The 288,358-nt window shown below is 39.6% G+C and overlaps 2 protein-coding genes and 1 long non-coding RNA gene across 4 annotated transcripts; all 3 read right to left on the reverse strand.

Moving 5' to 3' along the window:
• Window positions 1-27,689: 27,689 nt before the first annotated feature.
• LOC141369428 (uncharacterized) lies at window positions 27,690-34,617 on the reverse strand. Its single transcript, XR_012373093.1, has 4 exons — window positions 29,348-34,617; window positions 29,012-29,232; window positions 28,511-28,655; window positions 27,690-28,343 (listed from the first exon to the last, which is right to left on the reverse strand). It is a non-coding gene; the product is annotated as an uncharacterized lncRNA (long non-coding RNA).
• A 12,949-nt stretch (window positions 34,618-47,566) lies between these two features.
• On the reverse strand, window positions 47,567-182,445 carry LOC129427878 (haloacid dehalogenase-like hydrolase domain-containing 5). Its single transcript, XM_055184649.2, has 8 exons — window positions 181,986-182,445; window positions 146,973-147,176; window positions 146,676-146,788; window positions 85,497-85,590; window positions 80,238-80,271; window positions 78,553-78,727; window positions 77,526-77,714; window positions 47,567-49,301 (listed from the first exon to the last, which is right to left on the reverse strand). The coding sequence occupies exons 1-8, from the start codon at window positions 182,052-182,054 to the stop codon at window positions 48,905-48,907; spliced, it is 1,275 nt and encodes a 424-aa protein (XP_055040624.2). The 5' UTR covers window positions 182,055-182,445; the 3' UTR covers window positions 47,567-48,904.
• A 1,930-nt stretch (window positions 182,446-184,375) lies between these two features.
• Window positions 184,376-231,293, reverse strand: isy1 (ISY1 splicing factor homolog). Of its 2 annotated transcripts, none has more exons than XM_073875730.1 (11): window positions 231,169-231,293; window positions 230,756-230,778; window positions 230,626-230,677; window positions 229,444-229,513; window positions 229,230-229,268; window positions 228,026-228,138; window positions 226,551-226,668; window positions 224,081-224,203; window positions 185,948-186,063; window positions 185,770-185,856; window positions 184,376-185,115 (listed from the first exon to the last, which is right to left on the reverse strand). In XM_073875730.1, exons 1-11 carry the CDS (start codon window positions 231,169-231,171, stop codon window positions 185,008-185,010), a joined length of 852 nt encoding a protein of 283 aa, XP_073731831.1. In that variant the 5' UTR covers window positions 231,172-231,293; the 3' UTR covers window positions 184,376-185,007. The 2 variants fall into 2 exon arrangements, with proteins under 2 accessions (XP_073731831.1, XP_073731830.1); XM_073875729.1 differs by having other exon boundaries at window positions 185,770-185,859; window positions 231,169-231,285.
• Window positions 231,294-288,358: the final 57,065 nt, after the last annotated feature.

Consider the following 288,358-nt stretch of genomic DNA (forward strand, 5'->3'; position numbering starts at 1 on the left):
ACACCTTTATCGAAACATCTGAGCCTTTCTGCATTAAGTATGCCCATGCTAGCTGAAAAAAAGTTTCACCTCAGCTTAACTCTTTCACCGCCATTGACCAGATATCTCGTCAATTAAGAGAAAACGCTTATCCGCCAATGACGAGATTTTCCTTCTTTCCGCAATACCGCTATTATCCACCTTTTTAAACCCTGAAGTCAGTGGCGGAGCGGGGGGGGGGTGGCTTTTGGGGCTCGAGCCCCGAATGTTTTGTCAAAAGCCCCGAATCTTTTCAGATCTGTAAAATGAATTCATCCAGGACGCTAGGTGGCGGCACTCAGCTTTAACTCTCCGGTCCCCTACTTAACTGAAAATGAATAAGAGATGCGTGTAGAAGGCAAAATAACATTCTGAATCTCCCCACAGTAAACGCAGTTTCAAAGTGTCTTTATTATAACAGTGCCTTCGTTATTACTGTAAGTGTATATTTATAGTTATGTGATGTAAATACTGTTAAATAGCGTCAACTGATATATTATCTGCATGGCTAACGTCTAACTTACTGTGGTGCTCTGGTCTAGTCTGCCTCATTGGTCATTGGTAACGTTGTATTTAAAGTACATTTAATTACAGTGAATTAAAACTTTGAAAAAACTTGCTCATTGTTGCATATATACTTTTTTATAGATGGATATACGATTTATATTTTTAAAGACCTCAGAAGTAAGAAGGTGAGAAAGTATATAGTTAGTTAGGTATGTTTTGTCCATATGCATTTGAAATTCGCAATGATTTTACCTCAGAAATACATTGATAGACAGTTATAACATGTGAATCCCCAATCTCTTACATTAAAATATCCTTATGTGTGAACTGTCAGTGCAAATAGGAAGAGAAGAGGATGAGAGAGATCACAGACAGACAGATAGACAGAAAGAGAGAGAAACACTTCCATAAGCAGGTGAGAAATTGTTCTGTCAATGAAATCAAAAATTGTTATTCTTATGTAGCTTTATAGTTACTGGATTAGCCTTCAGCAAACATGTTTGCCTATTTTTGGATAAGAGAAGTTAAAGTATCATTGTCAAAATTTGTTATGTTGCAGTTTCAAAATGACAATACCAGTGTTGGGTAAGTTACTCAAAAAAGTAATTAATTACTAGTTACTAATTACATCTTCAATCATGTAATTAAATTACTTTACAAATTACTCCAAAAAGTATTTAATTATTACTAATTACTTTCTAAATCCTATTTAGTACATGATACAAGGATAGGCTTGAAATGGCTCGAAGAAACAATATATAAAAGTACATTAATTATTCTGGTCCCACTTTAGGGTTCATTTTTCTCTATTAATAAACTATTAACTACTTTTGCCTCAATATACTCCAACTACTGCTTATTAATACTAAAGTAGTTGTTTATTTTAAGTATTTGTAGAAATGGGGAGGGTTAAGGGTGTAGAATAAGGTTTTGCAGAATCAGGCATTAATATGTGCTATTTAAGTAGGCCTACTAAAAAACAGTCAACATCTCAGTAATATTAATGCTAAAAATCAACCAGTTAATAGTGAGAATTGTAAACTAAAACCATGTTAAATCCACTATTTATTATAGTATACACAATTGTTCTACAGTCCATAGACAGTATTTAGTTACATCAGAAGTAACTGTAATTCGATTACAAGAAAAATAAGAGTAGCTAATCCCGTACATTACTTTTTCAAGTAATTAAATTACAGTAACAAATTACTTAGTAACTAGTTACACCCAACACTGGACAATACAGAGAACACTTAGATTAAAAAATAGTTTATAAAGCTGCCGTAAATGGAGAAAAAATGTCAACAGGGGACCAAGCTTTGAAACCCCTAGATTTGGGCTAAGCCCCCAATGTCTACAATGTCTGGCTCCGCCCCTGCCTGAAGTTTTGCCCTATGGCAAGCGCCTGCATGTCCATGTCTGTTTTAAAGATCGCTCTGAATGGGATCTCTATGAAAAGTCCATCACAAAAATTGAATTATCTCTGCTTTTTGCTCAAAATGTGGTGTTTTTGCCGAAACCTACCCATATTCAAAAGCTGATTACAAAAGAAGGTAGGATGAAACTTTTTTTTTTTTTTGAAAGCAGAGGGTCTGTTCTTTCATTTGGTATATTGTATGTTTATATATTTAAAGAAGAACATTTTCTGGAAGGCATTAAACTTTGGTGAAAATCATGAAAAACGCTGGCGCTGGCTGGCAACTTTTTTTAAAAACGCTGGCGGTGAAAGAGTTAACGTGTTACAGCCAGAAAACCCGGAGTGTATCCGGTGCGTAGTGATTACAGAACACTTATAGTGGAGAGAGGAACGTGATTTCGCTCCACTCCAGGCTTTGATCACATCCCACTTAACAAGGCGAATACACGTCGTCTTTATGAAAAGTGAATTTAATAATTTTGCAATTGATGGAAATCCGTCATAGACTCGCTGCAATTGACGGAAATCCGTCGTAGCGACAGAGAACTTTAATCTATGGAATCTCCTGCTTTGTTGTGGCTGACTATCTGCAGCGCAAGCTCTTGAGACTCCACTCAAGAGCTGCAGGCACTAGCTCATTTGGATTTAAAGGGATACCAGGGCTCTACACTAACTTTTTGCACTGGTGAGCCTAACTTTTTACAAAAGTTAGGTGCATCCAAATTTTTGACTGCATCGCATTTATAGTTCACCCAAAAATGAAAATTCTGTAAAAATTTACTCACTCTCATGTTGTTACAAACCTGTATAAATGTCTTTGTTCTGGTGAACATGACCAGAGCCGGATTAAATAAATGTACTACACTAGGCAGGCTGCATATTTTGGGCCCCCCCCCCATCGAGGTTATTATGAATTGAAATCTGAAACTTACCAAAGTTACTAATAAAAGTTAATTCACATTTTACATAGCCTAGTCTTTGGTTACAAATTGGTTGTTTGTATACCAAATTAAGTCATGTGTTGTCTATTAACCAGTCTATCAGACAATTTTTTTGCTAAATTTATTATTTATACGTCATTACACCGCTCTATTAAATGCTATTAAATTATCCTCACCTTATCTATTGGGAGTGTCATTGTTAAGGCAGTAGTACCAGTAAATAACCAATAAGTGTCAGTAATCCGCGGGAGAGCTTCGCTGCATATTTCTCTTCAAGATTGAGAATCGCAACGAAATCCTCGTCGAGCAACACGTCCACTGAGGTAAATGTCCTCAAAACACTGGTTATTTATGTTTCAGTTATATGAATTATATAATAACAGTTTTTATATTATGTATAACAGTTTTATCTCAAAGTAATGGTAGTGCTAAAGTCTAATGTATCGTTTCTGAGGCTGCTAGATTTTTCTTTACGCTATTCACGTTTGTGAAGTGAATTTAAAACACAGATTGCTTGCAGTTGACTTAGTTAGCCACTATCCATTGGTTTTGTTATCATGTTTGGTATCTAACATGATTTTTGTGGGGCTTAAAGAAAAAAAATCTTGACCCCGCTAGTTCTGCCATTACAGTCATGAATTATTATGCAAGGAACTGTTTTTTTTTTTTTGCCTGTTTATTATACGCAAACATGCCTTATATAACGTAGGGAAATGATCGTTTGTCCTTTATTTATTTATTTTTTGCAGCAACAATGTCTGTGTCCTTAAAGGAACTCTGTCAGGTACAGAGTGGAACGATGAACTTGAAAATCAACCATTCTGATGACTGGCATCCCCATCCGAGTCACCACCTCAGACAACAACAGTCATAAACTCACAAACACAAATACACTCAGTAATGCGCTTACTAAAGAAATACTTAACTATGATTTTATCTGTGTTATGATATCAGTTATTGATGCATTTTACATACTTACGTATTACTAGGCTTATCATACATGCATTGAAGTTTTAAAATGTATCTAATATAATACTTTAATTAAATTGAATGTTTTGGATACCACCATTAAATTATTTTGTGCATGTAAAACACAAGCAGCAATGTTTTTATTGAATTCAATTTTGAATTAAATTGAATGTTTTGCATACCACCATTAAATTATTTTGTGAATGTTATACACAAGTAAATGTTTTATTTATTGGAGATAAAATGGCTGTTTAATTAATATAATACTTCTGTTTGTTAGGCACTAACAAGTGAAAATAGTTAGGTTTGAGTACATTTATTAAAACTCGATAGCTGTAATGCTTCTGTGCAGAAGGAAGCCCGTGAGCCACGAAGGTAAGTTTGCGAGCAGATTCATTTCCACTTATTAGACAGCAGTCCGCTCATCGTGTTTTGTATTGCATCACTTATATCGTAAACCTTTAAAATCGAGTTTAGTAAGATGTATACTACAGTCAGCTTTGGTTAACTATTGAAGCATCGTCTTTAAGGCTCAATGTGACCGCAGTATTTGTTGAACACTGCTGGCAGCGGCGACGTCTGTGTCCGTACCATTTTTATCAATGACAGCTTAAGTTCGTATCTCTCTGCTCCCAAAGCTCGTCTTTAATGAAATAATGTTTAATAACTTAAAAAATACGGCGTTTTTTAATTTCCTGAAAAATAATGGTTTTGGAGATACGGGGATCCTGCCCGACAGCGGCGAAATTGTAGATGGGACATTTGTAAAAAAAAAAAAAAATCCCCCTCTGTCTGGGCCCCATCCCGCCAATCGGGCCCTAGGCACGTGCCTAGTTTGCCTTTGGGTTAATCCGGCTCTGAATTCATTCATGATCCCCATTCACTTCCAAAGTATTCTTTTTTCTACTATGGAAGTGAATGGGGCTCATGCTCGGTTTGGTTACAAACATTCATCAAAATATCCGGCTTCGTGTTCATCAGAACAAAGAAATGTATACAGGTTTGTAATAAAATTAGGGAGAGTTAATGATGACAGAATTTAAATTTTTGGGTAAACTATCCCTTGAACAACGCAGTTTAGGAACCATGGTGGTTTAATGTACCGAATGTACATGTGGTCTATTTTATAATTTTCATGCTGTCATTCCATTTTCCTTATGAGTTATGCACAGTCCTGTTTGATAACCCGCATCTGTGCGATTAAAATAACACTTGAGCCGTTATCCGACATCAGCATCAATTTATTTCATACCCGTTTGTTTGACAAAGACTGTGATCGGCTGCACCGCAAAGTAGAAACTTTTAAAGATCATCATGCAGACCATGGACAGAAATAAGCGCTGCACTTATATTTATAATTACTTTATAAATTGATGATATGAATCATATGATTGCAGTGATTCCAAAGGGATGTCCAAAAATTTTTTGGCTACAAATACTCATAGTAATCATGGTAACTAGTTAGATATGTAACTTAGTGTAGTGTTATTGAACTGTTTGGCCATCATAAAAATGAACACAGGGTTAGTGTTTGGTTGGCCAGCGAGAACGAAGAACTGCCTATCGTTGTCTGGACTTCTTATTTGTGGTTTTGTAATCATTGTAGTAGAAACACAACAAGTGACGAGCGGTTAACTTATCAATGTTTGTTATAAGCCGCCATTACTCCGTCATGTGTTGATTGTGAAAGCAGCACAAATGAATGTGTGCATATGTGTGATCCTACCGTTTAATAAACTTGCTGTGCAGAGATATATGCATAGACGCAAGTAAATAAGGATTTAGATGTGCTGTTTGCAATTGCGTCTTTTATAATAATGCCAAAAAGTGCGTCAAATTTCCTGACTCGTGGGTTTGTGTATGTGCTGTTCGGAAGCACAAAGAAAACACTCGCGTATGGAAATAACTTTAAGTGACAAACATACGCAAGTAAATATGGATTTAGATGTCATGTTTGGTGCATTTGGATGAAACAACTCAGCATATCAAGGAATGGAGAGACTGGATTGGGGATTGACTGCAGGCAGGATGACAAGTATTTGTTAAGTTACAATTAATTCTCATTAATCATGTTTATTTTTTTAATTTTGCAAAAAGCACAACATTCTGTTTTTATTGGGAGTGGATAGAGAAAAACTAGACACTTTAACTGTTATCCCCAAAACAGTGGGATTTTAAATAAATTACTGCATCCACAACAACCATTTTTACCTGCCTTAAAGAGCCACACAGATCCAAAATCGAAACTGACCTGTATTGCAGTGTGTCATGTAGCTGTCTATCAATGTAAACAACGTGTAAAGTAGTTGAACCAAAAAGTGCACGATTAATAAAATTATTGGCTTCTAAAGCAGGGAGTCGACTCTAAATCGCTGAATTGAGTCGTTATATGGATTGAATCTCCTGCCTGTCTTTATCCACGTCACACAAACACTTCCACGTCACACGAGATACTAATCTCCAAGGCAGCGGAGGAAGGCAAACAAATTATTACGCGTTTTTGCCTCAATGGCCTTCCATACTGAGCTCAGTTTGGAGCAGCAGTCGGAGGCTGCAAGCCGACCTGCGAGCCTGTTCTCTGTGCTTCCCCTAACGAGGAAAGAACACGAGAGGAGACAGGCTCGACACGAACACTGTAAAATCTAATGAACGTATTAGGTGTTGCCCAACCAGCAGCTCTGCAGATGTCTGTTAGCGAGGAACCACGAGCGAGTGCCCAAGATGAGGCAACACTCCGTGTGGAGTGCGCTCTCAAATTAAATGGACAAGGAATGCCCTGCAGATTATAAGCAAGGGCGATAGTATCAACTATCCAATGAGACATCCTCTGCTTAGTGACAGCTTTCCCTCTCTGCTGACCACCATTACAAACAAAGAGCTGATCTGAAGTCCTGAGGCTTTGTGTGCGAACCACGTAGATGCGTAACCACGTAGGGCATAATAAAGCCATGGTTGGGTCTGCCTCCTCCGGGGCAGCACTTGCAAGCTCACCACCTTATCTCTGAAGGGAGTGGTGGGAACTTTGGGCACGTAGCCTGGTCTGGGTCTCAGTGAGACAGCAGGACCAAACTGAAGGCACGAATCGTCAAAAGAGAATGCATATAAATCCCTTACTCGCCTCACGGAGACCAATGCTAGTAGGGTCAGAGTTTTCATTGACAAAAACTTCAGACTCGCAGACTGCAAAGGCTCGAATGCGGAACCTGTAGTAGGGCTTCAGCGCCATGGACAGGTCTCGGAGGAATAGAGGGAGGGCGCGAGGGGTTTAGCCTGCGAGCGCCTCTTAAAATCTAATAACCAAATCATGCTGGCCAACTGATCTGCCGTTAATAAGTGAGTGATGAGCAGAAATAGCGGCGATATCAACTTTAATGGTGGAGGGTGACAGCCTACCATCTAACCTATGTTGAAGATATATAAAAGCACAATGTTAAGCATTCTCTGGGGTCCTCGCGTTGCGAAGAGCACCAGGTAACGAAAGGGGTTTCATTTAAACGCGTAAGCCCGTCTTGTGGACGGTGCTCGTACTGCGTCGATGGTGTTAGATACCGCTTGCGATAAATCACCTAAACCTTGCGCGCACTCAATGACCATACATGGAAATCCCACAGGTCGGGGCGCGGGTGCCATAATGTGCCCCTTCCTTGAGAAAGAAAGTCCTTCCTCAGGGGAATTCGCCAGGGAGGGGCTGTCGCGAGGAGCATTAACTCTGAAAACCAATTCCTGGTCGTCCAGTACGGGGCGACTAATAAAAGGCTCTCCTCGTCCTGCCTGACTTTGCACAGTGTCTGTGCGATTAAGCTCACTGGAGTGAATGCGTATTTGCGCGTCCCCCGCGGCCAGCTGTGTGCCAACGCATCCACGCCAAGGCTGCCCTCGGTTAGTGAATAAAACAGGCGACAGTGGGTATCGTCCGGTGACGCAAATAGATCTATCTGCGCACGACCGAACTTCTTCCAAATTTGCTGAACCGTCTGGGGGTGGAGTCGCCATTCGCCGGTAATGGCACGAAGGGACCTCAGATGCTTCTGACTCCAAAGGAGGAGATGACGAGCGAGATGCGACAGGTGACGAGAGCGCAAAAACCGCCTTAACGGTAAATAACGCAACAGTCGCAATGTTGTCGGTGTCGGCTAATACATCCTTCCCTCGCATCTCCGTAGCGGAGCGTACAAGTCCCAGATATACAGCGCACCACTCGCGGCAGTTGGGGTGCTATGCACACCCCTGAGTCTGCAAGCCCGTCATACGTGGCTGCTCATCCCGTGCTGGGGGCATCGTATGTGCTACAGAATGCCAGGAGACCCGACTCAGGGGCACATCTTGCTATCAGAAATGCTGGGTCTGCCACGGGGTAAAATTGAAATGACACGCAGGTGTAATGGTTACACAGTGTATGCCGTTGCGCCACGCTCTCCTCGAGACTCGATCGTAAAACCAATGCTGAAGCGGTCTCATATTAAGCAGCTCAAGCAGTGTCACAGCCGCAGCATGCTGTCATATGTCCAGGAGCTTCTGAAATTGTTTCAGAGGAACCGCGTACTTCCCTCGAATTAAACCGAGGCAAGTCAGAACTGATTGGTTGCGCGCTCTTGTAAAACACGCCAATAAATCGATCGAGTCTATTTCCATACTGAGAAAAGGATCCTCTGCACGGGGCAAAGTTGCTCTTTTCCCAGCTGACCTGATGACTTAAACGAGCGAGATGCTGAAGCATTAAATCTCTGTGTTCGCGCACGTCTGCCAAGAACGAGCCATTATAGTTGACGTAAATATAAGCAGAATGCGAACAATGCTCTCTCTCTCTGAGATTTTAATGCCGTGACTAGCACTTTCATGGAGACACGGGGAGAGAGAGACAGCTCGAATGGTGTACTTGGTATTAATATGCCCACCCCACGAACGCAGAGCGAAAAATGGTCTAAGGCGAGGGGAGATGGACACATAAAGTACACGTCTACAGGTCTAAGGCTGCAAACCGATCTGAATATTGAAATACGAGCCTCGGCGTATCATCCTAAAGGATCACATTTGTAGAGCCGGTGCGTAAATAAATCGGTCGTAACCCACCGGGTATTTTGGATAATATGAGATAAAGGCTGGAAAAACCTTATCATCATTCTCGGTAAGAGGGACTGGCTCGAAATGTCCTTCGCCAGCAGGACATCGACTTTTGCACGCAGTACATGTGCATCGGACGCTTTCACTATAGTGAAACGAATGCCCGAGAATTTGGGGGAGTGCCGGTAATTGTATTTCGTAACCGAGGCGGATAGTGCGTAAAACCCAACGAGACGGGCTGGGAACTGAAGCGAAGCATCCAGGGACCGTACGAGGAGAATTAATGACACTACCGAAGTACCCGCGGTGGGTCAGCGAAGCGAGACAGGTAGGACTGCCGGTGCGTCTGCTGTGACAGCATAAACATCTACAGTATGTGTGTGTGTGACACTGACCTGAGCCCGCTGAGGGTGACGGTCGTCTGGTCTCCTGCGCGGAGAGCGCAGACTCCGGAAAAACACCCGCTGGCGATAGAGGAAAGGTAGGGTGAGCTGGTGTGCCCGCTCACGGCTCTCTCGATCCTCTGGAGACCTGGAGAGGGAAGAGGAATGCACTCTTATGTGTGTTTAAGTGGGTACCGGCTGGACAGCCGGTGGAACAGATGCAAACCAAGGATTTTCCACCCGACCCTCTACCGGGGGAAGGAGCGAATCACCGTCTCCTGAAGAGTGATCCTCTGCCACTCCGGGTCGCCCGTCTCTGGCCACAAACTCCTGATTTTCACGGGAAGCGGCTAAGCGAGCGGGGCGAGCTGCTGACGACCGGTTCCCAAGCGCTGCCGAGATGGGGTCCGAGGAGGGGAACAGAGGTGGCCGCCGCAGGACGCCGACGGCGAGAGGCAGACTGAGGAGCCGGCGTGGTGGACCAAGGGCAGCTTTCTTTCGCCGGGGCATGACCTAGGAGATCGCCTCAGTCTGCGCAGCGGAGTTGTACGACTCCACGGGCTCGCCGAGGAGGCCGGTCTGTGAGACAGGAGCATTCAAGAAGTTGTTCTCGTCTGCGTCCGTCATGTAAGCCAGACATAGCCAAAGGTGGCGATCTTGAACACTGTGGTGGACATCGCACGACTGAAGGTCGCGGCTTCCCTCGTAAACCTCTAAAGCCTTCGCTTGGTGAACCTGCAGTAACGTTATTGCGTGCAGGGCTGAAGCCGCGTCTCCGCATGACTGATGGGCAGCGCCCGTAACCGGACGACTGTCTATACAAACACGGGAGGGAAGGGTTGGGTGGTCCCTCCAGGAACGCAGCTGCATCGCAACCCTCCGCTCCACTGAAGGGATCCCCCCTTAGTGGCTCCGTTGGTGAGGGAGGTGAGGGGTGAAAGCTGAACGGCCGAGACGGCCTCAAATCACGTCAGCTCTTCGTGCCGTCGGGAAAGGCAGGCACAGAAGGTGAGGACCGTAGAGGCCCGGGCAGCTCCGAAATACCAATCATATGGGCGGGACACTTCGGGCGGAGAGGGATTAACCCCTCCAACTCAACCGTTTCCGCCGCTCGAGCGGTCACGGCCGCCATCTCCGGGACGACTCCGCCTCGGAGGGAAAAGATGGGCACCCCTCTGATGCTGCAGAAGTGACGGGACCAGAAGATGTCCAATGGATTCGGCAGAAATCGCAGAACACGACTCTGCAGTCTCCACCGGAGCCTCAACCGGCTGAGGATGAGAAGGCCGGTAGGTGAAGGACGCATCCTCCGTCCTACTCAGCGTAGTGATGCGAAGAGCGTCCTGCGAGCGCTTGACAGCCGCACCATGGCGGCGTTCAGCACTGCAAAGGCGCGGACGTCGTTCCCATAGAAACGACAGTCGTCTCCGCAATCCAAGAGAGTTATGCTCTCACAGAGAGAACAAAAGCTCTCCACGAACGCAGCCTCAGAGTGCTCGATGCGCAAGCACGAAGACAGCGCTCGTGACCGTCACTGGAATCCCTGTACTTCTCGCACCCAAGATCGCACGGAGGAAAAGCTATCCTGAAAAGGACGCTGATCTCCGAATATACGAGAGAGTTGCTGTCTTTAAAAAGACACAGAGCTCTCACGTATCACTCTTTAGGGAAATCACTCTTTTGGTGCTCAGCTGATGATACGCACAGGGAGAGGCAACGCACACACTAAACTCAAAACAAAAAATATGCAGAGCAGTGGAATACTGCGAGCGTCCGCTGTGTCAGTACTGCTTGTCAATCAACTTCAGCAACCGTTCCCAGAAGAGCAGAGAGTAGCTTCTCAGCAGATAATCCGGCTTTCGAAGCGAAAAAGCTAATTTCCTCATTTGCACCTGCGGCTTATATGCGCACCTGGCAGGGCAGCGCCATCATTATGCAAATATCTCAATGCCAAGTTTATTGGCGTTTTAGTAGAGTACGAAGCAGATTGGTCTCTCTAAGCGAGTTCCCAATTCGTCAGTCACGACGTGACGTCGTAGTGACCGACTGAAAGGGAACCCCCTAAAGTGTTACATTGACAAAGTTAAATTACCATATACAACTTTGAAAAGACGCAAGTCTTTAAACTTTTTTTTCCCATGACGACCAAACAGATTGTACTCCAGTGCCAGTTCATTTGATAAGATGTACTTCATCATTCTTCTTGTTGCATCATCTACACTTGTGCCGCCTACATCTGCTACCATGGCAACCTAAGGATGAGAGACAAAATGAGAAGAAAAGGATAAAAACAACTGTAAAAACTATACGCTTTTAAGATTAAACAAATCAATTTCTTAAATCCAAAGGAAATTTTGTGCAAGGCGGTATGACCAAAAATCCATTTTACGAATAAGTAATTATACAGTGGGATTTTTTTACGCATTAGCATTTTTATCAGTAAGGGGGGGTTCTAAGTGGGCCTTTGACATAAAATTTCCCCCAGATATAGCCATCAAGCCATATATTGAATTCATACAAAGAAATCAGAACATTTAAGTATACAAGTTGAGTCATCATAAATAAAATGAAATTACACAGCAAATTAGTATTAAACACATGAAGAGAACAAGGTGCAAAATGGCATAGAAAGCCAGGAGATCACCTGAAATCTGTCAGTATTGAGAGAGAAACCCTGCCCCCTATCAGTACTAATTGATATCAGCTGCTAATTGATGGCCTATAAAGGCTTCTCATTACCCAGGAGGCACACAGGAAAGACTTCATGATGGATTAAAGCAAAGAACTCTCTCAAGATTTTTGTAATCTTATCGTTGAAAAGCATTTTGATGGGCGCAATTCCAGAATGCTGAATGTTCCTGTTAGCACTGTGGGAGCCATTATCCGGAAATGGAAAGGGCATCACTTCAACATAAACCGGCCAGAATCAGGTGTTTCACGTAAAATCCCTGTCTGAAGGAGTCCAAAGAATAATCAGGAGAGTTCTCCAAGAGCCAAGAACCACTCAGCAGAACTTCAGGAAGACCTTGCATCAGCGGGTACTGTTGTTTCAAAGAAAGCATCATGATTTGGGGCTGCTTTTCAGCAAGGGGTACTGGCAGACTTCATATTATTGAAGGCAGGATGAATGGAGAAATGTACAAGGACATTTTGGATTTGCTGCCATATACCAGAAAGCTGAAAATGAAAAGAGGGTGGACATTTCAGCAAGACAATGATCTCAAACACAAGGCTAAGGAAACAATGAAGTGGTTTCAAAGAAAGAAAACCAAGTTGCTTGAATGACCCAGTCAATCACCTGACCTAAATCCCATAGAAAATCTATAGAGAGAACTGAAGATCAAAGTTCATAATTTTAAATTCAAAAAGACCATTTGTGTGGAAGAATGGGCCAGAATCACTTCTAAGCAATGCAGACTGGTCTCTCTATACAAGAGGTGTTGAGAAGCTGTAATCACCTACAAGATATTAAATAAAGTGTGTTCAATACTTATTCCTTGTGCATTTCACTTTACTTATTATGGCTATAACTTTTATACTTAAATGTTCTGATTTCTTTGTATGAAATCAATATTTGGCTTGATGGCTACATCTAGTGAAATTTCTGTGTCAATCCCTTACTGCTAAAAATGCTGATGTGTCAAATATTTATTTTCCCCGCTGTATTAAACAGTAATTGTATATTTCACTGTATGTGTGTACACACACACACACACACACACACATATATATATATATATATATACATGTACAGTCTTGTTCAAAACAATAGCAGCACAATGTGAACAACCAGAACAATCAAGGTTCCCAGTATACTCCCCATTGCTACGTGGCAAACAAGTCACCAGCAGGCTCAGCAGACTCCCAGAAAACAAACAAGACCCAGCATTCATGATATGCACGCTCTTAAGGCTGTGCAATTGGGCAATTAGTTGAAAGGGGTGTGTTCAAAAAAATACAGTGTCTACCTTTGACTGTACAAACTCAAAACTATTTTGTACAAACATTTTTTTTTCTGGGATTTAGCAATCCTGTGAATCACTAAACTAATATTTAGTTGTATGACCACAGTTTTTTTAAACTGCTTGACATCTGTGTGGCATGGAGTCAACCAACTTGTGGCACCTCTCAGCTGTTATTCCACTCCATGATTCTTTAACAACATTCCACAATTCATTCACATTTCTTGGTTTTGCTTCAGAAACAGCATTTTTGATATCACCCCACAAGTCCCCAATTGGATTAAGGTCTGGAGATTGGGCTGGCCACTCCATAACATTAATTTTGTTGGTTTGGAACCAAGACTTTGCCCGTTTACTAGTGTGTTTTGGGTCATTGTCTTGTTAAAACAACCATTTCAAGGGCATGTCCTCTTCAGCATAGGGCAACATGACCTCTTCAAGTATTTTAACATATGCAAACTGATCCATGATCCCTGGTATGCGATAAATAGGCCCAACACCATAGTAGGAGAAACATGCCCATATCATGATGCTTGCACCTCCATGCTTCACTGTCTTCACTGTGTACTGTGGCTTGAATTCAGAGTTTGGGGGTCGTCTCACAAACTGCCTGTGGCCCTTGGACCCAAAAAGAACAATTTTACTCTCATCAGTCCACAAAATGTTCCTCCATTTCTCTTTAGGCCAGTTGATGTGTTCTTTGTCAAATTGTAACCTTTTCTGCACATGCCTTTTTTTAACAGAGGGACTTTGCGGGGGATTCTTGAAAATAGATTAGCTTCACACAGACGTCTTCTAACTGTCACAGTACTTACAGGTAACTCCAGACTGTCTTTGATCATCCTGGAGGTGATCATTGGCTGAGCCTTTGCCATTCTGGTTATTCTTCTATCCATTTTGATGGTTGTCTTCCGTTTTCTTCCACGTCTCTCTGGTTTTGCTCTCCATTTTAAGGCATTGGAGATCATTTTAGCTGAACAGCCTATCATTTTTTGCACCTCTTTATAGGTTTTCCCCTCTCCAATCAACTTTTTAATCAAAGTACGCTGTTCTTCTGAACAATGTCTTGAACGACCCATTTTCTCAGCTTTCAAATGCATGTTCAACAAGTGTTGGCTTCATCCTTAAATAGGGGCCACCTGATTCACACCTGTTTCTTCACAAAATTGATGACCTCAGTGATTGAATGCCACACTGCTATTTTTTTGAACACACCCCTTTCAACTAATTCAACTAATTGCCCAATTGCACAGCCCCAAGAGCGTGCACACCACGAATGCTGGGTCTTGTTTGTTTTCTGAGAATCTACTGAACCTACTGGTAATTTGTTTGCCACGTAGCAATAAAAAATATACTAAAAACCTTGATTGTTCTGGTTGGTCACATTGTACTGCTGTTATTTTGAACAAGACTGTATATACACACACATACATAGGGTGAAGTCACAGAAAGGGAACATGTGAACTTACAACAGCGGACATGACACTATGATCCTCTAGCTTCTCATCAAGAGCCTCAAGGTCAGTCTGGGTTTTTAGCGGTAAGACTACACCTTCAGGAACTTCTATCACAGATCCATCTTGCTTTTTCAGCAGGGCATTCAACATCTTACCATGAACACGTTGTGTCTCCTTCACTTCTTCTAAAATTGTTAGAAGTTTAGTAAACATGGCTTCACAAGGGGAGCTAGCAGCACGTTTGGCTGAAGGGCTGGTGCTTTGTTGGGAAGCATGACTGGCAACACGTTGGGGAGTGTGAATATGTTGGGCACTGGGGCTGGCAACAGGTTGGGCACTAGGGCTGGCAACACGTTGGGCTAAGGGGCTGGTAACACTTTGGGAAGCATGACTGGCTACATCTTGGGCAGTGGGGTCTTGAATGTAGTTGTTCACTTTCTTCACTGTTGGTCGAAGAAGTTGGTTTGGTGGAGTGGGTGGAAGTTCCTCTGAAGAATCAGAATTTTTACTTGATTCTAGTTGACTCTGAAGACGTTTTGCACTTGGCCTAGAAAAGTTCATAAACATTAAAGGTGCTTATTGCTTTCATATTTTTCCTGAAGGGCATTGAAGTTGATCATCATTGGAAACACCTACCTTCTTTTTCTTGAACCATTTCCACCGTCAGTCAAATCTGATGAATACTCTGCTTGGTGTAGTTTTACCCTGGCTTCTGCATAAGTGGCTATAAATCACAAGGATACACATTAAGAGAAATTGTTCACATTTAGAATTTTGCAAAGGTGTTTAACCACAAAAACACTTTATTTGTTTCAAGTGTCCCAAATAATTTTCAAATGGAAAACATGAAACCGAATCCAGAGGGCCGTACTTTATAGCATCATCTGCTAAATGTAAAAGATTGTGTGTATTGTTAACCAGAAATTGTGTCCCAAATATCTTTTCAAAGTTGATAACAAAACATCTTAATAATTTCTGGGCATACTGATAGTATTCTCTATACATAGGAGACAAAAGTATTCTCATAGCACATGACAAAACAAGAAAGTTTTTGTATTGGTGACGAGGCAATCTTAGAAAAAGCACAACAGGCCATGTATATAATAAAAATGAGAAAAGCCTGCTGGCTCTCTCAGCGTCTGACAGTTCAAATGTTTTCAACAGGTGGGTTTTAAGTGCTGTATACTTCTCATTTTCGGGAGGATTTGTTGGAAGGCTCACCACCCTGGATGCTGTTGAATTTCCCTGAACAGTTATACAGAACTACTGTTAATAACAAAGGTGAATTATGTCTTTCACATTCACTACAGTGTCATACATTATAGTTGTTTAAGTCAACTCGGTTCCAGACAGGCTAACTATTGCGGCAATAGTGTATTACCCATATGAGGTGTGTGAGTGCTTTGTTCTAGACAAAATAACTACTGCCGGAAATGTACATTTACTGGACACATTTTATGTGAATGCTTTGTTAAAGAAGAATGTCTTAAGTTTAGATTTAAATTGATCGACTGTGTCTGATACTCGAACATTATTTGGTAAATCATTCCAGAGCTTAGGGGCCAAGTAGGAAAAGGATCTACCACCTTTAGACACTTTTGATATTCTAGGGATAATTAAGAGACCCGAATTTTGTGAGCGCAGTTTACGTGGTGGATTGTATTCTGATAGTAGTTCTTTAATATACGAGGGCGCTAGGCTATTTAAGGCTTTGTAGGTGGTTAGTAATATTTTAAATTGTATGCGATATTTAACTGGTAGCCAATGTAAAGATGCCAGAATTGGACTAATGTGGTCATACTTTTTAGATCGAGTAAGCACTCTTGCGGTGGCGTTTTGAACCAGCTGTAGCTTGTTTACCTGATTTGCATGACATCCCCCGAGTAACGAGTTACAATAGTCTATTCTAGAGGTCATAAAAGCATGGATAAGCTTTTCTGCATCTGATTCAGACAGCATATGGCGTATTTTTGAGATATTTCTAAGATGGAAGAATGCTGTGCGGCAGACGTTGGAGATATGACTATCGAAAGATAGATTGCTGTCGAACATTACGCCTAAATTCTTAACCGTGGAAGATGGCACCACCGTGCAGCCATCTATGTGCAACTTGTAATCTGACATACTATGTTTGTAGCGATTTGGTTCAATAATAAGTATCTCAGTCTTATTGGAGTTTAGCATAAGAAAGTTATGTGCCATCCAGTCCCTAATATCATTAATGCAGTCTGTTAGCTTAGCAAGCTGGTGGGTTTCGCTAGGATGTGACGAGATGTAAAGCTGGGTATCATCCGCATAGCAGTGAAAACTTATGTTATGTTTCCTGATAATGTCTCGTAGAGGTAACATATATAACGAGAATAGGATAGGGCCTAAAACTGATCCCTGTGGTACGCCGAATTTAACCGGGGAGTGATATGACTCTTCCTCATTTACATAAACAAAGTCATAGCGATTGGTTAGATACGATCTAAACCAGCCTGACCACTGATGCCAACATAGTTTTCTAGTCTACTGAGTAAGATTCTGTGATCTATTGTGTCAAAGGCTGCACTAAGGTCTAGTAATATAAGGATTGAGATTTCACCACAATCGGATGTTAATAGGAGGTCATTTGTAACTCTAAGCAGCGCTGTCTCTGTGCTATGGTGGGGCCTGAATCCTGATTGGAACTTTTCATATGCATTATTATTCGCTATGAATGTGCGTAGCTGGCTTGCCACTACTTTTTCTAATATTTTAGAAAGAAAAGGTAGGTTTGAGATAGGTCTAAAATTATTAAGATCTCCCTGGTCAAGGTGTGTTTTTTTAATGAGCGGTCTAATAACTGCTAGTTTGAAAGCTGTTGGAACGTATCCTAATTCTAGAGATGAGTTAAAGATATTTAGTACCGTGTCTGACACTCCATGAAATACCTCTTTTAGTAATTTTGTGGGAATGGGGTCTAGTATACAGGACGATGATTTGGATGACATTACTAATTTAGAGAGCTCTTCTATTGTACAGGGGTGCAAACTCCTCAGGGGTGAAAAAGGTGACAAAGATACAATTGCTAATTTTATATGTATATATATATATATATATATATATATATATATATATATATATATATATATATATATATATATATAATTTGTATTTTAATTTTAATAGTTTTATTAATTATTTATTCATTGTAAATCTTATTAATTTAAGCATTTACTAATACATTTTTTTAAATCAAATTTGAAACTGTTAACCACAAACTAACATCAATTACTGTAATGACATAAACAAGAATTAATAAATGCTTACAATATATTGTTCATCGTTTGATCATAATGCATTTACTTATGTGAACAAATACAAAGCGTTTAGTGTTACAGAAACTTATTTAAAAAAGAAACTTAGTATTTCCTATTATTCAGTAGGCCTATACATAAAAAAAACAATTCAGGGTTTGTTCTGTTCACAGTAGGGCTGTCGCGGTAACCGAATGACCGCGCTACTGAAAAGCCCAACCGCATGGAAAAAAGCAACCGCAACAACCGCGCCTTTCACGTTAAATTCATGAAACTATATGCAGCCTTGTTTTTCACGACATACAGTACATGTATAAAAAAGGCCAAATAGATTGTCAAGAGTTAAGAGAGTAGGCCAATTTGTTTATCGTAAATTTCAATTAAAAATGTAATACTTCATATTTCGTTAAATCATACAGTGAATGTGTGAAAAAGTAAAACTGAGATGACAGAATATCTGTGGTGTCGTCTGCCTCTAGATGCAGTTTTAAAGATTAAAATTACTGATAAATATAACTGATAAACACAAATGACGCCAAAATATAACTGGTTGCTTACCAGCATTAAAACCTCATAAGCGTCCGCTCCGTGGATGCAGCCAATATAACGCTGCGGTTGCTTTTGTGAACTGAATGCACACTTGACTTTCACCTAGACATTTAGATATGCAAGTTTTTCATCAACAGTATCTGCGTGAAAGATTTTAAACATTGATGATTATCTGCCGACTCGACTGTTTCATCCCAGCATCCTCTATACACGGAGAGTCTGCTTTATTAACGGCTTTTCCTTCGGTCCGCGTGAGCTAAACGTTTCCGCTTTTTACTTTTTTACTCGCATATATTTCTACATATTTTCGACAAAGGAAGACACAAGATATAATGTAAGTTATTATAGATAGCATTTAAGCTTTTTCTGAAATGATGACAAATCTGTGTGACTAAAAATGACCTCTCCAGCTTAATTTAGCCAAAATAATGATACATTACATTCGTTTTCATACTTTATATATACACGTTAATTTATCTACTAATGTATTATTAAAAATACCCTAAATTATTATGCACTGCCTTCTGTATTGCATTCGTTTTGTACATTTACAGGTGCACAAATACTGGCTAATTTTAACTTCTTTAAGACACTGCTGTTCTGTATTGACCGATGCTCTGTTAATTTGCGCTTAACAAACCTAAATGATGTTCTTTAATTTACTTTTGTTTTCTCAAAAATATATTTAGCTGTAGTATAGCTTGTGTTAATCTTTTTTCATAAGGGGAAATACATGTAGCCTACCCTTCTACATTAGTTGACCTCATTGTTCTGGATTTTAAAAAATAATTTTCTTTTAGTAAATGAAGGTGGTAACCGCGACAGTTCACAGTCATAGCTATATTATGAATATGAACCCTGAACGAGCAACTCGAATTCAATTCCTATACAATTCGATATACAAATATTACAGGTATTAAAGGTAGAAAAGGGATTTAGTTAAGAGCAGTGATAGATTTCTTTCAATGCCGTTTTATTAATACAAGTGACAGGAGCAAAATTAGGTAACTTCCCCTTTAAGACCAAAGTCCGGATCTAATACTCTTACACATGCGTTTTCTCTTTCAGCTGTTTACTTTCTTTTACCTAAATAGTCGTGTTTATAAGGACACTTGCAAAGACGGGAATTTTGACGCATGTGTGTAACTTATTTGAGGCTAATACAGCGGCAAAATACTCACAAGCTCAATGAGAGGCGGATGCGCGACTTGCACGCTCCTTTCAAACTGAAACAGCTAACGCGCGCATATAGCGCTGTTGTTTTTGTTTCAACGGCTTAAAATCACTTGTTTTAAAACTGCGGTGCTTAAATACCTGTACAAATGTTAAGTTTTGGTGACCACGCGAACAGCAATGTGATGTGGGCGCGTAACCTTGATTAGAAAATACTACGAGTTAAGTGTGTGCGCTCATTCTGCACAGACTGTTTAAACTTCGGGAGCAAATAAGGTGACTATAAATTGTAAAACATAACCCGCCAAACTGGCTAGTGATTTGACATCATTACCACAATATCTGGAAATTATTTTCATATTTTCATTCATTGCGACCCTGTCGTAGACCCCCCTCACCCCTCATTTTCAAAAACTCATCGGATCTAGACGAATCACAAGGATGACCTATTTTGGATTAAAAACGGCGAATTTCGCCGAAAGGTGACAAGTTTGCACCCCTGATTGTAGTAGGTTTAAATGACTCAAGATGTTCGTATGGTAATCTAGTGGTAAATGTACTATTGGGTATAGTGGTGGCCGCTTGCGTAGTTACAATGTTTTCCCTAATAAACATAATTTTGTTAGTAAAGAAGTTCATGAAGTCATTACTATTGTGTTGGAGTTTACTATTTGTTTCTGTTTGTTCTTTGTTTCTAGTCAGTTTCGCAACTGTGCTGAATAGGAAAGGAGGGTTGTTATGATTTTCTTTAATAAGCGTACTTGAATGAGATAGGTAGATCTGGCGGTTTTTATAGCCTGTCTGTAGTGTTGAACACTCTCTTTCCATGCTGAACGCCATACCTCTAACTTTGTGCTTCGGTAGTTTCTTTCCATTTTTCTGGCTACTTTTTTAAGGGCTGCAGTATGATGATCATACCATGGAGCTGGCGTTTTTTCTTTGATTCTCTTTTTTCGAATGGGAGCAACGGCATCCAATGTGCTAGGGCAAACGTTGTTCAGGTTTTCTATTATAATATCCAGATCTTCACCATTATCTGCTACATGTTTCATTTGAGACAGGTCTGGAAGAGTGCTAATAAAGCTATCTTTAGTGGTGGAAATAATTGTTCTGGCTAATCTGTAGCATGTTGTAGACAGAGCGGTCCTATCTAGAAGTATCGTGTAAGACACAAGGCAATGGTCTGAAATGGCATCGCTCTGGGGTGATATTTTGATGTCATTATTATTGAGTCCGAGAGACAGAATTAAGTCTAATGTGTGCTTACGAGTATGCGTTGGCCCTGACACGTTTTGTTTAATACCGAGAGAATTAAGAACATCCATAAACGCACGTCCTAATGCATCTTTTGGGTTATCCACATGAATATTAAAATCACCAACGATAAGTGCTTTATCTACAGTGACTGTGAGCTCAGATAGGAAGTCTGCTATTTCTTTAAGAAAATCTGTGTGGTGGCCCGGAGGCCTATATACGGTAGCTAAGATGAACGAAAGCTGTTTGTTGTTACGATCAGTTATTTCCATATTTAACAGTATTATTTCGAACAAATTAAATTTTAATTCAGATTTATGGTTTACTTTGAATATTTTGTTGTATATTGTAGCTACACCACCCCCTCTCCCTTTTAGGCGAGGATAGTAATAGTCTTGTGGGGTGGATTCGTTTAAACGGATGTAATCGTCTGCTTTAAGCCAGGTCTCTGTTAGACAGAGTGCATCTAAGTTTTGGTCAGTAATTATTTCATTGATAATTGGTTCTTTATTGGTAAGCGATCTAATGTTAAGAAGGCCGAATTTTAACATTTGAGTTTCATCTGTTAATGTATTGTGTTTTAATTTTATGTTAATAAGATTTGTGCGAGACGAGGTAAATGGTGCTCTGTATTTATTTGTTCGAGGAACAGACACAGTAGAGATGTGTTGGTACTCTTGTAAAAAAGGCTCTATGTGCTGGGATATATGTGATCTTGACATGTCAAGGCAGCTAACAGACTGATGGGTAAGCCGATCTGTCTGTTTCCTGACCTGGGCCCTGGATAGTCAGACAATATCAAAAGTAAGACTATTGGTCAGATTTCTAGAAAGTATAGCACTTCCTTCCGGAGACGGATGGAGGCCATCTCTCTTTAGCAGGTCAAATCTTCCCCAGAAATGCTTCCAATTGTCTATAAACCCTACGTTACGCTGAGGGCACCACTTTGACATCCAGCCATGAAGAGACACTAATCTACTGTAAGTTTCATCCCCCCGGTAGGCGGAGAGGGGACCAGAGCAAATTACATTGTCTGACATTGTTTTTGCAATTTCACACACCTCTTTAATAGTATCTTTGGTGATCTCCGACTGGCGGAGTCTGGTGTCATTCGTGCCGGCGTGAATAACAATCTTAGAAAACTTACGTTTAGCATTAGCCAGCACTTTAAGTTTGGATCTAATGTCAGACTCTCTGGCTCCCGGTATACAATCGACTATGGTGGCTGGTGCCTCAATGCCAACGTTCCTGAGTATAGAATCTCCAATAACCAGGGCACCTTTAATAGATGTCTCAGCCGGTGTATTGCTGAGTGGAGAAAATCTGTTTGATATTAAAACAGGATGCCGAATGTGACTAGGCCGCCTGACAGTCACCCAGTTAGTCAGCCGCCTTGACTCTGAGGTTGGAACCGAGCCATGTGTATTACGCTTAACACTAGGCGCACCCGAAACAGTGTTTGTAACATTTACATTAGCGGTCTTACTGTCCTCAACTAGCGTTCGGATGTGCACTTCTAGTTCTGCAACCTTCTCCATCAGCCTTACTACTTCAATACACTTAGCACACGGAAGAAGCTAAACTGTACATGTGGCAAGTAGTGCAGGTTACAATGATGAGCGGAGTCTTACCGTTTTCATGCTGGGTGATGGCGTCTCCGTTCGCCCAAACGCTGTCCCTGAAGCTGCATCGAGACGGGTGTTCCCTCGCAACACGCCTCGGCCGCCTACGAGGGTCTGTGGTCAGGGTGATGTTAGGCAGTTATACGAGCAAGTTTGGTGGTACAAAATAATACGTAGCGCTTTTCTAAGCGGATTTAAAAGAGGAACTATATTTATGGCGTAATAGCACTTTTGGGAGTACTTCGACTCGCCTGAAAAGTCCGCTCCCCTTCTCCCTTTCATAATGGGAGAGGGAGGGTGTTACTGCGCCGAGTCGAAGTACTCCCATAAGTGCTATTCAATACACTTAGCACACGGAAGACATATAAGGTAATAACATATTTTAATATTGAAAATGAGTAGACTATTCCTTTAAGGTTGGTAAATTACTCTTAAAGATTGTTTTTTTTCTTTCTTTGGAAATAATTTCGATGTAGTTATATGTCTTTGGGTTACATTTGTGTATGAAATGTGCTAAACTTCCCTTGTTTTGCCTACCTGTGTACCATAAGTCTTGAAGAACAAGGTCTTTTAAATTTAGTCAAAGTAAAAGAGAATTTAGACTTTTTACGAAAGAGCACTATGCACATACTGTACTGTGTGTGTGTGTGTGTGTGTGTGTGTGTGTGTGTGTGTGTGTGTGTGTGTGTGTGTGTGTGTGTGTGTGTGCGTGCGTGCGTGCGTGCGTGCGTGCGTGCGTGCGTGTGTGTGTGTAAGCTGTTCCTGCATGGTTCTGATTAAAACTTAAAGCTACTGAACTTTAAATGAAAATGTCTGTTTTCTTTCTAATTAACAGACATTATTTTCTTCCTCTTAATGATCGATGTACAGTCAGCACTTGGAATTTTTGAAGGAAAACAAGGCCAGGTTTTTTTCGCCTACAATCAGACAGCTTTAGAACAGAACCGATTTTACACTGGTGGGAAACTCATTGCATGGTCAATAATTCATGGAGGTCCAGGGATTAAGGTCCTTCATTCTGCTTTATATATGCTGATGTGTGGACAGGAAGGGCAATTGGACAAGTTTGATTTTCAAGACTTGTCAGATAATGAAGTGCACTTTAAGATGCAACAGGTATATAATGCACAAATATTTAGCCTGATTAATAACAATTAAATTTTAATCTGAAACAATGTTTTCCTAACCTGCCATGCTTAGATCCTTCAGTGCACAAGTGTGAGTGACCTCATTTCACTGAAGGCCAATCTTGGTGACTGGATTGCAGATTGTGGGGTACCCTGGATCTACAATGCTGGCCTTTCTGACATGCTTAGAGTTTACAGCCTTGTCATTAAACACTTCATTTATCTAAGGTAATCTTGTATAAACTTCTTATGAAGACACTGTTAATTTTATAGTGTTGGGAGTAGGTCAGCAATCACTGATAGAACACGGAATAGTGAAATATAATTTAGTTTTGTTGACAAGATGTTACCTTTTTTAATTTAAAGAGTAACTAAACCCCTTGTCAAAGCCTGACTCCACCCACTGGCAATATTTGAAAAATGCTAGAAAAGTGGGCAGATCCCAATGGAGATAGTGGGGACAAACTGAGCTTGTACCAATGGTGTGGTGAGATCGTAACAAGGGCGTGGTGAGCTTGAACCTGCTTATGTAGGATCAAACTGCTTACATCACACCGTACCGCAACATCCAACAGGAAAATTCAACTGCAGTAGCCACCGTTCAACCTGAAGAGGGCAGCACTCAGACGTTTTTACACCATACATTGTAGCATTGAAACCCTTTATACCCATATGTCAAAAAAGTTACTCAAATCAATGAGCAGCACTAATAAAGCCCCATTCTTACAGATCATTAACTATAAAAAGTTGGTTTAGGGTTAATGTCGGGGTTTTGTGTTGCATTTAGTTTTGTTCATTGTTAATCATCTTGTTTAGTTCATTTGTTATCTCATTTCATCATTATTAGTCTCACCTGTTTGATTATTAGTTAAGTTCTTACACCTGTGTTTAAATAGTTTGCTCACCCTTTATATTCTGCCCTCATGTGTCTTTCCCTGGTCGGTCGTTGAATGTATGTTGCATGTGAATCTGTTCTTCGTCATCATTGTATGTTTGAATAAAGCTCCTGAGTGTAAATATAAAGATTCTAATTTCCTTGTCGTCATTATCATTGTAGTTAGTAATAGTAGTAGTAGAGAATGTGACAGAACGACCAACCTTAAAGTTTAACGTTGCGTTTAGTGTTTCCCCTCCTGTTTCCAGAGTTTTTTATTATCCGTATTAACAGTTTCGTTTTTAGTTTATTCTCGTTATGGATCTCCCCCCTTCAGTTAAAATCCAAATTCTGGACCAGGAAGATCGCTTTCTAGACCTGGCGTGCCTTACCAACTTCACTGATCACGCGCTCTGTGTTTTCCTGAAAACCAGCCTGAACGAGCGATCATGGGCACGTCTTCCAACGGGCGGTCCAGAGAACAACTTCGCCACTTATGTGGAGTGGGTGCTGTTCCACAACAACTCCCCATTCACCGTCGGCCCCGCCGATGGGGAGTTTGCAGCCAGCCCCACTTCACCCCCAGAGATCGACACGCCAACACCCTCCACGGACCTCGAGCCCACCCCGGGCGGAGAACCCGACAACGCGACCAGTGAACCAAAGCGAACCCCTGAGCCCAGCGTCGTTGAGATCCCGGATCCCGCTCCCGACCAGGTGCGAGAGCCGAGTTGTCTGGGATTCGCCGCGGGAGCTGCTGAGGATGTCGAGGAAGCCATCCACCTCCACGCTACTGAGGGTGAGCATATTACGTCTCTTGGGGAAATTTTTTCGGACTGTGCTGTGGACATTTCCCTTTCTTCGTCAGCTCCACTGGTTCCGTCAAGCTCCTCCTCGCCACAGTTGGACCCGCCCAACCTCCTACTCCCGCCTCCTCTGCCTACCTCAGCCAGTCTGAAGCATCTGCAGCCATCACAGCGACACGCCCCTGTTCATCCTCAGCGCGTCTACGCCGCTGGTTCAACTGATCGGTGGCGTGCCTCTCTGCCAGCTGCTTTCAGGGAGCTCTCCAGTTCTCCGCCTCCGCTCCCTGAGACCAAGAGGTCGCCTCGTCCCGTCGGACCAGTGGTATCGCTTCAGGTCTCTTCTCCCTCCCCTTCGTCGGCCCCCATCTCCACAGCAACATCACCAGGCATCGTCACCACTCCGGCTCCGCCCTGGTCGGTCGTCGTCCCGTCCTCGCCTCCGGGTTTTCCTCCTCCCCAAGTGTCCCTCACTCCACCCTTCCAGCTCGTTGGGCTCCTCCCTCCTACGGGCGTTCACCTTGGGACTCCTCTGCTCTGGCTCCGCCTCGTAGCTCCGGTCCACCTCCTACATCTCGGTCGGGAGACCCACCAGCTCTGCCCCGCCCCTCCGGTTCCTTGGCTCCCCCCGGGTTCTCTGCTCGCACGGCTCCACCCTGGATCCTCCAAGTGCTGTCATCGCCGTTGTCCGTCCCCAGGGTGGGTAGCAAGAACAATACTCCACCCTGGCGCTTCATCCCGTTCGGTCTCTGGGGCCTGGTCCAGACCCCTCCCTCATTTTGGACATTTCTGTTGTTTTGGACTCCCTCCCTCCCTCCACTTCGGTGTTGTTTTAGTTACAGCGCGGGGCGCGTCTTGGGAGGGGGGCGTACTGTCAGGGTTTTGTGTTGCATTTAGTTCTGTTCATTGTTAATCATCTTGTTTAGTTCATTTGTTATCTCATTTCATCATTATTAGTCTCACCTGTTTGAATATTAGTTAAGTTCTTACACCTGTGTTTAATTAGTTTGCTCACCCTTTATATTCTGCCCTCATGTGTCTTTCCCTGGTTGGTCGTTGAATGTATGTTGCCTGTGAATCTGTTCCTCGTCATCATTGTATGTTTGAATAAAGCTCCTGAGTGTAAATATGAAGAATCTAATCTCCTTGTCATCATCATTGTAGTTAGTAATAGTAGTAAAAGAGAACGTGACAGTTTAGTTACTCTTTAATAATACTTAAAGTATTTGTTTTCTTTTATTGCCAATGGTTTTTATCATCTTAGGCCTGCCAGCATGATTTCACAGTTCAAAGCAGGGGTCAATTCGTGTGGGTTACTTTGGCAGATAGTGGAAAACAACTGGAAGGTCTGCAAGCCTCTTTTTACAAATGCACAGAAGCCATTGTCAAGAAGTGAGTTTAGAGACCTTTTTGTTGTGAACTGGAGTCAGGAAGGTAGTAACAGAAGAGAGGCTGAAGAAGAGACCATCTTTTCCTGGGAATGTTTACTCAACAGCATCCAAGGAAGTGCTGACATTTTCTTTAAGCATTATTTTAATATGTATTATAATTGTAAGCATTTTCTCTTGTTTCATGTGCTTAACAACAGAAAAAGCATCTCCTTTGACTTTTGAGGATCTTTTGACATTCCTGTCTGGTGCTGATTGTCTGCCTCCCCTGGGTTTCCACAAGAAAGCCAAGGTCGACTTTTATACACAAGACAATGGAAGTCGAAGAATTGTTCAATGGTTCTTTTCTTACCAAGAGGTGTACAAGATGAAACTGAATTAGAAAAACTTTAAATGAAGCAGTAAAAGGCTCGGTGGGGGTTGGAAAATTTTAAAATTAGTACAATCAGTGTTGTTATAAAGTGTTATCCTTGTTTATAAAATTTTGGTAACAAGATGATGTGCAAGTTTAACATCTAATTGAAATGTTTAATGATGTGCGAGTTGTTGTTGTTAGTAGTTGTTTTATTCTAATTTTAAATGTTTAAAGGACAGTTGTTGTTAAGGAAAGCAAAAATGCATGTTTTAAAAGCTCCTTTTGGCTTAAAGTACAAAGCTTATTTAAATTGTAAAAAATTTCATCAAAGATGAATGTTGAAAAACTACAAAGGATGCACTTTATAAACAAATTTATTTTCCGAAACGATTGCTTCGTGGAATAAAAACAAGTTTGAAGAAAAAACATAAACTTGAAAATAACAAGTGTGTGTTTGTATTCTTGCTATGTGTATTGAGATGACAAATAGTCCAAAACAGTTAAGTAGTGTTGTATCCCATTATTTCCATCATCTGATAAGGGATCCAATAATGTTTGAAGGTAATTAGTATCTGCAGTGCTTACACTAAAAGTATTTTCTGGTACAATGGTGGCCTGTGTAATATTCTCATTAACAAAGCCAGTACTGTAGTCATCAATATCAGAGGTATTAAGGACAATATTTGGCTCAATTATCATGCCAGAATTCTACAGTGCTAGTGGACTCATGCCACCCTCTGTTCTCATATTGTGAAAATTCCATTGTCTGAAAAATTCATCACATGACCGTTGAATTATTTTATGGAATATGTAGTTGAGGGACCATCTCATTATCTGGGTGTAGAATGTCCACATATTCCATGTACTGAAAAAGCTGCCTATAAAAGTCTGACACAACCCTGTTCACATCAGCCCAGAGACGTTCGATCCTTTGGTTATGGACACTCCTTCCCACAATAAAGCTTCCTTGGTCTATGCCTCTTCTTTCTATCATGTACTGTGCAACACGTACATTTTCTCGGCCCCTGTCTCCCCTTACTCTAAATGGCAAACCAAATTGGGAGACTCCAATCTGAAAAAAAGACAGTACTGTTTCAGCACGATTGTTCGAGGCACATCTTAAATAAATAACTGTTCTGCTGAATCCATCGATGCAGCCATGAAATCTCCATGCAATCAGTTTATGATTAGAGTCTATATGCCTAGAGGGGTGAAAAATAGAAGTTTATTAGACAGTGTAAAGGTAAATTATCAAATTAACAGCATCAATTGACTCATTGTTTTTTAAATTTAATTAAAAGATCCGTTTGTTTATGCTTCATAAGGATCTGTTACAACATTGTTTCTGTAGAGACTAAACTTAAGATACCATAAGTGATTCTATCCTCTCACACTGTACACTCTTCTTCTGATGACACGTCTTCGTCGAATCAGAGTTCCGGCTGGATCAATAACACGCATCCTCTCTCTGATCCTAAGTCTTTGAACTCTGAATCCTCTTCCTCTAATACTACCTTAAGAAGAAACAATGAAAATGAATGAATTAAAAACATTTCTGCAATGTAATTTATGTACTTAATTTAATTTATGTATGTAATTTATATGTATTTTATAAATGGTAAAACCTTTTGTTATGTTGCTATTAGGCTGACTGAATGTTTGAAAACAGAAATAAACCCTTATACTCTATAAATTATGATTCATTTCAAATTAATGCAGAACATTTGCATTAATCTGAAAGGAATTATAATTTATAAAGTATATGGGTTAATTTCTGTTTTCAATCTTTCAGTTAGCCTAATAACAACATAAAGAATAAAAAGAAAGGATGCAGCCATTTATTTAGTCTGTGCAGTAATATGTAACTTACCTTGAACCAGTCTCACACCAGCATTTGGAGTGGGTGCAGTGATAGTTCTGATTATTTCATCCAGCTGACTGTTTGGGATGGTATCATAATTTTCAACTAATCCAAACACATCTCTTCTCCGAGAAAGAGTCGACAAACTAATACCAAGAATGTTTGCAATGGAAATCCATGACATCCCAGTTGCCCTCAACTGGGAAAGCTGTTTAACAGTTATTTGATACCTAGAATCAGTAATTCACAAGGAGAAACGTGATTGGTTTCAAAAAAATTAAACAAGAGTTTAGTTGAGGTTTTCCTTTATATAAAGCAAACATATCACAGTTAAAATAACAATACCTTGGCCGTCCCCTTGTTTGTACCAAAGACAGAGAAACTGGGGCACACACCGGAGGGTTAATTATGTTATTAACCAGCAAGCATAAATCTCTTAAAGACTCATGAAGTTCAGTTATTGTCGTAAAGAGATCACCATGGTTCTAAAGAATATAAAAGATAAAATAAGTCCAATGGTTTAAATGGTTACTGTTTAAGCATGTTATTATATAGTCAGACATAATACATTTGTAGATGCATATTCTGTACAAATCTGAGATTACCTGTAAACTGTCCGATATAGTCAACAAAACTTGCATGTGTTCGACAAGATGAAGACCACTGTATTGTAGGTCATTAAAATTTCTGTTTTGAACAGCCCTTTCCGTTGCAACTACACATGCTTGTAAATCCACGAAGTATTGACGAACAACACTGCAGTTTCCATAAAGGAAATATAAACATAACACATTTAAAAAGTATAACTTCATACTGTATAGCAGGGGTTTTCAACCTGTGGGGCAGGCCCCCCCTGGGGGGCGCTAGCAGTAGCACCTGTTAAGGGGGGCGCGAGCATACGCTCGAGTAAAAGAGCACATGTGATCTGGCATCGGTTGCTCATGCGTCATAACTCCGTCAGTCTGAGCTGAACGCAGTGCTTCAAACAGCAACACAAATTGTAAATTTCATCAAGACTCGTCCCATAAAATCAAGACTGTTTGCCCTGTTATGCAAAGAAATGGGCTCAGAACACGAATCCTTACTTTTGCACACAGAGGTGCGGTGGCTTTCCAGGGGAAAAGTACTGCAGCGTATATTTTCCTTGCGTGACGAACTGCGAATTTTTTTGTTTGATTGTGAATCTTCCTTTGCAAATTACTTTACTGACCCTAAGTGGCTCACAAATCTTGCACACCTATCTGACATTTTTGATCGACTTAATACTCTTAATTCATCTATGCCGGGCCCAAATTCAAACCTGCTAACAATGGCTGATAAAATTCTGGGGTTTGTGAGGAAATTGGAGCGATGGAGAGGTCAAGTTGATAGGGGAAATGTAGACATGTTTCCAACCTTGGATGAATTTCTCACGGATAATGAGCTTACCTGGGATGTTTCAAAAAAATAAATAATTCAACATCTGCAAGTGCTGTCTGCACACTTCAATAATTATTTTCCTGAGCAGGATAGGTGGAACCAGTATAACTGGGTTCGTAATCCCTTCGTCGAAAGCACCGATGGGAGTCTGTCATCAAGCCAGCAGGATGCCCTTCTGGACCTTTCAAGTGACCGCACTTTGAAAGCACTGTTTGATTCAAGCACGCTGTCAGAATTCTGGTTGTCAGTGGATACAGAGTATGCAGAACTTTCAGATCTGGCAATTGATGTACTTTTGCCTTTTGCCTCAACTTGGCTTTGCGAAGCCACATTTTCAGCCTGCACTTACAAAACAAGCACCGCTCGCGACTATTAAGTGTGGAAGATGATGTACGATTAGCTGTGTCAGGCATAGAACCACGGATTGACACCCTGTGCTCTCAGAAACAAGCTCAGCCGTCACACTGAATACGGTAAGCTTATTATATTTATTTAATCATACAGTATGTTACAAAAAAATGAGGTTAGAGATACTATGCAGTATAACGTATAGCCTACTACTGTATGTGTATGTGCGTGTTGGGGGGCGCGGGTGAAATTAAACAAGCACAGAGGGGCGCATGTCCTAAAAGGTTGAAAACCCCTGCTGTATAGTATGGCAATAACGTTGTAATCATGAAAAAACAACTTCCATGCACTTTACACTAGAATTGTGGGTAAAATGTAAGTTGTTGTGGGTGGGGTCCATTAGAGTCGCGCAGCGCCTCCCAGTGGGTCGCACAGGTTTGTGGTTCGAGCAGTGCTGTCCAAATTGATCTGTACTGCTCGGATGAAACAGTCGCGCGGCTCTGTCCATTGGGCCGCGCATATAATTGGTCCGTGCAGTGCGGATGAATCGAGTGGCGCAGTTTCGTCCTTCTTTTGATGAGATCGGTTTCCCATATTTTTCCCTTCAGAAAAGGATCTACGAAGATCAGTTCTTTAGCTTCTCGTGAGCAGATGTCTGCCGGCTTCGAAGCAATAAAAGCTGATTTGGTATTGTGCACCTGCGGCTTATATACGCACCTGGCGGGGCGGCGCTGGCATTATGCAAATACCTGCATGCCAAGTTCATTGGCGTTTTCATAGTTTCTCGAAGTAGATAGGTCACCCGCGAAGTGGTTCCCAATTCGTCAGTCACGACGTGACGTCGTAGTGACCGACTGAAAGGGAACTCAACATTTAAAACTTTTCGTACACAGTTCTACATTTGTGAATTGTTTTTATTTTGTTTGCGAAACGTATTTTATGAATATGTATTTCTATTTTGTGTATGTACATCGTTTTTTTGCGAATATATATATATATATTTTTTTTTGTGTATGTGAATTAGATTTCATGCATGTGAAATTGTCTGCATGTGTGAATCATGTTTTTTGCGTGAATTATTCAGGAGATTAATCTATCTCCATAGTTTACCAACACATATTTTTAAACCAAGAATTTATTAATATACATTTATAATGGCGCAATCGATCAAATCGAATCAAAAGACAAATGTTCAAGTAATAGACTTTTATTAACAGTTTCTTTAAAAACTGTACAGCTATTTTGTTTCTCAGTGCAAATTAGTATTGTTCTGATCTCAATTAAAATAAAACAAACATAATGTAACAATACTAAAATAATAAACAAATTGTCTTAGGAAAAAAAACGCTGAAGAATGTAACACTTACTGCTTTAACACTGTTTAGTACACTTTAAACTCTAAATTGATTTCTAAACATGAATCCTGGCACAACACATTTAACAGTTTAATTAATCTGCAGTACAACATTCTTACAAATGAATTTACACACAATGGTAGACCTTAATATAGAATCAGTACAATAAAACAATTAAAACTTACAATAAGTAAATATAATATGATAAGACTTTAATAATGTTAACTTACTGTTCAATAAAATAAAGGAATAGTAATAGCAAGTATACCCCAATAAAATATACTTCAGGCAAACTTTGAGCCCTTAACATGGCCATTTTTTGTGTAGGTATGTGAAACTGTTTTGCCTTGTTTCCAGTAAAGATACCCAAATTTGCAAAATATGCAGAAGAGAAGTTAGTGTATAGACAATTCTAACATATTGGTTTAGATATGCCAATCAAGATGCACGATAATTTGCATGCGATAGTCATTGAGCATCTCATCAGTGAAGCCGCTTCCTTGATTAGTAGTAAATTGTCATCACCTGCTTTCAGATTGAGCTGCATTTACTACACAAAGCCATAGTTTACTGACAAGCTGAGCATAGATTATTGCAGGGCCTATTATAAATGGGCAATTTACTACTAATCAAGGAACCGACTTCACTGACGAGATGCGCAATGACTATTCCACTATGCAAATGATCACGCATCCCTACCAATCGGGTAAGAAAAAATAAATGCAACTTTCTCAAAATCTCAATTTTGCTTCTCACAATGTACATTAATAAAAGTGTCATTTAAGTGTCAAATATTTTCACTGGAAAAAAGAAAAAAAAGAGATTCATTTTGCAACTTAGTGCCATAAACTCTCTTACTGTGTGGTTTATCTCATGTTGTTGTAAGATATGCATCTTCTGTTCCGATGGAGTACTGGCAAACTAAAATGTGCTGAATTTAATACTGTAAAACTTCAAATAATAGCAGAGTCACCAATAGGGTGAACGTGATTTTACCAAGTAGGATGTGATCCTGGATCAGCATTTTCATTAACCAATCAGATTGCAGGATTAGAATTAGTGTATATGTTAGATTTAGGTTTAGGATTGGGTTGGGGCTTTTTAAGAAATACTCCTCAAACTATTATTTCACACTAATTTGAGGGTTTCAAAATGGTTATGTCACGGTCTTGTCAGACATCTGTGCTAGATGTAGGTCTGAGTGCATCTGACAGGACCGTGGCAGTATTATGTTCTGTGTGGGGGCATGTGGAATCACATTGTGTGTGTGGCATCCACATGTTTCCGGTGTCTTGTGGCTGTCGTGTTCTTGCCAGACCTTAGTATAGGTTCAGGTCTATGTTAGAGGGCAAGACCATGGCAGCATTGTGTGTACGTGGGAACACGTGTGCTTCACATCATGTATGTGTGACACGTGTTCCCAGTGTTTTGTGGCTGTCATGGTCTTGCCTGACTTTGGTTATAGTCCAGATCGGATGTTGGCAAGATTATGGCAGCATTGTGTTTATGTGGGAATACGTGTGTTTTCACATCATGTATGTGTAACACGTGTTCCCAGTGTCTTGTCACTTTTACCCTACTCCCTTATGTACGCGTGTCTTACGTGATTAATTATGTTCACCTGTTCCCCATTGATGTGCTGTCTATATAATGCCCTCGTGTTCTCTGTGTGGTGTTGTATTTCCTGTGTTATGCTTCCCGTTAGCTGTTCCAGTATTGATTTGTGTTTCATCACAGTGTTTTTGTTCCTTTCTGTTTTTACCCCCTCGTGGGTGTTTTTGTTATTTTGTAAATAAATCATAGTTATATTTTTTATACATCCTTTGCATTTGGGTTCTTCTTTTGTTTCCACAATCCGGTGTTTAACCGAACGTGACAGAACGCACGCACCAAACTGAACCCAGCGAGGATGTTTGCTGGTAGCCGCCTGGCCATCCGGGGAAGAGGTTCCCGTCCCGCATACGAGTCGGGTTACGAGTTTTATGACCCACTCGTATGCGGACCCGAGACCAACGCCAGGCGGACACATACTGGATCTGCTGGATTCCGCCAGAACCAGTCCAGCGTGAGGGGTATTATGACCGGGGCCGTCAGGATGGGGAGGTCGACTCCCGTCTCCCCGACGCTAGAGACTACCCCAGGGACCAGTGGACTCTCAGAGCTCCCGGTGTCCGGACGAAGGAGGAGGAGGACAAGGAAAGCCTTGCAGCCGGCGCAGCCAGAGACACGTCACCACCCGGCGCAGCCGGAGACTCGTCATCCATTGGTGCAGCCGGAGACTCGTCACCCGTTGGCGCAGCCGGAGACGCGTCGTCAGCCGGTGCAGCCGGAGACACGTCATCAGCCGGTGCAGCCGGAGACACGTCGTCAGCCGGTGCAGCCGGAGACACGTCGTCAGCCGACGCAACCTGGGACCCGTCACCCGCCGGCGCAGCCGGAGACCCGTCACCCGCCGGCGCAGCCGGAGTCACGTCACCCCAGCCGGAGTCACGTCACCCGCCGGCGGAGTCACGTCAGCCGGAGACACGTCACCCGCCGGCGCAGCCGGAGACACGTCACCCGCCGGCGCAGCCGGAGACACGTCACCCGCCGGCGCAGCCGGGGACACGTCACCAGCCGGCATTTCAGCCGCGGGACTTCAAGACTCATGGTCACCATGGACATTTTGTTCCCCCTTTGATTGCCCCACCACCCCTTCATGATATATTGTTTTTGTTAAATCACCCTAATCCGTTTGTCACATATGTTTGTTTACCTTTGTTGTTGGTGGTAATGTTGTCGTGGTTGTCTTCTGTTGTACAGTCTTTCGTTCCTCGTGTTTAATGTTTTTGTTTGTTTTTGTTTGTGACGTCTTGTATCCGTCTTTAAAGAGGGGGGTACTGTCACGGTCTTGTCAGACATCTGTGCTAGATGTAGGTCTGAGTGCATCTGACAGGACCGTGGCAGTATTATGTTCTGTGTGGGGGCATGTGGAATCACATTGTGTGTGTGGCTTCCACATGTTCCCGGTGTCTTGTGGCTGTCGTGTTCTTGCCAGACCTTAGTATAGGTTCAGGTCTATGTTAGAGGGCAAGACCATGGCAGCATTGTGTGTACGTGGGAACACGTGTGCTTCACATCATGTATGTGTGACACGTGTTCCCAGTGTTTTGTGGCTGTCATGGTCTTGCCTGACTTTGGTTATAGTCCAGGTCGGATGTTGGCAAGATTATGGCAGCATTGTGTTTATGTGGGAGTACGTGTGTTTTCACATCATGTATGTGTAACACGTGTTCCCAGTGTCTTGTCACTTTTACCCTACTCCCTTATGTACGCGTGTCTTACGTGATTAATTATGTTCACCTGTTCCCCATTGATGTGCTGTCTATATAATGCCCTCGTGTTCTCTGTGTGGTGTGCGTGCGTTGTTGTATTTCCTGTGTTATGCTTCCCGTTAGCTGTTCCAGTATTGATTTGTGTTTCATCACAGTGTTTTTGTTCCTTTCTGTTTTTACCCCCTCGTGGGTGTTTTTGTTATTTTGTAAATAAATCATAGTTATATTTTTTATACATCCTTTGCATTTGGGTTCTTCTTTTGTTTCCACAATCCGGTGTTTAACCGAACGTGACAGGTTAGGGTTTGAGTTAAGGGTAGGTTAACACAGTCTCACCCCATGTCGTCAACACCTGACGACACCTGACCACTCGCCAACACGTGACGCGGAGGGTATACCTTTCGCGTCATTTTTTGACGAACTGGGGACTTCAATACTAATACGTCCGTTGCATTCTCTTCTCCTATTTTCTTACCATTTTCGCGTCGGTTTAGGGTTAGATTACGCAAAATTAAACAGTGTACGCGAAATTAAACAGTGTACGCGAAATTAAACAGTTGTCACCTGGCGTTGGGGTTAGAAACAGTTGTCACCTGGCGTTGGGGTTAGAGTTAGGTTTGGGTAGGGGATGCCATTATGTAAATCCAACCCTAAACCGACGCGAAAATGGCAAGAAAACAGGAGAAGAGAATGCAACGGACGCAACAGCATTGAAGTCCCCAGTTCGCCAAAAAACGACGCGAAAGGCACACCCCCCGCGCCACACACTGACGAATGGTCAAGCGCCGTCAAACATTGACGACATGGGGTGAGACTGGGCTGGGTAGGTTGGGGTATCTTTTTTAAAACGTTGATCCAGGATCATCAAAAAATGTTGATCCAGGATCACATCTTACTTGGTGAAATCACGGCCTGTCTCTTTTAGACGTCTGGTGTGATGACAGGTTTGGGTAAATAAACGCCTGTCTCAAATAAAGGCCTGGGGCCTCATTTATAAAAGTGTGACGTAGGAACTATCCTACATTTTATCTAAGACAATTTCTGAAATTATTGTACGTGTGATTCAGAGAAAGGGAGCGTACGCACAAAAAAAGCATGCGTACGCCTCTTTTCCAGATGTGCAGTTTATAAATCACAAATGATCTTAAAATTGTGCACAGCCGAATGCTCTTAGAACTCCGCCTTGTAAACGCCCCTAATTTAATTCATTAGCATATAAATATTAAATTATCAAATGCCAAATTCTCTGACTGCTACAATGGCAGTGGTCAAAAAAACATCTTTGTTGATTGCTTAAGTGTTTAATATTTCTAACATGGAAACTTTATTGACATCACTCGAATTAAGGCGATTATTAGTGGACCTTTCAATTAACGGGTTTTAATTTTACTTTACAATAAGGTTCATTAAGCTGTGGAGCTGTGGGCAATAAGGTTCATTAAGCTGTGGAGCTGTGGGCAAGTAGTACATGTCATTAAGCTGTGGAGGAGCCGCTGCCCGGGTGTCGCAGATTCAGCATGCCCCACATCACCTTGGACCCAGATGTTCGCAGGCGACTAAGGAGGCGTGTCACAACCGAACACCCCACGCGACGCAGCTCCGCGGAGCGCGCTCGGGTAAACGAAGACGCCATCGCCCAGCATGAAAGCGGTAAGACTCCGCTTGTTATTGTAACATGTACTACTTGCCACATGTATAGTTTAGCTTCTGCTGTTAGCATAAAGGGGTTTACATGCACTAAGTGTATTGAAGTATTAAGATTAACTGAGAAGGTTGCTGAACTAGAATCGCGCATCCGAACGCTAGTTGAGGATAGCAAAACCGCTAATGTTACTGTTGTAAATACTGTATCGAGCGAAAAGACTAATGGCTCGGTTCCGACATTAGATGCTAATGTAAACATTACAAATACTGTATCGAGCGCACATAGTGTTCCGACATCAGATGTTAATGTAAACACTACAAATACTGTATCGAGCGCGCATAGTGTTTATCAAAATACACATGGCTCGGTTCCGACATCAGAGTCAAATTGGCGGTCTAACTGGGTGACTGTCAGGCGGCATAGTCATATACGGGGTCCATCTAAGACCCATAATGTTACGGTAATTTCTAACAGAGTCGATCCCCTAAGGAGTACATCAGCTGAAACACCTGTTAAAAGTGCCCTGGTCATTGGAGATTCTATACTCAGGAACACTAACATTGAGGCACCAAACACCCTAGTCGACTGTATACCGGGAGCCAGAACGTCTGACATTAGATCCAAACTTAAAGTGCTGGCTAATGCTAAGCGGAAGTTTTCTAAGATTGTTATTCACGCCGGCACAAATGACACCAGACTCCGACAGTCGGAAATCACCAAAGATACTATTAAAGAGATGTGTGAAATAGCAAAAACAATGTCAGACAATGTAATATGCTCTGGTCCCCTCCCCGCCAACCGGGGAGATGAAACACATAGTAGATTAGTGTCTCTAAATGGCTGGATGTCAAAGTGGTGCCCTCAGCATAATGTAGGGTTTATAGACAATTGGAAACATTTCTGGGGGAGACCATTCCTCCTAACCCGAGATGGCCTTCATCCGACATCAGAAGGAAGTGCTATACTTACCAAAAATCTGATTAATAGTCTTAATTCTGATACAGTCTGACTATCCAGGGCCCAGGTCAGAAAAAAGACGGATCAGCTTAACCGTCCGTCTGTCAACTGTCATGATATGTCAAGATCACATATATCCCAGCACTTCGAGTCGATCTCACCAGAAACTCAACACATTTCAACTGTATCTGTTCCCCGAACAAGCAAATACAGAGCACCGCTTGCCACATCACGTACAAATTTGATTAACATAAAATTAGAAAACAATACATTACCAGATGAACCTCAAATGTTAAAATTCGGCCTTCTTAACATTAGATCGCTTACCAATAAAGAACCTATTGTTAATTAAATAATTAATGACCAAAACTTAGATGCACTCTGTTTAACAGAAACCTGGCTTAAAGCAGACGACTACATTAGTTTAAACGAATCCACCCCACAAGACTATTATTATAAACACGAACCTCGATTAAAGGGGAGAGGGGGCGGTGTAGCTACAATATACAACAACATTTTTAAAGTTAACCAAAAATCTGAACAAAATTTAATTCATTTGAACTAATGTTATTAAATATGGAAATAACTGATCGTAACAACAAACAGCTTTCTTTTGTCTTAGCTACAATCTATAGACCTCCGGGCCACCATGCAGATTTCCTTAAAGAAATAGCAAATTTCCTGTCTGAGCTTGTAGTCATTGTAGATAAAGCTCTTATCGTTGGTGATTTTAATATTCATGTGGATAACTCAAAAGATGCATTAGGACGTGCGTTTATGGATGTTCTAAATTCTCTCGGTATTAAACAAAACGTGTCAGGGCCCACGCATACTCGTAAGCACACATTAGACTTAATTCTGTCACTCGGACTCAATATTAATGACATCGAAATATCACCTCAGAGTGATGCAGTTTCTGACCATTACCTTGTGTCATACACTGTACTTCTAGATAGGATCACTCAATCCACAACATCCTACCGACTAGCCAGAACAATAATTTCCACCACTAAAGATAGCTTTATTAGCACTATTCCAGACCTGTCCCAAATGAAACATGTAGCAGATAACTGTGACGATCTAGATACTGTAATAGAAAACCTGAACAATGTCTGTTCTAACACACTGGATGCCGTTGCTCCCATTCGAAAAAAGAAAATCAAAGAAAAACCGTCAGCTCCATGGTATGACCATCACACCGCTGCTCTTAAAAAGGCAGCTAGAAAAATGGAAAGAAATTATAGAAGCACAAAGTTAGAGGTATGGCGTGCATATGGACAGATAGTGTTAAACACTACAGACAGGCTATAAAAACGGCCAGATCAACCTATCTCAGTACGCTTATTAAAGAAAATCATAACAACCCTCGCTTGCTCTTTAGCACAGTCGCAAAACTGACAAGAAACAAAGAACAAACAGAAACCAATAGTAAACTTCAACACAATAGTAACGATTTCATGAACTTCTTTTCTAACAAAATTACGGCTATTAGGGAAAACATCGTAACTACCCAAGCAGCCATCACTCTACCCATTAGTTCACTAAACACTAGATTACCATATGAACATCTTGATTCATTTAAACCTACTACAATAGATGAGCTCTCTAAACTAGTCACATCATCCAAATCATCGTCCTGTATATTAGACCCCGTTCCCACAAAACTACTTAAAGAGGTATTCCCTGTAGTGTCAACCCCGGTACTACAAATCTTTAACTCATCGCTAGAAATAGGATACGTTCCAACAGCTTTCAAGCTAGCAGTTATTAAACCGCTGATTAAAAAACCACAGCTTGATCAGGGAGAGCTTAATAACTTTAGACCAATCTCAAATCTCCCTTTTCTTTCGAAAATATTAGAAAAGGTAGTGGCAAGCCAGTTACGCACATTCTTGACAAATAATAGTACGTATGAAAAGTTCCAATCAGGATTCAGGCCCCACCATAGCACAGAGACAGCGCTGCTTAGAGTTACAAATAACCTCATGTTAACATCCGATCGTGGTGAAATCTCAATCCTTATATTACTAGACCTTAGCGCAGCCTTTGACACAATAGATCACACAATCTTACTCAATAGACTAGAAAACTATGTTGGTATCAGTGGTCAGGCGTTAGCCTGGTTTAGGTTGTATCTAACCAATCGCTATCACTTTGTTTATGTAAATGAGGAAGAGTCATATCACTCCCTGGTCAAATATGGTGTACCGCAGGGATCAGTTTTAGGTCCTATCCTGTTCTCGTTATATATGTTACCCCTAGGAGACATTATCAGGAAACATAACATAAGTTTTCACTGCTATGCGGATGACACACAGCTTTACATCTCCTCACATCCCAGCGAAACCCACACGTTTTCTAAGCTAGCAGACTGCATTAGCGATGTTAGTGACTGGATGGCACATAACTTTCTTAAGCTCAACTCCAATAAGACAGAGATGCTTATTATTGAACCGAATCGCTACAAACATAATATGTCAGATTACAAGTTGCACATAGATGGCTGCACTGTGGTGCCATCTTCCTCGGTTAGGAACTTAGGTGTGATGTTCGACAGCAACTTAGCCTTCGATAGTCATATCGGCAACGTCTGCCGCACAGCATTCTTCCATCTTAGAAATATCTCAAAAATTTGCCACATGCTGTCTACATCTGACGCAGAGAAGCTTATCCATGCTTTTATGACCTCTAGAATAGACTATTGTAACTCGCTACTTGGGGGATGCCATGCAAATCAGGTAAACAAGCTGCAGCTAGTTCAAAACGCTTCTGCAAGACTGCTTACTCGATCTAAGAAGTATGACCACATAAGTCCAATTCTGGCATCTTTACACTGGCTACCAGTTAATTATCGCATACAATTTAAAATATCACTTATCACCTACAAAGCCTTAAATGGCCTAGCACCCTCATATCTTAGAGAATTACTATCAGAATACAATCCATCACGTGCACTGCGTTCGCAAAATTCTGGTCTCTTAGTTATCCCTAAAATATCAAAAGGGTCTAAAGGTGGAAGATCCTTTTCCTACTTAGCCCCTAAGCTCTGGAATGATTTGCCGTTGTCCGAGAATCAGACACAATAGATACCTTTAAATCTAGACTTAAAACTTTTCTCTTTAACAAGGCATTCACATAATTGTTTTATTAATGGTACTCATCTCACAATAGATAGCCTAATAAATAAATAAATTAAATCCTCATTTTCGTCAAAACTACAAAGCATGGTAAATGCTATTAATATTCTTAAGAAAAATGTTTAATCTCTCCTTACTCGTTTACATATGTGCAGCAAACCATGAGCCGGGAATAAACTTTTAAAAACAAATGTCACGTATAAAATAGAAAAGGCTACATACAAGGAAAAGAAACGCTACTCTGTGCACATACAAACCACAATACAAGGCCAAAACTTCAAACCTACACCAATAAATCCCCGAATCGGGCCATTAATTGCCAAGCGCAGAGGAGTGATTGAAAGTTATGTATGGCATTATGTTATCACTTGCTCGGCCCTTCTCCTGAGGTTTCTGAGTCGAGTAGGGGAGTACTGTGAAGCCCAGACAGCCATCAGGGAGATGGCTGGCGCAGTCACGTCCCCGTCTCCCCTTTACTCCCTTGCTCGTCCGGATTTCAATAAAGCACGCTGGGTATAGATTTGTGGTGTTAAGCCCACTAGTCGGGGGTGGGACTTCAGTCCTTAAAAGGGTGTCACTGCACCCATTTCCAAAACATTCACCGTCCCGTGCATTTTTCTCGTTCTCCCTAAACCAAACTGTGCAGATTCTTTCACTAGGATGACGTTGTATCTTCAATACGTATGTGTACATGTGTGTGTATGTATGTGTATTTATGTGTGTATATTTGTGTGTATATATGTATGTGTGTATGTATATATATATGTGTATGTGTATGTATGTGTATATGTATGTATATATGTGTATGTGTATATATGTATGTATGTATATGTATATGTATGTGTATGTGTATGTGTATGTATATATATATATATATATATATATATATATATATATATATATATATATATATATATATATATATATGTGTGTGTGTGTGTGTGTGTGTATGTATATATATGTGTATATATGTATGTATAGATATGTGTGGATATATATAGATATATATGGATATATGTTTGTGTATATGTACATGTGTATACATATGAATGGCCCCTACGCTAATTGGGTTTTGTTTTTCTTTCTTTATGTCTCGTCCTTCTCTTCGAGGACAATGAGACAAACAGACCCAGTTCCGGTAAATGTGAAAGTCGGCACACCTCTGACCCACCGGCAGACCTTCAACGTGATGCCCAGCTGATGCATGACCAACAACCACCGGCAGAACCCGCTTAACCTCCGCCTAATCTCCTTAATCTCCTTAATCGTTTCAATGTATATATAAATATATCCTTAATCGTTTCAATGTATATATAAATATATCTCCCAAGGGTTTTTCCCTCCTATGACTTTTTTTACTTCCCCGGCTGAGCCTGGGGTTTTTTTCTCCTAGGGGGTTTTTCAACCCGGGGAGGCAGCCCTCTTGAGCTTAACTTAGCACCCTCTTCTTTACGTTACATTAGCAATACGCACGCTTATAATGTTGATTCATAGCCGCATCAAATTTAGCTGCTTGTGCTATCGTGTATTATGTTGTGCTATCTGTCGTTTTTCTGTGCTTTCCACTGCTTCTATTAATGTAAAGCTGCTTTGAAACAATCACCAATTGTAAAAAGCGCTATATAAATAAAATTGAATTGAATGAATTGAATCATTAGTTAACATAAGTTAATGTATTAACTAACATAAACCATGAGCAATACATTTGTTATAGCATTTATTCATCTTTGTTAATGTTAGTTTATAGAAATAAAGGTTTAATTGTTTGTCCATTGAATTCGCATTCACAGTGCACTAACGTTAACAAGATTTTAATAAAGTAATAGTAATTGTTGAAATTAACATTAACAAAGATTAATAAATGCTGTAGTGCAGTTCATTATTAGTTAATGTTAACTAATGTAGTTAACTAATGAACCTTATTGTAAAGTGTTACCCATTTAAATATATTTTTTACACGTAAACGTAGTATTTGTGTTTTAAAAGTTTTGTTTCAGTTTGGCATGCCTCCTGCACGGCGGTGTAAAAATAAGAGATTTTTTTACTTTAAAATTCAAAGATCGTATCATAAACTGTCTGAATATATTCCATATGTATTCATTTGGATTTACAGATGTTTAACATTAAAATCGATGCATGGGAATAATTAATATGATTTTTTAAAATACCCATCACTCTTAAATGTTGCATGTCCCTTATTGTAGGCTACGTCGAGGCTTTAAAATGTAGTTCCTTTCACGTCCTTTTAATCATTGAATTCGTTTTTTACTTTAATTTAATAAGCACGTTTGTACATATGCGTTAAACACAGCGAAACAATTTTGCTATATTTGTTTTATATTTTTTTTAAAAGATGACAAACTAGAAAATCGTTTTCTGAACCTATGGACAAATTTTTGCATCGGAATTGCCATACATTTTAAAATATCAAAATAGGCCAACATATTTTGTTTAAAATATATTCTCAAACCTTGTTAAATTATTTTGGAGTAGTATGCCTTTCCTTCTTGTTCATTTTCTGCATCATTGTTGCATGTTTTTTTATTATGTTTCTATTCTGAATAAACCAACAGCGCAGTTTACATGCTTCGTCCTTGTTGCATTAGTTCATTAAGATAATTCTGAACACATTTCTGTAAACAACTCTGAATTGTTGTTAAGAACGTCATGGCGCACTTTTAAAACATTGTCGGGTTTAAATTGGGCTCGGGCTTATAATTACAGTTAATTTGTCGGTCGGGCCAGGCTTGGACACAACGTGCAGGGGGCTTCGGTTACGTTTTTTTTTTTTTGGGGCCCAATAAGCTCTAATACAGATGATGCTGACGCTGTAAAAGTTTCAAATATGCCTACCTGCAGTACTGCAATACTGCCACAAGGAAACGTGCGTACGTCAAATCGGAACCTGACGAGTACTTTTCCACGTCAAAGACGAGTTTTATAAATCTGAACGTTGGAGTGGATTTGAGCGTACGCACGGTCTAAGATCAAATCTGTGAGTAAAAACGCTTTATAAATGAGGCCCCTGGTCTGTTATTTAGTTTCGGGTTGTATTTAATCATCTAAAACCCGTCAGATCGTCTGTTTAAGCCAGTTCTATTGTGCAGATTGCACACGCTAAAATTTTGATTACCGGTAGATGTCACGTGACAGACGCAGTTGTTCCATTACTCATCACTATGACAACACAACAAGGTTGGTTGTCAGGATTGCAGTGATGATGACAGTAGCCAAGTGGCAATTGGGAGAGTCTGGACTTTTCCCGGTGGGCCGGTAGTGTTTTGAGGCCGCTGATAATAGCCGGGCTTTCAGTCTTTCGTCATGCATGCACTCCCGCCACACATTGTATTTCTCACGCGGAAACACTATTTATCATATATTTAATATGCTGCAGCGCCCAAAATGTATCTGGCCGCACTGCTCCCTCTATCAAGTCCATCTCTCCTGGAGTTCTAGTCTAGGTTTTTAGTATGTTTTTTTATTGCTACGTGGCAAACAAGTTACCAGTAGGTTCAGTAGATTCCCAGAAAACAAACGAGACCCAGCACCCACGACACGCACGCTCCCAAGGCCGTGCCATTGGACAATTTATTTGAATTAGTTGAAAGGGGTGTGTTAAAAAAAATAGCAGTGTGGCATTCAATCACTGAGGTCATCAATTTTGTGAAGAAACAGGTGTGAATCAGGTGGCCCCTATTTAAGGATGAAGCCAACACTTGTTGAACATGCATTTGAAAGCTGAGGAAAATGGGTCGTTCAAGACATTGTTCAGAAGAACAGCGTACTTTGATTAAAAAGTTGTTTGGAGAGGGGAAAACCTATAAAGGGGTGCAAAAAATGATAGGCTGTTCAGCTAAAATGATCTCCAATGCCTTAAAATGGAGAGCAAAACCAGAGAGACGTGGAAGAAAACGTAAGACAACCATCAAAATGGATAGAAGAATAACAAGAATGGCAAAGGCTCAGCCAATGATCACCTCCAGGATGATCAAAGACAGTCTGGAGTTACCTGTAAGTACTGTGACAGTTAGAAGACGTCTGTGTGAAGCTAATCTATTTTCAAGAATCCCCCGCAAAGTCCCTCTGTTAAAAAAAGGCATGTGCAGAAGAGGTTACAATTTGCCAAAGAACACATCAACTGGCCTAAAGAGAAATGGAGGAACATTTTGTGGACTGATGAGGGTAAAATTGTTCTTTTTGGGTCCAAGGGCCACAGGCAGTTTGTGAGACCACCCCCAAACTCTGAATTCAAGCCACAGTACACAGTGAAGACAGTGAAGCATGGAGGTGCAAGCATCATGATATGGGCATGTTTCTCCTACTATGGTGTTGGGCCTATTTATCGCATACCAGGGATCATGGATCAGTTTGCATATGTTAAAATATTTGAAGAGGTCATGTTGCCCTATGCTGAAGAGGACATGCCCTTGAAATGGTTGTTTCAACAAGACAATGACCCAAAACACACTAGTAAACGGGCAAGTCTTGGTTCCAAACCAACAAATTTAATGTTATGGAGTAGCCAGCCCAATCTCCAGACCTTAATCCAATTGAGAACTTGTGGGGTGATATAAAAAATGCTGTTTCTGAAGCAAAACCAAGAAATGTGAATGAATTGTGGAATGTTGTTAAAGAATCATGGAGTGGAATAACAGCTGAGAGGTGCCACAAGTTGGTTGACTCCATGCCACACAGATGTCAAGCAGTTTAAAAAACTGTGGTCATACAACTAAATATTAGTTTAGTGATTCACAGGATTGCTAAATCCCAGAAAAAAAAAGTTTGTACAAAATAGTCTTGAGTTTGTACAGTCAAAGGTAGACACTGCTATTTTTTTAACACACCCCTTTAAGTTGATTTAGTTAATTAGTTAATTGCCCAATTGCACAGCCCCAAGAGCGTGCACACCACGAATGCTGGGTCCCGCCTGCCCTCCGAGAATCCACTGAACCCACTTGGAAAACCTGTTTGCCACGCAGCAATAAAAAACACACTAAAAACCTTGATTATTCTGGTTAGTCACATTGTACTGCTATTATTTTGAACAATACTGTATATATATATATATATATGCGGGTAGATTTCGCAATTCGACACTGGGATTTCGCAATTCGACACTGGGAAACTACAACAAGCATATAAAATACAATCTGCATAAACAAGTTGAAAGTAGAATTCATGTACATTTCTTGACTGCTGTTGTTAATAAATATTTAAAGTGGTTGTCGAGGGGTTTTGTGTTTATATTCGTCTACACACCTTTTAGTATATTCATTCAAGGTGAATCTATATGCCTTACGATGTTTTTCATGCACCTAAATATATGATATGATCTATACTGATTAGGGGTGACCCCGAATAGTCGAAGATTCGATGCATCGATAGAAGAAGCCTGATTCGACTACCAATCTCACAGTCGAATCGTCGCAGATGTGTTATGAAATGAGGATCCTTTAATTTTGGCCGTATATGGGTGCACCGTGCACAAATCTGATTTCACATATAACAGCTTTCTCCCAATATATTAATATACAGCATATTATTATAATTCTGCAAATAATATGTGAAGTATCAGTTTTCAATAAATATTTTTAAAATGCGTTAATAAATACAGCAACCCCTGTGACCGGGCTACACGTCCATATGGTTCCTATGTTAATAAACCATTGCCTCTTTGTTTCTACATTTAAAAGAAAAAGCTGGTAATTCTGGCTATACTTTCATTCTTTTAATAATTTCTTCATTTTATTTTATTTTATTTTATTTATAAATCACTCTGGGTTATCTGATTTATCTATTTGGCTTGTGTTTTGTTTTCGTGCACTTGAGGCATTTTGCACATATTTGTTCTGCACTTTACTTCTGACCTTATTTTATTAAAAAAAAATGTATTTATTATAAAGGTAAATTCTGATCTAATTTAAGTCTGTACATTTTGGATTGCTTTCGTTGTATTGATGTTGCGCTATTGCGTGCTGGCCATGCTTGCGCATGCAATTTAGCCGAACGTGCTAGGTGCTCTTCGTCTCAGATTTAGAAGTTCATCAACCTAAAACATTAAAAAACGGATGTTTTCGACGGGTATAAGTTTTTAAAATGTATTTAAAAACATTGTGGTTAGCTTGTCAAAGTTAAACTACAAAACAGGTAAGCCGTTTCTTTAAATTTCGGTGATGAAACGGAAAATATCTGCAAAATATCTGTATTTATGCCTGACACGACTGTCTTTCTTGTGATTTAGTATTATTGTCGGGGTTCACTTTCAAATGATAAAAAAGAGATTCCTGAAATAAATAATATCATCAGTTGTTTCTGTATCTAAAGTGAATGGAGATGATCAAAGTGAAAGCATGCAAGCAGGTATTTCTGTGCTAAATAATAACGCGTAGTGTCTATAAAATCATTAATTTCAGTGTTTTTATAAATTGTATATAAAGCTTAGTTTTTATAATTTGCAGTAACAATCACAAATTATTTGTCATTTCTCATTTGTCGTTTTTTTTTTTTTAATGACTGCTTTGACGCGCTTAATCTCCAAATTAAATAAAAACACTGAATTAGCCGAGGTTTTCAAGGCAGGATCACCTTTGTTATATTTTTAGGTTTAGTTATCAAAAAGTTTTTTTGTGTGATGTTCTGTAGATCGTGGCTTTAAAATGTTATGAGGAATAATTAAACAAATGTTGCCTTACATTTTACCTTAAAAATATATAAATGCATCATCAGTTTTGTCTTCGTTCATCACTTGAAAGACAGTTTAGGTCACTTTATCAGAAACTTGTTTATGTGTGCTGCTTGTGAAAGAAAATAAAAGTTATCAATTTGTACCTGGTCTGACCCCCTCCCAAACCATGCACACACACACATAGATGATTCGACTATCGGTCGACTATGAAAAGATTCGACAATTCTGATTCGAATATGTAAATCCTTAGTCGAGGACAGCCCTAATACTGATATACCAGCTAATAAATGTTGTCTTAATTTGGGTGGTCAGACTGCATTTGAATTCAATCTGCATCTAACTTAGCTAAACCAAGTAAATGTTCTCGATTTAAAGTCATTTTCGGATGCCAAAGTCAAGTTTATCCATATAAAATTTATTTTACCAGCAACAAAATTGTGGCCAGTGAAAATGCTGAGTGGCTAGTAATTTTGGAAAACAACTAGCCACGTTGGCTGGTGAGCAAAAAATGAATGTCAAGCCCTGTATATATATATAACAAATTATCAAGTTAAAATGAGTATTTGATTCACCCCTCCTTTAAACAGTGTTAATTAGTCAGAATGCATGAAATACCATTGAACCACCCCTTAAAGAACAGATTAAATGCCATAAGATCTTGAATGTTTCCTCCTGTTGCCTCAGTTCTGAATTGTGTTTATTTTGTAAAAGGCTTAAAAAATGAAAATGTTGGATACACTCTAAAAATGGCTGGGTTATTTTTTTTACCCATAATGGGTAAATATTGGACAGAACACATGCTGGGTTAAAAATGACCCCGTGCTGGGTTAAAAATGACCCAATGTTGGGTTGTTGTTATGCAACCATGGGGTATAATAACCCAGCAGTTGGGTTCAAACAACCCAGCATTGGGTCAATTTTATAACCCAGCACGTGTTCTGTCCAATATTTACCCACCACGGGCCAAAAACAACCCACCCTTAGTACAGCTGACACTATAGTACCAAACATGGCAAAATTTGTCAAAACATTGATATATTAACTATGCTGTCTCAGACTTTTCAATCTCAAAAATAAGTTCAACCGCAGCGTCCACATCCTGAACAACTTTTTCTGGCTCAACCAAAGCAGGGTCAAAGCGGAAATCACGATGCCCGTGGAAAACTGTCTCTTTGATGCACTGGTTTGCATCTTTAGGCAACTCCAAATGGGGGTTGTAGACTCCGGTGCAAACCAGAATGGATTTGCAGGAGGTGGCAGAGGGCGAAGCAAGTTCACTTTCCCAACCATTGTTCATATCCACTTCCTTAGTGACTGTGGTGGGGACTTGTTTGCTTGTCCCCACCTTTGCTACTGCTTTTGTGGTCTTGTTAGTCGTCCTTTCTTCGAGGTAGCGGTTGTAGAGGTTGGCACCATAAATATCAGTCATCAGGTTATCCCTGAAAACAAAACATTACATTAATTCCCCATCATACACTGTCAGAAAAAAGTTACAAAAGCTGTCACTGGGACAATGCTTTTTTATAAAAAGGTCTTGTATATTCCACTAAGGTTAAATTTTTTGACCATGCGATGTTGTTAGTAATTTGTGTAACAAAATGAAATGTTCTCAAGAGCAATGCGACAATGTAGACAAAACATTTGTTAAAATGTTTCTGAAAAAGAATATTAAACACCAAAATCCCTTTTCTTGGACTAGAGAAAATAAAAGTGCAAAAAAGAGAAAAATACCCCACGCTGTTAAGCATCGCCGTCCCAAATACGGGACACCTAAGTTTACATCAATATTGTTAATGTAAAAATTACCCCATGATGTACTAACCCTCAAGCAATCCGACATACATATGTCCATCATTTTTCAGATTGACATATTTGGAGTTATTTTAGTAAATGCCCTTGCTTTTCCAAGCTTATAATGGGAGAAAACAGAGAACAACCTCTGTCTTTAGCCCTTTTCGGACGGGATTAGTTTTACAGGGGGACCTCTGAGAAAATCGTGCTTCTCAGAGGTCCTCTGTGTTTTTAATCTTGTCCGAATTGGGCATGTCTGTGTTTTTCTCTGACAACCTCCGTAAGAATTCCAGAGCAATTTACCCCCATTTTTTCGCCGAACTTAGAGGTCATCTGATAAATTTAATCCCGTCCGGATGTAAATGTCTGTGTTTGCCCGCAATATCTTTTGAAAACGCGGTTCATTTCGTGTTTTGGCCAACGTGATCTGCCGTAAGGTCTTACTAGAGCACGTATATTGTATTTCCTGAGTCCCATTTTTTAGATATGTATGTTTTTTCCATTCTGCGAAATAAAATGATTAAATCAAGACGAGCTGAATATCAAACACTGTTAAGACCTGCCACTGTAATATCAGTAACGTTATAAGGTAAGAAACTCCGTTCAAACTTGTTCAACGCCAGAATGGTAATGTTAATTAATAAAGATAATAAATTGTTATTAATCATTATTTTTTCATTTCTTTGGGTATTTTATAGACAGCCAGTTATCTAAAACACGTAGGCTAACGTTACTTTAGTAGGATTTGTATATTTTATTTTGATTTGTTAAAATTAAATTGAAAATTATTACAGAACATGTAATTTATTATTTAAAGCAAAATATCAAACCTTACAAACACGCGTATCCAGAGCACGTGATCTTCTGCAACGCTCAAATGCATTAAAAGACACTCCCATCTCATACTGTAAATAGCCTGAGAATTTTAATCCCGTCCGAATCGGTACATAAAATCACAGACGTCCTGGGGGTTGGAAAACTTGGAAAACTAATCCTGTCCGAATAGTGCTTTTGAAACCCAAAAAGTGCATCCATCCTTCACAGAGGTAATCCACACAGCTCCAAGGGGTTAAAGCACCCATAACACATGCGGTTTCTGCTTATCTCATGTTAATCTTGAGTACCTACATAGTAGTATTATATCATTCTAGTGTTGTCATTGTACCAAAATTTCAGTATTCATTACCGATAACATTAAAAATCCATGGTTCTCGGTAGACCCCAAAGCCGCCGCCATTTGCGCTATTTAGAATTTCAGCCGCCAGGCAATAATTTCCTAAGGCAAATTTGGCCGCCATCTGATAAAGTTTGGCTGAGCCGGCTAGAATTATTTGCATCAAATAATAATTCTATCACATAGAGACATACACACACGACATATATAAACAATACACAAGATCTATTTTCCCACTGGTTTTATACCAGCACAGTCTTGTGCTCGTTGCTACGATACACAGAGGCCTTTTGTCAATCCAAAGGTTGCAGCCTGCAGAGGTCGCATATGCAGGCTGCATACATCATCAAGCCTGGTTTATTTCAGTTCACTGAGCATTACATTCGCAAGCCATACGCATATTACAACAATTTGCGATTAACTAAGAATAAGAATAAACTTTATAATTGTTAATATTTTGAAATAAGACAGTCTTGATGATGTACTGTATGCAGTGTTAAAATACGACCTCCGGAGGCTGCAGTCTTCAGATTGGGAAACGGCCAGAAACTCACAGTGAATTGACGACCAATTAAAATTGCTCATTTTCTGTACAAAAGAGGCAATGCGTTTTTTTCTCGCACTGAGGTGAAATGGCGGAAAGAAGCAAGCAAGGTAATTTTTATCTCATTTCTCACATACTTATTCCTACTTACTTTTTTTTACTTAGACCTACCCAGACTTTTGTTAAATCTTCAGGGTACGGCTGCACAAACACCTGAATCAAAGATGTTATGAACCAAATATTCTGGAACGGAGAGATTTATAGCACTGAACGTGATATTACTGCAGTAACAAACTACCGTTTCCACATTGCTAATTCACGATGCATGCTTCAGTGTACATTAAAGTGAAATGTGCAAAACTTCCCTTACGAAAATTAACAATGGTTTTATTGTGGTAAAAGTGTAGTAACAATGGTTTTTTGGTGTATTGATTACTATGAGCAAAATCGTGGTTTTACTACACTAACCATGGTTTAACTATGGTTTTTGAAAACCATGGTTGTCAAAACCATGCTTATTTTGTGGTTACCATGGTTTTACTACAGTAACCATGGTTTTTTTGTTTTAACTGTGGTAAAACCATGGTTCATTTTTGTAAGGGTTTGTCCCAGGGGCGTCGCTAGACCCCTTTTACTGGGGCACGTGCCCCAGTGTAAATCTTTTGTGCCCCTGTGTAAATCTCAAGTTTACATTTTAGCAGTGAACTAGTTTATTCCTTTACAAAGACAATCGCGGCAAAACGGATCTATATGCAATGTAGTTACCCAATTCACGTTTGAAAAAGCGACGCAGCAGTCGCACTGACGCGTGCACGCCTCAATTCATGTCCGCGTCCGCGCACGGACATGAATGGGTGCGCGGACGCGGACATGAATTGAGGGGTTCACGCAACTGTTTTGCCGTGCGCAGCCGCATACAAAGTACACGCGATTGAGTTGGTTTATGAAAACATGACGAGACTAAAGTAAGTTTCTAAATAGCTAATAATGAAAATCTTATTTTCACCCGCTCATTGACGCATGTGATGGACATCAGAAATGTTTTGTGTAAAGCAGGAAAAGGGAAGCAAAAATGAGAGATGAGGAATTTAAGAGGGTAAAGACACATAACATCTTACCCTGTCAGGGCTTAAACATTAGAAGGAAAATCTCAGGAAAACCTGTCAATAGTCTATAAAATTGCATTGTTCACATACAAAAACTGTGTTATACTGTTCTGTATTTTCAGATATGAAATTAATATTTAGTTCACTAGCTCTAGGTCATTACATAAACAGTTAGCAGTAACTAAGATAGATTTTTTTGTAGCAGTCATAAAATGAAAATATTCTTAAAAATAAAAAAATAAGTTATTAATCATTGTTATGTAAAATGCAAATGTGCATAAAAAATTTTTCTCTCCGGCCATTATTTCCAAACATTTTATGCCTTTAAACATGTTAATAATGTTGTATATATGAAGATGATACTTAAATATTTTTAAATAAATGTTTGTCTTTCCCAGTACTTGTTGCAATGTTGGAATAGTGGGTTAAACAAAGGAAATTGTATCACCGCAGGCTTTCAAGAAAAAGTAAAAAAAAATGGGGAGCCCGTGCCCCAGTAGAGCTTTATGTCTAGCAACGCCCCTGGTTTGTCCAAAATAATACTGATAACAGTGTGTGTTTATATTACAGTTCCCTTTCAGTCGGTCACTACGACGTCACGTTGTGAACGACGAATTGGGAACTCGCTTAGAGAGACCAATCTGCTTCGAGTACTACTAAAACGCCAATGAACTTGGCATTGAGATATTTGCATAATGCTGGCGCCGCCCCGCCAGGTGCCTATATAAGCAGCAGGTGCAAATATGGAAATTAGCTTTTTCGCTTCGAAAGCCGGCAGTATCTGCTACTGAGAAGCTACTCTACTCTGTTGGGATCGATTGCTGAAGTTGGTTGGACTAGCAGTACCACAGCGGACGCTTCGCAGTATTCCACGGCTCTGCATCTTTTTTGAGTTTTGTGTGTGCGTTGCCTTTCCCTGTGCGCATCATCAACTGAGCATCTGAGTGAATTTCCCTAAAAGAGTAATACGGAGAGCTTTGTGCCTTGTTAAAGGCAGCCACTCTCTCGTATATCCGGAGATCAGCGTCCTTTTAAGGATGGCTTTTCGTCCGTGCGATCTTGGGTGTGGAAAGTACATGGGTCCGAAGGACGGTCACGAGCGTTGTCTTTCGTGCTTGGGCATCGAGCACGCGGAGGCAGCGTTTGCTGAGGGTAAGTGTTCTCACTGCGAGAACATGTCGCTTGTGGATTTGCGGAGACGGTTGTCTTTCCTCCGGGAAAAACGCAACCCGCCTCCTGCGAGTGCTGAGCGTCGCCTCGGTGCGGCTGTGAGGCTCTCAAAGGATGACCTCCGCATTAGGGTTGCCGCGGTGATGTAATTTTCCCACCGGTTAATCAGCGCGTCACAAACTCGGTGATCCCGGTATCACCGAGTGGGAGGGGCTTATAAATGCGCATGCAGACGTGCACATTTTACTTTCACTTTTGAATTACGCAACTGTTTAAATGCATCGCTTGCGTAAGCTGCGTTAAATCGCCTATGAATTTGCGTGCAATGTGAGTGCAACAGCTGGTTTACTTAAGTGCTTGAGTCAATGTGCGCAGGTAATTCTCACAGAACCCACCAGTCCCAAGCAGAGCAACCAGCTACTTCTCCATAAAAGCGCTGCTTGAATGATGGGTTTAATATTTTTCTTGATGAAAAACACAACAACAAAACGACATCGCTTATATTAAACATCATATATGTATATTATAACAAAAACGAGCAAAGCACGCGGCTTCTGTCATCATCTGGTCAGTCAGCTCGCCTTGCAAACTCTAACAGAAATAAATGAAATCTGACACCTGCGGCTGCTCTGTGACGTGACGCGCGTTCAGCCCCGCTGAATTCAGACAACAGACACATTCAGTTGTAAGTGTTTGCTCTCTCTAACGAAACTAAATGATTTAATTACACGAAAATATCAAAACGACGGTGAAAGACGGTGTCGCGGTGGGCAAGTGATATAACCGGTGAGAGGCTGAAGCACCGGTTATCACCGTTTCACAGACTATCGCGGCAAGCCTACTCCGCATCACTGTGCTGAACCGGTCGGGGGATTCGTCCTCTGGCTCTCAGCCTCCTCGTCCACAGCCGGCAGAAGTGCCAATGGAGACTGCAGCATCGTGTTCTACGATGTCTGTAGAATCTGTTGTGCCTCCCTCCGGGTCCACAGAAACCGCAACATCCGAGGGTGGGCCCCCTCCCTCTGACGTGGATCCCGACGCCCTTCCTCCCTCCAGTCTGGTTGTGACGCCGGAGTTCGATCCAGAGATGGTGGCCGTGCTCGCTCGAGCGGCGGAGACCGTAGGGTTAGAGTGGGTTAACCCCCCTCAGCCCGAACCGTCCCGTCTGGATGATTGGTTCTTCAGAGCTGCCCGGGTTTCACAACCCTCTCATCCAGTGCCATTCTTCTCCGAGGTGCACGAGGAGCTGATTAGAATTTGGAAGTCGCCGTTTTCGACCAGATTGCGGCCGTTTCAGCACTCCCCCCTCACCAGCGGAGCCGCTAAGGGTTATACAGGGATCCCTCCCGTGGAGCGGGGGGTCGCGATGCAGCTGTGTCCAGCCACCGCTCCCTCCTGGAAGGACCGCCCAACCTTCCCCTCCCGTGCTTGCAGTCGTCCGGTTTAACGGGCGCTGCCCACCAGGCATGTGGAGAGGCGGCTTCAGCCCTGCACGCAATGGCGTTGCTGCAGGTTCACCGAGGGACCTGCACGAGGGAGGACACGACTCGCCTGTCCTCTTGGAGCTCCGGGCTGCCACTGATTTGGCTCTCCGCGCTACAAGGTGACAGAGGCGTAGACAGAGGCGATCGCTCAGATCATGCCCCACCAAGCGACCTGCATCTCGCCTTCCAGCCGAGGGCGCCCTGCGGTGGCTACCTCCACAACCCCCCCATCCGCTAGGACGTCATCCTGGCCAGGGAGGGGGAACAGCTGTCGGCAGCCCGCCCCGCCCCACCTGAGACGGGCGACCTGGATTTGGATGGGATCACTCTACGGGAGACGGTAAACACACCGCTTCCTCCACCGGTAGAGGGCCGGGTGGAGAATCTTTGGTTACGTTTTGTTTCTGTTCCGCTGGCTTCTCAGCCGGCACCCACAAAACCACAAAAAGAGTGCATTCCTATTCCTTCTCCAGAGAATTGAGAGAGACGTGAGCGAGCATTCACATGCACATCCTTCCTCTCCTCTATCGCCAGCGGGTGTCCTGAGGAGTCCGAGATCTCCGCGGAGGAGACCGGACCACCAGCACCCTCATCGGAGTCTGCGCTCTCCGCAGCGGGGACCAGACGACCGTCACCCTCAGCGGGCTCAGGTCAGTGTCACACACACACATACTGTAGATGTTTATGCTGTCACAGCAGACGCACCGGCAGTCCCACCTGTCTCGCTTCGCTGCCCCACCGCGAGTACACCGGTAGTGCCGTTAATTCCCCTCGTGCGGCCCCTGGGGGCTTGGCTCCCAGCCCGTCTCGTTGGGTTTTACGCACGGTCCGCCTCGGTTACGAAATACAATTCAACCGGCACACACCCAAATTCTTGGGCATTCGTTTCACCACGGTGAAAGCGTCCGATGCACATGTACTGCGTTCAGAAGTCAAAGTCCTGCTGGCGAAGGACGCGATTGAGCCAGTCCCTCCAACCGAGATGAGGTCAGGCTTTTACAGACCGTATTTCATATTACCCAAGAAAGGCGGTGGGTTACGACCGATCTTGGATTTGCGCGTTCTGAACAAATCTCTTCAGAAGAGGTCTTTCAGAATGATAACACCGAAGCAAATATTCAATTCAATTCGCCCCCAAGATTGGATTGCAGCAATAGACCTGAAAGACGCGTACTTTCATGTGTCCATTCTCCCTCGTCACAGACTGTTTCTCCGGTTTGCGTTCGAAGGTCGGGCATATCAGTACAAAGTTTTACCATCCGGGCTGTCTCTCTCTCCCCGTGTATTCACGAAAGTAGTGGAGGCGGCATTAAAGCCCCTCAGAGAGAGCTGTGTTCCATATTGGCTTACCTCAACGATTGGCTTATAATAGCGCATTCTCGGCGGACGCTTTGCGAGCCCAGAGATTTAACGCTTCGGCATCTTGCTCGTTTGGGTCTTCGGGACAACTGTGAAAAGAGCAAACTCTGCCCCACACAGAGGATCTTTTTTCTCGGCATGGAACTGGACTCGATCGATTTATCGGCGCGTTTAACAGAAGCGCGTGTCCAGTCAATTCTGACTTGCCTCAGTTCATTTCGAGAGAAGAATGCGGTCCCGCTGAAACAATTTCAAAAGCTCCTGGGGCATATGGCAGCAGCCGCGGCTGTGACACCGCTTGGGCTGCTCCATATGAGACTGCTTCAGCGTTGGCTTCACGATCGAGTCCCGAGGAGAGCGTGGCACGCCGGCATCCATCGTGTAAGCTTTGGGGGTGTTGACAGCACCCCAGTTGCATTGGCACATCAATTGCCGCGAGTTGTGGGCTGTATATCTGGGACTTGTATGCTTCGCTACGGAGCTGTGAGGGAAGGATGTACTAGTACGCTCCGACAACACTATGACCGTTGCGTATATCAACCGTCAAGGCGGTTTGCGCTCCCGTCACCTGTCGCATCTCGCTCGTCATCTCCTTCTTTGGAGTCAGAAGCATCTGAGGTCCCTTCGTGCCATTTACATCCCGGGGTCGCTCAATACAGCGGCAGACGTGCTTTCCCGAGCTGAGCATCCCGGCGAATGGTGACTCCACCCCCAGATGGTTCAGCTAATTTGGAAGAAGTTTGGTCGTGCCCAGTACTGGACGACCAGGAATTGGTTTCCAGAACTAATGCTCCTCGCGACAGCCCCTCCCTGGCAGATTCCCCTGAGGAAGGACCTTCTTTCTCAAGGAGGGGGCACATTATGGCACCCGCGCCCCGACCTGTGGGATCTCCATGTGTGGGCGTTGTTTGGTCCTGCTGTCTCGAGCGTAACACTGAGACACAGACCAGGCTACGTGCCCAAAGTTCCCACCACTCCCTTCAGAGATCAGGTGGTGAGCTTGCAAGCGCTGCCCCCGGAGGAGGCAGACCCAACCATGGCTTTGTTGTGCCCCGTACGCGCACTGCGACTCTACGTGGAACACACACAAAGCCTCAGGACCTCAGACCAGCTCTTTGTCTGTTATGGTGGTCAGCAGAAAGGGAAAGCTGTCACTAAGCAGAGGATGTCTCATTGGATAGTTAATACTATCGCCCTGGCTTATAATCTGCAGGGTATTCCTTGCACCTTTAATTTGAGAGCGCACTCCACACGGAGTGTTGCCTCATCTTGGGCACTCGCTCGTGGTTCCTCGCTAACAGACATCTGCAGAGCTGCTGGTTGGGCGACACCTAATACGTTCATTAGATTTTACAGTGTTCGTATCTAGCCTGTATCCTCTCGTGTTCTTTCCTTACCAGGGAGGGCATGGAGAGCAGACTCGCAAGTCGGCTTGCAGCCTCTGACTGATGCTCCATAGCAGTGTCAGTATGGAAGGCCTACAGAACAAAAATGCGTAATGGTTTGAATTGTTCTTCCTCCACTGCCTTGGCAGTCTATGTTGCGGAGCATTGGCTGTCAGCCTTTCACTAGCTGTATCCTCGCGAACCTACATGTTTGGCTCGGGCTCCACATTGTGTCCCTCCGGGTTCCTTTGTGAGTATTTTTCCGTGGGGTTAATCTTACCAGCCCACGTTTCCCTTAGCAGAGCACCGCTTTGCTTACACAGCCACGGCTGTCCTTTATTACTATATTTTTCGTCCACCATATTACGACCGGCTCGAAGCCGTGACAAATGTAAAGGAGGACATAGTCGGGTTGGTACGTTGCAACAAAAGATATTTATTAATGTAAATATAAAACATAAAATAAGGAATAAACAAACCCCAATACCGACCCCATCAAACACACGGATGGTTTAAGTGTCAGACAGAGCCAAGTAACCCAATTATAACATCAAAATAAGTTAAACTAAACAAAACCAAACAACCAGGAGAACAGCTCCAACGACAAACAGCGTTGAGACTTTATAGGGAAGGAACAGGTGTAAGCAATTCCGTTGACGTGCCCTCAAGCCACACCCACTGACCGGTCTTAGTGGAAGTAACTCGTCACACACCCCTCTAAAAGAAAGCAGATTAAACAAATCATAACTCCACAAAACATCAATAGTGTAAAAAATATAGCATTCAATCCAGATGGCAAAATCCATCAGTCTTAACTCTCCAACTCCTTTCAGCAACCTGGCGCCTAGAAAGCAATTTAAGAAAAGAATAGAGAAAGACAAGGAAAATAGGACGAATCCTATAACATTACACCATATGTGTATGCGATAAAGCATCAGCAGTTATGTTCCCTGTGCCTTTTATATGTCGAATATCCAACAGGATCCTTGTAAAAACAAGCACCACCTCATTAACCTTTGGTTAGGGTTCTGTAATGAATGAAGAAAAACTAATGGATTATGATCAGTAAAAACCACCAATGGTCCCACAGATGAACCCACATAAACTTCAAAGTGTTGCAAAGCCCAAACGAGAGCCAGTGCTTCCTTCTCAATTACAGAATAATTAAGTTGGTAAGCATTAAACTTTCTAGAAAAGAATCCAACTGGGTGATCGATGCCATCCTCAGAAATCTGTAACAAAACGGCACCAGCACCCACATACTGGCATCCACTTGCAACTGAAACGGTTGATCAAATTTCGGAGCGTTTAACACAGGACCTTCTGTAAGGAGCATTTAACCCTTTCAAATGCTTGCTGACAATTTGAAGTCCAGCAAAATTTTATTCCTCCCCGCAATAAGTTTGTCAGGGGGGCCACCACTGTAAAAAAAATTCTACAAAAACAACGATAAAACCTTACCATCCCAAGAAACTGCATGAGTTCTTTTTTGGTGGTGGGTGTAGGGTAATTATCGATGACATCTACTTTTGCACGGACAGGACGCACTTGACCCTGGCCTACCACTTTTTCCAAATAAATTACTGTGGCCTTGGCAAATTCACATTTCACCAAATTAACAGTTAAATTTGCTTTCACCAATCGATCAAATAGTGCTCTAATCTGAATAATGTGTTCTTCCCAGGTTTTACTATACACGACGACATCATCCAAATACACAGCGCATCCTTTTAAACCAGAAATTACTCGATTCATTAGACGCTGGAAGGTAGCGGGCGCGTTTCTTAATCCAAAACTCATTACTTTATACGAATATAAACCAGATGGCACAATGAAAGCTGAAATTTCTCAAACTCTTTCAGTTAAAGGCACTTGCCAGTAGCCTTTAAGCAAATCAAACTTACTTACAAACTCAGCGTTTCCTACCTGATCAATACAATCTTCAATTCGAGGTAGTGGAAATGAATCAGGTTTTGTGATAGCATTTACCTTCCGGTAATCTGTGCAGAATCCGAATGTCCATCCTTAAAAGCAAAAGATGCTGCTAAATTGAAAGATTTAAGAGGGGCGGTGGCTTCCGCAGCATTCCTATCCCGCTCAGGTAGGGCGCTTCCCAGTCACTGGCACTTCTGTGGGGTTAAAGGAACATCTAGTGCCCGGCCTTTCTGCCTTATCCTATTCTCCATTCCTTAAGTGGATTTGGATGGCTTTTTTGCAGACACTGGAAGAGGTCAGCCCCTAGTGGCGTTTTGGTAGGGATTCCCAATTCGTCGGACACGACGTGACGTCATAGTGACCGACTGAAATGGAACGTCTCGGTTACGAATGTAACCCTAGTTCCCTGAAGGAGGGAATGGAGACGTCACGTCCCGTCGCCACAGGTGCTGCTCCCTGCTGTCGGCCGGTCACATTCTCCCGGTTTTCTCAGCGAAAAGAAGCTAATTTCCATATTTGCACCTGCTGCTTATATAGGCACCTGGCGGGGCGGCGCCAGCATTATACAAATATCTCAATGCCAAGTTCATTGGGGTTTTAGTAGTACTCTAAGCAGATTGGTCTCTCTATGGAAGAAAAATAATGACAAAAGTTTTTGAATTAAAATAGCCTGTTGAATTGTACTACCTGAAAAAAATGCATTGTATTAACTGTACTTGAATTTTAATGCATTGTATTTTTATGTTTTTGAATTAAAACAGCCTGTTGAGTTGTACTACCTGAAAAAAATGCATTGTATTAACCGTGCTTGAATTTTAATGCATTGTATTTTTAGGTTTTGCATTTTTAAGGGCTGAAATTCAACATGCGTGTATATTTTCTGTATTAAAAATTCAATAGTCCACATTCACCTTTTAGATTTCACTTTAAAATATTCGGTCTGTTTAAAAATACAACGTAAAATATTCAGCAGGCAATTTTTCATTTAAATTTGCGTCCAAAAATTCAAGTCCAAAAATTCAGTCGTACAGATTTCAACATTTAACATCCGGGAACTGCAGGAAAAGCAGTAGAGTACCGAGTATAATCTCATCTGCTGTTAATCGATCTGACCAGCAGGTGGTGCACGTGTTCGCCAAGACTTTGTAAATGTAAGATGATTTATCCACTGCAGCAGTGATGAATGTTGGCTTTTATGTTCAGTTTTAGTAAAACAACTGTAATACACTTATACAGAGAATGTATTGTTTGGTTATGTTATTGACAGGATACTATACGGTTTTTAAATGCCATATAAATTAAATAGGGCCTTTCTGCCTGCTATTGGCTTCGTTTCTCAAAAGCTAAGTTGATTGTAGATTTTATTGGTGGCAATCTACCATCTTCTTATGCCTACGAGAAACGAACATGGTTTTGTAATTCCTCACCTCATAAACCATACTCAGATTGTTAAACTGTTCAATTTACAAATCGTGCACGCGGATGAATAAACCATATGCACAAGTAAACAGTCAGTGCTCTCAGATTTGCAATCCGTATCCACAAATTCATAAACAATTAATAAACAGTGCACACACTTTCGCAATGTTTTTGCAAACTGAGTCCACTAACGCAGAGGTCCCCAACCACCAGGTCATGGACAAGTTGCCACCGGTCGCAAGAACATCCTGAAAAAAATGTGTATAATAGCTACGTTATAGTTTAATCAGGTGTTTTGTCCTTTACGAGCCGACTTCAAATAACATATCAATCCACTTCAAAGGTATGACTTTATGAATAAAATGAAGACGTTCATTTGATATCGCAAATGAAACTAATTGCAGGCTTCTGAAAAACTTAAAAATTACCCTCAAACTCTTAATTCTTAATACTTAATACTTAAACTCTTTTACTGCAGTAATAATATTTTAACGGATACACTTTTAATGTAGGTTTGAAAGGAACCTAAACAGTCATGTGTCAATCATCAAAAAGCATAAACGCGAGTCCCGTGCCTCCGTGCCCAACCGCAATTCTTCTGGCATATCTCCTCCTCATCTCCTCCTTCACTGCACATTGTTTTCCGTCTGTTCTGTTACTTGAACTTGGGGCTCCAGCCAGACCAAGATTCGAGCTGCCTTCGAGAACAGCAAGCCAAGTTCGTTTACCGTTATTTATTAAGACTAAATGTGCAGGCAAACTCGTGAAAAAATGAAAGTAAAGAAACACAATCCGGCAAAATATGGTTTTACACATCTATAGAAAATATACTATAAATAAAGCAATTATTAATGTTCCTAATGCATGGTTGTTTGTTCTTTACTTTGTTATAAGGTTGTGGACCCCTGCACTAACGGATTTGTAGCCCCACTCTCATTTTAGAAATTGCTTCCATGCTTTTATTCATGCTTTCAGGAGTCAATGCTTAACACACGGTAGTGTGTTAAGCTTGTACTTTCCTAACTGGAAAGTGATTTACATTGTAGGTAATATTTACGTAATATTTATTTTTATATGCATTTATTATATTTTAATAATATAATAATTAAAATCGGATGCGACTTTCCGTCGTGCATTTAAACATAGCATGCAATTTTTAAAGACTTTTTTGGTTAATATGTTATTATTAAATAACTATGTAAAATTGCATTCAGCCAAAGACAAAAATCAAAGAATCTGTGTTCTCCTCTCGAAAAGTTGACACGTCATTCTCTCTATCATTTAAAAAAAAATAAACTGCACGCTTTCGCATTTCATCCTCGGTTTTGCAAACCGTACTGACGGATTTGTAGCCCAACCCTCATTTTAGAAATTTGTAGTCCATAAGCACAACAACATACCCATATAAATAACACAATGGGGCAGTTTCCCAGACAGGGATTAGACTAGTAAATTTAAGACCTGTCCAAACAAAAAACAACTAGCACTATATCTTTACATCAGTGCCTTTGTTTTTCCTCAGAATGCACACCAGGGGCCCGTTTCAATAAGGAGGTTCAACCAACTCTGAGTTTAAACTTGAACTCTGAGTTGACTTACTCTGAGATAGGAAACTCTGAGTTTTCGGTTACAGAAAAGCTGATCTGAGTTAGTTCAATCGACTCTGAGTAGGTTGACTCTGAGTTAAGCGCGTGCACAGCCACAATGAAAAGGCATCATCAATGGAGCTCAGATATTACGATTTACCATGGCAACAGCACGTGACAAAGAGGTCTTAATCATTTTTACTACTAAAACTGAAAGTGTTACTGCAAGTGTACAGCAACTACGAGCATATATTTGAAAGAAAAGAGTTGTTTTTGTAAATTGCTACTCTAGTAAATGCGTACATTTAATTTTTCATCCCAGTTAAAATATCCGAAGTAAATAAACTAAGAACTGTACGTTATTATATTCATTTACATGCAGATGCAATCCCATGGAAAAAAGAGGACAGCAGCTCAGCTAAAAATGAAATTAAGCATAATATTTTGTCATATAAGGCTACGAACTTTACAAATGTTTGTCATGAATAAAACAAAAGTTCGCCAAGCTGGGATTCGAACTCCGATCGCCGACAGTACGTCTGCCCTATCTACCGCACTCAGTACTACCCACTAGACCAGCGGTAATGACGAGTAGATGCATAAGAAATGTCAAGGGAACTGTATAGATGTAAGAGCACCACAAAGAGTGATATTAGTCATATAAGGATATTTATATATCTAAAATGACTGCAAAAAATAATAATTTAGCTCACATAAATGTAAGTGGATATGACAAAAAACCACTCGGGGTCTCAAAATCCACTCGCAACATAAATGTAACTTCCTACAATTGAATGCAACATCATCATCTACTACCGGATCCTCTATAAAAGTACATGACATTTTAGTCACTTAGACGGTCTCTGCACCTAAGTATATCATATTAGCTTTACAAGTCATATCAATTTACTGTATGAAATTTTTAGTTGAAAGTTTAGTTTAATATATAAATATATAAAGTAGTAATTAAAATGGTTTGCACTGGCAATTTAATTATAACTTAAAGACAGCTAAAAATATTTTACAGTGTACATAATAAAAATGTGCGCACTGATTGAATGTAACTTACTAAAGCAACTAACAAGATTAAACACCACTACTCCTTTAAAAAAGGGGAGGAGACCACAAGAAACTCAGAGTTTACAGGATAAAACCTGCTCCCGACCAGGTTAGGTTCACAGAGTATGTTACTCCGGCAACAGACTCTGAGTATAAGTTACCTCTCCTTCTGAAACAGGCTTGACTTACCCCGCCGTCTCAGGTTTAACCTACCTCCCTTTTTGAAACGGAAAACTCCCTTATTTCAGGGTTAACAAACTCACAGTTTTCACTTAACCACCTTTCTGAAACGGGCCCCAGTAATGTTTTTAGTAATGCATATTTGTTAAAACTAGTTATATTTCCTAATTAAACAAAGGCCTAGTCCTGGTTTAAGACAATCCCTGTCTGGGAAACCACCCCTACGTGTTTGAAACATCTTTTTTTTTAATGCACTGTAATTAGTTTAACTATGATCTACTCTACTTGGTAAAACATGTTATAGCTGTAAAATCTAGATTTTAATAATTATATTTATTTCCAAACACAAATAAATTGAGTTATCAAAAAGATTAAAGCAAAGCAATGGTAATTATTAGTAAAGTCAACAAAAAAATAGGATATCAGAATTCAATATAAATTCCAACTGATGTTTACTAAAAAATAAGTAAATATACTTAACAATGTTACGTATAGCTGAAAATTTTGTGAATATTATTAAAAAATAGATGTAGGCTATTTACTTAATGTAAAGTGAATTTAATTCATATGGACCATCAATTATCAATGATAAACAAAGCTATTGTACACGCCTTGTTTTATTAAACACAAGTAAAGCACATGATATTAAGTCTACATTCAACACGACACGCTCTGAAAATGAAAATAGAGTACATGTTACAAAAACAATGAGCTGAATAAACTCTAAGAGGTCTCTCAAATCACAGCATGTAAATCGCAGCACCTTTTTCTTCTTTCTTGATCCCGACAGGTGGATCATACAGCATCCTGCACACATTTTAAAGATAAAGTTGTTTCAATTAACATGTTTTTAATTTTGTATTGACCTAATCGTGTGCAGTCAGCAGAGTCATGATGAGACGGGTGAGATCAAAGCTTGGCGGAGAGGCGGCACCAGTCCCGGCGCCATGGGCGGGCTTTAGGGGGCCGGGCCCGCCCTGTGAGTCACTAGTGCCCGCCCTGGACGAACCTGCGGTCTCCCTTCACCTGTTCACCAGCTCCATGTTTTTATCAATAGGCCACTGTTATTAATTAAAAGTTATTGTTTTGTACACATATAACTCATGAATAAAAATAAAAATGTGTTTGGTCTGATTTAAAAAAATATATATATTTTAAACGAATTTGATTGGTTTGTCAGTAGTGAGCGCGGAAATGTTTGGTTGTTTGCTAAGCGCGCCACCGCTTAATGTTAAGACACGATTGAGTGCTGCCTGCAGTGAGACTGACACGTTGTGGTTCTGCTGTTATCTTTCACTATTTTCGCTGCTGAAACAACAAAAACAGTCAACATTGCGTCTAAAATGTAAGTGGCTTAATATTAATTACTTGTAGTGAACTGTCATTAAATCTGTCACATTTCGGTCGCCGTTGATTAAAGGATGCAGAATCATCATCCTGTTTTGGTGATTGTTATTGCCGTTTTTTTAATCAGACTAGGCTACTTGTTCGGTCGAGCAAGTAAAATTATCTTTCACTTGGCCTTTTAAAAAATCCACTTGTCTCTGATATTAACCGGACAAGCGTTGATGTCGAGCCCTGCGACGTGTTTTATTTGCGTTTAGATTGCTTCAGTAAGCAAGGTCCAATCTTTACGACTTCTCCGTATTGCGTTAATGGAGAGGTACGTTAGTTCTTCCTCGCTTTTTTGTCCACTTAATGCATAACTAATGATATTATGCATTGCAGTGACGTTGCTCTCATTTGTGCCCCCCCTAAAAAATGAAATGCCCGTCCGTGAATTTGTGTCTGGCGCCGGGTCTGGGCGGCACATCTTTAGTGATAGAAGTTGCGAGCGCAGAGCGCGAGTAAAACGCGTCTAACACAAATAAAGAGAATAAAATAGAGGAAATAAAGCCAAGAAGAGATGATCAATATGCCCGTATAAGCGCTTGAGCTCTGTACAGCTCCGCTGTAATATTCCTCTTTCATTAAACGGTCATAAACAGTGAAATGTTTTATTCTTCATCATGACTGACAGTCCAGATGAAACAAACCTAAAGTCCGGACTACCTATCACACCTGCACACCTACAGCCATTACCAACATAAACATACGCGCATGTTGTGAGTTAAAAAAAAAACGTTTAAATAGCACAACTGTGGTGACCTAAATACGTAAAATAAACGATTATTCTAGCAGTATGTGCACAGAAAGCTGTTAGCCAATTACAGATAAAAGGACCGTAGCCTATAGTATAACCCCGAAAGTATTCAGATAAATACACTTTATGCTGTTTACGCAAGGGCAGCCAATATTTCATTAACAAAGTACACATTGTAAGTGTAAATATTCATGAACTCACAACTTACCAGGATTTTTGAGTAGTTTTTTAGGTGTTTGTCGTCCTGGAAGGAGCACAATTTCCTCTGCTGCTGATTAAAAACCATTGTTTTTTAAACTTATATTTATATATTTGTGCAGCTTTTAATAATCTTACTTATTTTTAAGCTGATGTTAAATTCTAAGATATTAATTTACACCTAAATAGTGTCTGTACATTTTACACAAAAAAATATCTGTTCAAATTTTAGTCCTTTTTTGTTTGTCCAACTCAGAAAATCATGTGACTTAAGAGATTTTATTATGTTACTTTAATAATTTATTTTAGGTATATTTACAAGGCAACTGAATTATTTTTACAGTGTGGAGAATTTCCTTAATTTTAATAAAAAAATTATAGAGTTAAATGACGTTACTGTGTCAACTTGAGAGGAGAATACACAGATTCTTTGATTTTTGTCTTTGGCTGAATGCAATTTTACATATTTGGTTAATATGTTATTATTAAATAAGTCTTTAAAATTGCATGTAATGTTTAAATGCACGACGGAAAGTTGCATCGGATTTAATTTATTATATTATTAAAATATAATAAATACATATAAAAATAAATATTACGTAAACATGACAATGTAAATCACTTTCCAGTTAGGAAAGTACAAGCTTAACGCGGTATAAACTTCATTAATTCCTGAAAGCATGAATAAAAGCATGGAAGCGATTTCTAAAATGAGGGTGGGACTACGGTTCAGTGCAGGGGTCCCCAACCTTTAAAAAAAATTCGCAACCCAGGGGTGGGGGGGGTGTTGGTGTTGTTTGGGAGAGGGTTGTAGGGTAGCTAAGTTGCTGTTAGAAGTTCTGAAAACCCTCCTTTGCGAAATGTGTAACGAAGTAAAGAACAAACAACCATTAGGAACATTAATAATTGCTTTATTTATAGTGTATTTTCTATAGATGTGTAAAACCATATTTTGGCAGATTGTGTTTCTTTACTTTCATTTTTTCACGAGTTTGCCTGCACATTTAGTCTTAATAAATAACGGTAAACTAATTTGGCTTGCTGTTCTCGAAGGCAGCTCGAATCTTGGTCTGGCTCGAGCCCCAAGTTCAAGTAACAGAACAGACGGAAAACAATGTGCAGTGAAGGAGGAGATGAGGAGGAGAGATGCCAGAAGAATTGCGGTTGGGCGCGGAGGCACGGGACTCTCGTTTATGCTTTTTGATGATTGACACATGACAGTTTAGGTTCCTTTCAAACCTACATTAAAAGTGTATCCGTTAAAATATTATTACTGCAGTAAAAGAGTTTAAGTATTAAGTATTAAGAATTAAGAGTTTGAGGGTAATTTTTAAGTTTTTCAGAAGCCTGCAATTAGTTTCATTTGCGATATCAAATGAACGTCTTCATTTTATTCATAAAGTCATACCTCTGAAGTGGATTGATATGTTATTTGAAGTCGGCTCATAAAAAATTATGCAATTCATTGTTGTTTCAACCTCAGATTCACTGGCCTTGGCTTATTTTCTATGAAGAACATTAAAAAAAACTTTATAATTACTGTACACTGTACACCCTCCTACACATTTATATTACATATGTGGTGTTCGGGTCCACTGGACCCGGGGGTAATAAAAGAGTGTAAAAATTGAATGTGCTATGTAACTTCACTACTCCTGTGAGTGCATGAGTGTGTTTGTATATGTCTGTACATATGTGATGAATACTTGTCAGAGTTTTGTCCTTTTGCTCTTGCTGTAATGCCGCAAGGATACAAGATGTTATATATCATGCATGAACATTTGTCTGTACCTACTGTCCCAAACACTTTAACTTCTGTCTAACAGGAACCATTCTAAATTTTACCATTATCTTCCTTACAAAAAAATCCATAGTTTTATTGTAGTAAAAGCCAACATTCATTACTGTTGCAGTGAATAAATCATCTTACATGTACAAAGTCTTGGCGAACACGTGCACCACCTGCTGGTCAGATCGATTAACAGCAGATGAGATTATACTCGGTACTCTACTGCGTTTCCTGCAGTTTCCGGATGTAAATGTTGAAATCTGTACGACTGAATTTTTGGACTTGAATTTTTGGACGCGAATTTAAATGGACTGAAAATTGCCTGCTGAATATTTTACGTTGTATTTTTAAACAGACCGAATATTTTAAAGTGAAATCTAAAATGTGAATATGGACTATTGAATTTTTAATACAGAAAATATACACGCATGTTGAATTTCAGCCCTTAAAAATGCAAAACCTAAAAATACAATGCATTAAAATTCAAGCACGGTTAATACAATGCATTTTTTTCAGGTAGTACAATTCAACAGGCTGTTTTAATTCAAAAACATAAAAATACAATGCATTAAAATTCAAGCACGGTTAATACAATGCATTTTTTTCAGGTAGTACAATTCAACAGGCTATTTTAATTCAAAAACTTTTGTCATTATTTTTCTTCCATATCTCTCTAAGCGAGTTCCCAATTCGTCGGTCACGACGTGACGTCTCCATTCCCTCCTTCAGGGAACGAGGGTAACATCCGTAACCGAGACGTTTTTCTCAGTCTCAATTTCTCATTGCTTGGAAAGATTGAGATCTAGTTAATCAGTATAACACTGTAGACATGAAGGGGCAGCTGCTTGACGGCTGCAGCAGCCATTTAGGTTTTGGCTGAGCCGGCTAGCCAGCCAATAATTCCATCAGCCAGCCATTATTCTCAAAACAAATGGCTTCGGGCTCTAGTTCTCTGTACCAATCCAAAACATAAAAAAATCCTAATTTAACACACTATTTTATTCATAAAGTTAAAGGACAGGTTCGGTATTTTACACTTAAAGCCCTGTTTTCAGATTGTTTATGATGAAATAGAACGGTTTTGACTGAAATTTCAACATATGTGGCTGCCCCGAGAATTTTCGGGTGTTTGTGTTTCACCTCCCAGTCCTACGATGGGTTTAATGGTGCACTGGAACAATCCTTCTTAAAATGCATTAAACTTTCGTTTACAAAGACGTGAAACTCACCGAGTGGTCAGGGGTGTTCACTGGTATGCTTACACAAAAATCGCTGCAAAATATGCTTTCCAACACTAACACTCATAATGCAAACGCAAGCAAAGCTGAAGCTCACCTGCAAGAACTCAAATGATTCCAGGTGTCAGTCTTTAATCTGTTTCCTCGTTTCATCATGACACTTCACTCGTTCTCTCAGTGATCTGCCTTAAGTCTAAATTATTTCTGTACGCGATTTGCACATCTTTAATGATTTGTGGAGTTAAGTACCCCGCATTAGCGCTCGTCGCATCTTTTTGTTGCGTCTACGAAGTTTCCAACTGACAACCTGTGAAACGCATCAGTTCCGGGTAGAGACCCGAGGTGTTTCTCAATGTCAAGGATACTTCCTTGGCAGGACTTCAGAGGCTAGCGAGGCTCATCTTTAGCATTCGGAGAACACATAAATGGAACAGGCTAGTGCACTTATTACGTCAGTGATGCTTTCGGTGCTGCACACATAAGATTGTGGGTGACTTAAGAGCACAAAGGATACACATATCCATCCTTTCCTGTATATGGGATATTTTTTGAACGAAGGACTTCCGAGGATCCTCGACATTGGAACGGTCCTTCGATGGATGTCGATGACGTAGCATCCTCGAAATTCTGACATTCCTTGACATTGAGAAACACCTCCGGTTCTACGGTGGTTCTGGTACTTAAAAAAAACTGCTAGTGATGGATTAAAATTTTTTAGAACTGACTGCAGCTGGGGCGTGCTGCGGGAGGGACGAGTCACGATCAAGCAACACTGGATTCACTATGATTCACTACATGTTCATGTAATTTACATTATATGCACTTACGCGCCGAAGTTATGCACAACTGGCGCAACGTCATAGAATGTTTCTGAACAGGTTCACGCCCACTTTTGGGGGAAAACAAACTAGACTCCACATTGACTTCCATACAAAATAGTGGAATAAAGCAACGTTCATACACATCCGACAGGCGTAAATAACTTAAGAAATCACTCAGGTTAAACATGTTGAGTGGTTGTCTGTCCACCCTGCCTGCCATGGAGCGTGGAGGATGCATTTGCACATTTGGTTTGGTCAATGTGGAAGCATGTCCCTTTCATTCTCACAGCGTCAAATTTGTGTAACAACGCTCCCAATTGGCCAGAGATGTCTTACCCGTACATTTACTCGTAACTCATCGAGTCAACAGGGAAGCCAGTGAATGATTTTACTTCGTATTTGAAATTTACTTTGTATTTTTATATTATGTCTTTATATTTACAGTACTGAGTGCACTTTTTCGTCCAGCAATCACTGGTACACAAATTTGACACTGTGAGAATGAAAGGGAAATGTTTTTATATTGACCAAATTAAACGTGTTAATGTATCTTTCACGCTCTGTGGCAGGCAGGGTGGACAGATAATTACTCGACATGTTTAATCTGAGTGATTTCTTAAGCTATTTACGCCTGCCGGTTGTGTACGAACGTTTGCTTTGTTCCGCTATTTTGTATTAAAGTCTATGAGATGTCTAGTTTGTTTTCCCCCAAAAAGGGGCGGTGACGAAATTTACAGTCAAGTTCCCGGATGTGCCGGTAGTCCGTATTGTTTTCTATGAGTATACGCACACCGGGGCCGACAGGTTGCGCCAGTCTGCGGTGCCCAGCTATGACTCAGGAAGTTGCTCAAATCCTTGTCGCACCACAGAGCACCACTCACATAGTTTAAAGAGCCACACAGATCCAAAATCGAAACTGGCCTGTATTGCAGTGTGTCATGTAGCTGTCCATCCTGTCCATCCTGTAAACAATGTGCAAATTAGTTGAACCAAAAAGTGCACGATTAATAAAGTTACTGGCTTCTAAAGCAGGGAGTCGACTCTGAATAGCTGAAACAAGTCGTTATATGGATTGGATCTCCTGCCTGACTTTTTCCACGTCACACAAATGTTCCATGTCACACAAGATACTAATCTCCGCCTACAGCCTTGCCCGTGGGAGAAACGAAAACTATGACCTGCCCACAGCTAGTTAGTGTGAAAACATATCACGCTGTTTTTTCAGTTTGTGTTGTTTTCACTACCAAAGGAGACTTTTTCAAGGAGGGATATACTAAACGTGTCTGGCTGTGAAGAATCAGTTGTTAAAATGAATTTTTAACAGAGGGATTTAGACGTTTGGCAATGAAAGATGGTTCAGTACCCACTTTATTTAGAACAACATGTGTTTCCTAACCACAACCTGTAAGTATGATTATAGCTACATACTTGCTTAAATGAGTGTAAAATGTTTATCGTCGTTTTCATGGCTTGGATTAATGATGAATGATATTGTTGTTTAAACTCTTTAAATACTGTCAGAGTCACGATAGCAAGCGGTTAATGTAACGCATGCTCACTTAGGGTTTTGCTATGACCTGGTTAGTTTACATAAATGCTTAAATGAGTGTAAAATGTTAGTTTCTATCGTCGTTTTTTACTGCTTGGATTAATGATGAATGAGTTTGTTGTCAGAGAGTCACGTTAGCAAGCGGTTAGCGCATGCACTTGCTGCTTGGATTAATGATGAATGATGTCATTGTTTAAATTCTATTTTCTGTCAAAGAGTCACGTTAGCAAGCGGCTAGCGCATGCACTTGCTGCTTGGATTAATGATGAATGATGTCATTGTTTAAATTCTATTTTCTGTCAAAGAGTCACGTTAGCAAGCGGCTAGCGCATATGCACTTAGATCTATGAACCAGTTAGCTTACATAAATGCTTAAATGAGTGTAAAATTGTTAGTTTCTATCGTCGTTTTTACTGCTTGGATTAATGATGAATGATGTCGTTGTTTAAACTCTACACTCCCTGACATAAGTCTTGCCGCTTATCTATTTTGTAGAAACACCTGCTATTAACCTGACTTTTACTTAATCAATTGGTGTTAGAAATAGCTCATATGCAAGGCTAAAACCCACCAAATGATGTTTAATGCACTGAAATGAATTAGTTACACAAAAAAATTTTCATCAGTTAATCAAGACAGAGAGGTCAAATTTTGGCAAGACAAAAGTTTTGTTGCCTATACAGAAATTGAGCAAATTTACTGCAAATACAACAATATTTCAGCAAATTAAGTAGTGGTGCTGTGAGATCCAAATTTAATATCTTGTATGACTTCCATGAGCTTGAAGGACTGCATCCATGCGGTTTGGCGAGGATTCATACAATGTATATATGAAGTCATCAGGAATAGCAATGAAAGCAGTCTTGCATGCCTCCCAGAGTTCATCAATATTCTTTGGTTTCATCTTCCATGGTTCCTCTTTCATCTCCTCCCACATATGCTCAATGATGTTCATGTCTGGTGACTGGGCTGGCCAATCCCGGAGCATCTTGATCTTCTTCGTCTTGAGGAACTTGATGTGGAGATGGAAGTATGTGATGGAGCACCATCCTGCTGCAGAATTTGGCCTCTTTTATGGTTGGGAGTATAAGAGGTAGCTAAGATTTCTTGGTATTTTAGACTATTGATGTTGCCTTCCACCCTGTAGATCTCTTGCACACCCCCATACTGGATGTAACAGACCATGATTTTTCCACCACCAAACTTCACTGTTTTCTGGGTGAATCTCGGATCCATGCGGGTTCCAGTAGGTCTCCTGCAGTATTTGAGGTGACCGTGGTGTAATTGAACAGAAGATTAATCTCAAAAATCCACATTCTGCTTTACCAGTGTCCATCCTTTTAGCAGGCTGGGGGCCTTGGCAAATGCCTCATGGTTTTTCAATTGTCTTTTGTTTAGTGCTGGCTTCTGGGCACTGTTTCGACCATGGAGGCCATTTCGAGACAAAAGCCGACAAACTGTTCTGGTTGACACAGGGACTTCAGGTGACCAGCTCTTGTGGAGATCTGCTGCAATGGAAAATTGGCTGACCTTGGATTTTCAAGCCAACAAACGGTCCCCTCGAGCAGTTGTCTTGCGGGGTCTGCCTGACCTGGGCTTGTCAAAAACGTCTCCAGTCTCTTCAAATCTTTTTTTATCCTCTGTCCTTGATGCTGAGACACATTGAAGGTGTCTGCCACATCAGCAGTGGATCTGGTCTTCAGCCTCTTGATAATCAAAACTTTAGTCTCAGAGTGAATCTTAGGCATGTTTGCAGAGGTGTAGTTGCAGTTGATGTGAAGGTCTAGTGTACTAGGGGTCTTTTTATACACACCTAAGACCCAATTGATCCATTATTAGTTACAGATGAACCTTATATGACAAGGCGACAAGATTTATGTCTTTGCAAAAATTGACTCAATGGTCTTTACCAAGCTGTGAATATAAGAATACTTTTTGACAGTTTCGTTTTGCACTGAAACATTATTACAAAAGCTTTTGGTATTAAAATTAGCCATTTCTTGAAAACAAATCTTGATTAGAAATATATTTTAGCAACACTTTAGGTCAATTTGTACATAAGCGACAAGACTTTTGTCAGGGAGTGTATTTACTGTCAGAGAGTCATGTTAGCAAGCGGCTTATGCTGCACTTGCGGTTTTGCTATGATCCGGTTCTCTTACATAAATGCTTAAATGAGTGTAAAATGTTAGTTTCTATCGTCGTTTTTATTGCTTGGATTAATGATGAATGATGTGTATTGATGTCGATAATGTCTTCTCAGTAAAATCATGTTAGCACTACGTCAATACATGTTGCACTATTTTTGGTCTGTGCCACCGATCTGTGGTCTGTACGGAGACTCTGTCAGTTGACCAATCAGAGCAGAGCAGGATACTGAAAGGGGGTTTAGGCAGACTGAGTCATTGAACGGCTTCACACAAATCTTTTGGGGATCTCTGAGAAATGGGGTAATTTTAAATTTATATTTTGAGAAAATTACACTGTTTTTGACCTTGCATGCATTTAAACCTGTTTGTCCGGGACTTATAAAAAGTGATTGGATGCTTAAAATTGTCATCTTACTGGCTCTTTAACATTAAATAACATCATATTAGTCCCAAATCATTAACAATTAACATTGGCTGTTAACATATATTTTGCATATTGAAGTAGCTATCTGCTATCTGACTAAGCTAGCCCTATGTGCACTTCCGGGTTATGATACCTCCGAGTTGTCCTAGACACTCGACGCGTCTGGTGTGCAACCCCCTTTACTTACCGCATGCAACTTATGGTTAGGACTTTTTGACAAAATCCAGCATTAAATAAACACATGCGCAAAACTCCGCTGCTACCCTGGATAAACAAACTATATCCATTGTTTCTATAAGGCTGGCTTACTTCTCCTTACATACAAAAATACACTACTTATTTCGTGCCATTGTTGAAGTCTTGATATAAAACAAAGCTGTCACATGAAGTGATGCCTGTGACTTCTAGCGTCCTTGGTTCCCTTTCAGTCGGTCACTATACGACGCCACGTCGTGACCGACGAACTGAGAACCCGCCCAGAGAGACCAATCCGCTTCGAATACTACTAAAACGCCAATGAACTTGGCATTGAGATATTTGCATAATGCTGGCCCCCCCCCCCCCGCCAGGTGCGTATATAAGCCACAGGTGCAAATGTAGAAATCAGCTTTTTATCGCTTCGAAAGCCGGCAGTATCTGCTACTGAGAAGCTACTTTCAGCTCTGGTGGGAAACGATTGCTGAAGTTGGTTGGACAAGCAGTACCACAGCGGACGCCACAGTTTTTCCACTACTCAGCATCTTTTTTTTTTTTGAGTTATTAGTGAGTGCGTTGCTCATCCCTGTGCGCATCATCAACTGAGCATCTAGAGTGAATTTCCCTGAAGAGTGATACAGAGAGCTTTGTGCCTTGTTAAAGGCAGCCACTCTCTCGTATAACCGGAGATCAGCGTCCTTTTCAGGATGGCTTTTTTTCGTGTGTTCTTGGATGCGGCAAGTACATGGGTCCAAAGGGCGGTCACGAGCGCTGTCTTTCATGCTTGGGCATCGAGCATGCAGAGGCTGCGTTCGCTGGGGGTGCATGTTCTCATTGCGAGGAGATGTCCCTTCTGGATTTACGCAGGTGGTTGTCGTTTCTACAGGAATGGAACTGGACTCGATCGATTTATCGGCACGTTTAACAGAAGCGCGCGTCCAATCAATTCTGACTTCCCTTGGTTCTTTCCGAGGGAAGAACGCGGTCCCTCTGAAACAATTTCAGAAGCTCCTGGGACATATGGCAGCAGCAGCGGCCGTGACACTGCTCGGGCTGCTCCATATGAGACCGCTTCAGTGTTGGCTTCACGATCGAGTCCCGAGGAGAGCGTGGCGCGCCGGCATTCACAGTGTAACCATTACACCTGCGTGTCGTCTAACATTCACCCCGTGGTCAGACCCTGCGTTTCTGAGAGCAGGGGTTTCCATGAAACAGATTTATTGGCATGCTGTTGTACACACAGATGCATCCAACATGGGGTGGGGAGCCACGTGACGTCGTAGTGACCGACTGAAAGGGAACGTCTCGGTTACGTATGTAACCCTCGTTTCCTGAAGGAGGGAACGGAGACGTCACGTCCCGTCGCCACAGGGCTGCTCCCTGCTGTTTATCGGCCGGTCACACTTTCCGGCTTTCTCAGCGAAAAAGAAGCTGATTTCTACATTTTCACCTGTGGCTTATATACGCACCTGGTGGGGCGGCGCCAGCATTATGCAAATATCTCAATGCCAAGTTCATTGGCGTTTTAGTAGTATTCGAAGCAGATTGGTCTCTCTAAGCGAGTTCCCAATTCGTCGGTCACGACGTGACGTCTCCGTTCCCTCCTTCAGGGAACGAGGGTTACATACGTAACCGAGACGTTCTCGCTTTTCCGTGCCCATAAAAGAAATATGATACGTAAGGTCTACCCATGCTCCGTATGATGTACACATGGTTGAAATCTTTCCGAAAGTTGTACGAACCTTGCTGAAGACCTTTATTAACCCATTAGAGCCATGTAGAGTACATCTGTGAAGTATGAATGCACTTTTTTGTTTAAAGTCAGAACTGATCACTGTTTTCTGCCATTATAAGGCTTGGAAGAGCAATGACAGTTACTAAAATGTAATTCCAAATGTGCTCATTTGAAAGATGTGTGTTGGATTTTGTTTCCTTTTATAATAAAAAAACCTTCATTTAAAATCTGCATGTTGTATTTACTTGTGTTATCTTTAAATATTATTTAAATTAGTTTGATGATCTCAAACATTAAAGTGTGACAAACATGCAAAAAAATTAGGAAGGGGCCAACACTTTTTCACACCACTGTATACATCTCGGGTTGCTTGAGAGTAACTAAAACATTGGGGTATTTTTGATATTTGAATTTTGGAGTATCCCTTTAATGAATTTAATTTAATTGAATTGTCTTTATTGTCATTTTATACTCCATACAATGAAATTGCAAAGCTTCTGCATAAGGTGCATAGTACATACAAGTAATAAAAACATAACACGAAATAGTAAACAATTAAAAATATTTAAGCTAAAACTAAGAATGAATAGAATAAAAACGGATAGGATTGATGCATACTAATAAATTAGGAACAGTAGGAAACAGATGCAGCCTGGTGTTCAGAACATACGTGTGTTCAATGCAATTATAGCTCTGGGAAAAAAGCTACCTTTGAGTCTATTTGTCCGTGACTTTAAACATCTGTAGCGCCTACCAGAGGGCAACAGTTTGAACAGATGGGAACCAGGGTGAGAGTGGTATTTTTCAATCCTCAAGGCTTTGCCAAGGCAGCGAGAGTTGTAAAGATCCTTAAGGGGAGTAAGAGTGCAACCAATGATCCTCTGCGCAATGTTAATAATCCTCTTGGCTGAACACCACTTTGACAACCTCAGGATCTCATTTCTATAGGGGGCCTCATCCCCTTTGAGATTTGAGATTATATTCTCTTTAATGAAATGTTAATTTCTCACACAGTTTAGGCTAAGAATCCAAGCTTAATTTTGTATGTTAATGTTTAATAGTTGTTGCACTGAAGAAATTCTGACCCCAAAACTGAAACTGGGGAATATTCTGTGTTCTCACTGCAGTACAAGCAAACAAACTTGAAAAGTTAGAAAAATTAAGGAGAAAAAAATGTAACAACTGTTAAAAGCACAGGTTAAAAGAACCTGTTTAAATATGTGTCTTACCCGACAGCATAGAGGGATCTGATTGGTTCTCTCCAGCCTCTCTGTGCAGCTTGTTCCCTAATCAGATACTCAGCAAAATGGTACGTCAGTTCGCTGGGTTTTCCCATAAGTGCCTCATACTTCAGATCTTTACCAGTGATCTTCTTATAAATGCTCTCCAAACACACCATGAAAGTGCCATGCCCAAATCTGTCATACAAAACGAGAAAACTATTAACAGCAAAGATACATTCTCCTCAGTAATTTGATCACTGACACAAGATGGATCATATTACAGTAGCTATTCCAATTTGTCTCCTATTAGTGGTCGTTTTCCATAAGTTAGTTTTCATTTACATAAACATACAACTTTTCATGCAGGGCAGGCCTACGTCTAGATGTCTAAGGGTGTTTTCACACCTGTAGATCGATTGCTTTGTTCCGAAACTGTAGGTTAAATCGATAAATCTTGGTTTGGTTCACATTCACAAGGCAATATTTCTGAACTCACCAGACTTTGTTAATAGAAGTCACCAAAGAGCTATCAGGTGTTTGTGTTTAAAATAACAATACGACAGCCTGTTCATTGGTCCGTTGGGTTGGATTGCTTTCACACTTATAGGGGCAGTTTCCCGGACAGGGATTGGACTAGTCCTAGACTTAAACACTTTTAAGAGCTCTCTAAACTGAAAACAACTTGCACTGACATATCTTTAAATACATCAGTGCCCTTTGTTTTACCTCAAAATGCACACAGGTAATGTTTTTAGTAAGGCATGTTTGTTAAAACTAGTTATATTTCCTAATTATACTAAGGCCTAGTCCTGGATTAAGCTGGTCCTGGTCCGGGAAACCGCCCCATAGTGAACTGCTCCAGAATTTGTTTACAGTCGGTCTTGAAAGGGTTGTTTTGTTGCGAATTTGATTGAGATTTCTGTGTTGCATATGCATAAACAACATCTGTGGCCTTTAAACTGTTAAGCTAAAGCTCTTAAAAACAGTAAAATAAATCTGCATCTTAAACTGTGTACAGAAGAGATTTGAATACCTTGGTGAATGGGCTTCTGCCATCCACATTAGATCCATATTACAGGCTAAGAGTGGCAGATGAGAAGAATGTGTGCTCTCATACACATTGCTAAGATTCCCATGGGTAAGAAGGACATCTATGATGAGCTGTAAGTTTGTTTCCCATCGTATGGGCTCCCCAAACAGAACCACGGCTGAAGTTACAGGGGAGAAAAAGAAACATTAGAGCAACACACTGTTTATTTTTTAGTTTTATTTGATTTATTGCACTGATAAATATTAGTGATTCTTTTGTTTCCTTTTTTATAGTTCAATTAAATGCCTGAACTGAAAGATCACAGAGTTTTTCTATGTACACCAAAGGCCTATTTTTCTTAAATATTGTTCACAAATTTGTCTAAATCTGTGTTAGTGATCTGTATGCCACTCCTGAGAGGTGGATGGATTATCATGGCAAAGGAGAAATGCTCACTAACACAGATTTAGACAAATTTGTGAACAGTATTTGATATAAATAGTTTTAGATCTTTGAGTTCAGCTTGTGAAAAATGGGGACAAAAACAAAAGTGTTGCGTTTATAATTTTGGTCAGTGTATATACTGTATATATTGTCTATTGAGAATGAGTAGTCACGTGCCGATTTGGGCGGGGTCTGAGCCGGTCGGTCATGACGGTAGGAGACGCTATCGGTTGCCAGGGGCAACTTCACAGAGGCGCGACTTCCAGAGCTCTCTAATTTATTATTTCGGCAGGACAGAGACGATCTACAAATACGATAAAGAAAAGGAATAAAGCAGTACAAAAAGATAAGGCGAAAGAAAGGGACCTTACAGGAACAAGCTCACAAACAGCGTTGTACTGGCAAAGGTAACTTAAGTTTCTTCACATGCGTTTAGTGTATTGTAATCACGTTGCATTTAGCAGACACTTCTTGACCAAAATGACAAAGTAATTAACTGCGACGGTTTCTAAACGCTAGATTGTAACGAGATGTTCAATGTACACAAACGTTTCCAACATGTTTTGATGTAGAATATTTAGGTGATGACACATACAATGACATTAAACCTACATAATTATTTATGACATGACACATGTCATGAATATAAAGGAGGTTTTATGCATGTTTATGACAATTGTAAGTGTCATTCGTTCAATTATGACATTTTTAATGCAAATATGCCATTGTTTGAGATGTCTTTGTTATGCATAACGGTGTCTCCTTTCGGTAACCTAAAAAACTGAATTCCATTGTTCGTATGTTTTCCATATGTATCGTGTGAGGTACTGGAGCAGTTTTTAACGCAGCAGTAACTGCGAGGCATGGTATAACAGTGTAGAACTGCAAAAAACTACTCTAATACCGAGCTAAGAACACACGTAAACAATCATGTTCTGCCACCGGAATCCTGCCAACATGGCGGAAAGGGGGAGGGGCTCTGTACCATGATGACAACTCCTCACTCTCAATATTGAAATTAACTTGAAATAAAAATTAAGGTTGTGTTTCATTTAACTTAATCAGCCATTTTGGGCACAGGCCATACAGACAGGAAGGGTTTTGCATTGTGGGAAGTTTGATTATTTAGTTAATATCAAAAACAATCAGCACTATTAAATTTAGCATATTTAACCAAATATTTGAATATGCTCAAATCAGGTTTAAAGTCAATCTTCTGAAAGTTGTTTGCAGAAATAACTCACCTTCAACTCTAGGGAGGTTCACCACAGGTGAAGACTGAAACAATAACAAAAGAATCTGTTTTTTGTTATATTTGACACTCAGTCTCATGACATTTTACTCAGCACAAAAGCCAATTGTTTACAATTCTGTTATATCTTAACTGATTTATTTTAAGATTGTATAAGAATATAAATTATATAGCCTAAGTTTGTAAAAATATATTTTCAAAGTTCTATTGTGAAATGTGCCTACTCTACATTTGGCAGAAAGAATTAATGCACAGTAACGTCTCGGTTACGTATGTAACCCTCGTTCCCTGAAGGAAGGGAACAGAGACGTCACGTCGTGACCGATGTATTGGGAACGCGCCTCGCGGGACCAATCTACTTCGAGAACTACTAACACGCCAATGAACTTGGCATGCAGATATTTGCATCTGACGGCGCCGCCCCGCCGCTCGGGTATTAGCTTGATTTTTCGCTGAGAAAGCTGGCAACAGTGCACGGCCTAATTCAGCAATGGAACAGAACTGTGGTGACAGGACATGACGTCTCCGTTCCCTTCCTTCAGGGAACGAGGGTTACATACGTAACCGAGACGTTCCCTTTCAGTCAGTCACTACGACGTCATGTCGTGACCGACGTATTGGGAAAACCCACCAAAGCGCCACAGAAGCTGAAACCTTCCAGTGCCTGCAAAAGCCCTCCGGCCTCCACATAGGGGGCGGATGCTAAGGCTTACTGCAGAAGGCCAGTCACTACCTGTTCCTTAACCCATGACAGTGACTAGGCGAACTGGAAAGCGAACTCATCAGGCAGGACTAGAACGCTGCGGAACTACCCTCTAGGGGTCTACCACATGGGTGAGATCATGAGAGCTTAAAGCATACTAGGGGAACGCGGAGCATGCTCCGCTAGGGGAATGTGGTAAGAATGTCCACGGAAATACACACATAGAGACCCACAGGGGGCGCAATGCGGGTGCCTAACCTAACCCAGGTTCACATGGAAACATCTAGTGAGAGGCTTACAGCAGAAGCTCCGCAACATCAGCCATCTCCTAGAATGTGCACGCAGATTAAACGGGCAAGGAATACCCTGCTTTTCATACGCAAGGGTAATAGTGTCCACAATCCAATGGGACATCCTCTGCTTGGTGACAGCATTCCCCTTCTGCTAACCACCGTAACAAACAAAGAGCTGTTCTTAGGTTCTAAAGCTTTGCATCCGAGTTACATACACACGTAGCGATGCACCGGACATAATAAAGCCACGGCTGGCTCTGCCTCCTCCGGGGGCAGCGCTTGCAAGTTCACCACTTGGTCTCTGAATGGAGTAGTGGGAATTTTGGGCACGTAGCCGTGGCGGGGTCTCAGTATTAAAATGGATTCAGCGGGCCCGAACTGTAGGCACGAATCGTTGACCGAAAATGCATGAAGATCCCCTATCCTTTTGACCGAAGCCAAGGCAAAGAGTGTTAAAGTTTTGAAAGTTAGAAACTTTACACTTACAGAATGCAGAGGCTCAAAGGGGGCATCCTGTAAACTTTCAGCACCACAGACAGGTCCCAAGGAGGAATAGAGGGAGGACAAGAAGGATGCAGCCTGTCCAGAGACCACACATGGAGGTTCCACAGATCGGGGCGCGAGTGCCATAATGTGCCAGGGAATAAGCCAGGTAGGGACTATCGCGAGGAGAGTGAACTCAGTAAAACCAATTCCTAGTTGTCCGGTACGGCGCAACTTATAGAATGCGCTCCTCATCCTCCCTGACTTTGCACAGTGTCTGCGCAATAAAGCTTACTGGGGGGAAACCCCGCGGCCAGCTGTGTGCCAGTGCATTCACGCAGAGTGTTCCCTCGGATAATGAACAAAACAGGCGACAATGGGTTGTCTCTGAAGAAGCAAACAGATCTAACTGCGCTCTGCCGAAACATTTCCAAATCAGCTAAACCGACCGGGGGTGGAGTCGCCACTAGCCGGGGCGCGCTGCTCGTGAGAGCACGTCTGCCACTGTGTTCAGCGACCCCGATATGTGAATGGCACGAAGAGACCTCAGATACTTCTGACTCCAGAGGAGGAGATGAGGGGCGAGATGTCACAGGTGACGAGAGCGCAGACTGCCTTGGTGATAGATATACGCTACAGCCGCAGTGTTGTCGGTGCGCACTAATACATCTTAAGCGTCGAATCACATTGATGAAACGAACGAGCGCAAGATATACAGCCTTTAGATGTTAAATGCAAGTCAGAATTGACTGAATATGCGCTTCTATGAGACGTGCTGTTAAATTGACCAAATCCCGTTACATTCCAAGAAAAGAGATCCTCTGCACGTGGCAAAGTTTACTCTTTTCCCAGTTGACCTGAAGACCGAGACGATCTATGTGTGTGCACAGCATCTGACAAAACTGAGCTATTATGAGCCAATACGCCAAAACGCAAACACCGCTCTCTCTCTCAGGAGATGCAGTGCGCCCTCCGCAACTTTCGTGAAGACACCGGGAGAGAGAAAAAGCCCGAACGGTGAGACTTTGTACTGATATGCCCTCCCCTAGAACACAAAGCGGAGAAACGGCCTGTGTCGGGGGAGTATGGAGACATGAAAGTACGCGTCCTTCAGGTTGAAGGCTGCAAACCAATCCTGTGGGCGGATGCATTAAAATATGCTCCTCTGCATTAACATTTTGAACAGCATTCTGTGAATTCTTGATTCAGTACACGCAGATTTAGGATCGGACGCAACCTGCCGCTTTTCTTGGGTACAATGAAGTAAGGGCTGTAAAGCCCCGACTTTATCTCAGCTGGAGGGACCGGCTCGATCGCATCCTTCGCCAATAGGACAGCAATCTCCGCACGCAGTACGTGCACATCAGCAGCCTTCACCGTAGCGCCAGGTCAGAGCCACACAGGATTCTTTAGCTGCCGGACCGTGACCTCACCTGCGCAGATCCTTCAGTGCCTTAGCCTGGTGGACCTGCATCAACTCCATGGCGCGCACGGCAGAGGCCGCCTCTCACAAGCCCGTGGGTCTGTGAGGGGAGGCGGCCCCACCGTCAGGAGAGGTGAGAGGTGATGGCTGAACGGTCGGTTCCGGGAGGAAAACGAGTTTTCCACGACCGTGTCAACCAACATGCACCCAGGGAAGAAAGGCACAGAAGGTTAGGACTGTTCTTGCAGTCCCGAAGTGCCAATCATCTAGGCGGGACGGTGGAGGTGGGGGAGGAGGTCTCCGCTCCACATAGACCGTCTCCGCGCTCCCGAGCGTACATGGCCGCCACTCGGGGTCGAGCACGGGAGCCCCTACCCAACCCGAAGGCGGGAGTGGGTTCGAGTCGGCGACCGAATAGACAACCCCCTCTCCGATGCTGTGACAGATGCTGTGATCCTCTTGAGGACTGAAAGAGGACGAGAGCGCGTAGAACACGTGCCACCCATCACTTACGGCACCTCTGGCTGTGGATGGGGGTGCTGAGAGTCACTGGACGAACCAGCTAACCGATTCAGCACCGTATATACAGAGATAAGATTTCCAGAGTTTTGCCACCGCACCTTTAACGGGGCTCCGCAACAGAAAAAAGGGGGTAACGTTCCCGGAGGTTCGAAACCCGTCTCCGCCATCCAAGAGGGTCACACTCTCTTAGGAGTATGAACCCTCCACGAACGCAGCCTCAGCATGCACTCTTGCGCACGAGAGAGAGCGATAGTGGCCACCCGGGGACCCATACATTTGCCGCATCCTGAAACACGGACGGAAAGACATCTTTAAAAAGACGCTCGCGCCTCAGTGCAAGTAAAATGCTGTCTTTAAAAAGACTCAGAACACCGCAATACTCTTTATGCACACACTCAACTAAGAGTGAGAAAAATGTAAAAAAATTAAAAAGAGAGGTGGAACACCCGCCATTCCCCTGCCTCCGCTGAAATGCCTTTGCACAACCAAATCGAACACGCAGAGTTCTCCAAAGAGCAGAGAGTAGCTTCTCATGAGCAGATTACTGCCAGCTTTGGAAGCGAAAGAGCTAGTGATATTGCACCTGATCCTCGTTTAAATACCCGAGCGGCGGGGCAGCGCTGTCAGATGCAAATATCTGCATGCCAAGTTCATTGTCGTGTTAGTAGTTCTCGAAGTAGATTGGTCCCGCGAGGCGTGTTCCCAATACGTCGGTCACGACGTGACGTCGTAGTGACCGACTGAAAGGGAACTTAACATGTTCTGAAATGCTCTCATTATTAGTCAATAGTCAAAAACTTTAGATAACCTTAGTGCTGCACCTGTTCATGTCTGACATAAAAAATGTCAAACAAGCTCTGCAAGTGCAGTCTCACAGTTATCTCTGTGATGTACAGTATGGTAAATACACATGCTAGAATACATATCTAGACAACATATCTCTGTCCTGGCTTGTTTTTGTCCAATAGCTAAATCAAGAACAAGTACTGTATTATATGTACTGATTATTAATCACCTAATTTCATATTTGGTTTTAAAAGTTGCAACTAAATTACTAATATATTTTATTTTATTATATAGGTTTATAAATGCATTAAAATGCATTTTTTAGACAATATTTATTTGTGGATATTTCTGCTTTTACATTTGTAAAAGCCAAATTACCTTTTGAATTTTTTTGCATATAATTAGAAAAGGTTTAGATTTTATAACGCATCCAGATAAAATAAAAACAATAAGGTTGTTAGATTTTCTTGAATTTGGCTGCTCAGTCTTTTTAGGGCTCGCCAATGCATTATGAATGTATCTAATACGTAAAGTAATAAGCAGGACCAAGTGCATGTGGGTAAAAGAGATTTATTGAAGGTTCTTATGTACCATAGTTCTTCAGGAGCGGTGTTGTCATGTCAACCTTCTACATTCTTAACCCAAAGTTCAGCTTGTCTGAGCAGACCATCATACATCTAACACAAACAATACAATGGCACCCCACAGAGAACCTACTAAAATGTGACCTTATAATGACCTGAGGGGCTAACTGTATGGGCCATTTGGATAGTTGATAACATCAGGGCACAGTTGCAACGTAACACATCAGACATTGATTATGCATATAAAGAAATAAACACAAAACAGTGATGTGCCGGTCAATGTATAAACAACCCTGCACCCGACCGACGTTTTCAACTAACCCTCCCGCAACTCGACCGCAAAAAAAAAAATTTAAAAACCCGCTTATTTTGGATCAACACGTGCATCACTGACACAAAATCCTTCAAGGTAAAAATCAAGTAATCGCAATCCATCATTCACAGCCTGGATGCTTACCGGTAATTTTGGACGTCTGTTGTGATCCACCATGTCCAGCAGGGGGAACGACTCTCTTAACATATCAATGCTGACCACATTTGTAAAGCCCACACTGATACAGTGAGTTAAGAATAAATGTGTTCTATAATCTACAGTTGATTACTTTTTAAAAATTGCTGGGTTATTTTCAACCCAGCATTGCATCAAAAAGAGACAAACCCAACCCACTGGCCTGTTTAAAGGTTCTTTCTGTGTTTTGAAGCTTTGATTGTGTTTACAAGTGCTTACAGTGCACAATATAACATGTTCATGTTTCACGTGTAAAAGAACAGACTGATGTTTTCCTTGTTCTATGAAGTCCCTCCTTCAGAAATACGTAACAAGTTCTGATTGCGTAGCTTGTTAAGTGTTTTGTGATTCGACAGCAGCTTATTTTAGCAGAGCCGTTTGAGCCGTAGCTGGCAACTGATGTATTCTTGTAGGTGGAGTTTGTTGAAAACTCTTTTATTGACGTCATTCAATCTGGAAGTAGATGGCTGTAGTTCAAACCGGCCGTTCGCTGTAGGCTTTGAAAGGGGTTCCCTTTGAACACGAACTGCGTCGCCATAGCAACGCTTTGGGGAATGGCTCTGCATGACTGATCTGACGCACGTGTAACACGTAATCAGTAATACGATGACTAGGCTGGATGCCGTGCGGACCAGGGGTATAAGAAGGCATCCCACACAAACACACTCGCTTTTAGTGCCTCAGCAAGTGACTGTGTATGTTTGCATAAATCTGAAGTATGTCTAAGAAGTTCAAGTTGTGTGTATCTCCCTGTCGACGCGATATCACAGACAAGGATACACATGTATAATGTGTCTTGGAGCGCAGCATGCACAATTGGCTTCTGAGAAACCTGGCTGTGTGTACTGTGAGCAGTCCTGTGCACTTGTTGTGCTCCAGCTTCACGCTTCAAGAAGGATGCTCAGGCTCGCGCCCTCATGGATCTGGTCCTACTTCTGTCGAGGCAGAATGATGACTGCACTCGTGGGAGTCTCAATATGATTTTGTGCAGGCGGCGGTATCTCCACCTACACCCATGACATCTGGCTCTCTTCCTCCTCCCTCTCTCGCCGGATCGGAAAGGCACCCAGCGTGAGAGCCAGACATTTCAGCTGTCTATCTCCAGAGAGATGGATCATCTTCATAATCCTCCTATGATACTGTTACAGCTAAATGTGCAGTTTTCACGTGAAGCCTCCTCTTTTTACAGTATGAAGGTATTATATGTACATGCATAATATATAAATATATTCATCTGTATATGTATGTGTGTATGTTTATCTGCCCGTCAAGGCCTGCATGAGCTTTGTGTCACTGTTTGATAAGTCAAACAGTGAGTTTGTGTCTATGCAATGTTCTGCTCTGAGGGGACAATGTTGTCTGTACAATATGCACAGACTTCCCCCCCTGCTCTTGTGTGTTACATTTCGAGACCCTCATCAGCTGAGGTGGTGAGCATCCTCGTTCTATTTCCTATTGAAGCTAAGCAGCTCACACCTCTTTTATGGTGCCGGCTTCCCTTCCGTGCCCTTGCAGGGCACACACACTGCAGTGCATAGTACGACAGGCAGCCGCAATTAACCTGCACCTGCATACAGTGGAACCAGTGGCGGATTTAGCAAATTGGGGGCCCAAGGCGAAATTATGTATGGTGCCCCCTATCCGATCTATTAAAGAGAACAAAATTTTGAAGATGGAAAGCAGAGAACACACAAAGTGTAGCACTACACAAACCAATAGAGAATAAGTCAATGGGCCAAAAGCAGTCATGAACAGTTAATGAGGGAGAAAATATTTAAAATGGATGCTGCATAAAAACTAGCAATGCATCAAAGGGAATGTTGTTACTAATCTTTTACATGCCCAAGACTTTGATAAAAGGTTAAAAAATCCAGTCCACAATCACTTTTTATATTGAAAATAAGTAATTGTGTATGTGTTTCCCCAAATCAGTTTTGAGTTTTTGAAAAAAATCATTGGCAATTAAAGAGTAAAAATCCTGGATTTTTTATTAAACATGTAGCAGTTATAATCAGAACTAAGGTTGTTCAACAGATTTATGCAAAAAATGTGAAACCAAATATTTATCTGATTTTTACAACATTTTAATTAAGTGGATGTTTTTTTACAAACGTAACGAAAGGGTTGTGAATTTGCCCACAGTGTATTGAGTTTTTTTGAAAAAATTTCAAAGCATTTTCCCAAAATATAGATGTCACCAAAAATCATTCCATTTGGTGAAAAACAGAGAAAGTTGTCAGTAGGGCCTCACTGCAGAACATGACATCCAGGGGGCGGGGTTGGATCCAGATCCAGGGGGCGAGGCTGGATCCAGGTCCAGAGATCTCTTCCCACTGCATTTTGATTGGTCGACAGTTTTACCACAAGACACGTCATGCGTTACCATTTTCGCATTGAATCGTAACTAAATTAAATTATTCTTTTGATGGAAAAACAAACATAACTTATGACTACAATACAAGTAGTGCCTTTAAGGTGAAATGTAAGTTTTTTTGCTATAATATTTTGGAGTAAAACATTTCGGGTACTACGAGTAATCTTACAACGTGCAGTTTAATACCTATGAATGTATAGACCAGTTCAACGGCTATTCGTACATGTAAGGAAGTGACGTCATTGGTCCTTGGACGTTTCCGGTTAGTTATCCACTCATTCAAAACAACGGCGGGAGGTGCTTTTATACACAGAAATATTGAGCTAATTTATGTGTTTGAACGATTGAAAATGTCCAAACTAAAATTAGGACCATGTTGTTCGGTGATTGGGTGCTCTCTTAGGCCCGGAACCAACTTACTTTCAGAAATTCGCGTGTTTAGGTTTCCAAAAAACAAGTGTCAACGTGACGCCTGGAACGCAGCCGTGAAGCGAGAATGTTGGATGCCAACTTCCAACTCAAGGATATGTAGCACACATTTTATTTCTGGTAAGTAAATTATATTTACATCACTGAATTATGTGTATTTCTATACGTTTACGTTACGTAGTTACCCACTGCGCAAAATGACGTCAGAATGACGTCTTTTTCATGTAATTTTTGGACGTCCGAATTCGGTACATAAAAGGGGTTGTTTTGTAACGCCAGGCGACGTCTTTTTTGCGACGTCTTCTGCACGTCTAAATGTTTACATCCGTAGGACCTTCGTGTAAGGAAAAAAGACATGAAAAAAGCGAAAAGAAATGATTGTCTCTGCACTTCACCCATCCATTGCAACACCGAACGCTTCAGTCGTTTCCTGCCGGCCGCGGGTTTCGAACCACCGATCTCTGGCTTACAAGCCAGTCTCGCTAACCACTCAGCCACACGGCCATATGTTAATTTTGTACATAAGGCATACTTATTGCATTCATAACACGAACGCAACATTATGAGAATAGGTGAGAATATTTTCATGTTAAATTGTTAGTATGGTCATATATTTTTATATAACGAACTACGCATTTAATTACAGATTTTTAATTGTACATTAAGATGAATTTGTATATATATAAAAGCAAAAAACACAGTACTGTATAAAATAATATAGACTATTCGTAAGTATTAATCATGTTGATACAATAATACTGATATTTGTAAATAAAAATTTTTTATAGGCCTAATCACGTTATATAGACATAGGCCTGTCAAAGACGTCCAAATGACGTCCCAAAAATTACCCAGTTCAAACGTCAAATGTTGCCCGTAAATATGACGTCCAAATGACGTCCAAAAAATTACCCAGTTTAAACGTCAAAAGTTGCCCGTATATATGACGTCCAAGTAGGGTCATGGTTGGACGTCCAAATAGTGGACCTATTTTGGACGTCGAATAGATGTCCAGAATTGGTCATGGACCGACGGACCCAATATAGACACGATCTGCACGTCTATTCGACGTCCTGTGTTTAGTGGGTAAGTGTAATTAATCATACTTTGCGCTAGCCTTGTGGCTCATTGTTTTCATTTGTAACGTTAGATAGCTTGCGTTTTACTTGCGTTTAATTTCTAAATCTTCTATGGGTTCTAATTAGGAAAGTAGCAGTTTACATTAGCTGTCTAGCCATCTTTTCAGCTGACAGACGCAATAAGTAACTTAACACTTTGCAATAGTGTTTTTATTGTTTTACATTAGCTAACTGCATTTGATCTCAAACGTAAAATCACTTAATAAGCTTGATGAATGGTCATTCCAACATTCAATAATGCATTAAACTATAACAGTATTTAGTTTTGAACATTGCTCCGTAAACTAGTTCATTTTAATATTAATACAATATAAATACAGTTAAATTCTTTATAATATTCTTGAATTACTGTGTGGTTTAATGTTTAACCTGATTTTGCCATAAGGTGGAATGTTGGTAAAGCACAAACAAGCAGCACTGTGCTTTATGAAGTTGTGAAACATTGTATATTTATAAATTAACATTAATAAACATTCTAAAGTGTTATTTGTTTATTTATGATACCTAAAATATTGACACTTTCTACTTTTGTCTTTAGGCAAGCCATCAGATGACCCCCTCAGTCCAGACTACATCCCATCAAAGCGTCCTCACAGACCTGACTCCTCCAAAAATATGGACAGATATCAGAGGTCTCTGAGACGAGCATCTGAGGTCTCTGATGAGCATTAGTTTTCAGGAACCAGAGGACATTGACATGGATGTAATAGAAGCTAAGTCCTACAATGATATGTGTGTTGGAACAGATCTCACTATGGGGGATATTGAAGACATGCATAAACTTAACACCATTTACAAAGAGCAAGTGAGAAGCCTACAGTCGAATGTACAAACACTCACCTGTCAGAGAGAACAACTTAAATCTGATGTGGATTTAAAGGATGATAAAATCATTCACTTCTACACTGGCCTTCGCTCATCCAAGGTGTTCTTTGCACTTCTGACGTATCTCACCACTGCGTGGCGTCCAAGAGTACAAAGTTTTCCACCAGCTCTCCAGTTTTACTTGGTCTTAATGAAACTCAGACTAGGCCTCACTCATAAAGATCTTGCTTTTAGGTTTCATTGCAGTTCTGCAACAATTTCTACAGTATTTCATGACTGGTTAAATGTAATGGCACAACGTTTCAGCTCTCTAATTCATTGGCCTTCAGGGGAAGAGATTAAAGAGAATCTTCCTGCCCTGTTTAGAACCCCCCCATTCAATTCAGTGAGGTGTATCATAGACTGCAGCGAGGTTTTTATTGACAGACCAACATCACTCAGTGCAAGAGCAATGACCTACTCCAACTACAAGTCCCACAACACCATCAAATTCATCAGTCCAACAGGGTCAATCACATTCATTTCCAAATCTTGGGGTGGGAGAGCCAGTGATAAAACAATAACCAAATCATCTGGTTTAATTGATCTTTTGGAAGCGGGAGACATTGTCATGGCAGACAGAGGGTTCAACTTTCCTGAGTATTTTGCTGCTAAAGGTGTTCAGTAACTTATACCAGCTTCAACCCGTGGAAAAACACAGCTTTCAGGTCGGGAAGTTTCTATGTCACGTCACATGTCAAGGCTGAGGATTCACGTGGAAAGAGCTATAGGTCGCATTAAAAATTACAGCATTTTGCGACAGACCCTTCCCATAAACTTAGTGAAACGAAGTCCCAAAGACACAGTGGCAACTGTTGATAAAATATTACTGGTATGTGCTGCATTATCTAATTTGGACAAGTCATTAATTCAATAGAAAAACTTATAGTGGACACTGACAAGTGTTTAGAAACATTTTATTTTGTTATTTTGTTTGTGTTTGCTATTCGTATTGGTGGTATATTTAGCACAGGAAATGTTGCCTTGTACATATTCTTTGTGTGTAGTTTTTTCTTGACTGTTTGATCTGTAATTTATTTTATATTCAAACTATCTACAATTGTAAACATGTCTTTGCTAATATGAACAATTTCTGTCCTTTAATTTATTGAATGTATTTCACAATGAACATAAAATTTTAACAGAATACTTAGAAGGCTGAGTATGATTTCGCATTTCTTTGGATTATTGTGAACACACTGAACATAACCATTCCTCACCAGGATGTCTTTTCAAGCCTACACTTTTCAGATGAAACACCTTGTGACAATCAGAACACTGTGTGACAGATGTTTTAGACATAGTTTTACAAAAACAGGAAGTCTCTGCGATTAAAACTTGTTTCCTTAGTTTGTGTGTGCAGATTTCTGCCAGAATGTGCTGTCTGTAGAAGAGATCCAGTTTTGGTCTGATCTGAACCCAGTACTCTTCAGAAAACTCAACTTTCTGCATGTGACAGTCCTCCATTGTCCAAACTACAAAGTATGACAGCATCACTTATAGACATACTTGCATACTTTAAGGGGCATTTTATTTCAAGTGTAGCAGGTGGGCAGCACTTGCAATGGACTACTCCATCTGGGCTGGCTCCTAAATGAGGAAACTTTGGATTTACTACCAGCCCAACTTCTTCCACTGTAAAGCTGTCATGACAAGTCATCTGGTTTGAAGTAAAAGCTTCTCTAGCTATTTTTCATTGTTCTTACCCCAAGCCAAGGCTGGTACAGTTCTACTGGATGTGTATCCCATGACTTTAGATGTCACGCTAGTTTGACTTGTCTTGCATCTTAACACTTCGTTAAAGTGACTTGCAGTGATTCGGCCCCGTCTCTGCTCAAACCACTGTTCACAAGAGGATTGACCCAGTGTACTCGCTTGGAGGTGGTTACAGTTTATTTCACTAAAGTAAGCAGGGATGGTTTGCATGATTTTGTCCAGCTCATTTTGTAGTTCATCTTGTGACAATAAACTGTATTTCTCATCAAACAGATGTGTTAGGGGTTTTGGCAAGAATGTTGACACCGCAGTGCTGTCAGTACAATGTGTGTCACAAATAACTTCTTCCTTATTGTAATCTGCCTCAGCTGTAGTCATAATATCAACCCTGTCTGTGCTGTCCTGCTCTCCCTCAGATGCAGTGTCTGTGTCACTACCAAAGGTTGTAGTGGTAAACGTTGGGGTTACTTGACTGTAACCTTGTTCCCTGAAAAAGCGGAATGAAATGCTGCGCTGCTAAGCGCTATGGGGGAAACGTGTTTATTGTTGACCCGCTGAAAATAGTGTGCAAACACGTCAATGAAATTGACCCGGAGGTATTTATAGTCTCGGTTGATGACGACAACAAAGCGCACGTGAAGCGAGACTATAAATTAAATGAAAACAGCTGTGATACTCAGATCTTTTGTCTGAAGACCAGTCCTGGTTCATCTACTGCACGGCAAGACAGCGCAGCATTTCGTTCCGCTTTTTCAGGGAACAAGGTTACAGTCAAGTAAACCCAACGTTCCCTATCAAAAGCTACTCTCAATGCTGCGCTGCTAAGCGCTATGGGGAACGAAAATACCCACGCTGCCGTGCTTGGAGATGTCTGGACCCCTTACGGGTGTGTAGGTGTGCGCACAAAGAACGCAAGGAAATCTCAGACATAAGTAGCCAAACTATAAGTCATGGGTGTGTGCGGAAAGGATACTCCTGCCGCCTCACTAACACCTATAAGTAGAGCAAATAGTTAGTCAGTAGCTTGTGATGTTGACTCGAGGACATGAGAACCTGGAGTGACATGAGCATCCAAGCTATAAAATTTTATGAATGTATGCGGAGAGGACCAGCCTGCCGCATCACAAACGCTCTGTAAGGGGGCACCTCTTACTAGAGCAGTAGAGGAGGCTACCCCCCTGGTGGAGTGGGCTCTCAGCCCCGTTGGCGAAACCTGACCGCGCGCCTCATAGGCAAGAGCAATAGCATCCCTAACCCAATGAGATATAGACTGCTTGGCGGCAGCTGCACCTCTGTTGCGGCCCCCAAAACAGACAAACAACTGCTCTGACCTACGCCACTGGTTAGTGCGGTGGACATAGGCCTGGAGAGCACGGACTGGACACAATTTGTGGTGTAATTCCTGCTCCGACGTAACGAACGGCGGCGGGCAGAAAGTCTCAAGAATGACCGGATGTGCAGCCGAGAAGGGAACCTTAGGCAAGTAATCAGGGTGAGGATGCAGAATGGCCTTCACCATACCTGGGGCAAAATCTAAACAGGATGGCGAGACCGCCAAAGCCTGTATATCCCCAATTCTCTTAAGAGAAGTTATTGCCATTAGGAAAACCATCTTTAGTGTCAGAAGTCTATCAGACCCTCAAGGACTATAGCTAGGTCCCACGAAGGAATCTTAGTTCTTGTTGGAGGCCTTAATCTTTTTGCCCCTCGAATAAAGCGAGCGAGCAGAGGATGCCTCCCGAGTGGTGCCCCGTCCACTAAGGCATGGCAAGCCGAAAAAGCGGCCACATAAACCCTGAGAGTGGATGGGGATAAACCTGCTGACAACTTTTCCTGCAGAAAACTCAGAACTGTAGCAATCTGGCAGTTAACAGGATCTGCATTATGTGTCATGCACCATGCTTCAAAGACACCCCATTTAAGGGCATAACTCTTTCTAGTGGAGGAGGCCCTGGCAGTTAAGATGGTCTCAATAACGTCAGGTGAGAGCCCTGTGCCTCTTAGTTGGTACCCTTCAGGGGCCAAACATGAAGATTCCACAGGTCGGGCCTGGGATGAAATATCGTGCCCCCCGCCTGAGACAGAAGGTCCCTCCTCTCCGGAATCGCCCACGGCGAGCCATTGAGGAGAGATATTATCTCCGAGAACCATACTCTGTTCGGCCAACGTGGTGCTATCAATAAGAGGCACGAGCCTTGTTGGCGAACTCTGGCTAGGACCTGCGGGAGTAGTGCAACTGGAGGGAACGCATAGTGGCGCTTGTTGGGCCATATATGCGCCATTGCGTCCAGACCCAGGGGGGCTGGGGGACTCAGAGAGAAGTAGAGGGGACATTGCGCTGTCTGAAAAGAGGCAAAGAGGTCCACTTCCGCTCTGTAAAATCTGGTCCATATCTGAGAAACTATGTCTGGGTGGAGTTTCCATTCCCCAGTCAACAACGTCTCTCTGGACAGTGAATCCGCCGCTACATTCAGGTTCCCCGGTATGTAGACTGCCCTGAGCGACAGGAACTTGTCCTGAGCCCAGAGTAAGATCCGCCTCGCCAACCTGTTCAAATTGCGCGAGCGCAGACCTCCCTGGTGATTTATGTACGAGACTGTCGCTGTGTTGTCCACCCGCACTAGGACATGACAGCCCCTCAGCTGGGGGAGAAAATATTTCAGGGCCAGAAATACAGCCATCAGCTCCAGACAATTGATGTGCCAACTGAGTTGATGACCCTCCCATTTCCCTTGAGCTGGACGACTATCTAAGATCGCACCCCAGCCCGTCAGGGAGGCGTCTGTCGTTAGCATCCTGCGACGACAAGTCGCCCCTAGCGTGGGACCCAAGGCAAGAAACCGGGGTCTTACCCACATAGTTAGTGTACGAAGCCCGCGGCGCGTCACTTTTATTAGCCTCTGAGGGTTGGCCCTTGGATGAAACCCTCTGGCTCTGAGCCACAACTAAAATGGTCTCATGTGCAACAGCCCCAAAGGAATCACCGTGGATGCTGAAGCCATGAGCCCTAATATCCTTTGATATTGTTTTACCGTGAGGTCCTGGCCTAGCTTGACTTTGCTCAAGGAATGCTGAATGGTCGCGACCCGTGCGGGAGACAGATGTGCTCGCATCGTAATCGAGTCCCAGACTATCCCTAGATAGGTCGTTCTCTGGGCAGGAGAAAGAACGCTTTTCTTGGCATTGAGTCTCAACCCTAGAGAAAGTAGCTAACACAATGTCTCTGTGTTGGACGCAACCCCCCATCCTTCTTGGGAACCAGGAAGTATCTGCTGTAATAACCCAAGTTTCTCTCTGGGAGGGGAACATGTTCTATGGCCCCTTTCATCAATAGAGTTTGTATCTCTTGCAACAGTACATGTGCCCGCTCCGGTCTCACGGAAGTAAATATCACGCCGTTGAAGCGCGGAGGACGACGAATAAATTGGATTCTGTATCCTATGTGTACTGTGCTTATTACCCAACCAGAAATACCTGGCAAAAGTTCCCACGCTGCCAGACTCTCTGATAATGGTATTAGCTTTAATATTTTTTCTTGGGGGGATGTTAAAAGACCTGTTTCCTGAATGACAGCAGGAGAACAGGGGGCCTTTAACTTTTGGCTGGAAACCACCGCCATCCGCAAGCCCAGAGGCGGCGGAGCCCTACGCAGCTCATCAAACACCTCTTTGTCAATTGTCTCGCCCGCACTCAAATCCTTTAATAAATCAGCCTGATACGCCTGTAACACCGCCATAGTATGCAGCGCAGCACCAGCCTGACCTGCAGATTGATAGGCTTTACCCACTAAAGCTGAGTTTATTCTACACGGCTTCGTAGGAAGGGAAGGTTTCTTTAACGTTGATGCCGAGCCAGGCGAGAGATAACTAGCTAGCGTCTCTTCCACCTGTGGCATCTCTGTATATCCGCGTGCTTTTGCACCCACGATAGTCGAATAAACCGACGTCGAGGGCACGAAAACACGTGAAGAGTATGGTCTCTTCCACGATTTATCTAATTCACCGTGGAGATCCTCAAAGAAGGGGAGAGGCTCATGTTTCGTCCTCTCCTCTTTACCAGCAGACAGAAACCTATCGCCTAATTAATTTGTTTTGGGCGTCTCTGGTTCGCGAGGCCAGTCAATCTGCAATCTGGCCACCGCACGGGTTACCACCTCGAGAAGTTCCTCGACCGATCTATGATCGTGCGAGGAACGCTCGGAAGCTGGTTTATCAAAGTCCGCAGAACCGAGAGAAAAATCATCATCATAATCATCATCTTTACCCCCACATGAACCGAAGAAGCACCGGGGTGCGCTTCAAGATCATGTGAAGGAATAAATGGATTTGGAGATAAAGCAAGAGAAGAGGACGCGCCTGTCTCTTGCTCATCAGCCAAATCCATCTGGGAGCCCCATGAGACTAAACTTTTAGGTGCGGTTAAGAAATAATCACGGCGAGCACGGAGCATTTTTATAGAGAATGACTCGCAATGCTCGCACTCATCTGACTGTAAAGCCGTGACCGCATGCTCCTCCCCAGACACACAAAGCAGTAAGTGTGTGTGTCGTCCTTAGCGATAGCGCGAGAACAAACACACACCTTAGACTGCTTGTGGCTCTTCTTACTCATTCTTTTAACTTTAACTCTTGTAATATCGGAAAGAGAGAAAGACTGCACTCTATCTAGTTGGAATCTAACTCCTAACAAAGATCTCGAGTGGAGTTCAAAAGGTAAGAGATAGTTTTTGATGATTTTTAGATCGTGTAGCACACATACACAGATGTCGGTCTGAAGACAAAAGACCTGAGTATCACAGCTGTTTTCATTTAATTTATAGTCTCGCTTCACGTGCGCTTTGATGTCGTCATCAACCGAGACTATAAATACCTCCGGGTCAATTTCATATTATGAACATAGAATTTCTAAAGTAAAACACTCGTAGGCAGCATTGAATTGCATGCACCTTCTTATTTATTCGCGACCACAAGCAGGCCTCAGATGTCACAGATGTAGAATTCAAACCCTCTCTTACACATTGTTCCACAGCAACAAGGATCGCAGCAACATGACTACACACTTCACCTAACCTAACCACAAATATTTTGAAACGCAGGAAGTTATTATTCATGCAATAGGTAATAATAATAATACACAACAATTAGTTTACTGGTATACAGTTAGCAATGTGATTTATTATTAGTAAAGACATACAGACTGACCCAGCCATGCAAGTGCAATGTCCATTCATAACCTCCCCGGTACCCTTAGCGACGAACCACGCAGAGTACGTTTTTGACAGCGTTTGACTTGCTCCAACTTCACCAAACACAAGAAAAACATCGTCCACATTGTACGAACAAATGTTTCCAACCTTTCCGCTAAGGAAGTAATTGTAAGCATCCAGACTACGATAGGCCTTCACCGCTTCTCTTGTGTAGACGCACTCGGTCTCAACCAGATAGTGATAAACGTCTGGATACGTTATTTCAGGTAAACGTTTATTGTTCCGACTGAAAAGTTCTCGCCTCAATATCTGATTTAATGGGTCCGGTAACTCCACATTATCATCTAGTTTTAGTTTTTGTAAATACCGTAACTGCTCCTCTTTTGCTAGACTTAAAAAATACGTGCTAGTCATTTTGTTTTGACAGCTCTGTTATTTAAAAATGGCGCTACCGGAAATGCTTTAGGACCAGACATGCGCAGTAGCACTTCAGCGCGTTTGTTATTGTTTACTTCCTTGAACTGGTCTATACAGTGTAAATATGCATAGTTTTTAACATATATGTCATGTTATTAAGAAATTAATAAATTGAATGTTTATCTTGTATGGACTTTGAACTTGCTTTAACGCGTTTTTGCTTACAGCCATTAGGAAAAAGTGGCGGTTGCATAAACATAGCTATGACATTAAGACTGCGTCTTAAAAATTATTCTGACTAACTAGCAATTAGTTAGGGCTAATCAGTCTTATTATTTGGATTTAAATTACACCAATCTACCTTTCTATGTAACGTATTTAAAAAAATTATGATCAGTCTTGAAGAAAAAAAATCATGACTAACTTTTAAGACTAGTCTTAAAGTTTTATGCAACCAGCCACAGGTTGCTTATTTTAGTTGCTTAAGAGTTATGAAAACAACATTTAAACATGAGGCTCACAGAATCTCGCCCGACAGTATCGATGGTTTCAGCGTAACAACATAAACAATCGGTTTTTGTGTAAACTAAACCTTTTAAAGTAGTTTATTTATATAGCAAGCAAAATAAACAACATGTAGATTACAGGAACCCAAAACATTTGTTATTTTCTACGAGGTATTTGTTTAAGAGTTCAGTTTTAGCAACTAGTCAGACCATTAAACAAACAGAAACCGGAAGCAAAAGTCGGACCGGACGCTTATCGCGTCACCTCACGTGCGTCCGATGAAATGGTCTATAAAGCACGTCTTATGCTGCACTGACAGGAATGTTCATCTGACAGAAAATTTTGTTTTATCATGTAAGACCCTTCACAACAAATAAAAAGATTTTTATGAAAACGTGTAGATGTCCATTAGCCTTTATTTATTTTATTGTGTTTTGTGGGACACGTTTGGTGTTTTGGACTGGTGAAGGTTAGATCATCGTTACCCTGGCAACCGGAACATGTAGAGGACAGCAACTCACTTTCTCTGTCTCACTTTCAGTTACGTATTTGTGTTAGCTGGGGTGTCCCTTACCTCCCCTTACACCTTACTGTGATCACTTACTAAATTATGAATCTTTCTCGACAATATTATTAAACAAACATACACTTAAAGACACACTATGCAGCTATTTTACCTTAATGTAACAGCTTCAAAGTCATTTCGATGGTAAACGAAGTCATAGTATGGCGAATCATCCCCCTGTTGAAGCTCGGGAAGGACGCCGCTACCAAAACCAGCAATGCAAGCTTGAGTGAACCGCCCCTGACAAATCTCGCGAGAATCACGACTTGCTTTACGGCAACGACGTCACAAAACCAGCAATGCCAAAACCAGCAATGCAAGCTTGAGTGAACCGCCCCTGACAAATCTCGCGAGAATCACGACTTGCTTTACGGCAACGACGTCACACACGTTAGGCTTGTTCGACTTCGTGCAGCGCTGCAAGAACCGGCAGTCGGATGACGTAAAAGTACCGCGAGAATGATCCGAGACGGCACTTTGACGTCATCCGGCTGTCGGTTCCTGCAGCGCTGCATGAAGTCAAACAAGCCTGTAACAACAACTGCACGCGCGCGTTTGAGACGTGATGCTCGATGAGGGAAACAGCTAAGAAAACCCGTTCGGAAGAGAGTAGAAAGCGAAAAAGAGAATCTGACCGAGTTAGGAACCGGACAAGAGTCCCACTCTGTCAGGTTTTTACTCGTTGGCGTGAGCTAATAGACAGCCCTGGATGCAAAATGGATGCTGATCTGGCGATCTTGTTGATGGACAAGTAAGTAAATCTTTTATTTGTAAATTTGTTTGCGGTCTATGTTGTATGTGGTTGCGCTTGCTTGTAGTGTGTATTTTTTTTACTAAGCTGTTCATTCATCCAGTGTTGATAAATAGACCAGTAAAATAACTTCAACATGGGTCTAGCTAGCTTACGATCATAAGAGCATTTAGCAGACTTGCTAACAAACACTCGTTTCTCTTACATGCTTTTTTTGGCCATCTAAACTCAAGTGTTGTGTTGTGATGTGTACGTAGTCATTTGTCTAATTTCGATTTCTTATGGCCAACGAATAACGGCCAATGTTATGAAATAATGCAACGTATACAATTAACTTTGTCAATGCATTTTGTAATGTTTACATTACAATTAAAAAACAAATAAAATTATACAGTAGACATAACGTTAGACTATAGACTGTTTACTTGTGATTAAGCTGCAATCTTGTAAAAACGTAATAAGCCAGCAAACGCGGTTGGCTACTTTATTATTATATGCCTACTCTACACTTGGCATAAACTTCTTATTATCCTATTACCATCATCTGTAGTTTAGTAGACATGCAGTAGCCTAATATTTGTATGAAATTGTGAAACATTCCCTGGTCATTATCTTCGGAGTCCATCTCACGCCCAACACTATCCTACAGGTACGTACAGAGTGGGCCTGCGAAATTACGACAGTTGCAAGTTTTCCCCAGTGACTCTAGGGGTCGCTGTTTGACAAAAACGTCAAACTGCATGGAATGCCTTTAAATTGATAAGAGCAAACGTTGGTGACCACAGGTTACAACTAATTGCAGGCTGCAACAACGTAAATATACTGGTTCATTTGGCGGAGCAAAGTATATAAAGTGGGAGGAGTTGGATCTAGATCCAATCCCGCCCCCTGAATGTTCCGCAGTGAGAACCATCTCAAAGTTGTGACCAAATTAAGACTCAACAACACCCCGCAGTGGACGAAAACATCCCCAACATAACATAAGGGTTAAATTAGTTTTTTCTGTAGTAACGTTATTTACTACAAAATCATTTTTATCATTTTTATCAGGCTATTACTAACAGAACTAGGCGGTTGACTCACCAAAGCCCCATTTTCGCGTGTATATTGGTCTTGATTTGTCTCTGTTCGTATACTTTCCCAGTCCTCCTGTCACTCTGCGTGCACTGTTACGGACTAGTCCATTTCATTGTGAAAAAAGGGGGTGTATGTGTGTAGTGACAGATAAACATGAACTGGAAATTTTTATTTTTACTTCAAAGTTTTGAAGTGTTCATGATGATAAGGGTTTTATTTATTTATTAGGTTGGTTAGGGGTCCCCCTAATATAACTGCTGGTAGGGGGCCCTAAGCAGCCACCTACCTATGCCTCTATGTTAAGACCGCCTCTGAGTGGAACTGCATACAGTTGGCAGTAGTGGAGCATGAATACATTATTGTGCAAAGAGGCTGTAAAATCTCCACATGAGAGAAATGATGGCTTACAGCCATTACTTTATTGTTCCAAAAAGGAGGGGACTTGTAATTTTTTAGTGATGCAGGTCTGTCCTATGCTGTGACCAGGGCCGCTTTAACCTAATGTGAGGCCCTGGGGCTGAGAGGTTTTGTAGGACCCCCATACCCTCGATTTATAATCTTTTTTTTAAGTGTAATATCTAGGTAATCTACATCACAAAATGCATTCGTTTCTTTCGAGACATAAAACAGTGAGTTTTCCCTCTTTGACCCAGAAAACACCATAATATCATTAACATATCACTGAGCCTACTTGAGCATAAACACAAGACACTTTATTTAACAACCACACAGCAACATGTGAAAGTATATATGTTTATAAGCTTTATGTTTATATAGTTTTTGGAATATACAAATTTGCAGAAAATTCATTGCCACTCACTAACCAAATGCTCAGCACAATTTTAAAAATATAATAAGTTAAAGTTAGTTTTAAAGTGAAAATGCATTAATGATAACAAAAGATAAGTCTTTATAGACAAAATCTTATTTTTTAAACAGTTATTTATTTTGTAGAATATTGAAGATATAGACTGCATTGTATTTAGTATTTATGCATAAATAAGCATGTAAAACGAACAAGCATGAATACAAAACAGACAGGGAACATACCTGTATATATCTTTAGATAAGGAGATTATAAATATGAATGGTGGTATCAGGGGATGATCATTTGAGATGGTCTTGTCGCTCTTTACTTTCTAAGACTTGCACCTTTACCGTTGCGTCTCTTTGTCGTTTTTCTAATCTAAACCAACAGATGTGTGTACTGTGAGCTAACGTCGGGTCAAACTACATCGCTCCAGCTGCGCACGCGTCACTGATATAAACGCAAGTAAACTTGAACTTTATAACAACTAACAGCATTATGTGCGGGAACTCTTTTCTCTATTGCCTCATTATGTTGGAGTCCGGTTGGAGTCAAACACACCTTGAGCATCGTGCATCAGAGCTCCGTCGAGTTCATCATCCAAATCCTATGTTCTGACTACCTTGTTCCTATTTATATAATATAACATATTAGTTTATTTCAAGAATACTTTACCATGACAACTATTGAGCAGTACTACCACGTGAAACTATTTATCACTAATGAACACCCAGTGTTAGCATATAGCCCGCTAGCATCAACAAACGGCTTTAGTTACCATTTGCCGATCTAATGCCGGACTCATCCGATGTATGCTATTCAACCTGTCCTCACCTGAACGGGAAGCTGTGGAGCAGTTCATACCCGGTTATCGCAGATCCTACGCGACATACAGTGCCCAGTTCACCCAGGCTCCAGACGTCCACAAGCAACTGAGGCGTGCAAAAAGCGAACACCCTACGCGGTGCAGCTTCACGGACTGAGATCGAGGAAACGGAGACGCCATCGCCCAGAATGAAAGCTATCGGGAAGCCGTGGAGGAGCTGCTGCCCGGCCTTCGCAGATTCAGGGTGCCTAACATCACCCTGGCTACAGACGTCCGCAGGCGATCGGGGCGTGATGCGAGCGAGCTTCCCTCGCGATGTAGCTTCACGGACCGCGTCCAGGTGACCGAAGACGCCATCACCCAACATGAAAGAGGTAAGACTCCGCTTGTTATTATAACCTGCATTACTTGCCACATGTACAGTTTAGCTTCTTCCATCAGCATAGAGGGGTTTACTTGTGCTAAGTGTATTGAAGTAGTAAGGCTGACGGAGAAGATTGCAGAACTAGAAGCGCGCATCCAAACGCTAGTACCGCTTATGCTACAAACACTGTTTCGGGTGCGCCTATTGTTAAACGTAATACACATAGCTCGGTTCCGGCATCTGAGTCAAGGCGGCCAACTAACTGGGTGACTGTCAGGCGGAACAGTCGTATCCAGTGCCCACCCAAGACCCCCCTGGTAATTTCTAACAGGTTCGATATTCTAAGCAACACACTGACTGAGACGTCTGTTAAAAGTGCCTTGGTTATTGGAGATTCGATACTTAGGAACGCGAACATTGAGGCACCAGCCACCATAGTCGATTGTATACCGGGAGCCAGGTCTTCAGACATTAGATCAAAACTTAAACTGCTGGCTAATGCTAAGCGTACGTTTTCTAAAATTGTTATTCACGCCGGCACGAATGACACCAGACTCTGCCAGTCGGAGATCACCAAAGATAATATTAAAGAGATATGTGAAATTGCTAAAACAATGTCAGACAATGTAATATGCTCTGGTCCCCTCCCCGCCTACCGGGGGGATGAAACTTACAGTAGATTATTGTCTCTTCACGACTGGATGTCAAAATGGTGCCTTCAGCATAATGTAGGGTTTATAGACAATTGGAAGCATTTCCGGGGGAGACCTGACCTGCTAAAGAGAGATGGCCTCCATCCATCTCAGGAAGGAAGGGCGATTCTCTCTATAAATCTGACCAATAGTCTTACTTCTAATACAGTCTGACTATCCAGGGTACAGGTCAGGATACAGACGGATCGGCTTAACCGTCCGTCTGTTAGCTGCCGTGATATGTCAAGATCACTTATATCCCAGCACTTAGAGTCGATCTTACCAGAATATCAACACATTTCAACTGTACCTGTTCCCCGAACAAATAAATACAGAGCACCGCTTGCCACATCTGGTACAAATCTGATTAATATAAAATTAGAAAACAATACATTAACAGATGAACCTCAAATGTTAAAATTCGGCCTTCTTAACATTAGATCGCTTACCAATAAAGAACCTATTGTCAATGAAATAATTATAGACCAAAACTTAGATGCACTCTGTTTAACAGAAACCTGGCTTAAAGCAGACGACTACATTAGTTTAAACGAATCCACCCCACAAGACTATTATTATAAACACGAACCTAGATTAAAGGGGAGAGGGGGTGGTGTAGCTACAATATACAACAAAATTTTTAAAGTAAACCAAAAATCTGAAGTAAAATTTAAATCATTTGAACTAATGTTGTTAAATATGGAAATAACCGATCGTAACCACAAACTGCTCTCTTTTGCCTTAGCTAGAATCTATAGACCTCCGGGCCACCATGCAGATTTCCTTAAAGAAATAGCAGATTTCCTGTCTGAGCATGTAGTCACTGTAGATAAAGCTCTTATCGTTGGTGATTTTAATATTCATGTGGATAACCCAAAAGATGCACTAGGATGTGCGTTTATGGATGTTCTAAATTCTCTCAATATTAGACAAAACGTGACAGGGACAACGCATACTCGTAAGCACACATTAGACTTAATTCTGTCACTCGGGCTCAATATTAATGACATCAAAATATCACCTCAGAGTGATGCAGTTTCTGACCATTACCTTGTGTCATACACTGTACTTCTAGATAGGATCACTCAATCCACAACATGCTACAGATTAGCCAGAACAATAATTTCCACCACTAAAGATAGCTTTATTAGCACTCTTCCAGACCTGTCCCAAATTAAACATGTAGCAGATACTGTAACTGTGACGATCTAGATATTGTAATAGAAAACCTAAACAATGTCTGTTCTAACACATTGGATGCCGTTGCTCCCATTCGAAAAAAGAGAATCAAAGAAAAACCGCCAGCTCCATGGTATGATCATCACACCGCAGCACTCAAAAAGGCAACTAGGAAAATGGAAAGAAATTATGGAAGCACAAAGTTAGAGGTATGGCGTGCAGCATGGAAAGAGAGTGTTAAACAATACAGACAGGCTATTAAAACCACCAGATCTACCTATCTGTGCAAGCTTATAAATGAGAATCATAATAACCCTCGTTTCCTCTTCAGCACCGTTGCAAAACTGACTAGAAATAAAGAACAAACAGAAACCAATAGTAAACTTCAACACAATAGTAACGACTTCATGAACTTCTTTTCTAACAAAATTACGGCTATAAGGGAAAACATCGTAGCTACCCAGGCAGCTCTACCCGTTAGTTCACTTAACACTAGACTACCATACGTACATCTTGATTCATTTAAACCTACTACAATAGATGAGCTCTCTAGACTAGTTACATCATCCAAATCATCATCCTGTATATTAGACCCCGTTCCCACAAAACTGCTTAAAGAGGTATTCCCTGTAGTGTCAACCTCGGTTCTAAATATCTTTAACTCATCGCTAGAAATAGGATACGTTCCAACAGCTTTCAAACTAGCAGTTATTAAACCGCTGATTAAAAAACACAGCTTGATCAGGGAGAGCTTAATAACTTTAGACCAATCTCAAATCTCCCTTTTCTTTCAAAAATATTTGAAAAGGTAGTGGCAAGCCAGTTACGCACATTCTTGACAAATAATAGTACATATGAAAAGTTCCAATCAGGATTCAGGCCCCACCATAGCACAGAGACAGCACTGCTTAGAGTTACAAATGACCTCCTTTTAACATCCGATCGTGGTGAAATCTCAATCCTTATATTACTTAGACCTTAGTGCAGCCTTTGACACAATAGATCACACAATCTTACTCAATAGACTAGAAAACTATGTTGGCATCAGTGGTCAGGTGCTAGCCTGGTTTAGATCGTATCTAACCAATCGCTATCACTTTGTTTATGTAAATGAGGAGGAGTCATATCACTCCCTGGTTAAATACGGTGTACTGCAGGGATCAGTTTTAGGTCCTATTTTGTTCTCGTTATATATATTACCTTTAGGAGACATTATCAGGAAACATAACATAAGTTTTCACTGCTATGCGGATGATACCCAGCACTGTGGTGCCATCTTCCACGGTTAAGAACTTAGGTGTGATGTTTGACGGCAATTTATCCTTCGATAGACATATCTCCAACGTCTGCACAGCATTCTTCCATCTTAGAAATATCTCAAAATATGCCACATGCTGTCTGCATCAGATGCAGAGAAGCTTATCCATGTTTTTATGAATAGACTATTGTAACTCGTTACTTGGGGATGCCATGCAAATCAGGTAAACAAGCTTCAGCTAGTTCAAAACGCTTCTGCAAGGGTGGTTACTCGACCTAAGAAGTATGACCACATAAGCCTGTAACAATCAGCATTATCGGTTGAGTCACAAAATATATAAAAAGGGTCAGATTTTACTGTGTGAGATTAAAAGAGTTAAAATGATGAGACAAACAAGTGATATCAACTTAAATAAGTGTATTTACAAACATAAAGAACTTAAAACAACACACTAAAACTAAAGACTTTTTAAAGAAAGGAATATAAAAACAAAACCTAAAACAATCTATAAGTCCAAGTGTGCTAAAAGTCAAATGGGCGGTTTCGCGGACAGGGATTAGACTAGTCCTAGACTTAAACACTTTTAAGAGCTGTCCAAACTGAAAACAACTTGCACTTACATATCTTCAAATACATCAGGGCCCTTTGTTTTACCTCAAAATGCACACAGGTAATGTTTTTAGTAAGGCATGTTTGTTAAAACTACTTATATTTTCTAATTAAACTAAACCTAGTCCTGGATTAAGCTAATCCTGGTCCGGGAAACTGCCCCAAAGTGTTTAAAGTGTCCTCCAGTGTATATACAATTGATGTGAAATCCACAAAACGTGTCTGGAAAGGTAAATCCACAATGAAAGGTAAGACCACAATGAAAGGTAACTCCACCATCCAGCAACAGTTTTAGCTTTAGCATATGCTATCAATGTGCTTCTGCTGCTTCCTTTTATACTCACATTGTTTCCTGTCATGTGATTACTCACATGACAGGTACAACATGTTTCTTGTGTGACGGTGTCACATAGTCCCCCCCCCTTAGCTTACCGCCTCGGGGAAGGAACTAGACCTTTAAAAGTTACCGTCAGCCATTTTCCATTAAATGGGTATCCTTTCGCACCTGTGCATTAAAATGTCCTTGTACTAGAGGTCTGAATCTTCACTGGTTCCTCGATTCGATTCGATTCCGATTATTAAGTTAACGATTCGATCCAATTCGATGTTACGATGCATCATGATGCATCACGATGCATTGCATCCTTTTTTTATTACTGCACATTGCTACATTTATATTGATGAATGTAAGAAGTCAGATACAATATGTGAACTCCTTTTTATTTTGTTTTCTTCAAGAAGTATACTAAAGTATACTACTTAATAGGAAACAAGACAAACTTGGTCTGACAAACAACAGCAGCATTTAAAACTAAAACATTAGGAAAAACTAAAAGTGCATAAAACTGTCAATTAAAGCATTATTAACACTTGCATCCTTTAGCAGCTTGGGGTGAAAACGGTTAACGTGGTTTCTTAAATTAGTTGTATTGCCTACATTTTTTATTTGTGCATGGCAGGCTTTACACACAGCGTGTGTCTTGTCCAGTTTGTGCTTACCAGCATGTTCATAGAAGCCGAAATGAGCCCAGACATTGGCTTTTAAGATACCTGGTGCATTTTTTATCACTCGTGTCTCACAACCCTCCGCCATTTTTTCTACCACCACATACCTGTACGCGAAGAATGACGTCAGCAGGCTATAATCGATTATGGGTTATTACTGCATCGATGCAGAATCGTCCACCCCCGCATCGCGATGCATCGCACAATCGATTAATTGTGCCCCCGTACCTTGTACCAAAGAAGTCTGTGCTAGGCCCGCCCACATCGGCACTAGCTTGCCAGAGGAATTTGTTGAAATCCAGTAGAGAGGTGGAATCCAATACCAGCTCGAGTGCCCCTGGGTAGACTGTACCTTTCCTCTCAGAGTTCTTGTACACCCAGCTCCGCTGGCACGCCATTCCCCCTATTGCTTCCTCTTTTCCAGTCTGATGACTGTTGATGTTAGCAGATGAATGGGATTGAAGATGTGATGTTGGTTTCTTATGTGAGTTGGTGACAACATACTCCTTGTTCTCCACACCACAAGACTCGCAGTTGGTGATGAATGCCCAGACATCTTTGCGGATTGTAGGCCACCAGGCCACCTCCAGGATCCTGAGGAGGGTTTTTAGTGGTCTGTAATGCCTCTCCTCAGACCTGTAATGGAGGTGCTGTATCGTCTGGGGGTTCATCACCAACTGCGAGTCTTGTGGTGTGGAGAACAAGGAGTATGTTGTCACCAACTCACACAGTGATAGAGTTTCTTTCATTGTGGACTTACCCTTTCAGACATCTTTAGTGGATTACACTATCACTTGATTGTATATACACTGGAGAACACTTTGCACATTAGGATTTTTAACATGCTTGAACTTTTAGAGTTTTAGGTTTGGTTTTCTTGTATTCCTTTCTTTTAACAGTCTTAAGTTTTAATGTGTTGTTTTAAGTTCATTGTGATCCTGTAAATACACTTATTTCATTTCACTTGTTTGTCATCCTTGTCATTGTTTTAACCTCACACAGTAAGATCTGACCCCTTTTAACTATTTGTAACTTAGCTGATAGGGCTGTCCGTTACAAGCCCAATTCTGGCATCTTTACACTGGCTACCAGTTAAATATCGCATACAATTTAAATATCACTAATCACCTACAAAGCCTTAAATGGCCTAGCACCCTCATATCTTAGAGAATTACTATCAGAATACAATCCATCACACACACTGCGGTTGCAAAATTCTGGTCACTTGATTATCCCTAGAATATCAAAAGTGTAAAGGTGGTAGATCCTTTTCCTACTTAGCCCCTGTTGTGTAAGATGCAAATTATCCAACCTTTATAAGCCAAATAATACACCTAATTTTATATGTATTTCTTCTGAGCAATATAAACCTGTGGTTTGTTATTTTATACTTCTTTTACTATGTTAAACTCTTTGGGCCCGTCTTTTAACGATCTGAAACGCAAGTCCGAAGCGCAAAGCGCAAATGACTTTGTGGGCGGATCTTGGGCGCTGTTGCTATTTTCCCGGCGGGAGAAATAAGTCTTGCGCCGGGCGCAAATCAATAAGGGGTTGGTCTGAAGTAGGTTCATTATTCATAGGTGTGGTTTGGGCGTAACGTCAAATAAACCAATCAGAACGCTATCCAACATTCCCTTTAAACGCAAGGGCGCAAGTTCCATGGCGGGTTGCTATTATTATGACGGATTTGACAGGCGCACGCCAGGAGCGGTTCACAGCCGAGGAAACCGACGTTCTTGTAAGAGCAGTCAAAGACAGAGAAGTTGTTTTGTATGGGGATGGGAGAAACCCGCCCAAATCAGCGTCGGTTAAACAGGTGTGAGAGGAATAGCCACAATTGTCTCATCAGCTGCGCCAAGCACTACAATGATGTCAGGAGACGGGGGGATCCCAAGCTTGCCAGCATAAATCGGGCACGCCGGGCACACATAAGGACGTCGCTGCGTCCACCCTCACCGCTGAAAGGGTTTGGGGGCTTTGAAATCGGACACAAGAAACGCAAGCAAGGTTCAACCCCAAAGTACACTTACAAATCAAGTTCACATACATGAAGGTTTCTTATGAAAACATTTGAATTATTATTTAGATAAAATAAACGTAATACAGCCACACAACAAACTTATGAAAATATTTTAATCGTTATTTGCATGATAATTGTTTAACGCTGCCACACAAAATAAATAAAAACTATCACCACAATGCTCACCACATTGATTTCCCTTATCTCATGTATTAAAAATTTTTATTGTAACAATTTATGATTTAATGATTTCCCTTATCTTATATTTTTTATTGTAACAATTTATGATTTGCAAAAATAACTGTTGCATCTGTGTAGATTAGATAAGCAATGCGCGTTGTGCACGCTATACATTATGGTCAAGCATGCGCCCTTAAAATAGCATAATGAACCACGCGCAACGTGCCACTGACTTTAGACTAGTTTTTTTTGGTTAGTAGCGCAATTGTTTTTTGAAACTGCAAAATAGCAGTTCATTCCCTAATTTGCCGACGCGCGTCTGTGGAGGGAAAAACCTGCTGTGCGCCAGTGCAAAATACGAAATGATACATGCGTCACTGACAAAGTCAATTGCGCTGGGTGCAAGATAGGGCCCTTTATGTTACTTAATACGCCTAGAGTTGCTTTGATGTAAAGTATTATAATCATTGAGACAGGAGTATATGCATGACAGCTCTTAAATTGCATGTTTAACAAACTGACACATATATGGTTTTGTATTTACTAGTTTATTAAGAGTAGAGAGATTGATGCATGTATTAGATAGAACAAAGCTTAAGGGATATATTACAGTTTAAAGCATGATTTAAAGACCTGTCTTCGTGGGAGAAAACGCACAAAGTTCGGAGAAGAACGACAAAGAGACTTCGTCGTATATTTAAGATATTAGGGGACTTTCCCAGTAGACGTAAGGATCAAAGGCGTGCCATGAGGCCCTAAATATGATTCCTGGAATTCGGACCTGAGACCGTGTCTATAAATTGATGCTGGTGCAGAGCTTAGGCAGATCTGGAGACCGCGCAGCATCCAGCATCTCTGTTGTCTGACAGCCTGATATCTTGTGTGCCCTAGACTTAATACTTTTTAGACTTTGTATTTTTGTTTTATTACTTTTAGCTAATTTGGTATTTTTGTTTCTTTTCTTTTTCTTTTAATTCGGCAAAAACTTGTAATCGCAACTAGCTAAATTGTATTAATACATTTTAAAAAAGACAAGAAGAAGTGTGCTTGCGTGAACTTAGCTCAAATAATTAACCACGGGGAAGTCTTCTGACAATTATGTGAGTATAATCTAATCTGTCGAATTCTACCTTATTTAATAATGTGGGATTGGTATACTTAGGGAAGTAATTGTTAGATTTGATTGTCCTTGACTACCCTGAATAGAAAGAATAGTCAAAAGGTACAGATTTTCCTACCGTAAAACAACCCTAAGCTCTGGAATGATTTACCAACCGATGTCCGAGAATCAGACACAGTCTTTAAATCTAGACTTAAGACTTTTCTCTTTAACAAAGCATTCACATAATTTGTCTAGTAGAGGTACTTATTTTGCAAGAGTTATTTTTTACGGAACAAAGCACTCACATACTGTCACGGATACACCAGGTCCTTCCACACACATCACTTATTATCCCCGATCACAATCACCGGAATATTGATTCACTGCACCTGTTGCCTCATCACCCACTCAATATAAGGCAGTCACAGACACACACTCTTTGTCCGGTCTCGTCTAAGCAAACATTTCTGTGAGCTACTTTGGACTAACCTGACTCTCTGTTTATTATCCAGATATATTCTCTTCATCGTCTTCTGTGGAACTTCCAGAGCCAGAGTGTGTGTCTGTGTTTCCCGTTTGGATCTGCAAGCTATATTCATCTGCTATTTGTTTACCATTCAGCATCATTCAAAATAAACTGTTACATTCTGCTTATATTTCTGTTTCCGTCGTGTTCTGTATATGACAGAAGACCGGAACAAAACAACATATGTCTCTACAGGATCAGGACACTTTCCAGAACCTGGTGGATATACTTCGAGCGGAGTTACAACAAACATCTCACGCCAGCATCACAGATCCAAATCCGGCTACCGTAACCACAGTCCCTATGGCCAACCCTAATCCGTACTCTGGTGAGGCACATGAGTGCAAAGGTTTTGTCCTCCAGTGTGAACTTATTTTCGAGATGCAACCAACCCGTTATCCTACAGATCGCAGCAAGATTGCCTTTGTTATTTCATTACTCACCGGGAAAGCGCTCCGTTGGGCAGTTTCCGTCTGGAATCAAAACGGTCCATTCCTCAACTCCTATCGCACTTTCAGTGAGTATTTCCAAGAAGTTTTCGGCTATCCTGAAGGCGATAACTCGGTTAGTGATGAACTGTATAACATCAAACAGGGGAAAGCTTCAGCATCAGAATACTCTCTCCGTTTCCGCACGCTAGCGGCCGCTAGCGGTTGGGACGAACGAGCCCTTCTAACCACGTATCGAAATGGTCTTAATCCAGAGCTTTGTTTACAGTTGTCTGCATTTGATGACACCATCGGGCTTGAGCGTTTCATACAGAGATCGATTCGTACGGAAAATCTGATGTTAGCATGCCATCATTCCACTTTTGCACCATGTCGCCCACCAGAGCTGCCCTCTCCAGGACCAGAACCTATGCACCTGGACTCTACACGGATCCCAATGTCAGAGCGACAACGGCGGCTGACCCAGGGTCTGTGTCTATACTGTGCCAGCAAAGGGCATGTCATTGCTGAATGCCCCATCCGTCCACCCAGAGCCTTGGTGAGTACGGTTCAACCAGAGAAACACATATATACCCCTTTGAGTACAAAGGTTAAATTATCATTTCAAAACTTTGTTCTTACAGTGTCTGCCCTCCTCGACTCTGGGTCAGCCGGGAATTTCATCTCCGCCCAGCTCTGCCAGCAACTCAACATCCCGCAAGAGCGCATTCCACAAAAATTAAAGGTGCAGTCTGTCACAGGAAAGCCCTTGAATCGCTCATCAATCCAGCATCGCACCAATGAAATGACTCTGACAGTGGGTATCCTGCATCAGGAAAATATCAAATTACTGGTCCTGGAGAACTCCACTGCAGACGTGATTTTAGGGAGACCATGGTTAATCGAACATCATCCAGAGCTCTCTTGGGACACTGGAGAGGTAAAACGATGGAGTGATCACTGTTTTCCGCAATGTTTTCCTGAAATGCCAAAACCTCCTCATCCTCCTCAAGAATTAAAGGTATGCAGCACTACCATAGAAAGTCCCCTGGATAATGTCTCTGTTTCTATTCCTCCAGAGTATAAGGAATATCACAACGTTTTTTGTCCCAAGAGAGCCTCTAAATTACCACCTCATCGGCCATGGGACTGTGTGATTGACCTCCTCCCGGGTGAACCAGTGCCCAACGGTAAAATTTATTCACTCACCATCCCAGAACAGGAAGCAATGGAGAAGTACATCACGGAAGCTTTAGAGCAAGGGTACATTCGACCATCTACTTCTCCTGCTGCTTCCCCATTCTTCTTTGTGGCAAAAAAGGATGGAGGACTTCGACCCTGTATTGATTACAGAGGATTAAACGCCATCACCCGAAAATTTCGCTATCCTCTTCCCCTCGTCCCAGCGGCATTGGAACAGCTTCATGGAGCAAAGGTATTTACAAAGCTTGATTTACGTTGTGCTTATAATCTCATCCGAATATGTGACGGTGATGAATGGAAGACAGCTTTTGTGACCCCTACTGGTCACTGGGAATATTTGGTGATGCCGTACGGCCTAGTCAACGCACCGTCCGTATTCCAGGATTTCATGCACGCTATTTTTAGAGATCTACTTAATCGCTTTGTGATAGTCTACATTGATGATATATTCATCTATTCAAGTGACCATACCGCCCATGTTCATCATGTTAAGAAAGTGTTGGAAAGACTACGTCAACACACCTTATTTGTTAAAGCTGAAAAATGTGAATTTCACAAAACCTCCATTAAGTTCCTAGGCTACCAGGTTTCCAGTCACAGAGTGAGTATGGACGAGGGGAAGGTCAAGACTATTTAGAACTGGCCCAAACCCAGCTCGGTTAAGGAACTTCAAAGATTTCTGGGATTTGCTAATTTTTATCGTAAGTTCGTCAACAACTACAGTGTCATCGCCGCTCCAATGACATCAGTACTAAAAGGTAAACCCAAAAAGTTAATTTGGAATGATGAAGCAGACACAGCATTTAACACACTAAAGAAAACTTTCTGACAAGCACCCATCCTAATTCATCCGAATCCGAATAAACCTTTTACTGTTGAAGTGGATGCCTCTTCTACAGGTGTCGGAGCTGTTCTATCCCAGCAGCAAGGGGACCCGGCTCGTCTTCATCCCTGTGCATATTACTCCTACAAGTTCAGCCCGGCGGAGAAGAACTACGATATAGGAAATCGAGAGTTGCTAGCCATCAAACTGGCCTTGGAGGAGTGGTGCCATTGGCTCGAGGGGGCACGTCATCCCTTCCTAGTACTAACAGACCACAAGAACCTCCAATATCTGCGGGAAGCAAAAAGGTTGAATCCCCGACAAGCCAGGTGGGCTCTCTTTTTTACTCTTTTTGATTTCACCATCTCATATCGTCCAGGTAACAAGAATTGCAAGGCAGATGCATTGTCGAGATTGTCATCTTCAGAGGAAGATACTGCGCCACCTGAGAACATCCTAACCTCAAAGGTCTTTGTCTGTCCCATCGAATGGAGTGACGAAGATACCATCCATGAGACACAGAACGCTCCGCCGGGCTGTCCAACCGGATTAACGTATGTACCCTTGCATAAGCGAACACCACTCATTACAAAGTCTCACGTTTCTCCAGGCACTGGTCACCCCGGCATCCAACAAACCCTCTCGCTGCTAAAACATCGCTTCTGGTGGCCCAACATGGCATCAGAAGGTTCGTGAGGGGGTGTAAAGAATGTGCAATGGCCAAGACTCAAAAACACCTACCACATGGAAAACTCCGTCCTCTACCTGTTCCTCGTCGTCCATGGTCTCATCTTGGGGTAGATTTTGCTACGGATCTATCTATTTCACAAGGCAACACTTGCATCTTTGTGGTGGTGGATCGATTTTCTAAAATGCTGAGATTAATACCCCTCAAAGAACTCCACACTGCTATGGATAGTGCAGAACTGTTATTTCAACACGTATTCAGATATTTTGGCATCCCATAAGATATTGTTTCAGATCGTGGTCCACAATTCATATCCCGAGTATGGAAGTCATTCTTCAAACTTCTGAATGTTACCATTAGTCTGTCATTAGGTTACCACCCACAAACGAACGGCCAAACAGAACGAAAGATCCAAGAAGTGGGTCGCTTCCTCCGAACCTTCTGCCATGACCACCAGAACTCTTGGAGCCAGTTTCTACCCTGGGCCGAGTACGCACAGAATTCTCTTCGCCAACAAACCACCGGCCTCAGCCCCTTCCAGTGCGTGCTCGGTTACCAACCACCCATGTTCCCGTGGACCGAAGAACCAAGTGAAGTACCATCAGTTCAACACTGGTTCCGAGAGAGCGAGAGGGTCTGGGACTCAGCACACCATCACCTCCAAGCAGCGGTTCGACGTCATCAGCGGCAGGCGGATGCCAAACGGAACCCGACACCTGACTTCAAGGTCGGGGACAAGGTATGGCTGTCAACACAAAACATTCGACTTCGTCTGCCTTGTCGAAAGCTGAGTCCCAAATTCATCGGTCCATTTGTCATCATCAAGGAGGTCAATCCGGTAGCCTTTCAGCTCCGTCTACCCTCACACTACCGGATCCATCCAGTTTTCCATGTCTCCCAGTTTAAACCCTTTCATCCACCTGTCACTTCTTCTGTTTCCCCCACAGGACCTGGTGAGGAAACCCCCCCTCTTGAAGACTCTACCATCTACACCGTCCGACAATTACTGGATTCCAGACGTCGAGGTGGGCAGCTGGAGTACTTGGTAGATTGGGAAGGATTCGGTCCCGAAGAACGATCTTGGGTATCTCGAGAAGATATCCTCGACCCGGAACTCCTTCAAAACTTTCACCACACACACCCTGACAAACCTGCACCCAGATCCAGAGGTCGCCCTCCTCGACGTCGTGGAGCACAGCGGTCCTCAGGAGTGGACCCTCAGGGGGGGGGTACTGTCACGGATACACCAGGTCCTTCCACACACATCACTTATTATCCCCGATCACAATCACCGGAATATTGATTCACTGCACCTGTTGCCTCATCACCCACTCAATATAAGGCAGTCACAGACACACACTCTTTGTCCAGTCTCGTCTAAGCAAACATTTCTGTGAGCTACTTTGGACTAACCTGACTCTCTGTTTATTATCCAGATATATTCTCTTCATCGTCTTCTGTGGAACTTCCAGAGCCAGAGTGTGTGTCTGTGTTTCCCGTTTGGATCTGCAAGCTATATTCATCTGCTATTTGTTTACCATTCAGCATCATTCAAAATAAACTGTTACATTCTGCTTATATTTCTGTTTCCGTCGTCTTCTGTATATGACACATACCTCATCTGGGTAATCAGAGGCGGTCTTAACATAGAGGCATAGGGGGCCCCCAAACAACCAAATAAATAAATAAAAACCTTATCATCATGAACACTTCAAAATTAATTGCGGTAAATAGTTTGCCACCAATTGCCACTGAACCTGCATTAACAACAGGGCCCCTTAGTCAAACAGGTTGGCACGTATGGTTGGGTTGCGATTTTGGTGTTTTCTTGTGGTCTTGTGAATAGTATGCCATACAGAACCGTTTGCCACTGAACCTGCATAAACGACAACAGTGGGGCTTCTGGCTTTGTCAAACGGTTAGGCGTGTGACACTTGCATTACATGTAAACGGCACCTATGCTAATAGGATTTTGTTTCTCTCTCCTAAGGGTTTTTCCCTCCTAGGACTTTTCCCCTGGCTAAAAGTCAGGAGGCTTTTCTCTTAGGGGGTTTTTCAACCTGGGGAGTCAGCCGTCATAGGCTTAACTTAGCACCCTCTTCTATACGTTACATTAGTAATACACTCGCTTATAATGTTGATTGATAGCCGCAGCAAATTTTGCTGCTTATGCTATCTGTTTTATGTTATGTTACCTGTCGATTTTTCTATACTTTCCCCTGCTTCTATTAATGTAAAGCTGCTTTGAAACAATTACCAATTGTGAAAAGTGCTATATAAATAAAATTGAATAAAATTGAATTGAAAAGTTAATATCCGCTCGGTTCCAGACAGACTAACTATTGAGGCATAATTATATTACCCAGGCGAGCTATGTGAATGCCTAGTTCCGGACAAGCTAACCATTGCGGGTTAAGTACATTTACTAGACAAATTATGTGAATGCTCTGAAGTAGAGGTCTACACGGAAGACCCGAGACCCGAAGACCCGGGACCCGACCCGGGACCCGTACGGGTTCGGGTCTATATTTTAAATGATCAGCCGGGTCCGGGTCGGGTCTCAATCTATTACTTCGGGTCCGGGTCTGTTTAACATTGTGGGTAATACCCGAGGTCGATCGGACTCGGAGAACACACACTCACATTTAAATAAAATATTTATCCAGCAACAAAAACTTAGATGAACTGTCGCATACATTTTTTCTATGACGCTAAAGTTGCGTTAAAAAGTTTATATTTGGCTGCTCCAACCAGGCAGCTAACGCGCATGCGCTCTTGTAATGTTTCTCTGGCTACCAGTCAGGAGCTTCTGCAGTGAGACGCAATGACTTTACCTTTGACAATTGGCTCTTTTATTTAGAAGGCGGGACATATTCCGCCGTACCGCGCATTTTGCACTGACGTGACTTCTATCATTTTTATAATAATATTATAAATTGACCGTCTTGCTGTTCTATCTATAGTTTTCGCGACTCTGCTCAAAGAGCACAGAGATGATAGCAAAGTAAAGCTAACGAAAGCAGCTATGACACTGAACGAGCAATCGTTATTATAATCCAAATGGGCAAACATTATTAAGCAAGTTGACCCGATACACAACAAAGTGGACTTTTAAAGCTGGAATAAGCATTAAACATTTCAATCGAGGAATAACATGGATGGAACTTTCTTGGAAATAAGGATTGTGCATCACACGCAGTCAGGTACAAGGAGGGAGAAGAATAACTTCTAACGTTATGGGTAAGACAAAAAGTTTAATTTTCGCTACTTGTTTATTGACTTATTAATAACATTTAGCTAAAGAATATTTGCCGGTCGGGTCTGTGTCTTCCCGGACGGGTTCGGGTCCAGCTTTTAAATAACAGACGGGTCCGCGTCGGATCCGGGTCCAGCTTTTAAATAATAGACGGGTCCGGGTCGGTTCCGGGTCCAGCTTTCAAAACAACAGACGGGTCCGGGTCGGTTCAGTGTAGCACATTTACGGGTCTTATCGGGTTCGGGTAGGAATTTTTGGACCCGTGTAGACCTCTACTCTGAAGTCTGTTTTCTCGGAACTAATGTTTTGGTAGGAACAGAAGTTTACATCATATGTTTCTCCGAAATCAGCCAGCGAAGAACGTCTATGCTATATTTCAATTGGTTGCTGGCATTTTGCCGCTGAACCGCATCAAAGCTCATTACCATAAAGTTGAGCTTTTTCAACTTTCTGATTGACGCTCTGGTCACTCAAAACGCCCAAAACACTACGCCGATGGATTTGACGCTCATTGCAGCTGAGAGAAGCCAGCTTCCATTGTAAATTAATGACTTCTGGTTACTTTGGAAGCTCAAGTCGGTGGCGGTGTGAACGTACAGTAAGTAGGAAAATGATTGACCACCTTTAGACAATTTTGATACTCTAGGGCAAGGATTCCCAAAGTGTGGTACGCGCATCCCCAGGGCGAGCTCTTTCTTTAAGTGTGATTTGTCCATACAATAAATTAATAAAAAAACATGATCAGTAAAGATTTCCTTTGTAATCGCTTTTATTTTAAATATAATTTATTCGTTTTTGAAAGAAACGTAGAAGACAGCTGCTGTCTTTCTCTACGCACTGCTCTTCTGTTATGCACTGAGAGACCGCAAATTAATTATATAATAAAATACATAAATACTTACAAAGACACTGTAGAGAACTTATTAAAAGCTTTCATTTAATTTTGTTTGAAACTTGAGCTGTTATAATGAATTTGCAAACTATTATACCTTTTGTGCAAACAGTAAAGGCTTTCGTGAATGTGTTTGATGGGTCTGCACGTGACGCACGCATCTTGAGGGAGAGCGCACTGGTAAACATGAGAAAAGCTCTCATATGTCATCTATTAGCTGGCGGCAGTAAGTGTAGGTTTTTTTTACCATAGTAAACTCGAATGGCATCTAAATATCACAGTGGTTAAACGCATACAAGGGGGCGTGCATCATCTACGCTGAGTGTAGCTGCGTATGGTCATAGGTTCAGATGGTGCAACAGGCATAAATATTTTTCACAATGTCGGACATAGCTAAGCCCGACGTAGGACTTACATCCAACTTCTTTACGTCTGGCTGGTGCAAACAGCCCCTGATTATTTGCCATGATTAAACATGAATCTTTATCTTTAAGTGGGGATTAGGGGTGTGCCAACCTGGCTGGGACATAGAAGGGGGTGCGCAGGAAAAAAAGTTTGGGAACCACTGCTCTAGGGATAATTAAGTGACCAGCTTTCGTTCATTTTAGCTACCATATATATGCCTCCGGGCCACCACACAGATTTTCTTAAAGAAATAGCAGACTTCCTATCTGAGCTTACAGTCACTGTAGATAAAGCTCTTATCGTTGGTGACTTTAATATTCATGGTGATAACCCAAAAGATGCATTAGGACGTGCGTTTATGGATGTTCTAAATTCTCTCGGTATTTAACAAAACGTGTCAGGGCCCACGCATACTCGTAAGCACACATTAGACTTAAAGGTGACATAGAATGGTTGAACGGAGTATTTATCCTTGTTCTGTGATGTGACATGTAGACAAAAATTTTTTTGTTTGGGTCTGTAATGCCTTAGAAGCTTCCTAAAAACCTCTCTCAGATAGCTCTATTAGGGTGGGGGATTTTAAACAAGTGGTTTTGCACCTATTTGGCTCCCCCTACTGGCTTAACTTGCAATCTCATTACTGATTGGCTGACTTTGCTGCCACTCAAAAAATGTAGCCAATTATTTTAAAGTGGATGGGCAGTTGCCTGTGATGTCATAAGCATCAGTTGTTCAGATTGGGCTGTTTTCTGGCTGACATTTCTAAAAGAGGAATTTCTATGAGACTGAGATGTTTAGCATGTTTAGCATTTTTGTATGTTTGTGAATGTGGGTAGACTACCATTATTCAACAAAGACAAGGTATGACCATCATACTGCAGCCCTAAAAAATTAGCTAGAAAAATGGAAAGAAACTACAGAAGCACAAAGTTAGAGGTATGGCGTTCAGCATGGAAAGAGAGTGTTCAACACTACAGACAGCCTATTTAAACCGCCAGATCTACCTATCTCAGTACGCTTATTAAAGAAAATCAGCTTATTAAAACCACCCTCGTTTCCTCTTTAAAACAGTTGCCAAACTGACTAGAAACAAAGAACAAACAGAAACCAATAGTAAACTCCAACACAATAGTACTTCATGAACTTTTATACTAACAAAATTATGTTTATTAGGGAAAACATAGAAACTACACAAGCAGCCACCACTATACCCAATAGTACATTTACCACTAGATTACCATACGAACATCTTGAGCCATTTAAACCTACTACAATAGAAGAGCTCTCTAAATTAGCAACATCATCCAAATCATTGTCTTGTATACTAGACCCCGTTCCCACAAAATTACTAAAAGAGGTATTTCATGTAGTGTCAGGCACGGTACTAAATATCTTTAACTCATCTCTAGAATTAGGATACGTTCCAACTGCTTTCAAACTAGCAGTTATTAGACCGCTCATTAAAAAGCCAACCCTGGACCAGGGAGATCTTAATAACTTTAGACCAATCTCAAATATACCTTTTCTTTTTAAAATATTAGAAAAAGTAGTGGCAAGCCAGCTACACACATTCATAGCGAATAATAATACATATGAAAAGTTCCAATCAGGATTCAGGCCCCACCATAGCACAGCGACATAGACAGCGCTGCTTAGAGTTCAAATGACCTCCTATTAACATCCGATCGTGGTGAAATCTCAGTCCTTATATTACTAGACCGTACTGCAGCCTTTGACACAATAGATCACACAATCTTACTCAATTGACTAGAAAACTATGTTGGCATCAGTGGTCAGGCTTTGGCCTGGTTTAGATCGTATCTAACCAATCGATATCACTTTGTCTATGTAAATGAGGAAGAGTCATATCACTCCACCATTATATATGGCGTACCTCAGGGATCAGTTCTAGGCCCTATCCTATTCTCGAAATATATGTTACCTCTAGGCAGGGTTCTTGCAGGTTTCAGCAAGTTAAATTTAAGACCTTTTTAAGACCTTTTAAGACCATTATGAGTAAAATTTAAGACCAACACGACACATTACTAGAAGCATTCAAATGATCTCAGAAATTCTTAAAACGTTCTATTTTTATTGATTCAGTTATAGAAAAATATAAAATGAACGCAGTTTTAAAACAGATAATCAAAATACATGGAAATACATTATGCTTAACTCTATTAGACCGTGAGTGTTGGCGCCGACAAATTTTACCCATAGCCCTTTAGGAAGAGACTTCTGACAATGGAAGCCCAAAAATGGCTCATAGTGAGCCATTGATATACATTGAGTTAGAGGCAAAGAGCTGTGATTTTTCTTAATTAATAGTCAAGAAATGCATTGATTTACAATATTTATACATCACACTAAAATGTGTAAGTAGTATTTTTATAAAATTCTATCAACAATGTTTTTTGACAAATAAAATTCACTAATATTAGATCAGTTAGTATGGTCAGCTGCTGGTTTGTGCCTAGTTTTACACTGCCTCATACAACTTTAAAGCTTTAAAATGCATCACACTCTGTAGTACGTAAGCTTATAGGGGAGGTTTCCCAGACAGGGATAAGAGCTTTCCAAACTTGAAAACAATTTGCACTGACATATCTTAAAATACATCAAAATGCACACAAGTAATGGTTTTAGTAAGGCATGTTTATTCAAACTAGTTATATATGTCATAATTAAACTAAGACCTAGTCCTGGTTTAAGCTAATCCCTGCCCGGGAAACCACCCCATAATGTTTAATGTACAACTGACTGTGTGCTGTGTATATATCTTGTGCCTGTTTATAAATATAAAAAGAACAAAAGATCACTTTCAATTATTATTAATCCCTAAAAGCATTAATATATGCATTTTATTAATACAAGTTTTTAATAAATTAATGTATTGCATTTAATTGAATACAGAATCACAGAGCCAAAAAAACACTCCACCCATACGTTTTATGCATAAATATGCACTATATACTGCCATCAGGTTTAATAGCCTCTCTAATTACACAATAACGGATGAATCTGCATTAAGAAAATGAAAGTTACCATTAAAAGGCTGTTTGATATGTGTTGCTAACATTATCCACTAAGACCGTTTCTCAATCCGAAGGCTGTAGCCTCCGAAGGGTCGCATTTCTTATTTCAGAAATGGTCTTATTTCAGAATATTAACTTTGAAATTAACTTTAAAATATTGATTATTATTCTTAGTTAATCGTTAATTGTTGTAATATGCTTATGACTTGCGAATGTAATGCTCAGTTACCTTAAATAAACCAGGCGATGCCGTATGCAGCAGCCTGCCTATGCGAAAGGGCTCTGATCTACCGCTGTTCATTTAACCGTAACTCCTGAAGCATTTGCGCAATCAAAACGTTTGAATTGTTCCTAAAAGACAATTGCACTTTTTTGAAATATATGGTTTATTACGGTACTTTCTTGCTTTCCGTCTGTCAATCGCTGATGTTTGTGCAGAGCTGAAGGGAAAGCGTGTTAGGTTCAAGTGCATCGCAGCAAAGAGCAATATTAAAGTCTAAAATATAAAACTGTGTAACACTAAAGTTGACACGCTGTTGGTGGCTCGTGACTCGACGGCCCGACTGTTTAAGTTGATTTTCAATAAAGCAGCATTGATTTTTGTTCGCTTCGGTGTCCTCTATGTTTCAGAACCTGGCAAATGCTCAGGTAAGCCACGGGCTTATAAATTACCCCGAAAAAGATTTTTGCTTATACAGAACTAAGTTTAAGGATTGTTTCTCGCCAAACCCACAGTAAACAGCCAGATCACAACACCTGAAATATAGCTTATGGCACGATTTGCGTGGATTATGACAAAGGGCGGAACGTTTCTTTTTAGAGACCCACCATCATACACTTTCTGCCTCCGCCATTGATTAAGTTTTAATTTTTAATTTTTAATTAAGTTTAACTTTTTAAGACTTTTTAAGACCCCGCGGGAACCCTGTCTAGGAGACATTATCAGGAAACATAACATACGTTTTCACTGCTATGCGGATGATACCCAGCTTTACATCTCGTCACATCCTAGCGAAACCCACCAGTTTGTTAAGCTAACAGACTGCATTAGTAATATTAGGGGCTGGATGGCACATAACTTTCTTATGCTAAACTCCAATAAGACTGAGATAGTTATTATTGAACTAAATCGCTCCAAACATAATATGTCAGATTACAAGTTGCCCATAGATGGCTGCACGGTGGTGCCATCTTCCACGGTTAAGAATTTAGGCGTAATGTTCGACAGCAATCTATCTTTCGATAGTCATATCTCCAACGTCTGCCGCACAGCATTCTTCCATCTTAGAAATATCTCAAAAATATGCCAATGCTGTCTGCATCAGATGCAGAAAAGCTTATCCATGCTTTTATGACCTATAGAATAGACTATTGTAACTCGTTCCTCGGGGGATGCCAGTCAAATCAGGTAAACAAGCTACAGCTGGTTCAAAACGCTGCCGCAAGAGTGCTTACTTGATCTAAAAAGTATGACCACATTAGTCCAATTCTGGGATCTTTACACTGGCTACCAGTTAAATATCGCATACAATTTAAAATATTACTAATCACCTACAAAGCCTTAAATGGCCTAGCGCCCTCGTATATTAAAGAACTACTATCAGAATACAATCCACCACGTAAACTGCGATATTCTGGTCACTTAATTATCCCTAGAATATAAAAAGTGTCTAAAGGTGGTAGATCATTTTCCTACTTGGCCCCTAAGCTCTGGAATTATTTATCAAATAATGTTCGAGTATCAGACACGGTCGATCAATTTAAATCTAAACTTAAGACATTCTTCTTTAACAGAGCATTCACATAAAATGTCCAGTAGTTATTTTGTCTAGAACAAAGCACTCACATACCTCATATGGGTAATATACTATTGCCGCAATAGTTAGCCTGTCTGGAACCGAGCTGACTTAAACCACTATAATGTATGACACTTGCATTACATGCAAACGCCCCTACGATAATAGAACTCTGTTTTTGTCTCCCTGTCTCGTCCTCGACCCCGAGGACAATGAGACAAACAGACCCAGTTCCTGTTGCTGTGAAGGTCATCGCACCACTGATCTACAGGCTGTCCTTCAACGTGATGCCCAGCCGATGCGCGACCAACGACCACTGGCTGAACCAGTTTAATCAGCTTACCCGCTTCCTATCCCTACCGTATCTCTCTCTCTCTCTCTCTCTCTCTCTCTCTCTCTCTCTATATATATATATATATATATATATATATATATATATATGGGTCAAAGACGAAAATGGGGTTTAAAGCATAAAAAAATAAAAGTGTAAAAGAGCTTTAAACATACATTAGAATATGTCCTGTTTAACTTTATGTTTTTCTGAGCAAAAAATTATTACTACCATACATTTTTACTGGAATTTTTCAGAAGACACCAACTAAAATGTCATTCAGTGTAACAATATTTTTATGCAAAAAAATATTATCAGACATTTTTAGAAAAACTATTATTTGATGACACATTACAAGACTCTCACAGTGCAGACACCAAATACTAACTATTTGTCATTTTAAAGGACAAGTTCAGTATTTTACACTTAAAGCCCTGTTTTCAGATTGTTTATGATGAAATAGAACGGTTTTGACTGGGGTTTCGACGTTTGCGGCTGCCCCGAGAGTTTTTGGGTGTTTGTGTTTCGGCTCCTGCCTTTGCAGTGGGTTTGGTGGTGCACTGGAGCAGTCCTTTCTGGAATGCATTGGACTTTCGTTTGCAGGGACGTGGGGCTTATCGAGTGGTCGGGGGTGTTCAGTGGTGTGCTCACACAAAAGTCGCGTTAAAAGATGCTTTCCAACAGCTGTTTTAGCATTCGTTGTTAACTTGTGGACCTATTTTTCCAAACGCCCCACACCCGTACATTCTTCCGCTTAGAGCTTGAATAATAGACACTCCAGCCCAGTTGGTGGCGCTAATCCGCCATTGCCAATTGCAAGAATAGAAACAAAGTTCCCGGCGCGGAGTAATACCGTACCTCACAGCACAACTAATACAAGTCAATGGAGTTGGCAAAAACTACGATAAAACCTGTTGGAATGCGTATTTTGCAGCGATTTTTGTGTGAGCATACCGGTGAGCACCCTTGACCACTCGGTGAGGTTCACGTCTTTGTAAACGAAAGTTTAATGCATTTTAGGAAGGATTGTTCCAGCAGTAAAACAGCAGTAAACTATTATTCTGTAGGGCTAGGTTTGGACACAAATTTCACGATTTGATTCAATTTCAAATCAATTTGATATTGATTACCATCAGCTGAAAACAGCATAGACTGAAAGATCGATTATTGGGATTTACAAATCACTGTTGTTTCTTCAAAACTAGAATTGATTAAAATCGAGAAATCTATCTTTTTAAACCCAGCCCTATTATTTTTACATTGCACTCCTCAATACCTTTCTCGTCTCCTTGCTAAATGCATTGCCCTAGCTACTGGGTCCAACCAGTCTGCATTAACTTTCTGCCAGTGCCTAGAAACTTTCTCTTCGTTTGTGGGCATCTAATAGAAATCAGTACCAAAACGAAAAAATGCATTAAAACATTAATATTGATAAAGTTTGATATATTTTTTGTGCTAAACATCCCTCATTTATCTGACATAGAAATAAAATGCTAAAAATGTTATCTAAACAGTGACACTGTCATTCAGTGTAATGGATGACACTGTGGTGTAACATGCAATTTGCATTACACTGAATGACAAAACATTACCCTGAATGACGAAACTTTTACTTAAGCTAATATTAGTAGTTAACAACTAGATACCTATATCAAACAGTGAACTTGACCAGAAAGGTGTATCATCATTATTCACAACATCTACTTCTAAGTGTTTCAACATCTAAGTGTTTTTTGCATTTCACTGAATGACAGTCGTTTTTGTAACTCAAGATACCACACTATGAAAAGGTGAAATTATCAAATATTTAAGAGCAATAAACTTATCTTGCTGAATCACCACATGGTCTTCAGGGGGACTGCTTGATGAGTATTGTTTGTTTATTTAATTTCAAAATGGCTTCCTGATCCCGTTACACTGAATGACCTCTGACAAACTGCATATTCGGGACAAAAATTCCCTAGTTGTTTAAATATTTAACGAAAAAAAATAACTGAATTGAAAAACCAGAATTTTGTGACCGCATTGTATGTGATGGATTGTATTCTGATAATATTTCTCTAAGATATGAAGGTGCTAGGCCATTTAATATTTTAAAATGTATGCGATATTTAACTGGTGACCAGTATAAAGATGCCAAAATTGGGCTTATGTGGTCATACTTCTTAGATTAAGTAAGCACTCTTGCAGTGGCGTTTTGAACCTGATTTGCATTGACACCCCCCTAGTAACGAATTACAATAGCCTATTCTTGAGGTCATAAAAGTGTGAATAAAGTCTGTACATCTGATGCAGACTGCATATGGCGTGTAAAAAAATTATGTTTAAGATATTTCTAAGATGGAAGAATGCATTGCTTTCCAACAGCATAGAATAGAGGGCTGTATGGCTGAGTAACGCGAGACCTCACGAGACCCGGTGCGTGATTCAAAATGGCGGCTCCCGCCTGCTAGCTTCCAAACAACTTTCACACAACTTTCAAATAACTCCCGTAAAAATATAGAAATCAAACTTTTTTTTTCTCATCGTCCATCCACATTACTATCATTTCGTTTTTTTTTCTCCACATCAAAAAACGGATTAACACTATACAACCTGGATCATCTCGAGGATTACATCAACGGGCACTACAACACATTCTGCTGCACCATGAACAAGTACAAAAATAAAGGTAACATCCCAATCTCCAAGAGACCTCGTCCAGATTCACCTATCAGCCCAAGTACAACTCCATCTACATACACAAAGAATTCCAGGAACTACGGCACAGCTTAGAATTCAGCCAAGAACAGATAGATACACTCACTAAAGAAAATAACTTCCTGAAGGACTCGGTTCACGAACTCACTGCTCAACTCACTTCTGTCGTCACCGAAAATAAAACCATTAAAGAAAATATTTTGGACTTACAATCATGCAGCATGAGGGACAACTTGGTTTTCACAGGCATCCCGGAACAAACTCCAGACGACCCCGAAAAATCAGTTAAGGACTTTATGATAAAACAACTCAAACTACCAGCGGAAACCGTACAGAGCATCACCTTTCACCGTGTTCACCGCATCAGATCCAAAATCATCAACAACCGTCCACGAGCGATCATCGCGAAATTCGAGCACTACAAACATAAAGAACTGGTTCAGAAACAGGGCAGACAACTCAAAGGAACAAACTACGGACTCAATGAACAATATCCAAAGGACATTCTCGAACGCCGGAAACAACTCTTCCCAATCAGAAAACAAAAAAATAAACGAAGGAAAAAAGGCAATCATTACAGTGGACAAATTATACATAGATGGACAACTATATCGCGATAAGGACATTACTCCCTGGCTTTTTTGAACACTCTACTTAAATCCGTAAGTCAATAACTATCATAACCAAACTAAACGCATTCACTATTTTCTCTCTTGTTTTTCTATTAGATGTGCTTTTACTTTTGCACCCAGGTCTCGATTCCCCCGTACCATATTCCAAAATATCCTTGCATTTCATGGTTTCTGTTTTGTTGTTGCTGTTCTGTGGTGTATATTCTGTAAGTTGTATTTATGTATCTTTGTTAGTCGGTCAACAACATTGCATTGTTATGCACACATACACTACACCCACTCGAATACATATACTCACATCTATACATGTACAGTATTAACAGGCTTACACATTAATATACATATATGTCTATTTTTCATCAAAACATGTCATCTATCACTTTTGTAACCTGGAACATTCGTGGAATTGGCTCTCAGACAAAGAAGGTTAAAGTTTTTAATCATTTAAATGAACTACAAGCTGACATATGTCTACTGCAAGAAACTCATCTATCAGAATCCGATTATAACAAAATTAAATCATCAAATTACCCTCACTTATTCTCTGCTCACTACAACACAAAACAAAGAGGCGTTTGCATTTTAATAGGCAAAAAATCTCTTTTGTTCATTATACCACCATCGCAGACCCTGAAGGACGTTTCATTATCATAAACATCTCCATTAACAATAGCCCAGTCACAATTGGCAACGTATATGGCCCAAATACAGATGACCCATCCTTTTTCCAGACATTTTTCTCTTCACTTTCAAATTTTTCTAATTGTCCAGTCATAATCGCAGGCGATTTCAATACAGTTCTAGATCCAACAATAGATAGATGTAACAGCTTAGGCAATAAACGAATTTGGAAATCTGCAGAAACCATAAAACAGTGATTTTGGTCTTGGCGATAGTTGGCGTCTACAGCACCCCAATACTAAAGAATATTCATTTTACTCATCAGTACACCACTCATATTCCCGCATTGACTTTTTTCTCACTACTAATTCTGTCATATCACATATTTCTGAATCAAAGATCCATTCAATAATCATAAGTGATCATGCCCCGGTAACATTGAAATGGAACACAACTCGTCAATATAAACCAACTACTAGATGGCGATTTAACACATCTCTTTTAAAGGACAATGATTTTGACAGTTTTTTTAAAAGAGAGTGGGCATGCTTTCTGGAGATGAATGACTCCCCGGAAACATCTCCATCTCTTCTGTGGGAAACAGGGAAAGCAGTACTAAGAGGAAAAATTATTTCATTCTCCGTTTACAAAAAAAGGAAAGAAAAGGCTCAACAAACAGAACTAGAACAAAAAATCAAACTGCTAGAAGACATAAACATAAATAATCCAACAGAAGAAACACAGGATTCACTAAGAAAATATAAACTCAAATTGAATGAATTAATAAATAAACATACACAATTCCTAATTCATAGATTAAGACAGGAAAACTTCCACCATAGTAATAAATCCGGTAAATATTTGGCAAATCAAATCAAACAAAATAAAGAAAAAGCAACAATCCCAGTGATTGTGGATGCAGCAGGGAATCCTACCAACTCACCAGAAGAAATAAATCAAATCTTTCAAAATTTTTACAGTAAATTATACTCCTCTGAAAAAGACCCAGATCAAAAAGACATTGACTTAATTCTTAACCATATCAACTTGCCTCAACTCAGTAACCATCAAATAAATTCTCTTGAATTACCTTTAACAGAACAAGAACTTTCTAATGCCCTCAAACTCATGCCAAACAATAAAGCACCAGGCCCCGATGGATTCCCTGCTGAGTTCTACAAACACTTTTGGTCCATTTTATCACCACTCTTCATCCGTATGATTACTGAATCAAAAGAAAAATCAAAACTCCCAGATAGAATGAACACAGCCACAATTTCACTCCTTCTTAAACCAAATAAAGACCCAACATTACCGTCAAGCTACCGTCCAATTTCACTAATCAATGTGGACATTAAAATCATTGCGAAAGCACTTGCACATAGAATAGAAAAAGTCACACCATCAATAATACATCCAGATCAAACCGGTTTCATCAAAGGCAGACTTTCATCGAACAACACACGCAGACTTTTTAACCTAATGCATTATTCATCAACACAAAAAAACAAAACAATGATAGTTACTCTCGATGCAGAAAAGGCTTTCGATAGGGTCAACTGGAAATTCCTGTTTTCCACATTAGGGAGATTTGGTTTTGGAGAGTCATTCATTAATTGGATTAAAATTCTATATACATCACCTTCAGCCACTGTCATCACCAGTGGACTAACATCACATATCTTCACACTGCATCGTGGGACCAGACAAGGATGCCCACTCTCCCCCTCATTATTTACCATTTTCATTGAGCCATTAGCAACAGCTATCCGTCAAAACAGCTACATCAAAGGTATTCAAACACTAAATATGCATCATAAAATTAGTCTTTACGCTGATGATATATTACAATATTTACAAGACCCGTCATCCTCATTACAAGAAACGATTAAAGTCATCGACACATTTTCAAATATCTCTGAATACTTGATCAACTGGAGCAAATCTTCAATACTTTCATTACATCCCAACAGCCTGGATGTGACATCCCAAACACCACCAATTCATTTGTGCTCCAATCACATCACATACTTAGGCATTAATGTTTCCCCCAGACTGTCAGAGCTGTTTGGACTTAACTTTACTCAATTACTTAAAACAATAAATGATGACCTTCAGCGTTGGATGAACTTACCTCTATCTATTATGGGCAGAATATCAGTAATTAAAATGACAATACTCCCTAAATTAAACTATTTATTCACAATGACTCCAACAATACCCACCCTCACCTGGTTTAAATCTTTAGATTCAATCATCACTAAATTCTACTGGAAAAATAAGACCCCACGAATCAAATTGACTACCCTACAAAAACCAAAAACACAAGGAGGACTAGAAGCACCAAATTTCACCACTACTTTTTGGCTAATCAGCTCCAAATTATATATAAATGGTTTCATCCTAACCCATCAGAAAGCACGTGGCAAGATATTGAACAGTCAATTTGTAAGGACATTAGCATTTCAGAATTACCCTTCTTTAATCAAACAATTAAAAAGCATCACTGTTTTAAAACACCAACAATAGCCGCAGCTCTGACAGCCTGGTGGAAATTTCACCAAATCACAAACACTCCTCTTGCACCATCTAAATACACCCCGATTTGGAATAACCCAGACTTTACAGTTAACAGGAAGCCACTCAATTTACAAACATGGGTAGATAAGGGCATCACACAACTTCAGCACATCTTTCTTAATAACAAACTGGCACCATTCTCACACTTGGTCCAGAAATATGGCATTGGAAGTAATTGTTTTTTAGAATATTTACAAGTCAAATCATCTATTCAATCAAAAATCGACACTCAGACAATTAATTTAGACCTTTCCCCACCAATCTTTGAGTTAATTAATATATCCTCCCCCAAAAAGCTGCTTTCCAAATTGTATAAATTAATATCCAAATCAGACAACACATTAAGCCTACCCAATGCTAAATGGGAATCAGATTTATCTATTGCTCCCAATGCCGATTTCTGGACACAAATCTGCAAAAATATATACTCCATGACAAAAAATGCCAACTTACAACTCATACAGTATAAAGTACTTCATAGGTATCACCTAACTGGACTGAAATTATTTAAAATGGGCTTCACTTCGGAAACATGCTCACATTGCACACAAAACACCCCAGACACTTATTTACATGCTATTTGGCATTGCACCTCAGTTAAAAAATTTTGGGAAAACATTACTGACTCACTATCTAACCTTTTGGGATGTCACATCCCGCTGTCTCCATCCCTCTGTATATTAGGTGACATATCTATAATTAATCTAAACAATATAAACACTCAATTACTCCTAGTGGCCCTAACTATTGCCAAGAAAACTATCCTCATGAACTGGAAATCAAGGAACACCATACACATTACAACTTGGAAAAATTTATTAATAGAGTACATCTCCATGGAAAACTTGTCTATCTCAACACAAAACAATACATCAGAATTACACCCCTCTTGGTCATCTTTCCTTAACTTCCAACCGTCTTAAATCTACTGATCTTCTTTGTCTGAAGCAATCCCCAATGACACACTATCAATAGTCATACATGATTGAGGGGAGGGGGTCAGGAAGAGATAGAAACTTTGACTAATATCAAATATATATAAAATACTTTTAATAATATACTTAAAATCTCTCTCTCTCTCTCTCTCTCTCTCTCTCTCACTCTCTCTCTCACTCACTCTCTCTTTCTCACCCAATATTGGCTATGGCATATCAATCCCTGCACTGTGCGAACATCATTATTTGTAGGTGGGTGTGTTGTGGGGCCGGGGACCCTGGGCTTTCGTGCCATAGCTTGTCCTCTCGACCGGCATTTCTTGTCTCCGGCCGATGCATCACATGTCTCGCGGTTTTAATGCATCACATTAGACAAGGTGCGCACACACACACACACATTCATTTGAAGCTTTAAAAATAATAAAAATTAAGCACACACGAAAAAAAAAATATATATAAAATACCAATAAATAAATTAAAATACAACACATATAGGGTAAGTGAGGCTTGGGCGTGGCGGCCTCGGATTTGCACCGGGTTGGTTCCATGCTGCACGCCTTGCTTTTTTAATGCATCACACTCTAGTTGACACAAACAAATGCTTGAACATAATAATAAAAGGGAAAAAAAACAAACAACATAGACAGGGAAGACGGGGCATGTGTATGGGTCGGCCTGGGGATGGATTTTGGGTCCCTGGGCCCCGCAGCACCTCACCTTGATGGCTCGTTGTAACATGACAGTGGTGGGGATCTAACCTATGCCATAGCCATGAGGGGGGTCAGAGGCAGTTTTATAACACCTTATTATTAATATCTGTATCAATATTATCATTAATATATCATTATTAATATCCTTATCAAATATTATCATTATTACTATTATTGATATTATTATTACTATCATCATATATTATAACTACTATTATCATTACTACTATTGGATGTATCAATATTACTATTATTTTGATTATTAATTTTTTTTTTATTTTTTTTTTAATTAAATTAATTATTGTTATTATCTCTACTATTATTTATAATCCTCTTCCTGATCCTCCCTCTAAGTCCAGATGAAATTTGTATATTTATTAATTAATTTGTTTATTATTACTATTACTACTATCTGCCATTTCATATTAATAGATTTGTCATTATTATTAATATTGATACTATTATTATTATTATTATTATTATCACTTTCCTTATCCATTTTGTTTATTTATTTATTTATTTATTTACTCCTAATTATGTCTGTTATACTTCTGCTCCTTTATTCAACAATTTCAACTGTCATATATATTATAGTTACACACACTGTGGGGGCCACGAGGAAGCCTGTCACCTTCAGCACCATGGAGAGCACCATCAGTGGCACCCAGAGAGGTTCAGGACCAGGGATAGCTCCCCTAACACAGGTGTGCTCAGTTTCCCCTCTGACAGAGAGCGTCAGCTGCAGGCAGTTAGCCTCAATCAACAGGCACATAAGAGAGAACACAGGAAAGGTGAAAAGGGGAGAGAGTGTGTTGGATGTGGCATGTTGTGTAGCCCAGCATTGAAGCAGTGCTCACCAACCCCAGCACTGAAGAACAAAGACCCAGTAAAGGACGTGAGTAGTCTGAACACTTGGACTAATTATACATCTCTTTTGCCTTCCCTCCAGATGTGATTCGAGGCCAAGAAAAGGAACTAAAGAAAAGAGATACCTGAGTTGCAGTTTTTCCATATTCCCCTTTCCCATACCTTTTTGAAGAATAAAGAAAATTTACGTTTTGCAGCACTAACCGTCTGCCTGGTGTTATCTGTTTCACATCTTGAACTAAACTGACCCATTTGGTAAAAGAAGTTTACATATGGTGGAGAATGTGGGCATGATTTGAACCTCGCAAACAGATCAGACAGTGCAAAGAAAAATGGAGGAGGCTCTGACAGCCATTTTGCAGGCTCAAACCACTCTGAATGCAGCAGTCACCGAGCTATGCCGCAGGACGGAGACACAGGGTAGGAAACCCCAGGATTATCTGACTAAAATGACTAGAGAAGATGATGTTGAAACCTACCTGGATATCTTTGAAAAGACAGCCCAAAGGGAGAGATGGCCAAGGGCAGACTGGGCAAACTTGATACTTTCTCTGCTAACCGGTGAAGCTCAGAAGGCTTGCCGAGACCTTACCATTCATGAAGCAACTAATTATGATGTCGTCAAGAGAGCAATCCTGGCCCAGTATGGGCTCAGCCTGCCTGCCAAGGCCCAGCGCATCCATAGCTGGGAATACCATGCAACACTTCCAGCACGGGCCCAAGTAACCTCGTTAACCCGCATGGTGAGAAGCTGGCTAGAGGAAGGGGATGGACCGCCTGCTGTAGAAAGAGTAGTGATTGATCGATGTATACGGGGCCTCCCCGCAGATGCCAAAAAGTATGTGGCTCAGCAAGGACCACAAAATGTTGATACCTTAATTGCACTCATAGAAAACCACCAGGTGACAGTGAGCTTGTTAAAGCCTGAAGGAAACAAAACCCCCACGTGGAAATCGAGGCAGGAGCGAGAACCACCTAAAAAGTACCCTGAAGTCACCCAAGCAAAACCCTTAAGGGCTCAAGGAAATTGGAAAGATGAGAAACCTCTGCGAAATCCGGTTCCCTTCCGATGCTTCACATGTGGGAGGGAGGGACACCTTGCACGGGAATGCCCAGGCCGAGAGGAACTCATGCCCACAGCCAGTGCCTCAGAGTCATCAAGACTTCCATGCCATTTTCTTACCACCTGTTGGGCCCATGAGGGGGCGGCTGCCCCTAAGATCCCTGTCAAGATTGGGGGCCACGACACAGAAGCCCTTATAGACTCTGGGAGTATGGTAACACTGATCCGACCAGAGTATGCAGGCCCTACCAGGGGACGAGAAATCACTGTCTCCTGCATTCATGGAGACTCCAGGAACTACCAAACCGCAGAAGTAAGCATGGTCACACCCCGTGGGCAGTTTCAACTACAAGCAGGTGTTGTGGATCACCTACCAGTCCCTGTTCTGGTCGGCCGAGACTGTCAAGCCTTCTCTGCCTACTGGACAGGCCAAGATGCAGAGAGGAAGAGACCAACCCGACGTAGACGAAGAGATCGTCTATCCACCCACCGGTGTCCTCTAACCACCGAAGAGATAACAGATGCAGAAGCAACCAGCCCTGAGGAACCCCTCAATAAAGATGAAGGTGAGAAAACCCATTCTGACTCCACTGCTACTGCCTCAGAAGATCCCGAAGGTGTACAACTAGTTGATGATATAGAATCCCATGAGGTATTTTCTGAATTTCCCCCAGCAGAGATCCTACAGCAAGGAAAACTGGGTCGATTCGGATCCGCTCAATTGCAGGACCCATCACTGAGCCAAGCCTGGGGGAATGTACAAGTCATTGATGGTCGACTACAAGATGGGGTGAGTGGGCTCATTTATCCACATTTTATGATAAAGAATAAACTGTTATATAGAGTAGAACAACGAAGGGAGGAAATTGTGGAACAGTTGTTGGTACCCAGGCCATATGTCTCTAAGGTGTTATATTTAGCGCACACTCATCTGTTGGGAGGCCACTTGGGGGCAGAAAAGACCTATGAGAGGGTCCTCACCCGATTCTACTGGCCCGGGGTAAAGAAGGCAGTCGAAGATTATTGTCGTCACTGTGCTGAATGTCAGCTTCACAGTCCCAAGGTAACATACCGCAATCCCCTTATTCCCCTGCCAATCATTGAGACACCTTTTAGCAGGATTGCACTGGACATTGTGGGACCCCTGCCCAAGTCCAACCGGGGACACAGGTACATTCTGGTCATCCTTGACTACGCCACCCGATTCCCTGAAGCAGTGCCTCTCCGGTCAGCCACCTCAAAGGGTGTAGCCCGAGAACTGGTCCAACTCTTTAGCTGGGTGGGAATAGCAGACGAGATCCTTACTGACCAAGGTTCATGCTTTATGTCTACCGTGATGAAAGAGACCTGCCGACAACTGAAGGTAAAACAACTTAAAACCTCCATATACCACCCGCAGACTGATGGGCTTGTAGAGAGGTTTAACAAAACTCTTAAACAAATGTTAAAAAAGGTAATTGATGTTGATGGGAAAAATTGGGATCAGCTAATGCCATATGTCTTGTTTTCTATTCGTGAAGTCCCACAAAGTTCCACCGGGTTTTCACCCTTTGAACTCCTTTATGGCCGGCGACCAAGAGGAATGTTGGATCTAGCAAAGGAGAGTTGGGAACAGCAGCCTTCACCACATCGCACCATCATTGAACATGTCGAACAAATGCACGACAGAATGGGGAAGATCTGGCCAATCGTAAGAGAACACATGCAACAGGCCCAAGAACAGCAGGCCAAGTTATACAATAGGGGGGCACAGGTTAGAGAATTTCACCCCGGAGAGAAGGTATTAGTTTTAATCCCATCTAATGAATGCAAATTCCTGGCCAGGTGGCTGGGACCCTATGAAATTGTGGAGCGGATGGGCCCAGTCAACTACAGGGTACGACAGATCGGCCGAAGGAAGGGCCAACAAATCTACCATGTAAACCTTTTGAAACCTTGGCATGAACCTATCGCCCCTCCAAATGATGTCCTCACCGCCAGCATCCTTTCCCCTATAACTCCTGAAGTACGAATGGGGAACCAACTCTCCCCCAGACAGAAGCAGGAGTTAAGAGAGCTTTTATGGCGAAACCGTGATGTCTTCTCAGATCTCCCTGGACGGACCTCACTTATAGCCCATGATATAGTTACAGACCCTGGGAAGATTGTTAGACTTCGGCCATACAGAATTCCAGAAGCTAAAAGAGAAGCCATCCGCAGTGAAGTAAAGAAAATGCTGGAGCTAGGAGTTATTGAGGAATCACAAAGTGCATGGTCAAGTCCCATCGTCCTAGTTCCAAAACCCGATGGAAGTACAAGGTTCTGCAACGACTACAGAAAGTTAAACGAGATCTCTCAATTTGACACATACCCTATGCCAAGGATAGATGAACTGATCGAGCAATTGGGCCCTGCTCGGTTCATTTCAACACTTGACCTAACCAAGGGATACTGGCAAGTACCGCTAACCCCCCAAGCCAAACCAAAAACCACTTTCTCCACTCCTGAAGGGACCTTCCAGTACCGGGTTCTTCCTTTTGGGGTCCATGGGGCACCGGCCACATTTCAAAGACTCATGGATAGAGTCCTCCGTCCCCACCAAAAGTATGCTGCCGCATACCTAGATGACATTGTTGTCCACAGCAAGAGTTGGGAAGAACACCTACACCATCTAGAGGCAGTATTACAAGAACTACGCTCAGCAGCTCTCACAGCTAATCCGAGTAAGTGTTCACTGGCCCAAGAAGAGGCCAACTACCTAGGGTACACTGTTGGCAGAGGGAATGTGAAACCCCAATCTAGGAAGATCAGTTCCATACTCACCTGGCCCCGACCTCAGACCAAGAAACAGGTAAGGACCTTCCTCGGATTAGTGGGATATTATCGAACATTCATCCCTGGCTTTGCCACGAAAGCAGCCCCCTTAACCGAGTTAACCCGCAAATACCTACCAAACCAGGTAAAGTGGACCTATGAAGCAGAACAGGCTATTGTTGAGCTAAAGCAAGCCCTCTGTTATGAACCTATCCTACAAGCTCCAAACTTCAACACAACATTTGTTCTGCAAACCGATGCTTCAGAAGTAGGGATAGGAGCTGTGCTGTCCCAAGTGCAGGAAGGTATGGAGCACCCAGTTATGTTTATTAGCCGTAAGCTACTGCCTCATGAGATGAATTATGCCACAATTGAAAAAGAGTGTCTCGCTGTTAAATGGGCTGTTGAAAAACTGAGATATTACCTGCTAGGTCGAAAATTTGTCTTAGTAACTGATCACGCCCCACTAAAATGGATGTCACAAAATAAAGGGAATAATGCACGAATCACTCGCTGGTTTCTTCAGTTACAGGACTTCAATTTTGCAGTGGAACACCGGGCGGGGAATTCTCATGCAAATGCTGATGCCATGTCCAGGAGGGATGATTGCCTCAGAGCCGGCGCTCCAAACAGGAGCTTGGAGCTGGAAAAGGGGGTATGTGGGGGCCACGAGGAAGCCTGTCACCTTCAGCACCATGGAGAGCACCATCAGTGGCACCCAGAGAGGTTCAGGACCAGGGATAGCTCCCCTAACACAGGTGTGCTCAGTTTCCCCTCTGACAGAGAGCGTCAGCTGCAGGCAGTTAGCCTCAATCAACAGGCACATAAGAGAGAACACAGGAAAGGTGAAAAGGGGAGAGAGTGTGTTGGATGTGGCATGTTGTGCAGCCCAGCATTGAAGCAGTGCTCACCAACCCCAGCACTGAAGAACAAAGACCCAGTAAAGGACGTGAGTAGTCTGAACACTTGGACTAATTATACATCTCTTTTGCCTTCCCTCCAGATGTGATTCGAGGCCAAGAAAAGGAACTAAAGAGAAGAGATACCTGAGTTGCAGTTTTTCCATATTCCCCTTTCCCATACCTTTTTGAAGAATAAAGAAAATTTACGTTTTGCAGCACTAACCGTCTGCCTGGTGTTATCTGTTTCACATCTTGAACTAAACTGACCCATTTGGTAAAAGAAGTTTACAACACACACACACACACTCTACTGGCTGTTATGTTATGTGTTTTGTTGGTCTTTGTACTTGTATTTTTTTCTCATCTGTAAATATTGTATTTTTCTGTTTGCAAAAAAAAAAAAAAAAAAAAAAATAAGATGGAAGAATGCTATGCGGCAGACGGCGATATATTTTCTTTAACAGAATTCCCCTTTCAAAGCCTCACATTTGAGATATCTTTTAATCATGAGATAAGCAATGGTGGTACTATTACTCGTACTGTTCGTAAAATTGATCCTATAGCAATTGAAAACTTTGAAAATGTTTTTATTAGGGCCCCTTGTACAACAACTATAAAAAATCCCCCCACCCATTTCGATGTTGATTTGTTGTTAAACGATTTTAATTCCTTATGCTCTTCCACTCTAAATTTGGTTGCGCCTTTAAGAGTTAGATCTGACAAACCTAAACGGGAGCCCTGGTTCAATAAGGCCATGCGGGCGCTTAGACAGAATTGTAGAAAAGCGGAACGTAAATGAAAGAGGGATAAACTTCAGGTGTCTTATGCCATTTGTAGAGATCACTCTCTATTTATCAGAATTCTGTGAAAGAGGCAAAGAAGCAGTACCTCTCAAGTTTAATTACGAGTAACAATCATAATCGTAGAGTTTTATTTAACACTATTAAATCTGTGATTAGTCCAAGTGAGAAAGTTTTTATCGACGAATCTATTGAGACTTGTTAAAAACATTTTGTAGAGAAGGTCACTAAGATCAGATCTGAAGTTGGACATTCTATGGTGGATCCTGTGATTTCAATAATGTGCCCTGCTACTTTTTCCCACTTTGAGCCAGTATCCATGGATTCTCTGCATAAGATTGTAGGTAGGTTGAAACTTACAAATGACCCTTTGGATAGTATTCCAGCATGGTTATTTAAAAGAGTTTTCGACATCATTGGCCCTAGCACTCTGTCCATTATTAATGGTAGCTTGGTTTCCGGTGTGGTTCCGATATCATTAAAACATTAGTGCAACCTCTGGTTAAAAACCCGAACTTAGACTCCTCTGTGCTGTCGAATTTTAGACCATTATCAAAACTCCCATTTTTATCTAAGATCCTAGAGAAAATTGTTCTCAGCCAACTGCAGGATTTTCTGGACCATAATGAGGTGTATGAGAGTTTTCAATCTGGTTTTAAAACACACCACAGTACAGAGTCTGCACTGTTAAGAGTTCATAATGATATTATGTTATTAAGGGATTCTGGTTATTCGGTAGTTCTTCTGCTCTTAGACCTTACGGCAGCTTTCGACACGATTGATCATGAGACTCTGCTTTCTCGCCTTGAGGACGTGGCGGGGATTCAGGGCTCAGCACTTAAATGGTTTCGCTCATTCCTATCACATAGAAATGTTTCTGTTAATCTAGGAAAACTGTTTTCATCATCTGCCCCTTTGATATGTGGTGTCCCTCAGGGATCCATTTTAGCCCCCATTTTATTCTCTCTATACATATTACCATTAGGATCTATTTTTCGAAATTATGGAATTTCATTTCATTTTTATGCAGACAACACACAAATTTATATGCCCCTAAGGAGAAGCAATACAAATGCTCTGGACCCACTCATGCATTGTTTAAATGAGGTTAAAGCTTGGATGTCAGCAAACTTTTTAAACTTAAATGAAAGCAAAACTGAGCTTATTTGGTTTGACGGCCCCACTTCTACTGAGAAGTCACTGTTAGGTGAGCTGACCCCATTTTGCAAACCCGTTGTTAAAAATCAAGGGGTACTATTTGATAACTCCCTTAAATTTGATAAACAGATAAACTTGGTTGTCAAATCAAGTTTTTTTCATTTACGCCTGGTGTCAAAGGTTAAACCTTTTCTTTCATTTTCTGATTGTGAAAAGCTGTTACATGCGTTTGTGTTTACGAGACTTGATTATTGTTACTCTTTATATTTGGGTGTCTGTCAAAAGGCATTAAACCGTTTGCAATCAGTCCAGAACGCTGCCGCTAGTCTCCTGATGGGAACTTGCAAACGTGATATCTCACCAATTTTGTCGTCTCTGTGCTGGTTGCCTGTCCAGTACCGGATCGACTATAAACTTTTGATTTTTGTTTTTAAATCCCTGAATATGTCAGCCCCATAGTATCTGTCAGAGCTTATAGTAAGGCATAACCCGATCAGAAACCTAAGGTCTTCAGATCAATACTTTTAGCTGTCCAGAAAACAAGGTGCAAATGAAAGGGTGATCGGGCGTTTGCAGTGGCAGCTTCAAAGAGGTGGAACAGTTTGCCTTCTCATATTAGAGCATCCCGTACACTAACAATTTTTAAAAGTCGATTGAGGGCTCATTTTTTACCTCTTGCCTTTCAGCCGGAAGTGTGTTGAGTTGTTTGTTGTATGGTATGGTTATGTGTCTATATGGTGATATCGGTTTTTTAGTTTTTTACTAATTTATTAGCTCTGCTCGTGCTGTTTTTCTTTCTTTTCTCCTTTTTCTTTTGTATATTGTACAGCACTTTGGTCAACACACTGTTGTTTTAGTAGTGCTTTATAAATGAATAAATGAAATGAAATGAAAGCCTACAGAGAATGGCCAGTTTGGACTACAGCCCACTTTTTCCCGGTTGAATGACGTCAAAGCAAGAGTGTTTGACTAAACTCCACCCACAGTATGTCAGTTTTCCCTCAACAGTTATATGACAGTGTGGATGTTAATACTTTGAAAAATATGCAAAATATGCTGTTCCAAATTATTAAGCAAGTTGAAGTTCTTATACAATATGGATATAAAAAAATATCTTTCTGAAGACAAAAAAGTGCAATCTTAAAAAAGCAAATGATTGCTTATAAGAATTTATAATTGGACATAAACAGAAATCATTACTTTTACAAGATTCATGAGTGATTCACAGTACAGAAAGATTTGACTATAAGGTTTTTGAATTTTTTTAGGAAAATATTATGAAAAGGCAGCAATAAAAAAACACAGTTAGGAAGCAAATGTATTGTATTTAAAAGCTGCGTGTGTCTCTGGAATCCCAAGAACCCCTTAATACAGGATCCTTCAGTGCATAAAGCTGTATTTCTACACCTCCCCCAAACCAAAACTTGCAAAAATGAAACATTTTCTGTGTGATCAGAATACTAGAAGGCTGTTTTCAAATAGTTTTATTCATTGACATGCCATAATAGAAAAGTAGAGATGAATGTTATTCTGGATTGTTGGTGAATAGTCACTATGTTCAAACAAGACCGTAACAGGGAGAGGTGACAGAGTAATGATTTGGACTGGAATATTGGCAAGTAAGATGGTAGGTCCCTTTACGATCCCTGAGGGTGTCAACAGGACATCTAGAAGATAGAGTTCCTAAAGGATTGTTTTTCACAATGGTATATAAAGGGAATCATGTCTTCTGAAATAAATGTACTTTCATGCAGGATAATACACCATCCCATGGTGCAAAAAGCATCACTGACTATTTTAATTCATATGGACATAAAATAAGAAAGAAAGCAAGGTGTGACCACCATTATCCTCTGACCTCAATCCTATTAACTCTTTTGCAGCCATTGACGAGACATCTCGTCAATCAAGAGAAAATGCTTCCCTGCCAATGACGAGTATTTCCGCAATACCGCTATTATCCACCATTCCGCAACTTTTTAAACCCGGAAGTATTGCCCTATGGCAAGCGGCTGCATGTCCGTGTTTGTTTTAAAGATCGCATTGAATGGGATCTCTATGAAAAGTCCGTCACAAAAATGGAATTATCTCTGCTTTTTGCTCAAAATGTGGTGTTTTTGCAGAAACCTACCCATATTCAAATGCTGATTACAAAAGAACTACTGAAGTTAGTATAAAACGTTTTTTTTTTTTTTTTTGAAAGCAGAGGGTCTGTTCTTTCATTTGGTATATTGTATGTTTATATATTTAAAAAATAACATTTTCTGGAAGGCATTAAACTTGAGTGAAAATCATAAAAAAACGCTGGCGCTGACTGGACAACTTTTTTAAAAAACGCTGGCGGCGAAAGAGTTAAGAGCCCATGGACCATCATTAAATGAAAGATCTGTGATGTGGACAGCACTTTAATTCGAAACATCGACTTAGGGATGCAATACAAGCGTCTTCAAGTGAAATAAAAACAAAACATATACTTGTATACTTACAAGTTTACTGAATGGGAGAGTTTAAGGCTGCCTCCTAGGGGGTTTTTCAACCCGGGGAGGCAGCCTTCTTGGGCTTAACTTAGCACCCTCTTCTATACGTTACATTAGTAATACGCTCGCTTATAATGTTGTTTCAATGTTGATCTGTCCATGGAGCACATTTGACAGATATCTGTTTTTTGGATCATTTTAATCCATTATATCATTATAGAATTTGGTTAAATTGCATTCTGCAAAATAATTTGAAACAGCATATTTTTCTTACTTTTCAAAGTATTAAAGCATCCTTTCATTCCCCTCTCATTTAAATGGAATAGCATCCACACTTTCATATATCTGTCGATGTTATTCCATACAAATGAGAAAAAAAGTGAAAAGACACTTCAATAAGAAAAAATAAGCAAAATATGCTGTTTCAAATTATTATGCAGATAAAATCTGTATACTTACTGACTGTATTGGAAAAATAAACAAAAATGGCATGTGTAATTTGGAACGCTGTGTAGTTGGATATTCCAATCTATTTATTTTGTCCCTTTTTTGATTCCAAAATTAAACAGCAACAAACAATAAAGAAAATAAAAGAAGCATCTATCTACTCAAGTTTAGATATAGTGACGACGTTGACGGTCAAAAAGTTTGTTTGACCTTGCTCCTTCACATAATTCGACACCATAAATACATTAAGTGCCCTCTATTGGTGTGAAAGAAACAACACAACCAACATAATCAAATGGCTCCTACAATTTGTTTGCCCCAAAACTGTTCATTAAAATACTATCGGTTTAGCCCACTGTCAAGAATCCCATCATACTTGTACAACCCCAAAACAGAAAAAGTTGGGACACAGTAGAAATTGTGAGTAAAAAAGGAATGGAATAATTTACAAATATCATAAACTTATATTTTATTCACAGTAGAATATAGATAACATATCAAATGTTGAAAGTAAGATATTTTGAAATGTCATGCCAAATGTTGGCACGTTTTGGATTTCATGAGAGCAACACATTCCAAAAAAAGTTGGGACATGTAGCAATAAGAGGCCAGAAGATCCAAATGCACACACAAGGAACAGCTGAAAGACCAATTTGCAACTTATTAGGTCAATTGGCAACATGATTGGGTATAAAAAGAGCCTGTCAGAGTGGCAGTGTCTGTCAGAAGTCAAGATGGGCAGAGAATCACCAATTCCCCCAATGCTGAAGCGAAAAATAGTTTTCTGAGTTTCTCAGAGAAAAATTGCAATGAGATTGAAGTTATCATCATCTACAGTGCATAATACCATTCAAAGATTCAGAGACTCTGGAACAATCTCTGTGCGTAAGGGTCAAGACCGGAAAACCATACTGGATGCACGTGATCTTCGGGCCCTTAGATGGCACTGCATCACATACAGGAATGCTACTGTAATGGAAATCACAACATGGGCTCAGGAATACTTCCAGAAAACATTGTCAGTGAACACAATCCACCGTGTCATTCGCTGTTGCCAGCTAAAACTCTGTAGGTCAAAAAAGAAGCCATATCTAAACATAATCCAGAAGCACAGGCGTTTTCCCTGGGCAAGGCTCATTTAAAATGGACTTTGGCAAAGTGGAAAACTGTTCTGTGGTCTAACGAATCAAAATTTGAAGTTCTTTTTGAAAAACTGGGATGCCATTTCATCCGGACTAAAGAGGACAATGACAACCCAAGTTGTTATTAGCTATCTTTTCAGAAACTTGCATCTCTGATGGTTTGGGGTTGCATGAGTGTGTGTGGCATGGACAGCTTACACATCTGGAAAGGCACCATCAATGCTGAAAGGTTTATCCAAGTTCTAGATACATATGATCCCATTCAGACGTCGTCTCTTTCAGGGAAGACCTTGCATTTTCCAACATGACAATGCCAGACCACATACTGCATCAATTACAACATCAAGACTGCGTAGAAGAAAGATATAAGTACTGAAATACCCAGCCTGCAGTCCAGATCTTTCATCCATAGAAAAGATTTGGTGCATCATAAAGAGGAAGATGCGACAAAGAAGACCTAAGACAGTTGAGCAACTAGAAGTCTGTATTAGACAAGAATAGGAAAACATTCCTATTCCTAAACATTGGTCCTCCTCCAGCTGTTCCTTTTATGTACATTTAAATTTTCTGGCCTCTTATTGCTACCTGTCCCAACTTTTTTGGAATGTGTAGCTCTCATGAAATCCAAAATGAGCCAATATTTGGCATGACATTTCAAAATATCTTACTTTCAACATTTGATATGTTATCTATATTCTACTGTGAATAAAATATAAGTTTATGAGATTTGTAAATTATTCCATTCCAGTTTTTACCCACAATTTCTACTGTGTCCCAACTTTTTCTGTTTTGGGGTTGTACATATACTGTATTGGAAAAATAAACAAAAATGGCATGTGTAATTTGGAACGCTGTGTAGTTGGATATTCCAATCTATTTATTTTGTCCCTTTTTTGATTCCAAAATTAAACAGCAACAAACAATAAAGAAAATAAAAGAAGCATCTATCTACTCAAGTTTAGATATAGTGACGACGGTGACGGTCAAAACGTTTGTTTGACCTTGCTCCTTCACATAATTCGACACCATAAATACATTAAGTGCCCTCTATTGGTGTGAAAGAAACAACACAACCAACATAATCAAATGGCTCCTACAATTTGTTTGCCCCAAAACTGTTCATTAAAATACTATCGGTTTAGCCCACTGTCAAGAATCCCATCATACTTGTACAACCCCAAAACAGAAAAAGTTGGGACACAGTAGAAATTGTGAGTAAAAAAGGAATGGAATAATTTACAAATATCATAAACTTATATTTTATTCACAGTAGAATATAGATAACATATCAAATGTTGAAAGTGAGATGTTTTGAGATGTCATGCCAGATATTGGCTCATTTTGGATTTCATGAGAGCAACACATTCCAAAAAAAGTTGGGACATGTAGCAATAAGAGGCCAGAAGATTTAAATGTACACATAAGGAACAGTTGAAGGATCAATTTGCAACTTATTAGGTCAATTGGCAACATGATTGGGTATAAAAAGAGCCTCTCAGAGTGGCAGTGTCTTTCAGAAGTCAAGATGGGCAGAGAATCACCAATTCCCCCAATGCTGCAGCGAAAAATAGTTTTCTGAGTTTTCTCAGAGAAAAATTGCAATGAGATTGAAGTTATCATCATCTACAGTGCATAATACCATTCAAAGATTCAGAGAATCTGGAACAATCTCTGTGCGTAAGGGTCAAGACCGGAAAACCATACTGGATGCACGTGATCTTCGGGCCCTTAGATGGCACTGCATCACATACAGGAATGCTACTGTAATGGAAATCACAACATGGGCTCAGGAATACTTCCAGAAAACATTGTCAGTGAACACAATCCACCGTGTCATTCGCTGTTGCCAACTAAAACTCTATAGCTCAAAAAAGAAGCCATATCTAAACATAATCCAGAAGCACAGGCGTTTTCCCTGGGCAAGGCTCATTTAAAATGGACTTTGGCAAAGTGGAAAACTGTTCTGTGGTCTAACGAATCAAAATTTGAAGTTCTTTTTGAAAAACTGGGATGCCATTTCATCCGGACTAAAGAGGACAATGACAACCCAAGTTGTTATTAGCGATCTTTTCAGAAACTTGCATCTCTGATGGTTTGGGGTTGCATGAGTGTGTGTGGCATGGACAGCTTACACATCTGGAAAGGCACCATCAATGCTGAAAGGTTTATCCAAGTTCTAGATACATATGATCCCATTCAGACGTCGTCTCTTTCAGGGAAGACCTTGCATTTTCCAACATGACAATGCCAGACCACATACTGCATCAATTACAACATCAAGACTGCGTAGAAGAAAGATATAAGTACTGAAATGCCCAGCCTGCAGTCCAGATCTTTCATCCATAGAAAAGATTTGGTGCATCATAAAGAGGAAGATGCGACAAAGAAGACCTAGGACAGTTGAGCAACTAGAAGTCTGTATTAGACAAGAATAGGAAAACATTCCTATTCCTAAACATTGGTCCTCCTCCAGCTGTTCCTTTTATGTACATTTAAATTTTCTGGCCTCTTATTGCTACCTGTCCCAACTTTTTTGGAATGTGTAGCTCTCATGAAATCCAAAATGAGCCAATATTTGGCATGACATTTCAAAATATCTTACTTTCAACATTTGATATGTTATCTATATTCTACTGTGAATAAAATATAAGTTTATGAGATTTGTAAATTATTCCATTCCAGTTTTTACCCACAATTTCTACTGTGTCCCAACTTTTTCTGTTTTGGGGTTGTACATATATTTCACCTGTAGGTAAAACTGCTAACACAAAAACTATAATTACATAGATGATAACTGAAGAATTGTGTACTACTTTTATGTGGAAGGATACTTTTTGGCAATGTCAAGCACAGGTCCTTGTCCAGATACCAGCACACACTTGTCATGGTATTTCTTGAACATCCTCAAAGGGCTGTGAGACATCATGACTTGATCTTGCAATATCTAGAGACCAAACAAAGAGGCATTGACCATTTATACACAAACTTGAATTAATTTTAAGTTGTAATATGCTACATACATAAAAGGCTACATTGCTATAGCACTTGACGTATAAGGCATTGAGATGCATAAATAAAATGATATGAATTTAACCTCAAAATCAAGCAGCCAAGAACATAAAACTTACATGAACACCCAGTATGTGAGACAGCTGATCTGCCTTCTTCTGCCGTAAACAGTTGCCAGCATTTGTGACAAAGACGACGGGAACCAAAAACTGCCCTTTTGAATCCACCAGCTTCTGGAAGGCTCTCTTTGCTGCTGGGATCGGGGTCTTTCCTCGAACCAAGACTCCATCAATATCAAACAACAATCCAAAGCTGGGCTGAAGCTGTTAAAGAGATTACAGAATGAGTCTCGTTCTTAGATCAATCGACAATAAACAACTTCCATTTGCATAAAGAAAATAAATCTTAAAATTATTAAGATGTTATGCAGGGCCACACCATGTTTATGACAATTATAGTTTTTACCAATTGCTTACACACATTTTCAAATCTAAGTCTCCTTTTCTCAAAACTCTACCCACAATTCTCAAAACTGCACACACACAATGCAAAATAGCACACTTCTCCTTCAAAATGCAACACTGCATTCAAAATGCCATAAACACGTCAGAATGAAGCATTTGCATCAAATGGCAAACACTTCTTTCATAATAATACATTTTTGGATATACCATGTAAACACTGCTGTTCTAAATCTAAAGCCCTTTGGTCTTTCATAGCTTATATCTACATTTCAATTCTACAGTTCTACAGTGAAAGTAATCTGCTGAGAGGGGTAACAAGTACACCGGAAACGCCAATGCAATGTAGAAACAGAAAATATTTATCAGGCCAAATATTACTGTTGTATACATTAGCATACAACAAAACTATAAACATGTAAACCAAAAGTATATTCTTTACAGTAGAATACAGTAAATTGTGTGTGGGGTCCTGGTCCAGGAATTGGCAGGGGGGTGGGGTGCAGATTGTGGGGAGTGGGGAGCCAAAACAGGTAATCTGACCTTTGACCTATTTATAGGCTTATCTATACGCACAACCGGCACAAAGTCATAGAATGTCTCTGAACAGGTTCACGCCCACTTTTGAGGACAAACAAACTAGACCTTCCATTGACTTCCATTCAAAATAGCGGAACAAGGCAACGTTCATACACAGCTGACAGGTGTAAATAACTTAAGAAATCACTGCCTGCCATAGAGTGTGAAAGTTACATTAACACATTTAATTTGGTCAATATAAAAACATGTCCCTTTCATTCACCCAGCGTCAAATTTGTGTAACAACGCTCCCTATTGGCCAGAGGTGTCTTACCCGGACATTTACGCATACCTCATCGAGTCAACAGGGAAGCCAGTGAATGATTTTACTTCGTTTTTTGACTAGCCTTAGTGATTTTCCAGCAATCACTGGATAGCCTTGTTGCACAAATTTGACGCTGGGAGAATGAGGGGGACATGTTTTTATATTGACCAAATTAAATATGTTAATGTATCTTTCGCGCTCTATAGCAGGCAGGGTGGACAGACAATTACTCAACATGTTTAATTTGAGTGATTTCTTAAGTTATTTACGCCTGCCGGCTGTGCACGAACGTTGCTTTGTTCCGCTATTTTGTATGGAAGTCTATGAGAAGTCTAGTTTGTTTTTCCCCCAAAAAGGGGCAGTGACGAAATTTACAGTCAAGTTCCCGGATGTGCCGGTAGTCCGTATACTACTGTAAAGTAAAGCAGTGATTGGTTAGCGATCAGATAAGCAATTAGTGTTTGCACTTGTGAGGAGTGTGTCTGTATGACCTGGTGAATAAGTGTAGCATTTTGATTGACATTTTGATAAGCAATTGTAAAAAAACTGTAAGACACTTTGGGATAAAAAATATTATACCAGTTAAATATCGCATATAATTTAAAATATTACTAATCACCTACAAAGCTTTAAATGGCCTAGCTCCCTCATATCTTAAAGAATTACTATCAGAATACAATCCATCACGTACACTGCAATCACAAAATTCTGGCCAATTAATTATCCCTAAATATCAAAAGTGTCTAAAGGTGGTAGATCTTTTTCATACCTAGCCCCTAAGCTCTGGAATGATTTGCCAAATAATGTTTGAGAATCAGACAGTCGATCACTTTAAGTCTAAGCTTAAGGGTGTTTTCACATATAGTTCATTTTAAAAGAACCAAACCCAGTTCACTTAAAGTGAACCAGAAAAGGAACTAGCTGAATGTGACCTCAGAATGTGACAGAGTTCTTTTTTTAGTCCTCTTCAGAACTGAAGTGATCTCAGACCCTTTCTTGTTCACATCACAACTTCATAAGAACTCAGACCCCAGCTTTCTATGCAGCAGTTTATTTTGATACAATGTCAAAACCACACGCGAAACGGACCGGGACCTCATTGATTTCACATATCAAAAAGAAATCGAACCACAAAAGAACCCAAAAGCGAACCGTACTCAGACCACCTCCAGACGTGGTCTGAGTTCAGTTCGCTTTTGGGTCCTTTTAGGGGGGTCTGAGATCACTTGGTTTGTTCACATATACACCCTGAACTGCTCTGAGAGCGTTTGGAGGGCTCAAACGAACTAGGTGTGAAAACACCCTAAGACATTCTTCTTTAACAAAGCATTCACATAAAATGTCAAGTAAATGTACCTATCCCGCAATAGTTTGTTTGTCCAGAACAAAGCATTCACATAACTCATCTGGGTAATATACTTATGCCTCAATAGTTAGCCTGTCTGGAACAGAGCCGATTTTAAACCACAATACTTTATGACACTTGCATTACATGCGAACGGCCCCTATGCCGTTGAAACATGTAGCAGATAACTATGAAGATCTGGATATTGTAATAGAAAACCTGAACAATGTTTGTTCTAGCACAATGGATGCCGTTGCTCCCATTCGGAAAAAGAGAATCAAAGAAAAAACGCCAGCTCCATGGTATGACCATCATACCACAGCCCTTAAAAAGGTAGCTAGAAAAATTATAGAAAGAGAGTGTTCAACACTACAGACAAGCTATAAAAACTGCAAGATCTACCTATCTCAGTACGCATATTAAAGAAAATCATAATAACCCTCGTTTCCTCTTTAGCACAGTGGCGAAACTGACTAGAAACAAGGAACAAACAGAAACCAATAGCAAACTCCATCACAATAGTAATGACTTCATGAACTTCTTTACTAACAAAATTACTGTTATTAGGGAAAACATTGAAGCTATGCAAGCAGCCACCACTCTACCCAATAGTGCGCTTAACACTAGATTACCATACGAACATCTTGAGTCATTTAAACCTACTACAATAGAAGAGCTCTCTAAATTAGTAACATCATCCAAATCATCGTCCTGTATATTAGACCCTATTCCCACCAAACTACTTAAAGAGGTATTCCCTGTAGTGTCAGACCCAGTACTAAATATCTTTAACTCATCACTAGACTTAGGATACGTTCCAACAGCTTTCAAACTAGCATTATTAGACCGCTCATTAAACAACCACACCTTGACCAGGGAGATCTTAATAACTTTAGACCGATCTCAAACCTCCCTTTTCTTTCTAAGGTATTAGAAAAAGTAGTGACAAGCCAGTTATTCACATTCTTAGTGAATAATACTATGTTTGAAAAGTTCCAATCAGGATTCAGGTCCCACCATAGCACAGAGACAGCACAGCTTAGGGTTACAAATGACCTCCTTTTAACATCCGATCATGGTGAAATCTCGATCTTTATATTACTAGACCTTAGTGCAGCCTTTGACACAATAGATCACACAATCTTACTCAATAAACTAGAAAACTATGTTGGTATCAGTGGTCAGGCGTTAGCCTGGTTTAGATCGTATCTAACTAATCGCTACCACTTTGTTTATGTAAATGAGGAAGAGTCATATCATTCTCTGGTTAAATACGGCGTACCACAGTGTTCAGTTTTAGGTCCTATCCAATTCTCATTATATATGTTACCTCTAGGAGACATTATAAGGAAACATAACATAAGTTTTCACTGCTATGCGGATGATACCCAGCTTTACATCTCGTCACATCCTAGCGAAACCCACCAGTTTGCTAAGCTAACAGACTGCACATGCGATATTAGGGACTGTATGGCACATAACTTCCATATGCTAAACATAAGACAGAGATACTTATTATCGAACCGAATCGCTCCAAACATAATATGTCAGATTTCAAGTTGCCCATAGATGGCTGCACGGTGGTACCATCTTCCACGGTTAAGAACTTAGTTGTGGTGTTCTACAGCAATTCATCCTTCGATAGTCATATCTCCAACATCTGCCACACAGCATTCTTCCATCTTAGACATATCTCAAAAATACGCCATATGCTGTCTACATCTGACACAAAGAAGCTTATCCATGCTTTCATGACCTGTAGAATAGACTATTGTAACTCGTTCCTCGGGGGATGTCACGCAAATCAGGTAAACAAGCTTCAGCTAGTTAAAAAGAGTGCAAGAGTGCTTACTCAATCTAAAAAGTATAACCACATAAGTCCAATTCTGGCATCTTTACACTGGCTACCAGTTAAAGGGGACAGAGAATGAAAAAACATTTTTACCTTGTCTTTGTTGAATAATGGTAGTCTACCCGCATTCACGAACATACAAAAATTGCTAGACATGCTTAACATCTCAGTCTCATAGAAATTCCTCTTTTACAAATGTGAGCCAGAAAACGTCCCAATCTGAAAAACTGATGCTTATGACATCACAGGCATCTAACTGCCCCCCCACTTTAAAATAATTGGCTACATTTTTTGAGTGGCAGCAAAGTCAGCCAATCAGTAATGAGATTGCAAGTTAAACCAGTAGGGGGAGCCAAATAGGTACAAAACCACTTGTTTAAAATCACCCACCCTAATAGAGCTATCTGAGAAAGGTTTTAGGAAGCTTCTAAGGCATTACAGACCCAAACAAAAAAAATGTGTCTACATGTCACATCACAAGTATAAATTCCCAGTTCAATCATTCTATGTCACCTTTAAATATCGCATACAATTTAAAATATTACTAATCACCTACAAAGCCTTAAATGGCCTAGCACCCTCGTATCTTAAAGAATTACTATCAGAATACAATCCATCACGTACACTGCAATCACAAAATTCTGGTCTCTTAACTATCCTAAAATTTCAAAAGTGTCTAAAGGCAGCAGATCCTTTTCATATCTGGCCCCTAAGCTCTGGAACGATTTACCAAATAATGTTCGAGAATCAGACACAGTCGATCACTTTAAGTCTAAACTTACATAAACATAAAATGTCCAGTAAATGTACCTATCCCGCAATAGTTAGTTTGTCCAAAACAAGGCATTCACATAACTCATCTGGGTAATATACTTATGCCGCAATAGTTAGCCTGTCTGGAACCGAGCGGATTTTAAAACACAATACTGTGTGACACTTGCATTACATGCGAACGGCCCCTATGCTGATAGGATTCTGTTTCTCTCCCTGTCTCGTCCTCGACCCCAAGGACAATGAGACAAACAGACCCAGTTCCAGAAGGTCATCACACAACTGATCTACTAGCTGTCCTTTAATGTGATGCCCAGCCGATGCCTGACCAGCGACCACCGGCTGAACCAGTTTAATCCACTTACCCGTTTCATATCTCTATCGTGTTTATATATATGTATGTATCTCTCTCAAGGGTTTTTCTCCTCCTAGGAGTTTTCCAAAAGGGTCTATCTCCTAGGGATTTTTTCATCCCCTGGAGAGTCAACCAACATTGGTAAAAACTTAGCACTTTCCTGTACACATTACATCATTAATACACTCGCTTGTACGGTTTATTCTTAGCCGCTGTATTCTGCTTCTTATATTATCCATCGATTTATCTGTGTTTTCCCCTACATCTATTTATGTAAAGCTGCTTTGAAACAATTAACAATTGTGAAAATCGCTATATAAATCAAATTGAATTGTAAATACCTCTGTAGTCGCTACCCACTACAGCAAGAGTTTTTAATGGTGAAATGCCGGCCATTTGATTTACCCCGGGAATTCACTGCAATCATGGTTGTGGCGGTGTATATTCCTGACAGTACTAATGCTAACGAGGCGCAGCGTGAACTGTATGACACCATCAGTGGGCAACAAATGGCCCACCCCAACGTTTTTTTATTGTTGCTGGGGATTTCAATCATACCAACCTGAAAACTGTAGCACCAAAGTTTGATCAACACGTGAACTTTGCCACGAGAGGTAAAAACATGCTGGATTTAAGTTACACCAACATTCGAGACTCATACATCTGGACCCAGACGTGAGGAGGACATTATCCAGAGTCGACCAACGCAAAGCTGCAGGTCCGCATAACATACCAGGGAGCAGGGTGTTCGCGGATCCTTAAAGTCTTAAAACGTCTTAAATTCTGTAGTATGAAAATAAGGCCTTAATTAGCATTAAAATGTCTTAAATCCGCTTATCAAAGGTCTTAAAATGTTGTCCAACCAACCCTGCCAAGGACATTGTAACTGTTTTATACATGTTCGTCATGTGCCAAGCAAAACTGAATAAGTGGAATCTACTAAAGCACAAGTTTGCGGGGAGTTCGCTAAAGTACGTGGACCAGGTATAAGCAAATGGAGAAAAGTGTGAATTTTAGCTATGGGGAAGTGCACATTTAATGAAATTTGGTTACTTAATCCTGATTTTGCTCCGTGGTAAAGAACAGTTAGCGTATGGGGTCCGTTGTTTATTTTGCAAGAAAGTTTAAAACTCGGAACAGCGGGCATCAAAGTTTTAGTGGCACACATGTAATGTAAGAAACATAAAGCCGCTGCAGAAACCTGTCGAAAACACCCGGTATCTCTCATTTCTGTTGTGCCTACAGCAGAGTAGCCCTAAAGAGCACCACGACAAGCTAAACATCTGCATAAGCAGTTTTAAGCACCGCAGCTTCTGCTCCATCATACATCCGATAAACGTTTAGCTGCTCCACTGCCAACGAACGAAGCCTGTCTTGTTATTCTCTTTTAACGGCGGTTGACATCCAGCTTATAGGTGCATTAGTGCCCCCTTTGCTCCGGAGGGTGGATCTGATAATAGGTCTAACACACTCTATTTCCTTTACTCATGGCTTCATTCTCGATTATACAAATAAATAAGTAAAACCACATTAACCCAAATACACACAAAGAATTGTATTAAAATAAAACGAAGCCTGTCCCGTTTGCACAAAGGTAATACTTTGCTGATTAATTCTAACAGTTCTGAATTAAAACATTAAAAGCTTTGTTTAATTCTAAGTTGTTTACTCTGTCTATGTAAATATCTAAGTATTATATGAGGTATAAGAATTTTATGGTGTGGTCTTTTACTCTGTCATGCATGAAAGCCCACTGCTTGCATATCCTGTGAATTAGATACGCCAATGTCTCATCAATTTAACTATTTCTATTTTTGCCATAAAATATTTCCCTGCCATTGTTTTGTCTCAAGATGCACACCAGTAAAGTATTTTGTAAGTTATATATTTAAAAACTCCTGAAACGTCCTAATATAAATAAGACCTAGTCCTGGATTCATCTAAACCAGGGGTCGGCAACCTTTTTGACATGACGTGCCATTTTATTTTTTCCTGTTAATGACTGTGCCATACCAACATTAATTTTACATTTAAATGTAACACAATGTAATTTTCAGATGTAAACTGTTTATATATAGCCAGAACATTGTTGCATATGTTATCATCTTTATTTTAATAACACAAATTTGCACCGATTTCTAATAAACTAAAACTGTTACATATGCATACAAAACATTTGTATTTCTTAAAAACAAAAATCAGAGCAGAAAGTGTATGGAACACAAACACAAACAGTTTTGAAATCACGTTCTGCTGCTTTTTCATGTGTTTTAGAATACCAAAATTGCACAGGCTAATGAAAAAATAATAATAAATAACAAACAAACCAGTTGAATACCAGTTAGTGTGCGCCCTGGTCTTGTTTTCCTTTGCTGAGCTCTGTTATCTTGGGAGTATAGTGCGTCACTTTAAGTTGCACGCATGCTTCGGAGTGATCAACGCTCAAGCGATTTCGAGAGGGGGAAAGGACACTGTTCATGTGCGAGAATATTTGCTCGCAGAGGTATGTCGACCCGAAAACCGTCAGCAAAGCCAAAGCAACCCTTTTGAGACAGCAGAACTTCTCTGGCAGTGATGCCCAGCAAGTAAAAATGCAAGATCCTTGGTTGTTCCCTGCCGTGGTTTCCAACTCTTTGCGAAGTTCTGCAAATTTTGTCATCCAGAGTGCTGAAGTCTTGAGCTCAATTAGCTGCATTTCCATGTCCTGTGTATCCATCCACCCGATTAGAGATTCGTCGAATTCGTGTCCATCGAAGCTCTCAGGATTAATCAAAAAGGGGAACATTGGTCCATATTTTCGAAAGTCCCCAAATCGTGTTTTGAATTCTGATTCGAGTTCGGAAATGTATTTGGAAATCTCACCCGTATTAATGCTGCGCTGCGCGGAAAGCTCCCGTACATGTTTGAAATATTGGAATTTTGAGGTAGAAATATCCCTTGAGAAAATTGGTAGCTTGTCAACAAAGGAAGCCCATGTTTCGAACATGTTCAAAATAGTTTGTTCTGCACCTTGAAGTCGAAGATTTAGCTCGTTAAGATGGCCTGTGATATCAGCGAGAAACATAAGTTTCAAAACCCACGTCTCATCGTCGAGTTCATTGTAGACTTGGCCCTTTTCAGCAAGGAAGGCTTTGACACTGTCGAAGCAGCCAACAAACCTCTCCAAAACTTTACCACAGCTTAGCCATCTTACCGCCGAGTGGAGAGGAATATCTTTGTATGTACAGTCCATTTCCTCAAGAAGGGACTGGAACTGTCGGTGCGTGAGGGAAGATCGCTTAACAATGAAATTAACAATCTTCACAACTGTAGCCATAACTCCATTAAGATCTGAATTTGACATTTTTGCACAGAGGTTTTCTTGGTGTATTATGCAGTGTAATTTCATTATGGGGTGACCCACTTTTTCCTCAATTAATCTGACAGCTCCTTTCTGTTTGCCGACCATGGCAGGGGCTCCGTCTGTTGTAATTGCAAAAATTCTTCTGACGTCAACCCCACGCTCCTCAAAATGCTCAACGAATACCTTGGCAATGTCTTCACCTTTTGTTGTGTCAGTCATTGCTTTTAGGCAGCACAGTTCCTCTCTTACATTCGAATCACAATATTTGGCCATGACTGCCAAACGTGGTATGTCATTTATGTCCACACTCTCATCCAGTGCAACACTAAATACCATTGCATCCTTCAATCCAGCTGTTTGTTGCTCATTTACATTTTCTGCCATTTCTTCTATGCGTCGCTGAACAGTTCTGGCTGACATGGGAATGTCTTTGATTCTTGACATAATAGTCTCCTTGTTAGGTAAGCCATCAAACAAAACCTCTGAGCAAGAGAGGAAAGCATCCTTAATGTACTCTCCGTCAGTGAACGGCTTTCCGCGTTTTGCAATGCAATTAGCAATTTGGTAGCTTGCTTCAGTAGCATTATTTTTACGTCTAGCAAAGACATGAAGGTTGCTGGTTTGCTTCTCATAGTTGGATACAGCACGTCTGATGGACTCCGTCTTATCCCCCTGATCTTTAAAGGATTTCTCGTGTTTTGTTTCAAAATGACGCTTAACGCTGGAAGTACGGCACACAACATTTTCTAAACATAAAGTGCATACTGCACGATCCTTTTGAAAAACAAAACCATATTCATCTCTCCATGAGGGCTGAAATGACCGAACGTCAATTTTTGCCTTCTTTTGCATCGCCATTTGTGTACCTCGAAGTTCAGCACCACGGTGAGCGCAAACAGCACACTCGCTGACACGTGACCTCAAAGCGCTGTGACATAATACAGCATATTAAAGTACTTGAACTTAATCATGATTACGTATTAAAGACATGTTGTCATGCGAATACAAGACGACCTTCAACATTTCTTTATTTTAACAAATAATATTTTTTTTGTACAAAATACAGCATGTGCGTGGCGTGCCGTAAATTTTCTCTCAGCGTGCAAACAGTGGCACGCGTGCCTTAGGTTGCCGACCCCTGATCTAAACTCTATCTGGGTAACCAGACCTAATATTTTAATGTTGTTACATAAAACCATGTGTTTATTTTTTTATACATTATTTGAACCAATTATTATTGTCTCATTTTTGTCATCGTAAATGCTTTTTCCCATTTAGCTCTATTTTTATTAGCAAAAAAATATCATATTACTTGATCATCATCATTTACCAAAATAACTGTTAGTAAAACACCCAATGATTGATTAAAACATTTTAAAATAATGTGATTTTAGTTCATTGAAATGATATTTTTCTTCATATATTTTATCATTGGGGATTTCTTAAAGAGCACCTATTATGCTAATAAATTAGCACCTTAGCACGTTATTGTAATATCCCATAGTACATACATGTTATTAAAACTTGAACCAATGCATTGCGAGTCTTATAAATTGCTTACATACCTCACTGATTTCTCCCTGTCTGGGAAACGCTCGGATTTAGTTCCTGTCTCCGCCTCCCAAAATGTCTAGTGTACTCGGATTTGTCAGATGACCTACTTAACTGTTATTGGTCAACTGGGTTCGGCGTGTGTTTGAAAGGTTACGCCCCTAACTACGCGTGGGTTCCCTTTCGAGAGCGGTCACTCAACATTGCGTCCGCTGACGCTATGGAAAACTCCTCCCTCTTCCGGTTTCTGAAGCTTTTATTGAACAACGCCAGTGTTCTGGCCAATGCCGCCCCTGACAGCCTTATAGGGGCGGGACTTCCGCTACTATATAGCCTGTTTAGGCGGCAAAATACTCAGATTCTTTCTCTTCACCGTGACTGAAGCGTCTCGCCGTAGATCGTCGCACTTGTGAGGGACGCAAGGATCGCGTCCCTTACACGCGTTCCGGCTGAATTTTACAAGGATTTTGAGCTTCGCTCCTCGAGTGAAGGATCGTGTATCTTATGGACGAGATATATCGAATAACTGCGTTCTCGGCAGCAAACCACCGCCGCCAGAGCGCCGGTAGTGGCAATGCTGTCAAACTGAGGAGAACGTCGTGTGGCTTCCACGGTAACGTTACGCCCGCCCTATTAGCCTCATACCCCCGGGGTATTCAAAGACACAAGGCTTCCTTTCCCCACCTACGCAGTGCAGAAAATTCCACAATGTACATAGTACATTTACCTTTGCAATACCCTCTCATATATATGTTTGTCCTGTACTTATAGCGCGCTTCGGCCACTCCCCTTACATGATTAGACCCCCACCCTGGTGTCTGCTTTGTAATTTAACGCACTTCGGCCAGTGCTAACATGCACAGACCCCCTTCGGGACCGGTCGCGTGCGAGCACAGCGTGCAGACGGCTCCTTTCATAAGACCTTCACCTGCGACATGGCCATCTGTCAAGTTGTATGGATGTAACTTATTTCCTTGGCTTCTTTGTGTGATACAGTGCGCTCTGGCTGATTTTTCACGTTTCAGCCACTAGCACAGCGGCTGGCCTAACATAACATTATGCTCGCCTCAGGCTGTCCCGCGTGATCCCCCGCCGTGGGCGCGGCTACGCGCGCATTTTGGCCACGTCACTACGCAAGCCTTTTTGTGTAGCTTCATACGTACACACGGACCTGCTATTCTTCTGACGTACTGAGTGGGGCAGCAATACACCATTAATGTATCTAAGCTGCCGCAAAAATTATACGAGAAGAAACGTTACGTATACAGAGAGTTATACTTGTGCCTGTTATCCATGCTACATTTATTGCTCTTCGTATGATCAGTGATGGTACCGCATCACACACCACACACACATTTACACCCCCCATCTGTTTCGGGTGACGACGGGAATATGTGTTGGCTATGCTTAATGCTTTCAGATGTTGTGTGCAATGGCCGCTGACGGGCAGCGAGCTACCAATCAGCACAACATACTTCTGTGCCCTGTATATTGACATTCCCTCTGCACTTGTCCTCTTTCAACTATGTGCCAATAGAGACCATATATATAGCAATATACAGCTCTTACGCAGGATACTCAGCCATACTCTGAATGTGCCCGTTAAACACGCGCTGCAAAAAAAAGGGGGAAGGATAACCTCGGGTTTGATCCTTCGCACTGAGTAGCGATCCGTAACCCAATGCACAACGCACAATGCTCAACCCCGCTCACTAAATGCATCTGTTACACATGAGCTGCAGAGCAATGGGGACAGACCGAGTATAGCGAAGTGTGTTGAGTGTGGCCGCTCGCTTCGCACAGCGATCTGTCTCACACTAGGCCTGGCAAACTCGATTCCTTTTAAGGATCCGGGTTATTGTGAGTCACTCACTAAAGTGATCCGGGTTGTGTGAGTCACTTGAGTCACTCGAGTCAGTATTGCTAAAGGAAACTCAGTACAGACCCACTTGTAACCGGCGACTCAAGATTCTCAGAGCCGGAAACATTGCAGACCATGGGACTCATGAAACACTGCAGAAAACTGCTGTCATAGTAAAGCTGGCAACATGGCAGACTAAAAAATACCACATCTGAAATATATATATTTTTTATTTTTATTTATCAGTTAAATCAGTTAAGTATTGCATACATTTTGATTCTGATTTACCCTTTAATCCAGAAATACAATCTATAGAATTTTTTAAGTCAAGTTTAAAAACATTGAAAAGGAAAAGGGGTTTATTTTTCATAAACTTCGATACCACATCTGAAATAGTGAGTCTTCCTACTACGTTATGGGTCAGAGCCGGAGAGACAGTTCGCGCGGATCAGCCGGTTACGGATCAGCCGGTTACGAGTTGAGAGATTCTCGAGTCAGAGCCGGAAACATTGCAGATTCGCATGTCTCTCGAGTCCGCAGTGTTTCCGGCTCTGAGTGAGAATCTCGGGTCGATTCGCGGCACGCGCGGATCCGCAGGTCTCTCGAGTTTGCAATGTTTCCGGCTCTGAGTGAGAATCTCGGGTCAATTCGCGGCTCGCACGGATCCGCAAGTCTCTCGAGTTTGCAATGATTCCGGTTCTAAGTGAAAATCCCGGGTCAGTTCTCACGCAGATCAGACGGTTACGAGTGGATCTGTAGAGCGAGCGAAGTCTCATTAATAATGTTGAAAGAGGTTTGTATGTGTGGTGGCGCTGTTTATGGCTTTACATTGAATTATAGTAGGACTCAACTGATCCGGGTTAATGATACTAGAGACTCGCGACTCATGAGTTAATTTAAAGATCCGGGTGAAAGATCCGAGTGAGTCACGACTCAAACAGGTCTAACACACACACACACACACACACACACACACACACACACACACACACACACTAAGCAGTGCACAATGCATCTCGCACGCCCCCCAACATTGCTCTATAATTATGCATTGCACTATATATATATATACAGGGTGCGATTTGCCGGGGGGGATGCGTGGGATTTCCCCCTTTCTGGTCAATGTATCCCTGACTCTGCTTAATTATTTTTATCCCCGGTGGGGATAATTTTATCCCCCCCTCAAAGTGATCAGTGCTACTACACTAGTGGCGAGACGGATCACAAAACTTATCACGGATCCGTGGTTTGATTAAAGTCAATTTTGTTTTAAAATGCGCTACTTTGGCTGGCTCTGATACAGCTGCCACGCAGCCTCTCTGTATTCACCACTCTGCAGACTTGCTCAATGTCCCGCCCACGGCGCTATCTGATTGGTTACACCTCACCTATCAACACTTGCGAGATGGTTATGGAGCTGTGTGTCGATACGATGAAATGCAGCACATTCAGACGCATATTAATAAAGCGGGAATAAACATAACAATCTGATTATCTGTTTATGATGACAAGCAGAGTTAGTGTCCCAGTCACACCACTGAGAATGAATGGCCGAAGTTACACATGAGAAATGCCGATGAGGCGTTTAGCAAGGCGCGGGCGCGTCCAGTTTGCGCAAATGAGGCAATGTGACTAACACATAATGCATCTGACTTTTCTATCATTTCACTGTAGCTCAGCATCGCGGTGTAAAGTTAATGTTATTACTTTAAAAGCAGCATTAAAACTGTTTCTACTGTAATGGTTTAACTTTGCAATCAATACATTGTTCATATTTATGTTTAAGTTGACACTATGTTGTGCCATATAGTTTTGCCATTCAAGATTTAATTCTTGCATGTTTTTTCGTTGTGCATGATCAAAGTTCATATGTGTGGGGAAAGATAAGCTATTAGAGTAAAAATATTGTGTTAGGCTGCTTCATGAGTTAATAAGAAAAAAGATTTTACAATTCCTGCAAATGCAGTGATGAGTTCATGTTCTCATGATTTATTTTTATGAATTAAAATGTTTTGAAATGTGCTGTGGACAGAGACGCATTATGTCAAGAATGATAAAAAACGTCAATAAGCTCATAATTTGTGCTAAAATAGTATAAATGTTTAGTTTTAAAACCATTTTGAAAAGCTGGTTATATTTTTATGTTTCTGCGCAAGTTCAGCAGACAGTGAGGTTCGGGTTTGTTCCGATCAGAGCTCGTGAGTGGGGAGCGCATTTCTGAATATTAGAAATATTTTAAGTAGAAATATATAAAAAATAATAATAATATTATAATGGATTTTTGTTAGGTCGGACAATGATTACCAAATTTCTCTCTCATATTGCTCTTCATAACCACTGAAAACAGTCAAAAAAGTTAAAACTAATGGTGGGTACAAAATGACTCATGACGAAATATGGTGGGTACCCACCGTTGCCGAAATCGACGCCTATGAAAATATCCCCCCCTCTGTTTTTTTTACAAATCGCACCCTGTATATATATATATACATTTCTAATAGCAGCCTATACGCCTGGCTATTAATGTATACATTGAATAGAGGCTTATTGTACTGCATTGCACTATATATATCGTCCCCTTGGAATTATATGGTTCTATCTGCGTTCTGGGCAGTTTTGAGATATTGAGCTTCAAAGTTTTTGCATTACATATAGGAAAACTTACATGGGGAAGTAGTTTCTTTTAAACATGAAAATAACAGGGACCCTAAATGCATTCTAAATATACAATATCAAAATCCTTTCAAATTTCTAAATGTGGATTTTTGGAAGGGGTCTAAAAAAACACTTTTCGCTTAGAATTATAAGGTTCTATCTGCAAAAACATTATTTAAACATTAAATATAAAATTAATGTTGTAACAATTTTTCAATATGTGTTAGAAAGTAACATTTTAATCTTTGCTATGACATTTTATATTTTTATTTTTAGCACTTTTATCTCTAAAAGTCTGATTTTACATTGCTCATTTACAACATTGCTTCTTCCCTCTTTTGCCTCAGTTTCTCTCCCATCCTCCTGTATATGTCGGGTTCATTACAAAAATAGACAATTTTGTTTTAGCATGTTATACTATTCCCCACTGAAAAATCCAGCTAAGACCAACATAAGCTGCTGAGCTGGTTTAAGCTGGTCTCAAAACTTGGTTTTAGCAGGTCTCCCAGCTTGGTTTTAGCAGGTATTGCTGGTGTAGTAAGCTGGTCTAGCTGTGTTTTGGTCACTTTTTAAGCTGGTCTAGCTGGACTTAGCTACTGCCACCTTAAACCAGCTAAAACCAGCTACCAGCTTATGCTGGTCTTTGCTGGATTTTTCAGTACGGTTGAGCAGCTACAGGCTACAATCATTCTGAAATCATTTTAATACTGAGGTAACTGCTTTAACAACCTTTCACATGTTTACATTTTGACATAACGATCATAACTTAATGTAAACACACTTTTTTTTGGGTAGGATAGGTTAGTTCTTTTTTTCTGTTTTTTTTATCTTAGTGCTTGCCTCTTAATATCAGGAACTAAGAAGCTAGCACTGCTGGCTAGTGTAGTGTCTAACTATGAAAACAATCTCATCAGCAAGATCTAAAAAAAAAGACTGCCCCTACTGAAAAATCCAGCAAAGAACAGCATAAGCTTGTAGCTGGATTTAGCTGGTTTAAGGTGGCAGTAGCTGGTGTAAGCTGGTCCAATCAGCCTGGCAAGGCTGGTCAAGCTGGTGGGTCAGCTAGACCAACTTAAAAAGTGACCAAAACACAGCTAGACCAGCTTAAAAAGTGACCAAAACACAACTAGACAAGATTAAAAAGTGACCAAAACACAGCTAGACCAGCTTGCTACACCAGCAATACCAGCTAAAACCAACTCACCAGCTTAAGCTGGCTTTTATAGTAGGGTGAACTTGTCAGGAATTGGGGCTGTTGATCTTTTTTTTGTCGATTTTGCGTTGCGCGGAATAATCCTCACAGATATTGGGTGTCTGTGATTTTTCCTGTCGTCAAGGAAAAAGCCGGCAACACAACATATAGGGACGGTTTCCCGGACAGGGATTAGACTAGTCCTAGACTAAAATAAATGTAAGAGCTGTCCAAACTGAAAACAACTTGCAGTGGCATATCTTAAAATACACCAGTGCCTTTGTTTTGCCTCAAAATGCACACAAGTAATGTTTTTAGTAAGGCATGTTTGTTAAATATTTCCTAATGAAACTAAGGTCTAGTTCTGACTTAAGCTAATCCCTGTCCGAGAAACCATCTCATAAAGTTGATTCTGATTGGTCCTCTGATTAGCTCAAGCAGATAGAACCTTATAGAGCCAAGTTAGAGATCGACTTTGTAGATAGAACCTTTTTGTTTTTTTAATAAAACGTCCCAAAATGTACATAACTTTAAAAAAAAAACATCACATAATGTAAATAAGTTGTCACAGAGTAAGAATATGTGAATAACTAAATTTTGACAAAAATGTCAGATAGAGCCTTATAATTCCAAGGGGACGATATATATATATATATATATATATATATATATATATATATATATATATATATATATATATATACTCATACGTATATTTATATATATTTATACATTACTTATAGCAGCCTGCACGCCTAGCTATTAATGTATATCTGCATTAAAAAGAGACTCATTGTACTGCTTGGCACTATATATATATATATACACACTCATACGTATATTTATATATATTATACATTAATAGCAGCCTACACGCCTGGCTATTAATGTATATCTGCATTAAATAGAGACTCATTGTTCTGCTTGGCACTATATATATATTTCAATTCAATTCAATTTTATTTATATAGCGCTTTTCACAATACTTAATTGTTTCAAAGCAGCTTTACATTAGTAGAAGCAGTAAAAGCACAGAAAAACGACAGATAGCACAACGTAATACACGATAGCATAAGAAGTCAAATTTGCTGCGGCTATGACTCGACATTATAAGCGAGCGTATTACTAATGTAACGTCTAGAAGAGGAAGCTAAGTTAAGCCCAAGAAGGCTGCCTCCCCTGGGTAAAAAAACCCCTAGGAGAAAAAAAACCCAGAGGAAATAAAAAAAGTCCTAGGAGAGAAAAACCGTTGGGAGATATATATGTATATACACACATATAAACGGATAAGGAGATTAAGCGGAGATTAAGCGAGTTCTGCCGGTGATCGTTGGTCAGGCATCAGCTGGGCATCACATTGAGGGACGACCAGTAGATCAGAGGTGTGCCGACTTTCACATCTACCGGAACTGGGTCTGTTTGTCCCATTGTCCTCAGGGTTGAGGATGAGACAGGGAGAGAAAAACAAAATCATATTAGCGTAGGGGCCGTTCACATGTAATGCAAGTGTCACACAGTGATGTGGTTTAATCAGCTTAGTTTCAGACAGACTAACTATTGCGGCATAATTATATTATCCACAGTTGAGGATTTAGCAAATTGAGGGCCCACTGCGACGGTATATATGGTACCTAAGGGTCACCTTCCGATCTTTAAGAGAAAATGAAACCTGTCGACCCGTTTGACTAAGGCCTGTAACCCCACTGTGGTCGTTAATGCAGGTACAGTGGCAAACGGGTCTATATTGCATACTATTAACAAGATCACGAGAAAACGCCAACATCGCAACCTGACCATACGTGTCAACCCGTTTGACTAAGGCTGGAGGCCCCACTGTCGTTGTTAATGCAGGTTCAGTGGCAAACGGGTCTGTATGGCATACTATTTGCAATACAAAGAAAGCGCCAAAATCACAACCCAACCATACGTGCCAACCCGTTTGACTAAGGCTGGAGGCCCCACTGTCGTCGTTAATGCAGGTTCAGTGGCAAACGGGTTTGTATGGCATACTATTCACAAGACACACGAAAATGCCAAAATCACAACCCAACCATATGTGCCAACCCGTTTGACTAAGGCTGGAGGCCCCACTGTCGTCGTTAATGCAGGTTCAGTGGCAAACGGGTCTGTATGGCATCCTATTCACAAGACACACGAAAGTTCCAAAATCGCAATTAAGATAAGGTTTTTATTTATTTATTTGGTTGGTCTGTGTTATGACCGCGAGTGCTTTGTTCCGTACAAATAACTATTTCGAGTTAAGTACCTTTACTAGACAAATTATTTGAATGCTTTGTTGAAGAGAAAAGTTTTAAGTCTAGATTTAAAATTATCGACTGTGTCTGATTCTCGGACATCGGTTGGTAAATCATTCCAGAGCTTAGGGGCTAAGTAGGAAAAGGATCTTCAACTTTTAGACACTTTTGATAGTCTAGGGATAATCAAGAGACCAGAATTTTGCGACCGTAGTGTGCGTGATGGATTGTATTCTGATAGTAATTCTCTAAGATATGAGAGTGCTAGGCCATTTAAGGCTTTGTAGGTGATTAGTGATATTTTAAATTGTATGCGATATTTAACTGGTAGCCAGTGTAAAGATGCCAAAATTGGGCTTATGTGGTCGTACTTTTTAAATCGAGTAAGTACCCTTGCGGAAGCGTTTTGAACTAGCTGAAGCTTGTTTACTTGATTTGCATGGCATCCCCCGAGTAGCAAGTTACAATAGTCTATTCTAGAGGTCATAAAAGCATGGATAAGCTTCTCTGCGTCAGATGTAGAGAGTATATGGCGTATTTTCGAGATATTTCTAAGATGGAAGAATGCTGTGTATTAAACATGATGTCCTCTGTGGAAGTCCATAAAGTGCTATTTTGCCCTCGCATTTAAAGAGACAGCATCTACTCGAGAGATTTAATCGCTTAAACGATGAAAGAGTTTACAAACACACTCAAATCAGGGACTCCCAACCTCCGCCATTTCAGCTCTCTTCTGACTCGGCGCTCCCCACCCCCGTCTTTGAGGGCGTACCCAAGCAAAGCAGAGAGGGCTGAACTATTATAATGTTTGGCCCTGTCCCAAATGGCGCACTTCATGTGGACTTTCGGTCTCGTGGTCTTAAATTGTGCGTTCCCGCTTAGTCTACAAGTCCGTAGGGTGTCCCATCTGTCCTTTTAACGCTTTGAAGTGTGCTCATCAGCGCCTCCTTTGCTCCCTTGATGCACTGCAGCAGGCTTCGCGCACTTTACCAACCCAGAAGTCCTTGCGAAAGGCAATCAGACCAATCAGACGATGGAAAGGAGGAGTTCACACTGATGAGCAACTTCTCTACCTATTTCCGGTGTGATGCTCGAGTTTGTCCCAAAATATGACTCCGGTGCACCCACGTGGACTCGCATCAAGGGTCCCTAAAGTCTGGACTACGTGATGTCATCAAAGTGTGGACTCTGAGGAGGACCACAAGTCCAGAGTGTGCCATTTGGGACAGGGCCTTGGTCTTCTCTATGTCACTAATCCCAGGAAGTAAACTGTTGCCTACAATCCGAGTGTTTTTTGTAGTCCTAGAACGTTAGAGATGATAACTCGTGTCATCGTTTTCTTTGAGGTATGTACTTTTTGAATATCGTTAGGATGTACTAATACACACTACACACAAAAGGATGTTTAAAAACGTTTATCTCATAATAGGTGCTCTTTAAAACCTTGTATGAAGTTTAAGGTGAAAAACGTCACCTTAATATCAGCAAAGTGTAAAAATCTTGTCTGATAATATTCTCGTGAACCCAATCTCGTTTCATCTTGTGGAGCAAGTGTCTTGTCACACCTCTAGAAAATACATCTTGTTTTTTGTCATGAAAGATAAAGGGTTCTAAAAAAAAACACATGGATACATGTACACTGGACTATAAAATTGGACTTCATTGTCGTGATATAGGTATTACATTTAATTCATTATGGCCTTAAAAGGTCTTAAAAAATCTTAAATTAGACTTGGTGAAACCTGCAGAAACCCTGAGGGAGAGTGCTCAGGGACTGTGCCGACCAGCTTACAGGTGTTCTTACAGACATCTATAACATCTCCCTGAGCCAGGCTGTGGTACCTGCGAGCTTCAAAAAGACCATTATTGTTCCGGTTCCAAAGAAGTCAGTAGTGACATGCGCTGACTCCCATTTTGATGGAGTGCTTTGAGAGTTTGGTTAAGAGACATATTCACCTTTTACTTCCCTCACCTCACTGGACCCTTTGTGGTTCGCATATAATTCCAACCGCACTACTGACGACTAGGGGTGTAACGGTTCTCGGTAAAGAATCGAATCATCCCGTTATACTCCCACGGTTCGGGATGCATGTGCACCACGGTGCACAGGGTTTGATTCGACCACGCATTTCTAATATTGTTTGGCGAAAAAACAACGCATAAAACCGCTTATGTATGCTTCTGAATAAGCTCTGCATGTGTTTAGGTGAGAGTACCTGTCCAATCAACTCGAAGTATGCAAATCTGTTGCCAACCTCACAGTTCCTCCTCATGTGTTGGTGTGTGCGTGCATGTGTGTGTGTGGCGCGGACTGTTTAGCACGGCAAGCGAAGTAGAAAAGACGTAATAGAGGCACCACCAGCTTCATTTAAGTCTACTGCAGTACCGATGCTCAAGAAAACGTGGTCAAAACTGTAAAATTCGTGAGTGCCGTATGCTCAAGGCAATACATCTAATATGACAGGTCGCTTATTGCGCGTCATCAGGGTGTTGTTAATAGCATGCGATTGCAGATGAGACAGAAATAGCACACATTGCCTTCTGTGTTTAAATGTTAACAAACTGATCTTCTTGCGAAAAAAAAATTGAAGATAGTGGCATAAAATATAAAAAGTAACCCAGTGTTCTAAGCTATTGTATGTTCATTTGAATTGCACAGAAAAGTTGGTAGTACATGTAGTATAATAATACAAGTGCTCTTACGTGAAAATTATGATTTTGGCAAAGGTTGAAGCGGCTTAGATTTTTGTTTTTGTAAAGAAGCCTGTTGTGACAAAAGTGTACCGAAACGTACCGAAAACTGTGGGCCTAAAACCGTGATATGCACCGAACCGTGAGTAATTTGAACCGTTACACCCCTACTGATGACGCCATCTCCCACACACTGCACTCTGCTTTATCACATCTGGACACTAAGGACACATATATCAGAATGCTGTTCATCGATTCCAGTTTCACATTTAATACCATCATCCCCCACCAGCTAGTAAGGAAACTCTTACTACTGGGCCTCAGCACCCCCACCTGCAGCTGGATTCTGGACTTCCTGATAGAGAGAGCACAGTCTGTGCGCATTGGCAGCAGAACATCAGGTTCGATCACACTGAGCATAGGTGCCCCTCAAGGTTGTGTTCTCAGCCCACTATTTTTCACGCTACTCACTCATGACTGCACAACCATGCTTGAATTTAACCTTATTATCAAGTTCACCGATGACACAGCAGTAACTGGCCTCATCAGCGGCGATAACAAAGCATGATACAGAGAGGAGGTGGAACTACTGCTAGGTTGGTGCCACAACAACAACTTATCCCTTAATGTGGATAAAACACAGGAGATGGTTGTTGGCTTCCGCAGAAGGCAAGCTGACCATCTCCCCCTGTTCATCAGTGGCTCAGAGGTGGTGAGAGTCAGAAGCACCAAATTTCTTGGCCTACACATTTCTGCTAACCTCACCTGGTCTGCTAACACCGGTACCATAATAAAGAAAGCACAACAACGCCTGCACTTTCTGCAGAGACTAAAGAGAGCAAGGCTCCCGTCATCCATCCTTAAAATCTTTTATAGAGGAACTGTGGAGAACATACTGACCTATTGTATCACTGTGTGCGCAGAGCTTCTGCCATCATAAAGGACCCCTCCCATATCTCACATAGTGTGTTTGTCCCTTTACCATCTGGTAGGAGGTTATGCAGCATTAGGACTCACACTGCAAGATTCTACAATAGTTTTTTTCCTCAGGCTGTCACAGCCCTAAACACCAGGGTGCCAGTCATCATACTATTGCCATAAATTGCTGTCTTCTCATCCCCCAACCCCCAATGAAGGACTAAGAGCTTAGTAACTTAAATGATTTTCTTATGTTTAAATTGCACAATTTTTTGGTTTTACTGTATTGTATGTGTTACTGTTGTTATGTATTGTGTGTATCAGGTGTTGTTGTTATATATTTTTGTATTGGATGCACACGGATCTCTATGGAACGAAATTTCGTTCAACTGTATACAGTGCACAGCATAAATGAGTACACCCCTTTGAAAATTAAGATTTTTCTCCATTAGTTAGTAAATATGAGACCAATTTCCTCTCTTTATTAAAAAACAGTTTTATTAAACACTTATTTTTTATTAAGAAAAGAGTGAAAGTCACTGACCATCTTTAGGATACAAAAATAACTAATTTAAATCAATTGAGGTGAGGCAAATGTTAGCAAAAAAAAATTAAATAATGTGTAATTAACAGGAATTCACTAGAAAATGATGAATATAATTAATCCTCACATAGGTGGCCACAGGATAACTGGCAATTAAGAGTGGTATTTAAGAAAGAAAATCCTCTTTCATGTAATGATGACAGAATAGCACCACATGGTAAAGAAATGTCTCAAGACATGAGAAATAAAATAATTTCTTTGCACAAAATGGTCAAGGTTTCAACATAATTAGTTAAGCATTGCTAATAGGAAAAATGCATGGTACAAACAGTAAAGCATGGTAGTGGCAGTGTTCTTCCGTGGGCTTGCATGAGTGCTGCAGATGTTGGAGAGTTGAATTTTATAGACGGCATCAGGAATACACAGATGTACTGTGAAATACAGTATTGTTCAAAATAATAGCAGTACAATGTGACTAACCAGAATAATCAAGGTTTTTAGTATATTTTTTATTGCTAGGTGGCAAACAAGTTACCAGTAGGTTCAGTAGATTCTCAGAAAACAAACAAGACCCAGCATTCATGATATGCACGCTCTTAAGGCTGTGCAATTGGGCAATTAGTTGAAAGGGGTGTGTTCAAAAAAATAGCAGTGTCTACCTTTGACTGTACAAACTCAAAACTATTTGTACAAACTTTTTTTCTGGGATTTAGCAATCCTGTGAATCACTAAACTAATATTTAGTTGTATGACCACAGTTTTTTAAAACTGCTTGACATCTGTGTGGCATGGAGTCAACCAACTTGTGGCACCTCTCAGCTGTTATTCCACTCCATGATTCTTTAACAACATTCCACAATTCATTCACATTTCTTGGTTTTGCTTCAGAAACAGCATTTTTTATATCACCCCACAAGTTCTCAATTGGATTAAGGTCTGGAGATTGGGCTGGCCACTCCATAACATTAATTGTGTTGGTTTGGAACCAAGACTTTGCCCGTTTACTAGTGTGTTTTGGGTCATTGTCTTGTTGAAACAACCATTTCAAGGGCATGTCCTCTTCAGCATAGGGCAACATGACCTCTTCAAGTATTTTAACATATGCAAACTGATCCATGATATCCCTGGTATGCGATAAATAGGCCCAACACCATAGTAGGAGAAACATGCCCATATCATGATGCTTGCACCTCCATGCTTCACTGTCTTCACTGTGTACTGTGGCTTGAATTCAGAGTTTGGGGGTGGTCTCACAAACTGCCTGTGGCCCTTGGACCCAAAAAGAACAATTTTACTCTCATCAGTCCACAAAATGTTCCTCCATTTCTCTTTAGGCCAGTTGATGTGTTCTTTGGCAAATTGTAACCTCTTCTGCACATGCCTTTTTTTAACAGAGGGACTTTGCGGGGGATTCTTGAAAATAGATTAGCTTCACACAGACGTCTTCTAACTGTCACAGTACTTACAGGTAACTCCAGACTGTCTTTGATCATCCTGGAGGTGATCATTGGCTGAGCCTTTGCCATTCTGGTTATTCTTCTATCCATTTTGATGGTTGTCTTCCATTTTCTTCCACGTCTCTCTGGTTTTCCTCTCCATTTTAAGGCATTGGAGATCATTTTAGCTGAACAGCCTATCATTTTTTGCACCTCTTTAGAGGTTTTCCCCTCTCCAATCAACTTTTTAATCAAAGTACGCTGTTCTTCTGAACAATGTCTTGAACGACCCATTTTCCTCAGCTTTCAAATGCATGTTCAACAAGTGTTGGCTTCATCCTTAAATAGGGGCCACCTGATTCACACCTGTTTCTTCACAAAATTGATGACCTCAGTGATTGAATGCCACACTGCTTTTTTTTAACACACCCCTTTCAACTAATTGCCCAATTGCACAGCCTTAAGAGCGTGCATATCATGAATGCTGGGTCTTGTTTGTTTTCTGAGAATCTACTGAACCTACTGGTAACTTGTTTGCCACGTAGCAATAAAAAATATACTAAAAACCTTGATTATTCTGGTTAGTCACATTGTACTGCTATTATTTTGAACAATACTGTACTTAAAGAGAAGATGCTACCATCACTCTGTGCCTTTGGTCACTAGGCAATCTTTTAACATGATTGTGACTAGGGCTGAAACGATTCATCGAGTTACTCGATTAACTCGGTTCAAAGAATTCTGCCTCGAAGCCTCGTTAAATTCCTATGACGTGCACTACACGCGCCGAGATCTGATTCACACGGACCATAGTTTAATGTTCAGGAACACATCATAGCTTGTGGTAAATTTTGAATTTAGTTGGCGCAATGGCGGAGAGCGAATATGTCCATAAACGCCAGAGAGAGAACGTCTAAAGTTTGGGATCATTACATTATCATTACATTCAGCATCTGAACCGAAAACATCCACTGCTGTTTCACCAAGCATCGATGAAACAAAGTAACGTAGCTTCCGCTGATTTTAATCCCATACTGTATTTGTAGCGATGTCGTTATGCGGTTTGATTAGATATGATGTTTAGTAGGGATGTCCCGATCAGGTTTTTTTGCCCTCGAGTCCGAGTCATTTGATTTTGAGTATCTGCCGATACCGAGTCCCGATCCGATACTTCTATAATACATAAAAAAAGAATAAAGAAGAGCAAAAAAACAGATCCAGGATGTTTCTTATGTCATGCCGCACGCGTTGCTGTTTCTGTGTGGAGTCAAAAGAGTCTAACTATATAGTATATGTACAGGGGTTAACCTGGGGGTTTTGTTTTGTGGGGAGGCTCTGTTAGGAGAGAGGGTTCGAGGGGTAACATGTTTAATCCTGATGACAGCAAAGCCACTGGTGTGTTTCAATGACGTTTTGTAACTCTGATATGATTTTAAGTTTCAGTTTTAAAGCTGTGCCACATGTTGACCCAAACTTTAAAACCTGAACTTTAAATTATGCAAATCTATGAGTCTGACACCCTATATGCATTTGGTGCACATGTCATTATGTACAATTGATCAAACTTTGAAGGAAGTTATAAGACTGAACCTCCTTGACTAATTCTATGCATAAGATAGACTAAGTTACCAAAAAAGACTCAATTAACAAGAAAAACGACATACTGATTCAGCAATATGTCTTATAAAATAGCCATAGAGATTCCCTAAGCTGGTCAGCAGTAAGTTAAAAATACCAGTTAGGTCGTAATTAACTTGTATAATCAAAATACATTATTTTATTAAACTAAACAATAAGTTGTATCCAGTTATCTAGTGTAATGAGATGAGTGACATGGCTATACATACTTTAATACTTTGTTTCTAGACTTCTATTAAGTTTTTTCGACATGGGCACCATTCTTACCTCTCTCTCTCTCCCTCTATCTCTCATCTCTTCAGTAATGTCAAATGATCCTGCGCGAATACGCGTGCTTGAGGTTCTGAGTGAGACGCGGAGCTGCGTCTGAGCACATGATGACAAAAACGATCAACGCGTCGTTTAAATGAGCGGTAAAAACACGGTTTTGTCGTGAGTTCCTTGCACGCACGAGTGTGAAGCCTATGAATGAAAACACGTCAACAGGCTTGTTTGGCTTCATGCGGCGCCGCAACGATCGACAGCCGGGTGACGTCAGACTACCGCGAGAGTGACCTGCGAAATCATACGGAGGAGTAGGCTTTTAAATCGCTCTCCCGGGACTCTGGCGTCATCCGGCTGCCGGTTCTTGTGGCGCTGCATGAAGTCGAACAAGCATATTCTCTTCTCGTCACTTCACACGCACCAGTGCAGCGCGTACACTGGCGCGGAGCAGAGGGAGACCTTGATGCCGGATTTTAAACCCTGCATATGTATCCGAGTCCTGATCGGGAGGTAACGTCCGATTCCGATCGAGTCTGAAACCACGTGATCGGGCCGATTTCCGATCACGTGATCGGATCGGGACATCCCTAATGTTTAGCTTTGATGTTTTTGTATTCACGTTCAATTGCAGGAGAGTATAGTTTAAAAAAGAACCCCTTCACACACACGCATGCACTTTACAGGTGTGTGTACCAAAAAAACAGCACCACAGTGCAATCATATATGGGCAACTTGTAATCTGACATATTTTGTTCAATAATAATAATCTTTGTCTTATTGGAGTTTAGCATAAGGAAGTTATTCTCTCTCACGCGAGTCAGACCGATCGCGTAATGCATCACATATGCTTAAACTTTTATGTAGCCACGCAACAATAATTTCAGCTGCATGCATTCACTGTATACAGCGGGACGTGATGTTGTGATTTTTCGAACGGATTCTTAACCTAAAATGCACCGCAATGCAAGTGATGCAAACCAAATGCATCGTTCTATTGAAAATGAATGTATGTATTTCTGCCGTACCAAAATGCAATGAAGCAACTGAACGTCTGACTGGGGTGTCACTCTTCCTCACGCACAGAACGCCTGCAAACACACACAGGTTGTTACCATAGCAAATAGGCTCACCCCAGAAATGATATATTATTTGTTAGTAGCCTAATGGTAAATGCTGCAGGTGTAGAAATGTACATAAACCAGATATTTACTTTGATGTCAGGGCTAGATTACAGCATGAAACCTGTTGTGCATATTAATAAATTAAAGTGCTTAATTGTTGGTACTGGCACTTACAGGCCAGCTGACAGTCTTGCCTGGGCCCGGGACAAGATAATCTTAGAGCCAGCCCCCCCCCCACTTTTTACTGCCAACAAGACATTTGGCATTATCAGATTCAGGACCCACGAATATTGCATATTATATATTGTATAAAACATTTATATAGTATTAAATTATAGTTTAATAGTAAATTATAGTAGTAGTAAATTATAATTTATATAGTAGTTAAATGTAGTACTGACACTGTATACTGCACAAAATATCATATAATCACGTATGAATTATGAACAGACTATTGGAAATATCAGTAAAACAACTTCAGCTAATATTATGCCGTGTTTGTACTAAAAATTTAATAAATATTACTCATCTCTTTAGAAATTTGAAGTAAACATATAAAATCAATCAATATTTCTCATGCACGCCTTTGAACCAAAAGCCCAGAGAGATATTATTTTGTAAAGAGCTTTCATGATTAGACTGAGGGTAGAGCCCTGCATTTCAGCCCAACCCCGACGAGGCCCGACCTTTTTACACCCCTCAGGTCGGGTTTCGGGCAAATTTTAACGTCACAATAAGCCTGACCTCAGGCTTATTTAGTCTTCTCCATCTTTTTATATTTTTCAATTTAATTAAAATAACCTTTTGACAGACGATGATTACAAAACAAACGTAGTAAGACTTTTAACCTATAGCACGAGTCCGCTATAAGCACAGCCAGCCACACATGTACAAAGCAGCTGTTGCGTATTTAACAGCAGGATCTTCAGCGCACGGGAAAAAATATTAATGGAGGACTAGAATAAAACCTTGGATACTGCACATAATCTATGCAAACAGCATCCAAGACATAATCTATTATAATCTATTAATATTATAAGTTCAATTCATCAAACATGTCGTCAACTTGCTGTCGGCTCCGCTTGTTGGTTATCATAAAAAACTTTAACAAACAAAAATACTCTAAAATGTAAAAAAAAGAAATTTAACCATTTTGCCATTTAAAACAAATCTGAACAGCATTAATTGCTGCAAGAGTAGTACAGCTGTGTAAGGAATCTGTGTAAGGAGTTATTTTTTGCTATTTCTGTGGATTTCTTTTGCAAAATCTATGCAGAATTTTGCAGAATAATTAAAAATGTTTTAAAATGATCTGAGAGAATGTGCGCTGTGAATATTACAAAACAATAAAATATTTGATAATAACATTTTATTAAAGGATTACCCTGAATTAAACTGGACCAACATGAACCAACAGATAATGGATAATGTGCTGTCACGACCATAGAGTTTTATATAAAATACATATGTTACTGTCTACAGTGTAACAGATGAAATTATTCTGATATAGGCTACATTCATTATGAGAAGCCTTTTCTTTTTACTGTTTAACAACACAATGTATATTTATCTTGTAAACGGATTTGAAATAATAAATTATTGTCGCGTCACTTAGCAAGAGACGATAGAGAGATCTCATTATCTTCTCCGCGGCAAGTTTTATTTCAAATTCAAGTTTTACATATTAAATATTAAATAGTTTGTGCTTTCTCTCATAAAAACCTCACAGCAAACAGCACAGACTATTACTCACAAACACACGCGATGCAGTGACTATATCTGCGGTCACAGATGGGAGAATTAGGAATTCTATTTTCCTCTATTTTCCTCTAAAAGGCCTATATTTTCTTCTTTTTTATTTTCTGAGCACCGGACTTGTGCTGAGTCTGACCGGACATTTTGAGCGTACTGAACTTCAAATCAAATGAATCAAATATTTTCTTTATTTTTTAAAAATTATTCAATAGGTTCCAGTTCTGGGCCCCCCTCTGGGCCCCCCACACCCTGCCCGGGACAATTGAAATAATTAGGCTTATTTTTTGGAGCCAAATACCTCTGTTTTTTTTTTTAGAAATAAAAGCCAAATGCTTGAACATTTTACAGCCATGTCATTTTCGTTTTGCATTATTTGTTTTGGTTGTTTAAAAACACACACAAAATTTTTATCCGATTACTCGATTAATCAATCGATTCAGTGCTAGATTAATCGATTAAAAAAAGAATCGATATCTGCAGCCCTAATTGTGACCCAAAATACACATCTAAGGTCACTAATTCATTTTAGAAGAAGCACAGGGTAAAAGTGATTCAGACCTCAACCCTGGATTGAGGTATGGGGAGTTCTGAAAAGACAAGCAGAACGTCATTTTCCATCCAGCATCCAGGATCTGAAAAAGGGTCATTGTTCAAGAATGGGGAATAAAAGATGTAACTGTATGTTGTCAACTTGTTTATTCAATGTCTAGAAGAATTAGTGCTGTTTAAAAAAAATAATGGAGGCCATACAAAATAGATTTTTTGAAGGGTGTACTCATTTTTGCATCACCATAATGTGTTATTTTTCGTATCTTTAAGATGGTAAGTTACTTTCACTCTTATTTAAGAAACATAAATGTTTAATAAAACTGATGTGTAAAAATACAGCAAATTGGTCTTATATTTACTAACAGATTGAGAAAAATCTTAATTTTCAAAGGGGGTGTACTCATTTATGCTGGGCACTGTACGTGTATACAGTAGAATGACAATAAATTGACTATGACTATGATGTGTGTATCTTATGCCTAGAATTAGTTAAGGGGATTTTATACTTCTTTGGTTCATAACTTCTTCAGGCATCAGTCAGTATTTAGTGTGACCTCTCTTGGTACGATACACATCTTGAGCTTTTTTGAGGAGACTGAAGTCCTGAAGTCATTTGATTAGAATTAGAAATTAGAATTTAATTTTATTTAGGTTTTAAGAGATCCTGCAGTTGCCTGCTATTGCTCAAGTGGAAGTGGAGTTTACCCGAAATACTTGACACTTCAGCATATACTTTTATACAGTTTTTAATACTACGTACACATTTCCTGTATTTTCTGGTTGTAAGAGAATGAGAAATAATTATATATGATCACTATACATTTGCAAAAACAACAAATCACACTTTTTTGTCACACTTTAATTCTTGTTATTAAAGCTCACGTAACACACGCTGTTTCTGCATTTCTGATGTTAATCTGGAGTACCTATAGAGTAGTATGACATCCTTTATATCACTGAAGAGTCTTTAGTTTCAGATTTATAAAAGAAAGATTAACTTTACCGAATCTTTCCGATAACGTACGAAAAAATGAAGAAAGAGGAGGAGCGAGTACGAGTCATGCAACACTATACAACACTTATAACTAATGATTCACTACATGTTCGTGTCATTTATATATGCACAGAGGGGTGGCCCGGTGGCTAGAGCCACTGACCCTCTGCCCTAATCATCTGAGGTGCCCCTCTCACCAACCGCCAACCCGGGTCAAAGTGTTCTGTTTCCGCTTGTCTAAAGATCCACCTTTTCTGGTAATCCACTTCGTGATTTCCTGCCCGCTACGCAGCATCTCTCACAATCTGTGTCCACTCTTTGAAGGGCGGAGACGACAGTTTGTTGTATTAACAGGTAGATTCATTACATTACCTCAGTTGTTAAGCTGCTCAATTTGTAATTTGGCAGTTTGAAGCCGAGAGAGGTTGTGTACTATATTTAATTTTGCTTGGTTGTTTTCTCGTGATCACGACTTAATTTTCTCCTTATCTCGAGATAACAACAGTTGTATTCTTGTGATGTGATTAAAGCTTACGTGTATTCAAAAGAACATAATTTTTAGACAGCAAAAGCATATTTAGCTAAATTAGCATGAATGAACAAATTTGATTTTACTTGGATCAGGGATTCGCTCAAGATGAAACAGATTTGCCAATAATTGACCATTTGATAGTGGTGAATTTAGTGACCATCTATAAAGTAACTCCATATACGTTTCTACTTTAAACAGCATTAAAATGGAATTACTTAAAGTCAACAAACAGTCACAAAACCAACTGTAAAGTGTTCATGTGGTTGTCAACTATGCACACTTTTTTAGATTTTTTATTTTAATTCAAATAAACTGTTAAATACTATTGAAGATAGAAACGTGTACATTGTTACTTTAGAGATGGTCCCTAAATTCACGAACATCAAACTTCCAACTTTATTTATTAGGTGTTTCGACAATGAGCTACGCGTGGTAACCCAACTCATATATGCATCAGCAGTCCACTTCAAAATAAATTATGGACAGAAAATTACATTATGGCATTTGGATTATCATGTCAGGATAACAAGAAAACAACTTTTGTTATCTCGAGATCATGAGAAAACAAGCAGCAAAAATAAAAATATGGATGACCTCTCTAGGCTTTCGTATGTTTTTATATTTCTGTGGGTAATGATTTGCTCTTGGTCTTCTAAAAGTGCTAACAACATAGCAAGTAAACATTCTTAAAATTACAGTGATTGTCTAATAAAAGTAATGTATACCCGATGAGATCTTCAAAATTGTAAATATGGATTCAAAGCTTCAGCACCTAAATCATATAGAATATTAAGCAGTGTTGTCACACTTTAATTCTTGTTATTACGTATATTTTCCATTATAATCACTTCTCTTTTTCTGATACTAATCTATAACAAATCATATGGTTAAAACCATGTAAATTGTGCCCTCCCCTAGTGCCCCCTTTTTGGTTTGGGCCACTGCCCCTCTGTGCACGGCCCTGTGCACGCACCTATTTCCAACATAAGACAGAAGTCTTACTTACCGCATGCAACTCATGACCCGGTAGGGAAAATCCAGCGCATCAAACACACAAGCAAAACTCCGCTGCTACCCCGGATAATAAACTATATCCATGGTCTTCATAAGGCTGGCTTTCTTCTCCTTACATCCAAAAACACACTTCTTCTTTTGTGCCATTGTTGAGTTTTGAAATTAAACAAAGCTGTGTCGCGTGATAAGATGTATGCAAGTTCTAGCGTCCCCCGCTGATTGACGAGTGGGCGGGGTTTTCCGGGGGAAGTGCCCATATAAAGAAGTGATACGTATAGAAAACCCCTGAAACGTCAGTTGGACCTGTAATCGAAAAAAAAAAAACTTTCCTAAACTTGTACGAACCCTGGCGAAGTGCATTCGGCACAGAAATACTCTGTAACACGTCCAACTGTTTTTTTGACACTTTGCCTACGTTTAGCATGAGGAAACAACTCTATAACTGTGATAATAAGTCAGAAAGCTTGAAATACCATTGAACCCCCCCTTTAAGTATATTTTCCATTATAATCACTTAGTTGATACTAATCTATAGCACATCATAATTATAATATTTTGTTAAAACCATATAAATTGTGCCCCCCCCAGTGCCCCCTTTTTGGTTTGGGCCACTGCCCCTGAAAATGTCTGTGCATGGCCCTGTTTACCACAATGACGTTATTAAATAAATAATCGCTTTTATTTTACAAAATATTTCTTTAATGGGAATTGATATGCACGTGTGGGTGTTTAAACAATACATATTACTACATTGATTGAACCACACCAATCATTTAATTTCCTTCTCAGATCGGTGTTAAAGTGGTTTCTGTTGGTATAGATGGAGAAGAGAGGTCCGATCTAAATAATTTATCGCGTAGATCGGCCATTCACAAACTGTGGTCCGTGTGGTCAGTGTAAAGGCAAAATAAAATATAAAATAATATCTTTTTTTAAGAAAAATATAATTTTTTAAGAATATGTTTTAAGAATCTGTTGTACTGATGTGATGACCAGTTATAGTTTTAGTGTTAGTAAGCCTATTTAGAGGTGCAGATAAATTCAGGACTTTGTGTAGACATATTTTTTTATGAGTATTATGAGGTGGTCCGCGAAAATACTTGATTACAAATAGTGGTCCACACACACAAAAAGTTTGAAAACCCCTGGCGTAGATTACATCCACACCTAAATACTGTACCACAAGGGGAGGATCATGAAGATGTGTACGTTTTTCATCAGATTGTAAAATATGCTAATGCTGGTTGATTATCTTTTAAATTGGTTTAATACACGTTTGGTATATTAAGTAGTAAACATTACTGAAAATTCTTTTTAATATTTATCTTTTTATCTGCAATAAATCTGAGCAGGGCTGAGCCCCGTTTTTTTGTTCCACAGCTTGTATTTGTTTCGGGGTGAATCCCAAAGATTTTTCCATATCATTAAGATTCTTAATAAAATCATTTGGTCCCTCTTTTTAGACTTTATATATTACATTTGACTGTAAGGAAGACTTTTCTTCAATGTTAACGGATGATAACTGTCACAGGAAGGCAAGACATGGCAAGATGAGTGGATCCAAATGCAGTTTTTGAGTGTATTTAGTGATGGGCGATTTCGAAGCATGCTTCATTACAGTGTGTCCAGGGTACAGGCAGCTTGCAGATAGTGAGAAGATGTTTACTGTATGAAACAAAAAATGGTTTATGGCCTAAAACGCATGAATTCGCTTAGAGTGCCTTTAATTAAACTTGCCATATGGGACAACTGCTTATGTTCTTACATTCACACGTGTTTTAATACCTTTAAAACTTTTACTTAACATTTTGTTGTGAATTCCTTTTATTAAAATATGTCAATAAGGTAAAGTTATTAAAAATGGGTAGCGTTTATATTGTGTTTGAGTAATAAACAACTTCAAAATGTTTAGTTTGGAAACCATATTACAGATTGTGTGTTCTTATAGGGAACTAATTCATCATGCACTCCTGTTTTTTTCCACAAGGGTTGCTTGCTGTCGCTATTTTGAAAATGGCAAGTTAGGTTTCACACTAAAGGGAGATTCAAATTAGGTAAGGGGGAGTGAAATTACCTACTGTTTTGTCTTTGGCACATTAATCTTTATTTTCAACAATATTTGATATTTACTTCAAATCACTTCAGCACATTTATCGCAATAATATCCAATATCCCATGCATATATCCCATACATCGCCCATGAAAATGATAAACTATAACTGTATGCCATTATTCCATTCTAGCATAATTTTTTTAGGAATTTCAGATTGAATGACAAATGCTTTGTTTCTGACACATAAAACTATTTTATTTTGAAACTATGGTGAGACCAGTATAAGAAAACAAATAAAAAATAACTGATGATAAGTCCAATTTATGTGATGTGCATATACTTGTGTGTCTAAAAGCATATACCAATACATCTATTAATACATGGCCATTTTGAAATGATCAGTCAATAACATGCTTGCCTAATTATCAAATTACCAAATTAGTGTCAGGTAGCCTACAACATTTTTTGCTTACACTTAATTTTTTGTTGTTTTTGTTACAGTGTATATATACACTTAAGTACTAAGTAATAATGATGATTAACAAAATGTACTAACTATATTGTTGGAGTTAGGTTTAGCTGCAAGTAATTATGCAATATTTACTGTTATTACTATAGTAATTACATGTTACGTGTATACAGCGTAGAATAAAGTGTTACCCAATTGTCCTATTTAACACTGGTCCTGGAGGAATGCCGTGCTATTTGATTTCCAGAATCAAATACAGAGGAGTGACCAGAGCCAAATCATAATGAAAAATCACAGAGTCAGTTTCCAGTAAGGCGCATGGACATTGTGTAAAGATCAAATAGCACCCAACATAGCATCTTTGAATTTTGCACTAAAGGCGGCAGCACATTGTGATCCAATCCATAAATACCCCTAAAAAAAACAAGATCGTATCATAGGTCCGTTTCATTGCTTTATATTGACACCTAATATACTGACACTAATTTATTTGATTAAACAAAAGGAACAGAAATAGAGTCTACAAACCAGAAATAAAAACGAGCAATTGTTCACATTCCTAGTTGTTAAAAAATGTTATTTTGTCTGTATAAACAATGGAGCCATGGAGTGATAAGCAAACACCACATGATGCTGATGTAGGAAAATAAACATGTCCAATAATGTTACCTGAGTGCACAGTCCGCATCGCCCCACCGCCGCACGCCTGGCACACACGAGCGCGTTCAAGACCTTCATTTTGCGTTCACAGCGCTATCCGATCCGCTTTTCTGGCCGGTTTCGACTGCATTCGATTCCTCCATGTAGCTTTTGTAGCTGTGTGACGTGACGACAGAGGAGGTGGTCAGTATCTGTCCAAACACTTCAGCCAGGAAATAAACCCTCTACCTCGCCGACAGGAGGAATCGAATGGCAATCTGATACCCCCATCCTCTGAACGCGAGCGACGCGACAGAATCGGGACGCGCCGCGTGTAAAATCAACGAACTCTTGCGAGTGGCGTGAGCAGCAAATACTAATTTCGCTTGTGCATATAAAGGAAGCATTTCAGTTACGTCGCGTTGCTGAAAGTTTAAATATTACACTAACAGTCTTGTCATAGAGGGTTATTACATTTAACATAATGGTTCAACGTGTTTTTTCACGAGAGTTTACGGAATGTTTTGTGGGGTTGGGCGTTTGAATGGAGAAAAAGGCTACTGCAGCAAATGTGTGGAGAGACGTCACTTGTCCATATGACCGCTAAAGCTTCAAGGTCTCAATGAAAGCAGAGACCTAGCTGCCCGGATTTAAAATATATCTATAATATTTTAAATGCCCGGATTTAAAATATTATATGGTCTTGACATGCACATTATCTGTTGCTTTAGTTTAATATAAAGTGCTCATTTGGTTTGGTGTATTTTGAGTGTGACTCCCTCAATCACAAATCAATCACAAATCATCACTTTCGCTTTCTCAGTGGATGAACTGAATCAAAGCTGCTGTTATCTATGGCAAGCTGTTTTTACTTTTATTCATTAAGTTATTGATATCTGTAATTGTATTTTGACTAGTAAAATGTCACCATAGGCTGCCATTCAAATTCAATTGTTGATATCAAGAATTCAATTGTTACTGGTTAAACAGTAAATTCTTGATATCAATAATTTGATTGTCAAGAATTATTGATATCAAGAATTAACATTTTAACTAGTAACAATTGAATTTTTGATATCAACAATTAACATTGTTACTAGTGGAAATGTAATTCTCGATATCAAGAATTAACAAAGAATTAACATCGTTACTAGTGGAAATGTAATTGTTGATATCAACAATTGAATTTAAATAGCAGTCTATAGTGACATTTCACTAGTGAAAATACAATTACAGATATCAAGAATTATCATTGTTACTAGTGGAAATGTAATTCTTGATATCAACAATTCAACCAACATGTTCCTAAACTGTATTGCAGAAACACAACGGGAGGATCCATCCGTCTCTGACCACAACTACACTTTAAAATCACAACTCAACCTGAAGCAACCTACATCTGATATGGGTAAACAATGGTGTGGTTTCCTGGACAGGGCTTATTCTGGTCCCAGGCTAAAATGCATATTTGAGCTACAATAATTTAAAAACACCTTGTACTACAAACATACCTCAACATATATGAGTGTCGTTGTTTTGTCACAAGATGTGCACCAGTCTTGTTTTTTTTGTAGGGTTTGTTTGTAAAAACTAAAATGTCCTAATATAATTAAGGCTTAGTCCTGTAAACTCTGTCCAAAAAACTGCTCAAATGTGTTGAGCTGGGACAAATGTACATAACTCTGCTGAGAAACAACAATCTTTGTCGGCTTTACACAGGGTTGATATTGCATGCATTACATTCAGTTACCGAGCACTTTACCAGTACATACACCAACAGCTTCCAGATAAACACTTGGGATCAGCTCCTGATGACTCTGATAAAGCTGTGTCTTGATTTATTGCAGGGTGGCCTTGATGATAACTTAGCTGTTTCTTAGTCCATAGTTATTTTTATAAACCTTTACTATGTGATCAGATGTTACCTGCCATGCAGTTATACTATTAAACCTACTATGTGATCAGATTTGATCTGTTATGCATTTATATTAAACAATGTGATCTATCAGGAATTTCTTAAACCATATGTGAGCTTTGTAGATTCCACTTAAAAGGATTTAAGTCTCCTGATTTGAAGGAATAAGTCTTGGCAAGTTTGCAAATGATTTCTATCGTGGTACATTACAAATGAAAATTAATTGGTGAGTTATTGAACATGCTGGGGTGCACATTTGCTTTAAAAAAGCAAAAATCACTGTGTAACAGTACACGACATACTGTGTAAATATTGGTAGGCATAAGTACTTTAATAATCTTTAATGCTGCTCCATCAACTCCTCCTGACAGGACGAGGTAGTTAAATATGTCCTATAGGTTACCTGCTGCGGCCACAGCCACTTCATATTGTCTATCCACATAACAACTGATGGGACATTATGAGACTATCAGAGCACAAAAAAATTTACGGCAAAGCATGCAAATATTATAGATGCCTCATATCATCCCGTGAACATTTTATTTATGAAAAGGCTTTGAAGTAATGTAAATTTGCTGATAATTCAACAATGTGTACTCAAAAACAATGCTAGTACTGTAAAAAACAATTTACTGATCCAAAAAGGTAAAGTACACAAAATATTTACAGTCAATTTTGCACTGTTCATCCCGTGAAAGAACAAAGTCAAATTAACACTATGAACATAATACATTATTTGACATCAGCATATGATCAGCTTTAGTAACTGTTGTACATTGCAAAATTACATCTTTTAGCGTGGAATAACCAAATGTACATTAACATAAGTTGTTCTGTGACCTGATCTAATTTTACTGTACTGCATTTAAACGTTGATATTTTGCCCTTTAACTCCACATTATGACGTACACACATTTTAAAAGGCACAAATAAAGCATCTCCAACCAAATCAAATACTCGTATTTTAAAGACAGCCCCTAGAATCAAATCATAAAAGACAGCTTATGATAACTGCGCTATGTGTACTGCTCTGAAATTACACTGTACTGTACTGGGCTCTGATCTATTTTAATAAAAACCCTAGGGTGCTCAAATTACATGTACACACCACAATAGGATGTAAACCTGTTCATCACACTATAAACCAAGTAAGGTTTTGGCCTCTTCACTCTGCGCCATCAAACTCTCGCTGGCGTATTTCTGCAGGAGCTCCATTTTCTTCCGTCTCACCAAAGCTTCCTCAATCTGTAATTGACAAGATCAAATGTCATCCAGAAAATTGATTATTGGGGTATTAGTGAGGTTTGGTCACAACATATCCAAGTGTTCAATTCAATTTTATTTATATAGCGCTTTTCACAATAGTTAATTGTTTCAAAGCAGCTTCACATTAATAGATCTATGAAAAGCATAGAAAACGAGCATGGTAATAATGCAACGTATACAATAAAGTAGTAAGTTAAGCCAAAGGTGGCGGACTCTCCAGGGGATGAAAAACCCCCTAGGAGAAAAACCCTCCTGGATAGTCCAGGGGGAAAACTCCTAGGAGGGAAAAACCCTTGAGAGAGATACATATATATAAATACTATCGGGGTATGCGCTTAGCAATAGCAATGTGTGATTTATTGCTTATCAAATGGCTTTGAAAGACTTGCATCTGCTTTGTTTTTAACTTGCCAGATGTGAGAATTCTGAACTTTCTCTGTATGGAAAACAGCTGCATGAAAAACTCTTCCTTTTGCATATCACAGAAGAAAGTGGGGTTTGAAACAACACGAATAAATGATCACAGAATGTTAACTAGTGTTTACATTTTCTGTTGTGCAAATATCCATACCAACCAACAACACTTTTCTGTGTAGTTCACATAACTTGAAATGTTTTAAGTACTCAACCCACCTCCTTCTGCGATGGAACAGGAACATGAGCAATAAATGTCTGTGCACCATTTTCTCCCTCCATCTGTTCTCTGGTTTCATCATCCGACTGCTCATCATGGAAATATGAGTTGGGTCAAAAACTTAATAGCTCAAAATAAAGTTTAGAGAGTCTGCGACAGAGGCGCATGGATGTTTACCTCATCATCTTTGACAGCGTAAATATATTCCTCCTCCTCTTCGGTGTCTTTCAAGGCTCCACCAGCTAATCGAGCTTCTTTCTCTGCTCTCCATTTTTCAACAGCCTCTGCTATGACTGGAGGAGCAGAAAACAATATATTTAAGCATTACAGATTATATATAAAATTTGATAAAATTGTTAGTTCCAGTGCTTGATTCTGATTGGTCAACGATAAAACACCGCCATGACCGCTGCACCCAATGCTTCTGTTTATGACTGCACAGCACCCTTAGCACGTAAACATTAGTGAAACATTGGTCGGTCAAGGACTATTTATTCCAGCAAAAGACTTTTTGTGATTGTACTTCATGAAAGTTGCGTTGATACATTTTTTGCTTTAATATTTGTATTGTGTGATAATCATTTTATAAAAGCAATATGAATACCAGTATAGGATTTATCTTGGCGCCCCCCCCACAGCCACCGTCTGGTTTCTCACACACTCGATTCTATCAAACCCTGATGCACTTGCCGCCATCAACACTGCACAGATACAAGATGATGTTACAGACACTGCGACTCAGCATATTTTTTGTTTTTTATGCACAGCAGAGTGACCGACAGCTGCGCATTCTAATTCATCAGTTGTCATGGTTATCGTGATTGTGGAAACGAATGAAGTCCTCACCAGGTTACTTTACTTCCTGGATGAATGCACAGTCGAGGGCGTGCGGCTTTCGCATTTTCTAGACAGAGGAAAAACAAACTCAGACAACCTTGTAATTGGTACCCTTATGTGCTCCTGAATCTGCATGACAGCACTCACATTTACCAGTTTGGTTGCACTTTATTTTACAGTGTAGTTATTTTATGTACTTAACTTGTACATATATGGTTAATATGTTGTACTTAAAAGTAAGTGCCACACATTTGTCTGTGAGTATCTACATGGTATTAAAGGGTATCATTACTGTACTTACCAGTGGTACATACTTGGTAGTTATTATAGGTAGGTACTACCAGATACATACTTATAGTGTATATTGTAACTAAAAATAAACATACTGTACTTATAAATGAATGCACAATATAAGTATTTAGTACTTACAGGCAACTGTGGGTTAATGACAGGTACTTATAGTGTACCTATATGATAACTAATAACCAACACTACTGTACTTACAAATTGTACATGGTAGGTGTATAGTATATACTGGCCAGTGTACGTTAATGACCAGCACATATAGTGCATGTATACTGTAACTAACGAGAAACACTACTGTACTTGCAAATTGTACATGGTAGGTGTATAGTATATACTGGCCAGTGTACGTTAATGACCAGCACATATAGTGCATGTATACTGTAACTAAGGAGAAACACTACTGTACTTACAAATTGAACAAGGTAGGTGTATAGTATATACTGGCCAGTGTACGTTAATGACTAATGTTTTTAAAACACGATGAAATATTAATATAAAGCTGCTTTGAAACAATTAAGTATTGTGAAAAGCGCTATATAAATAAAATTGAATTGAAATTGAATAAAATTTAATTGAAAAAACAATAGCAACCAGCATAAAGCGAAAGAAGCACACGCTTTTGAAATGCAGCAAACATGACAGAAAGCATTTTTAAGTCATAATTTGAAATCAAGACACCCTAAACATGCCCTTTTCACACAGACATTCTGGAAAATACACGGAAAATGCACATGAAGTGACCAAGTGTAAAAGGTCCTATAATGTCGGCTGGAATTAGTGTTGGGCGATATGCCCTATTTTGAGATCGTCCTATCGTCAGCCTGTGAGATCGGCGATACACGATAGTATCGGGGGGTGGGGCAGTTTTTTACGCATTTTTTATTTGTTATTTTTTTACTCATTATAACAAGTTACTTGATGGGTGGACAAAAAATAACAAGAGCAACACCGTCATGACCGCAACCTTCTTAAAACTGATGCCATTAATGCGAGCGCGTCATTAAAACCCTAACAATGATTACTTAATAACTGTAAAAACATGCATCTGCGCACACACACACACACACACACACACACGTGCGCGCACATACAAACAATTCAATGCATTTGTTTAGTGCTGTTGCAGAAGGCCACATGTGTCAAGCAGTGGTGCTCTCAGATGAGCCTTTTTAAATGCATCGGTCCAGCAGAACGCGATCATATTTTAAACACAATCATATATTAAACACGAGGGATGTATTGCTACAACAGGATTAATAACTAGTGATCTGACTTCGGACAGAGCGCAGCTCTCTGCACGTACGCGACAGTGAGAGAGGCGCCATGCAGCGGGTCATATTTTAAACAAAAAGTAAAGTTTGCCTCAGCTCGCATGCAACGCATTAAACTGAACAAAGACATAAGGATTAGTTTATATTTAGGCTTCGGACAGAGAGCGCGTGCACGTGAGACAGAGAGAAGCGCAGCTGGTCATGACGCGGGTGCTAGACGGAGTCCAAGACGCGCGCATTAAGTGCAGGTACGTGCAAGAAGGAATTCTCTCTTTACAAGCCCTCCGCGTAAAGTGAAGCCCACAAACCCTCATGCGAGGAAAAGCATGCATTGTGGATGTTAATGTAAAACTATGATGACAATAATAATAATGGTAACCATTCGCCAACTATCGTCATGACTATCACCATGAAAACCTGCCATTGGCGATATGTCTGAAGATCGTCGAAACACGATACTATCGTCTATCGGCACAACCCTAGCTGGAATAAAAAAAGTTCATTAAATGATATGAAATAAATATAGTAAAAAAACATTCTAAAAATATAACTTATGCAATGGTGAAAAAAAATTGACAAAATAATAGGAAAAATGAAGAACTTATTTGGTTGTCTGGCATTTGGCTTCGACCAAGAATTTTTCTTTTGGTGTATCACCAATAGTGACGTGGATCATTTAGTTTTACTAATAGATACATTATCCTGCTTATAACATGGTTATATACTAAAAATGGATATAAAAAGTGTATTAGGTATGTAAGAAGTGACTGCCTGAATAATGTGATATGAGAGTATGTAGGTACTATTTACAGTACTGTGCAAAAGTCTTAGACCACTGCCAGCTTGTTTGGTAAAGTAAGATTTTAATGGCCATCCATATATTTACTGGATCTCTTTATTAAGATACAAACAGAATATACAGGTAATCTTCACACACACAAAAAAAAAAGATTTTCAGAACAAAGTCTTTGGAGGTCAGTATTTAGTGTGACCTCTCTTGGCAATAAACATATGTTGAACTCTTTTGAGGAGACTGAAGTCCTGAAGCAATGATATTACGCAGCAGCCAAAAATAGTCCCCAAAGTAACTTTCAATGGCAGGGGTCTATTTCCTGGCAATGCATAATACACTGTAAAAAAACAAACTTCAAAATATGTTCTTTCAACAAAGATAATTAAATAACTTGAACAAAGATGTTTTTGTTGAAGGGGGTCAATTCATTATTTTGTGTTCACAGAATGAAATAAGCATAATCATCCACCTAACAAAAATGTTTTGTTGACTGGACTTAAATATAGAAGTTTTTGTCCAATTCGTTTACCCAACTTGCCAAACTGAGTAATCTGAAAAAGCAATAAAAAACAATTGTCTAAATGGTTCCCAGCATGCATTGCGACATGTTCCCTTTAATTGCCATCCATATATTTATTGGATCTCTTTATTAAGATACAAACAGAAAACACACAAAAATTAAATATTTTTTAGAACAACAGGTCTTTGGAGGAAAAAGTGAGTATTTAGTGTGAACTCTCTTGGCACTAAACACATCTTGAACTCTTTTGAGGAGATATTGACTTTGGTTAATAATTAAAAAAAAAAGATTACCGTTTTAATGTTTGCTGGATTTATTTATGTTGTTAATGTTAGTTATATGTTGTATTTAGAGTTATTTTGAATGGACTTCTGGTTCAGGCATGGCGTGAGTAGGCACACGTGAGTGTAGCTCCCAACTCCTTTAGGTTTTTTTTTTGTCGTTACCAAATAAGATCGCTGAAACTGGTTTTCTCGCTGTGAATGCCATAAGCAACCAAGATTTATCAAAAATATTACGAGCAGAAAGCAACCTTAGAATAAAATTGGCAACAAGGACGGCGAGGCCTCGAACATGGCAACGGCCGCTGAAAGCACATCAACCTTACCTCCTGATCTTGAAAGACTTCAGACGCCACTCCTCTCTGACACTACGCAGATTGATCATTCCATTCTAAAAGCGCAGCTGACTGATGCACTATCACCCGTGACTGCAACCATGGAGCAAGTTAAATCCTACTACGAAGTAGGGCTGCACATTTTCAAGTTTTTAATTAACCGTTAACCGACACCCTTAGCGGTTAATACTCGGTTAACCATATTATGCGCAAGGCAACCAAGAGATAGAGACACACGAGAAAGGGGTAGTTATTAATTTTTAACACCTTTAATAACTGGTTGGACCACATTAAAACAAAATTAATTTATAGAAAATATAGCTGTAGACAGCGATACGGGGCCAAGCAACAATGGTCCTGCAACACGCAACGAAGCTGAAAGGACATGCAATTGAAGAATGCAATGTATAATATTTATTTGCATGCTGAAAGAAGGACGGATTAGTCCAATGCTGACCTAGAAAACAATTGAACCACTAAAACATCATACTTGTTACACATGAGACTTAAACCAAAAGAGCACAAACGAAATAAAATAATAAAGTAAAACACAAATAATGAATTGAAGCTTTTGACTCTAAAGTAAGAGACTTCAATTGCTGCTCTAACCAGGATTTGAACCCACGATCTCATGCCTGTCACTCATCTGGTTGAGCTAGAGGGGAGACATACTTACACACAGCTGCTTAAGTCACAATGTGTATGTTCAAGTTTGGAGAGATTTTTCTCAAGAACAGAATATTTTTTTAAATCCCCTGTAGGTAGTCAAACCTGTTTGAACATTTGACTCTACATGATACAAATTTGTCCACCATTTTAATTGCTGCCCTACGCTGGATTTGAACCCGCAACCTCTGGATTTCATGCCCATCACGCATTTGTTGAGCTACTGGGAAGGCATAGATTATCCCATCAAATATTCTCCATAGAAGTTTAGTTGATTAAATGGTTTAAAAGTTATTCCTGTTGACAAATGTATTACTTTTGAACAAAGATAAATATCAAAATTCTGTTTGGTCATTTCTATGTGGCTCAGTCCAAAGATAATCTGAGCCAAATTGTGTAACAATTCAACTAACACTGCAAAAGTAGTAGCAAAAAAACTGAATACTGTACTTTTCAAAATGGCCGCTACTGCATTTTTGAACTGGTGATGATGCTTGGCCACCAAATTGCAAGCCGTGCAGAACATGGAAAACAGACTGGTTGAGAATAATAGGTGAGAATAAACTCAAAACAAATATTAATAGAAAAACATAACACATGCATCAGGCGGGATTCGAACCCTTAACCTCTGAGTTTTGATGCATGCGATTTAGTAGACTGAGCTACACAGGCAGTGTAGCTAGCCGAGGTTTTCAGAGCTGCAAGCATTCAAATGGAGGAAGGAAGGTGCAGACATGACATTGCAGAGCAGAAATAACAAAATTACAATTTATATGAGAATCAGATAGTTTAAGTGAGAAGAGTTAAAGTTGAAGTCAAGAAAAACATGTTGTATAGGAATGCACAACATGTTATAATATAGTCATAATAATTTAATATGACAAAGAGACAATGTCACAGGGACAGTCAACTTTGGACAGGTATTTCTCGGGAATGGCAGAGAATATCAAAAATGTGTTTGGTCATTTCTGTGCGGATTGCTCCAAAGGTTATGTGAGCACAGCCTGGCATAAAATAGACTTAATTTGCAAAAGTGGTAGCGAAAAAACTACTTCACATATGCTATGAAATAAGATATGAACAGAATGTTGAAAACTGACAAATGAGATATCGTTGCAATCGACATAAACCAGTGAATAAAAATTCACAAAGAAAATGAATATCAGACAAAGTTTTCAGAAGTTATGGGCTGTTTTATATAGTTTATGAACCCTAGGTGGCGCTGTCTTCAGATTTTCCAGGTACCTTCAGGACATCATACCGATGCTTCCTACCGATTTTTGTGCCGATACATTATATAGAATAGTAGTTATCCCAATTTTAAACAAAATTCAAAATAGTGGACAGGCGGTTTGGTCATTTCCAGCATAATATATATATCGACAGATTGGTCATGAGCCAAGGAATCCATAGACACCAAGATCATAATTTTCTATCGAACATTTCAATAGTTATGGGCAAAAATAGCCATTTTTCATATCTCATGACCCATAGGTGGCGCTGTCCTCAAATTTGGCATGGTACCCCAGTTCATGGTCCTTATGAAGGGTACCAAGTTTCATTTCAATTGATCAAAGAATGACCGAGATAATGACTCAGAACGAATTTTGGGTCGACATCGATAAAAGTACGCATTTATTACTTTTGAACAAAGATAAAAATCAAAATTCTGTTCGGTCATTTCTCTGCGGCTCGGTTCAAAGATTATCTGTGCCAAATTGCGTAACAATGCAATGAACGCTGCAAAAGTAGTAGCGAAAAAACAAAATACTGTACTTTTCAAAATGGCCGCTACTGTAATGGGTGGAGTCTTAATGTAAGGTGGTCATTGTAATGAGCGTGAGGAGAGGAATCAGATGAAGTAGGTAGAGTTTTTGTTGATCAAATGATTCTACAGTTATAACCATTTGAATATTGAATTTTTGAAGTGTTGGTGGCGCTATAGAGTTAATGCTAGAGACCCCATAGTTGGTCACATGACTATTTAGGACCACCACTACAAGTGTGCCAAATTTGTTTCTTTTTCCTACATACGGTTCATAGGGCTGCCATAGACTCCCATTGGGGAAGAAGAAATATAATAATAATAATAATAATAATAATAATAATAAATATAGCTGCAAGCAGCAATTGCGGGGTCAAGCACCTTCAGCGCAATGAGGACCCAAAGCGCAGCAAAAACCACACGACGCAGCAAATGCGCAAAGCGCAGAAAGCGCGCAATACAGAGCCCGAACCCGAAGCAACGCAAATGCAGAGCAGAACCACTGCAGTGCGGAGCAACAACAGAAAAGATGGCAAAAATATAACACGTGTGGAACACCAGACAGGTCGAGAAGAACGTGTTAAAGGGAACACAAAAGGAAATCTCAATAAGTGAAAGTAAGAGCTGGGATTTGAACCCATGACCTCAGGTTCCCAAAGCACAGCACTAACCGCATTCGCCACTGAGTAAACGATTAAACCACTGAGTTGGTGTGTCCAATGTATAGAATACAGCTTTACAGCTATAAACATTGATATCCAGCAATTACCAAAAGTGTAGAAATGACAACAGAGAGCACATATAACTGAAATACAATGTATAGTATGAGAATCACAAAACAAAATACCACTGCTAATGGGTTTTGAACCCATGACCTCAGAATCTCATGGCATGTGATTAACCAGATGCGCAACTCAGTTAACACAGCTCAAGGGGCAGCAAAAAAACAGCTTAGGTGCTTCAAGGATTGACATGTGCCAATCAACACAGATGCAGAACTGACAGTGCAGAGCAGAACTATCAGAAATACAATGTATATGAGAATCAAAAAGCTCAAATGAGATTGAAGACAAGAACATAATTCTGTATAGTAATTCTTTACAATGTAATATACAGTCAAATTAATTTACTATGACAAAAACACAACATCACAGGCACGGTCAACTTTGGAGTGGTATTTCTAAGAAAGAGAACAGAATATCAAAAATCTGTTCGGTCATTTCTGTGCGGATTGCTGCAAACATTATACGAGCAGTACCTGGCATAAAATAAACAAAATTTGTAAAAGGAGTAGCGAAAAAATCATCTACCATATGCTTTACAATAACACATGAACAGAATGTTGGAAAATGACAAACGAGGCATCGTTGCAATCGGCATAAGCCAGTGAATACACTTTCACAAAGAAATTAATATCAGACAAAGTATTCCGAAGTTATAAGCAGTTCAATAAGAACTGTTATAGTTTATAACCCCTAGGTGGCGCTGTACTCTGACTTCCCAGGTACCTTCAGGACATCATGTCGAAGCTCCTTACTAATTTTTGCGCGAATATGTCCAATAGTTCAAAAAATATAACAAATTATGTGAAATTTCAAAATGGCGGACAGGCGGTTCGGTCAAACCCGGCATAATACACATCGACAGATGCGGCCTGAGGTAAGCAATCCATACACATCAAGATCATAATTTTCTGACAAACAGTTCAGAAGTTAGGGGCAAAAATAGCCTATTTTATTATCTCATGACCCATAGGTGGCGCTGTCACCAAATTTTGCATGGACCCCAAGTTCATGGACCAAATTTTATTTCAATTGATCAAAGAATGACCAAGCTACAGCTTCAGAACCATTTTGCGTCAACCTCGTTAAGTTTGCGCATTTATTACTTTTAAACAAAGATAAATATTAAAATTCTGTTCGGTCATTTCTATGCGGCTCACTCCAAAGATCATCTGTGCCAAATCTCATAAATCCCATTCAAAATGGCCGCTACTGTAATGGGTGGAGTTTTACTGTAAGGTATTAAAAACAACAAGCATGAGGAGAGCAATCACGTGTACTAAGTAGAATTTTCATAGATCAAGCGGATCAGCAGTTATAACCATTTGAACATTGAATTTTTGCACTGCTGGTGGCGCTATAGAGTTAGTACTAGAGACCCCATTTTTGGTCACATGACTTTTTAAGACCACCACTACAACTGTGCCAAATTTCATCATTTTCCTATGTACGGTTCATAGGGCTGCCATAGACGCCTATGGCTAAGAAGAAGAAGAAGAAGCAGAATAATAATAATACTAACAATTCCAATAGGTGTCACAGCACCTTCGGTGCCCGGGTGTTGGCTGGGTTTGCCGCGATAGTCTGTGAAACGGTGATTGCCGGTGCTTCAGCCTCTCACCGGTTAGATCACTTACCCACCCCGACACTGATTTGATATTTTTTTCGTTAGAGAGATCAAACACTTATAACTGAATGTGTCTGCTGCATAAATTCAGTGGACCTGAACGCGCGTCACTTCACAGAGCAGCAGGTGTCAGATTTCATTTATTTCTGTCAGAGTTTGCGAGGCGAGCTGAATGACCAGACGATAGCAGAAGCCGCTGCTTACTCGTTTTTGTTATAATGCACATATATGATGTTTAATATAAGCGAGATAGTTTTGTTGTATTTATCAAGAAAAATAATAAACCCATCATTCAAGCAGCGCTTTATGGAGGAGTAGCCGGTTGCACTGCTTGGAACTGGCGAGTTCTGCGAGAATTACCTGCGCACATTGACTCAAGCACTTAATTAAACCAGCTGTTTATTCATAAGCACGCAAATTCATACACGATTTAATGCAGCTGACGCAATCGCTGCATTTAAACAATTGCTTAATTCAAAAGTGAAAGTAAAATGCGCACGTCTGCATGCATTAACCGGTGGGAAAATTCTGTCACCGCAGCAACCCTAGGTTGTTCATGAAGTATATAAGCACTGCATTGCAATACTTGCATTTTGCCCTGTCATTCTCAATTTTAAAGTGCTCCCACGCTGTGCTTTTCTTTGCCCGCTTCATATTAGAAAACTGCTACTACTTGTGGACATTACAAATGTCTGGGAGCGCTTTGGAGGTCTCTGGTGGTGCAAAAATGTATTACAACTAAATTCAATGCACGCCATTGATGCCATTTAACCGAGCAAAATGTTTCACTCGGTTAAACAATTTTTAACGGTTAATCGGTTAACCATGGACACCCCTACTACGAAGTGCAGGTATGCTACTTTAACACGCCAGAAGATGCTAACGAGTTTTATCGTTCCCACTGGGATGAAGGCTAACGTGCTGGCTCTATATCGACACGTAAAACCCGATGCGGCACAAGACTTATGGCTACAATGACACACACCGCTACTAGCTGATTAAAAATGTGAAATGATGACATGACTTTGTTACGATATCTGTTCTACATGGGAGCTACACCTACGATATATATTTCTTTACTGTTGCTAATCCGCGTTGTTCGGAAGCTTTCTTTTGCACATGCTTTTTTTTCTGCGATCAGTCCCTGTTGGGGTCTTAGATCTAGGCTTTATAATGTTCTCTCTTTGTTAGAATAAGGGGTGGGAGTGGGAGGGGTTGGCACCAATGTTTGCATATGGTTATTATAGCACTTTTAATTTTTATTTTTATTACATAATGTAATAAAGACGGAAGTCAGCCAGTGAGGCTAATGACATGGAATGTCAAGGGATTAAAAGGTCCTGTTAATAGAGCTTACATTTTTCCCCCATCTCAAATCTTTCAAACCAGATATACTGTTCCTACAAGAAACTCATCTAAGACTGGATGATCATATTAAAATTTGTAAAGTATTGGAAGCCAAATTTTCCACTCCAAATATAATACCAGATCACGAGGTGTAGCAATTTTAATTAATTGCTTACTTGCTTATCTCATTGAATTCCCCGTGGACCTCAACAACAGCTCTCCAACGCAGTCTATTATGGACAGCCTTTTTCAGTTCACCCCACAACAGGTTGCACTTTTTCATTTCCCAGGTGGTCTTAGGGCGACCGACCAGTCTCTTTCCCTGAGGATTCCACTGCAAAGCCTGCCGGGTGATGTCCTGTGGGGGCTTCCGCAGGGTGTGTCCTATCTATCGGCATTTACGCCTGGCAATCTGCTGCTTGATGGGATCTTGGTTTGTCCGCTGCCACAAATCAGTGTTTGTTAGTTTGTCTGTCCACCTAATCTTCAGTATGTTCGAAGGCAGCCATTGACGAATACTTGGAGTTTGTTGGTTAGGGTGTTGGTGACTCTCCAGGTCTCTGAGCCATAAAGGAGGACGATTTAACGTTGTTGTTGAAAATTCGTAATTTGTAACGGACAGATAGGGATGTTGACCTCCAGAATGGTCTCAAGGTAATAAAGGCGTATCTAGCCTTCCCAATTCTGGCTTTGATGTCCTCATCAGAACCTCCTCTTGCAGATACAATGCTGCCCAGGTAGGTGAAAGAAGTGACTTTTCAGCTCACTGTCTCCAAGGGTGATTGGCTTCTGCTGCTTTTTTAACAGTGTCATGAGAACAGTCTTCTCTAAGTTGATCTGCAGTCCAGTCTTGGATGCTTCGTGGATTAGGTTATCGGTTTTCTGTTGCATATGTTGGCATTTCTGTGACATCAGGCACAAGTCGTCTGCAAAGTACAAGTCTTCAAGAAATTGATTAAGGGACCACTGGATTCTGTTTTTTCCCGTTTTAGTTGTCTGATGCATCACCCAGTCGACCACTAACAGAAAGATCATTGGGGATAGATAACTTTTTGGAACTAAACAAAACAGACACAGTGTCCTATTCATTACTCTGGGAGACTTTAAAAGCTTACCTGAGGGGCCAGATAATATCTAACACATCCTATGTTAACAAGGAGCATAAAAAGGAACTACAGACACTGTCCAGTCCATAACTGATTTAGACATAGAATACTCTGAGTCACCAATAGCTGAACTATGCAAGAAAAGAGCTGACTTGCAAACAAAGTTTAATTTTCAATCCACTACTCATGCAGAACATTTAATAATAAAGACACGTGGTTTCTACTACGAATATAGAGACAAATCTAGCTGAAATTTGGTCCACCAGTGAAAACGACAAACCGCTTCTCGGATTATTTCTCAGATTAAAGACTCTAATCAAACTTTAACCTGTAATCCGAAATAAATAAACAACATTTTCAAAACTTTTTATTCCTTACTATATAATTTTCCGGCAGACCCCGAGGATATGGATAATTTCCTAAATGATTTGGATACCCCTTCACTGCAAACAGATCATATAGTAGGGTTAGAACATGACCTTGAACTCGAAGAGATTAATGTGGCTATAATGGCCATGAAAAGTGCAGGCATGAAAACGGGTCAGGGGTGAAAAAGGTGAGAAGGGCTCTCGAGGGTCGATGTGGCCTCTGATGGGGCCGCGAAGTGGGAGGACCCCCCCAGAATAAATATTATGAGCTCATTAGGGAACATGCTGTAACTTAACTTATTTATTCTTCAGGCATGTGATTGGCCAAGGACAAAGAAGAAGTAAGGAACTCAACATCCCTCCACGTGCCCAGAAACAAAATTCCCACCATAACATACATGACCATTATTTCAATTATTTAATTCTGACAGACAATTTAGATTTAAAATGTAAACATTTGACTAGTAACAGAAACCATGTTTAATTAAATGGGTTGATAAATATGGAAAGCTGTAACAAGTAGCATTCTCGTACTATTTTACATCTGCAATAATTTTATTTTTGCAAAAAACAGACCATCTGTCACAAGGCCATACAATTTTAAGTTGGCATTGCAATAGGGTGGACCTGAAGGCCTACATCTAATTTAAAATGACTTACAATATACAAGTACAAGTACTATACAATATAGTACTGGCTAAATGAATTACATTATGGTTTTTGAGTCATGGGTTGAATAATTTTCAAATAAGCAAAAAAGTGATGTGGGAAAATAAAATAAGAACAAATCAAGACATAACAAGCATAAAAAATATAAAAGAACAAAGTTACAAATAAAGTAAGATCTAACATTATTGATTAGGTAGAAAAACAGTTTCAAATTAACATAACACTGTTTTCATACTATAAATTAAATATAATTAATCTTTTTAAAGCTTTTCCTTTGTGATTTTCCTTTTGTCTTCTGTAGTTTGATGAACATAGTGACACAAACATAAGCATTTCTTCTAAGACGAACTGTCCCTTTAACAACGGAGAAGCGATCTATACACTGACACATGATCAGCTTCTCACTTATATTAAACGACTGTTTTTATGAGAATACTTTCAGAGACTGTGGTATTACAATAAAGTTTGTGCGTATATCTCCTGTCAAGCCCAAAAAATATGCGTTTGCTTTGCGTGATTTTTGAAACGCGCGTTGGGCGTGGGCTTTTGAGTTTGTGCGCGTATGCCCACTGAAAACAGTTCACTTTAGCATCTTTGTCGCTCAAATAGTCTAAAATCGCTTAAATGTTACTGTAACTAAATGGTAAACTTTCTTATCGACAGTATTAGTAACAGTATGTCAGTATGTTCTTATTACAGCATTTCATGCAATATTTTGCCGTTTCACCATATTTCCATTTAAGTACTTACAGCCGTAGACTAGTAGACCAATGTGACTTACAAGCGAGAAGTACGTCCATAATTCGTTCCAATCCATTCCAACAAAAAATCTTTTAGGTCACTTTGCAGTGTCAGTCTGTGTAGATATGTTGTTTTAATTGCTTGATGCCTCAGAATTCGACAATTATAGTTTTACAGTGTTTTGTGTTGACTTTATGTCCCGAAGGCAGTCGCTCTACGCATCTTCAACAAGCTTGTATGACGAAGAACACAGAAATGCGGATGACATCACAGTAGCGCGAGAGCCATTCGAAAGCAGACTTCCTTATGGCTTCTCGATTCACTCTCGTGATAATTTGATGTCACCTGCCTGCCTGTCGGTTTTTGCAGCGCAGCATGAACTCAAACAAATCTAATGTCTGGGATACATGTTTGGATGACGGCAAAGGGCACGTCTTCAGACAACGCGCGCATACGCCCCCCAAAAAAATGTTTTCTCATCGAATCTACATGATTCACGTGGGTCACCTTTTTTGGCTTCAAAACGGCGAATTTCGCCGAAAGGTGAGGGATTTTCATGCCTGAAAGTGGCAAATTTTTCGCAGACATCAATTTCTCTTCTCAAAAAAGATAAAGATGCTACCCAATGTGGATCATATCGCCCTATATCACTTTTAAATACAGACATTAAAATTCTATCTAAAATACTAGCACTCCGTTTGGAGCACGTTCTTTCTTCAATCATTTCAGATGACGGGATTCTTTAAAAACAGACACTTTTTTAAATATTCGTAGATTATCAGGGTTTCTGCAGATTTCACCAAGTCTAATTTAAGACTTTTTAAGACCTTTTTAATGCCATAATGAATGAAATTTAAGACTTGTACACTGGACTATAAAATTGGACTTCATTGTCGTGATATATGTATCCATGTGTTTTTTTAGAACCCCTTCTTTTTCATGACAAAAAACAAGATGTATTTTCTAGAGGTGTGACAAGACACTTGCTCCACAAGATGAAACGAGATTGGGTTCACAAGAAAATTATTAGACAAGATTTTTACACTTTGCTGATATTAAGGTGAAGTTTTTCACCTTAAAACTTCATACAAGGTTTTAAGAAATCATCAATGATAAAATATATGAAGAAAAATAGCATTTCAATTAACTTAAATCACATTATTTTTAAATGTTTTAATGGCAGGGAAATATTTTATCTATCAAAAATAGAAATAGTTAAATTGATGAGACATTGGCGCGTCTAATGCACAGGATATGCAAGCAGTGGGCTTTCATGCATGACAGAGTAAAAGACCACACCATTAAATTCTTATATCTCATAAAACTTAGATATTTACATAGACAGAGTAAACAACTTAGAATTAAACAAAGCTTTTAATGTTTTAATTAAGAACTGTTAGAATTAATCAGCAAAGTATTACCTTTGTGCAAACGGGACAGGCTTCGTTTTATTTGAATACAATTTTTTGTGTATATTTCGGTTAATGTGGTTTTACTTATTTATTTGTATAATCGAGAATGAAACCAGGAGTAAGGGAAATAGAGTGTGTTAGACCTATTATCAGATCCACCGTCCGGAGCAAAGGACCTATAGGCTGGATGTCAACCGCCGTTAAAAGAGAAGAACAAAACAAGCTTTGTTCGTTGGCAGTGGAGCCTAACATTTATCGGTTGTCTGATGGAGCAGAACCCGCTGTGCTTAAAACTGCTTATGCGGATGTTTAGCATGTCATGGTGCTCTTTAGGGCTACCCTGCTGTTAGGCACAACAAAATGAGAAATGTTGGGTGTTATCGACAGGTTTCTGCAGCAGCTTTATGTTTCTTACATTACATGTGTGCCACTAAAACTTTGATGCCCGCTGTTCCTAGTTTTAAAACTTTCTTGCAAAATAAACAACGGACCCCGTACGCCAACTGTTCTTTAACAAATTAAGTAACCAAATATCATTAAATGTGCACTTCCCCATAGCTAAAACTCACACTTTGTTCCATTTGCTTATACCCGGTCTACGCACTTTAGCGAACTCTCTACAAACTTGTGCTTTAGTACATTCCACCTATTCAGTTTTGCTTGATACATGACGAACATGTATAAAACAGTTACAATGTTCTTGGCAGGGTTGGTTGGACAACATTTTAAGACCTTTGATACGCGGATTTAAGACACATTAATGCTAATTAAGGCCTTATTTGCATACTAAAGAATTTAAGACGTTTTAAGACTTTTTAAGGATCCGCAGTAGGGCTGGGTAAAAATATCGATTCATCAATGCATTGCAATTATTTGTTCCTCAATTCAATATCGATTCATCAAATCCTATGAATCGATTCAGCCTACTGGCCAGTGGCGGCGCTGTGGGTGGGCAACACTCTAGCGCCCGCTCCCCGAGGTAATTTGATCCGGCCCTTTATGTAGTCTGTGAAAAAGACATCTCTAGAATAAATAAATGTAGAATTAAAATAAATGTAGTTGGACAACGGGCCCTACAGTTACGAATTGATGAGCGTGCATCTGTTACGGCATGAGATGCAGAGCACGCGTCACGTGACTGGCACTAGCAGCTGTGTCACGTGTTTATATTCGCGCTTTGGTCTACCGCAAGCCGCTCGCGCCCGCATATCAAGATGCGACAGTGGTGAGACCACGGACTCTATGGCTGTTTTAACTCCTTGTATTTCCATATACATTGATATGTCGGCTCAATGATGACTTGCTTATCCACAATGACATTAGAAGACCTGACCTGCTAAAGAGAGATGGCCTTCATCCGTCTCTGGAAGGAAGTCCTATACTCTCTAGAAATCTGATGTAAAGCACATCTAATCATTCCAGCTAATAGTCTTACTCTTGATATTGTCTGACTACCCAGGGCCCAGGTCAGGAAACGGACAGATCGGCTTACCCGTCCGTCTGTTAGCTGCCCTGACATGTCAAGATCACATATATCCCAGCACTTAGAGTCTATTTTACCAGAGTATCAACACATTTCAACTGTATCCATTCCTCGAACAAACAAATACAGAGCACCGTTTACCTCGTCTCGTACAAATCTTACTAACATAAAATTAGAAAACAATACATTTACAGAAGAACCTAGAATGTTAAAATTCGGCCTTCTTAACATTAGATCGCTTATCAATAAAGAACCTATTGTCAATGAAATAATTACTGACCAAAACTTAGATGTACTCTGTTTAACAGAAACCTGGCTTAAAGCAGACGATTACATTAGTATAAACCAATCCACCCCACAAGACTACTATTATAAACATGAACCTCGTTTAAAAGGGAGAGGGGGTGGTGTAGCTACAATATCCAGCAAAATATTTAAAGTAAACCATAAATCCGAACTAAAATTTAATTCATTTGAAATAATGTTGTTAAATATGGAAATAACTGATCATAACCACAAACAGCTTGATTTTGTCCTTGCTACATTATATAGACCTTCGGGCCATCACGCAGATTTTATTAAAGAAATATCAAATTTCCTGTCTGAGCTTGTTGTCACTGTAGATAAAGCTCGTATCGTTGGTGACTTTAATATACACGTTGATAACTCAACAGATACATTAGGATTAGCGTTTATGGATATTCTAAATTCTCTCGATATTAGCCAAAACGTGACAGGGCCACGCATACCCGTAGACACACATTAGACTTAATTCTGGTCACTCGGGCACAATATTAATGACATTGAAATATCACCTCAGAGCGATGCAGTTTCAGACCATTGCCTTGTCTCATACACGGTACTTCTAGATAGGATCACTCGATCCACAATATGCTACCGACTAGCCAGAACAATAATTTCGACCACTAAAGATAACTTTATTAGCACTCTTCCAGACCTGTCCCAAATGAAACAGGTAGCAGATAACCGTGAAGATCTAGATATTGTAATAGAAAACCTGAACAGTATTTGTTCTAACACATTGGATGCCGTAGCTCCCATTTGAAAAAAGAGAATCAAAGAAAAAACGCCAGTTCCATGGTATGACCATCATACCGCAGCCCTTAAAAAGGCAGCTAGAAAAATGGAAAGAAATTATAGAAGCACAAAGATAGAGGTATGGCATGCAGCATGGAAAGAGAGTGTTAAACACTACAGACAGGCTATAAAAAAAAAATCACCAGATCTTCGTATCTCAGCAATCTTATTAAAGAAAATTCTAATAACCCTCGTTTCCTCTTTAGTACAGTTGCGAAACTGACTAGAAATAAAGAACAAACAGAACCCACTAATAAACTCCCACACAATAGTAACGACTTCATTAACTTCTTTACTAAGAAAATTATGATTATTAGGGAAAACATTTTAGGCACGAAAGCAGCCACCACCCTACCCAATAATACATTTAACACTAGCTTACCATACGAACATCTTGAGTCATTTAAATCCACTACAATAGAAGAGCCATCTAAATTAGTAGCGTCATCCAAATCATCGTCCTGTATATTAGACCCCGTTCCCACAAAATTACTCAAAAGAGGTATTCCCTGTAGTGTCAAACCCAGTACTAAATATCTTTAACTCATCACTAGAATTAGGCTACGTTCCAACAGCTTTCAAACTAGCAGTTATTAGACCGCTCATTAAAAAACCACACCTTGACCAGGGAGATCTTAATAACTTTAGACCAATCTCAAATCTCCCTTTTCTTTCTAAAATATTAGAAAAAAGTAGTGGCAAGCCAGCTACGCACATTCTTAGCAAATAATAGTACGTATGAAAAGTTCCAATTAGGATTCAGGCCCCACCATAACACAGAGACAGCACTGCTTAGAGTTACAAATGACCTTCTCCTAACATCCGATCGTGGTGAAATCTCACTCCTTATATTATTAAACCTTAGTGCAGCCTTTGACACAATAGATCACACAATCTTACTTAATAGGCTAGAAAACTATGTTGGCATCAGTGGTCAGGCGCTAGCTTGGTTCAGATCGTATCTAACCAATCGCTATCACTTTGTTTATGTAAATGAGGAGGAGTCATATCACTCCCTGGTTAAATACGGCGTACCGCAGGGATCAGTTTTAGGTCCTATCCTGTTCTTGTTATATGTGTTACCTCTAAGAGATATTATCGGGAAACATAACATACGGTTTCACTGCTATGCAGATGATACCCAGCTTTACATCTCCTCACATCCCAGCAACACACCAGTTTTCTAAGCTATCAGACTGCATCAGCGATATAAGTGACTGGATGGCACATAACTTTCTTATGCTACACTACAATAATATGACAGATTACAAGTTGCCCATAGATGGCTGCACTGTGGTGCCAACCTCCACAGTTAAGAATTTAGGTGTGATGTTTGAGAGCAATTTATCCTTCGATAGCCATATCTCCAATGTCTGCCGCACAGCATTCTTCCATCTTAGAAATAGCTCAAAAATACGCCATATGTTGTCTGCATCAGATGCAGAGAAGTTTATCCACGCTTTTATTACCTCTAGAATAGACTATTGTAACTCGTTACTCTGAGGATGCCATGCAAATCAGGTAAACAAGCTTCAGCTAGTTCAAAACGTTTCTGCAAGAGTCCTTACTCGATCTAAGAAGTATGACCACATAAGCCCAATTCTGCCATCTTTACACTGGCTACCAGTTAAATATCGCATACAATTTAAAATATTACCAATCACCTACAAAGCCTTAAATGGCCTAGCACCCTCATATCTTAGAGAATTATTATCAGAATACAATCCATCACGTGCATTGCGGTCGCAAAATTCTGGTCTCTTAATTATCCCTAAAATACCAAAAGTGTCTTAAGGTGGCAGATACTTTTCCTACTAAGCCCCTAAGCTATGGAATGATTTACCAACCAATGTCCGAAAATCAGAGGCATTAGATAACTTTAAATCTAGACTTAAAACTTTTCTCTTTAACAAGGCATTCACATAATTTGTTTTAGTAATGGTACTAATCTCCCAATAGCTAGCTTGTAGAACCTAATAAATAAATAAAAACCTTTTTCGTCAACACTCCAAAGCATGGTAAATGTCATTAATACTCTTTAGTAATATGCTGAAACTTTGAATTAGTTGTCGGTTGAGTCTTAATTTCCACATATGGTCGGGTTGCGATTTTGGCTTTTTCCCATGATCTTGAGAATAGTATGTCCAGCTGATGCCTGACCAATGACCACCGGCAGAACCCGCTTAATCTCCGCTTAATCTCCTTATCCGTTTCAATGTATATATATGTATATCGATTTTCTGTGCTTTTCACTGCATCTATTATGTAAAGCTGCTTTAAATACAATTACCAAATTGTGAAAAGCGCTATATAAATAAAATCAAAATTTAATTGTTTAAATTTAATTAGCTTATTACGAAATACAGAATAGACCCTTTTAAACGTAATTTTACTTCATACGTTTAGTTTGCTTCTTTAAAACGAATTTCATTTCATTTCATTTCATTTAATTTGTTTCTTAATTTTAATCTATGTTTTGTTAATAACTTTTGTGGATATAAATAAGAACAATAAAAGTAGTGAATAAGATAAGAGGACCCTGGCCACAGGTCAGTATAGCCTACCCTTCACTATGCTTCTGCTAGGATGAAAGTGTATAAAAGTACAGAAAGTTAAATGTACGTTTGGTCTGATCGGGTGAATATGCTGATATCTGGGTGTGCAAGACTAGTCGATCTGCAATAATTATTCAAAAAGAAAAAAATCAATTCATATTTTTTTCAATGTGTCACTGCAGGGTTAAGGCATTGTAATATAGAATGGTCATTTAATAATCACTTCATCTGTTTTATTTTATGTAAAGAAGTATACCTGAAAATTATTTTGTATGTATTTCTGATTGTTTTGGCCATTCAGGTCGCAGTAACCTATTTCGAGACATAACACTGCTGGGTTTGCAGATTACACTTGCTCGCGAGTTATTTACACGTGCTCCGCATCATGAGAAATTAGCATCTTTTTACCGATAAAACAGAAGAGCTAACCGAGACAGACACAGAGAATGAAACAAAACTTAGATCAACAATTAGGCTATTATATGCGGGGCTCTGGTTATGATCTGGATTGCTGGAGATGCAAACAGCAAACCGTAAAACAAGCAATGACTCAGTCTTAGACCCTTACGAAAATTAATCATGGTTTTAATATAGTTAGAGCCAAAATCATGGTTACAACAAGATGGTTTCGAAAACCAACCACACAACAGGTTTTTTTTTAAAAACCTTAAACCTTACTGTAGTAAAACCATGGTTATTCTTGTTAGATGATAATCTATTATTGCATAATTGTTAAAGACTTTCACCTGAACAGATAATGTTTATTCTTCTTGTCTGTTATAGCCTACATAAACCTTTTATCATTCGCTCCTGTGAGGTTATAACACGTATCTGTATTTTAAAATCATTAAAGAATGTAACAATCTTTTCAATGTAAAAATACATTCCACATATATATGTAACAGTCAGTGTTTATTTGAACTGTGATGAAATGTTTGCGGTAGAAACATCCGTAGGCTACTTGAATGTGAAGGCAGCCACAGTACAGTGCGAGGTGAACTAGCGTCTGATAATGCAGACAATTCGGTGAGAGGATCAAACAACGCTGTAGTTGTGTCACCTACAGACACGTAATTATCTCCATAAACACTAATATTTCTCTGTTTATGTTTCACAGTCAGCGAATATAACACTCTCAATCAGCCCTGCTGCCGCCATGTTTCCCACGTGAGGCCACAGGCAATGGGAGTTGTTGGCCCCGCCTTGACGCAGTGATTCACAGGGTGGGGGCGTGGTCAACTCGGAATGCATTTTCAATTGAATTTTGCGACATCCGTTGCACGCTGTGTAAATGAAAATTCAATTCCAAGTTTCCCATCGCGTCACTGACACGCGAGGTCCTTTTTCAGGCATGTCATTGGCAAAAAAGCAGGAAAATATATTGAGACCCCCCCACACGCCAATCAAACTGGTGGCGGATCTATACGGATAGTAAAGCAGGACCCATAACAACTTATTTGAACAAAAAAACAGATTTTAATATATGTTTCAGCTAGATGTGCAACATGCAACTTTTTTGTACAGTATGGCACATAACTTATTTGGTGGATGTGTAACAGTGGGAATCAAAAGCAAGTGTCTTGTCCACTGCCCCATCACCACCTCTCTCTATAACAACCACCATGACAAAAAAAAAAATTAACTTATTTTTGCTTTACATTTTTACCCACATTTACAGCTAATTGTGCAACTGCAAATGTTCATGTCCACTTAGGTTTCTCAGCTTGCATTCAACATTTGTGTGATCCAGGTAATGTTAGCTTTGCATAAAAAATGGTTATCACTTGCATGGCTACTTTTACTTTTATACTTTAAGTAAATTTCCAAGCCTATACTTTGGTACTTTTACTTGAGTAAAGAAGTTAAATCAGTACTTCTACTTTTACCAGAGTATTTTTAATACAAATATCTGTAAAAATGTGCTACACAGGACCTTTAGTTATAATAAAGTGTCTTAGTAATCGTAAATTGTTGTAATATGTTTATGACTTCCGAATGTAATGCTCAGTTAGGTTAAACCAGGCTCGATGACGTATGCAGCCTGCATATGAGACCTCCGGAGGCTGCAGCCTTCCGATTGAGAAACGTTCAGAGGTAACTTATTTCCTTGCCTTTTTTTGGAACCAATATTGTTGCATTGTCCCTCTCTCATTCGCCACCAGGATTTTCTGCAATGGCGCTCGTTTTTCTTCTCATTTCTGTGAAAATTGCCGCTCCAAATCCACCAAGTAAACCGACGTGTCGCTTTGTTTCGATTGTCATCCGATCTGGAGATGTTCTTTTCACGATACCACTGTAGCGCGAGGGCGCCTGGTACACTGCAGGACCCCTTGCAGGGAGCTTGAATGATCTGACCAATACAATCATACTTCGCCATTGTGAACGGTCGGAAACACGTCCTTGTTGATACTTGGAAAGGAAGGAAAATGCATCTCTTTGTCATCTGACGTGCTGCCCGGTGTGGCCCTGTTGCGCGGGGACGGCGATTGTGGTTCCGTTCAGAGCATGTGAGCGAAGCAGAGCGGCGTGACGCTCCGCTAAATATTCCAAGCAGCTCCATTAACTTTCCGCTCATGCTTGCAAATAAACCAATTCCCGCTCCGACATAATTTTTTTTAGTAAGCCTATTGTTTCCTGACGTTCTATGATAATTGCATTTAATTAAAGTATTAGCTGATAAATCGCAGTTATGTACAGTTGTGTGTTGGGCTAGTTTAAGTAATACGGATATAATTCAAATTAACAATTTGTTTCCACGACATATGTTTTACTAATTCACAATTTTAAGTAATAATAAATGTAATACGTAATTACGAAATATTATAATTCGTTCCCCTTATGAGAAAAAGATTAACGAATTATACCATTATATAAATATATTATTTGAAAAAACTAAAATAAATTGAAGAACAATTTCTTAACAAAAAGGTTTTTTAAGTGCAAATTTACAGTACATCGGTAAATACAGAACACAGCTGTGTCTTAAAGAAATTAAAATTAGACCATACCTGTAAATGTACAAAACGAATGCAATACAGAAGGCCATGAGTATTTATTTATGGCATTTTCAATAGTATATTAGTAGATAAATTAACGTGTATCTATATAGTATGAAAACGAATAAATCGTTATTTTGGCTAAATTAATCTGGATAGATCATTTTAGTGAGACTGATGTGTCATAATTTCAGAACAAGCTTAAATGCCATTTATAACAACTTACATTTTATCCCGAGTGTTACTTGGTCGAAAATATGTAGAAATATAGCCTATGCGAGAACAAATTACAGAACAAAAATGTTTAGCTCAGGCGGACCGAACGAAAAGCCGTTAATTAAGCGGACTCTCTGTAAAATAGAGAACGTGCTGAATCAGTCGAGTCGGCAGATTATCATCAATGTTTAAAATGTTCCACGCAGATACTGTTGATGAAAAAATTTAATGTCTAAATCCAGGTATGAGTCAAGTGTTCAGTAAGTTAATACTAAAGGCACCAGCGTTTTGGCTGCAGCTTCCTCATCTACGGAGCGGCCGCTGTAGATGCACAAAGAACTATAAAGGTTTTTATTTTAAGTGGTTTTAATGCTGGTAAGCAATCAGTTATATTATGGCACTTTGTATTTGTGTTGACCAATTAGATTAAAGTAATTTTAATCTTTAAAACTGCATCTAGATGCAGACGACGCTACAGTTATTCTGTCATTTTAGTTTCATTTCTTTCATTTATATAAGGCTGGCGACTTCATTAAAACAATATTTGAACTCCATAACTTATTGCTAGCCGTTTTACAGATTCTCGAACTAGCAAATTACCAAAGGGCATTCTGGGATGAGCGAGCGGTGCTGAGCGTATTGAGCAAGCAGAGCGGAATTTTGGAAATATTACCACACCGCTCAACGCTCCGCACCGCTCACATGCTTCGTCCCGGATTTACCATGGTGACGGCTGTGAGATGCCCCCCTCCCCCCTACTTTTTTTTTACATATCTGCATGATTCACGTAGGTCACATTTTCAGGTCGGAAAATCCGGAATTCCTGATTATCCGGAAAAATCACATCCCTGCTTTTTATTCCTGTCTCCTCTAGAGAAATAAGAACTTGTGTCGTATAGCTCCGGGAGACTGCTTACTGACAATATCAAGCGTTGGTTGAATGAGTGACTCCGGGCGGGGCTGCCACCACAGCAGCAAGCAGGCTCCTGATTGGTTAACGCGGCGCGAAATTCCGCCAAAGTTCACATTTTTCAACTCGGGCATCAGCCGCACTTTCGCATGAACCACAAAATGCACAAAACGCACTTCACGCACGAATGAGGCGGAAACGGGTATTGTACAGCAATAAGACACTTACTAATAGAGTAGAGTTTGGTGCTGTAAAGTCTATCATAATTTTACATCATAACCTCACAATAAGATTTGTACTGTCAATACATTATGTGAAAAATCATTTTAGATTGTAAGTTTTAGATTGAACACTTAATTCTGTGCTGTGTTAACATACTGTAACATCTATGACTAACAAATTTGTTTTAAACATCAAATATAACATTTTATATTGAAATAAAACGACGTCATCAAACGCAACATTTGAAGAGCTCTTTTTCAAAACCCTATAAATCCATTTAAAATGTTTTCAGAAAAAGTAATTTTTTTACCTAGACCCACAAATTTTGTGAATATTCAATTTATTCTGTTAAAATTGTTTTTTTTTTTGCTCAGTCTGAACATGTTGAATAATGATTATAAAATCAAACAACAATATTGTTGATTATAAATTCAAAGTTAATTTTATTTTTTTTCAAAGCGCTATAAATCCATACATTTTTTCCATAAATTGATGTTTTTTCTTTAAAAACCAAAAATAAGAGAACATGCAACATATACTCAGGGACTCTTCATACTATAAATGAATAAGTAAATTATTCAGATTGTGATATACATTGGAGCCAGTAGGAAATAAACAGAATTACACATAACTAACTTGCTATTACTCCCTCCACCATTTCAGTTTTCTCCTCAGCAGGGCGTTAGGAACCTCTTTTGCTCAACATATTTCACATCTCTCCCTCTCTCTCTCTCGTCTACACACAGTTTGTAACCTCACACGCACACACAGCGAGCTCCCCCTCGATCTGCTCTCAATGACATACCATGTAAAAACGCGCTCATAATGTCCAATCCAAAAAGCACAACTTTACAGTCGCCCTGCATTGTTCACTAGCCACATTTTGTACTTTTGCACTACACACAATCTACAATAGCAGCTTATCATGGTCAATGTATCAAACGCCAGTCTGTCTATCAGCAGCCTATCAAACTATTCAGTAGTTTTCATGTTACGTTAGCAGGCTTCTTCACAGTAAAAAAGTTTATCGCGAAGGAGAAACATACAAAACTGTATTAAAGGGATAGTTCACCCAAAAATGAAAATTCTGTCATCATTCACTCACCCTCATGTTGTTACAAACCCGCATATATTTCTTTGTTCTGATGAACACAAAGGTAGATATTTCGTAACCAAACCCTTTGTGGACCCCATTCACCTCCATTGTAGGAAAAAAGAATACTATGGAAGTAAATGGGGTCCACAAACGGTTTGATTACAAACATTTCTCAAAATATCATCCTTTGTGTTCATCAGAACTAAGAAATTTATACAGGTTTGTAACAACATGAGAACGAGTGAATGATGACAGAATTTTCATTTTTGGGTGAACTATCCCTTTAAACGAGCCAGTTCTGAAACAAAAGTTTTACATACCAAACACTTTGATGAAGATCGCCTTGCAAACGGGTACCTTCTCCGGATGATGTATTAACATGACATTAATTCTCATTTTGATGAATGAATGAACATAAACAAACATCTGTTCAGAGCGCCGCCATTGAATTGCGTCGAACACTCGTCAAATTCTGATTGGTCGAGAGGATAAAATCGCGTTTAGGCTAAAAATAGGCTCCGGCGCTATCGCGTTTTGGAAAAGAACAGCATCTTGTACCTACATTTTAACAAGGAAATGTAGTGATTTGGTATGAAACGTTCATGGAGCAGTGAATAGGTTCAGAACACAGCCAAATGACATGACAAACTCTTTTTTTTAAATGGCGTTTATCGCGTTTTGGAAAAGAGCTCTTCATTTATAAGACTTAATTACCTTATCCGTCAACGTGATTTCTCGTTTGCGTCTGATTAATGGCCATTAGCGGTTGAGTTGGAAATGAAACTCGTGTCAGCGTTTACTTTGGGATACCTTTTGCATATTTTTTACGTACTAATACACACTTACACACCAAAGGAAATCGTGAATCGGATATACGTGCTCTTTAAAACAGAGGTGACTTCTCCTCATCTCTTGTTTTTGAGACAATTGTGATACGTTTTTATGAGTGAATTATTCAGGTAGTCATGTTGTTCCCACATTTCCACAAGTAGTTTCTCGCCGCTGTCTAGCGGAACCATACAGCAACTTGTTTTGTGGTTGCTATTTAAAAAAAAATCCGTCATTCACCTCATTTTCTAATTGGTTATTGTAAAAGTAATGATATAATCATCCCGATTTAAAATATAGTAGTCAACATTTGAAGTGGATCAAAAACATTCATCAAATTTGTCCTAAAACAAGAACGGGTATTGGATATTGGTTTTAAGAAAACTTTTAGGAAAGGTTTTGATCCACTTCAAATGTTGACTAGTGTATATCAGGATGGCCCCGATTTGCTTGTGAGCACATGGGGATGTGTAAGATTTGATTTGTAAATGTCACACATTACATTATAATCTGAGCCAAACATCGTAACCAATAAAGGTCCAGGAACCAATTTTCTCTCTGATTCTCGGAAGGGAAAAATTCGGGCCAGTAATCCTGTATCATGAGCAAGTCTTAATACCATATGTACTTACTGTGTAACCAGCTCTGAAGCTAATATATACAAATGTTAAGTGGCCCCATGAGTTACACATGACAGAGTAAATCAATTTGTTGTGGAATGTAGCTGTCATGTGCCGTGGTCAATGGGCAGTCAGGTGCAGAGTCGCATCAAATCTCTGGCTGCACGTCAACCATTCCGTTAAACAGACAAAAATGGGAAACACGTTGTTAAATAAAGCAGTACACAATGATACAAGTGTACAAGGGAGATAATGTGAGGACAGTTGGGACAGAATCACAGGATTGTGAGTCTCATCCAAAAGCATGAAGAATGTATGCATTTTGTGGATTCAAGTACGGTAACTGATTGCACTAAGCTATGCTGCATGCACATTGCCAGTGACGTGGTCACGGTTTATCACCCGATTGACCTATGGCTAAGCCCCCTCCACTCACTTGGACAAACAATCAACATTCTGTGATAGGTGCTATGGCAGCTGTCACAGCATTTCACAGGAGGCAATTGATGATTTTGGAGACAGAAAGACTATATATATATCATCTCTAAGTTAGCAAAAGCGCCTTAACCCTCATAAGCCCCTATTTTCCTGTATACGTTATAGTTCCTTGGGGGTAAAAAATGACCCCAGAGAATAAAAGAGTGATTACAAAAATATATAAATTTTTAATAGGGGTGCACCGAAATTTCGGTCGCCGAAAATTTCGGCCGAAAATGGCATTATCGGTTTCGGGCCGAAATAAAAAATCCAGCCGAAATGTAAACCGAAAATTAATGTCAACCGCGCCCCTTTCATCTGTGCGCTAGCGCTTGGGTTTCACTCAGCCTCACGTGATCAGTCGTCTCCCACCCCTCCCCTTCGTGCTCAAGCAGGTTTCACTCAGGGTCCAGCTGTTTGCACGCGTCTGCAAAGATTAAGAATGTCTTGATGTGTAAACTTTAGAGAGAGTCGCGCTATGTGTCTCTTACTGTAATCCATTAACGTACATTTGGCAAATAAAGCAATGAAACACAACGTAACGTTTTTATGTGGAGCGACTGTTGCGCTGTTTGGGATTCACCATCAGTCTCTGTATATGCATGCGTTTAAGTGCCCTTAAAGCCGAAAGTATACTAGGGACGTCCGCGTATGCGCGCCATCATTTTCGTCATCAGGAGGGTTCGCGGCCGGCCGCGCGGACCGTCCGCGTCCAGCCCAAAATTTGAGACCACACGGACAGTGCGCGTACAGTCCGCGTACAACATCCCATGCGCGTGAAAATATTTAGACAGGACACTCCACTACAAACAATTATACAAAGGAAATAGACAGCATTTGCACACATACTATCGTTTTTCTTCTTTAATTTTATTTCATCCATAAACAGAGAGCTGTGGAGCATGTTTGTTACCATATTGTTTGATTCCTGTTCTTTGTTGTCTTCTTGTTTGTTCTAAACTGTGTTTGCAATGGTGGATCGGTTTCTTTTCTTCACCTATCCTAATGTTTTAATGTACTGTAAATGTCTCCAAATCAGTGCTGCACTAGAGTAATAATTTGAATAGAGACGCGTTTAAAAAAAAACAAGCAAACATAATTTCTCTCTGTTATTGACAGGGCACATATAAACAAAATTCTCTCCACAGTATTCTTTTTCTAATAAAAACATTTGTTTATGTCTGTATAGATTACAGTCAGATTAACCTACTGAAGTCTGTGTCATTAATGTTGATCAAACAACCCATAACAAAGAGACAAATAGCTCTAAAAAATAATAATATATTTAATTTATTGTGTTATGATTAATTTAATTTGATTTCTGTACCTAATGCTAATTTCAGACCTTATTAAATGTACAACTTTGTTCTTTTTTATAAATGTTTGCAATTTCTTTGTTTATTAGATTTTTCCCACCTGCTTTTTGCTGATCCGAAAAATAATCTGATCTGTGCCTCAAAAACTGTAATGTGATCCGAACTGTGAGTTTGTTTATCCGTCACACACCCCTAGTAAAGTTAGCACACAGTGATAGCCATAAATGCAATTGTACTAATAATTGGCATAATAATTTATTTCGGTGTTTCGGTTTTTCGGCCTTGGTTTCCTTTTTTCGGTTTTCGGCCAAGAATTTTCATTTCGGTGCATCACTAATTTTTAATGATACAAATAATATATAATTTTTTGTTTGTTTACTTCCCATCTATACATAAATGCGGTGTTTTGGGAGATATGAAGTAATTTTGTACCTGTTTCCCACTCTATTCCTTAACTACACTATTAATTCACTTAAATTATCATCTAAATTTGATTTAAATTGGTTTTAGATATTGATCTAGGTCAGGGGGCCTACTGGCAGACTCCGGTCCGAATCCGGACCGCGAGATGCGTCCATCCGGACCGCAAAGACTTTTAACACAATAAACTACATAAACAACAAACGCTTTTTAATGTTATTATAAAATCCAATTTATATCAGGCACATATATGGTCAGCCCAGTAGCGCTATATGGGTCCTACATCGACACAGGTTTGAGTGCGATGCCAGCGCGAACAGTTACAGACAGGTGTGCAGGGAAGAAAGCAGAAAGCCTCATCTGCTCGCGAGTCTGTTGCGGTTGTCAAAAGTGGGGACATTAAACACCATTACGAAACTAAACATAGACACTTTGAAGAAACTTACCCTCACGTCTGAGGTAAGGCAAAAAATAAATGAACTAAAAGCCCAGTACGAGCGACCCACACGGGTCCTCTCTCACTCACTCATTGCCCAACAACGAGTTATGAAGAGTCATCTATGAGTGTTCACTGAAAATACAGTGGATATTAGGAAAGCATAACAAGCCCTTTACAGATGGGAAATAGTAAAGGAGTGCGTGATGCTGCATTTTTGGCTCAACGTATAGTTGCGAATCAGCATTCTCAACACTTAACATTATTAAAGTAAATACATGTCAAGAATGATCAATGAACATTGTTTTTTTTTACTAGGACTTTTTACTATGCTTTCGTCTTTAAGTTCAACTTAGTTCAGCCTATTTTATTTAATTTTCATTTGAGCTTATTTACATTTGTATACACTTGAAGGAACAGTACAAATTAAGAGAGAAATGTTTTCCTGCACTTTTTCATTTTTCCAACACTGGGAGTTTACTTTTGTCTGTTTGTGTTTCTGACTGATATTGATGATGATATTTTACCAGTGCAACTTGAAGCACAGAAGAGAGTGTTCAACATTACATTTAGTTAAGTACAGACAATAAATAAGAATGAAGGTAACATGTGATATGATTTGATTAAGCCAGAGAGGTTTGTATTCATTGATTATGATTGTTAATCTCATTTTAGCAGAAAAGAGCACTTTCGTTTTCCTTTTAAGTTGTTATGTGGAAATAAATGTGTATTTTGAAAATGTAGAGATGAATGCATTTTGCACTATTCCCTTCATATTTTTATCAGACATTGTTACTGGATAAATTTAGATATTTTGTACCAAGCAACTGAAAGGACATACAGTAACAGAACAGCATTAACATGAAATCCATTTTGTGAAGGATTATTTATGCTTATACATATGAAGAAACATTATTCAATATACTTGATAACATTATATTTTGTTCAATAAAACAAATATTTACACTCATTTCTTTAGTCTGGCGAAAGCTGTCAATTTATATTTTTACGTGCAGTACATGTCCGGACCTCGGCTGGTGCGGAGGGTTCATTTACTGGACCTCCACCAATTTTAGTTGAAGACCCCTGATCTAGATGTTATGTGTTGAATTTGGCCATTTGGTGTTTAGAAAAAAACATAAAAGAATTACAGTTTAGGAAATAAATTATTTCGACCAGCAGATGCCCGTAGAGACCCATACCTTCACCTGGACTTCTCCATCATAATGTATCTATCATCTGATCCTTTATTTCTAGGTGTGAAATTAGGGCAGTGGTTCTCAAACTAGTGGCCGTGGCCCCCTGGGGGCCCTGAGATGGTCCAAGGGGGGGCCCAGTTTAATGACATTTTATAAAATATAGGGGAGTGATGAGACACCTAATCCACGAGATGAGACGAGACACGAGATTCGTTCTCGTGAACCCAGACGAGATTTTTACATTTTTTAAGAAATCCTCAAATGATAAAATAAATGAATAGGAAACTGAAATAACGTTATTTTGAAATGTTTTAACTAATCTGGGACTGTCCCTAACAATTATTTTGCTAATTGATAATGAAGTAATTTGATATTTTTTGGTGGTAAAAATAGCCCCAAGTGAGAAGTAACCTTTAAAATGACATAATAATGACGATGCAGTAATAACTGGTTCAAATAAACCATCAAAGCAATAAACACATTACAGTGATACAGTATGACTATGCCCCCTTTGTAATACACCAGCATTATGTATTATATTAAATGCCTGCAGGGGGCGCTAAAGGACCCGCTTCTGTTATTCTCTTATTTCAGAAGGTTACTTTTTAGCAAAACAACGTTTAAATACATTTAAATCTTTCATATTTGTCTAATTCTTTACAATAGAAATGATACAACTATTCTTGAGCAAGAACATGCAGACATAAAATCATGTCAATTTCGAGTGAGGGGTTAATCTGCTGAGACTTCACATCTGACACTGAGAGAAACAAAACGCGTATTAGACGAACATTATTGGAAACCCAAACAAAAAAGCACATGCTGCCAAAGACAGAATATAACAGGGAACTACACTAACCTTTTTCACTGGTGGCACTTGCGCTACCAACTTTTTCAGTTACTGGCGCAAAATATGATTTGGTCGCACATATTTTTCTCAAGTTATATTAAGGCGCTCTGGATAATAATGAACAATAATGAAACTGTATTGCATACAGATATGCTTTTTATTTTACTTGCCATCTTTTACACCACATGCCGCCTTGTTTTCTTAAACGTTGCAGTGTTTCCCACAGATCTGAAATTTACTTGTGGTGGTAGCCGGTGAAAGGGCAATCATTACCCACTGACAAAAAATGGTCCACTATACATGTGACGAAAAACTACTTATGTGTGACACAACACAATACTTTGATTTATTGAAAATTAATATTAATTTCACATTATATTTCATTAATCTAACCACCCCAAACTTTCTTTGCCATTAACAAAGCTGACACTGTTTGTCAAAGCACCACGAAAACACTTACCCTACAGTCACATTAGCTACAAAAGTGAACGACACCGAGCGACGCGCACTCGCTTGATGGGCGTTCCTTTGGTAGTTTCTCAAAGCGGTATCAAAAGTCACTTTAGAGGTATTGTTAAGTTACAAGAACGGTGTTTTTGGATTTAAAAGTATTTATTTCTCGATAAAAGTAACAAAATATATGAGATAAAATGCCAACCTTGTCAGATATATACATAAATACGCATTTTCCGCCATCTTGAATTATTGTCTCAGACTCGACCACAGACTCGACCCCAGCTGCTCCTTCACTCTGATTGGCAGTCGCTTTGTCGCATCGCTCAGCATTTGCATAAAATAGCCTGCTTGTCTATTTTGGCCCCGCCTTGCTCGCGCAGCGGCGAGCTCGTCGCTTGTCGCTGGCAAACGGCCACTTCCATTGAAAATGAATGGTAGCCTGTCGCTCTGTCTCGGTCGCTTGTAGCTAATGTGACTGGGGGGTTACTGTTTTTGCACTGATATATGAAGCAATTAGGCCCCTTTTATCAAACTCAATATAATACAATACTATGTATAGTATATTAATAGACAGTGCAGGTCTATAGATTATAAATGTGACTGATGTTATGACTGATGTTATAATGGTAATAATTTCTATTAGATAGGCACTTTTACTGCTTCTGCTCTATCTTTCTATTTCTCTCTTGCCGATTAAAAAAGCTTAATCTACTCATTATTTCAGATTTAAAAGTCTACTTGCTGTCCCGGTGACACTCATTTCTTTAGTCTGGCGAAAGCTGTCAATTTATATTTTTACGTGCAGTACATGTCCGGACCTCGGCTGGTGCGGAGGGTTCATTTACTGGACCTCCACCAATTTTAGTTGAAGACCCCTGATCTAGATGTTATGTGTTGAATTTGGCCATTTGGTGTTTAGAAAAAAAACATAAAAGAATTACAGTTTAGGAAATAAATTATTTCGACCAGCAGATGCCCGTAGAGACCCATACCTTCACCTGGACTTCTCCATCATAATGTATCTATAATCTGGTCCTTTATTTCTAGGTGTGAAATTAGGGCAGTGGTTCTCAAACTAGTGGCCGTGGCCCCCTGGGGGCCCTGAGATGGTCCAAGGGGGGGCCCAGTTTGCAAGGTTATATTTTAATGATTTTAATTTACTTTCAGGCTCTGGGCACTTTGGTGGAGCACTCACTGCCATTCACAATGGCCCGTCATCGTCATCCTTGCACAGATGCCAGCTGAGGACAAAGTGGCTCTGTCGCACGAACATCGGCAAAATGTATATATTTTTTTTATTTCTGTCTGTCTCTTGTTATTTTTTATTTCAGTGTCATGCTTCACAACACTTCCAGGCGTTTCCGTGAGTTGTAAATAAAAGCATTTGTAAAATATTAAATGTGTCATTCTCCTTAAGCTTCAAGGATGTTTTAACATTGATTTTTGATTAAAGTATGGTGATTTTTGTTAAGTCACGTCCAGAATCATATTCAAATCACACAAAAAATAGAGCTGGGGTAACCGCCCCAAAAGCTGAAGTTTCAAGTTTCAAAAGCTGAAGCCGCAACCATAAAAAAATCCCCGACCATCCACGACACAGAAAACAATAAGGGATCGCTTATCATGTAAATTAGCCAAGGATGTGTGTCAATATGCACCGTGAGCAGCAAGGGGTTTAAAAAAAGGATTGCCACAATTTGTTTTCATTTCAGTTTAATTCTGATTTGATATAAATATATATATTAGAGCCCTGCATTTCAGCCTTTTTACGCCCCTCTCTCGGGTCGGGTTTCAGACAAATTTTAACATCACAGTAGATATGCGGCCAGGTCTCTGGATTTTTTAGGCTTCTCCACCTTTTTATATTTTAATTTAATTAAAAGAAATGTTGAGACATTGATAAATTTTAAAAGACGTTTAACCTATCGCACGAGTCCACTACGCACATTCACAATGCACCTGTTGCAACGGTATAGAGTCTCCGCCAGCAGCAGGACCTTCAGCGCATCGGGAAAAATGGAGAACTGAATTAAAACCTTAAATACTGCGCATAATCTATAAAAGACTTATTTCGGTAGTCATGTAAAAAATATAGAACTTAATTAAAACCTTAAATACTGCACATAATTTATAAAAGACTTATTTCGGTAGTCATGTAAAAATGCGGTGTAATTTTTTTTCTTGTTTGAGAGACTTTTTTCTTAGTTTAACTGCTGGATACACGAATAGCCATGTTCTATGGTAAAGCCTTGAATTTTAATTGATGCATAGCGAATGTGTAAGGTAAGGCAACCTGCATGTTTATTTCGTATTGTTTGAATTCATTATTTTTCTGCACCCCGCCACAACTGCGAGCAACAGAGCAGCCTCCCTCTGCTTTTTTAAAAAATAGTGTGTTGATAATAAGCAATTAAACTAACATTGTTATATGCTGAAAATATATATTTTATATAGATCTTATTGTAGGCAAGTGAAGTGTTGATTTGAGAGGCTCAAATGATCAAACAAGTCGTCAAAATGACGTTAGCTGTCGGCTGCTAACGGCTTGGTAATTATCAAAAACCTTAATTTAACAAACAAAAAAAGGTCTAAAATGTAAGAAATAAAATATATTTTATCATTTTGACAGTTAAAACTGAACTGCTTTAATTGCTGCAATAGTAGTACAGCTTTAAGGAATCTGTGTAAGGAGTTATTTTTTTTATTTCTGCGCATTTCTTTTGCAAAATCTATGCGGAATTTTGCGGAATGATTTTAAATGTTTTAAAAAGATATAAGAGAATGGGAGCTGTGGATATTACAAAACAATAAAATATTTTATAATATAGGCATATAAAATATATAAAAAATAATACATGGCTGTAAAATGTGATAAAAATACATAAGTAAATAGAAGTTCTTCACTAAAAGAATGATCGTAATTTTTAATCGTGATCAAAAGTTTGAGCCAAACAATCGTGATCATCATTTTTTCCTGTAATCGTGCAGCCCTAGTAAGAAGTCCTTATCAATCTAAAATCATTACGAGTCTGAGTCATTATAACGTGCATTGAAAAAAGCAACACATGTTAAACAAAATCATTCAAAATATTCTTCATTATCATGAAAATACCTGAAAACAATTTGAAGAATGGCGATATAAATATTCTTATAGACATTTCCTGGAATAGTGTTTGTAATGGTACTTCTGTGGCACAATTGGAGTTTCTGCACAATGGCGCCGTCTGGCTTTGGGGTTTGCTGGGATTTTGTCAGAATTCATTAAAATTCATTCACTGACAAAAAACGCACATTTGCAAGATAAATTGTCACAGCCTTATCTGTGATCTTAAAATAACTACGTTCAAAAAAACATTGAGAGCTATAGTCTACACAGGACTGGTGAGATATGTGCATTGATCTTTTTTTAATCTACATGTTATGTGGTTTATTTTGATAGGTAAATTATCTGTGTTGTCTGTGAATGTCTTCCACCTCCAATGGTCCGGGTTCTTAAGACGCAGCAGGGGTTAAAGCAAAAAAAAATCCTGAGCCTGAACTTTTTCTGGGGGCAGGGGTGGACACATTGTTGAAAACATTGTTGAAACTAACTAGTAACGTATCAGCCATTAACACTTGACAAGCTTAAACTACAGATTATGATGGGCTATTTGAAACACCAATACTAGGGGTGTGACGAGACAATCCACGAGACGAGACACGAGATTGGGTTCACGAGAACGAGACGAGACGATATTTTTACACTTTTTAAGAAACCCTCGATGATAAAATAAATGAATAAGAAACTGAAATCATGTTATTTTTAAATGTTTTTACTAATCAAGGACTGCCCCTAACAATTATTTTACTAACTAATAATGAAGTAATTTATTGTACTGCATTGCACTATAGCCTATATACTCATATGTATATTTATAAATTTATACATTACTAATAGCAGCCTACACGCCTGGCTATTTATGTATATTGGCATTGAATAGAGAGGCTAACTCTCTCCTCACTCAATCCTGCTCTTAGCTCCCCGGCTGAAGGCAGTGAGCTGATGTGGATGTAAACTTTTATTTATGTCATGTCCCCAACTATACCAACAGAGGATTACTATCGTGCCTTACACATCCGTGCAGTGTTCAGGCAATATCTCACTACAACACAGGTATCTGACTCCCTGCGTGCGCGTGGCGAGCTGTTACTAAGCTGTTCATTCTTAAGGAAATTTCTCTCTTTCTCTCTCGGGTTCTGCATCCGACCCTGCACAAAGCAGCGAGCCGCTGCAGACCCAGACTTGGTTTTTATATGGCTCTGTGTGCGGCTAGTGAGCCGGTGCCCTTCAGCGGATCACTCCGCTAGATGATTCACACACGTCTGCGTTGCGCACTGTGTGGTACAGTTCAGGAGTTTGCAACATCACTGTACAGCTGTTGACAACCTCTATTAAATGGCAACCTTGCTTCAAAGCACACAGTATGTAACTGGCACCCGACACGCTTAGACGAGCGGTTACTACCTGTTCCAGCGTATAAGGAGTGTATCTCCTCGCTCGGTGCTATTGCAGAACCAAGCCCTGTTCTTCCATGGCTCTGTGTAACACACCATTGCTTTATGCCGCACAATATGTAACTGGAATCCTGTGCGCTGCCATCCGTTACAGAAATATCCCAGGTGCGTGGAGTCGAATCTGCACTCGTATCCAGCCATCCAAGTGGTGAGCTGTGACAGGTTTAACTGGTCGGCCATCAGTGCATGTCTGAACACACAACCCCTGTGGCCCTACCGCAGCCTCTCAGGCACATATGGCTTGCTCGGCGCTATTATGGTTTGTCATGGGTTTGTAACATCTCCATATGATCGGTGGCTCACACACCTATGTTTAGCAGCAGGCTTGTTCCACAGCTGACAACATGTACTATAATAGGCACCAGAGCATGTGAGCGGTGCGGAGCGGTGTGACGCTCCGCTAAATGTTCCGCTCTACTGTTCAAGCACTCCACTCAGTCGCTCACCGCCCAAGCTTCAGAGATGGGCTGTGGCATTCGTATACGATTGCTGTGACCTGCCCAGCTCATTCTCAGAAATTTCCCTGCTCCACCTAAGCAGTCAGCTGCTGGGATCCAGCTGGGTTCACTGGATCATTAGGTGCTAAATGAGGGCAGCACATTACTGCCACACTGGCATAGCGGTGTTATTCCAATTTGGCAGTCACACTATCCGACGCCTATTTACAGTTTGTACCGGATTGCCAGTACAGCTGTATTACTGCTGATATACAAGTATGGAGCTGTGTTTTCGCTTCATCCTTGTTTTTTCACACTAGCTATCTTGGCCATTGTGCATCATAGGTTAATACCAGCAAATACTCTGCGCGGATATGTATTCAAAATGAAACTACGCGAAGATGAGAATATTTGTATTTGATTTCACTTAATCATTTAATCATTTAAAAGTAGACATTACAATCATTACAATGTTGACACTTATATTTTGTTTGTATGACAAGTATTTGCTAAGTTACAGTTAATTTTGTGACACGTTTCTGAAAGGACTTCACTGGAGAGAGAACAGAACGTGCATCATGTTTATTTTCTTAATTTTGCGGAAAACACGACACTCTGTTTTAATTGGGAGTGGACAAAAGCAAAACTAGACACTTTAACTTTTTAAATTATGTATAAATCATATGTGTATGTCCAAAATAAGCAGAGTAATCCAAGTTTCTTTGTGCAGTGATTGAAAAATAAAGAATTTGCAGCGTCCCCTGAGAGTTAATCATGTTGTTAATTAGGGATCGACCGATATGGATTTTTCAGTGCCGGTGCCGATATCGATTTTTGTTTCATCAGCCTTAGCCAATGGCCGATACAGGCTGCCGATTTTCTTGAGCCGATATTTGGAGCCGATACTGGTTTTGCTCACTCAATTTACATCATAAAAATTATGTAAAAAATGGCATGTTGTTAAAAAGAGATGTTATTAGTTTGCACAGTTCTTACATTTATTGTAGTCTAGAACTAGTCTAATCCCTGTCCAGGAAACCGCCCCATAGAGATGAAAAAAAAACCCCACTTTGTTCAGCTATGATCAGCTGTTAAGCCGAGCTTTCAATGTTGTCGTGAAGGGGTTGGTTGTTTTTGGTCACATTACCTGCAGTCGCTTGCGGGTTCCAGCACTCTGTCGGTAAATTGTGCCGGAAAAATCGGCAAACACGGCAGCCATGTATCGGCCGATGCACATAAAACTCGCAAATATCGGCCCGATATATCGGCCGGCCGATATATCGGTCTATCACTATTGTTAATGTCAAGTGCATACCTTGTTTCTCATACTCCTGCTCCAAAGGCACTAAAACACCATCATCCTCATCTCTATAACCATAATACTCAGCATCTACGTCCTTCATCAGCTCACCTCGTGTTTTTCTGGGTGGCGGAACAGCTGCAAAAAAATGACAGCCACATTTGTACACATAACCACACTGTAACACCAGAGGTGGAAAAAGTACTGAAATATTGTACTCAAGTAAAAGTAAAGTTACTTTAATAATATTTTACTTAAGTAAAAGTAAAGTTACTGGTCTAAAAATCTACTCAAGTAAAAGTAAAAAATTTTAACTTTACTCAGATTAAAAGTTACTTTTTTTTACAGCGGGGAGAGGTGGAGGATTTTAGTATAGTTCAAAAACGACAAGGGAATATAAATCTCAAACTAGTTGTTTTTAATTTTATGAACATCTTTACAATTAAAGTGCAATAACAAAAAGTTAATAAAATAAAATGTTTTTAAACTAAGAAAAATGTATGGAATTATTTAATGATTTTACATGTGAGTTATGCACTTTTGAAAGTGGTCAGCAGCTTGTAAATACAATCACTATAGTAAGGTTGTAATTGATGTATTGTTGGTAACATACATTATTTTATTAAACTATATATCTAGTTTTAATGAGCATATAATGAGATGAGTGCCATGTCATACTTTTGACACGTTTATTGTCTTCTAGCTTCCCTGACCTGGGTACCTGATCGATCTCTCTCTCTCTCGCTCTCTCTCTCTCTCTCTCCCTCTCTCTGAAGTTGTGTTTGACTTGACGCGAAGCTGCTAGACTGCGGAGGATAATGCGCATTGTATTAAAAACGCGTCGTGCAAATGAGCGGTAAAACCCGGTCTGCAATTTCGTACTTGAGAGCATGAATCCTACTTTTCATAGGAATGAAACACTTGCTTCGCGTCAGTGGAAAGTTGTCGCTTAAATATGACCAGGGGTTTCTTTCATAAGATTTGAACTGAGGCGGGTCTGCATTAGCGCGCGCCTGTCTCATCCATCTACATGGTTCTTTTTGCACGTTCCCCCGCCCATCAATCATCCGTTGCGCGTCTTTATCACGTTGCTTTTTTAAAAAAAAATTTACTCTGTAATGGATATGATTTAAAATGTAGCGAAGTACAATACTATAAACAAAACATACTTAAAGCTGCGGTCGGCAACTTATTTTATCATATTTTTTGATCATATTCACTGAAACCAACACTATGCTCCGATAGAACAACATCAATTAGACTGTTTAAGAAAAAAACCCGCGCTTCTAGCTCCACCTGGAGCCTGTTATTTGTTTTGCAAAAATCCACCGCTCCCGGTTCATTTGGTCCGATCAGCGCAGGCTGGTTCATTTGGTCCAATCAGCGCAGGGCTGTGTAAAATCTGCCTGTCAATCGCAGTACCTGTACGCGCCACAGATCCCCATCCCCCTCACGCACGTTACATTATAACACGTGCATCCGCCTGAATTCATAGTTGTTTTAGTTTGAACAGCGTGATGGCGGAGAGAACGTTCAGTAACAAACTTCCGATTTCTCGGTTAACAACTAGAGCTAGGAAAACAACCAATGAAAAGAAGGAAACAAAGATAGAAAGCGACTGTGACCGTATTAAAACTAGGATCAATATCGGACCGGCATTTGAAAGGAATCTACAAGATTTCAAGCTGGATGCAGAGCTTGCCACATTTCTTCTCAACAGGTAATTGTGCTTTATCAACCATTGATTGTATTTCGGAGTGTTATGTAAGTAATTTAGTATTCTTGCTAAGTTTGCGTTCATAATAATACTGATGCACACACGCTGACGAGAACGAGCTCTGAGGGAGGTTGCTCGGAGGTAGTGGGGGAGGGACATGAAATTGTAAACATTTGGAAACTGCTCAATCCTCCAGAGTTGCCGACGGCAGCTTTAAGTAAAATTACAGATTTTAAAAACTACTCAAAAAAGTAAAAGTACACAAAAAAACTACTCAATTACAGTAACGTGAGTAAATGTAATTCGTTACTTTTCACCTCTGTGTAACACCACAGAGCCATTAAACATTCAGGGCTTTATGTACAGTGGGGCTCGAAAGTTTTGGCACCCTTGGTAAATTTGAGCAAAGAAAGCTATAAAAACAATCTATAATGTTTCTATCTATAATGCTTTAATAAAAAAAAACACAAAAATATAATGTTTCATTAAAGTAAAACAATTGAAAGTGAAGGGGAAATTAGATTATATAGATTCTTTTTTGTAGCTTTCTTTGCTCATATTTACCAAGGGTGCCCAAACTTTCGAGTCCCACTGTATGTATATTGAAGTTTCTGGTTATTGGTGTGGACATGTTCCCCTCAATGTCTGATATAAGTGTGGTTATGGCCCTGCTGTTACCCTACCAACACAAAACCACACAAGGCACAAGAACAGCTTAAATTGTAAAAGTTCAGTACTTTCAAATCTGATATAATTAAGTAAACTTACGCTCCGTTTCAAACAGTTCTCTGACTCCAGGTAAATCTTTTGCTGCCCCAAAATACTTATATCCTCTGTTTCCTGGAACCTCTTTTCCCTCGTGGTCCAACATCTTTGGTCCAAATCTCCTATTAAATGTTAAAACATTGCACAATCACATAATTAGGTTTGAAACGCTACTGTAATAATGAACAGTATGACTGTATATAGTATAGACTTTAGATAGCAGGGAAATTTAACACCTGGGGCCAGTTTTACCACCTGAACTTACATCCAGTCATAATAGTCTGGAAATAAGTCCTACGTAAAATGTAGACCTGTTGGCATAGGTCAAGGCATAGCAAAAGTCTAAAGCCCGGGATACACAACACGATTATTGGCAGTGTCAAAAATTCAGCATGATCACCGCACAGTGTGTTTGCTGCTACGACCTGCATACCGTATTTGTTGTATTTGTTCACCACGAGCGCATGCTGGTGACGTTGCGGTAACGTGTGGCGCAGCCGCTGAAGCTTCCCTGTCATCATCATACAGTCTACATGCCTGTCGTACCCGAGTTTAAACGATCCATGTCGAACAGTGTGATAAGGTAATGATCTTATAAGAGGGCAAAAATCCTGCAGTGTATTTTGGGCTTTAGACTAAATCTTAAGTCTAGTCAAAGGTAGGTGTAAAGTATAAAGTCTGGACTTCCATGTACAAAAATTTTTTTGCATTAATCAATTCATATGAATTCTTATATAATCCTTAAGATATTTATAAAGACAGAGAAGAGAACTTAATAAAAAAGGTGGTAACACTTTATTATAATGTTCATTAATTAACATTAGTTAACTACATTAGTTAACATGAACTAATGATGAACTGCACTTGTGCAGCATTTATTAATCTTTATTAATGTTAAATTCAACAATTACTAATACTTTATTAAAATTTGGTTAACGTTAGTTAATGCACCGTGAACTAACATGAACAAACAATGAACAGCTTTATTTCTATTAACTAACATTAACAAAGATGAATAATTACTGTAACAAATGTATTGCTCATGGTTTGTTCATGTTAGTTAATACATTAACTAATGTTAAATCATGAACATTATAATAAAGTGTTACCAAAAAGGTTTCATTTTAATTTGTGTTTAGCAAATTATTACCTTTCTGGGCGGTGTCCCGGACAGGGATTAGACTAGTCATAGATTAAAATAAATGTAAGAGCTGTCCAAACTGAAAACAACTTGCACTGACATTATCTTAAAATACATCAGTGCCCTTTGTTTTCCTTAAAATGCACACCAGTAATGTTTTTAGTTAAGCATGTTTGCAAAAACTATTTATATTTTCTAATTAAACTAAGGCATAGTCCTGGGTAAAGCTAATCCCTGTCTGAGAAACCGCCCCATCGTTTTTCATTTACATTTAAGATAATAAGGACAAAGATATTATTTGCTGAAATATTATTGTAATAAAAACATCACATCTTACCCTATAGTCAGGTCCACCAAGTTCCTTGATTCTGACCTCCCAGTGACCTTTCTCTCGAAGAAGCTTATTGATTTCATCATTCAAATCGCGAATCTTAAATTCACCTAAACCAGCTGAAAAAGTTATGCAAGAGTTAAATACATCATCACATCTGAAAGCTCCCATAACACACGCTGTTTTTTGCATCTCTCATGTTAATCTTGAGTACCTATAGCAGTGGTCACCAATCCTGGTCCTGGAGGGCCGGTGTCTCTGCAGAGTTTAGCTCCAACCCTAATCAAACACACCTAAAACAGATAATTAAGGTGCTTCAGGTGTGTTTGATTAGGGTTGGAGCTAAACTCTGCAGAGGCACCGGCCCTCCAGGACCAGGATTGGTGACCACTGACCTATAGAGTAGTATTACATTCCTCATATCTCCGAAGAGTTTTTAGTTTTATCAGATTTATAAAAGACAGATCAACTTCAGCGATTCTTTCCAAAAACGAACGGAAACATTTTGAATGAGGAGTCACGAGCTGCAGGGGGAGCAAGTAACGAGCACTGTATACAACACTGGATAACTTATGATTCCCTACATGTTTGTTTCATTACATTATATGCACTTACACGCCCATTTCTAACCTAACACAGAAGTCTTCTTAACCACATGCCCGGTTGGGACTTTTCCTGGAGAACCCAAGAGACAGCGGCCAAATTTGACCCTGTGGGTTCTCCAAGGTTAACTACAGATCTACTACCAAACCTCCCATCAAATAGGTGATCCATGATCGCCGTCTCCCCTCGTCTTAGGTAAATAAAAACATTTGTTATTGTCGATGAAGTATTTGTTTAAGAGTTCAGTTTAGCAACTAGTCAGACCATTAAACAAACAAGGACTGGAAGTGAAGTTGCACTCAGACGTGTAATCGCGTCACCGCACGTGCGTCCGATAAAACCGTCTATATGACGTGCTTTTCCGGAGGAAGTGCCCATAAAAAGAAATAACACGCAAGGTCTACCCATGATACGTAAGATGTACCCGTGTTCATTTCAAAATCATTTGACAAAAGGATTTGGCACAGATTGCTTTTTTGACACTTTGCTTATGCTTAAGCATGAGGAAAACAACTCTTAAACTTTGTTAATAAGTCAGAATGCATGAAATACTGTTGAACCTCCCCTAAATTTTAATTTGGAAGCAATTTTCTGTAGACCTTCTCACCATTTTGAATCTGGGCTACCTTTTTTGAAATCTCACTGATGATCTAGAGAAAAAAAGAATAGTAAAACATTCATGTTACCACAGTGCATATAAACATGTTTGTTATATAGTAAACAACGTATGTACAATATTAATTTCGTTTTTAAAACCTAAACTGTAGTTAGTGCACTTTGTCAAAATCCATCATAACGACAAGAAGTTTTATTTTATTTCCTGATCTGTCTTCTCCACTTTTCTGCTTTAGGTAACTCATTACACTCTGAAGCAAGAAATGGTCTTCTTTCCTGTGGAAAATCATTGGACCAGGTCAAAACAATACAAAAGTACTACATGCACAATGGGTCCATGGGCTGTTTATATTTAGCATGAAGAATTCATATGTAAATATCTAAGTGCATGTGTTTCTTTTACTTATGTGCACATGGCAGATGCTTGTATCCAAAGCGGTATATATTGCATCAAGTTATCCCAAATTTCTTACCAGTGTGTGCGTTCACTAGGGATTGAAGCCTTTTATGCTTGACCAATAGAGCAGAGGCAAGGCCAGAAATTTTAAACTGAGTGGACCTCGTTGAAATAAGGTGGACCTCAATTCTTACTCTTAAATTACATAATTTTACAATTTAGTAGTGGTTAAACAAATTACATTGTTTTTTGAGTTATGGATTGAATTATTTTCATATCAGCAAAAGGAACAAATCAAGAAATTGTAAGCATAGACCCCTTCAAGGTTTGTAAACATCGTGTGCGCGCGCAGCATGGGGTTAAACTGTTTATACAATCGAGGCTTTATAATTTAATCTAACAGGTCTAAAAAATGATGCCTTACCTTTAAATGAAGGGACGACTACAAACAAAAGCCTCTTTGATTTTTGCATTGTCCCAGTCTGCACGTTAATTGTTTGCAGCCGCAGATGTTGTATTTTTTTTGTTTTTGAGATTCTGCATGAATCGCGAAAACTTAACGGAAGACCTGGTGCGATTTTCACACCCCATGACGTAAGTAGGCATTTTTTACGATACCGAATAATACGCAACTCAATCTGCTGTAATGACTTTTCTGACCCCGACATGCGCAGAGGGAACCGCATGTGACGTGAACCGTGAAAAGGTCTATATGGAAAAAGAAAAGAACAAAAGTTTACCTTTAAAAGTTTAACTTTAAGCAACAAACGTAAGCAGATTTCTTGATTTCTTGTCACTTTAAGACCAAATAAGCACAGATCCATATACTAACACAGATCTGATTTCTTTTTTAACTGTTTGCATTCACTTTAAGACTGTGGTATTTCGAAATAATTTTGTTATGCATCAACTTTTTGAAGTATTTAATCCCAAGGACACATAGACAATTTTGTAATACCTGTATTATTATTACTAACTGCATTGACCTCACCTTAACCTTCCCTTCTTCAAGTTGGGCTTGACGAAACCTGGCCAAGGCAGTCCTGAAAAAAAGTTTTCAATATTAAGTTCAAGCATTATTAAAACATTTAAAGAGTTTAACATTAAATAAAGAAACTTACATAGCCTTTTCTGCATTTCGAGCCTTAAAAAAAAACAATTATTTAATAAAAACACGACATACATAATTATGAAATGCACATATTCTGCATAACGTAAAAACACGTGAAAATACGCCGTTGGTCTCACTGTGTGTAAATCTACTATTTTTACAGTATGGGTCATAGTATGAATTACAGTTCAATGTCTCAATCGTAACACACAACACAACACAGCATAATATAACATGGTTAACCACATGCTATAAGCATCAAAGTAGGTAACACTGTCTTAAGTTAAAATCAGTTGTTTAATACACTCGTGTCAAATGCTATACACTCGTGTCAGTTAATTCTTAATATGATAATGTATTTTTCTTTCGTCTTTAAATTATCACAAGACCAATAAAACAAAAGAAAAAGATAATGATTTTTACCATTTGTGTAGCTCACTAGTTGATTCTTGCGTGACCACAACGGGGCGAGCACGTACGACGCATGCATATGACGTAGGGTAAGTAAGTACGTTTCCGGCGCGTCAATAAAATGAAATACTATGGAAAGCCAAAAGGAACAAAACATAGCTGTGTCTGAAACCGCTCCCTATCCACTATATAGTGCACTATATCGGGTGTCGGCCATTTTGTAGTGGTGTCCGAAACCTGAGTGAACAACTTCATTCCCTACATTCATTCACTACTTTTTACCCACAATGCACTCTGATTTTGAGGGTACATTCCATAGATATGTATAAAGGCTAGATGGCTCGTCGGCGCTGCTGGCCAATGGAGTGCAACGTCCGCATTTTGGCGGCCATCTTACGACAGGGCGCTCGCTCACTCGTAGCATTGAGTTTTAATGATGCAGGTACTTTTAAATGACCATAACTTGCTTAATTTTTTTACCGATTTTCAAACGGTTTGGTTTGTTATAAACGTCAAAGATGTACCTATGACACTGTATACCCTACTGAAAAATCCAGCCAAAACCAGCACAAGCTGGTAGCTGGCTCCAGCTGGTTTAAGGTGGTTTATGCTGGTCCTCCCAGCCCGACAAAGCTGGTCATGCTGGTGGGCCAGCTGGTATTCCAGCATGACCAGCTAAGTCCAGCTAGACCAGCTTAAAATGTGACCAAAACACAGCTAGACCAGCCTGCTACACCAGCAAAACCAGCTTCCTACACCAGCAAAACCAGCCAAAACCAAGCCGGGGACCAGCCAAAACCAGCTCACCAGCTTATGCTGGTCTTAGCTGGATTTTTCAGTAGGGTACCTATACTAAAAATAAAAAATAAATTCATGAAACATGTTAAAGCATCCAGAATTATAGCCACGTTAATAACGTTTGTAAAAATCCAAACCGTTTGAAAATCGGCAGAAAGCCGAGCAAGCCACGGTCACCCAAAAGCACCTGCACCACCAAACTCAATGCCACGAGTGAGCGAGCGCCCCGTCGCAAGATGGCCGCCAGGTGATGCCGTTAGGGACTCCGCCTTGAGCCATCTAGCCTTTATACATATCTATTGTGAAACTTTTTTTTTTTCAAAACTTTATTTAACAAAGTCAGTTTTACAACCAAAAAGGCTTGGTACAAAACAAATAATTGTCTACACAGCAGACAAGCATCAAGCATGGTAAAAAAAATGTATACATTAAATAAAAGGACACATGACAATAAATAAATAAATAAATATATAAGACACCAGTGGGCGGTTTCCTGGACCAGGATTAGCTTAATCCAGGACTAGGCCTTAGTTTAATTAGGAAATATAACTAGTTTGAACAAACATGCCTTACTAAAAACATTACCTGTGTGCATTTTGAAATAAAACAAAGGGCCCTGATGTATTTAAAGATCTGTAAGTGCAAGTTGTGTAATGGAGGGGCGTGACCTCCCACAATTTAACTGGTTGAGGCGGCAGATATGGACTTGACTCCGGTCAGAGAATCAGGCTCCAGAGGATGTATGTTTAATTAACAGAGCTTTATTTAGTTGTATTGGTATTTGTTTTGTGTTTGAGTTTGTGGTCTACAAGAAAAGATAAACATATAATGAGGTTATCAATTTAAGCTGTAAAACAATGATGTGAAGATAAATTAACTATAGCAATAATCATTATAGCAATACCATATAGCAATAATATATTAATCAACAGTGGTTAATATAGTCACTAATAGCAGAAACAGCAGCTTTTAACTTAAAGTGCACAAATATTAATTGTAACTGTTACCAACATTACAAATAGACTACAAAATGGAGTATTGAATAAATCACGAGGTGATTAACTGCACATAGCTCACTGAGAACATAAACGGAGATTCACTTCACAATAATCTCCTACACTAAATTGTAACAGTCAACTATAAGATATAAACACTCATAAAACACACAAAGTGATATATACAACAATGTTACCATAAATTATCGGCGATAATTAGCAAAGTAATCTCAATCGAGTGCGCCGCGAAGAAAGGAAAATTAACGTTAGGCTTTAATGACATCTCTTACATAACTTCGATTCAAATAATGAAACTATACAGTTAAACTAACACACATATTGTTCCTGTATGTAGTCATACAACAAACTCTTGTAAATGTTCAAAAATACTCACTTTTTCCTCACGAACGCACAAACCAGACAGAATGATGAAAGGAATAACTAAAAAGTCCGCTGCCTTTCTAAACAGACCTCAAAACGCATTAGCACTCACTCAACTGACATCAAACTGCAGTAGCGCCGTCCACCAGCAGGGGGCGTGGACAGGCTTTCCAACAAGTTGTTTTTAGTTTGGAGAGCTCTTAAAAGTGTTTAAGTCTAGGACTAGTCTAATCCCTGTCCGGGAAACTGCCCCTAGGGGTTTTCTGTAAGATTAAGGGTTTCTACCAGATAACGTAGTTTCATGGCAGATTTTTGATCAGTACAAAAATAACAATTGTTAACCCCAAGCCCAAATCGACAACTTAAAAATTCTCTGGAGGGATATATTCCATTGATAATTTAAAGTGAACCTACTTAGCCTTTGGTGCAAGTGGAAATTTAAAGTATTTCGTTCTTAAAATTTTAACTTTACTTTTGGAGAAGTACTGAAAGATTAACTGTTTACTCAAATAAAAAGGATATAATTCTTTGACAAAAGCATCCCGAATAATAATGTTTGGTAAAATCAGGTTAATGAGAGAAACTCCATTTACCAAAAGCTTAGGAAGGACAGGGGTTACATCGCATTGAGAAAGGTTGCGAGACATCTGAAATAAAGATAGTGGAATAGCTTTAATCATATTATCGTATAGTTTCTTATCATATAAATTATACTTTGAACAAAAAGTTTCAAAAGACATAACACCACTATTATCGAAGATATGCATCACCGAATATATACCTTTCTCCCACCAACTTTTATAGAAAATAGACTTGTTTCTAAATACCACATATCTACACAAAACATGTGAAACATACGCGTTAACACTAGTGCGTGTTACAGTTTTTCTCATTTGCTAAAACACTAAAACCCATTGGCTGAACAAAGTTCTCACTTGCCTGAACTCATTTATCTAATTGTGCAGTCTGTTGTCAATATCTTAAACCATTTCAGATCATAAAACACAATTTGTGTTTTTAGACTTAAACTTTTTAGCAAAACTCCATACTCATTTTCAAAACACATTCTGCACTCTTATGCACATGTCATCTATACTGCTAAACACAAGCGGCAACACTCAATTACAAATGTCATCAAACATTTTATTGATTAAAGTTTTTTACGATTGCTTAAGCACAATTTTGAAAACAGGACCCCGTTTGTCAAAACACTACACACAATTACAGTTTTTTACAATCACTTTGCTACTATTTTCAGAACATTGATGTCATTTTTCACAACTCTAGACACAAAACTCACAACCAAAGATCAAAATGCACATTTTTCAAAACTCTTAACTCTTTTCTCAATTGCTTGGATACAATACACATAAAACTTGGATCATTTGTTCATTCAACCAAAATCACATGTTCAATATGACACAACTTAACATCAAAGTACTACTGTTTCAAAAGGCTATTCACACATCACATTTCAAATAAGTGTCTATTCATTTTCTTACAATGATCTAACTATCAATCAATACAACTGCCCAAAATGATAAGTAACTGTTGCATTATTCGTAATAGTTGTATGGAAACAGACAAAGAATCTTCCATGTTTACTGAAAATCATGAAAGTTTCAAGATAATGAGGTTCATTGTAACCAATAAGCATGGAGCATGAACCAATTATCACTGTACTGTATAGATGCAGGCCCTTGTAATTGCTTGTCCAATTCTGCCAACTTGTTACTGATGATTGAGTGCAGATTGTGAAATGATGTGACCTATGTTGTGATTGTACTGTAGTGTTTTCATCAATATATTACAAACTTTGTTCAATGATTCCAATGTGTCTGTCGTATTCTCTCTACTACTGCAGAACTTTTACAGATATGTATTTGCTCTACATGTACCATAATGAAATCTGTATCACCAATTTTGTTCTACGATACTTAATGATTGTACAAACAATGACTTTGTGAAACTATCAGTTGCTTGTGTGTGGGTGATCTATAGTTATGTTTCCATGGTATTTCACAGTAAATTTGTGTTTTGAAACAATGATTGTGCAAGTGCAAGATGTCTTTAAAGATGTGAATGCACAATGCAATGTTTTGAACACTAGACAGCCTGTGTTACAAGTGATTACCGTTTTGAGTTTTGTATCTAGAGTTGTGAAAAATGACATCAAGGTTCTGAAAATAGTAGAAAAGTGATTGTAAAAAACTGTAACACAACCCTTCACCAAAGTAGCACATTTCAGATCATTTGCAAAATGGAACACTTTTGTCAAAACTATATACAACTTTATAAAAACAATATTTTGTTACCATAAGAAACACACACACATTTCACAAGAATTAAAATTTTTTTGAACCAGTTACACACTGCTGCTGCTAACCTAAAACACTTTTAGCAAGTATTCTTATTGATTAGAGTACTACAAATGAAGTACAAAGAGAAAGTGCAACTATAAATATAATTGATTTCTCTCCATACTCAAATCAGTCAACATGGAGAATCACAACAAAACATGTTCCAGTTGTCATGCTACTACAGTAGGGTGCATAACACTGTTAGCTCAGCAAAGAACAGACCCATATAAAATACTGTATCCAGTACAGGTTACAATTACAGTAAATAACAACAACAACAAATATAAAAAATAATCTGAAAAAACTGACAATATTGTAAAGAAATAACTACGGTCATCCCTGCTGGAAAAACCAGCATACCAGCAAATTGTGTTTTGGTGCTGACCACCAGCATTCCCATGCTGGTCCATGCTGGTTTGGTGCTGGTTTAGCTGGTGGTGCCCACCATACCAACTCCAAAACACATTATATGCTGGTCTTGCTGGTATGACCAGCATATGACCAGGTATGACTGTTTTTTTCAGCAGGGATACTATACATTATCTCTTCGCCAAGCTGGATCTGGCCAGAGAATTTCATCAACATCACAAGCAATATCCTCATTAGCAAGACAACCCAGGAAGAACCGTCTTGAATGTTGAATCCATCCTTGCACAGCTACGGTGTCAACTTGGTCACTGGCATCCTTCATGGCCTGAATGAGGGGTACCTAAGCCTGGAGATCGTAAACCTTCCACCGCCATGCACAGAAAATCTCTTCGATAGGGTTTTGAAACGGAGAGTATGGTGGAAGGTATAGTACTGTCAACTGTGGATGGTGTTGAAACCAGTTCTTGACCAAAGCAGAGCGGTGGAATGACACATTGTCCCAGATGACAGTGTATTGTATCTGGTGCATTTCATACTTGCTGTGACAATGTGGTGCAATCGGTCCAAAAATGAGAGAATGTGAGGTGTGTTCTAAGGGCCCATTTGGCATGATGGAGGAGAACCGCATGCTGTGAAATACTTTCACGTTGCCCTGGGACATTGATTATAGCCTGGTGGCCAATGATAATTCTGCCTCTTCTTCTTGCTTTTGTGATTTTGAACCCTGTCTCATCAATACATATGAATTCATGCAGGACCTGCTGCATTTTTATAGTGCTTAAACCTGATTGGTGTGTGTACAATTTAGCAATAGTGTGTTTATGCACCTGATGGCTGTGTTTAACAGATTGGCTCGTAAGTGTGGTCATTTGACAGACAGTGCTTTGGAATTGCAAAGAAGTGACATCCTGATAGACTTCTGTGTCTAATGTAGGGGAGACCGGGGCTGGTTGTCTCATGGGTTGGTTGTCACACTGCTTATTCCAGACATACTACATGGCACTGTGGTACAATTTTGATATCAATTTGTTAGCCTTTAATAGCTTACTCATTTGCACTTGAAATTTTGCTGAGCAGACACAAAACTGACGTTAAGAGACAATTTTTTATGTTTATTGGTCAGAGTAAATTTTTATGTTGGTGTTGTTTTTGTGTTGAGATCTTGTAGGATATTATTCATTCAAAAACAAAACACTCATTAAAAAGCTAAAAGTAGTAGCTTTATTTTGAGTCATCTTTTAGCGATCAAGTTAAAGCCGTGTGGCAGCTAGCTTATCATGTTCGTCAAGAAGTCAGTTGGGGATGGTTGTCACATAGCTTGCGGGGTTGGTTGTCACATGTGAGTTTTGGAGATGTAGACCTTTTAAGACTGTTTGTCTATTTTTGTTTGCTGTTAAAATAAAATAAAGCATTAAATAAAGAGGTTTTAACCCTAAAAATTATTTCATTTTATTTCTCAACACAGTAGACAATAGGCTTTATGTCCAGCTGCACTACTTCCTGAGCTTCAGCCAGCTTCTTGTTTCCTGTCTGCCATTGTTGGGCGGGCTGATTAATCCAGGTGTGCCTGACCTCAGTAGTCACAACAACAATAATCAGGCGCACCTGGATTAATCGGTTTGTCCAATAATGGCAGACAGGAAACAAGGAGCTGGCTGAAGTTCATAGTGCAGCTGGGCATAAAGCCTATTCAAGTAACTGATCACCACCTTTAATCTCATTGTTTAAACATAAGGGGCATTAATAACAACTATCATAGGGGTGTATTCATATTAAAACTTATTTGCAGTTTCTAGCTTAAAAAAATAAAAAGTTACACATTATCTTTTCAGATCCCAATTTATCACTGAAATCCTATTGAACTCTATAGGGACAACCAACCCCATACCCCGTGACAACCAACCCCGTGATGGGGTTGGTTGTCACATTGTGTCAGAGTGTCTTTGATGGTTAATTACTTCCTGTTACAATACAATCAAAAAGTAAAAAGTATACACATTTAAAGCCAAGACTCCGAAGTTTCATTTCATGTAGGAATTACTGCTGAAAGATTTTTTGAAGATGAGCAATTCATGCATGAGTAAAAATTGTGACAACCAACCCCGGTCTCCCCTATACAAGTGTGTTTAGTGCAGTGTTGTATAAAGTACTAGAAAGCAGTACTTGAGTAAAAGTACAAGTATTGTACTAGGAAAAGACTTTGGTAGAAGTGAAAGTTGTCTTTTAAAATATTACTTAAGTAAAAGTCTTAAAGTATCTGATATATACTGTACTTAAGTATCAAAAGTAATTTTCTGATATTTAATGTACTTAAGTATTTGAAGTAAAAGTAAAAAGTTGTTTTTTTTTTAAAGCAAGCGGTTAGAACTTTGATTGTGAACTTTATTGTGGCTTTCTTATAGTAAAGCATATTCAGGGTTCCCATTATCTTCTTAATCTCAATCATCAAATAAAAATCGGACTTTTTAGGCACAATTCTCTAATGTTCAAAAAGCAAACAGCATATTTTTAGAGCTGACATCAAATAAAAAAGCAGAAATTTCACTTTTGTATGAACTTCAGGTAAAAATGAAAAATACATTATAACTTATTTCTTTTGAAACATGAGCATATTTTTGAAAAAAGTGGAGTATCCCTTTAAGTTAGCTGCTCTACTAAGAAAAAAATGCCAACTTGTTGTGTGGTAATGAAAGCACTGGGACTTTGATCAACAATGCAAGTGTACATTCACAATGTATAACATTAGCACAACATTATCCTATAACCACTGAGTTTTGAGTTAATTAACATAAAAGGAAATCTCAAGTTTGACAAAACGTATGCTTTTGAAGACGTGAATACTAGGGATGGGCATGATTAATCGACGATCGATAATTGATCGTTAAGAATTTAGTCGATTATGTTAATTTGTTATTGATTAATCGAATACTTTTTTTTATCTAATGCAGGTTGCGTTGCCTAGCGTAGCGTGTGTCTTGAAGCAATTAAATGAATTTCACTGTGTGGCAGCAATTCAACATTTTACCACCAGGGTGCAATATTTGACACCATACTCCGTTATCTGTGACCTTCCGTTTTGATTGCAAAAAAAGAATCATGAAGAGGTCATGATTTTTTGGGAACAAATGAGGTCTCTTTTTAAGAATGCGGCTCGCAGCTGCAGGTTCCACTGCTTTAGAGCACCGCATATTCAAGCGCATATATGTTCCGTTTGTCTAACTAAATGTAGTTTAACTGTTTGCCACAAGTTGATCTTGTAATAAAGGTCTCATGGAGGAAAACATGCTGTATTTTTGTATTTAACATTTTTTAATTATAAAAGTTAAATAATTATTTTTTATTATAAAAATATTAATGATAAATCGATAGTCGATCGTTAAATCTCCCGACAATCGACTAAAAAAATTTAATCGAATGCCCATCCCTAGTGAATACAGTGCTTAACACTTTCTTTCTAACCTGCCACTGATTAACATGTTTTTAACAAATATTTCTCAATCTAACATTAGCCTACCGGAGGGAATATTCGGCCGGCAGTTATGCTATAATGTTACCATAAACAGTTAAGCGTGTTTCAGTTGAGAGTTCTCTGTGAATTAAATAAATCCATGGGAAAATCAGCGGTGTAACGTTAACGTTGACGTTTATTAAACATGCGCCTGGCCATCACATTAGACAGATAATTATCTAATACGGCTTATGATAACTAATGTTTAATCACATTGACATTGTGGCTTTACTTAATAACTATTATTTTAACGTACCTTGATGTGATTCTTCAGGTTGGACGGGGAGTTTTTAAATGACAAAATGTAAGTGATTTTCGCTAGGCATAAGAGGCACTTTATTCGGTAATCGGGAATCTTTAATTCCAATGTACAAAAACATTTCTTACAAATACGGCCACGGGTGTATAACGTTAGCTTTCTCACCCTGTTCATCGTCGGGGTGGTCGATTACGATAACGGGAGGTCCTCCAGTAGGTGCTTTCGTTGCAGTTACAGTTGTGCTTCCTCATCCTTTGGCAACACTACGCTAAAATAGAGTGTGCCTGAAATAGAGTGTGCGGAGCGTAAATCAATCAAGAAGCACTGATTCGCTAAAACCTCCTTTATTGAGGTCGCACACATTTCTTCTGATTTTATTTTGTAGTAACGAGTAACGAATATGCTTAGTGAAAATATATCGGAGTAAAAGTATACATTTTATCTAGAAAATGTAGTGAAGTAAAAGTGAAAGTTGACATAAATTTAAATAGCGAAGTAAAGTACAGATACGTGAAATTTCTACTTAAGTACAGTAACGAAGTATTTTTACTTCGTTACATTACAACACTGGTTTAGTGTTTTGCAAATCACTGTGTGTAATGTTTTGCAAATAGTGTGAAGCTGACAATGTGCTCACAGTTGTGCAAATCCAGCCTTGTGTTTTGCTCCTTGAGTGTTAGGTTTTGCTAATTGTGGGAAAATTTTAATTATAGTGTGTAAGCAATCGTAAAAAACTGTAAACACAACCACTCAAAATAGATTTAACCTGTTTTAAATTATGCGACACAACCGGGTCATTCTATGAAAATGGTGGCTTTTTGAACAGACAACTTTTTAAAAATTGAATTATTTTTTTTATTTACAAAAACTATAAAAAAATAGTCAGATAATAGTTGACCCCTTAACATTATAAATCAACTTAAATGACAGCTTAATGTATTTTTATATTTTTACTACATTACATTAAAAAATTGTGCTACATTACATTAAAAAAGCTTGTGCTGCTTTTTTTGTCAAAGATGTTACCTATATTTTAGATGACAATTCAGGCTTCCCAGAATGTATTTTGACTATTTTATTTGCATACATAATCAAAGACAGAAAAAGTTGATGTAATTTTAAGAAATTGTCTTGATTAGTAATAATTTACTTTACAGTTTTTCTCAATTGCTAAAACACTAAAACCCATTGGCTGAACAAAATTTTCAGTTGCCTGAACTCATTTATCCAATTGTGCAGTCTGTTGTCAATACCTTAAACCATTTCACATGATAAAACACAATTTGCAGATCTCACTTAGACTTTTTAGCAAACACATACTCATTCTCAAAACACATTCTGCACTCTAATGCACATGCATATTGCTAAACACATGAGTAACAATCAATCGCAAATAGAGCACACATGTCATTTATTAAACACAACCACTCAAAATGGATTTAACCTGTTTCAAATAATGTGACACAACCAATATAAGCCAGTTCACTGTTGTATACAGTAGTACAGTGCATTTTAGGGTGTATACTGTACAATAAACAAATTGTATGGCTCTGAACATTGTGCTTACCTTTTGTTAACAGTACTAACTGCTTTACAGTTTTACAGTATCACAGAAACAAAGGACAACTTTGGGAGATGCAGGGTACAGTACTGTAAAAATAGGGGTAAACATTCCTTAGATCATCTCTCAAAAGTAATTTTTTACATCAGTTATCATGTCAGTCCCATCAAAATGGCAAGTGAGTGTGTGAACAAGACTGTCAAAATGTTGCCATGTTGTCAATATACCAAGAGTAAAAAATTATATGTGTCGGTATTTTTGTTGTAAACTGTGGATGAGTTTACATTTTCAATTTTCTTTCTGTACTCAAAAAAACAAAAATTGTGATTTTGAATTTTTTTACAGTAAATAAAAAAATTATAAAAAAAGATTCCAAATTTCAGGATTCACTTGACAGGAATTTATCAATTCAGTTCACATTTACAAAAACCCTATAGAAAACATGCTTCATGCTTATAACAGATTATGACACACATGGACACAATTTTGCATGACATGCCTTGCACGATGAACTAATTCCTAAATGTGTTGAGATGTAAGACTATTCAACAGAAACCAGTATAATATATTTTCATAAAAATTTAATTGAAAATGAAAATTGAAAATATAGAAAACAGCAGACAATTGTACATAATCATCTGCTTGATTGTGTCACAAGGTAACGATCTTTTTAGGGGCGGAACCAAAGTTGGGGTTTCCGCCCGGACCGGAAAGGAAGAACACTGGAACTTCCGGTAGCGCCGCGAGAGGGAAAATCGGCGAATTGAATGCAGCTGTGCCTAGTTAACAGGAGCGGCTGACGATTGGAGGACATGCTGAACAGGGCAGTATTTAAGAACAGTTTAAATCACAGTTTGGGGCTTGTTGTTGGTGTTGTGTTGAAGTGGTGCGTTGTGCTTATCCGGTGCGCTGCTGGTGGCTGTCTAGCTCTCTTTCTCAGGCTGAAGCTTGTATGGTTGGAAGGACATCGTGAACCTTAAGGGTTGAAGAGTGAATGGAACGTTGTAAACCGAGACACAACAAAAGGAGAAGAAACGGAGTTAATGTGAGTACATACCTACAGGAAAATTGTGGAGATACCGGAAGTTGCGGTGTAACCCTGTTGGGGAAAGAGACGCCCCGTTTGTGTGGCTGGAGTTGATTGCAGTGTGAACCGAAACAGAGGATAGTGGGACAAAGAGTGCAACATTCGTGAGTACTAATATTCAGTTGAAGAAGCTTTGTATACTAACCTGTCTTTATAGCAAATACCTCCAGGAGAAGGAGGGCAGCCCTACCCCTAAGATAGCGTGGTGGGTGAGCCGAAGGAACATTTGGCTGGAGCTGGTCAGAGCGACGAAACCATCAACTAGGCCGCATTATCCATCACCAATCGGACCTGGGCAAAGTGGAAGAAGACGGGCGTCCTTTGTGTACACTTGAGTGTGGTGGGTGAGTCTTTGTGCTGTGGAAACTTTCACTTTGACGTGGTGCCGTGTATTGCTGTGTTTTGCTGTGTGTCTCGTCAGGCAAACCCCCGCCTTCGCACATTTTTGTCGAGGGAGAAGAGGTTGCCGGTCCTAGTGAAAATTAACTTACCATATGCTGTGAACACGCTTCAGGCCTAAAGCAACGGTGTGGTGCCCTGGAACGATCTCCTGTCTAGACATTTGGGGTGATTTTGGAGAACGGCGGTGAAGAGCTGGAGAATTGGTGGATGTGTGAGTACGACTAGGGGTCGCTGTTGTTGATGCTTTTATCTATATAATATTTACTGTTGCAGAGAGAGAGGTGTAGGAATTCCGGCTGTCCTGAGGTCTCTACAAAGGGGCGCCCCTGTCCGGTGTTCGATCCCCTAACGGTAGCGAGGAAAGGGCAGCGCTCGGCCCGGTGAGACGGTGCGACGTTTCCACCCCTCTGCAACCATCGAGCTCGTCGAGAGGGTTCGCCCCCGATGCTGCATAGGAGCTGCTTGTCCCATCTGACCCACCGAGAAATATCATTTGTCGTAAGTCCGCCACCTGGTTGCATTGAATTAAACCCCTTTAAGTCTGCTGATTGACAGGGACGGAGAACGCACCGTACAGAAACGGCACGCGAAGAGTACCATGAGAACGAACTGTGTGAAACCTGTACTTACTGTACGTCGCACCCAGCAAAGAGGTGAGAGCAAACCAAGTCCAATTAACTGTGCCTCTGTGTCCTAGCCGCTGCCTGTGGAGAAAGAGAGAGAAAGAGTGAGCACCACGAAAACGAACTGTGTGAAACCTGTACTTACTGTACGTCGCACCCAGCAGAGAGGTGAGAGCAAATCAAGTCCAATTAACTGTGCCTCTGTGTCCCAGCCGCTGCCTGTGGAGAAAGAGAGAGAAAGAGTGAGCACCACGAAAACGAACTGTGTGAAACCCGTACTTACTGTACGTCGCACCCAGCAAGGAGGTGAGAGCAAACCAAGTCCGATTAACTGTGCCTCCGTGTCCCAGCCGCTGCCAGTGGAGAAAGAGAGAGAGAGAGAGTGAACACCACGAAAACGAGCCGTGTGGATCCTTACCGTGAGCTGTAGCCAGCGAAGAGGTGAGAGTGAACCAAGCCTAATTAACTGTGCCTCTGTGCCCCAGCCGCTGTCTGTAGAGAAAGAGAGGGGAAAAGTAAGCGACACGACAAGGAACTGTGTGTGCACGTGCGGTGAAGTCCCCGCAAGAAGGACAAAGGTACGCAGAAAGGACATTAACCAAAACACTCATCTTGCTTTTAATTCTGCCTCCAGAGAAAAAGGAGGGCGCCACTGATAGCAAGGACCAAGCAGGAGCCTGAGCCCCACGCCCCCTGGCCCCCTCTTGCCCCCACCTTCTTCCTGTTACTCCCTTGGCCGCAGCCTACCTGGAGGGCAGAGCCAGAGACTTTAGTTTTAATTGCCCCTTCCCCATTCCCCCAAGTTCATTTTAAATATTTAAATAAATAAAGATTTGTTTTATACTTACCTGTCCTCGTTGTTGTCTGGTCATTGGGTTGGCTTTGGGGACCTCCTCGAGGTGGAAGTTGAAAAGGGGCGTGGTTTTAGCTAAACAGTAGCCAGACCCGGGGTGTGACAGATGTTGGCGTAGTCGGCAGGGTTTCCACCTCGAGTTGAGTAACCAAGGTCGCCCAATGACCGACAACGCGGGGCCCGCAGCCCAACCCCGTGCTATGCCCGTTTTTATGGGTAGCCCATGGATCCAAAAATATGGAGGAACAGAGTCGGAGGTACGATTAGCAGAATGGTAGGCCCAGTTAGAATATTTGGCCGACTTGCAAAACCTTAGTGTAGCCCAGCGGCTCCAATTCGTATTGAACTCCCTGGACGGAGAAGCATGACGAGAGGTGCAAGCCGCCCCCGAAGCTGTCAGAGCCACCGCCCAAACAGTATTCCAGTTCCTCACCGAGCAGTATGGTGACCACACCCCCGTAGCTGTCCTTCGCTCCCAATTTTTTAATTGTAAGCAGGGCCCCCGCCAACCAATTAGAGCTTTCGCCCTGAGGCTGCGAGAGCAGTTTACCCGACTGCAGGCCCGTCGTGATCATGGGCTGGGAGAGGGAGAAACCTTGCAACGCGATCCGTTTCATGGCTCAAAATTAACTTTTTTATTTGGTAGCCCTGGTGCTCCCAACTTTAAAGAGTTAGGAGCACCAGCAAAAATTTAGGCGCATCCATCCTAAAATTAAAAAGCACCACAACTACAATGTAAATGTTAATAGATTTATTTTTTTAAAAATAAAACACCACCACCGGGCTTTACACGTCCTATGGCCAGCATTTAAAAGTTGGTCTTCTATTTTATTTTATTTTATTTTTTGCTGCATAAATTCCTAAATTAATACCCAAATGCTGTTGAAATAGTATAGCAGCAATAATAATTTAACAATTACAGGTAACATGATTAAGATTACATAGAAAATCTAGCAAACACGTAAAACACTGATTAATTGTGACATTACAAAAGTGACCCTAATATAGAAGGCTAATATATATTGGTATTGATAACTGCATTACCAGGATGCTTTTACTACTAAATAGGCAATGTTTTAAAAAATACAACAAAAACATACCATCAGCATTGTCGTATTCCACAGCAACATGGACCACAAGGATGTTTGTCGAATGTCCATTCACCAGCGCATGCGCACATACACCATCAAACACGTCGTCAAAAAATACAACCCCAAAACAGAAAAAGTTGGGACATAGTAGAAATTGTGAGTAAAAAGGGAATGGAATAATGTACAAATCTCATAAACTTATATTTTATTCAAAGTAGAATATAGATAACAATCAAATGTTGAAAGTAAGATATTTTGAAATGTCATACCAAATATTGGCTCATTTTGGATTTCATGAGAGCTACACATTCCAAAAAAAGTTGGGACAGGTAGCAATAAGAGGCCAGAAAATTTAAATGTACATATAAGGAACAGTTGAAAGACCAATTTGCAACTTATTAGGTCAATTGGCAACATGATTGGGTATAAAAAGAGCCTCTCAGAGTGGAAGTGTCTCTCAGAGGTCAAGATGGGCAGAGAATCACCAATTCCCCCAATGCTGCAGCGAAAAATAGTTTTCTGAGCTTCTCAGAGAAAAATTGCAATGAGATTGAATTTATCATCATCTACAGTGCATAATATCATCCAAAGGTTCAGAGAATCTGGAACAATCTCTGTGCGTAAGGGTCAAGACCGGAAAACCATACCGGATGCCCGTGATCTTCAGGCTCTTAGACGGCACTGCATCATATACAGGAATGCTACTGTAATGGAAATCACAACATGGGCTCAGGAATACTTCCAGAAAACATTGTCAGTGAACACAATCCACCGTGTCATTCGCTGTTGCCAGCTAAAACTCTGTAGGTCAAAAAAGAAGCCATATCTAAACATGATCCAGAAGCACATGTGTTTTCCCTGGGCAAGGCTCATATAAAATGGACTTTGTTAGAGTGGAAAATTGTTCTGTGGTCCAACGAATCCAAATTTGAAGTTCTTTTTGAAAAACTGGGACGCCATTTCATCCGGACTAAAGAGGACAATGACAACCCAAGTTGTTATTAGCGCTCTTTTCAGAAGCCTGCATCTCTGATGGTTTGGGGTTGCATGAGTGCGTGTGGCATGGCCAGCTTACACATCTGGAAAGGCACCATCAATGCTGAAAGGTTTATCCAAGTTCTAGATACATATGATCCCATTCAGACATCGTCTCTTTCAGGGAAGACCTTGCATTTTCCAACATGACAATGCCAGACCACATACTGCATCAATTACAACATCAAGACTGCGTAGAAGAAGGATCTGAGTACTGAAATGGCCAGCCTGCAGTCCAGATCTGTCACCCACAGAAAACATTTGGTGCATCATCAAGCGGAAGATGCAACAAAGAAGACCTAAGACAGTTTAGCAACTGTCTGTATTAGACAAGAATAGGACAACATTCCTATTCCTAAACATTGGTCCTCCTCCAGCTGTTCCTTATATGTGCATTTAACTTTTCCAGCTTCTATCTGTCCCAACTTGTTTTGGAATGTGTAGCTCTCATAAAATCCAAAATGAGCCAATATTTGGCATGACATTTCAAAATATCTTACTTTCAACATTTGATTGTTATCTATATTCTACTGTGAATAAAATATAAGTTTATGAGATTTGTAAATTATTCCATTCCCTTTTTACTCACAATTTCTACTATGTCCCAACTTTTTCTGTTTTGGGGTTGTACAGTAACCTTGGCTGTATTCAGCTCGCTCTCGTCATGCTCGCGACGCGTTCGTCTTTTCACATTTCCGCGCTTCACGGCAACATGGAATGACTGACGCTCATATTAGCCAATCTGCGGTCTTCATTGAACGCAAGAACTTAATGGTGAAATTTGATTGGTTATGTATCGTTGGAGAGAACACTGAACCTGGGACAGTGCCAGCACGCAGGATCACAATCAACTCGTGTCACAACCAAATGGGCAGTCGCACAAATGCTCCCAAATATATTTTAAGGTCGCACAGATTAAATTTCGGTCGCATATGCGACCAAAATGGTCGCAATTTCGAGCACTGAGTTTCTTCTAGGGATGAAAGAAGGTCCGGTGAGGCAAAGTCTACGAGTACAGTTTAGGAGAGACCCGGGCCTCACGTTCGAAGACACACACATTTCACAAAGTACATAATGTAAGTGTAAATATTCATAAACTCAATATTTCGGAGGTGTTTTTCGTCCGCAAAAGGCACAGTTTCTCTGTTCGCTATTTTATTAGATGTATACGTCTTAATAATAACATAAAAATATCTGTTCTGAGAAGAATTCCTCTTTCCATATGTAAAGCGTTTTAGCGCAGTATAAGTGTATCATATTGTTATTCTTAAAATATAAGAATACTACTATATTTTTACAACATTTTTAACTTTAAAACATGTCTTTTATATACCACATTAATCTCATGTCAAAATCAAATGACAATTATAAATATTATGAACAAACAAGGAAACTGTGTCAAAATACGACAACACAAATAATTAAGATATTCATTGTAAATAGAGTCGCGTTTATTAGGCTCACACTAAATTATCTGTTGCACTTACTATAAATGGGCATTGGATGTACAGTCATCTTAATAGTTGTATGCGCTGTTATGCTGGCAAGAAGGGGTTGACATATCACTTTGCTGTTTTCAATGTAAAATATTCAGCAATGCCCTTATTAACTTTTGGAAACAACGGCAATGACAATGTTTTTATGCGCCACCTGGTGGATATTCTTTGAAGCGAAATACATGAAGGGAAAGGAAAATGTAGCCCCCCCCCGAAAGCACTTGCAGAATGCTGCGAGACTCTGCGGGACGAATTGGCGAATGCCGCGGGAGAAAACGCACGTTTTTAAAGGCCACATCTGTATGCATGCTCCTGTGAGCATTTTAGGCCCAAATGGTCACTTTTGCATGAAAAGTTACATTGCCACTTGAAATATGCAATTCTCACTCAGAAACCCTGTTCTGAGCTAGATATGCTTTAAAACAGCTAGTTTCATCATATGCATGCTCCTGTGAGCATTTTAGGCACATTTGGTCACTTTTGCATGAAAAGTTTCATTGCCACTTGAAATATGCAATTCTCACTCAGAAACGCTGTTCTGAGCTAGATATGCTTTAAAACAGCTAGTTTCATCATATGCCTGCTCCTGTGAGCATTTTAGGGCCAAAAGGTCACTTTTGCATGGAAAGTTTTATTGCTACTAGAAATATGCAATTCCCTTTCAAGGGATACTTGACGCTGTGTCATGTAATGACATTATGGGGAACGCTATGCAGCGTGACGCGCGTGAATATTGTGTCAACTAGGTCTATATATAGACGCCGGCGGATGACGTCAATAGTGAAGTGGCAACGCGAGGCTATAAATAGGCGGAAATAATATAGGTCAAACAGCTTCTGCTATTTCAGCGAACGCTTGTGTGAATGTGAATGTGTCTAAATCTATATCTAGTGAGATTAGATTAGATTAGTTTAAAAAACTAGGGAAACATGGATAAGAGAAAGGGTTTTAGAAGTGTGTTACCCCCTGTCCTAGATTATTATTGACGGGGATAGCACGAGCTTTGTGTGTGTGTGTTTGGTGCGGACTACACGCACGCTTTCCCCGAGGGGGAGGCGTGCGGGCATTGTGAGGAAATACCATTCAAATGCTCCGCTCTCGATGGGTTTTCGCAAGCGTGGTTCAACGGGTGCCCGTGAGCGGCTTCACCCGTTTTATCCGCGAGTGTTGTGAATTACTCTAGTTCTGAGGATCTAGATGTAATTAATGTTTATACAGAAAACAAACCCCGCAAGCCTTGTGGTTCAACGGGTGCCCGTGAGCGGCTTCACCAGTTTTATCCGCGAGTGTTGTGAATTACTCTAGTTCTGAGGATCTAGATGTAATTAATGTTTATACAGAAAACACAAAGCTTACTGATTTATACCCTTTCTCCATGTTACGAAGAACTATTATGTTGTGACCCAATCGGCTGTAAAAATCTAATATTGACTTTACTGACCAGCACAAAGTGAAGGCTGCCAGTGAACTTGACGAAAGAGGTTTAACTTTCTTCCCTGATTTACACTGATAAGTTTTTAAACGGAAGACCATGCAGATATGCAGACTCCTCTCATTTATTGTTAAACACATCAGCGAGTTTCTAAACCCTTTTTGGGGTGTTTTTAAATAATGCAGATACGGCAAATGCCCGTATTGAAAGTATCTCGTGGTTTATTTGTTGCGAGAGACAGCAACAATGTAAATGGATTAACAAGTTTATATGGTCGCGGGTCGCGATGGAGCATGCCTTCGCAATATTGGCATTCTTCACGCATATCAAGCAGATATTGTATGAAATAAAGGGTGAACCTGAATCCTGTAATATTAGATGAGCTCAGGAGAGCGGAGCTTCTCTCCGTGCTACTAAAGAAACGGGTTTTTCCTCGTCGCAGTTTCCCCCGAGAATCTGCATCTAAACAGTATTAACACAACATACAGATAACAAAAACAGAGTGTTGTCTCTCGTGCCCCCCCTCTCCCTCAGAGAGCTTGGGGGACGAAACGACAACCAGCAACCAGAGAGGCATATAAGGCTGATCTGAGAGCAGTCATTATCTCAAATCATAAGGCTGCGTTAAAGGGGTCCTGTCATTCACAAGTGGCCTCTTAAGGCACTTCTCATGGAGCACAGATAAAACCTGTGCCCGATGTGCCATCACATACAAAATAGTTTGTTAACCCCTTATGTTCCGTCTTCATTAAAGAAGACCTAATTTTTGTCTCCATTAAAAAAGACATATAAAACAGAACAATAGGGCATTTTTAGTAGCTCAGCTGTGCCCTGCCGGTCCTCCACTTCAGGGCAGTGAGCATTCTGGAGTCCATCTCCTTTTTAGGGCATTTTTTCCATGAGTGGAAAAAAAAAGTCACAAAATGGCTGCTAGAGGTTATAGAGAGAGGCTACATAATTCAGTTTGTTTCCCATCCTCCCAGGTTCGGAGGGGTTTTACCCACCGAGGTGGGCCCCGGAAAAAGACCACCTTATTAAAGGAGTAGGTCATTGCTTTATAGCCAATTATTTTATTGTACCAAAGAAGGATGGAGGGCTGAGGCCTATTTAGATCGATCTCTGAAGAGATAAAAATTCTAAAACTGACAATTCCTTTTATTGTGGCGTTAATCAGGTCTGAGGACTGGTTCGTCATGATACATTTAAAGGACCCCTATGTCCATATATCTATCCTCCTGCAGCATCTGGAAATCCCAGGTTTGCTTTCGGGGGCAAACCATACCAATATCGGGTTCTGCCGTTCAGAGTAGTTCTTTCACAGCGCATAATGCATGGATTTAACCCTTGCTCCTCTGAGACTTCAAGGGATCCAAATACTTAATTACATAGACTATTGGCTTGTGTTAGTCCAGTCTCGAGACATGGCAGTTCGGCATCGAGATGTCGTCCTTGCCCATATGAAGCGCCTAGGGCTACGGAACAACGCCAAAAAGGGCATTTTAACCCACTAGCAGAAAATATTATTTCTTTGGGTAACTTGGGACTCAGTGAGGATGTAGGCACGTATGTTTCCTACACACACAGAGTCGATCCTGGCATCAGTGTCTAGGATCAGATAAGGCCAATTTTACACCGTAAAGCACTTTCTAGAGTGTTAGGTCCGTTGGCGGCAGCATCTAGTATTAGGGAGGCCTGAGGTCGCGCCCTCTATACAGACTGGCGCATCAGGTTCTCCTTTGGTCTCACAGGAAATTTTTTGTCATTCAGACATCCCCAGGGTCCAGAATGTGAGAGCAGACACCCTGTCGAGGCAGGGGCTGAGGTTGTAAAGCCCATACTATTCGAAAGATTATGGTTTAAAATGGAGATTACTCCAGATTTAAGATCCACTATTTCTGTTTTTATGCTCCTATTACTAAGGGCTCTCTTTAGTGTTTCGAAAGCCCTTTTCATGGCCTCTTTCAAACACATTTGACTTGTGTGCAGATACATTTGTCACTGAAGTTAGCCTTTTTATTAGCCATCATAGTTCAACAGGTGCCCGCAAGTCGGCTTCATCCGTTTTAACTATGAGGGCTGTGAATTACTCTAGTTCTGAGGATCTAGATGTAATTAATGTTTATACATAAAACACAAATGAGCTCCACACAAAATTAAAACTATTTTAAATGGAGACTATTCCCTACTCGGTTTAGTGACAAACATTTATTTCCAAACTGCCCAGTGGCTTCAGTTCTGGAATTTTTACAAAATCGGTTTTCATCCGGTTTATATCCATTTACTACCAGAGTATAGGCTGCGGCTATCTCTGTGTCTAAGCTCCTATTTCTAAGGGTTCTATCTGTAGTGCTTCGAAAGCCCTTCTCATGGCCTCTTTCGAACACATTTGACTCATGTACAGATACATTTCTGTCACTGAAGTTAGCCTTTTTTATTAGCCATCATGGTTCAACGGGTGCCCGCGAGTCGGCTTCACCCGTTTTAACTGTGAGGGCTGTGAATTACTCTAGTTCTGAGGATCTAGATGTAATTAATGTTTATACAGAAAAACAGAAATGAGCTCCAGATGAAATTAAGGCTATTTTAAATGGAGGCTATTCACTACTCGGGGTAGTGACAAACATTTACTTCCAAACTGCCCATTGGCTTCAGTTCTGGAATTTTTACAATACCGTTTTTTCATCCGGTTTATATCCATTTACTACCAGAGTATAGGCTGCGGCTATCTCTGTTTTTATGCTCTTATTACTAAGGGCTCTATCTGTAGTTGTTTCGAAAGCCCTTCTCATGGCCTCTTTCGAACACATTGATTCATGTACAGATAAAGTTCTGTCACTGAAGTTAGCCTTTTTATTAGCCATCACTTCTCTGAGGAGAGTGAGTGACTTCTTATTCATGCCTGGAGTTCGCTTCAGACGAATTAAGGCTATTTTAACTACCTGGTGTAGTGACGACATATTTAGTTCCAAACTGCCCAGTGGCTTCAGTTCTGGAATTTTTACAATACCGTTTTATTATCCGGTTTATACCAAGAGTATATGCTGAGGCTATCTCTGGTTTCACACTCGTATCCCTGAGGGCTCTATGGGTAGTAGCATCACTTCTCTGAGGAGAGTGAGTGACTAACAAGCTTATCAGCTGCTTCTTCATGCCTGGAGTTTCGCTCCAGGCGACATTTAAGGCTGTTTTAAATGGAGATTATTCACTACTCTGTGTAGTGACAAACATTTACTTCCAAACTGCCCACTGGCTTCAGTTCTGGAATTTTTACAATACCGGGTTTTCATCCGGTTTATATCCATTTACTATCGGAGTATATGCTGCGGCTATCTCTGCCTTCACGCCTTATTGCGTGGTACATTTAGGATGAGGCCTCCTGCTCAAATCAGAGTTCCAGAATGGGACCTGGCAGTAGTTCTGAAAGGGGTTCTTTATGGCACCTTTCGAACCCATTAACTTGTGTACAGTTAAGTTTCTGTCACTGGAGTTAGCCTTTTTATTAGCCATCACTTCTCCGAGGAGAGTGGGCAACTTCCAAGCTTATCAGCTTCTTCTCTACCCTGGAGTTTGCTTCAGGACATATTAAGGCTATTTGCACCCAAGACCGGGTTATGTTCCCAAGGTTCCTAGCAATGTGGCTAGAACATTGGTCTTTTAGGCTTTTCATCCTCCTCCTCAAGAGTCGGCGGATCAACAGAGGCTACATCTTCTATGCCCTGAGGGGTTTTTAGAGGTTTACATTAATAGATCTTCCACCTTAGAAGATCCGACCAACCTTTGGTCTGTGTTTGGTTCTCCAAGAGAGAACATTCTTCCTCTAAACAAACAATCAATAATTGATTGTGGAGGCTATTTTTATAGCGTATGAGGTGCACATTATGTTTTCACCTCTGCGAAAATTAGGGCACACTCGACTAGGAGTATGGCGTCTTATCTGGCCCCTTTGTCAGGGACCTCCGTGCTTTGTGGTGTGGCGGGATAATCTCCCCCACACATTTTTATGAGGTATTATGTTTTTAGACCTCCCTTTTCTACCGGGATCTCAGGTCTTTATGTCTTAAGTTGTGCGTAGACACCTTCACACTTACAGACAGTCACAATTAATTATGGCGTAGTGGGTATCTCGTTCCCCATAATGTCATTACATGACACAGCGTCAAGTATCCCTTGAAAGGGAACGTCAGGTTACGACTGTAACCGTGGTTCCCTGAGATAGGGAACGAGACGCTGTGTCCCTTTGCCATAACTCCTTGTGCCTGTAGCATTCGCTTCAATTTTAACAGAAGCTGTTTGACCTATATTATTTCCGCCTATTTATAGCCTCGCGTTGCCACGTCACTCTTGACGTCATCCGCCGGCGTCTATATATAGACCTAGTTGACACAATATTCACGCGCGTCACGCTGCATAGCGTTCCCCCATAATGTCATTACATGACACAGCGTCTCGTTCCCTATCTCAGGGAACCACGGTTACAGTCGTAACCTGACGTTCTCACTCAGAAACGCTGTTCTGAGCTAGATATGCTTTAAAACAGCTAGTTTCATCATATGCATGCTCCTGTGAGCATTTTAGGCCCAAATTGTCACTTTTACATGAAAAGTTACATTGCTACTAGAAATATGTAATTCTCACTCAGAAACGCTGTTCTGAGCTAGATATGATTTAAAACAGCTAGTTTCATTATATGCATGCTCCTGTGAACATTTTAGGCACATTTGGTCACTTTTGCATGAAAAGTTACATTGCCGTTTGAAATATGCAATTCTCATTCAGAACAGCTGTTCTGAGCTAGATATGCTTTAAAACAGCTAGTTTCATCATATGCATGCTCCTGTGAGCATTTTAGGCCCAAATTGTCACTTTTACATGAAAAGTTACATTGCTACTAGAAATATGTAATTCTCACTCAGAAATGCTGTTCTGAGCTAGATATGCTTTAAAACAGCTAGTTTCATCATATGCATGCTCATGTGAGCATTTTAGGCACATTTGGTCACTTTTGCATGAAAAGTTACATTGCCACTAGAAATATGCAATTCTCACTCAGAAACGCTGTTCTGAGCTAGATATGCTTTAAAACAGCTTGTTTCATCATATGCATGCTCCTATGAGCATTTTAGGCACAATTGGTCACTTTTGCACGAAAAGTTACATTTCCACTTTAAATAAGCACAAATCACTCAGAAATGCTGTTCTGAGCTAGATATGCTTTAAAACAGCTAGTTTCATCATATGCATACTCCTGTGAGCCTTTTAGACACATTTGGTCACTTTTGCATGAAAAGTTACATTGCCACTTGAAATATGCAATTCTCATTCAGAAAAGCTGTTCTGAGCTAGATATGCTTTAAAACAGCTAGTTTCATCATATGCATGCTCCTGTGAGCCTTTTAGGCCCAAAAGGTCACTTTTGCATGGAAAGTTATATTGCTACTAGAAATATGCAATTCTCACTCAGAAACGCTGTTCTGAGCTAGATATGCTTTAAAACAGCTTGTTTCATCATATGCATGCTCCTGTGAGCATTTTAGGCCCAAATGGTCACTTTTGCTTGAAAAGTTACATTGCCACTTGAAATATGCAATTCTGACTAAGAAATTATGTTCTGAGCTAGATATGCTTTAAAACAGCTAGTTTCATCATATGCATACTCTTGTGAGCATTTAAGGCCCAAATTGTCACTTTTGCATTAAAAGTTACATTGCTACTATAAATATGCAATTCTCACTCAGAAATGCTGTTCTGAGCTAGATATGCTTTAAAACAGCTAGTTTCATCATATGCATGCTCCTATAAGCATTTTAGACACATTTGGTCACTTTTGCATGAAAAGTTACATTGCCGCTTGAAATATGCAATTCTCATTCAGAAAAGCTGTTCTGAGCTAGATATGCTTTAAAACAGCCAGTTTCATCATATGCATGCTCCTGTGAGCATTTTAGGCCCAAATGGTCACTTTTGCATGAAAAGTTACATTGCCACTTGAAATATGCAATTCTCACTCAGAAACGCTGTTCTGACCTAGATATGCTTTAAAACAGCTAGTGTCATCATATGCATGCTCCTGTGAGCATTTTAGGCACATTTGGTCACTTTTGCATGAAAAGTTACATTGCCGTTTGAAATATGCAATTCTCATTCAGAACAGCTGTTCTGAGCTAGATATGCTTTAAAACAGCTAGTTTCATCATATGCATGCTCCTGTGAGCATTTTAGGCCCAAAAGGTCACTTTTACATGAAAAGTTACATTGCTACTAGAAATATGTAATTCTCACTCAGAAATGCTGTTCTGAGCTAGATATGCTTTAAAACAGCTAGTTTCATCATATGCATGCTCCTATGAGCATTTTAGGCACAATTGGTCACTTTTGCACGAAAAGTTACATTGAAATAAGCACAAATCACTCAGAAATGCTGTTCTGAGCTAGATATGCTTTAAAACAGCTAGTTTCATCATATGCATACTCCTGTGAGCATTTTAGACACATTTGGTCACTTTTGCATGAAAAGTTACATTGCCACTTGAAATATGCAATTCTCATTCAGAAAAGCTGTTCTGAGCTAGATATGCTTTAAAACAGCTAGTTTCATCATATGCATGCTCCTGTGAGCATTTTAGGCCCAAAAGGTCACTTTTGCATGGAAAGTTATATTGCTACTAGAAATATGCAATTCTCACTCAGAAACGCTGTTCTGAGCTAGATATGCTTTAAAACAGCTAGTTTCATCATATGCATGCTCCTGTGAGCATTTTAGGCCCAAATGGTCACTTTTGCTTGAAAAGTTACATTGCCACTTGAAATATGCAATTCTGACTAAGAAATTATGTTCTGAGATAGATATGCTTTAAAACAGCTAGTTTCATCATATGCATGCTCTTGTGAGCATTTAAGGCCCAAATTGTCACTTTTGCATTAAAAGTTACATTGCTACTATAAATATGCAATTCTCACTCAGAAATGCTGTTCTGAGCTAGATATGCTTTAAAACAGCTAGTTTCATCATATGCATGCTCCTATAAGCATTTTAGACACATTTGGTCACTTTTGCATGAAAAGTTACATTGCCGCTTGAAATATGCAATTCTCATTCAGAAAAGCTGTTCTGAGCTAGATATGCTTTAAAACAGCCAGTTTCATCATATGCATGCTCCTGTGAGCATTTTAGGCCCAAATGGTCACTTTTGCATGAAAAGTTACATTGCCACTTGAAATATGCAATTCTCACTCAGAAACGCTGTTCTGACCTAGATATGCTTTAAAACAGCTAGTGTCATCATATGCATGCTCCTGTGAGCATTTTAGGCACATTTGGTCACTTTTGCATGGAAAGTTACTAGAAATATGCAATTCTCACTCAGAAACGCTGTTCTGAGCTAGATATGCTTTAAAACAGCTAGTTTCATCATATGCATGCTCCTGTGAGCATTTTAGGCCCAAATTGTCACTTTTACATGAAAAGTTACATTGCTACTAGAAATATGTAATTCTCACTCAGAAATGCTGTTCTGAGCTAGATATGCTTTAAAACAGCTAGTTTCATCATATGCATGCTCCTATGAGCATTTTAGGCACAATTGGTCACTTTTGCACGAAAAGTTACATTTACACTTTAAATAAGCACAAATCACTCAGAAACGCTGTTGTGAGCTAGATATGCTTTAAAACAGCTAGTTTCATCATATGCATCCTCCTTGTGAGCATTTTAGGCCCAAAGGGTCACTTTTGCATGGAAAGTTATATTGCTACTAGAAATATGCAATTTTCACTCAGAAACGCTGTTCTGAGCTAGATATGCTTTAAAACAGCTAGTTTCATCATTTGCATACTCCTGTGAGCATTTTAGACACATTTGGTCACTTTTGCATGAAAACTTACATTGCAACTTGAAATATGCAATTCTCACTCAGAAATGCTGTTCTGAGCTAGATATGCTTTAAAACAGCTAGTTTCATCATATGCATACTCCTGTGAGCATTTTAGACACATTTGGTCACTTTTGCATGAAAAGTTACATTGCCACTTGAAATATGCAATTCTCATTCAGAAAAGCTGTTCTGAGCTAGATATGCTTTAAAACAGCTAGTTTCATCACATGCATGCTCCTGTGAGCATTTTAGGCCCAAAAGGTCACTTTTGCATGGAAAATTATATTGCTACTAGAAATATGCAATTCTCACTCAGAAACGCTGTTCTGAGCTAGATATGCTTTAAAACAGCTTGTTTCATCATATGCATGCTCCTGTGAGTATTTTAGGCCCAAATGGTTACTTTTGCATGAAAAGTTACATTGCAACTTGAAATATGCAATTCTCACTCAGAAATGCTGTTCTGAACTAGATATGCTTTAAAACAGCTAGTTTCATCATATGCATGCTCCTTGTGAGCATTTTAGGCCCAAAGGGTCACTTTTGCATGGAAAGTTATATTGCTACTAGAAATATGCAATTCTCACTCAGAAACGCTGTTCTGAGCTAGATATGCTTTAAAACAGCTAGTTTCATCATATGCATGCTCCTGTGAGCATATTAGACACATTTGGTCACTTTTGCATGAAACGTTACATTGCCACTTGAAATATGCAATTCTCACTCAGAAATGCTGTTCTGAGCTAGATATGCTTTAAAACAGCTAGTTTCATCATATGCATCCTCCTTGTGAGCATTTTAGGCCCAAAGGGTCACTTTTGCATGGAAAGTTATATTGCTACTAGAAATATGCAATTTTCACTCAGAAACGCTGTTCTGAGCTAGATATGCTTTAAAACAGCTAGTTTCATCATTTGCATACTCCTGTGAGCATTTTAGACACATTTGGTCACTTTTGCATGAAAACTTACATTGCAACTTGAAATATGCAATTCTCACTCAGAAATGCTGTTCTGAACTAGATATGCTTTAAAACAGCTAGTTTCATCATATGCATACTCCTGTGAGCATTTTAGACACATTTGGTCACTTTTGCATGAAAAGTTACATTGCCACTTGAAATATGCAATTCTCATTCAGAAAAGCTGTTCTGAGCTAGATATGCTTTAAAACAGCTTGTTTCATCATATGCATGCTCCTGTGAATATTTTAGGCCCAAATGGTCACTTTTGCATGAAAAGTTACATTGCTACTAGAAATATGTAATTCTCACTCAGAAATGCTGTTCTGAGCTAGATATGCTTTAAAACAGCTAGTTTCATCATATGCATGCTCCTATGAGCATTTTAGACACATTTGGTCACTTTTGCATGAAAAGTTACATTGCCGCTTGAAATATGTAATTCTCATTCAGAAAAGCTGTTCTGAGCTAGATATGCTTTAAAACAGCTAGTTTCATCATATGCATGCTCCTATGAGCATTTTAGGCACAATTGGTCACTTTTGCACGAAAAGTTACATTTACACTTTAAATAAGCACAAATCACTCAGAAACGCTGTTGTGAGCTAGATATGCTTTAAAACAGCTAGTTTCATCATATGCATGCTCCTTGTGAGCATTTTAGGCCCAAAGGGTCACTTTTGCATGGAAAGTTATATTGCTACTAGAAATATGCAATTCTCACTCAGAAACGCTGTTCTGAGCTAGATATGCTTTAAAACAGCTAGTTTCATCATATGCATGCTCCTGTGAGCAAATTAGACACATTTGGTCACTTTTGCATGAAACGTTACATTGCCGCTTGAAATATGCAATTCTCACTCAGAAATGCTGTTCTGAGCTAGATATGCTTTAAAACAGCTAGTTTCATCATATGCATGCTCCTATGAGCATTTTAGACACATTTGGTCACTTTTGCATGAAAAGTTACATTGCCGCTTGAAATATGCAATTCTCACTCAGAAATGCTGTTCTGAGCTAGATATGCTTTAAAACAGCTAGTTTCATCATATGCATGCTCCTATGAGCATTTTAGGCACAATTGGTCACTTTTGCACGAAAAGTTACATTTCCACTTTAAATAAGCACAAATCACTCAGAAACGCTGTTGTGAGCTAGATATGCTTTAAAACAGCTAGTTTCATCATATGCATGCTCCTTGTGAGCATTTTAGGCCCAAAAGGTCACTTTTGCATGGAAAGTTATATTGCTACTAGAAATATGCAATTCTCACTCAGAAAAGCTGTTCTGAGCTAGATATGCTTTAAAACAGCTAGTTTCATCATATGCATGCTCCTGTGAGTATTTTAGGCCCAAATGGTCACTTTTGCATGAAAAGTTACATTGCCACTTGAAATATGCAATTCTCACTCAGAAACGCTGTTCTGACCTAGATATGCTTTAAAACAGCTAGTTTCATCATATGCATGCTCCTGTGAGCATTTTAGGCACATTTGGTCACTTTTGCATGAAAAGTTTCTTTGCCACTTGAAATATGCACAAATCACTCCGAAAAGCTGTTCTGAGCTAGATATGCTTTAAAACAGCTAGTTTCATCATATGCATGCTCCTGTGAGCATTTTAGGCCAAAAGGTCACTTTTACATGAAAAGTTACATTGCTACTAGAAATATGTAATTCTCACTCAGAAATGCTGTTCTGAGCTAGATATGCTTTAAAACAGCTAGTTTCATCATATGCATGCTCCTATGAGCATTTTAGGCACAATTGGTCACTTTTGCACAAAAAGTTACATTGCCACTTGAAATAAGCACAAATCACTCAGAAATGCTGTTCTGAGCTAGATATGCTTTAAAACAGCTAGTTTCATCATATGCATGCTCCTTGTGAGCATTTTAGGCCCAAAAGGTCACTTTTACATGAAAAGTTACATTGCTACTAGAAATATGTAATTCTCACTCAGAAATGCTGTTCTGAGCTAGATATGCTTTAAAACAGCTAGTTTCATCATATGCATGCTCCTATGAGCATTTTAGGCACAATTGGTCACTTTTGCACAAAAAGTTACATTGCCACTTGAAATAAGCACAAATCACTCAGAAATGCTGTTCTGAGCTAGATATGCTTTAAAACAGCTAGTTTCATCATATGCACACTCCTGTGAGCATATTAGACACATTTGGTCACTTTTGCATGAAAAGTTACATAGCCACTTGAAATATGCAATTCTCACTCAGAAATGCTGTTCTGAGCTAGATATGCTTTAAAACAGCTAGTTTCATCATATGCATGCTCCTATGAGCATTTTAGACACATTTGGTCACTTTTGCATGAAAAGTTACATTGCCGCTTGAAATATGCAATTCTCATTCAGAAAAGCTGTTCTGAGCTAGATATGCTTTAAAACAGCTAGTTTCATCATATGCATGCTCCTGTGAGCAATTTAGGCCCAAATTGTCACTTTTACATGAAAAGTTACATTGCTACTAGAAATATGCAATTCTCACTCAGAAATGCTGTTCTGAGCTAGATATGCTTTAAAACAGCTAGTTTCATCATATGCATGCTCCTATGAGCATTTTAGGCACAATTGGTCACTTTTGCACGAAAAGTTACATTTCCACTTTAAATAAGCACAAATCACTCAGAAACGCTGTTGTGAGCTAGATATGCTTTAAAACAGCTAGTTTCATCATATGCATGCTCCTATGAGCATTTTAGACACATTTGGTCACTTTTGCATGAAAAGTTACATTGTCACTTGAAATATGCAATTCTCACTCAGAAACGCTGTTCTGACCTAGATATGCTTTAAAACAGCTAGTTTCATCATATGCATGCTCCTGTGAGCATTTTAGGCACATTTGGTCACTTTTGCATGAAAAGTTTCTTTGCCACTTGAAATATGCACAAATCACTCCGAAAAGCTGTTCTGAGCTAGATATGCTTTAAAACAGCTAGTTTCATCATATGCATGCTCCTGTGAGCATTTTAGGCCAAAAGGTCACTTTTACATGAAAAGTTACATTGCTACTAGAAATATGTAATTCTCACTCAGAAATGCTGTTCTGAGCTAGATATGCTTTAAAACAGCTAGTTTCATCATATGCATGCTCCTATGAGCATTTTAGGCACAATTGGTCACTTTTGCACAAAAAGTTACATTGCCACTTGAAATAAGCACAAATCACTCAGAAATGCTGTTCTGAGCTAGATATGCTTTAAAACAGCTAGTTTCATCATATGCACACTCCTGTGAGCATATTAGACACATTTGGTCACTTTTGCATGAAAAGTTACATAGCCACTTGAAATATGCAATTCTCACTCAGAAATGCTGTTCTGAGCTAGATATGCTTTAAAACAGCTAGTTTCATCATATGCATGCTCCTATGAGCATTTTAGACACATTTGGTCACTTTTGCATGAAAAGTTACATTGCCGCTTGAAATATGCAATTCTCATTCAGAAAAGCTGTTCTGAGCTAGATATGCTTTAAAACAGCTAGTTTCATCATATGCATGCTCCTGTGAGCAATTTAGGCCCAAATTGTCACTTTTACATGAAAAGTTACATTGCTACTAGAAATATGCAATTCTCACTCAGAAATGCTGTTCTGAGCTAGATATGCTTTAAAACAGCTAGTTTCATCATATGCATGCTCCTATGAGCATTTTAGGCACAATTGGTCACTTTTGCACGAAAAGTTACATTTCCACTTTAAATAAGCACAAATCACTCAGAAACGCTGTTGTGAGCTAGATATGCTTTAAAACAGCTAGTTTCATCATATGCATGCTCCTTGTGAGCATTTTAGGCCCAAAAGGTCACTTTTGCATGGAAAGTTATATTGCTACTAGAAATATGCAATTCTCACTCAGAAACGCTGTTCTGAGCTAGATATGCTTTAAAACAGCTAGTTTCATCATATGCATGCTCCTGTGAGTATTTTAGGCCCAAATGGTCACTTTTGCATGAAAAGTTACATTGTCACTTGAAATATGCAATTCTCACTCAGAAACGCTGTTCTGACCTAGATATGCTTTAAAACAGCTAGTTTCATCATATGCATGCTCCTGTGAGCATTTTAGGCACATTTGGTCACTTTTGCATGAAAAGTTTCTTTGCCACTTGAAATATGCACAAATCACTCCGAAAAGCTGTTCTGAGCTAGATATGCTTTAAAACAGCTAGTTTCATCATATGCATGCTCCTGTGAGCATTTTAGGCCAAAAGGTCACTTTTACATGAAAAGTTACATTGCTACTAGAAATATGTAATTCTCACTCAGAAATGCTGTTCTGAGCTAGATATGCTTTAAAACAGCTAGTTTCATCATATGCATGCTCCTATGAGCATTTTAGGCACAATTGGTCACTTTTGCACAAAAAGTTACATTGCCACTTGAAATAAGCACAAATCACTCAGAAATGCTGTTCTGAGCTAGATATGCTTTAAAACAGCTAGTTTCATCATATGCACACTCCTGTGAGCATATTAGACACATTTGGTCACTTTTGCATGAAAAGTTACATTGCCACTTGAAATATGCAATTCTCACTCAGAAATGCTGTTCTGAGCTAGATATGCTTTAAAACAGCTAGTTTCATCATATGCATGCTCCTATGAGCATTTTAGACACATTTGGTCACTTTTGCATGAAAAGTTACATTGCCGCTTGAAATATGCAATTCTCATTCAGAAAAGCTGTTCTGAGCTAGATATGCTTTAAAACAGCTAGTTTCATCATATGCATGCTCTTGTGAGCATTTTAGGCCCAAATTGTCACTTTTACATGAAAAGTTACATTGCTACTAGAAATATGCAATTCTCACTCAGAAATGCTGTTCTGAGCTAGATATGCTTTAAAACAGCTAGTTTCATCATATGCATGCTCTTGTGAGTATTTTAGGCCCAAATGGTCACTTTTGCATGAAAAGTTACATTGCAACTTGAAATATGCAATTCTCACTCAGAAATGCTGTTCTGAACTAGATATGCTTTAAAACAGCTAGTTTCATCATATGCATGCTCCTGTGAGCATATTAGACACATTTGGTCACTTTTGCATGAAACGTTACATTGCCACTTGAAATATGCAATTCTCACTCAGAAATGCTGTTCTGAGCTAGATATGCTTTAAAACAGCTAGTTTCATCATATGCATCCTCCTTGTGAGCATTTTAGGCCCAAAGGGTCACTTTTGCATGGAAAGTTATATTGCTACTAGAAATATGCAATTTTCACTCAGAAACGCTGTTCTGAGCTAGATATGCTTTAAAACAGCTAGTTTCATCATTTGCATACTCCTGTGAGCATTTTAGACACATTTGGTCACTTTTGCATGAAAAGTTACATTGCCACTTGAAATATGCATTTCTCATTCAGAAAAGCTGTTCTGAGCTAGATATGCTTTAAAACAGCTAGTTTCATCATATGCATGCTCCTGTGAGCATTTTAGGCCCAAAAGGTCACTTTTGCATGGAAAGTTATATTGCTACTAGAAATATGCAATTCTCACTCAGAAACGCTGTTCTGAGCTAGATATGCTTTAAAACAGCTAGTTTCATCATATGCATGCTCCTGTGAGCATATTAGACACATTTGGTCACTTTTGCATGGAAAGTTATATTGCTACTAGAAATATGCAATTCTCACTCAGAAATGCTGTTCTGAGCTAGATATGCTTTAAAACAGCTAGTTTCATCATATGCATGCTCCTATGAGCATTTTAGACACATTTGGTCACTTTTGCATGAAAAGTTACATTGCCACTTGAAATATGCAATTCTGACTAAGAAATTATGTTCTGAGCTAGATATGCTTTAAAACAGCTAGTTTCATCATATGCATGCTCCTATGAGCATTTTAGACACATTTGGTCACTTTTGCATGAAAAGTTACATTGCCGCTTGAAATATGTAATTCTCATTCAGAAAAGCTGTTCTGAGCTAGATATGCTTTAAAACAGCTAGTTTCATCATATGCATGCTCCTATGAGCATTTTAGGCACAATTGGTCACTTTTGCACGAAAAGTTACATTTACACTTTAAATAAGCACAAATCACTCAGAAACGCTGTTGTGAGCTAGATATGCTTTAAACAGCTAGTTTCATCATATGCATGCTCCTTGTGAGCATTTTAGGCCCAAAGGGTCACTTTTGCATGGAAAGTTATATTGCTACTAGAAATATGCAATTCTCACTCAGAAACGCTGTTCTGAGCTAGATATGCTTTAAAACAGCTAGTTTCATCATATGCATGCTCCTGTGAGCATATTAGACACATTTGGTCACTTTTGCATGAAACGTTACATTGCCGCTTGAAATATGCAATTCTCACTCAGAAATGCTGTTCTGAGCTAGATATGCTTTAAAACAGCTAGTTTCATCATATGCATGCTCCTATGAGCATTTTAGACACATTTGGTCACTTTTGCATGAAAAGTTACATTGCCGCTTGAAATATGCAATTCTCATTCAGAAAAGCTGTTCTGAGCTAGATATGCTTTAAAACAGCTAGTTTCATCATATGCATGCTCCTGTGAGCATTTTAGGCCCAAATTGTCACTTTTACATGAAAAGTTACATTGCTACTAGAAATATGTAATTCTCACTCAGAAATGCTGTTCTGAGCTAGATATGCTTTAAAACAGCTAGTTTCATCATATGCATGCTCCTATGAGCATTTTAGGCACAATTGGTCACTTTTGCACGAAAAGTTACATTTCCACTTTAAATAAGCACAAATCACTCAGAAACGCTGTTCTGAGTTAGATATGCTTTAAAACAGCTTGTTTCATCATATGCATGCTCCTGTGAGCATTTTAGGCCCAAAAGGTCACTTTTGCTTGAAAAGTTACATTGCCAATTGAAATATGCAATTCTGACTAAGAAATTATGTTCTGAGCTAGAAATGCTTTAAAACAGCTAGTTTCATCATATGCATGCTCTTGTGAGCATTTAAGGCCCAAATTGTCACTTTTGCATTAAAAGTTACATTGCTACTATAAATATGCAATTCTCACTCAGAAATGCTGTTCTGAGCTAGATATGCTTTAAAACAGCTAGTTTCATCATATGCATGCTCCTATGAGCATTTTAGACACATTTGGTCACTTTTGCATGAAAAGTTACATTGCCCTTGAAATATGCAATTCTCATTCAGAAAAGCTGTTCTGAGCTAGATATGCTTTAAAACAGCTAGTTTCATCATATGCATGCTCCTATGAGCATTTTAGGCACAATTGGTCACTTTTGCACGAAAAGTTACATTTCCACTTTAAATAAGCACAAATCACTCAGAAACGCTGTTGTGAGCTAGATATGCTTTAAAACAGCTAGTTTCATCATATGCATGCTCCTTGTGAGCATTTTAGGCCCAAAAGGTCACTTTTGCATGGAAAGTTATATTGCTACTAGAAATATGCAATTCTCACTCAGAAACGCTGTTCTGAGCTAGATATGCTTTAAAACAGCTAGTTTCATCATATGCATGCTCCTGTGAGTATTTTAGGCCCAAATGGTCACTTTTGCATGAAAAGTTACATTGCCACTTGAAATATGCAATTCTCACTCAGAAACGCTGTTCTGACCTAGATATGCTTTAAAACAGCTAGTTTCATCATATGCATGCTCCTGTGAGCATTTTAGGCACATTTGGTCACTTTTGCATGAAAAGTTTCTTTGCCACTTGAAATATGCACAAATCACTCCGAAAAGCTGTTCTGAGCTAGATATGCTTTAAAACAGCTAGTTTCATCATATGCATGCTCCTGTGAGCATTTTAGGCCAAAAGGTCACTTTTACATGAAAAGTTACATTGCTACTAGAAATATGTAATTCTCACTCAGAAATGCTGTTCTGAGCTAGATATGCTTTAAAACAGCTAGTTTCATCATATGCATGCTCCTATGAGCATTTTAGGCACAATTGGTCACTTTTGCACAAAAAGTTACATTGCCACTTGAAATAAGCACAAATCACTCAGAAATGCTGTTCTGAGCTAGATATGCTTTAAAACAGCTAGTTTCATCATATGCACACTCCTGTGAGCATATTAGACACATTTGGTCACTTTTGCATGAAAAGTTACATTGCCACTTGAAATATGCAATTCTCACTCAGAAATGCTGTTCTGAGCTAGATATGCTTTAAAACAGCTAGTTTCATCATATGCACACTCCTGTGAGCATATTAGACACATTTGGTCACTTTTGCATGAAAAGTTACATTGCCACTTGAAATATGCAATTCTCACTCAGAAATGCTGTTCTGAGCTAGATATGCTTTAAAACAGCTAGTTTCATCATATGCATGCTCCTATGAGCATTTTAGACACATTTGGTCACTTTTGCATGAAAAGTTACATTGCCGCTTGAAATATGCAATTCTCATTCAGAAAAGCTGTTCTGAGCTAGATATGCTTTAAAACAGCTAGTTTCATCATATGCATGCTCTTGTGAGCATTTTAGGCCCAAATTGTCACTTTTACATGAAAAGTTACATTGCTACTAGAAATATGCAATTCTCACTCAGAAATGCTGTTCTGAGCTAGATATGCTTTAAAACAGCTAGTTTCATCATATGCATGCTCTTGTGAGTATTTTAGGCCCAAATGGTCACTTTTGCATGAAAAGTTACATTGCAACTTGAAATATGCAATTCTCACTCAGAAATGCTGTTCTGAACTAGATATGCTTTAAAACAGCTAGTTTCATCATATGCATGCTCCTTGTGAGCATTTTAGGCCCAAAGGGTCACTTTTGCATGGAAAGTTATATTGCTACTAGAAATATGCAATTCTCACTAAGAAACGCTGTTCTGAGCTAGATATGCTTTAAAACAGCTAGTTTCATCATATGCATGCTCCTGTGAGCATATTAGACACATTTGGTCACTTTTGCATGAAACGTTACATTGCCACTTGAAATATGCAATTCTCACTCAGAAATGCTGTTCTGAGCTAGATATGCTTTAAAACAGCTAGTTTCATCATATGCATCCTCCTTGTGAGCATTTTAGGCCCAAAGGGTCACTTTTGCATGGAAAGTTATATTGCTACTAGAAATATGCAATTTTCACTCAGAAACGCTGTTCTGAGCTAGATATGCTTTAAAACAGCTAGTTTCATCATTTGCATACTCCTGTGAGCATTTTAGACACATTTGGTCACTTTTGCATGAAAAGTTACATTGCCACTTGAAATATGCATTTCTCATTCAGAAAAGCTGTTCTGAGCTAGATATGCTTTAAAACAGCTAGTTTCATCATATGCATGCTCCTGTGAGCATTTTAGGCCCAAAAGGTCACTTTTGCATGGAAAGTTATATTGCTACTAGAAATATGCAATTCTCACTCAGAAACGCTGTTCTGAGCTAGATATGCTTTAAAACAGCTTGTTTCATCATATGCATGCTCCTGTGAGCATATTAGACACATTTGGTCACTTTTGCATGAAACGTTACATTGCCGCTTGAAATATGCAATTCTCACTCAGAAATGCTGTTCTGAGCTAGATATGCTTTAAAACAGCTAGTTTCATCATATGCATGCTCCTATGAGCATTTTAGACACATTTGGTCACTTTTGCATGAAAAGTTACATTGCCACTTGAAATATGCAATTCTGACTAAGAAATTATGTTCTGAGCTAGATATGCTTTAAAACAGCTAGTTTCATCATATGCATGCTCCTATGAGCATTTTAGACACATTTGGTCACTTTTGCATGAAAAGTTACATTGCCGCTTGAAATATGTAATTCTCATTCAGAAAAGCTGTTCTGAGCTAGATATGCTTTAAAACAGCTAGTTTCATCATATGCATGCTCCTATGAGCATTTTAGGCACAATTGGTCACTTTTGCACGAAAAGTTACATTTACACTTTAAATAAGCACAAATCACTCAGAAACGCTGTTGTGAGCTAGATATGCTTTAAACAGCTAGTTTCATCATATGCATGCTCCTTGTGAGCATTTTAGGCCCAAAGGGTCACTTTTGCATGGAAAGTTATATTGCTACTAGAAATATGCAATTCTCACTCAGAAACGCTGTTCTGAGCTAGATATGCTTTAAAACAGCTAGTTTCATCATATGCATGCTCCTGTGAGCATATTAGACACATTTGGTCACTTTTGCATGAAACGTTACATTGCCGCTTGAAATATGCAATTCTCACTCAGAAATGCTGTTCTGAGCTAGATATGCTTTAAAACAGCTAGTTTCATCATATGCATGCTCCTATGAGCATTTTAGACACATTTGGTCACTTTTGCATGAAAAGTTACATTGCCGCTTGAAATATGCAATTCTCATTCAGAAAAGCTGTTCTGAGCTAGATATGCTTTAAAACAGCTAGTTTCATCATATGCATGCTCCTGTGAGCATTTTAGGCCCAAATTGTCACTTTTACATGAAAAGTTACATTGCTACTAGAAATATGTAATTCTCACTCAGAAATGCTGTTCTGAGCTAGATATGCTTTAAAACAGCTAGTTTCATCATATGCATGCTCCTATGAGCATTTTAGGCACAATTGGTCACTTTTGCACGAAAAGTTACATTTCCACTTTAAATAAGCACAAATCACTCAGAAACGCTGTTCTGAGTTAGATATGCTTTAAAACAGCTTGTTTCATCATATGCATGCTCCTGTGAGCATTTTAGGCCCAAAAGGTCACTTTTGCTTGAAAAGTTACATTGCCAATTGAAATATGCAATTCTGACTAAGAAATTATGTTCTGAGCTAGATATGCTTTAAAACAGCTAGTTTCATCATATGCATGCTCTTGTGAGCATTTAAGGCCCAAATTGTCACTTTTGCATTAAAAGTTACATTGCTACTATAAATATGCAATTCTCACTCAGAAATGCTGTTCTGAGCTAGATATGCTTTAAAACAGCTAGTTTCATCATATGCATGCTCCTATGAGCATTTTAGACACATTTGGTCACTTTTGCATGAAAAGTTACATTGCCCTTGAAATATGCAATTCTCATTCAGAAAAGCTGTTCTGAGCTAGATATGCTTTAAAACAGGTAGTTTCATCATATGCATGCTCCTATGAGCATTTTAGGCACAATTGGTCACTTTTGCACGAAAAGTTACATTTCCACTTAAATAAGCACAAATCACTCAGAAACGCTGTTGTGAGCTAGATATGCTTTAAAACAGCTAGTTTCATCATATGCATGCTCCTTGTGAGCATTTTAGGCCCAAAAGGTCACTTTTGCATGGAAAGTTATATTGCTACTTAGAAATATGCAATTCTCACTCAGAAACGCTGTTCTGAGCTAGATATGCTTTAAAACAGCTAGTTTCATCATATGCATGCTCCTGTGAGTGTTTTAGGCCCAAAATGGTCACTTTTGCATGAAAAGTTACATTGCCACTTGAAATATGCAATTCTCACTCAGAAACGCTGTTCTGAGCTAGATATGCTTTAAAACAGCTAGTTTCATCATATGCATGCTCCTGTGAGCATTTTAGGCACATTTGGTCACTTTTGCATGAAAAAGTTACTTTGCCACTTGAAATATGCACAAATCTCTCCGAAAAGCTGTTCTGAGCTAGATATGCTTTAAAACAGCTAGTTTCATCATATGCATGCTCCTGTGAGCATTTTAGGCCAAAAGGTCACTTTTGCATGAAAAGTTACATTGCTACTAGAAATATGTAATTCTCACTCAGAAAGCTGTTCTGAGCTAGATATGCTTTAAAACAGCTAGTTTCATCATATGCATGCTCCTATGAGCATTTTAGGCACAATTGGTCACTTTTGCACAAAAAGTTACATTGCCACTTGAAATAAGCACAAATCACTCAGAAACGCTGTTCTGAGCTAGATATGCTTTAAAACAGCTAGTTTCATCATATGCATGCTCCTGTGAGCATTTTAGGCCCAAATGGTCACTTTTGCATGGAAAAGTTACATTGCCACTTGAAATATGCAATTCTCACTCAGAAACGCTGTTCTGACCTAGATATGCTTTAAAACAGCTAGTTTCATCATATGCATGCTCCTGTGAGCTAGTTTGCATCATATGCACATGCTGTTCTGAGCTATGCTTTGCTAGTTTCATCATATGCATATTTGGTCACTTTTACACATTGCATGAAATATGTAATTCTCACTCAGAAATGTTCTGAGCTAGATATGCTTTAAAACAGCTAGTTTCATCATATGCATGCTCCTATGAGCATTTTGAAAATACGTTACATTGCTAGTTCACTCAGAAATGCTGTTCTGAGCTAGATATGCTAGTTTCATCATATGCACAACAGCTAGTTTCATCATATGCATGCTGTTCTGAGCTATGCTTTAAAACAGCTAGTTTCATCATATGCATGCTCCTATGAGCATTTTAGGGTCACTTTTGCATGAAAAGTTACATTGCCGCTTGAAATATGCAATTCTCATTCAGAAAAGCTGTTCTGAGCTAGATATGCTTTAAAACAGCTAGTTTCATCATATGCATGCTCTTGTGAGCATTTTAGGCCCAAATTGTCACTTTTACATGAAAAGTTACATTGCTACTAGAAATATGCAATTCTCACTCAGAAATGCTGTTCTGAGCTAGATATGCTTTAAAACAGCTAGTTTCATCATATGCATGCTCCTATGAGCATTTTAGGCCCAAAAGGTCACTTTTGCATGGAAAGTTATATTGCTACTAGAAATATGCAATTCTCACTCAGAAACGCTGTTCTGAGCTAGATATGCTTTAAAACAGCTTGTTTCATCATATGCATGCTCCTGTGAGTATTTTAGGCCCAAATGGTCACTTTTGCATGAAAAGTTACATTGCCACTTGAAATATGCAATTCTCACTCAGAAACGCTGTTCTGACCTAGATATGCTTTAAAACAGCTAGTTTCATCATATGCATGCTCCTGTGAGCATTTTAGGCACATTTGGTCACTTTTGCATGAAAAGTTTCTTTGCCACTTGAAATATGCACAAATCACTCCGAAAAGCTGTTCTGAGCTAGATATGCTTTAAAACAGCTAGTTTCATCATATGCATGCTCCTGTGAGCATTTTAGGCCCAAAAGGTCACTTTTACATGAAAAGTTACATTGCTACTAGAAATATGTAATTCTCACTCAGAAATGCTGTTCTGAGCTAGATATGCTTTAAAACAGCTAGTTTCATCATATGCATGCTCCTATGAGCATTTTAGACACATTTGGTCACTTTTGCATGAAAAGTTACATTGCCGCTTGAAATATGCAATTCTCATTCAGAAAAGCTGTTCTGAGCTAGATATGCTTTAAAACAGCCAGTTTCATCATATGCATGCTCCTGTGAGCATTTTAGGCCCAAATGGTCACTTTTGCATGAAAAGTTACATTGCCACTTGAAATATGCAATTCTCACTCAGAAACGCTGTTCTGACCTAGATATGCTTTAAAACAGCTAGTGTCATCATATGCATGCTCCTGTGAGCATTTTAGGCACATTTGGTCACTTTTGCATGAAAAGTTTCTTTGCCACTTGAAATATGCACAAATCACTCCGAAAAGCTGTTCTGAGATAGATATGCTTTAAAACAGCTAGTTTCATCATATGCATGCTCCTGTGAGCATTTTAGGCCCAAAAGGTCACTTTTACATGAAAAGTTACATTGCTACTAGAAATATGTAATTCTCACTCAGACATGCTGTTCTGAGCTAGATATGCTTTAAAACAGCTAGTTTCATCATATGCATGCTCCTATGAGCATTTTAGGCACAATTGGTCACTTTTGCACAAAAAGTTACATTGCCACTTGAAATAAGCACAAATCACTCAGAAATGCCGTTCTGAGCTAGATATGCTTTAAAACAGCTAGTTTCATCATATGCATGCTCTTTTGAGCATTTTAGGCCAAAATTGTAACTTTTGCATGAAAAGTTACATTGCTACTATAAATATGCAATTATCACTCAGAAACGCTGTTCTGAGCTAGATATGCTTTAAAATAGCTAGTTTCATCATATGCATGCTCCTGTGAGCATTTTAGGCCCAAATTGTCACTTTTACATGAAAAGTTACATTGCTACTAGAAATATGTAATTCTCACTCAGAAATGCTGTTCTGAGCTAGATATGCTTTAAAACAGCTAGTTTCATCATATGCATGCTCCTATGAGCATTTTAGGCACAATTGGTCACTTTTGCACGAAAAGTTACATTTCCACTTTAAATAAGCACAAATCACTCAGAAACGCTGTTGTGAGCTAGATATGCTTTAAAACAGCTAGTTTCATCATATGCATGCTCCTTGTGAGCATTTTAGGCCCAAAAGGTCACTTTTGCATGGAAAGTTATATTGCTACTAGAAATATGCAATTCTCACTCAGAAACGCTGTTCTGAGCTAGATATGCTTTAAAACAGCTAGTTTCATCATATGCATGCTCCTGTGAACCTTTTTGGCACATTTCGTCACTTTTGCATGAAAAGTTACATTGCTGCGTGAAATATGCAATTCTCATTCAGAAAAGCTGTTCTGAGCTAGATATGCTTTAAAACAGCTAGTTTCATCATATGCATGCTCCTGTGAGCATTTTAGGCCCAAAAGGTCACTTTTGCATGGAAAGTTACTAGAAATATGCAATTCTCACTCAGAAACGCTGTTCTGAGCTAGATATGCTTTAAAACAGCTAGTTTCATCATATGCATGCTCCTGTGAGCATTTTAGGCCCAAATTGTCACTTTTACATGAAAAGTTACATTGCTACTAGAAATATGTAATTCTCACTCAGAAATGCTGTTCTGAGCTAGATATGCTTTAAAACAGCTAGTTTCATCATATGCATGCTCCTATGAGCATTTTAGGCACAATTGGTCACTTTTGCACGAAAAGTTACATTTACACTTTAAATAAGCACAAATCACTCAGAAACGCTGTTGTGAGCTAGATATGCTTTAAAACAGCTAGTTTCATCATATGCATCCTCCTTGTGAGCATTTTAGGCCCAAAGGGTCACTTTTGCATGGAAAGTTATATTGCTACTAGAAATATGCAATTTTCACTCAGAAACGCTGTTCTGAGCTAGATATGCTTTAAAACAGCTAGTTTCATCATTTGCATACTCCTGTGAGCATTTTAGACACATTTGGTCACTTTTGCATGAAAACTTACATTGCAACTTGAAATATGCAATTCTCACTCAGAAATGCTGTTCTGAGCTAGATATGCTTTAAAACAGCTAGTTTCATCATATGCATACTCCTGTGAGCATTTTAGACACATTTGGTCACTTTTGCATGAAAAGTTACATTGCCACTTGAAATATGCAATTCTCATTCAGAAAAGCTGTTCTGAGCTAGATATGCTTTAAAACAGCTAGTTTCATCACATGCATGCTCCTGTGAGCATTTTAGGCCCAAAAGGTCACTTTTGCATGGAAAATTATATTGCTACTAGAAATATGCAATTCTCACTCAGAAACGCTGTTCTGAGCTAGATATGCTTTAAAACAGCTTGTTTCATCATATGCATGCTCCTGTGAGTATTTTAGGCCCAAATGGTTACTTTTGCATGAAAAGTTACATTGCAACTTGAAATATGCAATTCTCACTCAGAAATGCTGTTCTGAACTAGATATGCTTTAAAACAGCTAGTTTCATCATATGCATGCTCCTTGTGAGCATTTTAGGCCCAAAGGGTCACTTTTGCATGGAAAGTTATATTGCTACTAGAAATATGCAATTCTCACTCAGAAACGCTGTTCTGAGCTAGATATGCTTTAAAACAGCTAGTTTCATCATATGCATGCTCCTGTGAGCATATTAGACACATTTGGTCACTTTTGCATGAAACGTTACATTGCCACTTGAAATATGCAATTCTCACTCAGAAATGCTGTTCTGAGCTAGATATGCTTTAAAACAGCTAGTTTCATCATATGCATCCTCCTTGTGAGCATTTTAGGCCCAAAGGGTCACTTTTGCATGGAAAGTTATATTGCTACTAGAAATATGCAATTTTCACTCAGAAACGCTGTTCTGAGCTAGATATGCTTTAAAACAGCTAGTTTCATCATTTGCATACTCCTGTGAGCATTTTAGACACATTTGGTCACTTTTGCATGAAAACTTACATTGCAACTTGAAATATGCAATTCTCACTCAGAAATGCTGTTCTGAACTAGATATGCTTTAAAACAGCTAGTTTCATCATATGCATACTCCTGTGAGCATTTTAGACACATTTGGTCACTTTTGCATGAAAAGTTACATTGCCACTTGAAATATGCAATTCTCATTCAGAAAAGCTGTTCTGAGCTAGATATGCTTTAAAACAGCTAGTTTCATCATATGCATGCTCCTGTGAGCATTTTAGGCCCAAAAGGTCACTTTTGCATGGAAAGTTATATTGCTACTAGAAATATGCAATTCTCACTCAGAAACGCTGTTCTGAGCTAGATATGCTTTAAAACAGCTTGTTTCATCATATGCATGCTCCTGTGAGTATTTTAGGCCCAAATGGTCACTTTTGCATGAAAAGTTACATTGCTACTAGAAATATGTAATTCTCACTCAGAAATGCTGTTCTGAGCTAGATATGCTTTAAAACAGCTAGTTTCATCATATGCATGCTCCTATGAGCATTTTAGACACATTTGGTCACTTTTGCATGAAAAGTTACATTGCCGCTTGAAATATGTAATTCTCATTCAGAAAAGCTGTTCTGAGCTAGATATGCTTTAAAACAGCTAGTTTCATCATATGCATGCTCCTATGAGCATTTTAGGCACAATTGGTCACTTTTGCACGAAAAGTTACATTTACACTTTAAATAAGCACAAATCACTCAGAAACGCTGTTGTGAGCTAGATATGCTTTAAAACAGCTAGTTTCATCATATGCATGCTCCTTGTGAGCATTTTAGGCCCAAAGGGTCACTTTTGCATGGAAAGTTATATTGCTACTAGAAATATGCAATTCTCACTCAGAAACGCTGTTCTGAGCTAGATATGCTTTAAAACAGCTAGTTTCATCATATGCATGCTCCTGTGAGCAAATTAGACACATTTGGTCACTTTTGCATGAAACGTTACATTGCCGCTTGAAATATGGAATTCTCACTCAGAAATGCTGTTCTGAGCTAGATATGCTTTAAAACAGCTAGTTTCATCATATGCATGCTCCTATGAGCATTTTAGACACATTTGGTCACTTTTGCATGAAAAGTTACATTGCCGCTTGAAATATGCAATTCTCACTCAGAAATGCTGTTCTGAGCTAGATATGCTTTAAAACAGCTAGTTTCATCATATGCATGCTCCTATGAGCATTTTAGGCACAATTGGTCACTTTTGCACGAAAAGTTACATTTCCACTTTAAATAAGCACAAATCACTCAGAAACGCTGTTGTGAGCTAGATATGCTTTAAAACAGCTAGTTTCATCATATGCATGCTCCTTGTGAGCATTTTAGGCCCAAAAGGTCACTTTTGCATGGAAAGTTATATTGCTACTAGAAATATGCAATTCTCACTCAGAAAAGCTGTTCTGAGCTAGATATGCTTTAAAACAGCTAGTTTCATCATATGCATGCTCCTGTGAGTATTTTAGGCCCAAATGGTCACTTTTGCATGAAAAGTTACATTGCCACTTGAAATATGCAATTCTCACTCAGAAACGCTGTTCTGACCTAGATATGCTTTAAAACAGCTAGTTTCATCATATGCATGCTCCTGTGAGCATTTTAGGCACATTTGGTCACTTTTGCATGAAAAGTTTCTTTGCCACTTGAAATATGCACAAATCACTCCGAAAAGCTGTTCTGAGCTAGATATGCTTTAAAACAGCTAGTTTCATCATATGCATGCTCCTGTGAGCATTTTAGGCCAAAAGGTCACTTTTACATGAAAAGTTACATTGCTACTAGAAATATGTAATTCTCACTCAGAAATGCTGTTCTGAGCTAGATATGCTTTAAAACAGCTAGTTTCATCATATGCATGCTCCTATGAGCATTTTAGGCACAATTGGTCACTTTTGCACAAAAAGTTACATTGCCACTTGAAATAAGCACAAATCACTCAGAAATGCTGTTCTGAGCTAGATATGCTTTAAAACAGCTAGTTTCATCATATGCACACTCCTGTGAGCATATTAGACACATTTGGTCACTTTTGCATGAAAAGTTACATTGCCACTTGAAATATGCAATTCTCACTCAGAAATGCTGTTCTGAGCTAGATATGCTTTAAAACAGCTAGTTTCATCATATGCATGCTCCTATGAGCATTTTAGACACATTTGGTCACTTTTGCATGAAAAGTTACATTGCCGCTTGAAATATGCAATTCTCATTCAGAAAAGCTGTTCTGAGCTAGATATGCTTTAAAACAGCTAGTTTCATCATATGCATGCTCCTGTGAGCAATTTAGGCCCAAATTGTCACTTTTACATGAAAAGTTACATTGCTACTAGAAATATGCAATTCTCACTCAGAAATGCTGTTCTGAGCTAGATATGCTTTAAAACAGCTAGTTTCATCATATGCATGCTCCTATGAGCATTTTAGGCACATTTGGTCACTTTTGCATGAAAGTTACATTGCCACTTGAAATATGCAATTCTCACTCAGAAACGCTGTTCTGAGCTAGATATGCTTTAAAACAGCTAGTTTCATCATATGCATGCTCCTTGTGAGCATTTTAGGCCCAAAGGGTCACTTTTGCATGGAAAGTTATATTGCTACTAGAAATATGCAATTCTCACTCAGAAACGCTGTTCTGAGCTAGATATGCTTTAAAACAGCTAGTTTCATCATATGCATGCTCCTATGAGCATTTTAGGCACAATTGGTCACTTTTGCATGAAAAGTTACATTTCCACTTTAAATAAGCACAAATCACTCAGAAACGCTGTTGTGAGCTAGATATGCTTTAAAACAGCTAGTTTCATCATATGCATGCTCCTTGTGAGCATTTTAGGCCCAAAAGGTCACTTTTGCATGGAAAGTTATATTGCTACTAGAAATATGCAATTCTCACTCAGAAACGCTGTTCTGAGCTAGATATGCTTTAAAACAGCTAGTTTCATCATATGCATGCTCCTGTGAGTATTTTAGGCCCAAATGGTCACTTTTGCATGAAAAGTTACATTGTCACTTGAAATATGCAATTCTCACTCAGAAACGCTGTTCTGACCTAGATATGCTTTAAAACAGCTAGTTTCATCATATGCATGCTCCTATGAGCATTTTAGGCACAATTGGTCACTTTTGCACAAAAAGTTACATTGCCACTTGAAATAAGCACAAATCACTCAGAAATGCTGTTCTGAGCTAGATATGCTTTAAAACAGCTAGTTTCATCATATGCACACTCCTGTGAGCATATTAGACACATTTGGTCACTTTTGCATGAAAAGTTACATTGCCACTTGAAATATGCAATTCTCACTCAGAAATGCTGTTCTGAGCTAGATATGCTTTAAAACAGCTAGTTTCATCATATGCATGCTCCTATGAGCATTTTAGACACATTTGGTCACTTTTGCATGAAAAGTTACATTGCCGCTTGAAATATGCAATTCTCATTCAGAAAAGCTGTTCTGAGCTAGATATGCTTTAAAACAGCTAGTTTCATCATATGCATGCTCCTGTGAGCAATTTAGGCCCAAATTGTCACTTTTACATGAAAAGTTACATTGCTACTAGAAATATGCAATTCTCACTCAGAAATGCTGTTCTGAGCTAGATATGCTTTAAAACAGCTAGTTTCATCATATGCATGCTCCTATGAGCATTTTAGGCACAATTGGTCACTTTTGCATGAAAAGTTACATTTCCACTTTAAATAAGCACAAATCACTCAGAAACGCTGTTGTGAGCTAGATATGCTTTAAAACAGCTAGTTTCATCATATGCATGCTCCTTGTGAGCATTTTAGGCCCAAAAGGTCACTTTTGCATGGAAAGTTATATTGCTACTAGAAATATGCAATTCTCACTCAGAAACGCTGTTCTGAGCTAGATATGCTTTAAAACAGCTAGTTTCATCATATGCATGCTCCTGTGAGTATTTTAGGCCCAAATGGTCACTTTTGCATGAAAAGTTACATTGTCACTTGAAATATGCAATTCTCACTCAGAAACGCTGTTCTGACCTAGATATGCTTTAAAACAGCTAGTTTCATCATATGCATGCTCCTGTGAGCATTTTAGGCACATTTGGTCACTTTTGCATGAAAAGTTTCTTTGCCACTTGAAATATGCACAAATCACTCCGAAAAGCTGTTCTGAGCTAGATATGCTTTAAAACAGCTAGTTTCATCATATGCATGCTCCTGTGAGCATTTTAGGCCAAAAGGTCACTTTTACATGAAAAGTTACATTGCTACTAGAAATATGTAATTCTCACTCAGAAATGCTGTTCTGAGCTAGATATGCTTTAAAACAGCTAGTTTCATCATATGCATGCTCCTATGAGCATTTTAGGCACAATTGGTCACTTTTGCACAAAAAGTTACATTGCCACTTGAAATAAGCACAAATCACTCAGAAATGCTGTTCTGAGCTAGATATGCTTTAAAACAGCTAGTTTCATCATATGCACACTCCTGTGAGCATATTAGACACATTTGGTCACTTTTGCATGAAAAGTTACATTGCCACTTGAAATATGCAATTCTCACTCAGAAATGCTGTTCTGAGCTAGATATGCTTTAAAACAGCTAGTTTCATCATATGCATGCTCCTATGAGCATTTTAGACACATTTGGTCACTTTTGCATGAAAAGTTACATTGCCGCTTGAAATATGCAATTCTCATTCAGAAAAGCTGTTCTGAGCTAGATATGCTTTAAAACAGCTAGTTTCATCATATGCATGCTCTTGTGAGCATTTTAGGCCCAAATTGTCACTTTTACATGAAAAGTTACATTGCTACTAGAAATATGCAATTCTCACTCAGAAATGCTGTTCTGAGCTAGATATGCTTTAAAACAGCTAGTTTCATCATATGCATGCTCTTGTGAGTATTTTAGGCCCAAATGGTCACTTTTGCATGAAAAGTTACATTGCAACTTGAAATATGCAATTCTCACTCAGAAATGCTGTTCTGAACTAGATATGCTTTAAAACAGCTAGTTTCATCATATGCATGCTCCTTGTGAGCATTTTAGGCCCAAAGGGTCACTTTTGCATGGAAAGTTATATTGCTACTAGAAATATGCAATTCTCACTAAGAAACGCTGTTCTGAGCTAGATATGCTTTAAAACAGCTAGTTTCATCATATGCATGCTCCTGTGAGCATATTAGACACATTTGGTCACTTTTGCATGAAACGTTACATTGCCACTTGAAATATGCAATTCTCACTCAGAAATGCTGTTCTGAGCTAGATATGCTTTAAAACAGCTAGTTTCATCATATGCATCCTCCTTGTGAGCATTTTAGGCCCAAAGGGTCACTTTTGCATGGAAAGTTATATTGCTACTAGAAATATGCAATTTTCACTCAGAAACGCTGTTATGAGCTAGATATGCTTTAAAACAGCTAGTTTCATCATTTGCATACTCCTGTGAGCATTTTAGACACATTTGGTCACTTTTGCATGAAAACTTACATTGCAACTTGAAATATGCAATTCTCACTCAGAAATGCTGTTCTGAACTAGATATGCTTTAAAACAGCTAGTTTCATCATATGCATACTCCTGTGAGCATTTTAGACACATTTGGTCACTTTTGCATGAAAAGTTACATTGCCACTTGAAATATGCAATTCTCATTCAGAAAAGCTGTTCTGAGCTAGATATGCTTTAAAACAGCTAGTTTCATCATATGCATGCTCCTGTGAGCATTTTAGGCCCAAAAGGTCACTTTTGCATGGAAAGTTATATTGCTACTAGAAATATGCAATTCTCACTCAGAAACGCTGTTCTGAGCTAGATATGCTTTAAAACAGCTTGTTTCATCATATGCATGCTCCTGTGAGTATTTTAGGCCCAAATGGTCACTTTTGCATGAAAAGTTACATTGCCACTTGAAATATGCAATTCTGACTAAGAAATTATGTTCTGAGCTAGATATGCTTTAAAACAGCTAGTTTCATCATATGCATGCTCCTATGAGCATTTTAGACACATTTGGTCACTTTTGCATGAAAAGTTACATTGCCGCTTGAAATATGTAATTCTCATTCAGAAAAGCTGTTCTGAGCTAGATATGCTTTAAAACAGCTAGTTTCATCATATGCATGCTCCTATGAGCATTTTAGGCACAATTGGTCACTTTTGCACGAAAAGTTACATTTACACTTTAAATAAGCACAAATCACTCAGAAACGCTGTTGTGAGCTAGATATGCTTTAAACAGCTAGTTTCATCATATGCATGCTCCTTGTGAGCATTTTAGGCCCAAAGGGTCACTTTTGCATGGAAAGTTATATTGCTACTAGAAATATGCAATTCTCACTCAGAAACGCTGTTCTGAGCTAGATATGCTTTAAAACAGCTAGTTTCATCATATGCATGCTCCTGTGAGCATATTAGACACATTTGGTCACTTTTGCATGAAACGTTACATTGCCGCTTGAAATATGCAATTCTCACTCAGAAATGCTGTTCTGAGCTAGATATGCTTTAAAACAGCTAGTTTCATCATATGCATGCTCCTATGAGCATTTTAGACACATTTGGTCACTTTTGCATGAAAAGTTACATTGCCGCTTGAAATATGCAATTCTCATTCAGAAAAGCTGTTCTGAGCTAGATATGCTTTAAAACAGCTAGTTTCATCATATGCATGCTCCTGTGAGCATTTTAGGCCCAAATTGTCACTTTTACATGAAAAGTTACATTGCTACTAGAAATATGTAATTCTCACTCAGAAATGCTGTTCTGAGCTAGATATGCTTTAAAACAGCTAGTTTCATCATATGCATGCTCCTATGAGCATTTTAGGCACAATTGGTCACTTTTGCACGAAAAGTTACATTTCCACTTTAAATAAGCACAAATCACTCAGCAACGCTGTTCTGAGTTAGATATGCTTTAAAACAGCTTGTTTCATCATATGCATGCTCCTGTGAGCATTTTAGGCCCAAAAGGTCACTTTTGCTTGAAAAGTTACATTGCCAATTGAAATATGCAATTCTGACTAAGAAATTATGTTCTGAGCTAGATATGCTTTAAAACAGCTAGTTTCATCATATGCATGCTCTTGTGAGCATTTAAGGCCCAAATTGTCACTTTTGCATTAAAAGTTACATTGCTACTATAAATATGCAATTCTCACTCAGAAATGCTGTTCTGAGCTAGATATGCTTTAAAACAGCTAGTTTCATCATATGCATGCTCCTATGAGCATTTTAGACACATTTGGTCACTTTTGCATGAAAAGTTACATTGCCGCTTGAAATATGCAATTCTCATTCAGAAAAGCTGTTCTGAGCTAGATATGCTTTAAAACAGCTAGTTTCATCATATGCATGCTCCTGTGAGCATTTTAGGCCCAAATTGTCACTTTTACATGAAAAGTTACATTGCTACTAGAAATATGCAATTCTCACTCAGAAATGCTGTTCTGAGCTAGATATGCTTTAAAACAGCTAGTTTCATCATATGCATGCTCCTATGAGCATTTTAGGCACAATTGGTCACTTTTGCACGAAAAGTTACATTTCCACTTTAAATAAGCACAAATCACTCAGAAACGCTGTTGTGAGCTAGATATACTTTAAAACAGCTAGTTTCATCATATGCATGCTCCTTGTGAGCATTTTAGGCCCAAAAGGTCACTTTTGCATGGAAAGTTATATTGCTACTAGAAATATGCAATTCTCACTCAGAAACGCTGTTCTGAGCTAGATATGCTTTAAAACAGCTAGTTTCATCATATGCATGCTCCTGTGAGTATTTTAGGCCCAAATGGTCACTTTTGCATGAAAAGTTACATTGCCACTTGAAATATGCAATTCTCACTCAGAAACGCTGTTCTGACCTAGATATGCTTTAAAACAGCTAGTTTCATCATATGCATGCTCCTGTGAGCATTTAAGGCCCAAATTGTCACTTTTGCATTAAAAGTTACATTGCTACTATAAATATGCAATTCTCACTCAGAAATGCTGTTCTGAGCTAGATATGCTTTAAAACAGCTAGTTTCATCATATGCATGCTCCTATGAGCATTTTAGACACATTTGGTCACTTTTGCATGAAAAGTTACATTGCCGCTTGAAATATGCAATTCTCATTCAGAAAAGCTGTTCTGAGCTAGATATGCTTTAAAACAGCTAGTTTCATCATATGCATGCTCCTGTGAGCATTTTAGGCCCAAATTGTCACTTTTACATGAAAAGTTACATTGCTACTAGAAATATGCAATTCTCACTCAGAAATGCTGTTCTGAGCTAGATATGCTTTAAAACAGCTAGTTTCATCATATGCATGCTCCTATGAGCATTTTAGGCACAATTGGTCACTTTTGCACGAAAAGTTACATTTCCACTTTAAATAAGCACAAATCACTCAGAAACGCTGTTGTGAGCTAGATATACTTTAAAACAGCTAGTTTCATCATATGCATGCTCCTTGTGAGCATTTTAGGCCCAAAAGGTCACTTTTGCATGGAAAGTTATATTGCTACTAGAAATATGCAATTCTCACTCAGAAACGCTGTTCTGAGCTAGATATGCTTTAAAACAGCTAGTTTCATCATATGCATGCTCCTGTGAGTATTTTAGGCCCAAATGGTCACTTTTGCATGAAAAGTTACATTGCCACTTGAAATATGCAATTCTCACTCAGAAACGCTGTTCTGACCTAGATATGCTTTAAAACAGCTAGTTTCATCATATGCATGCTCCTGTGAGCATTTTAGGCACATTTGGTCACTTTTGCATGAAAAGTTTCTTTGCCACTTGAAATATGCACAAATCACTCCGAAAAGCTGTTCTGAGCTAGATATGCTTTAAAACAGCTAGTTTCATCATATGCATGCTCCTGTGAGCATTTTAGGCCCAAAAGGTCACTTTTACATGAAAAGTTACATTGCTACTAGAAATATGTAATTCTCACTCAGAAATGCTGTTCTGAGCTAGATATGCTTTAAAACAGCTAGTTTCATCATATGCATGCTCCTATGAGCATTTTAGGCACAATTGGTCACTTTTGCACAAAAAGTTACATTGCCACTTGAAATAAGCACAAATCACTCAGAAATGCTGTTCTGAGCTAGATATGCTTTAAAACAGCTAGTTTCATCATATGCACACTCCTGTGAGCATATTAGACACATTTGGTCACTTTTGCATGAAAAGTTACATTGCCACTTGAAATATGCAATTCTCACTCAGAAACGCTGTTCTGAGCTAGATATGCTTTAAAACAGCTAGTTTCATCATATGCATGCTCCTGTGAGCATTTAGGCCCAAAAGGTCACTTTTGCATGGAAAGTTATATTGCTACTAGAAATATGCAATTCTCACTCAGAAACGCTGTTCCGAGCTAGATATGCTTTAAAACAGCTTGTTTCATCATATGCATGCTCCTGTGAGCATTTTAGGCCCAAATGGTCACTTTTGCTCGAAAAGTTACATTGCCACTTGAAATATGCAATTCTGACTAAGAAATGCTGTTCTGAGCTAGATATGCTTTAAAACAGCTAGTTTCATCATATGCATGCTCTTGTGAGCATTTTAGGCCCAAATTGTCACTTTTGCATGAAAAGTTACATTGCTACTATAAATATGCAATTATCACTCAGAAACGCTGTTCTGAGCTAGATATGCTTTAAAATAGCTAGTTTCATCATATGCATGCTCCTGTGAGCATTTTAGGCCCAAATTGTCACTTTTACATGAAAAGTTACATTGCTACTAGAAATATGTAATTCTCACTCAGAAATGCTGTTCTGAGCTAGATATGCTTTAAAACAGCGAGTTTCATCATATGCATGCTCCCGTGAGCTTTTTAGGCACATTTGGTCACTTTTGCATGAAAAGTTACATTGCCACTTGAAATATGCACATATCGCTCAGAAACGCTTTTCTGAGCTAGATATGCTTTAAAACAGCGAGTTTCATCATATGCATGCTCCAGTGAGCATTTTAGGCACATTTGGTCACTTTTGCATGAAAAGTTACATTGCCACTTGAAATATGCACAAATCGCTCAGAAACGCTTTTCTGAGCTAGATATGCTTGAAAACAGCGAGTTTCATCATATGCATGCTCCCTTTAGTTTTTAGGCACATTTGGTCACTTTTGCATGAAAAGTTACATTGCCACTTGAAATATGCACAAATCGCTCAGAAACGCTTTTCTGAGCTAGATATGCTTTAAAACAGCGAGTTTCATCATATGCATGCTCCCGTTAGCTATTTAGGCACATTTGGTCACTTTTGCATGAAAAGTTACATTGCCACTTGAAATATGCACAAATCGCTCAGAAACGCTTTTCTGAGCTAGACATGCTTTAAAACAGCGAGTTTCATCATATGCATGCTCCAGTGAGCATTTTAGGCACATTTGGTCACTTTTGCATGAAAAGTTACATTGCCACTTGAAATATGCACAAATCACTCAGAAACGTTTTTCTGAGCTAGATATGCTTTAAAACCGCGAGTTTCATCATACAGTATGCATGCTCCAGTGAGCATTTTAGGCACATTTGGTCACTTTTGCATGAAAAGTTACATTGCCACTTGAAATATGCACAAATCGCTCAGAAACGCTTTTCTGAGCTAGATATGCTTTAAAACAGCGAGTTTCATCATATGCATGCTCCCGTTAGCTTTTTAGGCACATTTGGTCACTTTTGCATGAAAAGTTACATTGCTACTATAAATATGCAATTATCACTCAGAAACGCTGTTCTGAGCTAGATATGCTTTAAAATAGCTAGTTTCATCATATGCATGCTCCTGTGAGCATTTTAGGCCCAAATTGTCACTTTTACATGAAAAGTTACATTGCTACTAGAAATATGTAATTCTCACTCAGAAATGCTGTTCTGAGCTAGATATGCTTTAAAACAGCGAGTTTCATCATATGCATGCTCCCGTGAGCTTTTTAGGCACATTTGGTCACTTTTGCATGAAAAGTTACATTGCCACTTGAAATATGCACATATCGCTCAGAAACGCTTTTCTGAGCTAGATATGCTTTAAAACAGCGAGTTTCATCATATGCATGCTCCAGTGAGCATTTTAGGCACATTTGGTCACTTTTGCATGAAAAGTTACATTGCCACTTGAAATATGCACAAATCGCTCAGAAACGCTTTTCTGAGCTAGATATGCTTGAAAACAGCGAGTTTCATCATATGCATGCTCCCTTTAGTTTTTAGGCACATTTGGTCACTTTTGCATGAAAAGTTACATTGCCACTTGAAATATGCACAAATCGCTCAGAAACGCTTTTCTGAGCTAGATATGCTTTAAAACAGCGAGTTTCATCATATGCATGCTCCCGTTAGCTATTTAGGCACATTTGGTCACTTTTGCATGAAAAGTTACATTGCCACTTGAAATATGCACAAATCGCTCAGAAACGCTTTTCTGAGCTAGACATGCTTTAAAACAGCGAGTTTCATCATATGCATGCTCCAGTGAGCATTTTAGGCACATTTGGTCACTTTTGCATGAAAAGTTACATTGCCACTTGAAATATGCACAAATCACTCAGAAACGTTTTTCTGAGCTAGATATGCTTTAAAACCGCGAGTTTCATCATACAGTATGCATGCTCCAGTGAGCATTTTAGGCACATTTGGTCACTTTTGCATGAAAAGTTACATTGCCACTTGAAATATGCACAAATCGCTCAGAAACGCTTTTCTGAGCTAGATATGCTTTAAAACAGCGAGTTTCATCATATGCATGCTCCCGTTAGCTTTTTAGGCACATTTGGTCACTTTTGCATGAAAAGTTACATTGCCACTTGAAATATGCACAAATCGCTCAGAAACGCTTTTCTGAGCTAGATATGCTTTAAAACAGGGAGTTTCATCATATGCATGCTCCCGTTAGCTTTTTAGGCACATTTGGTCACTTTTGCATGAAAAGTTACATTGCCACATGAAGTTTATTTAACTAAGTTCGGGAGGAGCATGGCCATGTGATCCAACCAATCAGTGCAAAGAGGTGCCTATACATGGCAGTCCCTCACCTCTGTCCCGTGACAGATTTTTTGCAGCATCCCTCCTCCACCCCATCACCTCACTCTCATCTAGATTCATTCATCACAGTTAAAGAGAGGGGCGTACTCTGGGTTCGGGCTAAAATTCCGAGCTCGGAGCCCTCTCCTCGGACAGCACGCCAAATATGCTCTATCTCATTCCCTATCGATTACATGTTAATGCGAACTCGTGAATTGAAATATGCACAAATCGCTCAGAAACGCTTTTCTGAGCTGGATATGCTTTAAAACAGCGAGTTTCATCATATGCATGCTCCCGTTAGCTTTTTAGGCACATTTGGTCACTTTTGCATGAAAAGTTACATTGCCACTTGAAATATGCACAAATCGCTCAGAAACGCTTTTTTGAGCTAGATATGCTTTAAAACAGCGAGTTTCATCATATGCATGCTCCCGTTAGCTTTTTAGGCACATCTGGTCACTTTTGCATGAAAAGTTACATTGCCACTTGAAATATGCACAAATCGCTCAGAAACGCTTTTCTGAGCTAGATATGCTTTAAAACAGCGAGTGTCATCATATGCATGCTCCCGTGAGCATTTAAGGCACATTTGGTCACTTTTGCATGAAAAGTTACATTGCCACTTGAAATATGCACAAATCGCTCAGAAACACTTTTCTGAGCTAGATATGCTTTAAACCAGCGAGTTTCATCATATGCATGCTCCAGTGAGCATTTTAGGCACATTTGGTAACTTTTCCATGAAAAGTTACATTGCCACTTGAAATATGCACATATCGCTCAGAAACGCTTTTCTGAGCTAGATATGCTTTAAAACAGCGAGTGTCATAATATGCATGCTCCCGTTAGTTTTTTAGGCACATTTGGTAACTTTTGCATGAAAAGTTACATTGCCACTTGAAATATGCACAAATCGCTCAGAAACGCTTTTCTGAGCTAGATATGCTTTAAAACAGCTTTAAATATGCTTTAAAACAGCGAGTGTCATAATATGCATGCTCCCGTGAGGTTTTTGACACATTTGGTCACTTTTGCATGAAAAGTTACATTGCCACTTGAAATATGCACAAATCGCTCACAAACGCTTTTCTGAGCTAGATATGCTTTAAAACAGCGAGGTTTCATCATATGCATGCTCCCGTGAGCATTTTAGGCAGATTTGGTCACTTTTGCATGAAAAGTTACATTGGCACTTGAAATATGCACAAATCGCTCAGAAACGCTTTTCTGAGCTAGATATGCTTTAAAACAGCGAGTTTCATCATATGCATGCTCCCGTTAGCTTTTTAGGCACATTTGGTCACTTTTGCATGAAAAGTTACATTGCCACTTGAAATATGCACATATGGCTCAGAAACGCTTTTCTGAGCTAGATATGCTTTAAAACAGCGAGTTTCATCATATGCATGCTCCAGTGAGCATTTTAGGCACATTTGGTCACTTTTGCATGAAAAGTTACATTGCCACTTGAAATATGCACAAATCGCTCAGAAACGCTTTTCTGAGCTAGATATGCTTTAAAACAGCGAGTTTCATCATATGCATGCTCCCGTTAGCTTTTTAGGCACATTTGGTCACTTTTGCATGAAAAGTTACATTGCCACTTGAAATATGCACAAATCGCTCAGAAACGCTTTTCTGAGCTAGATATGCTTTAAAACAGCGAGTTTCATCATATGCATGCTCCCGTTAGCTTTTTAGGCACATTTGGTCACTTTTGCATGAAAAGTTACATTGCCACTTGAAATATGCACAAATCGCTCAGAAACGCTTTTCTGAGCTAGATATGCTTTAAAACAGCGAGTTTCATCATATGCATGCTCCCATTAGCTTTTTAGGCACATCTGGTCACTTTTGCATGAAAAGTTACATTGCCACTTGAAATATGCACAAATCGCTCAGAAACGCTTTTCTGAGCTAGATATGCTTTAGAACAGCGAGTGTCATAATATGCATGCTCCCGTGAGCTTTTTAGACACATTTGGTCACTTTTGCATGAAAAGTTACAT

The sequence above is a fragment of the Misgurnus anguillicaudatus genome, chromosome 14, assembly GCF_027580225.2.
Source record: "Misgurnus anguillicaudatus chromosome 14, ASM2758022v2, whole genome shotgun sequence".
Lineage (NCBI taxonomy): Eukaryota > Metazoa > Chordata > Actinopteri > Cypriniformes > Cobitidae > Misgurnus > Misgurnus anguillicaudatus.

What these genes read in the sequence shown, in the direction of transcription:
- LOC129427878 (XM_055184649.2), bottom strand. Translation starts at nt 182,054, where the DNA reads ATGAAGGTCTTGAACGCGCTCGTGTGTGCCAGGCGTGCGGCGGTGGGG. An exon ending in GTGCTTGACATTGCCAAAAA is followed by an intron (nt 85,591 to 146,675) that starts GTATCCTTCCAC and finishes TCACTGTATCAG; the next exon opens with TGTGGGCTTTACAAATGTGG. An exon ending in AGATCCCTCTATGCTGTCGG is followed by an intron (nt 49,302 to 77,525) that starts GTAAGACACATA and finishes TTTTGTTTTCAG; the next exon opens with GGATAACCTGATGACTGATA.
- isy1 (XM_073875729.1), bottom strand. An exon ending in CGAAATGCAGAAAAGGCTAT is followed by an intron (nt 230,678 to 230,755) that starts GTAAGTTTCTTT and finishes ACTTTTTTTCAG; the next exon opens with GACTGCCTTGGCCAGGTTTC. An exon ending in AAAGTGGAGAAGACAGATCA is followed by an intron (nt 229,269 to 229,443) that starts GGAAATAAAATA and finishes TTCTCTAGATCA; the next exon opens with TCAGTGAGATTTCAAAAAAG.